Source organism: Diaphorina citri, unplaced genomic scaffold, assembly GCF_000475195.1.
Source record: "Diaphorina citri unplaced genomic scaffold, Diaci psyllid genome assembly version 1.1 scaffold7, whole genome shotgun sequence".
Lineage (NCBI taxonomy): Eukaryota > Metazoa > Arthropoda > Insecta > Hemiptera > Psyllidae > Diaphorina > Diaphorina citri.
This window is the reverse complement of record NW_007377446.1, coordinates 283,786-572,143: the sequence shown is the minus strand read 5'-3', so window position 1 is coordinate 572,143 and position 288,358 is coordinate 283,786. Positions and strand designations below refer to the sequence as shown.

The window sequence follows — 288,358 nt, the reverse complement described above, 5'->3', positions numbered from 1 at the left end:
TCTAGGTACCAGTCTTCGTTCTACCACCAAGCGACAGCTTTGATATTTCCATTGATCTGCCAGGTTCCAGTTTTACTCGGGGAAAACATAGCAAAGGTCTTAGAGCTTGTTAGAAACTTGTCGTCCTGACAAATCTTCGTGTGACAACATTCTCAGACATGTATTTTCTCTTAACATGTGTTTTAATTAAAACGCCGATTTATCAGGGCATCTCTTCAAACTCTGGGTAACCGGGTTCTAGGGTTTGTTCTCTAACCAGTCTAACCTAATTAATTCGTAACCAGAGACCAGTGGTGTGGGAATAAGTTTGAGGCGGAGAGACCGAATTCCGTCTTGAATCTTTTATAGTATACATGCCGGATTTCGTCCCGTACTAAACATATCACCAATAAAATCTAGATACTCGTATCTAGATACTCTGTCTATGTTTGAGCTCTGTTTGATTGCAATCAGGCTAAAGAGATAATTTGAGGCAATAAGGAAGTAAAATCTCTTGTTTGGTAGCAGAGCGTGCATTCACGGACCTCTGGGCCGAGTTTAGAGCACATCTTTTGAGGGCATTGCTCCAAGAGAATTGCAGAATTTTTGCAGATGACTCCCTGCTGCAGTCTTTACTGTCTATATCTGTAGCTTTGCAGATTAGGTGTTGGGGGTAGAAATCAACCAGCTAAAAAAAAATAATAAAAAAAAATGTAACTGAAAAATCTCTCCCCCTATCAGAATTTTGTCGCAATCAATTTAATGGTACAAAGTTCTCGTCTACCTCAGCAATTCTTCCGTGTCAATCTAGCGTATATCTCCAGGCAAACAGTCGCGGGATACGTCAATTTGTTCCTGGAACAGATCTACAGGGAGGTAAGATAAATCTAAACCAGTGTTTCCTGTCAAACGGAGGGAGGAAAAAAGTTCCCTGTGAAAGACACGTTGGGAAAATGTTCCCTGTCAAACGGGGGAAAATGTTGGAACATACGGAGGGAATTCCCTGTCAAAGATTCAGAGATGGGGGTGAAAAGTCAGCCCGTGATTTGTGACACATGTATCCCGTGTTTTCTGTGTATCCCTTGTAGTGATGTTTCAAAGTTTAAAACCTAGATTTACCCCCACTTTTTTTACCTGTCTTTTAGTGTTTTTCTCCTGATTTGGAATGCACCCCCTTCCTTCATATACGTACGGTTCCATTGAAAAACTTCGGTCCAACAGGAATGCAACCCGCTTTAGATCCTTGATGAGCAAACAAACACACAATCCAAACAAATCGCACAATACCAGTCAGCTTCAGACCAAAAAGACAGAAAAAGTGGCACAAAAGTTATGAGATCCTGACAGCATTTCGGGCTCAAATTTCACTCCGGCCCGTCACGTCATTCCAAAGTTGCACATTCCGCCTGTGTGTAATCACAATCCAGTAATCTTTGTGTGCAGTGATATTTTTTTGTTCTTTATTTTATCATTATTTATTTAGGTACCTACCTACTTTTCTTCTTTTTCTTCTTCTTCTTCTTCTTCTTCTCCTTCTTCTTCTTCTTTTAGTGGTCATATTTTACCGAGGACTCGAGGGGGACAGTATTGTAATCTGATGATGCCAAGTGTGGTTGCGTGCCATGTCAGAACAATGTCAAGACTGACCAACTCTTTGTCACCTGGACTGGGATTTTTTTTTAGGTAAGTTCGTAGGTTGTGGAATTCCTTTCTCTCTCTCTCTCTCTCTCTCTCTCCCCCCTTTCGTTCATGTTTACTTCTGAGATGACTATGGAAGAAGGAGCCAATGGCAACACTGGAACACTAGTCATGTGCTGGAGAACACTTGGCAAGAAAAAGAGGGAGAAAAAGAAGAAGAAGAAGAAGAAGAAGAAGAAAAAGAAGAAGACGAAGAAATCGAAGAAAGAAAGAAAGAAGAAAACAAAAACACTTTCATAGTTTTTCAAGTATTCCTCTCTCTCTCTCTCTCTCTCTCTCTCTCTCTCTCTCTCTCTCTCTCTCTCTCTCTCTATCTATCTATCTATTTTTTTGTATTATTTCACTTTTTCTTCTTTATTATTGTCTTTTTTCAGTTGGACTTTGCATAAACCCAGGTGAGTGGTTGGAATAATGGGTGTGATTCGAGAAGTCTATTCATTAGTATCTATGTACCTATATCAACAACTAGGGATATAGGTTGCAAGTACCTACATTGGAAAAATAAAGTCATACCTCTGTTTTCACAGATTTTTCTTCTTCTTCTTTTTTCACAGCTGATTCTTCTTCTTCTTCTTTTTCTTGTTTTTTAATTATCATTCCAGGGAGGTATAATAATTAATATTGTACAGATACGCCTATGTACTTTTCCCCTTGGAACAACAGTCATCCAAAATCCCGTCTTCAGTATCATGGAAGTCACCGTGTTGACCACTCCACCTCATCCCACGTCCACGGAACTGATCGTGTTAACTCGAAGGAGTTAATTAATTCCTGTAAAATGAGTACAAAGTTTTTCAGCAAAGTATCCACAGAGTCATAAACCCAGTTGAGTGCTTGGAATAATGGGTGTGATTCGAGAAGTCTATTCATTAGTATCTATATGTACCTATATCAACAACTAGGGATATAATTATGTTGCAAGAACCTACATTGGAAAAATAAAGTCATACCTCTGTTTTCACAGATTTTTCTTCTTCTTCTTCTTCTTCTTCTTCTTCTTCTTCTTCTTCTTCTTCTTCTTCTTCTTCTTCTTCTTCTTCTTTTCTTCCTTCTTCTTCTTTTCACAGCTGATTCTTCTTCTTCTTCTTTTTCTTGTTTTTTAATTATCATTCCAGGGAGGTATAATAATTAATATTGTTACAGATACCTACCTACCTACCTATTGTAAAACTTTTATAAGTCACTAGTGATGTGTAAAGTTCAATACGTTCACAATACCCACTCATCTCTACTCAGTACAGTACTCAATGAATGGGTAGAATTAACGAGCAACAATGCGAATTGTAACAATGAATGAAAAGTTATACAATACGTCTGTGGCTCTAGGGAGGAAGATAGGCAGACAGATACCTATACCTACCTACCTATTGTAAAACTTTTATAAGTCACTGGTGATGTGTAAAGTTCAATACGTTCACAATACCCACTCATCTCTACTTCTCTACTCAATGAATGGTAGAATTAACGAGCAACAATGCGAATTGTAACAATGAATGAAAAGTTATACAATACGTCTGTGGCTCTAGGGAGGAAGATAGGCAGCTATCTACTGACAGCACTACCGGACTGGTCACCCCTGTATGAAAATGATAAGCTCTCGAGCAAAGTTCAGAAACGAAAGCTCTGATTCATAAAAACTTTTGCTCGCAGCAAACTTTCTCGCATCATAATACTCGTAAAAAAAATGTGAGCTTTTAAAATATATTCAGTAGGGTGGCGTGAGCTTTTCCAAAAGGGAGAAGGTATAAACCCATTTACGTATACATCCGGGGAAAATTCCGTCTTAAATGGGATCCAAGGAGCACTCCTTGTTTACTGATTCCCCGAAACTCCCTAGTTTTTAAGGAATTCAGTAATTTTCCCAATAACTCAATGAAGTTCCTTAATACAAAGTATTGACATATAAAGCAGTTCTCTTGTAGTCTACAGAATCCTTAGAAATAACAACGCTATTTCAAGTAGAACACAAAGCATTTTCCTTGGTTTTCAAGGCGGACTTCTTCCAGTGCAGTATGCCGATCGCCAGCAGGGTCTAACAATTATGGTTGAGAAAAACCGTGAAGAAGAAGGGAAATGGTTCCCTATCTTTCATTGACGACACTGTACTGATAAAAATATAGGTAGGTATATAAAAAAATGTTGGAAAATACACGTAGCTTTCGCATTATTTTCTTTGGAAAAATCCTCTCCTCCCCGAACCCTTCCGCAGGTTTCGCTCGCAATTGAAAGTTGGAGCTTTTTTTTGACGTACAGCCGCTCAGCCGTTTTCTTGATTTTTCTCTTCTTTCTTTAACTTTTCTGGACGTTAATGTTTTTATTATTTTGGCATATTTCTTCCTCTTCCTTCTTCCTCGCCTTCTTCATCTTCTTCTTTAGCTCCTTCTTCTTTTTTATCTCCTTCGTCGTCTTCTTCTTCTTCTTCTTCTTCTTCTTCTTCTTCTTCTTCTTCTTCTTCTTCTTCTTCTTCTTCTCCTCCTCCTTCTTTGCCCCCTTCGTCTTCTTCTGCTTCTTCTTTGGAGCGAGAGGATAGTAGGGGATTCATTCGTGGAGTACACCCTAGCTGTATCAATCATCCATCGCGTAAAGCTACTCATTCTTCCCAAATTGGGGTTTTCATTGCTCGTCCATTCATGAAATCTCCAAAAGCAGTGTAGAAAATCGTAGAAAATCAACATTATATTGGATTTCTAAAGGTGTGTCTACACATGCTTAGTCGACCGGCCATCGAACGATATTGACTGAACCGTCCACACTGTCTCGATAACATAGATTTGGCTCGTCGATCGACGACGCGACGGCCGGTCGCCTATGTGTGGATACAGCTTAATATTTTCTATGCGTGCATTCTAAATAGGTACCTACCTATCTCTTCAAAAATCTGCATAATACGTAGTATCGCAGCAATATTGAAATATTGAGTGAACAGTGCATTTTTCAAAAAGTGCAAGCTCATCATTATGCAAAAATTTCTCGATATGGAACAACGCTCCGTGAGAAAAGCTTATTAGGAGTAAGCACGAGCCACGGAAAACTCAGAAATTTTGCTTTTTTTTACGGCATCTCAATATGTTCTACATCTAGGTAGGTACTAATCTACTGAAAAACATCGTAAATATTTTATTCTTATTACAAACCTACCTATTTTATTATTATTATTTTATTTTATTTTTTTTTTTATTGTTATAAATAGATCTAAAAAGGCATAAAACATAGGCGTAGTACAAGAATGCACCGAGTAAATTATGTTGTCTTGGACGGTAAATTTAATTTTGATGTGAGGATCTCGTGTATAAGGAGTTATTTCATGAACAATCCATACAAACCGATAAATATGGGCATTATAGCTAGAATAGTTATTATTAAATTTATATTGCTCGAAAAAGAGCAAAAAGAGCCCCTTTTCCTAGCGGTTGAACACTTAATACAAAGCCTACTATTGTGGTCAAATGCCCAAGCAATTTTGAGCCCTCGTGTTTGACAGGTGACCTCCGAAGGCCGCTCTAAAGGCCTCTGTTGGAAATACCTGGTCTATAGTGCAAGTAGGTAGGTATCTAATAATTACGAAAAATAATTATTATGAAAACCCTCATTTTCGTTCCAATGGACTCTTCGTTGCAGAATGAGATACTAAATTTCCCTCATTATTCAATTAGCGCTTAGCGTTATCATCAGGTAGGTATAGGTAGGGATAATATTTTCATAATAAACATGTGTTTTAATTAAAACGCCGATTTATCAGGGCTCAAACTCTGGGTAACTGGATTCTAGGTTTTGTTCTCTAACCTAATTAATTCGTAACCAGAGACCAGTGGTGTGGGAATAAGTTTGAGGCGGAGAGACCGAATTCCGTCCTGAATCTTTTATAGTACATGTCGGATTCCGTCCTGAATCTTTTATAGTACATGCCGGATTCCGTCCCGTACTAAACATATCACCAATAAAATCTAGATATCTGTCTATGTTTGAGCTCTGTTTGATTGCAATCAGGCTAAAGAGATAATTTGAGGCAATAAGGAAGTAAAATCTCTTGTTTGGTAGCAGAGGGTGAATTCACGGACCTCTGGGCCCAGTTTAGAGCACATCTTTTGAGGGCATTGCTCCAAGAAAGTTGCAGAATTTTTGCAGATGACTCCCTGTTGCAGTCTTTACTGTCTAATATATCTGTAACTTTGCAGATTAGGTGTTGGGGGTAGAAATCAACCAGCTAAAATAATAATAATAATAATAAAAATTGTAGGTAACTGAAAAATCTCTCCCCCTATCAGAATTTTGTCGCAATCAATTTAATGGTACAAAGTTCTCGTCTACCTCAGCAATTCTTCCGTGTCAATCTGGCGTATATCTCCAGGCAAACAGTCGCGGGATATGTCAATTTGTTCCTGGAACAGATCTACAGGGAGGTAAGATAAATCTAAACCAGTGTTTTCTGTCAAACGGAGGGAAAATTTCCCTGTGAAAGACAAGTTGGGAAATTGTTCCCTGTCAAACGGGGGAAAATGTTGGAACAGACGGAGGGAATTCCCTGTCAAAGATTCAGAGATGGGGGTGAAAAGTCAGCCCGTGATTTGTGACACATGTATCCCGTGTTTTCTGTATGGTGAATTCACGGACCTCTGGGCCCAGTTTAGAGCACATCTTTTGAGGGCATTGCTCCAAGAAAGTTGCAGAATTTTTGCAGATGACTCCCTGTTGCAGTCTTTACTGTCTAATATATCTGTAACTTTGCAGATTAGGTGTTGGGGGTAGAAATCAACCAGCTAAAATAATAATAATAATAATAAAAATTGTAGGTAACTGAAAAATCTCTCCCCCTATCAGAATTTTGTCGCAATCAATTTAATGGTACAAAGTTCTCGTCTACCTCAGCAATTCTTCCGTGTCAATCTGGCGTATATCTCCAGGCAAACAGTCGCGGGATATGTCAATTTGTTCCTGGAACAGATCTACAGGGAGGTAAGATAAATCTAAACCAGTGTTTTCTGTCAAACGGAGGGAAAATTTCCCTGTGAAAGACAAGTTGGGAAATTGTTCCCTGTCAAACGGGGGAAAATGTTGGAACAGACGGAGGGAATTCCCTGTCAAAGATTCAGAGATGGGGGTGAAAAGTCAGCCCGTGATTTGTGACACATGTATCCCGTGTTTTCTGTATATCCCGTGTAGTGATGTTTCAGAGTTTAAAAGCTAGATTTACCCTTTCCACCTATCTTTTCTTGTTTTTCTCCTGATTTGGAATGCACCCCCTTCCTTCATATAGGCACGGTTCTTGAAAAAGAACCATACCTATATCATTGAAAAACTTCGGTCCAACAGGAATGAACCCCGCTTTAGATCCTTGATGAGCAAGCAAACACACAATCCAAACAAATCGCACAATACAATACCAGTCAGCTTCAGACCAAAAAGACAGAAAAAATGGCACCACCTATCTTTTCTTGTTTTTCTCCTGATTTGGAATGCACCCCCTTCCTTCATATACGGTTCCATTGAAAAACTTCGGTCCAACAGGAATGAACCCCTTGATGAGCAAGCAAACACACAATCCAAACAAATCGCACAATACAATACCAGTCAGCTTCAGACCAAAAAGACAGAAAAAATGGCACAAAAGTTATGAGATCCTGACAGCATTTCGGGCTCAAATTTCACTCCGGCCCGTCACGTCATGCCAAAGTTGCACATTCCGACTGTGTGTAATCACAATCCAGTAATCTTTGTGTGCAGTGATATTTTTTTGTTCTTTATTTTATCATTATTTGTTTACCTACCTACTTTTCTTCTTCTTCTTCTTCTTCTTCTTCTTCTTCTTCTTCTTCTTCTTCTTCTCCTTCTTCTTCTTCTTCTTCTTCTCCTTCTCCTTTACGGCATCTCAATATGTTCTACATTTAGGTACTAATCTACTGAAAAACATCGTAAATATTTTATTCTTATTACAAACCTACTGATTCTCCTTCTTCTTTTTCTTGTTTTTTAATTATCATTCCAGGGAGGTATAATAATTAATATTGTTACAGATACCTACCTGCCTACCTACCTATTGTAAAACTTTTATAAGTCACTGGTGATGTGTAAAGTTCAATACATTCACAATACCCACTCATCTCTACTCAGTACAGTACTCAATGAATGGGTAGAATTAACGAGCAACAATGCGAATTCTAACAATGAATGAAAAGTTATACAATACGTCTGTGGCTCCAGGGAGGAAGATAGGCAGCTATCTACTGACAGCACTACCGGACTGGTCACCCCTGTATGAAAATGATAAGCTCTCGAGCAAAGTTCAGAAACGAAAGCTCTGATTCATAAAAACTTTTGCTCGCAGCAAACTTTCTCGCATCATAATACTCGTAAAAAAAATGTGAGCTTTTAAAATATATTCAGTAGGGTGGCGTGAGCTTTTCCAAAAGGGAGAAGGTATAAACCCATTTACGTATACATGGTGTGGAGTGAGCTTTTCCAAAAGGGAGAAGATATAAACCCATTTACGTATACATCCGGGGAAAATTCCGTCTTAAATGGGATCCAAGGAGCACGCCTTGTTTACTGCTTCCCCGAAACTCCTTAGTTTTTAAGGAATTCAGTAATTTCCCCAATAACTCAATGAAGTTCCTTAATACCAACATATAAAGCAGTTCTCTTGTAGTCTACAGAATCCTTAGAAATAACAACCGTCTTAAATGGGATCCAACACCTATGTTCATCGCTATTTCAAGTAGAATACAAAGCATTTTCCTTGGTTTTTAAGGCGGACATATAAAGCAGTTCTCTTGTAGTCTACAGAATCCTTAGAAATAACAACCATGCACCTATGTTCATCGCTATTTCAAGTAGAATACAAAGCATTTTCCTTGGTTTTTAAGGCGGACTTCTTCCAGTGCAGTATGCCGATCCCCAGCAGGGTCTAACAATTATGGTTGAGAAAAACCGTGAAGAAGAAGGGAAATGGTTCCCTATCTTTCATTGACGACACTGCACTGATTCTCGCATCATAATACTCGTAAAAAAAATGTGAGCTTTTAAAATATATTCAGTAGGGTGGCGTGAGCTTTTCCAAAAGGGAGAAGGTATAAACCCATTTACGTATACATCCGGGGAAAATTCCGTCTTAAATGGGATCCAAGGAGCACTCCTTGTTTACTGATTCCCCGAAACTCCCTAGTTTTTAAGGAATTCAGTAATTTTCCCAATAACTCAATGAAGTTCCTTAATACAAAGTATTGACATATAAAGCAGTTCTCTTGTAGTCTACAGAATCCTTAGAAATGGCAACCATGCACCTATGTTCATCGCTATTTCAATTAGAATACAAAGCATTTTCCTTGGTTTTTAAGGCGGACTTCTTCCAGTGCAGTATGCCGATCCCCAGCAGGGTCTAACAATTATGGTTCCTCGCATCATAATACTTGTAAAAAATTGTGAGCTTTTAAAATATATTCAGTAGGGTGGCGTGAGCTTCTCCAAAAGGGAGAAGGTATAAACCCATTTACATACACATCCGGGGAAAATTCCGTCTTAAATGGGATCCAAGGAGCACTCCTTGTTTACTGATTCCCCGAAACTCCTTAGTTTTTAAGGAATTCAGTAATTTCCCCAATAACTCAATGAAGTTCCTTAATACAACGTATTGACATATAAAGCAGTTCTCTTGTAGTCTACAGAATCCTTAGAAATAACAACGCTATTTCAAGTAGAACACAAAGCATTTTCCTTGGTTTTCAAGGCGGACTTCTTCCAGTGCAGTATGCCGATCGCCAGCAGGGTCTAACAATTATGGTTGAGAAAAACCGTGAAGAAGAAGGGAAATGGTTCCCTATCTTTCATTGACGACACTGTACTGATAAAAATATAGGTAGGTATATAAAAAAATGTTGGAAAATACACGTAGCTTTCGCATTATTTTCTTTGGAAAAATCCTCTCCTCCCCGAACCCTTCCGCAGGTTTCGCTCGCAATTGAAAGTTGGAGCTTTTTTTTGACGTACAGCCGCTCAGCCGTTTTCTTGATTTTTCTCTTCTTTCTTTAACTTTTCTGGACGTTAATGTTTTTATTATTTTGGCATATTTCTTCCTCTTCCTTCTTCCTCGCCATCTTCTTCTTCTTCTTCTTTCTTCTTCTTTTTCTTCTTCTTCTTTGGCTTCTTCTTCTTTTTTGTCTCCTTCGTCTTCTTCTTTTTCTCCTCCTCCTCCTCCTCCTTCTCCTCCTCCTCCTCCTTCTTCTTTGCCCCCTTCGTCTTCTTCTTCTTTGGAGCGAGAGAATAGTAGGGGATTCATTCGTGGAGTACACCCCAGCTGTATCCATCATCCATCGCGTAAAGCTACTCATTCTTCTCAAATTGGGGTTTTCATTGCTCGTCCATTCATGAAATCTCCAATCCGGAACCCTTTCAAAAGCAGTGTAGAAAATCAACATTATAGATTTCTAAAGGTGTGTCTACACATACTTAGTCGGCCGGCCATCGAACGATATTGACTGAACCGTCCACACTGCCTCGACAACATAGATTTGGCTCGTCGATCGACGACGCGACGGCCGGTCGACTATGTGTGGATACAGCTTAATATTTTCTATGCGTGCATTCTAAATAGGTACCTACCTATCTCTTCAAAAATCTGCATAATTCGTAGTTGCCCCCTTCGTCTTCTTCTGCTTCTTCTTTGGAGCGAGAGGATAGTAGGGGATTCATTCGTGGAGTACACCCTAGCTGTATCAATCATCCATCGCGTAAAGCTACTCATTCTTCCCAAATTGGGGTTTTCATTGCTCGTCCATTCATGAAATCTCCAAAAGCAGTGTAGAAAATCGTAGAAAATCAACATTATATTGGATTTCTAAAGGTGTGTCTACACATGCTTAGTCGACCGGCCATCGAACGATATTGACTGAACCGTCCACACTGTCTCGATAACATAGATTTGGCTCGTCGATCGACGACGCGACGGCCGGTCGCCTATGTGTGGATACAGCTTAATATTTTCTATGCGTGCATTCTAAATAGGTACCTACCTATCTCTTCAAAAATCTGCATAATACGTAGTATCGCAGCAATATTGAAATATTGAGTGAACAGTGCATTTTTCAAAAAGTGCAAGCTCATCATTATGCAAAAATTTCTCGATATGGAACAACGCTCCGTGAGAAAAGCTTATTAGGAGTAAGCACGAGCCACGGAAAACTCAGAAATTTTGCTTTTTTTTACGGCATCTCAATATGTTCTACATCTAGGTAGGTACTAATCTACTGAAAAACATCGTAAATATTTTATTCTTATTACAAACCTACCTATTTTATTATTATTATTTTATTTTATTTTTTTTTTTATTGTTATAAATAGATCTAAAAAGGCATAAAACATAGGCGTAGTACAAGAATGCACCGAGTAAATTATGTTGTCTTGGACGGTAAATTTAATTTTGATGTGAGGATCTCGTGTATAAGGAGTTATTTCATGAACAATCCATACAAACCGATAAATATGGGCATTATAGCTAGAATAGTTATTATTAAATTTATATTGCTCGAAAAAGAGCAAAAAGAGCCCCTTTTCCTAGCGGTTGAACACTTAATACAAAGCCTACTATTGTGGTCAAATGCCCAAGCAATTTTGAGCCCTCGTGTTTGACAGGTGACCTCCGAAGGCCGCTCTAAAGGCCTCTGTTGGAAATACCTGGTCATTATTATCCGATATCGGAAAAAGCTAGGAGCAATATAAATAATGGAATCCCGAGTACAGTAGCATTCGGCATCGGGATAATCCTATAAATCCCATTATCCTGCTCCATCGGATGATTGGAACGTACAGGGCTGTTCAACAGGGGGTTTGTCCGAGCCCATTAGCCCCGGGCCTGAAACATTTAGTATTAGTTCCCAAAAAATGAGACAAAAAGCCCACTCTGAGGCTTAGGTGTAAGGGCGTGTAGGGGCAAACAGCCCTAAAAGTCGGGTTAAGCTTATAGGTACGAATCTCCCAAAAAAGGAAAATAAAATACGATACGGAAAATGAGTGGTTGCGAGGGCTAAATTGTTGGAGTTGGGACCAGGGCCCGGTTAGCAGTATATACTTGGACTTTTTTCGGGGGGCTCAAACAAGGTTTCACCTGAGGGCCCCCTGGTTCAGTAGTTCCTTCTTCTTCTCCTCTTCTCCTTCTTCTTCTTTTAGTGGTCATATTTTACCGAGGACTCGAGGGGGACAGTATTGTAATCTGATGATGCCAAGTGTGGTTGCGTGCCATGTCAGAACAATGTCAAGACTGACCAACTCTTTGTCACCTGGACTGGGATTTTTTTTTTTTTTTTTTTTGGTAAGTCGTAGGTTGTTGAGACAAAAAGCCCACTCTGATGCTTAGGTGTAAGGGCGTGTAGGGGCAAACAGCCCTAAAGGTCGGGTTAAGCTTATAGGTACGAATCTCCCAAAAAAGGAAAATAAAATACGATACCGAAAATGAGTGTTTAGCCAACACCTGGGAGCAGCCTAAGACGCGTTTCGTTCTTATTTGAACTCATCAGTTAGACATAGCTGCATAGCTCTCAGGTGCTGGGCCAAGAATTTAGAAGTGTTATTTATACTTCAGAGATGGAAATTTTGGAGAAACGAGAATCTGGGTTTCTATGTAAGATTTTATTTTAGTGTTGAGTGTTGTTGTGAGGAGGGCTAAATTGTTGGAGTTGGAACCAGGGCCCGGTTAGCAGTATATACTTGGACTTTTTTCGGGAGGCTCAAACAAGGTTTCACCTGAGGGCCCCCTGGTTCAGTAGTTTAGAAGAGGAGGGGATGCTACAAATTTGACACAGGGCCCCTTAAATGTCCCTTGAAGCCCCTAATTGCCGAGGGCCTCCTCGCGTCACGGGGGCTGTGTGGCCTGGGATATACGCCAGCGCCAACTGGCCTATGTACGGCCCTGCTCCCTAAGCACTTGATATCAAAATGAATAAAATATCTCTATGATATATCCCAAGCACTGAGCGATTTAGCTGAGCTCGCTGGTTTGTTTATAATGATAATGACGATATAATAAATATTGTTTTATCTGACCCAAGCATTATAATTATAAATAATACGCTGTCCCATGATTTTCTAATGACATGGGGACCTTTCAGTGATTACGAGTCTAATAGATTTTATAATTGAGTCTAGAATTTCCTGTGATTAAGATCTCAGTTGACTCCTGGGGGAATGAACGGTCGCTCTTTGCTATCTTGGAATGGGTTTATAATGAGTGTATTTTGGGTTATTAACAAACATGATTTAAACACTGATGGTTGAGGGAAGAGAATTGGATCAGAACGGTAACAGGAAAAAAAATAAACACTTTCATCTGATCTTAGATAACGGCAGTGCGGTAGGCCAAGTTCCGGTAAGCAAAAATGGATACCTTTACATGATATAGGTACACGAAAGACGCCAGATGATAGAGTATAGGCCCCTTTCATGAACCTTTTGTGGTCTAAAACCATAGGTTATAAGATCTATCGAGTTGTGGCAAACTTGCTGACCATGGCTATCTTCGGGTCAACAGTGTCAACACCCTTAGTTTATAACAGAAGTTACAGTTGTTTATACGTTTATAGTATCTTTTAGTGGAATTACTATACTGTCCAGTCTCTATGAAAGGGTCAGTCATATCACCATCATCCATGTCACATACAACGTTCAACTTGAGCCACACAGCACTAATATAATTACCTAGCTATTGCTCTTAGTATGATTAAACAATAATAATATAAATAAAATAATTATTATCTTGTCAAAATGTTGAAATTCATAATTCTACATACTCAAGTGGACCTGACAGCAAATAGGTACGCCCACGTCTCAATGGTCCAACTCCAAATCGACATCTTTGGAGAGTAAAAGTTACTGGTGTTCTTCTTTTCAAGCTGAATCTTCACAAAGTCACGTCAGAATCAGTAAACATCTTTTTATAGGCTGCAAATCGACACATAATTCCTCGAAAATTTCCTTCAAATCTCAGAAATCCACATCCCTACACTCACACAAAGTAAACTACAATAGAAACCCCCCTCCCTTACCCTATTAACTTTCTAAGTTCATCCATAAAACTATAAAAAGATCAGACGCTTTCAGCACCTACAGCTCTTAGCATAATGTTATCCGCTTAAAGTTTTCAGCGCAAAACTTGAGCATACTTAACCCATATCATCAATATTTAAACGGGTGTTCTCACTTTTCAGGAACTTCAAGCTTTCCGAGCTTTCTCTTGCGTGTCTTTTTCCCTCACGTTCAACTAACACTACCTGTCTCGGTGGTGTAGTGCTGAAGGGTCGCCTGGTGTTCAGGAGGGTGTGGGTTCAATCTTATGCCGGCCACTCATGGTCAGACCGTATGAAAGACCCAGATAAGTCTATCAGGCAGTCGGAAAGTGTGTGGTGGAAAACACTTCAGCCCACGGTCTGACAGACCTAATTGTCAAGCTTTTTCCGCATTCCGACCCGGTCTGAGAGACGGTCTCAGTGCGAGTGGTCGGTATTAGTCGAGATTTTTTTACCCTAAACTGTTTTAGAATTTAACCTCCGTCATATTGGTGGGCGCCTAATAATCAAAACTTCTGGTCCACCCTGAACAGATTGAACTCTTCTCTAAAACTTTGAGCAAAAAGTTCAAAATAAAAAGCGTCTTCATGACAGCGAAAATAAATAAAGGACTCGCCAGAGATATTGTGTGAGTATGCTTTAGCGTAATTCAATATCAGGAGGTAGTATAAGTTTCACAACAAAATAGTTTTGCAAAGATTTCACCGTGGTCTTGAAACTCAACGAAGAGCGAAGTGATAAAATGCAATGCACTTTTGATAAAAATGCACCTCAGATAAAAAATGCACTCTTTTTCTCTTCGCAGAAAATTTATTGTCTTCTTTTCGCGCTGTCTGGAATGCAAAAATTCAAACAGAAGTGGAGGAGGTAATGAAGAGATGGAGGTGGCTTTCAGTAAATTAAGAACATCCACAGAATCACAGGATGAGTATTTTCTGATGCTCTCTACGTCGGGAATATTAGGACGTACAAGTAGCAATACAGGCAACTCGTTGCTAGTTGCAGCGAGCAGTAGGCATTCTCGAACTACCTCCAAAACTACTAGACAGGTAGGTATGCGGGCTATGGGATCTTCTTCTTCTTCTTCTTCTTCTTCTTTCCATGTCCATTTCATCAAAGGCACATTTTTCCACATAAAAATTTGATTTGATTGAAACGGTAGAAGAAGTTTTGGCCGATAAAATCGTTTCCAGGGACGCCCGACTGCATTTCACAATCTTCGTGTAGGCTACTTCTATGTCCCCGGCTATGGGATAAGATCACACATACGAGAAGAGCACCTTTCTTAGGGTACTATGGGACTAAGGAGTATGGGATAGGTACTCCCTGGAGTAAGGAGTATGGGATATAGCTCAAGATCAAATCTATGGGTACTGTCTCAAGTGTGTTCTGCCCTCGGGGTTGTGAGAAATCTTCGGACGCTCTTTTCCTAAACCCTCGGGTACTGCGGTATGGAGGGAACACACATTAAGCTTCCCAGAGTCTTAGTGGAGCGAAAACACAATAAAACACAGCGAAAAAACAACCAGAAAATGTGTCATGTCAGAACAAAAAACAAGGAAACTTTCCTGCTGCTGTTGTAGGTACAAAAGAAAAACATAAATTCTCAGTGACTACATAAGAGAGGAGGTCAGGGCCGAGATGCACGTGCTTTTTCCGGTGAATGATCAAATTGGTCGATTATGAGTATGACAGTTTTCTGGCTAATGGAGCTTTTCCGCTGGATGAACCAGTTATAATTTCGCCCAAAAGAAAAATCTGGAACTTTTTTAAGAGGTTTGACAGAGGGAACTGTAACTCCCAAGGTTTTATCGTCCCGAAAGTGAAGAGAGAAGAAAGACATGATGGGAGAGAAAGCCAGCCGGTTTGTGTTAGGATAAAGTCCACTCCGGGCGGGAATCGTATCCGCGACCTAACGCTTATAAGGCGAACTAGGCTGGGCTTTTCAAGAACTTTAAATCTGCGGTCTGATCCCAACTAGATGTTGATGTTAGTCGGTTTTTAGACATTCTTCATGCATCTGAGGAGTCTGAGGCCACACAGTGGCCACAGGCCACTTGTCGACAGTAGTCTATAGACCAGGGGTAAATGCCTCGGCCTCTATTATCAGACTTAGTCCTTGTTTCAAATTCTTCATTACTGCATACTCTGCATAGTATTTTGCAACTTTTCACTCTGCAGTTTTCAAATCCAGAGTATGATGGGGACCTAGGGTCCTGAATTGGGACCTGTTGATGAAGAAATAAATTCACTCGTGAAGAGTACAAATAGCAGAGATACTTTCAGGCAATCATTTTGCAGCTGCAGTGTGAGATAAAATGGTTGCCTCCATTCCGTGGTATAATACGTAGTATCGCAGCAATATTGAAATATTGAGTGAACAGTGCATTTTTCAAAAAGTGCAAGCTCATCATTATGCAAAAATTTCTCGATATGGAACAACGCTCCGTGAGAAAAGCTTATTAGGAGTAAGCACGAGCCACGGAAAACTCAGAAATTTTGCTTTTTTTTACGGCATCTCAATATGTTCTACATTTAGGTACTAATCTACTGAAAAACATCGTAAATATTTTATTCTTATTACAAACCTACCTATTTTATTATTATTATTTTATTGTTATAAAGAGATCTAAAAAGGCATAAAACATAGGCGTAGTACAAGAATGCACCGAGTAAATTATGTTGTCTTGGACGGTAAATTTAATTTTGATGTGAGGATCTCGTGTATTCTTATTTTTATTTCAACTCTTTTTTTTTATCCCTCCTATCTTACTTTCTTCCCTTTCTCCCTCGAGTTCTCTTTGGAGCATCTTATTTTCCCTTCTCCAACCTTGTTTCCCTCGTCCCTATTTTCTTTCCCTCTGAATCTTGCTCCCTCTTCGTGTGCCTCTATTTTGGTCTTCTTTTTGCTGTTTTTTGTCTCCCCTCTTGTTCCTTGTTCCTCTGAAGCAGAAATATCAGAGAGTGGAGAAAGAGAAATAATGAGGAGCTGGAGGAGAGAAAAAGGTGTCTTCTTTCCTCTTCTTCTCTCAATACTCATCCAACTTACGTTACATTATTATCTGAGATCTTTCTCTCTTCTTACTCTTTGGTTCCCTCCACTTCATTTCATCTCCAATTTTTTCCTTTTCTTGTCCCACAACCTTTGCTTGTAATCCCCCTTTCCCTAAAACATATACCTTGTTAATCCTCCTCCTCCTCCTCCTCCTCCTCCTCCTCTTTCTCCTCCTCCTCCACCTCCTCCTTTTCCTTCTCCTCCTCCTTCTCCGCCTAAAATTGCCTACCCAGGCCGTATATCATTGATGGCAATACATATATCACTTGGCAACGTTACTTTTCCCTGCACATCTTCAGCAGAATTCCGACTTCCCCAGCTGTTGACGATTTCGGGTATTTCAACCCAGATATTTCTGTACGTGTTCTATTGGAAATGTTTCCTTTTTTTGGGAGAAACAAAAACATATTGTTTCAATGTATAAATCATCTGTTTTTAATTGAACGTTGGAAACAGATTGTTGGTGGACAAATAATGGTGATCAGCGTTAAATGGTGATGGGTTTTTTCGGAACGATATCCCATGTCCCAAACTTAATGATGATGTGACACACTCGTATACGATAATATTTGATCCACTTTGCCCTAGATTGTAAAGCACTAACCATTACACTATTGAGGCTGTTTAATGGTTATGTTGCCTTTCTGCAAGTAAGCAAATGGAAAGCTAGTAGCAACCTATACTATCATTGCCACTGTTAATCAGAGAACTCGAAATATTAAAACCTATTCTTCTCTGCCATGGATCATCTACGTATTGGAGCAACGTTCGTGTTGTCAATAAATGAAGTCGATAAAAAAATCGTATTAGGTATTTACCTATTATCCAAATGGCTCAATTATCTATTGAGAATGGGACATTCGTTCGAATCCCAGTCTAGATCGGACAATTTGAGGTTTGACCACTAATAAGTCTAAAGGTTATCCTTGTCTGGAAATGGCAATAACCTAGCCCAGTATCCACTCGGTCATCTTCCAATAAAGAATCCTTTATTATCCAGAGACATCCACACTCCTAGATTTTATACAATTCATACAGACGACTGCCATGGATTTCAATTCTTGAGTTGTCATGGCATGAAATTTGTTTGCTCTGCTCTTTACTCTTTTTTTATTCCCATTCAAGTTTATGCTCCTCTCTATGACTTCTATTGTAATGTTTTGTGTGGGCAAGGAAGAATTAATAGTTCAAGATTTTAATCTCCATGTCGCAGCTCCGAGTTCACTGCTTTGGATTCGATATATGCATTTCCGTTATGGATATTGCATGCAGTTCTAATAGACTAGATGCAGAATTTGATAGAGTTTCTACTTTCTAACTGTTATCTCTGTGTCTAGAACTATTTCTGGTCCATATTGTGTACGAAATCCAGCCTTTTGGAGGACAAAGTTTCGACTTGAGCTTGAAACCTAAAAGTCTTGCTCAGCTTCTCTTCAGGACCAGGACGTACGAAAGTGAGTTTCGTATATCTCCTGGTAGGCTCAAGTGAATTCCCTAATGGGCGAAAATGATGATAACTCCTGGGACTAGAATTACCCAACAAACTGTGAGAGAATTGAAGGACTTCACAATCCCATGTTTTTGATACCGTCGAAACCTAGACGTTATTCAATTTCACATTCTCACCAAAAAGACCCAATTTTTGTATCAATGGGTTCAATTACCTGATGTGTTGCAATTAAATCCATTACCATGGGTTTTGTATGATTATATCGGTATTCTAATGACAATTCTACAAATTGAGTGTTCACGTAAACATTAGAATTTTCACATTATAAACTCACTATTTAGGTTCTCACGATAAATGACCAAAGGATATTGCTCCAACAGCGGTGCCTAACTTTGTTTCCCGCGCCCAATAATTCTATAACTGACCAGATTGCCTTTCAATGATCTACCACCCTATTTGTCCCAGTGTAAACTACAATTAGGCCCGTCGCTAATTGGTAGTCGTGCGTCGTCTGAAAAACCAAACCTATGAAGATGACAGAAACTCTCCAATGTCCGACGGGCCTTACGGACAAAGGTTTCCAAAAGGTACCTTCGTGAAGGCAGCTCTTCACAATAATGTGTAAAGTGAGACTCCTCCAGTCCTCCGAATTCACAACGCGTTGGAAACCACTTCTTCTTTTTCTTCGCCTTTTCCCGTGTACAGCCCAAACTAGAGTGATTGCTTTGGGTTGACATTTAGCTTTGGCTACAAATATTACGAGTGGATGCCCTTCGCACTCAACCTTTGCGATGAATCCTTAGCAAGTGAAATCCAGGCAGGAATACTCTCTGCTTAAAGTCCCTCAGAACAACTGAGCTCGTCTACTCCCTGTTTAACGTCCCCCAGCCAGACTAAGCTGGTCTACTCCCTCGTCCCTCAGCCAGACAGCGTTGGGAACCACTGTCTCATAATTACTCAAAGACAATAATTAACGCTGATGACAAGGTGTTTGTGTCATCTGATATGTCACTACTCATATGTTTACACTAGGAGACATAGTAAGCTAACCATTATAGTGACCTAGATATACACTAACTTGTAGATTCCCTTACAAAACCCTCATTACAGTAAATTGTTTCCATCGAATCTTGTATCCCACACATCTCAGTAGCAGACAATCTATGAATCCATGCTCAGGGACTGATTTAGGATTCTGCAGTCTAGTCGTAATTTCCCTTCGGAAACTGAGGCGATTCCCCCTCTTCTGAAGGACTGAAGGTCACTTCCCGTCTTTTAAAGGAAATTAAGGAATTAGTTCAACCACTAGGTGGGATGATAGCACCTGTAATGAACCATTGGAAATCTAAGGTGGCGCATTTCCAAACCATCGTTTCCAAAGGGAAAATTAAGGTGATTCACCTTCTCTTTGCTGAATTAGCTGATTTCTGCTCAGGGTCCAATTTCATATTCACTGAGCTATCTAGGTACTAATGGGTGATTGGATTTATCCATTGGATAGTTAATAATATCAAAAACCTTCTTTCTTCTTTGGTTCAGTTGTCTATGCAAATATTAACCATCTGACTGTGAAACGCGCCATCAAATTCGTCTGTTATAGCTTCCCGAACTTACCGTGATGGGACCTCTGGTGCTAAGCTGACAGGCTAAATAAAGCACTTATACCTACTAAATAAAAATAAATAAAGCACTTATACCTACTGAATAAAAATAAATAAAGCACTACTCAACTTATACTTACAGGATACGTACGTCTAACTTATTTTATGACCCTCTAACTTAGGCATCCTTATTTTCCTTATTGTATCCTCTTTCACCGCTACTTTGTTGATATCATTATAAAACAGACCCCATTCCTTCTTATCAATTTTAATTTATTTCAAAGAGTTTCTCATATCAGGAACAAGTTTAATAACAGGAGCATTAGCCGAGAACAAGAAGGGCATTCTTAAGCAAGGAAATGAAGTTTTCGCAAAAAAATTAAGTCTACAAGAGTTTTTAAGACAACTTTTTTACTTTTTTTCTTACCATTTCTTTTAAGATAGGGTTACTCCGACGTATGGTCGAGATATTGGTTTTTTTTATTAATATAATTATCCCGGATAAAAAAAAGTTAATTTCTAATTGATTTTCCATGTCTTTGGTGAAGTGTTTTACACATATATATGTGAGGTCTGATAATATGAGAACTAAGAGGCTTCCAACTCTTCAATCCTTGAGTAGGTAGTCCGTTAGTTTTGTCTTGTTTTCCGCCTTGTGGCTAGACCGATTGTGAAGTTTATGTTGAAGGTTTTGGTTCGAGGATGCCAAAGTTCATAAGCTCAGTGTATAACAAACTAGGCTTACATTCCGCAGGTCTCGGGTTCCATTCCTGGCAGAGTCAAAGTTCTTTTGGCCCCATGCTTTCCTATAGTATTTTCATCTGCCATTTACATCAGGTTTTCCGCTCCAAATTGTGCAGTCAATATTGACAAAACGCTTACGACATGACATATTTTCTGCATAAGGAGTGAAATGCAGGACTGCGAAGTTCTTTCAAGAACGGTTCGAATTTTCGTCTTGTGCATTCGGCCAAGTCCGCCTCCGCCTTTCCCTGGGACACGGAAAAGGTTAATGGACCATTGTAACCATCTAAGTGAGAAAAAAATCCGAATACCCCTTGTCCAAATACCTTCATTAGGTTAACCCCTCTTGTCCCTCTGTCACGGAAGAGGTTAATGAATCATTACCATCCGTGTCTCTCTTGTTTTGACTAGTTCTCCGGCCGGATTAATTTCAAACAATTAAGGACATGGCCATTAATACCGACGCGGTGATACTGATATGGAGTTGCCATTATTAATAAATTTCATGTAAAACCATCTTATCGGACAAGAACCGTTGTGTCCTTTCGTCTGAATGGACTTTTAAACATCAATAATTACCTACCTATTATAGGTAATTTAGGTGCACGCATCATTTATCTAGTATTTGTGGCCTGCGGTTTGTGATAGAAAATTAACTATCTATTCGTATTCGTATAACTATCTAAGTAATCTATCCGTCGCGTCGTGTCTATTTATTTAAGAAACTCATGCCAATGACGTCATAACAAGACGTCTTTACGAGTGGACATTGAAATGACCAGAGCAATACGTTATAAAGGTAGAAACACACTAATATCACGTCACGTTACGTCACGTGATAGTAGTGTAGCTCTTCTGAACAAAATTACCTACAATATTATGGGAAAACTTTGAACTACATCTTTCTGACTCCCCATGAGCTCACGTGACGTGATAGTAGTGAGTTTCTACCGTAAGTGCCCGTACTGCCCCGTCGTCGCGTCGTCAACATATGTCAGCCTTGGAGACACGTTACGCTGACCACGCTCAAGCGTGCTTAACGTCAGAGACCCGCCACATGTCTGCATGACTATAAGTCCCAACCATTTTATACCAACCAATTCCAAGAAATGTGTAAAACCTGACGGAGGGCGGAAGAGCAACAAGTAATTATACAAGAAATTAAAATTCTGCACTAATAACATGATTATTAGGTATTTGATTACAAAGAGGAGAAAAAATCTCAAACATCCAACCTCAGCAGAGTCCAATGGTGATGATGTCCAGCGAGACAGAAATCCACACGCTGACCACGCTCAAGCGTGCTTAACGTCAGAGACCCGCCACATGACTTCATGACTATAAGTCCCAACCATTTTATACCAATTCCAAGAAATGTGTAAAACCTGACGGAGGGCGGAAGAGCAACAAATAATTATACAAGAAATTAAAATTCTGCACTAATAACATGATTATTAAGTATTTGATTACAAAGAGGAGAAAAAAATCTCAAACATCCAACCTCAGCAGAGTCCAATGGTGATGATGTCCAGCGAGACAGAAATCCAAAGTGCCGCCATAAGCTGATAATTATTCCTGTTTTAATGTTTTAATATCATGTTTTCTGATTCAATCAATAGGCCCCCAGGTGGGGCATCACATATTTTATCCATGTGTGTGTCGGTGCCATGACTATGTTGTGGTTGTGTTTTAGGTAATACTAACTTAATACTTCTGAAAAGGAAAAAAAGTATACAGATTCTGTAGTTCATCTATCTACAAAGTTGATATTCCGCGGTGTTGGATATCTACCTTTTTTCTCAAGAGGTCTGGTAGAGGGAACTGTAACCTGTAACTTAGGGTCTTATCGTCCCGAAATCGAAGGGGGGGGAAGGAAGACAGGAGGAGGATAGGAGAAAGTCAGCCGTTCCGAGAACGAAACTTGGGTCTATGAAAAACATAGTAGAAGTCTGTAGAAGAGTACAACTATGGTCGGTACCGGAATAGAAGCTTTCGTTTCCAGTTGCTGAAATTGAAATTCTTTTACTCTGGTGGATGTGCCAAATTCACATTCCGCAAAGTTTTACCTATGTACCTACATATGTATATCGCGCTCTCTCGTCTTGAATGTCTATTAGTGGATGTGCTAAATTTACATGCAGGCAGCCTAGTTAGCTTGGTGGGTAGTGCGTCTGCCTTGTGAGCACTAGGTCGCGGGTGAGATTCTCGCTCGGTTTGGATGTTATCCTGAACAGATAATGTTCGTTCTCGGAACGGCTGGCTTTCTCCTTTCCTAAGTATACAGATTCTGTAGTTCATCTATCTACAAAGTTGATATTCCGCGGTGTTGGATACCTTTTTTCTCAAGAGGTCTGATAGAGGAAACTGTAACTAGGGTCTTATCGTCCCGAAATCGAAGAGGGAAGGAAGACAGGAGGAGGATAGAAGAAAGTCAGCCGTTCCGAGAACGAACCTTGGGTCTATGAAATACATAGTAGAAGTCTGAAGAAGAGTACAACTATGGTCGGTACCGGAATAGAGGCTTTCGTTTCCAGTTGCTGAAATTGAAATTCTTTTACTCTGGTGGATGTGCCAAATTCACATTCCGCAAAGTTTTACCTACATATGTCTATCGCGCTCTCTCGTCTTGAATGTCTATTAGTGGATGTGCCAAATTTACATGCAGGCAGCCTAGTTAGCTTGGTGGGTAGTGCGTCTGCCTTGTGAGCGCTAGGTCGCGGGTGAGATTCTCGCTCGGTTTGGATGTTATCCTGAACAGATAATGTTCGTTCTCGGAACGGCTGGCTTTCTCCTTTCCTGTCTTCCTTCCCTCTTCTCTTTCGGTACGATAAAGTCTTTCTTCCATTGGGTGTCATTTTCTCTATAGGTATCCAAGAGCTAGTCCTTTATAGCTTCTGAGATCATGTCATTCATGTCTCACATCTTAGCTGAGTGTCAACCAAGTACTCAGTAGTCCTCACGAGGCTAAGTGCCAATTTCAAATGACTGTACTGACCCTCCTCTCTCTATCTCTCTCTCTCTCTCTCTCTCTCTCTCTCTCTCTCTCTCTTTCGAATTGCCATATTACTTGTGATTGGGCCAAATTTCTAACGCCATAGACCCCTTGTTCTCTTTTCATGGTTGTCATTTTCTCTATAGGTATCCAAGAGGTAGTCCTTTAGATGCTGAGATCATGTCATTCATGTCTCGCATCTTAGCTGAGTGTCAACCAAGTACTCAGTAGTCCTCACGAGGCTAAGTGCCAATTTCAATTGACTGTACTGACCCTCCTCTCTCTATCTCTCTCTCTCTCTCTCTCTCTTTCGAATTGCCATATTACTTGTGATTGGGCCAAATTTCTAACGCCATAGACCCCTTGTTCTCTTTCTTTCATGGGTTCCACCTTTTCTCTATGGATGTAAGAGATCGCTACATGTCAGGCTTTTCAATTGACGACCTCACGAGGCTGAATGCCAATTTCAATTGACAGTATTGACCCCACCTCTCTCTCTCTCTCTCTCGCTTGCTCGCTCTCTCCCTCTTTCGGATTGTCACATTACTAGGGGATGGTCCAAATTTCTTACGCCATAGACCCCTTGTTTTCTTTCTTTCATGGGTGCCACGTTTGTATGTAAGAGATTGCTACTAAGATCATGTCAGGCTTTTCAAACATCTCCTTAATTGACCTCACGAGGCTGAATGCCAATTTCAATTGACAGTATTGACCCCACCTCTCTCTCTCACTCTTCCACCCACACCGTTCTCACATACCAACAGACACACGCACATGTCTCCCCCAATCACTTTCAGTCTCGTTTCTTGTGTCGTCTAATTCTGCATGTAAAGATGGTCAAGTCCAGATTGCGATGTAGGTTGCATGTTCCTCATTTGTACGAGAATAAATCAATAGGTACAAGTACATACAGGGTGCTCAGATACGTACCAATGTTGTACCCAATATTTATGAACAAAATAGTGCCTCTTCAATGTCACTGAAGGACCAATTCCAAACATCTGATTCGCTAATATTGATTCCAGTCTGATTTGAGAGCGAGTACATTGCTCATAAATATGGTAAGACTTCTACGAGTAGTGGTCTGCAAACGCTCTTGATTTCAGGGGCCGTGTAGGGCTCTCAGTTCCACCTGAAAAGGAATAACTCACCCCTAAAGGGAATTTAACTAAAAATGGAATAATGGTCATTGGTCAATATGTACACAAAACGCATCGAATTGATCGAATCGTTTATTGATATAGCCCCTGGTTCAATCCCAGCTGTGGCATGGATAGGTGATGTGCCCAGGTGGACTACCTTTTGAATCTTGATCAACATTTCACAAAAATCACAAAAAACGAAAACTCTTTCGCAAGCAATGTGTGAGCGCTCAAAAGTAAAATTAGACAGTATGAAATTGAGATAAATACACTTTTTGGCAAATAAAAAAGCAACTTGTTACCCGAAACACTAAACATGGAGCAACACAAAGATGCAGAGAATGAGAAAATAAGTGATAAATTAATAAGAAGAGTATTTGAATGTGATGGCCCATTTATTTTCAACGTAAATGGAATTGCATATATCTTGTTTGTACTCAAAATATGTTGGAAATACAAAATAGTATTGTATACAAAATGTTGTTCAATTGCGTCAAATTGTTTGCAAGATCGTCTTGAGAGCAAATTTAATTCGTCCGTTGACCCTGCATGACTCGATTGGAACAAATTACAGGGTGCTCAGATACGTACCAATGTTGTACCCAATATTTATGAACAAAATAGTGCCTCTTAAATGTCATTGAAGGACCAATTCCAAACATCTGATTCGCTAATATTGATTCCAGTCTGATTTGAGAGCGAGTACATTGCTCATAAATATGGTAAGACTTCTATGAGTAGTGGTCTGCAAACGCTCTTGATTTTAGGGGCCGTGGAGGGCTCTCAGTTCCACCTGAAAAGGAATAACTCACCCCTAAAGGGAATTTAACTAAAAATGGAATAATGGTCAATATATACACAAAACGCATCGAATTGATCGAATCGTTTATTGATAGTTGAACCTTTTCTGACTCTTCTTCATGGGCCTTTTTTGCGTTCTAAATATTAGCCAATAAATCACCTCAAATTCTCTATATTACATTAGTTTTGTTAGATCACCCTGTAGATTTTTTGTGAAGTAAAGTTTAAATATAAATCAATAGGTAGGATTTTTTTATGTAAATAAATCAATGGACAATCAATGATCAGGAATTGAAGAGCTCACGGAAAGAAGAATGGGATTCGGATTTGCCAATAAAATGCTGAGATGTAAAAAATTGGAATGGCCTCTTTTTGTACCTAGGTACTTACTACCTTATAGGTGTACTAAATAAATGACCTTTGGACAATAAATACAGGATCAGGAATTGAAGACCCCACGGTAAAAAGATGGAAGTTTGGTTCTTCAGTTCGTTTGGCAATCTAAAATTTTCCTCTGGGCGCTCATGCAATGGGGAATGCACATTCTTCCTCACTTCACACATGGTAACAAAATCTGGGTGGTTTCTAAGAAATTCTTGGTCTAAAAATCTATATATTGGTCTAGAAATTACATAGTTCAAATCTTTATACATAATAGTAGGTATCTATTACCATTATGTATAATAATAATTATGTAATGCGCACCTAATGTGTATCACGCAATCTTTCAGACGTGCGTGTAGATAGACCTCGATTTGGGTTTGCCAATAAATGCTGAAATGTAAAAATTGGAATGGCCTTTTTTGTACCTACCTAGGTATTTACTTACTACCTTATAGGTGTACTAAATAAATGACATTTGCACAATCAATATAGGATCAGGAATTGAAGACCCCACGGTAAAAAGATGCAAGTTTGGTTCTTCAGTTCGCTTGTCAATCTAAAATTTTCCTCTGGGCGCTCATGCATTGGGAAATGCACATTCTTCCTCACTTCACTCATGGTAACAAAATCTGGGTGGTTTCTAAGAAATTCTTGGTCTAAAAATCTATATACTGGTCTATAAATGTCTAGAAATTAGTTCAAATCTTTATACATAATAAAATCTATTACCATTATGTATAATAATAATTATGTAATGCGCACCTAATGTGTATCACGCAATCTTTCAGACGTGCGTGTAGATAGACCTTCCTATGTTTTGTTCCGAGATGAAGGTTAAGGATGAGAGAAGGTTGAAGATGAGTGAAGGTTGAAGGTCGATCAAAAAAACCTGAAATAGTTAATAGTTCTGGACCTGCCTCTTTGTGGTGATTTTGTTAACTTACAATACTTACATTTTATAGGATGGAACGTAGGTACATGAAGATGAGTGAAGGTTGAAGGTCGATCAAAAAAACTTGAAATAGTTAATAGTTCTGGACCTGCCTCTTTGTGGTGATTTTGTTAACTTACAATACTTACATTTTATAGGATGGAACGTAGGTACAGGATGGGAAAATTCAGCCAGGTGGGTGGATACTAGTGGCTGGATATTTCTCCAACCTTACTGGTGTAGGTAGTAGTTAAGGCAGTGGACTTTGGAATTTTGGACCCGGATCAGTTTAGTAATACGAGTGATATTTTTGCCAAAAGTATTAATTAGCTACACTTCCCAATTGTTGGTGGATGTGCCATAAATACATTATTGAGAAAAAAGGTAGGCTACACAACATTATTTGCTAATACATACATGAATTAACCACCAAAATATGGTTTACCAACACTATTTTTGACACCCTGCTGAGCAGTTAGGCTCCCTTGAGTAAATACCGCTACTTGTTATTCACTTGGACATAATTAGTAAAAACAACATACAAAAAATAAACAAATAAAAACCTAATGATATCACTTACTAAACACAAGAAGACATAAAACAGCGTTACTCCGTGCATATTTCATAATCTACTAATGTTTGTATTTATGCATATTTCATAAATTACCAACTAATGTTTGTATTTATGCATATTTCATAAAGCTAATATTTTGAGTACCTGATTTTAATCTCATGGTGAAATTAATTTGAAATTCCCCAAAATATTATGGCAAGTCTAATGTGCTTGAACCACTAGGATTCAGCGCTTGAAACCGGTGTGGTGCGCTTGGAATAATTTTCTGGTTTCGCCTTAATCTTGATCAAAATGTCCAAACAAATATTTCCCAACATAAATAATAACCGTGTTACTTTCAAACGTAAGTAATTTGTAATGAAGAAAAAAGTGCTTTTTTTACCTTCCAAAAATAGTTTTGGAACTCGTGTTTACATTTGGTGTTTATTTGAGTCGACTGGAAATGCACGGTTTAGTTATGTTAATAAATATTAACATGTTAAATCAATGTGAAGGATTGATCATACTATTATACCTATCATTTACATTTTATGTTGAATCTAGTAACTAAATAACTAAATACCCAATAATCAAAGAGGAAGATTGATGAGTAAGATTCAGCGGTCACATCCAGTCTAAAACGGTTGTAAAATGAATGACAAAATAAATGTGATCATCATAACCAGGACTTTATCCAGGATTTTGTCAAGGGGGGACCCGAGAGTCCAAACAGGGATGTACTGTGGGGCGCGGGGGAGGGGGGTATGGGTGCTCCAAATTTTCGGAGCCTGGCCTACATTAAAGGAGAAAGAAAGTAAAAATTGAGCTCGAGGGGGGTGTTTGAGCCAAATACGGCCCTGATATTGACATGCACCAACTTTTTGGCTACAACTCACATAGTAAAAAAAAACAGAGTTTTCCAGAGAGAACTTTGGAAAAGAGGGGGAAAAGGAAAAATGGAAGAGAAATGAGAAAAAAGGAAAGTCAAAATCTGTTCCGTTAGCTCTCTCACCACACCACTGTAATCTCTCTCTCTTTCTCTCTCTCTCCCTCTCTCTCTCTCTCTCTCTCTTTCTTTCTCAGCAACTTTGGATCCTGCCGATTTCAGATGATGTCTTACTTGTACAGTTGAATTTATACTCCGTTATCCAAATTCTAACGTCCCAAATCAACAACCTAAAGAAATAAATAATCCACGGACAACGCCAGGCAAATCTCGTGTGCTTTTGTTATGTTCCTCGCTTGTTAACACAGATATCTTGACACAAACTAACAGATATCTTGACACAAACTAATGAGCTTGGAAAACACAAAGTGTCCAACAGATTTGGCCAAAAAAAAAGAGAGCAATCTGTTTAACTTCTCGAAATTATGCTGTTTTTTTTGTCACTCACACAAAACATCAATTCTATTTTCGGACGGCAACTCTTCATAATTTTTTCTGATGTTATTTCACGGTGTTTTGGTAGAATAAAATGGAGGAGGATTGTGTTTGAACAATATTCAGGTGAATAATGAGCTCTCCCTGAGCACAGGGTGGTGCGAAAATTCTGGTGCATCTTGGAACAGAGAAAAACTGCAGTTGGTAAGAGAACCCACCTTCTGAAAAAAAAAAGGGCAAATGGGAACAAATTAACGGGACCCTTTTTAAAACCGTTTGAAATTGTTGATATCTGTACTCACTATTTTGTGGGCAAATCTTACTGTATAAAATTTAATGTCTTTTGAGCTTTAGGAAACATTTTACCATCCAAGTTGCCAGCCTTCTTTGCCAATGTTTTCCGCTGTCTTCAAATAAAGAACTTCTTATTCTTATGTCCATCACCAAATTCAAAGCAAAGTGTCTTCAGCAATTTTATGTTGTTTCGAAAGAAGGACTGATCTTTCGGAATCCGACTGTCCCCGACATTGAACGGAGCAACAAATGCAAACCATCTTAAGTGAGGTGAACCTCGTAATGTTAATTACATCCCAGCTCAAAGTACGAAAAAACGCGCGGGACCCATCGCTCATAACAAACTCTTGTTTACTCGAAAAATTAGAGGAACGATTTTTTAATGTATTTGGACAACATAAAATAATGATTTTTATGAGAGAACCCACCTTCTGAAAAAAAGGGCAAATGGGAACAAATTAACGAGACCCTTTTTAAAACCGTTTGAAATATTGTTGATAATGATATCTGTACTCTGAACGTATATTGTGGGCAGATCTCACTGTCTAAAATTGAATCTTTTTTGAGCTTTTTGTCCCATTTTACCAGCCAAGTTGCCAGCCTACATTGACCTTACCACTGTTTCCCGACCTTCAAATAAAGAACTACCTATGTCCATCACCAAATGCAAAGCTAATCCATGTACCTATAAGTGTCTGGGGCAAATTTTATATTTTTTGAAAAAGGGGGACTGATGTTTCGGAATCCGACTGTCCCCGACATTGAACGGAGCAACAAATGCATAACATCTGAAGTGAGGTGAACCTCGTAATGTTAATTACGCCCCAGCTCAAAGTACGAAAAAACGCGACCCATCGCTCATAACAAACTCTTGTTTACTCGAAAAATTAGAGGAACGATTTTTTAATGTAGGTATTTGGACAACATAAAATAATGATTTTTATGAGGTACGCGTTTAATTACCAACGTAAACAGACGCGTACGTGCAATGATGAATAACAATAGGGGTTTTACGAGAAGTTATTACAGGATCATTAACCACCCAATGTTGATGCGTTTTTGGTTTGATTCTGAGGATATACTCTTTCAGTAATCCTTCTTGTACTCTTTCAGTAGCCATACACACACCTGTCTCTTTGGTGAAGTGGTCAAGACACTTCCCTGGTTCAATCCCAGCTGTGGCAAGGATAGGTGATGTGCCCAGGTGGACTACCTTTTGAATCTTGATCAAAATTTCACAAAAATCACAAAAAACGAAAACTCTTTCGCAAGCAATGTGTGAGCGCTCAAAAGTAAAATAAGACGGTATGAAATTGAGATAAATACACTTTTTGGCAAATAAAAAAGCAACTTGTTACCCGAAACACTAAACATGGAGCAACACAAAGATGCAGAGAATGAGAAAATAAGTGATAAATTAATAAGAAGACTATTTGAATGTGATGGCCCATTTATTTTCAACGTAAATGGAATTGCATATATCTTGTTTGTATACAAAATAATAATTATGTTCAATTGCGTCAAATTGTTTGCAAGATCGTCTTGAGAGCAAATTTAATTCGTCCGTTGACCCTGCATGACTCGATTGGAACAAATTTTATGACATCGTTATAAATTAATTTACGAGATCAGAAAATCGTTCGACTCGGTATTTGTAGAAGACACTTTGGTTGGATCTTTAAATGACCAGGTGCAGTCGTAAAGTTGTTGTTCACAGTTTGGTCAGAAAGACCGTGATGAGAATTTTGGTTCACCACAACAACAGCACAAGGACTAGAAGGAGATTCTATTATGGGACTGGTTGCTCCTCTCCCGAGAGAGTATGCAATTAACACTGCGACCTCTGTAGTAGATCTATTGTGACCAGTATTGTTTCCCCTGCCCGAGCTGCTATTCCCCGGCCTTGATGGAACCTAGAAGTACCCTCACTGGTATAATTCAACCTCCCCAGTTTCTCTAAAATTCACCTGCAGCACCTCTAAAGAGTCCGCATACTCAGGTTTATTCTAGAGAAAAGCTGTGAGTCCATATACTAGAAGGAGATACTAGGTACCCAATTTCAGTACCTACTTATAGGTACGCATGTATATTTTAGAAAAGAAGAACACACGCTAGCTTAGTTATCTTGGAAGGTAGCGCGTCTGCCTTGCATGGGCTAGGTCGTGGATTCCCGCCCAGGGCGAATGCTATCCTAAGCAGATAAATATGGTTATTTATCTGTTCTGGGAACGGCTGGCTTCTTCCCATCCTGTCCTCCTACTTTCTTTCATTTTTAGAAAATAAGACATCCGTTGTTACAGTTCCCTCAATCAAGCATCTTTATTCTCCATATTTCAAAACTGCAGAGCCCAAAGCGGAGTGTTGCCCTCCAGAAAGAAGTGTTGCAGAGAGCAGAGCTAAGTGTTGCAGAGAGCTAAGAAAAGTGTTGCACAGTGCAGAGCAAAGTGTTGCAGAGAGCACAGAAAAGTGTTGCAGAGCGGATCGTTTCACGATGCACTTAGAAGCAGAGCCCCAGACATCACCATACTGTTTGCATTCGAGGCATTGTTTAATTGTTAACATTTCGAAAACATCATTAGGCGTATTATTATATTAGTTTCCATTATAAAGTGTATTATTGTTCAATCATTAAGAAACAATATAAATAGGAAGAATGTATGAAGAGGGAGAGAGAGAAGTGGTAAAAAGAAGGAGGTAATAGAAAAAGGAAGAGAGAAAGAGGAAGAAAAACGATAGTATGGATTAAGGGGAATTTTGCAGATCCACTGAAAAACAGAATAAGTTGGTTACTCTCGATATAATTAAGAAAAAGACCTAGGAACATACTGAAAAGAGTAATGTACAGCTTTTTTTACAATTTTTTCCTTTATTTTAGGCACACAAAAAAGGTCATAGCTTATACCTTATACAGAAACGACTGAGTGTCTCCAACTTAATTCAATTAGGAAGAAAAGACCAAATTAAGTTATCTCTCTCTTTCTCTCTCTCTCTCTCCCATAGAAGTCTCATTTCGACGCCTTTCTCGCTCTCGCTTTCTCTCTGTTTTTCAAGTTTTTAATGTGTTAATGGGATTTTTATATAATGCTGAATTTTTAGTCCGTCCTTCCTTTATTATTACTAATAATAAAAGGTATAGTGGACGGACTATTGTATTCGCTTCGGGGAAATGAATGATGGTCATCGAAGGCTAGACATTTTGGGTGACAAGCAAACAAGATTAGTTTACTTCACATTCTTCACAATTATTGACTAGACTAAACATCATCAAAAGTGGAGTCGATAAAGTTACCAATAAACCAAGCCCTAAATTTTCCATATAGGTGGAACTTCCCAAAGGCTCTGAGTCTTCGATACTGCTTTGGCACTGTCTTCAAAAAAAAGGACATTTCCCAACCATACCAACCAATGAATCATCAAATTTATTACCTTCGTATCAAAATATTATCACCGTCAGCAAATCAGCAAAATAAATAGAATACCATTACTGCAATCTCAGCCTTCTAGCCTGAACCGGATGTGCCTAGGATTAAATCGATATGGAATTTCTCTACATCATCGGAATTGATGAGATTATTGAAATTGAATTTGAATCAAGATGATTGAGAGAGAGAGAGAGAGAGAGAGAGAGAGAGAGAGAGAGGAGGGAGAGATAATTCAAAATTCGAAAATGGTGATTTTATCAGCAGTTTTGTGCGATGTCGATCTTCGTGCAATCGTAGTATTGAACGTGTTAACTCAACCACGCAATGTGAGTTACCAAATCTATCAATCGAGTCAAAGTTCCTCATATCTGGAACATAAACCATTTTAGTAACGTGTGTCTACAGAGTATAGACAAGATCTATTCTTTCACTTCAATCCATTTATTTAATAAATGGGTAACAGATATACTTACAAGGTGTTTTTGTCAATAAATACATATCTGCCTTCTAATTCAATAAATAAAATGACAGAAAAAAAAACTCCTTGAAGACCATACAAAAATTCAAATCAGAGAATTGAGCACATCCACCAAAAGTTCAATATGAAATCCAAATATCCCAAAATGTATGATAATATTCAGCGACAACACCACGTTGAATTTACCAATTCTCATTGGAAAGAAGAACACAATAGCTTTTACTCTTCACAGTTGGAGTAAAAGCTATTGTGTTCTTCTTTTCAAGATGAATCTTCACAAAGTTACGTCAGAATCTATCAATTCTCATTGGATCACTAAAGCAAAGATGAAAACTTGCTAACTTAGCCCAGGTACCCAGGAAAATCATTGGAAAACCCACACTATTTCGTACGCCGCCACTGGCTCGAGTACGGGTGTGAATATAATTATGAAATATTAATTGAACTGTGTAATATATTCCTTATGGTGAGACTGGTATGGATCCAGAGATGTTCGGGATCCACCTATATCCTCTCTGAGCGTGAAGTCAGGGGCAGAATTAGACAGTCTAGTCCCGGGGATAGGACTGGTTTCAATCCTTGTCGACGTCAAAATAATATGATGTGGTCCCGATAGAATGAAACTTTTTTTTTTAAGAGGTTTGACAGAAGGAACAGTAACTGCTATGGTCTCATCGTTCCGAAATCGAAGAGAGAAGGAAGACAGGATAGGAGAAAGCCAGCCGTTCCGAGAACGAACATTATCCCATCAGGATAAAATCGAACAATATGATGTGGTGCCGATAGAATGAAACTTTTTTTGAGGAGGTTTGACAGAAGGAACAGTAACTGCTATGGTCTTATCGTCCAGAAATCGAAGAGAAAAGGAAGACAGGATAGGAGAGGAGAAAGCCAGCCGTTCCGAGAACGAACATTATCCCATCAGGATAAAATCCACCCCGGGTGGGAATCGAACCCGCAGACGCACTACCAACTAAGCTAATTAGGCTGGCAGAATGAAACTTTTGTGTCCGAAACTCCGAAGCAGACAGTGGAGCTTTGGATTGCGAAAATTAGCACATCCACTAAAAATTCAAGCTGTTAAAAAGTGATGTTAAGTGAAGCTTTTAACTCGACGATTTTGCATACAGTAGGTATGTTTTTTTTTTTTTTTTTTTCGATAACTCCTGCACAGGGTTTCAGTAACAATGTTTGTGACTACATTGACTACAATCGTACCTACTTTCAAATAGTCCTCGACCAAATAAATTACTACAATGCAGAAGATAAGAAAAGTAGTAATTTTGACGTTGAGAGATGACTTGGACATTGCCTAACTCCAGTCCCTGATTACACAATACACACTCGGCTATTAATATAAACAGATATAAAACGATTTGAGATCCATATGATAATCGAAGTAATAATATTATCAATGAGTCAATGGACCTATGATCCTGAACCATCCGTTTACAGGGTGTCGAGAAAACGCCTGTTTCGTGTATCTGTAATATGGATGTGAATCTGACATACTGTGTATTGATTGTGAATTACAAAATGTGTGAATCACAAATACACAAATCAAACGTCTTGTCACTTCGCGTCGGTTATGTGGATGGCTGTGAAACAATACTATGTATGAATAGGCTCAAACCAAGTGAAAGCCTGTTGTTCCAATGGGCCTTTCGATTAAATTGTAGACAGTTTCTCCTATCCATTTGGTCGTTTTCAACTCTGATTTGAACCTACCGAAAGCCTAGTGAATGCAGTTTGCTGTTTTGACAGAAACTCTGCTTCTGCCCCATTGGAACAGAAATACCCGGAATCCCATGTGCAGAACATACTGAGCTCCACGAAGTTCCCGTTCAACACAGTTAAAGGCCGAGTACCCAAACGGCAGATATTCCACCACCACTTTTTGGGCATTCTACTCTTTGCGAACACAGGGAACTCTGTTGCAAGCAGATTCCTTGCGACATTATGGACAAAGGTAAAGTATGAGGGCCCAAAAAGGCCGGCATGCCACCACCACTTTTTGGGCACTCTTTCCCTCGACCTCAAGGATCCCTGCCGTCCACACCAGTTTCTCAAACACCCTATAGTTCAAAGAGTAAACAGGGTCGGAATCAGGGGTCCCTAAAGATCGGAATTAGAGGTTCCTGAAAACCGGAATTAGGGGTCCCTAAAGATCCCGGGTGGCCAGCTCCTGAGTGTCCTGAAAGGAAATGAATGATGGTCATCGAAGGCTAGACATTTTGGATGACAAGCAAACAAGTTTAGTTCACATTCTTCACAATTATTAACTAGACTGAACATCATCAAAAGTGGAGTCGATAAAGTTACCAATAGCCAGCCTAGTTAGCTTAGTTGGTAGTGCGTCTGCCTTGAAGGCGCTAGGCCGCAGGTTCGATTCCCGCCCGGGGCGGATTTTATCCTGATGGGATAATGTTCGTTCTCGGAACGGCTGGCTTTCTCCTATCCTGTCTTCCTTCTCTCTTCGATTTCGGGACGATAAGACCATAGCAGTTAAAGTTCCCTCTGTCAAACCCTTCTCTCTTCGATTTCGGGACGATAAGACCATAGCAGTTACAGTTCCCTCTATCAAACCTCTTTAAAAAAAATTACCATTAAACAAAGCCCTAAATTTTCCATATAGGTATGTATGGAACTTCCCAAAGGCTCTGAGTCTTCGATACTGCTTTGGCACTGTCTTAAAATAAAAAAGGACGTTCCCCAACCATACTAACCAATGAATCATCAAATTTATTACCTTCGTATCAAAATATTATCACCGTCAGCAAATCAGCAAAATAAATGGGACACCATTACTGCAATCTCAACCTTCTAGCCTGAACCGGATGTGCCTAGGATTAAATCGATATGGAATTTCTCTACATCATCGGAATTGATGAGATTATTGAAATTGAAAGTCTAATGTGCTTGAACCACTAGGATTCAGCGCTTGAAACCGGTGTGGTGCGCTTGGAATAATTTTCTGGTTTCGCCTTAATCTTGATCAAAATGTCCAAACAAATATTTCCCAACATAAATAATAACCGTGTTACTTTCAAACGTAAGTAATTTGTAATGAAGAAAAAAGTGCTTTTTTTACCTTCCAAAAATAGTTTTGGAACTCGTGTTTACATTTGGTGTTTATTTGAGTCGACTGGAAATGCACGGTTTAGTTATGTTAATAAATATTAACATGTTAAATCAATGTGAAGGATTGATCATACTATTATACCTATCATTTACATTTTATGTTGAATCTAGTAACTAAATAACTAAATACCCAATAATCAAAGAGGAAGATTGATGAGTAAGATTCAGCGGTCACATCCAGTCTAAAACGGTTGTAAAATGAATGACAAAATAAATGTGATCATCATAACCAGGACTTTATCCAGGATTTTGTCAAGGGGGGACCCGAGAGTCCAAACAGGGATGTACTGTGGGGCGCGGGGGAGGGGGGTATGGGTGCTCCAAATTTTCGTGATCTTATCAGCAGTTTTGTGCGATGTCAATCTTCGTGCAATCCTAGTATTTAACGATTTTAACGTATTAACTCAACCACGCAATGTGAGTTACCAAATCTATCAATTGAGTCAAAGTTCCTCATATCTGGAACATAAACCATTTTAGTAACGTGTGTCTACAGAGTATAGACAAGATCTAATCTTTCACTTCAATCCATTTATTTAATAAATGGGTAACAGATATAGATGTTTTTCAAAGTCAATAAATACATATCTGCCTTCTAATTCAATAAATAAAATGACAAAAAAAAAAACTCCTTGAAGACCATACAAAAATTCAAATCAGAGAACTGAGCACATCCACCAAAAGTTCATTATGAAACCCAAATATCCCAAAATGTATGATATTCAGGAACAACACCACGTTGAATGTATCAATTCTCATTGGATCACTAAAGCAAAGATGAAAACTTGCTAGCTTAGCCCAGGTACCCAGAAAAATCATTGGAAAACCATTTCATGTTCGGGCTGCACGCCTTTGGAACTCAATACCCATTGAAATCAGAAATGCCTTGAGTGCCACAAGCTTCAAAGTTCTTGTCACGGAACACCTCTATCCTGAAGCTTGATAATCTATTCCATTATTATTATTCCTTCGTCTTCTCTTTTCCCCTCTCTTCTTTCCCCTATTTTTCTATCCCGCCGACAGGTTTATCCTGTTTAGGTACATAAGTACTGATTTTCTCTAATCACTACGGGCTAAAAAATTCCCGGAGGGACGGACCTTGCTTGTTTTAAAGGCATCAGCTCCCTCTGCTCCCTTCTCTTTCTCTCTCTCTCTCTCTCTCTCTCTCTTTCTCTCTCTCTCTCTCTCTCTGTTTCTCTCTCTCTCTCTTACTCAGTATATCACAGACACTATTTCTTCTCCGCTCTCTCTCTGTCTTTCCGCGTTTTTCTCTCGTTAATAACATCTTCCTCGTCTTTTTTTATATTATCTTTCTCTCTTCTACCTACTTGTTAGATCCTCAAATGTACCTATGTCTCTCTCTTCTGTATTTATACATAGGTATGTATTGTATTCTCTCTCTCTCTCTCTCTCTCTACCTGTTTCTTTTGCACTATCTTTATCTCCATTACTCCATTATCTCTAATTTATTGTTCCAATTCTTTCTATCCTCTCCTAACTTCTTCAATGCTTTCACTCCTTCTTTTCCTTCAACTTCTCCTTCTTCTTCATCTTCATCTTCTCCTCCTTATTATTCTTCTTCTTCTTCTTCTTCTCTTCCTTCTCCTTCTCTTCCTTCTTCTCCTACTCCTCCTCCTCCTCCTCCTCCTCCTCCCTAAATATTCTTCCTTTCTTCAAACTCTTCTACAATATTATTAATTTTGATACCTGCCCGTCCTACCTCTTTTCCTTTCAACTCCTCGTCAACCTCACATCCTGCCCCATCGCCCCATACTGTGCCGCTCTGCCGCTAATAGATAAAACGAGAAACCCCTAAATACTGAACCTTTGTTTTAATTGAAACAAAAGACCCCGAAAAAAAAATAATAAAAATAAAAGACCCCGAAAAAAAACATTTGGCAATATCCATTTAGGTCATTGTTTCAAGACCTATCCGACCTTGAACGGAGAGGGAAAGGGGCAACAACCCTCAATCCTTTTGCGGCATCGACCTTACCCTTAAGGGCTCCGGGCCTATCTAATGGGTTAATACCCATTGTTTTGAGTTTTTACTTTCAATTAGTTTTACAATTTGAGTTAAACCATAGTTGACCTTTTTTACATGAACCCAAGCAAATGACGCACTACCAACTTAGCTAATTAGGCTGGCAGAATGAAACTTTTGTGTCCGAAACTCCGAAGCAGACCGTGGAGCTTTGGATTGAGAAAATTAGCACATCCACTAAAAATTCAAGCTGTTAAAAAGTGATGTTAAGTGAAGCTTTTTTTAACTCGACGATTTTGCACTCAGTAAAAATGTTTCTTTTTTTTTGCGATAACTCCTGCACAGGATTGCAGTAACAATGTTTGTGAATACATTGACTACAATCGTACCTACTTTCAAATAGTCCTCGACCAAATAAATTACTACAATGGAGAAGATAAGAAAAGCAGTAATTTTGACTTTGAGAGATGACTTGGACATTGCCTAACTCCAGTCCCTGATTACACAATACACACTCGGCTATTAATATAAACAGATATAAAACGATTCGAGATCCATATGATAATCGAAGTAATAATATTATCAATGAATCAATGGACCTATGATCCTGAACCATCCGTTTACAGGGTGTCGAGAAAACGCCTGTTACGTGTATCTGTAATATGGATGTGAATCTGACATACTGTGTATTGATTGTGAATCACAAAATGTGTGAATCACAAATACACAAATCAAACGTCTCGTCACTTCGCGTCGGTTATGTGGATGGCTGTGAAATAATACTATGTATGAATAGGCTCAAACCAAGTGAAAACCTGTTGTTCCAATGGACCTTTCGATTAAATTGTAGACAGTTTCTCCTGTCCATTTGGTCGTTTTCAACTCTGATTTGAACCTACCAAAAGCCTAGTGAATGCAGTTTGCTGTTTTGACAGAAACTCTGCTTCTGCCCAATTGGAAGAGAAATACCCGGAATCCGATGTGCAGAACATACTGAGCTTCACGAAGTTCCCGTTCAACACAGGTAAAGGCCGAGTATCCAAATGGCAGATATTCCACCACCACTTTTTGGGCATTCTACTCTTTGCGAACACAGGGAACTCTGTTCCAAGCAGATTCCTTGCGACATAATGGACATGGGTAAAGTATGAGGGCCCAAAAGGCCGGCATTCCACCACCACTTTTTGGGCACTCTTTCCCTGGACCTCAAGGATCCCTGCCGTCCACACCAGTTTCTCAAACACCCTATAGTTCAAAGATAAATCGATATCTGTACATCTTGTATCACGATTTGGTTATTTCGATTCCAATCGGACGCTAGCATTGGCAATGTATATTGAGATCTCAGCCATTGTGACATGCCTTACACAACTGATGCAAATCCAGAACAAATCTGTGAGAATAATAGACGTGTGAGAAGAGGCTCATTATTCTAATGTGGGCCTTGTTGACACTGTTGTTGATGTTATTGTTGGTGTTGTCGATACAGCGGAATTGATGTGTGAGAAGAGGCTCATTATTCTAATGTGGGCCTTGTTGACACTGTTGTTGATGTTATTGTTGGTGTTGTCGATACAGCGGAATTGAGCACAAATCTGTGAGAATAATATACGTGTGAGAAGAGGCTCATTATTCTAATGTGGACCTTGTTGACACTGTTGTTGATGTTATTGTTGGTGTTGTCGATACAGCGGAATTGAAGGTGACAGGAGATCAAAATCGCCGATAAGCGCAAGTGTGAGATGAAGGTGTTTTTTTGAATTGATAGTGTTTATGTTGAAGATAAGCACAGGTGATGTTTCTATATGTTCTCTTTCTTTTATTTCTAACTTTCTTTTTAGGTATATATTTAGTCGTCACACCATCAGCTATGAGGATTTTTAGGGTCACTTGTGGAGATATGTATGTCCTGAAATTCCTGCGAGAAAAGTCCTGAAATCTACATACATATGTCGATCCAGGAATTGTCCAGACTCCATTGAAAGTTCCTGACGACCCGAAGATACAACTTGGAACTTTCAGGAAGACATCGTATTGTATTAGGTTTATATTATACTCGTATTGTCTGTCCTTTGCCGATCGGCCTATTCAGATCTGCCTTTAATAAACCATTGAAAACGAACCTTAAGATAATCCTAAAGGAGTCTTTTGCTACTGTTTCTTTTAATCTGTATTCTGTATAAAACTAATCTTTTTAGTTCTTTTTTTTACTGAAACCAGGAACCGCGAGTAGCGAAAGGTCTTCAATCATATTCTTTTCACATTATGTTTATTATCTTTGTCTAATTTTATATTTTGTTTGGGTTTCCATAGATAGAACTCTCTGATAAGATGAGAGAGGAGACGGGCCTCATTTATTATTTACGATCACTTGTCTCGATGTGTTGTAGGAGTTAAAGGGCGGGGTTCGAACCCCACGGTTTGGTATATATGAAGGAGAAATTTGCACATGCACTAAAAAATAAAAGAGGAAAAGAGAAGTAAAGGTTTAGTTGAAATAGAAAGAGAGAGAGAAAATGAAAGAAAGAGAACTGGCGTAGAGAAGGAGATAAAGGAGGGAGGAAGAGAGAAAGAAGAAATCTTTGGTGTGGACAGGAATGAAGGAGAAATTTGCACATCCGCTAAAAAATAAAAAAGAATATTGAAGGGGAAGTCAAAGTGGATTTGAAATATAAATAGGAAGAATGTATGAAGAGGGAGAGAGAGAAGTGGTAAAAAGAAGGAGGTAATAGAAAAAGGAAGAGAGAAAGAGGAAGAAAAACGATAGTATGGATTAAGGGGAATTTTGCAGATCCACTGAAAAACAGAATAAGTTGGTTACTCTCGATATAATTAAGAAAAAGACCTAGGAACATACTGAAAAGAGTAATGTACAGCTTTTTTTACAATTTTTTCCTTTATTTTAGGCACACAAAAAAGGTCATAGCTTATACCTTATACAGAAACGACTGAGTGTCTCCAACTTAATTCAATTAGGAAGAAAAGACCAAATTAAGTTATCTCTCTCTTTCTCTCTCTCTCTCTCCCATAGAAGTCTCATTTCGACGCCTTTCTCGCTCTCGCTTTCTCTCTGTTTTTCAAGTTTTTAATGTGTTAATGGGATTTTTATATAATGCTGAATTTTTAGTCCGTCCTTCCTTTATTATTACTAATAATAAAAGGTATAGTGGACGGACTATTGTATTCGCTTCGGTGTCTGTCTGTCTGTCTGTCAGTCTGTCTGTCCCCATAGAAGGACTTATCCAAACCTGGTCGACCTATATATCAAATTAAAGGTCTTTTTACCAGGAACACGAAAATGGTGGTGCAAATTTTGTCCAGAAAACCATAAAGCCAAAAAACAAAAAAAAAAAAACTGTTTTTTGGGGGATTTTTTCTCACATTTTCTCACACAAATGAAGCTCGATCTCACGAATTTTGTCGCTGACGACCTATGAACATCAAAGCGAGAAAGTTTTAGATAACACTTCAGTTGATCATTTAAGACGTTTTTAGCGTCACCTATGTTATGAGCTAACGCCGAGCAAGGCCAATAAAATGGATGGGTTGACTTGACTTGAACATTATATTGGCAATAAAGGGAGAAACGGGCTCTAGTTTTGATTTTAAATCATTACTGAAGTAAAATCAAAAAATCAAATCAAGAATAATAATAAACTGAATAATAACAAATTATGTAGGTACATAAGTACTGATTTTCTCAATCACTACGGGGCAAAAAATTCCCCGGAGGGACGGACCTTGCCCTTGTTTTAAAGGCATCAGCTTCCTCTGCTCCCTTACTCTTTCCCCCCCCCCCCTCTCTCTCTCTCTCTCTCTCTCTCTCTCTCTCTCTCTCTCTCTCTCTCTCTTACTCAGTATATCACAGATACTATTTCTTCTCCGCTCTTTCTCTGTCTTTCCGCGTTTTTCTCTCGTTAATTACATCTTCCTCGTCTTTTTTTATATTATCTTTCTCTCTTCTACCTACTTGTTAGATCCTCAAATGTACCTATGTCTCTCTCTTCTGTATTTATACATAGGTCTGTTAGGTATTGTATTCTCTCTCTCACTACCTGTTTCTTTTGCACTAACTTTATCTCCATTACTCATTATCTCTAATTTATTGTTCCACTTGTTTCTATACTTTTCTAACTTCTCTCAATGCTTTCACCTCCTTCTTTTCCTCCAACTTCTTGTTCATCTTCTCCTCCTTATTCTTCTTCTTCTTCTTCTTCTTCTTCTTCTTCTTCTTCTTCTTCTTCTTCTTCTTCTCCTTCTCCTCCTTCTCCTTCTCCTCCTTCTCCTCCTCCTCCTTCTCCTCCTCCTTCCTAAATATTCTTCCTTTCTTCAAACTCTTCTACAATATTATTAATTTTGATACCTGCGCGTCCTACCTCTTTTCCTTTCAACTCCTCGTCAACCTCACATCCTGCCCCATTGCCCCATACTGTGCCGCACCGCCGCTAATAGATAAAACGAGAAACCCCTAAATACTGAACCTTTGTTTTAATTGAAACAAAAGACCCCGAAAAAAATAATAATAAAAATAAAAGACCCCGAAAAAAAAAAAAAAAAAAAAAAAAAACATTTGGCAACGGAATTGTAAAAGCAAGCAGTGCCATCAAAATTGGGGTCGTTGGAACCCAATAAAGGGCTATTTATTGCGTTTGAAAATTGGCCGTGGGACATAACACATACGTATGTAGGTAGGTATACCTAATGGTTTAGGGTTTAGAGAGGTACTTTAGGATTTAGGTAGGTATATCTGGATATGTAGCTATTTACAATGGAATTGTAAAAGCAAGCAGTGCCATCGAAATTGGGGTCGTTGGAACCCAATAAAGGGCTATTTATTGCGTTTGAAAATTGGCCGTGGGACATAACACATACATATGTAGGTAGGTATACCTAATGGTTTAGGGTTTAGAGAGGTACTTTAGGATTTAGGTAGGTATATCTGGATATGTAGCTATTTACAATTTTTTACAACTATTAAATACATATGTCCATAGGTACCAAGAGCTATGTCCACACATGGTCGACGCCGTCAATTGATGTGAAGAGGTGCATCTATCCAGTCAAGGCAGTGTACGGTTTCAGCGATGTCGATCAATGACGTCGGCTATGTGTGGACACAGCTCGAGATTACAAAAAATTCGGCCTGTAGAAAGATATATACAGATATCTATCTAGGTACCTAATATGCTTATATCTACCTGTTTTCGTACACCAGATAATAAAGCTCAGATAACACCAAGGCTATATACAGATATCTATCTAGGTACCTAATATGCTTATATCTACCTGTTTTCGTACACCAGATAATAAAGCTCAGATAACACCAAGGCTTATTAGGAGTATTTGTCATGAATCAGGCCTGAAGATCTACTTCATTTGGCAAGTTTTTTCCTTAAATTTCAAGCCATATTTATCTAGGTGCTACGTGCTTGAAATTAATTGGAGTTCAAAAAAATATGATAATATCTAGCTAGAGTATTTAGGTATACGTAGGCTTGCCAAATATCCAAAATGTCGATTCGGGACGCGAATCCGCGAACATAATTGCCAAATCCGCGAACATAATCGCAAAGACGTACCAAAAAATGTGTGCATAGATACCTAATATGTATATATCTAAGTACTTACGGAGATATTTATCTTATTTATTTATCAAGACACTGTGAGATAGCATAGAAATTCAAGATTATAGCTGACTTCAGCGAATATGTTGTTCACCGAAATTCTGAAGGACCACGAACCCGGGCTAACAGAATATTTCTGAATTATAACACTTCACTCTCAAGATAACGAGCCACATTGTTTGGAATATTAATTATTTATTTACCTTGCATTCTAGTTTTTTCTTCTTTTTTATTATTATTGTTTATGTTTTCGGATAATCTTCATCTCGAAATCTCCTTCTCACATTCTCGATTCTCCATCTGTTGTTACTTATGTTATTGTTCGCAGAGTGTATGATTGGCCTGGGTATATTTCTAGTTTATTTCTAGTTGGATTATAATATTGGCTCTGATCTGGTTCGGAATATTAATGCATTATGAACCTCTCTCTCCGTGTCCAGTGGAGGATGGTGGTCAGATGAAAGGGTAGGGAAAAGGATGTGCCAGGCCAGCCACTCACTATCAGGTAGACCTGACAGGGAAAACAGATCAGGTCCGCCTGTCAGGTTTACCTGATGAGCACATACTAACAGGTGGACCTGACAGGCGGTCTACCTAATAGTGGCTGCCTTTAAGCATGAATATCTGGGACAAATGCCGTTCCACAATTTATTATTAGACCTTGCTAAATTCGACTGGACTTGATAGACTTGATTTGGACTGGAAACCTCAATCTCCACCTCTGGAGACCACCGATCTACCTTCTACGCCACTGAGAAAATAATAATTATTATGGGGGTTTATTCCAGGACAGGGTATGATTATGAACACGTAGAATACTCGTACCGAAATAAAGTTACTACCTATATTCAATTTATAGAACCTCCTGTCCATCAACATAATTATGTACATTTTTCCGATATCTGCACATGCGCCAACATCTGCAAAATAGCCAACATGAACCGTACATAACATTGGGTTGTAGACTTGAGATTAGGTAAATAATCATTTAAAACAATATTTATTATGTATATTTTATACTGAAACTCTCCTGTACATTTTTCCGATATCTGCACATGCGCCAACATCTGCAAAATAGCCAACATGAACTGTACATAACATTGGGTTGTAGACTTGAGATTAGGTAAATAATCATTTAAAACAATATTTATTATGTATATTTTATACTGAAACCCTCCTCGATCCCAGAATCCCCCAGGGGCATGCAGTATGCAGTGAGGGTCTCATTTTGAAAGCCAGACCCAGCTTATGGTACTGTTTGTGATAATGATGGGATTTTAATGGCCCCTTAAAAGGGGGATTCTGGACAGAAAAAGATTAAACAGGTCATACTTTTAAAAGAGTAACAACTACTAACTCTGAGTGAAGAAGAAAGTTGAAAAATGCGCCACCATAAAAACTGAACATGTGTCAACTAAACTCTCGGTCTGGGAAATACATTGTAAAAAAAAAAGTAAAAAACGGGTAGGCAGACCTAGAATGGCCCCATTGACCTTCCTTGGAGAACAAAAATATATTCGGTGTGAATAATTTTATTTATTATTCCACTCAAGGCGTAAACTTTTTTCAAGTCTTTCTTTTTTTTTTCCAAATCCTTAAATGAAATTTGATATAGGGGGACAGGATTGTTCGTTTTGGACTTTAAGGGCCTGTCCTGTGTTGCATGCATCTGACACATCTCTACAAACCGACATTGTTGTCAGAGTTTATGTCGGTGCTATAAATTTAACCGAATAAGTCCGAAATTATAATTCCAGAGTAACCTCTAGTCACATGGAGGCGGGTTTTTTTTGTTGACGGTTCTCTGGTCAGGTGCCCACGAGATGAGAGTCGTAAATAATGGTTTAGACTTGAAGTTTAGCCTAATGTTTGATTTAAGAGAAACGCGGTTGATTTAGCGATTTTTTTTTTTTTGGGGGGTGGGGCTACTAAGGTTTTAGGTTTTTTGTGTATTGTAAGACTGTGCTATCGCAGACTACTTATCATTAACATTCCACAGGATAGGCCCTTAAAGTCCAAAACGAACAATCCTGCCATAAAGCCTCTTCGAGTAGGTGTCTCCTTGTCCGGTGCCACGAACATAAATCCTCTACCGTGAAACCTCCACTAGCGAAGCCTCTGCATTGTATATGAATTTGTGTATAAATTTAGAGCCATATTAAAAACTCATTCCTCTATTGTTTGATATGAATTATAAGATAAGGAACTTTTATTATATTACGACCGATGTGTGTATAGACTGTACAGATATACTCGACACCCACTATGAAATCATATTAACATGAGCGTTCAGGGTGGAGATGGAGACGGATCTCGGATCGATCTGACAACTGCTGATTTTTTAGCTTTTTTTTTTTCAAATAATTGTGCAAACCATCAGTTTGCTTAGGAGCATTTTTACTAATCTTAGGGAAACTTCCTTTCATACATGTTATGTGAAGCTTGGATTCGAAACGTATTGGTACAAAGACAAACTAGTCCCCATGGTTAACGAAGTCTATGTCTTGCGTCCACTTTCTTAACTACTGATCATCAACTGATGGGTAAATAATAGTTACTGTCAATTATAACTTTGTATTTATCTCTGCTTGTTTCATCTGGTTAACCTAAGCATTGGGAATATTGGGATGGTTGTGGCCAGGACTTGCTACTAATGTTTGTATTTATGCGTATTTCATAAAGCTAATATTTTGAGTACCTGATTTTAATCTCATGGTGAAATTAATTTGAAATTCCCCAAAATATTATGGCAGGTCTAATGTGCTTGAACCACTGGGATTCAGCACTTGAAACCGGTGTGGTGCGCTTGGAATAATTTTCTGGTTTCGCCTTAATCTTGATCAAAATGTCCAAACAACTATTTCCCAACATAAATAATAACCGTGTTACTTTCAAACGTAAGTAATTTGTAATGAAGAAAAAAGTGCTTTTTTTACCTTCCAAAAATAGTTTTGGAACTCGTGTTTACATTTGGTGTTTATTTTAGTCGACTGGAAATGCACGGTTTAGTTATGTTGATAAATATATTAACATGTTAAATCAATGTGAAGGATTGATCATACTGTTATACCTATCATTTACATTGTATGTTGAATCTAGTAACTAAATACCCAATAATCAAAGAGGAAGATTGATGAGTAAGATCCAGCGGTCACATCCAGTCTAAAACGGTTGTAAAATGAATGACAAAATAAATGTGATCATCATGACCAGGACCGTTTCAGGATTTTGTCAAGGGGGGACCCGAGAGTCCAAACAGGGATGTACTGTGGGGCGCGGGGGAGGGGGGTATGGGTGCTCCAAATTTTCGGAGCCTGGCCTACATTAAAGGAGAAAGAAAGTAAAAATTGAGCTCGAGGGGGTGTTTGAGCTAAATACGGCCCTGATATTGACATGCACCAACTTTTTGGCTACAACTCACATAGTAAAAAAAAACAGAGTTTTCCAGAGAGAACTTTGGAAAAGAGGGGGAAAAGGAAAAATGGAAGAGAAATGAGAAAAAAGGAAAGTCAAAATCTGTTCCGTTAGCTCTCTCACCACACCACTGTAATCTCTCTCTCTTTCTCTCTCTCTCCCTCTCTCTCTCTCTCTCTCTCTTTCTTTCTCAGCAACTTTGGATCCTGCCGATTTCAGATGATGTCTTACTTGTACAGTTGAATTTATACTCCGTTATCCAAATTCTAACGTCCCAAATCAACAACCTAAAGAAATAAATAATCCACGGACAACGCCAGGCAAATCTCGTGTGCTTTTGTTATGTTCCTCGCTTGTTAACACAGATATCTTGACACAAACTAACAGATATCTTGACACAAACTAATGAGCTTGGAAAACACAAAGTGTCCAACAGATTTGGCCAAAAAAGAGAGCAATCTGTTTAACTTCTCGAAATTATGCTGTTTTTTTTGTCACTCACACAAAACATCAATTCTATTTTCGGACGGCAACTCTTCATAATTTTTTCTGATGTTATTTCACGGTGTTTTGGTAGAATAAAATGGAGGAGGATTGTGTTTGAACAATATTCAGGTGAATAATGAGCTCTCCCTGAGCACAGGGTGGTGCGAAAATTCTGGTGCATCTTGGAACAGAGAAAAACTGCAGTTGGTAAGAGAACCCACCTTCTGAAAAAAAAAAGGGCAAATGGGAACAAATTAACGGGACCCTTTTTAAAACCGTTTGAAATTGTTGATATCTGTACTCACTATTTTGTGGGCAAATCTTACTGTATAAAATTTAATGTCTTTTGAGCTTTAGGAAACATTTTACCATCCAAGTTGCCAGCCTTCTTTGCCAATGTTTTCCGCTGTCTTCAAATAAAGAACTTCTTATTCTTATGTCCATCACCAAATTCAAAGCAAAGTGTCTTCAGCAATTTTATGTTGTTTCGAAAGAAGGACTGATCTTTCGGAATCCGACTGTCCCCGACATTGAACGGAGCAACAAATGCAAACCATCTTAAGTGAGGTGAACCTCGTAATGTTAATTACATCCCAGCTCAAAGTACGAAAAAACGCGCGGGACCCATCGCTCATAACAAACTCTTGTTTACTCGAAAAATTAGAGGAACGATTTTTTAATGTATTTGGACAACATAAAATAATGATTTTTATGAGGTACGCGTTTAATTACCAACGTAAAACAGACGCGTACGTGCAATGATGAATAACAATAGGGGTTTTACGAGAAGTTATTACAGGATCATTAACCACCCAATGTTGATGCGTTTTTGGTTTGATTCTGAGGATATACTCTTTCAGTAATCCTTCTTGTACTCTTTCAGTAGCCATACACACACCTGTCTCTTTGGTGAAGTGGTCAAGACACTCCCCTGGTTCAATCCCAGCTGTGGCATGGATAGGTGATGTGCCCAGGTGGACTACCTTTTGAATCTTGATCAACATTTCACAAAAATCACAAAAAACGAAAACTCTTTCGCAAGCAATGTGTGAGCGCTCAAAAGTAAAATTAGACAGTATGAAATTGAGATAAATACACTTTTTGGCAAATAAAAAAGCAACTTGTTACCCGAAACACTAAACATGGAGCAACACAAAGATGCAGAGAATGAGAAAATAAGTGATAAATTAATAAGAAGAGTATTTGAATGTGATGGCCCATTTATTTTCAACGTAAATGGAATTGCATATATCTTGTTTGTATACAAAATAATAATTATGTTCAATTGCGTCAAATTGTTTGCAAGATCGTCTTGAGAGCAAATTTAATTCGTCCGTTGACCCTGCATGACTCGATTGGAACAAATTTTATGACATCGTTATAAATTAATTTACGAGATCAGAACATCGTTCGACTCGGTATTTGTAGAAGACACTTTGGTTGGATCTTTAAATGACCAGGTGCAGTCGTAAAGTTGTTGGTCACAGTTTGGTCAGAAAGACCGTGATGAGAATTTTGGTTCACCACAACAACGACACAAAGACTAGAAGGAGATACTAGGTACCCAAGTTCAGTATAGGTACCTACTTATAGGTACGCATGCCTTGTATTCGCTAGGTCGTGGATTCCCGCCCAGGGCGAATGTTATCCTAAGCAGATAAATATGGTTATTTATCTGTTCTCGGAACGGCTGGCTTCTTCCCATCCTTTCCTCCTACTTTCTTTCATTTTGAGAAAATAAGGCCTCCGTTGTTACAGTTCCGTCAATCAAGCATCTTTTTTCTCCATATTTCAAAACTGCAGAGCCCAAAGTGGAGTGTTGCCCTACAGAAAGAAGTGTTTCAGAGAGCAGAGCAAAGTGTTGCAGAGAGCTGAGAAAAGTGTTGCAGAGTGCAGAGCAAAGTGTTGCAGAGAGCACAGAAAAGTGTTGCAGAGTGGATCGTTTCACGATGCACGTAGAAGCAGAGCCCCAGACATCACCATACTGTTTGCATTCGAGGCATTGTTATTGTTTAATTGTTAACATTTCGAAAACATCATTAGGCGTATTATTATATTAGTTTTCATTATAAGGTGTATTATTGTTCAATCATTAAGAAACATGTTCTCCTCACGCAGAGAGTGTGAGAGAGAGAGAAAGAGCTCAGAGAGAGAGAAAGAGAGAGAGAGAGAGAGAGAGAGAGAGAGAGAGAGAGAGGAGCTTCATAGCAATTAAAATGTTAATTATAGGTAGGAATTGTACTTTTCCTGAATTGATAGTGTCTATGTTGGAGATAATCACAGGTGATGTTTTTCTGTATGTTCTTTCTTATATTTCTAACTTTCTTTTTACCTATTTATGAGCTATCTAGTGACTATGTAAGACCACTTAGCCTTATGTTTTTGGAGAAAACACTTGAAATATCCGCAAAAAATTGAAATCCATGTCGATCCAGAAGTTGTCTCCATATTCCAGTGAAAAATTTTCCACTGATAAGACTTTGCCGATTCTCTTATGACGCCTACTTACAGCGGGTTTTCGCCAAGCCAGAGAAATTTTCAAAGGAGTCAAGTGGCTCTTCTTCTTCTTCTCCATAGAGGGGAACTTATTTGGCATCAGCACTCCTTCAATTTCACCAAAACCAGGAACCGCGAGGAGCGAAAGGTGTTCAATCATATTCTTTTCACATTATGTTTATTATCTTTGTCTAATTTTATATTTTGTTTGGGTTTCCATAGATAGAACTCTCTGATAAGATGAGAGAGGAGACGGGCCTCATTTATTATTTACGATCACTTGTCTCGATGTGTTGTAGGAGTTAAAGGGCGGGGTTCGAACCCCACGGTGCCCCGGGCGAGAACCTGGTCCCGACCAGAGAGAATTGGAGAGAGAGAGAAAGAGAGTGAGAGAGAAAGAGAGAGAAGTGGTGTAGAGAAGGAGATAATGGAGGGAGGAAGAGAGAAAGAGGAAGAGGGCGAGAACCTGGTCCCGACCGAAGAGAATTGGAGAGAGAGAGAGAGTGAGAGAAAGGGAAAAGGGAAGTGATGTAGAGAAGGGGAGAATAGAGAGGAAGAAGAAATCTTTGGTATATATGAAGGAAAAATTTGCACATCCACTAAAAAATAAAAGAGGAAAAGAGAAGTAAAGGTTTAGGTAGTTGAAATAGAAAGAATAGAGAGAGAAAATGAAAGAAAGAGAACTGGCGTAGAGAAGGAGATAATGGAGGGAGGAAGAGAGAAAGAAGAAATCTTTGGTATGGACAGGAATGAAGGAGAAATTTGCACATCCGCTAAAAAAATGAAAAAAAATATTGAAAGAGAAGTCAAAGTGGATTTGAAATATAAATAGGAAGAATGTAAGAAGAGGGAGAGAGAGAGAGAAGTGGTAAAAAGAAGGAGGTAATAGAAAAGAGAAAGAGGAAGAAAAACGATAGTATGAATTAAGGGGAATTTTGCAGATCCACTAAAAAACAGAATAAGTTGGTTACTCTCGATATAATTAAGAAAAAGACCTAGGAACATACTGAAAAGAGTAATGTACCTAGGTACAGCTTTTTTTTACAATTTTTCCTTTATTTTAGGCACACAAAAAAGGTCATAGCTTATACAGAAACGACTGAGTGTCTCCAACTTAATTCAATTAGGAAGAAAAGACCAAATTAAGTTATCTCTCTCTTTCTGGGATGGTTATGGCCAGGACTTGCACATAAATTCTAGAGAGGTTATAACTATAACCGTCATACCATTTTTCATGACAAACCTCTACCGGGACACCCGGTATAGTTATCCTACCCAACATCATATACATTAGAATATTCATTATACATAGGTAATAAAATATTCATTCTCCTCGATCCCAGAATTCCCTAGGGGTATGCTGTGAGGGTCTCATTTTGAAAGCCAGACCCAGCTTATGGTACTGTTTGTGATAATGATGGGATTTTAATGGCCCCTTAAAAGGGGGATTTTATGGGCATGTAATTACTCCATTACTCATTAGGCTCGAGTAATGGGACTTCTGTATTTCATTGAAATAGACTCATGGGTATTTTGTATAATTATGTCTGGGCAGACATAAATCTTCTATAGTTCCAATTATTTTACTTGCATTTTTCTAAGCCATTCATGCGAGGGTTGGGGAAAGTCAAATGTTGAAGTTTCTTTTTAGTATCAAAAACTTCTTGAATTCTAAAGGTATGATTTTCTTACATACGATTAAAAGCGAACGAACGCTACAACATGAACAATTTGATTGTTTTGTTTTGTCAACCAAATTTTGTTCCAAATAAAACACTCCTTTAACCAAATGCAAATTGAAACCAGACTTGTCCAAATCTCGAGGGCCACTCAGGACACATTTCACAATTTTTTCACACAAGATCTTTGGACCGCGCCTAAATGGTATCGCGCATTTGATTGGGATCACCAACTCACCAAGCCTATGGGATCATCTCTTCTAAATTATCCCAGAGGCTTTGGTCTGTCTCAGTGCCCCACCAAGCCTATGGGATCATCTCTTCTAAATTAACCCAGAGGCTGTGGTCTGTCTCAGTGCCCCACCAAGCCTATGGGATCATCTCTTCTAAATTATCCCAGAGGCTTTGGTCTATCTCCTTGGTACTCCACCAAGCCTATGGGATCATCTCTTCTAAATTATCCCACAGGCTTTGGTCTGTCTCAATGTCCCACCAAGCCTATAGGATCATCTCTTGTAAATTATCCCAGAGGCTTTGGTCTCTCTCAGTGCCCCCACCAAGCCTTGGGAGGCTTTGGTCTGTCCCCTCGGTATTCCACCAAGCCTATAGGATCATGTCTTCTTATATACCAGAGGCTCTGTCTCCTCACAAGGCTCTCGGTCATAAAGCCTCTTCGAGTAGGTGTCTCCTTGTCCGGTGCCACGAACATAAATCCTCTACCGTGAAACCTCCACTAGCGAAGCCTCTGCATTGTATATGAATTTGTGTATAAATTTAGAGCCATATTAAAAACTCATTCCTCTATTGTTTGATATGAATTATAAGATAAGGAACTTTTATTATATTACGACCGATGTGTGTATAGACTGTACAGATATACTCGACACCCACTATGAAATCATATTAACATGAACGTTCAGGGTGGAGATGGAGACGGATCTCGGATCGATCTGACAATTGCTGATTTTTAGCTTTTTTTTTTCAAATAATTATTGTGCAACCATCAGTTTGCTTAGCAGCATTTTTACTAATCTTAGGGAAACTTCCTTTCATACATGTTATGTGTAGCTTGGATTCAAAACGTATTGGTACAAAGACAAACTAGTCCCCATGGTTAACGAAGCCCATGTCTTGCGTCCACTTTCTTAACTACTGATCAACTGATCATCAACTGATGGGTAAATAATAGTTACGATCAATTATAACTTTGTATTTATCTCTGCTTGTTTCATCTGGTTAACCTAAGCATTGGGAATATTGGGATGGTTGTGGCCAGGACTTGCACAGGAATTCTAGAGAGGTTATAACTATAACCGTCATACCATTTTTCATGTGACCAACCTCTACCGGGACACCCGGTATAGTTATCCTACCCAACATCATATACATTAGAATATTCATTATACATAGGTAATAAAATATTCATATGAGCTGAGTTAACTGGGGTTTCTTTCAAAGTCAAGATTCATACTCGGTTATTCGCTGAACTTAGATCGCGGTACCAAAATAACTACGACGAGTACATTCCTATAGCAGAATCTAACTTTAACATGATTAGTTCTTACCGTACTCTTAATAGTATGGCAAATACCGGGGCACGTTTAGGCCGGCCGCTGGAGCTCGGACTGTCAGAGAAAACAGACTTGGGTCGAACAGAACGACAGTCTTAGTCGGAGTCGGCCGGCCTTATATTGGGTAGTTTCAAAGTGCAGGAATTGGCCGTAAGGCCGGCCACTCACGCTCCGACCGTATGGCAAATACCGGGGCACGTTTAGGCTGGCCACTGGAGCTCGGACTGTCAGAGAAAACAGGCTTAGGTCGAACAGAACAACAGTCTTAGTCGGAGTCGGCCGGCCTTATATTGGGTAGTTTCAAAGTGCAGGAATTGGCCGTAAGGCCGGCCACTCACGCTCCGACCGGTCCGAAAACTGGTACCTGTACAAAACATAGGCACTTGAAGTGCCTACGAACATGCACTTGGCAGTAGATAAGACATAAATATCTGGATATGAACTTATCAACAAAAGGGATCCGCCCATCCCTGAATCCCTGATAGGGAAGGTGTTGCAGTCACTTTAAAAGCCAAAATGTGTCGAAAAAATCCGTTATTTTTTTGGCCGAAGTTGGGCACTCCTGGTCCAAAAACATTGTAAGAAAAAAGTAAAAAACGGGTAGGCAGACCGAGAATGGCCCCATTGACCTTCCTTGGAGAACAAAAATATATTCGGTGTGAATAATTTTATTTATTATTCCACTCAAGGCGTAAACTTTTTTCAAGTCTTTCTTTTTTTTCCAAATCCTTAAATGAAATTTGATATAGGGGGACAGGATTGTTCGTTTTGGACTTTAAGGGCCTGTCCCGTGTTGCATGCATCTGACACATCTCTACAAACCGACATTGTTGTCAGAGTTTATGTCGGTGCTATAAATTTAACCGAATAAGTCCGAATTCCAAATCCTTAAATGAAATTTGATATAGGGGGACAGGATTGTTCGTTTTGGACTTTAAGGGCCTGTCCTGTGTTGCATGCATCTGACACATCTCTACAAACCGACATTGTTGTCAGAGTTTATGTCGGTGCTATAAATTTAACCGAATAAGTCCGAAATTATAATTCCAGAGTAACCTCTAGTCACATGGAGGCGGGTTTTTTTTGTTGACGGTTCTCTGGTCAGGTGCCCACGAGATGAGAGTCGTAAATAATGGTTTAGACTTGAAGTTTAGCCTAATGTTTGATTTAAGAGAAACGCGGTTGATTTAGCGATTTTTTTTGGGGGGGGGCTACTGGCTACTGAGGCTTTAGGTTTTTTTTGTGTACCTATTGTAAGACTATGCTGTCGCAGGCTACTTATCTTTAACATTCCACAGGATAGGCCCTTAAAGTCCAAAACGAACAATCCTGCCCCCCTATTCCTCCCCAACCGTACATGTTGTACCGTACATCTAGACCTTATTGGTGGATGTGCCATATTTACCTACTTTGTTCCCAGAATCTTCTATTTAATCCACTATCATTTTCTCCCAATATCTCTCGTTCTATTCACTGCTATCCAAGTATGTTCTTAAATGCATCTTCTTCAGGGTCGATCGCAGGGGGGTTCATCTGGTTCGAATGGCCCCGGGCTCCTCCCCCCTGGCCCCAACGGGTCTCTAAACCAGCATCTTAATTTGGCCATTAGGTACTAGTAGTTACCTGGTTCATACATATTAAAGTTATGTCAATTAAAAATGTTGTAAGGAGGGGCTCATTGATGGAATTCTCTCCCTTTGAGGAGCTTTAGCACTACGGACAGTAGGTCGTTTGCGCCGAATTTTGGAATCAGCCCCGGGGTTAGGTTATGCTGTGATCAGGCCTGTTCTTCATACATGTGCATTCAAAGTAAGGAAAGCAAAAATGAGTATAAAATGAAAAATAAACATGAAAAATCGTTTGAACGTCTCACGTCTCTCAGGTATTATCTTGAAGTTTTGAAAAATAAATTGTGTTATCTTGAAGTTTTGAAAAATTAATTGTTCGGTCATGTTTTGAATTTCAAATGAGTCGAAGGAAGGAATCCTAAAGGCAAAAAAAGGTATAGGTACCCACCTACCTTTGTGTGATTAGCTTTAGTTAAGTGCCTCTAATTTAAGATTAAATTATAATAAGAATGAAGCGTTTATGTAGTATGGAGGTAGAAAGCGTTTGTGGAGATTTTAAAATTTAAGAGATAAAGAAACCAAAGAAAAGTTTAGATTCAAATGCTTGAATTTTTTTTTTCAGCAAAAATATCTTTTGCAGACCACCTAGAAAACACCGGTCCACTTTTAAGTAAAACTCCAAAAGTCCCTTGCCCACCATTTTGGTCAGTCCTGACTTGACTTGAGTGACACTACATAATATAAACATAATAATATAATATTTCGACGTATTAAAGTTATTTATTAAAAAAAAAGTCTAAACCGAATTTTATGATAAGAAGGGATTAGAAGATTTGAGAAGAGGTCTGCTCTCAAAGTTGATGTTTTACAAAAAATCTGCTCAAATAATCATAAATTTGGGTATTAGATGCCTAATATCTGCATAACTTTCATACCTACGGGCGTAAATTAACTCCTTTTTGGATTGAATATTCGTCAAATTTTGAATCCTTCGACGGATATATCGCGGGGTATCATTGGAAATTTTAATAGACTGAAGGTTGAATGAAGGCATTAATAACGGGTATTCAGCAATAAATGAAGCCGGCTGGTGGTGCATAAATTCGGCGTAAGCTCCAGGCTGTGAGTTCGATCCCCAGGTGTTATTATTTATAATGTAATACTTATTATTAACTATCAACTTATTATTAAAATAAAAGTACCTGTGTTGTAGTTGATTATTTGACGGTAATATCTATCAATTTGCAAGGTTAATGGCTGAGCCATTTCCTCATGCCTATTTGTATTCGACTTTATACTCTCTGAGGGGTTTGTAGGTCGGAAACTCTTTCGCATTACGTCAACCCACATTCTTTTAAGGAAAGAAAAGAAGAAGGAAAAAACGAAAGGATATCTAAGAAGGAGAGATGAATGAAGAAGTCAGTGAACAAGAAGGAATAGAAGGAGGGACAAACAAAGAGAAGGAAAGAAACGAAATGCATAATCTAATAGAAAATGTACTCATAAAGAAAAATGGTGGAATAAATTGAATCACGGAAGAAAAAATAAGAACGAGAGAAAAGAGGAGACAAAAACCTCTCTCAGAGGAAAATTGAGGACGGACAAGGTAGAAAGAGATATTTTGATGTTCACAAGGAGAACGATAATTTGATTGACTCTGGTTACCTTTGAGAGCGTACATCTGCTTCCATGTAAAATGGATCGAAGTCACTTCAGATAAGAACACAACTTACACATCTAAAATCAGCTCTATCTAATTTGGAAGACTGCTCTCGGAGCTACAGCGGACAGAGACAGAACTTGTCCTGAGAAAAGAAAGGAGCAGTAACATCACCGATGTTTACCAAAAATTTGAGGACAACTGACGAGAGACCCTGAAAACTTCAAGACCTAGCAGACACAAGAGAAGAAAGGAAGAAAAATAAACACAAGAAAACTGTCACCAAAAAAGTGCCCTTCAAAAAACACTCACAAAAAAACATGTTCCAAAAAATAAAATGCCTATACAAAACTCCAAAACAACTCAGATGTGCTAATTTTTCCTCGTGCCTAGTCGAGCGTTTTCCATGTAAAATGGATCGAAGTCACTTCAGATAAGAACACAACTTACATAATATCTAAAAACAGCTCTATCTAATTAGAAAGACTGCTCTCGAAGCAACAGCGGACAGAAACAGAACTTGTCCTGAGAAAAGAAAGGTGCAGTAACATCACCGATATTTACCGAAAATTTGAGGACAACTGACGAGAGACCCTGAAAACTTTAAGACCTAGCAGACATAATCGAAGAAAGGAAGAAAAATAAACACAAGAAAACTGTCACCAACAAAAAGTGCCCTTCAAAAAACACTCACAAAAAAACATGTTCCAAAAAATAAAATGCCTATACAAAACTCCAAAACAACTCAGATGTGCTAATTTTTCCTCGTGCCTAGTCGAGCGTCACAAAACGAATCACACAAACTCCAACAAACTTGTCCCAACTGATGTGTTGGACAACACATGAAACATTGTCGATGCCAAAGTAGGAAGTTTGCTTGGACAAAAAAAGTGCCGGAGTGTTTGTTAAAATGAATCTGCTGGTTTGATAGCAATGTCGGGATGGAAAGCTGTCCATTGTCCCCTCATATGAGCTGCCAAATTATACAGGGTCATGTTGGAGCCTTGTAGAACACAATATCTGTCGTCGTGAGGCCATTAAAAAACGTATACAGGATATTGAAAAAAGGACGTGTTTTATATAGGGTGTTGAAAATGAGGAACATGAGATGTTACAAAAAGGACATGGGATGGTAAAAATAAGGAAAAAAACACGAAAGATTGAATGACATACATATATTTCAAAGTGATTCAGAAGCCAGCCTAGTTAGCTTGGAAGGTACCACCTGCCTTGTAGGCGCTAGGTCGCGGGTTTGATTCCCGCCCCAGGCGAATTTTTCCTAAACAAATAAGGTTCTTTCTCTAAACAGCTGGCTTTCTCCTATCCTGTCATTTGCTCTTCTATTTCAGGACAGGACGATCATTGAAAAGAGAAAAAAAATCCAGGAAAATATCTTGGAGGGCTTCATCATCATTAGGCTTTCAGCAATCCAGGAAAACCCCCATGTCACCAACAGGAATGGAACCTAGAACCTTCGATGCTAGAGTCTAATTTCCCTTGACCATGTCACCCTGAATATCTTTCATCTCTGCACAAAAACTTCTCTCTTATCTCACCGAAATAAATCTGGGTAAATGATAAAAGTGGACCTGGAACCCGAAACATGATGATCAAAGAGTTCCTAATTGAGATAATCAGTACGGAGATAGGTAGATACAGGTTGTAAAACACAGCCCCAAAGCTATGGAGATGATTCCACATACTAATTTGCCGAAATTAATTTTATTGATGAAAAATTAAGAAGAAAAGAAAAAATGTGGGGGAAAAAAATCAAATAACAATTTTATTAATTTTTTACCCCGCAGTCTCATCTCATCTAATCAATTCTGTTTTGGGACCATCTTCGTTTAATGTTTCTCCTAAAGATACCTAATCTTCTAAAGATCTCACTGATTTTTGCTGCTTTTTCAGCAATTTTAAGATTACTAGGTAGACAGGCCACCAGAAGGCCTCTGAGTAAAAAAAGTTCGAAAATTCCGTAAATCAAATCTGTAAAAAGTAAAATTCAGAAAGTAAGAACAAATGGAGTAATTTTCATAATACTATCTGAAAAATTAAGAAGAAAAAAATGTGGGGGGGAAAAATCAAATAACAATTTTATTAATTTTTTACCCCGCAGTCTCATCTCATTTAATTAATTCTGTTTTTGGACCATCTTCGTTTAATGTTTCTCCTAAAGATAATCTTCTAAAGATCTCACTGATTTTTGTTGCCTTTTCAGCATTTTTTAGATTACTAGGTAGACAGGCCGCGAGAAGGGCTCTGAGTAAAAAAAAAAGTTCGAAAATTCCGTAAATCAAATCTGTAAAAAGTAAAATTCAGAAAGTAAGAACAAATGGAGTAATTTTCATAATACTATTTGTAATAAGGCTTTTTAACTTTTTTATTTCTGTGATGTGATTTTCATTGATGTTCTAGATATATCTATGGGTATAGCAGTATATTTTTTATAGTAGTAAACTGTATTAAATGACTTCAGGAAACTCACATTTTATCAGTTGAAAGAAGAAGTAATACATAGTACATACTGGTAATGCTAATAGTTCTGTTACGGAAGCCGGTAGCAAAAAGTACCGTAATACAGCAGTAAATACTTCTTCAGAGTTTTTTTTGATTTTCATTGATGTTCTAGACATATCTATGGGTATAGCAGTATAATTTTTATAGTAGTAAATTGTATTAAATGACTTCAGGAAACTCACATTTCATCAGGTGGAAGAAGAAGTAATACATACTGGTAATGCTAATACACTTGTATAGTTCTGTTACGGAAGCTGGTAGCAAAAAGTACCGTAATACAGCAGTAAATACTTCTTTAGAGTTTTCATTTAACGATATATTCAAAATGTTTTCAAATAATTGTAAAAACTAGACGTTAACTACTGTGACATTATCTTCAACATGAAGAACACGAAAATGACAATATGTAAATGAACTGATGTTTAGAGTTTCCTTGAAGTTACACTCTATCGAAAAGAACCACATTATTACAAATTGAATTTAAAAAATAAGTCCTACATCATTTATTTACAAAACTATTTTACAAAGTACCTATATTAATATTTTATATATTCTAGGTTCGTATATTATAATTTTATAAAATATAGAATTATTTTACAATAGTACAAATATCACAATTAACATGACTAGGCTAACACAAAGGCTTATAAAATACGAAGAAAGAGCACTCTCGCAAGTTGTCAAAGGAAAATGATGAAATGTTGCCAGTTTATTTTTGTATTTGAACAGCTGATAACACAAACAAAAAATTTGGCAACGGTGTACAGTCTCAAAATATTATATTTTCCTTGGAAAAAAAGAGAAAGTGCTTGACTTTTTAAAGTTAACAACTTTTTCAAAACAAAGTAAAAAAGACTGGAAATTAAGAATAAAAAGTGTGTTAACACCATCAACATAAACTTTTCGACTACAACAGTAAAGTTAATAATTTCAGCTCAATGCGGACTTACTTATAAATAAAGACTTGAGTATTTTATCAATAAAAATATAAAGTTACTCTCAAAAAATTGAATTATCATTTGCTCTCAAAAAGTTTCTTCAAAACAATTTTTTTGCTGTGGAAATTACAGAAAATTTCAATGTTTTTTCCGTCGAAAATACTTTGCAAAAAACTTAATTGTTTGGTCGAGTAATTTCAAGATACGTCCTTGTGTTGGAACTTGGAAAACATCAAACAGGAAATTTTAGCTTATTTATACCTACACATTAAACCTAAAGCTATGAAGAAATGAACTGGAGGGGAAAAGTACCAATAGATAACGAGAGTGAGGAAATCATAGGGACAACAAGAAAAGGAACAAAATATCACAACTATACATTTGATAATCATGAAACTGTCTATTTCATAAAGTTAGAAAAATCCTTTCAAACACAAGTTCCTGCAGTACATACAGCTTATGTGTATATAGTAAGTACAGCAAAGAAAAATTCTCAAAGTAATTAACTTGGTACCAGTCCTTGGAAATTTAACTATTGCATTCTTTAAACCCCATTCCAGCATGGGTCACTTGGAATTTTTATCATGAAATCAAAAAATCTGGGGCCAAATACTCGTACGTCCAGAGTCACCTATCTAATCAAACTTCAAATCTAAGTTTTTACAACTTTGAAAAATTTGCTCGACAGATTTTTGACGATAGACAAGCCAAATCTATTCTCATGTTAATTTTGAACTTAATACCTATAGCCTATAGTCAGATAGTCCATTTATAAGTAGGTACCTGTTTCTGTTGCTTTTAACTTTTTTCCAGGCAACCCCTAAGCCCTAAACCATCCACCAAGTCTATTACAGCCCCAACCAGGTCATTATCTTGCTAATAGCGTACTTCATTTATGAAGGAAACTTTTCCGTCCCTAGAGCAAGCCCAGGCAGGAGACGACGGGAAAAGTTGGCAAGACAAAAAGTTAGAAAAAAGAAAGTTTCAAGAAACTTGAAGAAAAATGTACTTTTCCTAAAGTTTAAATGAAGGCAGTCCGCATTCCAGAGGTTCCGTGCGAGGGCAGTGGAACAGTAGAAATTAAAAACTCATCTTCCTTCCTAGAAATTATTTGCTGAGATACAAAAGTTGACCTAAAAAAAAGTTTGAGCCTTAGAGATACAGATATAACTGCTGAGCTCTTATCGTCCCGAAAGCGAAGAGAGAAGGAAGACAGGATAGGAGAAGGAGGGAAGGGATTTTCCCCGTCTCCTCTTTCTCCCTTTTTCCTCTCTCCTTTCTCATTCTCCCTCCCTTTCTTCTCTTTTCCTCTCATACCCTTTACTTCTCTTTCTCGTTCTCAGTCTCTTCTCTTTCTCTCTCTCTCTCTCTCTCTCTCTCTCTCTCTCTCTCTTTTCATATACTCTCTTTCTTGCTTGTTTCCTATTTTCTCTCTATTCCTTTTCATTCTCTAACTCTCTCGTCCTCTTTCCTTTTTCCTCCTATTTCTCTCTCTCTCTCTTTCTGTCTGTCTGTCTCTCTCTCTCTCCCTCTCTCTCTGTCTTACATTCTTTTTTTCACCTCTCTCCTACATCGTTTTCGCAATAGCCTCTCTCTCATACACGTTCCTATACACGTCATTTCATTTCCCTGTGCTCCTTTCAAAATATCAATTTTATGTTTCGCAGGTAGCTACATACGTTACGTGTAAAATCACAGCAACGTGACGTATGTAAATTTAGATAACCATGGAAAATAATAGTAGGTACACCGTTCAACACAAGCCAAAATAATAGTACCCCGTTCAACACAAGCCATTTTGCAGTGCAATAGTCCTAAACTGAAATGGACGCGCCACATAAGGGATCAGGAAGAGACCGCCTTGACATAATGAACACAAGCCAAACTTCAAGGGAAAAACACTCCTTCATCTCCGAAAACCAAGTTTGTAGGTAAGTTATAGGCTAAAGGCCGGTAAGCACAACTTAACATGATTAAAAAAGTCAACTTACTACCCCCAAAAAATCCCCTAAAATCCCGAAATATCTACACGAATCAAATATTTAAGTTAATATAACTTCATAAACAAAATTCTCTCATACCAAAGAAAGAAGGGGGACCCCTATCCCAATTCAATTTTTCCAATTTCGATGGCAACATTTTGACCTCCGCGGTGGCGGTCCCCATTGTCAAACATGATTTCATCCAAAGAGAAATAAAATTGAAAACGAATAGAGGCCTCATGGAATATGATTTATTTGTTTAATATTGTAAATTAAGTTATATGGGTCCATTTTTTTTACAAAACCCTTTTTTCATCCCCCTCCACTTCCTTTTCCTCCTCCTCCTCCTCCTCCTCCTCTTCTTCTTCTTCCTCCTCCTCCTCTCTCTCTCTCTCTCTCTCTCTCTCTCTCTCTCTCTCTCTTGTACTTCCCGAGAAGGCTTATAAAATACGAAGAAAGAGCACTATCGCAAGTTGTCAAAGGAAAATGATGAAATGTTGCCAGTTTATTTTTGTGTTTGAACAGCTGATAGCTGATAATACAAACGAAAAATTTGGCAACGGTGTACAGTCTCAAAATATTATATTTTCCTTGGAAAAAAGAGAAAGTGCTTGACTTTTCAAAGTTAACAACTTTTTCAAAACAAAGTAAAAAAGACTGGAAATTAAGAATAAAAAGTGTGTTAACACTATCAACATAAACTTTTCGACTACAACAGTAAAGTTAATAATTTCAGCTCAATGCGGACTTACTTATAAATAAAGACTTGAGTATTTTATCAATAAAAATATAAAGTTATTCTCAAAAAATTGAATTATCATTTGCTCTCAAAAAGTTTCTTCAAAACAATTTTTTGCTGTGGAAATTACAGAAAATTTCAATGTTTTTTCCGTCGAAAATACTTTGTAAAAACTTAATTGTTTGGTCGAGTAATTTCAAGATACGTCCTTGTGTTGGAACTGGAACATCAAACTGGAAATTAAAGCTTATCCATACACATTAAACCTAAAGCTATGAAGAAATGAACTGGAGAGGAAAAGTACCAATAGATAACGAGAGTGAGGAAATCATAGGGACAGCAAGAAAAGGAACAAAATATCACAACTATACATTTGATAATCATGAAACTGTCTATTTCATAAAGTTGGAAAATTCCTTTCAAACACAAGTTCCTGCAGTACATACAGAGAATGTACAAGTACAGCAAAGAAAAATCCTCAAAGCAATTAACTTGGTACCAGTCCTTGGAAATTTAACTATTGCATTCTTTAAACCCCATTCCAGCATGGGTCACTTGGAATATTTTATCAGAAAATGAAATCAAAAAATCTGGGGCCAAATACTCGTACGTCCAGCAGTCACCTATCTAATCAAACTTCAAATCTAAGTTTTTACAACTTTGAAAAATTTGCTCGACAGATTTTTGACGATAGACAAGCCAAATTTGTGATCGTAAAAAGCGATATAAAACAAACTCATTTGGAATCATTAGAATGAGAAAAAAGTTCAGGTTTTTTGGATATTATACAAACAAATAGTTTCGGAAATAATTTTTATGTCATGCATTTAAAAAGACATTTTAATACGTTTTTATTTCGTACTGTTTTAACATTGTCGTTAACTCCTCCAAAATATTTAAATTATTCAAAATTGTTGATTTTTTTCTTTCTTTTAGTAGTAGTTTATTTTTATTTACGAGGTAGTGAAATAAAATTTGTCTTCCTTCACCTACACAACCGAATTCACGTCGTGGTTCAATTTAGTTGTTCGCCATTCCAGATGGCATCTTAGATCTTCTGAGTTGGAATCGTGTAATGTGATTTTGTAGGTGTACCAGAGAAAGCAGAAAATAAACATCTCTTTTGAATTAGTGAAATTTATGACATGAATTATTACAACATTGTCAAATTGCCGCAAATATTATTCCCTCCAATGAATTGCTCAATACAAATTTTGTTATTTTAAAAAATCAAGTAGATATAGAAGACCAACGAGAATAAAATGAAAACCCAACATAACGTGGCATAGCTGCTATCAGTTTGAATAAATCACATACTTTGGAAACGGTATCTACACAAAATATGTACGGCAGTTATGCATGGAATTTCGAGTATGGCCCATCATTTGAAAATATTTTTTGATGCAACGTAGGTTGTTATTTTTTTCCCTCCATACACCAAAATATGAAAAATGTGCTGATGCTTTTATACGTATATCAGGTAGGTAGGTAGGCACATGCACGTTTGAAAAAATAATACCTACAAAGTAACAGGATTAGTCCAAAGTTCAGTGAATACCTACCCGAAAAATTATGACACTAACATCTCTTTCCAAACTTTCAATAATTACATTAATTATCTTTTTTCCTTTAATTTTTGAACCTGTCAGAATATGATTTAGTATAGAGGTACCAAGTATTAAGCACTAATAAGTTGAATAATACGCTTCACCTACGTGTAAATAAATTAAAGGACTCAAATTGATATACATACTAATCCAACTACCTGGGTGTCCAGTAGGTAGTACTTACCTACCTACCTGTATATTATGTATCTGTTACATACATAGGTACCTACATAGATTTCATGAACTTGTTCAACTTTTAGTTGAAAGGTCCCATGGATTTGAATAATTTCCTTCACTGTTAAAGGTAGATTGCTATTTTTCATTTCCCACTCCATTTACATAACTTTTGGTACATCCTTTAGTTTGTTTGTCACAAATTTTCGACATAATAGAATTATCAACATTTTTTTGCTGCGGCTTTTATTTTAAACTTTAACATCATTGTTTTTTTTTTAAAAATATCATACCTGCATGTTATATTTATTTTGATCTGCTAATATTAAACGTGAGTTGAAAAAGTACGCTGGGGTGTGGGGTGAGGTGGGGATTCCACTAAAAATCCTACGTAAAAAGTTGACATATTAAAAGTTGCTAAATTCTGCTTACGGTATTGTTAAAATTATTTAAAAACATTAAACAAATGACACTGGGGGGCAGGATGACGGGATTTTAAAAATAGGGCGCTTATAGGGCTTATCCTAGTATTCTAGGGACTAAGAAATGACTGAAGTGGATGGCACTCACATGACCTTGACTTGAAGGTCAAAAAAACATCAAACAAATGACACTGGGGGGCAGGATGACGGGATTTTTAGGGCGCTTATAGGGCTTATCCTAGTATTCTAGGGACTAAGAAATGACTGAAGTGGATGGCACTCACATGACCTTGACTTGAAGGTCATCTTGGTGACGTCACAGATAGCAGGAGGAGCTGTCGACTAATGAGCGTTCCAGAAGTAAGTACCTGGAAAAGAGAAGAAAACATTGACAAGTTAGACGAGAAGAATATAATTATGTACACATATACATATTATGATTATTATGTTACTCCATTTTCACAAGGATGTACAAAATAATGTCAGAGTACCTACTTATAAGAGAAAATATTGAAGCTCACAGAACACATCTACTGAAAGGTCTTTTCTTCATTAATGTTCGAAAAAAAATTAGTAATTTAGACACATCCACTACAAAAAAGAGCCTCTAATTAAATTCATAGGTACCTGTAGCAAGTTCCTACCTGTAGTCCGGTCCCAAGTTCAAGAATAATTGGTCCCAAGTCGCTTTTCATGCATAGTGTCCCAGAAAAAAAGAAAAAAAAAAACTATTTCATTATAAATTCTCGCTTAGAAACAAGAGCATTGACACAGTTTTGCCATAAACACAGACAAGATTGAGCTCTTCCATTTATCTCATAACCTACATGAGACTACACCCCTGGAATAAACATGAGCTTATCAAAATAAGTGACTTAGCTTTCCTTCTTCAGGGTCGATCGCAGGGGGGGGTTCATCTGGTTCGAATGGCCCCGGGCTCCTCCCCCCTGGCCCCAAGGGGTCTCTAAACCAGCATTTCTTACTTTAGCCATTAGGTACTAGCAGTTACCTGGTTCATACATATTAAAATTATGTCAATTAAAAATGTTGTAACGAGGGGCTCATTGATGGAATTCTCTCCCTTTGAGGAGCTTTAGCACTACGGACAGTAGGTCGTTCGCGCCGAATTTTGGGAATTAGCCCCGGGGTTAGGTTATGCTGTGAACAGGCCTGTTCTTCATACGTGTGCATTCAAAATAAGGAAAGCAAAAATGAGTATAAAATGAAAAATAAACATAAAAAATCGTTTGAACGCCTCACGTCTCTCACGTGTTATCTTGAAGTTTTGAAAAATTAATTGTTCGGTCATGTTTTGAATTTCAAATGAGTCAAAGGAAGGAATCCTAAAGGCAAAAAAAAGGTATAGGTACCCACCTACCTTTGTGTGATTAGCTTTAATTAAGTGCCTTTAATTTAAGATTAAATTATAATAAGAATGAAGCGTTTATGTAATACGTAGAAAGCGTTTCTGAAGATTTTAAAATTTAAGAGATAAAGAAAAGTTTAGTCTCAAATGCTTGAATATTTTTTTTTTTTTTTTCAGCAAAAATATCTTTAGCAGACCACCTAGAAAACACCGCTCCACTTTTAAGTAAAACTCCAAAAGTCCCTCGCCCACCATTTTGGTCAGCCCTGACTTGAGTGACACTACATAATATAAACATAATAATATAATATTTCGACGTATTAAAGTTATTTATTAAAAAAAAAGTCTAAACCGAATTTTATGATAAGAAGGGATTAGAAGATTTGAGAAGAGGTCTGCTCTCAAAGTTGATGTTTTACAAAAAATCTGCTCAAATAATCATAAATTTGGGTATTAGATGCCTAATATCTGCATAACTTTCATACCTACGGGCGTAAATTAACTCCTTTTTGGATTGAATATTCGTCAAATTTTGAATCCTTCGACGGATATATCGCGGGGTATCATTGGAAATTTTAATAGACTGAAGGTTGAATGAAGGCATTAATAACGGGTATTCAGCAATAAATGAAGCCGGCTGGTGGTGCATAAATTCGGCGTAAAAACCTTGTTTAAATATTAAAAAAAAAGAAAAAAAAAATACAAAAATATGTGATAAAGTATTAGGATTAGGATATGTATTTTATCTTGATTAGAAAGCTTTCCTTATCTTAATACCGCTTAATAGTGTTAGGTGGTATACTAGACATTGCATCCCGTTTTCAAAGTGTATTCTCATGTTAATTTTGAACTTAATACCTATAGCCTATAGTCCATTTAGTCCATTCATAAGTACCTGTTTCTGTTGCTTTTAACTTTCTTCCAGGCAACCCCTAAGCCCTAAACCATCCACCAAGTCTATTACAGCCCCAACCAGGTCATTATCTTGCTAATAGCGTACTTCATTTGAGCGTATATTCCTCAACAATTCCGTGCTATTACGTACCTATGCTATTAAGGAGTTGGAAAACACATGTAATATGTATGTAAGTACACAGAACGATACCCGCATGTTCAAGGTACGTATCCTCGCAACATGCAATAATAGCAAGTATAACAATAATGATAATGATAATCACACATAAGAGACCAACAGACAGTGGCGAAGATGTGGAGCAGAGATGAACGTCTAGTTTCCAACAGAAGTCTGCTGGAGAACTCTAAACAGTCTAAAACTCAAAAACAACTCTAGAGACATTGTCAGCCATATTACCCGTTGAAATATTCAACGAGTTACTTTCTGGTGTTCTCGTGTTGACCCAGCACCTAAATGGGAAGTATTGTCTCTTCTCTCCCATCTGATGAGAGGCATACTACGGGATGGATATGCTACGACACAGAACACACGAGTCTAATGTAGCAGTTGTTTCCTGCTTATTTACGAATATTCATCGTTGCTACCGAGAGATCCAGCACTGCCATCCAGAGCTTCATGTAGACAGAAAATAAAGCAGTTAAAGTGGAAGAAGAAACAGGAAAAAAGTACGTAGGTATATGAATGAGAGGGAGCAGTCAGTAGGAAAGTAGGAATAATATGGTTTTCCTGTTCTTGGCAAAGCAGAAAATTACAACGAAATCAGAACTCCACCATTAATAACCTCGGCGAAAGGGTAAGAGCTCGTTCTTTGAACTTGAGTTATGCAAATGACACGGAGAAGTTTCTGATAAGCCAGCATTAGGACTAAAAGCATTTTGAGTCCCCGGTATCTCGGATTTTTTTATCTGTCGTCGTGAGGCCATTAAAAAACGTATACAGGATATTGAAAAAAGGACATGTTTTATATAGGGTGTTGAAAATAAGGAACATGAGATGTTACAAAAAGGACATGGGATAATAAAAATAAGGAAAAAACACGAAAGATCAAATGACATACATAGATTTCAAAGTGATTCAGAAGCCAGCTCAGTTAGCTTGGAAGGTAACACCTGCCTTGCAGGCGCTAGGTCGCGGGTTCGATTCCCGCCCCAGGCGAATTTTTCCTAAACAAATAAGGTTCGTTCTCTAAACAGCTGGCTTTCTCCTATCCTGTCATTTGCTCTTCTATTTCAGGACAGGACGATCGTTGAAAAGAGAAAAAAAATCCAGGAAAATATCATGGAGGGTTTCATCATCAATAGGCTTTCAGCAATCCAGGAAAACCCCCATGTCACCAACAGGAATGGAACCTAGAACCTTCGATGCTAGAGTCTAGTTTCCCTTGACCATGTCACCCTGAATATCTTTCATCTCTGCACAAAAACTTCTCTCTTATCTCACCGAAATAAATCTGAGTAAATGATAAAAGTGGACCTCGAACCCGAAACATGATGATCAAAGAGTTCCTAATTGAGATAATCAGTACGGAGATAGGTAGATACAGGTTGTAAAACACAGCCCCAAACTGTAGTAGAGAAAAGTATAGTTTTTGGTCCGAAATGTTCGAATTGTGTGACACAGACACACCCTGTTCGTGTTTTAGGTAATACTCAAACTTTTCAATTTCCTCTTGTATTGTGTTGTATTTCCACTGAAATTTTCATTTACCTGCCGACTAATGAGCGTTCCAGAAGTAAGTACCTGAAACAGAGAAGAGAACATTGACATGTTAGACGAGAAGAATATACACATATACATATTATGATTATTATGTTACTCCATTTTCACAAGGATGTACAAAATAATGTCAGAGTACCTACTTATAAGAGAAAAATATATCTTCAGAATTTATTCTTTTATTTATTTATTCCATCTGAAGTTTCAATTTATTTTCGAATACTTTTCAATTTTCATACATCAGTTTCCTGTTCCACTACTGTATGAAATAGTTAAAATCACAAGTATGGAGGTAAAGAAACGTACCCTAACCTAGCTCAACTTATTATTTTTTACCTACAATGGTGTACAGGATTATTTATTTATTCCATCTGAAGTTTCAATTTATTTTCGAATACTTTTCAATTTTCATACATCAGTTTTCTGTTCCACTACTGTACGAAATAGTTAAAATCACAAGTATGGAGGTAAAGAAACGTACCCTAACCTAGCTCAACTTATTATTTTTTACCTACAATGGTGTACAGGGCACGGTTCTTGCGTAGAAGCATAAAGTACCTTTCAACATGAGAAGGTAAACCCGCGGGGCACCAGAATGTCCTATTTATCTCTGATCGTAACCTACGGCTATAGAACTAGAGCAAGCCCAGGAGACGACGGGAAAAGTTGGCAAGACAAAGAGTTAGAGAAAAAAAAGTTTCAAGAAACTTGAAGAAAAATGTACTTTTTCTAAAGTTTAAATGAAGGCATTCCGCATTCCAGAGGTTCCGTGCGAGGGCAGTGGAACAGTAGAAATTAAAAACTCAACTTCCTTCCTAGAAATTATTTGCTGAGATACAAAAGTTGACCTATAAAAAGTTTGAGCCTTAGAGATACAGATATAACTGCTGAGCTCTTATCGTCCCGAAAGCGAAGAGAGAAGGAAGACAGGATAGGAGGAAGCCAACAGTTTCGAGAAGGAGAAAACCCTCATCACTAAAAACCTTAGCAGTACATACTCGTATTTCGTGCAAGGTAGTAATGATGTACCAAGGAAGAAAGAAGAGTTCGTAAACCTCAAAATCATCCAGTTATCAAAATTCATAAAATCATCTCAGAACTAATCAGAAGTTAATTTGGATTAATTTGCGAATTTGCATGATATAGGTATGGTCGTATGGTACATGGTACAAACAAACATTTTCTTCTAATTTCGCCCCCTCGGGAATGGTGCTCAGCACGCTTACACTGTTTCCTTTTCCTCTTTGAATCGCCAAAGATATAAAAGTTAAATCCGAATGAAGTGGATAGTAGAGAAGAGGAGAGTAAAATTGGAATGAAGGACATACAGGAAATGGCAAGAATGATTTCCAAGCTTGACCAGATGACCAGGCTAAGGACGAAATGGTTCATAAGAAAGCTGACCAAGAAGAGTGAAGGAGTATAATTTAATTTTATTATCCACACACATACAGTATACGTACGGATAAAAATGATTATTATAATTATAGCCCGCTGGATTAATCCACTAAGCCCCCAAACGTGGAACCATATAGACTTGAACTGGCTCGTAATGAACGATAATGTTTATGTACACCGTCTAATGGAGTGGACAGGGTGGATCAGAAGTATCCAAATGGGAATTGGGAATACTGACCCAAATCCGACGTACCTATGTAGGTACGTACAAACCAAATGAGAAACTAGCCTCATTTGACGAAAACAAATGGGAACTTCTGTCATCCCGACAAAATCAATCCAGTAACCACATAAGAAAGCTGACCACATTTGACGTAACAAAATGGAGAGACTGAACCTATCTGACGTAACCAAATAAAAACACTAACGTCAATGAACTCCACAATACTCGGTATGGGAGAATACGAAAAAGAGATTATCAAATACTTAAAGAAATAAATCAATAAACGGTAACCAAAAATTTGTTTCAGCGCAGAGTACCCCAACACATATTTCAGTTGAATGAACCAAATTTTCTTGATACACCCTGTCTATTCAAATTTTATATTGCGGATGATAATTCTCTGATACTATAAACTAAAAAAAAATTCCAAAATATTTCACATCCATTAAAATGTACAGTTAAACAGTTTTATTATTTTCTTTCAACTTCTTCTGTATAATTTTTGTTTTTGGCATGAAAAAAAACGAATCGTCTTTCCACGGAGAGCGATCTTTTGAAAATTACAAGTTCCAAATGAATTGGGTGTAATATGTGCAGTGTATGTAATACATAGATGCGTACAGATTTATCCATGGAAGGTTTAGGAAGATGATTATCGCAAAAATAAATTTTATTCCGTCAGCCCCGGTGGTCTCAGTGACCAGAGCTTTTTCACCTTCTATGTAGGTAGATCAGCTACCTGCATTGGACTACAAACACCGACAGGAAGGGTTAAAGTGACCTTGTCCTTTCGCCACAAAGTCAGCCATCAGGCGGATGATAATTCTCTGATACCTACTATAAACTAAAAAAAATTCCAAATTATTTCACATCCATTAAAATGTACAGTTAAACAATTTTATTATTTTCTTTCAACTTCTTCTGTATAATTTCTGTTTTTGGCATGAAAAAAACGAATCGTCTTTCCACGGAGAGCGATCTTTTGAAAATTACCTGTTCCAAAGGAATTGGGTGTAATATGTGCAGTGTATGTAATACATAGATGCGTACAAATTCATTCATGGAAGGTTTAGGAAGATGATTATCGCAAAAATAAATTTTATTCTGTCAGCCCCGGTGGTCTTACTGACCAGAGCTTTTTCATCTTCTATGTATAGGTAGATCAGCTACCTGCATTGGACTACAAACACCGACAGGAAGGGTTAAAGTGACCTTGTCCTTTCGCCACAAAGTCAGCCATCACCTTTCGATCCAAAGTTCAGAGCTTGCAGTCTACATAATGTTTATATTCTACAATCTGTGTAAAATACTATTTTCAAGGTAAGAAAGTCCCATCTGAATAAACTTGCCTACGAAATATCATATAACTGCTTAATTGCCTACGGAATAGAATATACCTTGTTTATCCTGCCAGAATGAGACTGAAAAGTCCCTTTACTCCCGCAGTCGAAACAAGGTCTTAGATATTTCATAGGTATAGTTTAAACATATGTAAATAAAAAAACCTTGTTTAAATATTAAAAAATAAACTGTACTGATCTACTGTTACATTCTAATTTTATTGCTAAAAAATGTCACTGAGGTGTTTTCTTCAGAGCCTTTGAGTATAAGTCCACTGGTGAGTAAAGAATCATATTCAACGAAAATATTGAGAAAAAGAAGAAAACAATAAACATTCCTCTCAACATTGCTCTAATTTGTGCCTTGATCAGTCTTGGGAAACAGATGCACTAAACTTGGGTGGTAGTTCTGGCAGATCCACCAAAACCTTATTCCTCGAACACACACACTCTGTTGAAACTTCTTTTCCAAGTTCCTGTCTAAAAACTTGTTCTCCTGTCAAAAGTGGGTTAAGATGAAAGCTATCCTATGGTGTCTGAAGGACTGTAATTAGCCGTATCCTGGCATAATTTTCAACTGATGGAGATCAAAAACCTACACGAGGTAAGAAATAAAAGTGTTACAATGTTCTTACTTGAGATGATTGAAGATGATATGGCACGTCAGATTCACACAATATTTACAACTCTCATAATATCATCGTATATTTTACAACACTAATAGCAACGTGTGTATATCTACTGCATCATAGGAAGATATCACCTCATTACTCTTAAGCTTCTAAATAGCTGTAAGAGAAGAGCAGAACTTTCATATACTCGTAAAATGCTACAGCTGAGTTGGAAACCTACGATGGGTTATCTTCAGCAAGAGATATTTTTTTATTGCCGGATTTATTTGGAATTTTATTGCTAAAAACTAAAAGTAGAAGACCTTATCTTCCACTCAAAACTGTGCTATGAAATTCGGACAAGTTTTCTGCTAATAAAACAAAAATCTGGATTAAGTGCATTCAATACACTTCAAAAGAAAACTTACATTACGCAGAGACTAAACAGGTTTTGTTTTACCAGAAGGCTCCCTTCCATCCTATTGGATACCGTCAAGAGAGCGTTTAACAAAAATTACAACAATTTAAAAGAAATAAACGAGACCGGAAACATCTCAGTAATCACACATAAGAGACCAACAGCCAGTGGCGAAGATGTGAGTAGCTTTAGCTTGTACAATATAATTTCTAACAGAAGTCTGCTGGAGAACTCTTTTAAATAGTCTGAACCACTCTAGAGACATTGTCAGCCATGTCTAGTCAAAAACACGTAACAAATACAAAAAAAAACCCTATATGAAACTACTGATCTTGGAGTGAGCATGTTTTTTTGAACTTCATAAAAAAAGACTGCAATTTCTGAATGAGAAAAGGTCTAATAAGCTTTTACAAATCTCTACTTTAGAAACTCTTGCTTTAAATAGGAGTAACTATACCGGCTTACAAAGATACAAAATAGGTGCGCACTCTACGCACTATCTAATAATGGGGGTAAAGCTCCGGAATCCTGATGTTTAGAGTTGCCTGCGTTGCTACTGAGAAATCCAGCACTGCCATCCAGAGCTTCATGTAGACAGAAAATAAAGCAGTTAAAGTGGAAGAAGAAACAGGAAAAAAGTACGTAGGTATATGAATGAGAGGGAGCAGTCAGTAGGAAAGTAGGAGGAAGGCAATAATATGGTTTTCCTGTTCTTGGCAAAGCAGAAAATTACAACGAAATCACTGGTAGGATCCAGAGCGAAAAGAAAGCTGTACGTACTTGTAGGTAGAGGTCTGAGTAAGTACCTTCCTACTTTGTTGTAGGTAGTGTTCTGAGTAAGTACCTTCCTACTTTGTTGTAGGTAATGTTCTGGTAACAGTAAGCACTTTGTTGTAGGATGTTGTACTTGGTTGTAGGTCCTGTTTTGTTAGAAATAAATATGTAAGTACTTTGTTGTATACCTATTAGTTCCGGGGTATTTTCAGCTCTCTTTTTCCCTCTGCCAGTTTTCTTCAAATTTTAGGAAATAGTTGGGTAGAGTAGAGAATTTAATAGAATTGACAATAATAGCAGGTGAACTGATGATGTTAATAACCCTGTAAGAGGCCTCGACTGAAGCATGTAACTCAGAGAAGAAAAAAAAAACTGAAATACCAGACTCACACACAAGTCTGACAAATTACCAAAACCCTATACTTTGTGCTCTCATGCGTTGGAAACCCAACAACCAGCAGCAAGTGGTATAGTTTTGGTAGGAAGTTGTCAAGTAGATGACAAGCCTGAAGGACATTGAGCGTATAAAAACGGATTGCACCAGGACTCGGGAATTGAATGCGTATCATTTCATTTCAAGAAACGTTCGTGTTTCCCTCTGAATGTATTAACGCGTTATGTTCTACACTTTCGCAGACTTTTTTCTAGGCCTTTCTACTTCAGCTCAATCCTTTACTTTGCCTTCAGACATTTTTGTCCAGAATCTATTAAGAGACATGGAAATACCGTGAGTCCTGACGCAATCAATGCTCTATTTTGACTACAGCCGGTATTAGACGATTTCAAGAGCTTTTATTTATAGGACTTCGTTATAACTTGAACGTCTATTAACTGAAAGCAATCGAACATTAGAATTACGAAATACAATGACGATATGAATAAGACCACAAGATTCAACATCTCAAGAATCAAAGTAATCACACGAGAAACCCAGAGATTACCTTCGGAGCCTGTTTTTAGCCAAACATGACGTGAACTGAATTCGTCCTGTGCTCTCTCTCCACTAATCTACCTACACATGTTGCAAAGCTTCCTCCAAGTCCAAGTCCTAATAGCCCTGACACCTGACATGATCTAGAGTACACATTTCGGGGGAGTTTACTATTTGAGACTCAGGTAGTCGATTTCATTTTCGGGGGAATTTACATCCGGAAATGAGGACCCTTGAAAAATTCGGGGGAATTTACATACAGCCATTAACGCGTTATGTTCTACACTTTCGCAGACTTTTTTCTAGGCCTTTCTACTTCAGCTCAATCCTTTACTTTGCCTGCAGACATTTTTGTCCAGAATCTATTAAGAGACCTCGAAATACCGTGAGTCCTGACGCAATCAATGCTCTATTTTGACTACAGCCGGTATTAGACGATTTCAAGTGCTTTTATTTATAGGACTTCGTTATAACTTGAACGTCTATTAACTGAAAGCAATCGAACATTAGAATTACGAAATACAATGACGATATGAATAAGACCACAAGATTCAACATCTCAAGAACCAAAGTAATCACACGAGAAACCCAGAGATTATCTTCGGAGCCTGTTTTTAGCCAAACATGACGTGAACTGAATTCGTCCCGTGCTCTCTCTCCACTAATCTACCTACACATGTTGCAAAGCTTCCTCCAAGTCCAAGTCCTAATAGCCCTGACACCTGACATGATCTAGATAATCACACATAAGAGACCAACAGACAGTGGCGAAGATGTGGAGCAGAGATGAACGTCTAGTTTCCAACAGAAGTCTGCTGGAGAACTCTAAACAGTCTAAAACTCAAAAACAACTCTAGAGACATTGTCAGCCATATTACCCGTTGAAATATTCAACGAGTTACTTTCTGGTGTTCTCGTGTTGACCCAGCACCTAAATGGGAAGTATTGTCTCTTCTCTCCCATCTGATGAGAGGCATACTACGGGATGGATATGCTACGACACAGAACACACGAGTCTAATGTAGCAGTTGTTTCCTGCTTATTTACGAATATTCATCGTTGCTACCGAGAGATCCAGCACTGCCATCCAGAGCTTCATGTAGACAGAAAATAAAGCAGTTAAAGTGGAAGAAGAAACAGGAAAAAAGTACGTAGGTATATATGAATGAGAGGGAGCAGTCAGTAGGAAAGTAGGAATAATATGGTTTTCCTGTTCTTGGCAAAGCAGAAAATTACAACGAAATCACTGGTAGGATCCAGAGAGAAAAGAAAGCTGTACGTACTTGTAGGTAGTGTTCTGAGTAAGTACCTTCCTACTTTGTTGTAGGTAATGTTCTGGTAACAGTAAGCACTTTTTTGTAGGATGTTGTTCTTGGTTGTAGGTCCTGTTTTGTTAGAAATAAATATGTAAGTACTTTGTTGTATACCTATTAGTTCCGGGTTCCGGGGTATTTTCAGCTCTCTTTTTCCCTCTGCCAGTTTTCTTCAAATTTTAGGAAATAGTTGGGTAGAGTAGAGAATTTAATAGAATTGACAATAATAGCAGGTGAACTGATGATGAATAACTCTGTAAGAGGCCTCGACTGAAGCATGTAACTCGGAAAAAAAAAAAACCTGAAATACCAGACTCACACACAAGTCTAACAAATTACCCAAAACCCTATACTTTGTGCTCTCATGCGTTGGAAACCCAACAACCAGCACCAAGTGGTATAGTTTTGGTAGGAAGTTGTCAAGTAGATGACAAGCCTGAAGGACATTGAGCGTATAAAAACGGATTGCACCAGGACTCGGGAATTGAATGCGTATCATTAATTTTCATTTCAAGAAACGTTCGTGTTTCCCTCTGAATGTATTAACGCGGGCGAATGTAAATTCCCCCGATTTCATGTAAATTCCCCCGATTTCAAAATTAGTTCCTGTAGGGTCATATGTAAATTCCCCCGATTACGAAAAAAAAAGGTATATGTAAACTCCCCCGATGGTAGAACCTACAGAAAAATATTAAAAACACTTCAATTTCTTACTTTTAGTATAAAATTTATTAATTGAAAATAAAATACATACACATTTCATCATTAAAGAAAGCCAAACTAGGATACATGCTTCATTATGAAATAAAATAGAAAGACAAATTAGAATACATATGTACCTACCTACCTCATGTCTTCTGTTTTCTGAAGTAATAAGATACACTCTCTAAGAACTCAGCTTTAATACACTCTCTAAGAACTCACTAATAGTTGACATGATGATGTCCAAAACCAAACTAATAGGTAATTAAACATGAAATGTCCAAATCATTGTTTATCACACATTTTCCTCTTTCTATCTTCAAGTATCGGGGGAATTTACATAGTACACATTTCGGGGGAGTTTACCATTTGAGACTCAGGTAGTCGATTTCATTTTCGGGGGAATTTACATCCGGAAATGAGGACCCTTGAAAAACGATTTCAAGAGCTTTTATTTATAGGACTTCGTTATAACTTGAACGTCTATTAACTGAAAGCAATCGAACATTAGAATTACGAAATACAATGACGATATGAATAAGACCACAAGATTCAACATCTCAAGAACCAAAGTAATCACACGAGAAACCCAGAGATTATCTTCGGAGCCTGTTTTTAGCCAAACATGACGTGAACTGAATTCGTCCCGTGCTCTCTCTCCACTAATCTACCTACACATGTTGCAAAGCTTCCTCCAAGTCCAAGTCCTAATAGCCCTGACACCTGACATGATCTAATACAACCACCGAATCTCCAAACCGTACAACATTCTCTGACCTATCCACACGGATACCGCCCGGAGCGTCTGCTTACTTTCAACTTCAGAACAGAACACGTTTTATCAATATAGAAATGTTCTTCTAATGTTTTCTGTGCTGATAGCATATTTTTTTCCTCTCTCAAATGTGTCAAATACAAATGGACTTGCATCATAGTTTCTATGAGACGCACTTTTGATTTGTGTCTTGGTCGGAGCGACCACCTAGGATGAAATTAATCTCAGAAGCCCTCGGCTTGAGTGACTTGAGTGCAAAACTTGCAAAGTTTTGATGGAAAGTCAGGTGGAGTATATTTTTAGTATCTCTGAGTATTTCTGTTGGTGGAGTGTCGACTTGTGTAGTTTCATTGAGTACAGGTGCATGTGTATTGAGTGGTAAAATCAAAGACAACTAAGTGAATTGAGTGTCTATGCCTACTAATATAAGGTCTAAATACGTACCTAGTTCATAGAAATATTTAGGTTTAAGTACTTGAAATGTTGAAGCATTTCAAATGAATATTGGAAGTAATAGGTAATAGCCCTTTGAAAAGCTTGAACAACAGCGTCAGTACGTATTCAGATTCACTACTAGTCATCTCTCTCATTCTGAACAATTTGTTAAAACCCCTTGTTGAACGCTAGTTGAATACAAGGTAGACATTAAAAAGAAACCCATGGGACCCCTTCATTGCTTCATTCGTTTAACTGGCTTAATAAAAATTAATTCCGTACATGATCTTTTTTTAATGAATTTATTGGCCAAAAACCACTCCAACGAACTCAATTGATGGAAGAATAAGAAGAGTGAGCGTTGTTTAATTTACCAAACGATGAGATTTTGAAGAAACAGTGAAGGAAGTTGAATTTCCTTCTAATAGAAGATGATGATCATGATAATGTTGATGATGACAAAATAACAGTCAAGATGTGTCTTTGAAAAACCTTAAAACACAAGAAGAATCACTCACAAGAAAAATAAAAAACTCCAAAAATTGTTCAAATCCGGTGGAGCATTAAATGTTCTTTTTGAACAAGAAAAAATAACGTCACTTGAAATAAAAATAAACTCCAAAAATTGTTCAAATCCGGTGGAGCATTAAATGTTCTTTTTGAACAAGAAAAAATAACGTCACTTGAAATAAAAATAAAGTTTTAAATATGCTGATGTCAAGAGCTTGCCTCTGAGCTGAGATTCAATTCGTAAGTTTTATCTTTTTTTATGTCTGAAATTTTTCGAGGTAGGTAATTTGGATACAACAGAATTTGAATGTTTCTGGCAGTAAAAACACTCGGATTTATTTTATTGTATTTTGATGGATTCTTATCGTTCCAATCACGAAAGATTTATAGGCGAGTACGGCAGATAAGCTATTGGTGTTGCTTAACGTCAGATCTTAGCAAATCACGAAGATATTGTTTATGAGGCGCTTGTTCCATATCGATATTAAAGACAGGATTCAAGTTGATCTTAACTTTAGAGTACTCACAGTTATTGGGCGGTACAATCTTGAAATGTTTCGCCAAAATGGCAAATGGTAGGCGGGCTACCGGAACCCTTGTGCTTTCGAAACAAGAAAAAAAATAAAAGAAATGTGCCTCGAAACAAGAAAAAAATAAGGAAAAAAGAAAAAGACAAGCAGCAAAACAACTTCCTTAACAAATTCTGAACTATTGCTAGAGATCGGAAAGGTATTTTGTACGTTACACAATAGGAACAACAAGCTGTACTTCAGGTCCCGGGTATTGTTCTTTGAATCTTGATAACAGTAACAAGAAAGAAATGTGCCTCGAAACAAGAAAAGAAAAATGAGGAAAAAAGAAAAAGACAAGCAGCAAAACAACTTCCTTAACAAATTCTGAACTATTGCTAGAGATAGGAAAGGTATTTTGTACGTTACACAATAGGAACAACAAGCTGTACTTCAGGTCCCGGGTATTGTTCTTTGAATCTTGATAACAGTAACAATACCGGCATACCCTGTGCTTTTGTGCAGCAATAAATAGTCATTATGCATACAATATTATTAGTGAACCCCGTAATTTATTTGTTTCTTTGGGTACGAAATAATAGCATTATAGTATTTCCAAAGCTTACTTTCATTTCCTTTATTGTAATTTTGAATTAGAATATAATTTTTTAACACTTCTCTTGCTTTTGTCTATGGGTGTTGAAAACTGGTTCAGGAAATCATATTTAAATTTTTGTATTTCTCGCGGAGAGGTGTCAAATATCTTCACGGAGAGATGTATCTTTCACACATGAACCTTGTCGGGGAACTAATTTATTATGCAAGGAAAGAGAGTTACAAGATGGGCTAATATAGGAAATACGTGGTACCTTGTCAGAAAGCAGGGAGCGGGTAATTTGAAGTACAAGTTTTAACCCTTGCATTACATAAACTGTATTGATCTATTGTTACATTCTAATTTTATTGCTAAAAAATGTCACTGAGGTGTTTTCTTCAGAGCCTTTGAGTATAGGTCCACTGGTGAGTAAAGAATCATATTCAACGAAAATAGTGAGAAGGGTGAGAAAGAGAAGAAAACATTTTTTTTTTTTTTTTTTTTTTTTTTTTTTTTATATATATAGAAACCCTTTAGATTCCTCTCATCATTAGATAATTGCTTTAATGTGTGCCTTGATCAGTCTTGGGATTCTTGGGAAACACATGTACAAAACTTAGGTGGTAGTTCTGGCCTTATTCCTCGAACACACACACTTGAGTATAAGTCCACTGGTGAGTAAAGAATCATATTCAACGAAAATATTGAGAAAAAGAAGAAAACAATAAACATTCCTCTCAACATTGCTCTAATTTGTGCCTTGATCAGTCTTGGGAAACAGATGCACTAAACTTGGGTGGTAGTTCTGGCAGATCCACCAAAACCTTATTCCTCGAACACACACACTCTGTTGAAACTTCTTTTCCAAGTTCCTGTCTAAAAACTTGTTCTCCTGTCAAAAGTGGGTTAAGATGAAAGCTATCCTATGGTGTCTGAAGGACTGTAATTAGCCGTATCCTGGCATAATTTTCAACTGATGGAGATCAAAAACCTACACGAGGTAAGAAATAAAAGTGTTACAATGTTCTTACTTGAGATGATTGAAGATGATATGGCACGTCAGATTCACACAATATTTACAACTCTCATAATATCATCGTATATTTTACAACACTAATAGCAACGTGTGTATATCTACTGCATCATAGGAAGATATCACCTCATTACTCTTAAGCTTCTAAATAGCTGTAAGAGAAGAGCAGAACTTTCATATACTCGTAAAATGCTACAGCTGAGTTGGAAACCTACGATGGGTTATCTTCAGCAAGAGATATTTTTTTATTGCCGGATTTATTTGGAATTTTATTGCTAAAAACTAAAAGTAGAAGACCTTATCTTCCACTCAAAACTGTGCTATGAAATTCGGACAAGTTTTCTGCTAATAAAACAAAAATCTGGATTAAGTGCATTCAATACACTTCAAAAGAAAACTTACACTACGCAGAGACTAAACAGGTTTTGTTTTACCAGAAGGGTCCCTCCCATCCTATTGGATACCGTCAAGAGAGCGTTTAACAAAAATTACAACAATTTAAAAGAAATAAACGAGACCGGAAACATCTCAGTAATGTAATGAAATTTATTGCTGTATAAAATAAAAATACCTAGACTTTAAGTATTTTTTATGAGGAAGACATAGATCTATTCAAAAAACATAGCATGAGGGTACATTAGAGCGGCGCGAGCGGTTAAATGAATTTCAAAGAAAAATGTGACCCAATAAATGTAGGTAATATCAATGAATAAAATCTAAACCCGATTCTGTTGATGAGCAGTTCGGATCGGAAGGAGAAAAAAGAAGAACCCTGAATTGAATTGGAATAAATAATGTGAAACCAATATCAATAAAAACTACATTCAAACTTCTTCTCAAAGAGAACATTTCAATTTGGTGTGAGGAGGCTGTGGAGACACCAACCAATACCTAAAACCAATAGTCTACCTATAAAGATTCCAGATAAGAATAAAGGAAAATGTTGAGATAGAAAAAAATCAGGAATGTGATTCAAACACTGGAGGTGACGTCACTTTGATTAAAGTGGTCTAGGATCTTGGTCTCAGATCTGGGGCGAGTCAATACCTAAAACCAATAGTCTACCTATAAAGATTCCAGATAAGAATAAAGGAAAATGTTGAGATAGAAAAAAAAATCAGGAATGTGATTCAAACACTGGAGGTGACGTCACTTTGATTAAAGTGGTCTAGGATCTTGGTCTCAGATCTGGGGCGAGATATTGAAACTATTTTACGAGTTTCCGGCCAAACAATACACTAAACAGAGATCATGTGAATGCAAATTTCGTTCGTATGTGGAATAGGAGCACCCAATACGAGCCAATTAATGAGAACAGAGGGGTCCATGATCCTCAATAAGCTTCGGAGCAGCTTCAGTTAATTAAAACACTATTGACGTTAAAGTAGCAGGGAACCATTTGGTGAACATGGCAAGAATTCGAGCTGAATAAGGATACTTACCACTCTTACCAGTCATATACAAGTTTAGATACCACAGGTACCATTTCGCACACTCAAAGCTACTTCAAGTTAGAAGAATTTACGAACTTTAATTTGTTTCTTGAATTCTTGATGTTTCTTGAACCTAATTCATTTATTATGGGTAATAAAGAAGACAATTAAGATGCTATAGTAGATTGACCACAAGACGTAAGGTAGTCCTCTGGCAAAGTTCGAATACCTTCAAGATCAAGACCATTGTCTCTCTCTACTACAGGTTGATTGACTTCAATGACATTGTCGATGGGGTTTGTTCTCATCTCATCTTTATCAATGAACTGGAATTTGGGAATGTGGTTTTTTTATCTCTCCAAAGTACCTGACGAACCGAAACAATAATGAATGATGTTCCTCACATTGAGAGTTTGAATTGTCACAGACATTCGGATCAAGTCCCAGGATAGGAGACGACTCAGCTATTAAAGAACCTTGACGAGGTCTCCAAACAGATTAGTGACAGTGTTAACACGGTATTTCCTAGTCAAAAGTAGACCAACCTCCCAGAACGAAATAGTTCTGTCTCTGAGAAAACAAACTTGTGTGAGTGTGTGTGGATATTTTGTAGGAGACGACTCAGCTATTAAAGATCCTTGACGAGGTCTCCAAACAGATTAGTGACAGTGTTAACACGGTGTTTCCTAGTCAAAAGTAGACCAACCTCCCAGAACGAAATAGTTCTGTCTCTGAGAAAACAAACTTGTGTGAGTGTGTGTGGATATTTTAGAATTTGGAAATAATATTCTACATTTTAATACGGGATTTATCCACTGAACAAGGGGATTATCTTCAAAACCAGCAGCTAGTAGTCATAATATCCGCCTCACAATGCTCAAACCTTTAACTACTTGTGTCACTTTTTTCAGTCAGTCGGAATTTGACTTACTACTATGAAACTCATGTGTGCGAGGATTAAAGAACGGAATCTGAGCTTTGCAGACAAGCTGACATGTAATTTGAGAATCTTTCTGGCACATAATTTTGTTCCCAGGATATGCAGGTTTGACCGGTATGCAAGTATTGCTCTCAGACTGGTGGAATATGGTATTGGTTGAACTTGAAGGTGAAGTGAGACCGAAACCTTTGGTGAATTATTGGACTTGGGTCACTTCGATGTAGGTAGATTTTAATTAGAAATCTTTCAAATCAGGCACAATGTTGAACTTTTTGCTATCTACAATTCTACATGGACATGAATGTTTGTGCATTATTTCATGGTTGTTTTGAAGATGTTCCCCAACGATTTTCTGGGTCTACTACTAGATTTCATCAAAGTGATTAATCCAAGGAAATCCATAATCCGATCAGGTAAGGAGCAAAAGTGTTCCTGTATTTAAAACCCTATATTCCCTACATGAAGTAGCTAGCCGCACAAGGCGGGGACTCCTAAATCCCCTTAATACCAGCAACATTTTATTCGAAAGAAGCAAACATGGTTTCTTCTTTCAGTTCAAACAATTCAGCCAGTCGGAAGTTGACTTACTACTATGAAACTCATGTGTGCGAGGATTAAAAAACGGAATCTAAGCTTTGCAGACAAGCTGACATGTAATTTGAGAATCTTTCTGGCACATAATTTTGTTCCCAGGATATATGCAGGTTTGACCGGTATGCAAGTATTGCTCTCAGACTGGTGGAATATGGTATTGGTTGAACTTGAAGGTGAAGTGAGACCGAAACCTTTGGTGAATTATTGGACTTGGGTCACTTCGATGTAGGTAGATTTTAATTAGAAATCTTTCAAATCAGGCACAATGTTGAACTTTTTGCTATCTACAATTCCACATGGACATGAATGTTTATGCATTATTTCATGGTTGTTTTGTAGATGTTCTCCAACGATTTTCTGGATCTACTACTAGATTTCATCAAAGTGATTAATCCAAGGCAGTCCATTATCCGATCAGGTAAGGAGCAAAAGTGTTCCTGTATTTAAAACCCTATATTCCCTACATGAAGTAGCTAGCTGCACAAGGCGGGGACTCCTAAATCCCCTTAATACCAGCAACATTTTATTCGAAAGAAGCAAACATGGTTTCTTCTTTCAGTTCAAACATAGAGACATAATTTATATAAAATAAATAAAGAAAAATATGAAGCAGGGATAAAAAATGACGTGGAAATGAAAGAATCATGTAAAACAAAGAATTAAAAGAATTTGAACATGATTTGAACATTAAAAGTAAAAAATTTAGGGGAGAAATTTGTGTTTTTGAAATTCCATTTATTACTTTATTTATGAGTGCCCGACGATAATTTATTGATGCACTTGAGATAAGTAAAGTGAGCGGATATGGTGATGGTTCTAACAGAAGTCTTTCTAATCAAGAGACTGGTGGATGAATAACGAAAGGATTTCATAGAAAATTCGGTGTTTCAAAGGGAAGTTGGATTTACATTTGGACAGCAGGAGAAAAGAACCACCCATAAGCGGAACCGCCATGTGGATGGTTTTTTTCTGCTTAATGTTGTCCATTTGTAAAAGAGTAATCCAACTGTGTGTAAAATACTGAAACCACATATTATGAACATATTTGGGTTGATTCCATTTATTACTTTATTTATGAGTGCCCGACGATAATTTATTGATGCACTTGAGATAAGTAAAATGAGCGGATATGGCGATGGTTCTAACAGAAGTCTTTCTAATCAAGAGACTGGTGGATGAATAACGAAAGGATTTCATGGAAAATTCGGTGTTTCAAAGGGAAGTTGGATTTAAATATGGACAGCAATAAGCAGGAAAGAACCATCCACAAGGGGAGTCACCTTGTAGATGGTTCTTTTCTGCTTAATGTTGTCCATTTGTAAAAGAGTAATCCAACTGTGTGTAAAATACTGAAACCACATATTATGAACATATTTGGGTTGGTATGAGTGGAAACCCCTCTCGCACAAATAACACAGAACACACCATTCAAAAATAGATCGAACAAATAGAACAGATTACATTCAAGTTGTACAATGGGCTCGAAAAAGTTCTTGTCCATATAAAGTTATTAATAATAGAGGAGCTAAATACTTCCATTTATCAGGCTATTATGGGTCATTTATCATGAGTATGCTACAGATACACCAATATTCCAGTATTCACATTCTATGCCTATTGAAACTCTTACAGGGTGGACTTATTGCAAGAAAATTTTATGCAAGGAAAGTTTATTTGGCAGTAATCTTTGGTTCCAAAAGCCTTATGGCATTTAGTTTTCTCTTCGGCCTAGCCACCTTTCCTATGTGTTTATCATCCTCAGCCAGGAATCTCTAACTTCGATGAGTGTAGGGTCCTCATGCTAGTCGGACTTTTTGGCGAATGTGACTAGGTTGCACATTATTCAATAAAACCATGTAAAAAGGGAGTTCTCAGGAAACTCCGGACAACTATAAAAGAGCTCACAGACCTTCACGCCAGTTGGAAATCCTTGTCTAAGATAATGTATTACGAATAAGGGATGAATCTGATGAAATAATGGAAGAAAAAAAATAGTAAAGCTCTCCTGAGTAAAGGGTCAAAAGTCGAATGGCATTGAGGGTTGTCTCAGGACAGTCTAGTCTAGCTAGCTTTCTCGTCGATGATTAATTCGTCACTAATGCAGGTTCAGCAATTAGACAAGGGACATTAACAAAGAATACATCTGTATGGATTACAACGCGGTTGATATACAAACTCCAGAGACATACGAAGACCCATCACAAACATATTTTATTTCACGAGATAAAAAAACGTATAATAAAAATTACATTTTTCTATACATTAACAATCTCACAGAGGGTTCTTTATGATTTTTTTCTAAATATAAAAGAACAACAATAAACCGGTTTTTTTCATTTTTTAATTTTAAGCACTTTGGGGTTTTATAGTTGATATTAATTCTCGTTTTTTATGTGCTATGTGTATCGAATTTTAATGGCTTTATACACATTTACGTATACTTTTTGATATTCGTCTGCAAAGTCATGCGTAGGTACTTTGCCAAGCTGCAGTTTAAATACTAATCATCTCAAGTTCAAATTTCAACGAAGGGTTAAGGTGAAATGGTTGTGGCCAAAGAATCTCTCCGTTTTGGCAAGGCAACGTTAATGGGCATCACATATTAGTTGAGCAATTACTGTCGGAATATCAGATAGGCAGATATTAAAGAGAAATGAGATAAACATCTAAAAAACATTCCAACCCATCAGGAGACCACTGCACAATTTAAGGTTGACGTGGAAAATTTTGGCGTTTGAAGTCTTCAATCCTAGTGCTTGTACTTCAGGAGTAAAAAGTTAGTTACAAGATTTGACCCAAACATTAATGACGTCAAGTTAGGTAAAACCATGTAAAACTGTCAACCATTCTGGAAAGCAGAGTCGAGGAGATAATGTACATTGTACACATGTAGGTATTTGTCCGAAATGTCAAAATGTCTAACGGCATGCCAACAGTTGCATGCCAGTCAGCATGTTCTTACTGCTGTCAGCATCCACCGCTGGCCTACAAAAAACAAGCCGACAACAAAAATCTAAAATCCTTTTTCAGTTGGTTTCTTAGCAGTCGAGTTTGTCAACTTAAAATATGACTGAAAGGTAGTCCTTTGAAAGCAAGGATAACACAGGAAAGGAAAGCCATTCAAAATAATATAGTGTACAACTTGTATAGCTATTTAGCTACTTCCTTCAGAACCTGTGGGATAGTTTCCTTGAGTCACAGAACATTTATTTCAGTCAAGTGATGACAACTGCTATAACATTAGGGTTATGGTCCTGTCGTACTCTTGCTGCTTTTAAATTGAAACACAGCCCATTAATTCTAAAAGCTACTAGTAAAGGGTATACTTTACTTTGAAAATCCGTATTTACAAAGGTACCTACTTTCAGGGTTTTTGATGGTTCTCTTGAAAATGTGCGCAACCTTTTTGAAAGGAAGCTCATGAAAATTGATCTTTGATCTTTACATTGCTTGTCAGCAAACCCAGACCTCGAACATCCTGAATTAAGTACAGTTCTGAAATTCTTACACGCAGTCCTGACCTGCAAAGCTCTACACAAAGAGGAACGAAAGAGTAGATTCAAGAATTTGAAGTCTTCAATCCTAGTGCTTGTACTTCAGGAGTAAAAAGTTAGTTACAAGATTTGACCCAAACATTAATGACGTCAAGTTAGGTAAAACCATGTAAAACTGTCAACCATTCTGGAAAGCAGAGTCGAGGAGATATGTACATTGTACACATGTAGGTATTTGTCCGAAGTGTCAAAATGTCTAACGGCATGCCAACAGTTGCATGCCAGTCAGCATGTTCTTACTGCTGTCAGCATCCACCGCTGGCGGAGGTACATAATACCCACAGCACTCGGGAAAAAGTAGGAACTCTTTTGCAATACTTGGTATCGACTTTCATTTAAATATGGGTACCTACCTATCATCTGCCGAGTTCAAAGTTGAGTACATATACGTAGGCCGAGGCCTCTGAAATCCATTTTCAAACATGTGCCATAAAATAATACTCAATATTATGTACGTTCCTAGTTCCCACATGTGGATAAAAATTAATTAATAAATTTAATGAAAGGATTTCAAAAAACAATGCCCCAAATTTCAGCTGAATTTCCCCCGAAACGTTCGGGGTATTGTGTGCTCAAAAATGCATGTTCGCTAATAATATCCGATAAATAAATTTATCGCCGAATTCTGGACTCGGTCCTGAATAAATTTCGAGGGAAAACGAATTTGTGAAAATTTTGATTGAAAATTCATTTCGGCAACATTTCCAGACGAGGTTCTTTGTTAGATTTCCAGGGAAATTGTGTACAGACTTTGGCATTTTCACGGATGACATTGATTGGCAGGCCAAGAACTCTTTCACTATTGCTGGTATAACTGATACGAGTGATACGTGCATAAGCCATTTGAGCGGAAAATTGCAAAGATTTTGAAATTTTCCTTCCAATCTTTTCATGTAGTGACATGTGACCTATTCCACGAGCAACTCTGCACTCTTCACCACTCACCACTTTTCACTCCACGTGCCGAACACCGTACCCTACTTCACTGTTTTCTACGGCAGAAGTGAAAATGGAGGGTTGGGAGTGGTTCTTGGAACAGGCCCCCGGTTCCAACTTGAATTACAAGCTCCGCCACTGGTACGTGTATTGGAAAACAACACAATGGATAATGGAAATGGCGAGTTTGGACAAGGGGGGGGGATTGGAGGGAGGGGGAGGAGTGGTAGATAGTTTTCCAAATTGTTGTTCCTGTTTTTCGCTCGAATAACACAAAGCTTCAATGGAAAAGTTAATTATAATCCTCCTCCTCCTCCTCTCCCTCTTATTCTCCCTCCCCCCTCCCTTCGTCTCCCTTCCCCTCCCTTTTGTCATATTGGGGATGAATACAGTTTTTGTGATCTTGTTGATATGCTTTGGTAGTTTAGTACTGATCAAATTCACATTGTTCCATTTTTTGTTAGGAATGGGAACTCCTCTGTATACGAAAAGCTGTGCCAAAAAAGTTGAGCTTTTTTTGCAAAATACAATATACAACTCTTGTAGGGATTACAAAATTCCATGCTTTGGAATGCCAGTGAAATTTCGTTGCCTTTGCCTTGGAATGACACTCAAATAGCACTCCTTGGAATATCATCAGCGAAAGCTATGTAAATTTATGCATTGGAATGGCAGTGAAACTTCCATGCCTTGAGATGGCAATGGAAATTCTATACCTTCGAATAACAGTATAAGCTGTGCCAAAAAAGTTGAGCTTTTTTTGCAAAATACAATATACAACTCTTGTAGGGATTACAAAATTCCATGCTTTGGAATGCCAATGAAATTTCGTTGCCTTTGCCTTGGAATGACACTCAAATAGCACTCCTTGGAATATCATCGGCGAAAGCTATGTAAATTTATGCATTGGAATGGCAGTAAAACTTCCATGCCTTGGGATGGCAATGGAAATTCTATACCTTCGAATAACGGTATTAAAAAAATTTGGAATGGCAGATGACATTTAACGCCTTGGAATAACAGTGAAAATTCCATGCCTTGGAATGGGAGGTTAATGTCTTGACCTCTCCACCAAAAAAGGAACAATTCCTACCTTAATCAATCTACCCAGAGCTTTCCTCCCAGAATGCCTATAGCCTGTAGGTATAAGTCTCTGTCTCTGCCTCCCATATTTAAATTCCGGGATGTTTTCTATCCGGGATTATTGTTTTCCTTCCATCATTATTATTCAATGTTGCATGCTTGTTATGGTGTATCGTGCCTCGTGTAAAGGATTCTGTTGGGATTTGGCAATGTTTTTATAGTAGGTATTCAATTTATTTATTCAGATGACATTTAACGCCTTGGAATAACAGTGAAAATTCCATGCCTTGGAATGGGAGGTTAATGTCTTGACCTCTCCACCAAAAAAGGTAGGAACAATTCCTACCTTAATCAATCTACCGAGAGCTTTCCTCCCAGAATGCCTATAGCCTGTAGGTATAAGTCTCTGTCTCTGCCTCCCATATTTAAATTCCGGGATGTTTTCTATCCGGGATTATTGTTTTCCTTCCATCATTATTATTCAATGTTGCATGCTTGTTATGGTGTATCGTGCCTCGTGTAAAGGATTCTGTTGGGATTTGGCAATGTTTTTATAGTAGGTATTCAATTTATTTATTTTTTTTCCTTTTCGCATTTTTTCCAACATTGCCTTTTCTATTTTTAGTCCGTCCTTCCTTTATTTTTACGATAGTAATAAAAAAAGGTACCTATGGTGGACGGGCTATTTTATTCGCTTCGGTGTCCTCTGTCTGTCCCCATAGAAGGACTTATCCAAACCGGGTCGACCTATATATCAAATTAAAGGTCTTTTTACCAGTAACACGAAAATGGTGGTGCAAATTTTGTCCAGAGAACTTTAAAGCAAAAAAAAAACTGGTTTTTGGTGGATTTTTTTCACATTTTCTCACACAAATGAGCCCTGATCTTGAAATTTGTCGCAACAACCTATGAACTCAAAGCGAGAAAGTTTTAGATAACACTTCAGTCGTTATATTAAGACCGGTTTGAGCGTCACCTATGTTAAGCTACGCCGAGCAAGGCCAATAAATGGATGGGTGACTTAAACCTTATATTGGGAAGAAAGGGAGAACGGGCTCTAGTCTTGATTTTAAATCATGACATTTATACACATTTACGTATACTTTTTGATATTCGTCTGCAAAGTCATGCGTAGGTACTTTGCCAAGCTGCAGTTTAAATACTAATCATCTCAAGTTCAAATTTCAACGAAGGGTTAAGGTGAAATGGTTGTGGCCAAAGAATCTCTCCGTTTTGGCAAGGCAACGTTAATGGGCATCACATATTAGTTGAGCAATTACTGTCGGAATATCAGATAGGCAGATATTAAAGAGAAATGAGATAAACATCTAAAAAACATTCCAACCCATCAGGAGACCACTGCACAATTTAAGGTTGACGTGGAAAATTTTGGCGCTTGAAGTCTTCAATCCTAGTGCTTGTTTTTTTAGAAGTAAAAATTAGTTATTAGAAAATTTCACCCGAACAACAGAGATCTCAAGTTAAGTAAAACTATGTAAAACTGTCAACCATTCTGGAAAGCAGAGTCGAGGAGATAATGTACATTGTACACATGTAGGTATTTGTCCGAAATGTCAAAATGTCTAACGGCATGCCAACAGTTGCATGCCAGTCAGCATGTTCTTACTGCTGTCAGCATCCACCGCTGGCCTACAAAAAACAAGCCGACAACAAAAATCTAAAATCCTTTTTCAGTTGGTTTCTTAGCAGTCGAGTTTGTCAACTTAAAATATGACTGAAAGGTAGTCCTTTGAAAGCAAGGATAACACAGGAAAGGAAAGCCATTCAAAATAATATAGTGTACAACTTGTATAGCTATTTAGCTACTTCCTTCAGAACCTGTGGGATAGTTTCCTTGAGTCACAGAACAAGAATAATAATAAACTGAATATTAAACAAATTAGGTAGGTACATAGGTACTGATTTTCTATAATGACGATCGAATAAACTACGGGCTAAAAAATTCCCGGAGGGACGGGCCCAGCTTGTTTTCTGTAAATATGTACGAGTAGGTACCTATGTATTGTGTGTGCTTTCCTCTCTATTCATATTCACAGTATTATTTCCCCAAGAAACAAACATGTATCGGGGAGAAAAGTTTCCGTGTTTTTTCCATGTTGACTTGGAAACTATTCACACGTACAGGTTTAGTGTTATCCTACAAGAAGTCGGGATAAAATGCAGCAAAGTTCTCAACTAAACGATCAAAGTGTTCGATGAAAGTATTGAAAGTTGCATAAGCCAAAACACAACACAAGTATTAAGGGAAAAACACGTGCAAGTAGATACAGAAAGAATTGTACAATTTGAGGAAAAAATTCGTTCGAATTGAAAGACATTCAAGTCAAACACTCAAGAACAATAAAAAATATATTGGATAGTTAATGTAATATTAGACGATCCCAAGGATTGGAGTATCAAACAAGATGAAAAAAGATGACAGACATACTCATGCAGGATTGTATAAGACATCAGAGATAGAAGAGGAAACTATGTATAAACAAATCACCAAAACTTGTCAATGAGACTCGGACTTTCTGTCCGAGACTCGGACAGAAAGGAATAATCTTAATGAGAGTTGTGTAGAAACAATTCTAAAGTAATTCAATGAATGAAAGCCGGCAAAAAAAAGCATAAAAACGGGCAAAATAATAAATCCGAAAGCTTACATCCACGCTCTGTCACAAAGGCTGACCCAAGGGTTAAAAGAAGATCTCCGATATCAAAAGGAAGAGAAAAACATACCGTAGAGACGGTACGCAATATTTACAAAATGGTTACACCAACCAGCAGCCTTAGCAATGCTTCTGAGTACGTGTTCAGTGTTATCAATTTCATATGGCAAGAGATATCTTTTTCAAATATGTTTTCGGTGTATGTGATGGAAAGAAAAAACAAGAAGGGAGGTAGAGGCGCAGAATGGGAGATAAAATGAGTGAAAAAGGGAAGGAGTGAGATAAAGGAGAGCCAAGGGGGCGAAAGGGGGTATAAAGAAGTGTCAAGGGGAAGGTAAAGGAGAGGTTTGCTGGTGAATCTACTTTTACGCTTTCCTCAACACAAATACAAGCTTTTACGTGTTCTTTTCTTTTTTCACTCAGTCATAGAGATGTAGAGACGTGGGAAGAGGAATCGAAACGAAAGATAACCAAACAATAGCTTGTTCTTTGAATGAAAGAGAGAAAAAAAAAAACTTTGGAAATATGGAAATGACCCCAACATCAAATCGAACAAGTTTAAGGCTGAGTCGGGTTTTGGATATGGGAGTTAGAGATGTAGAGACGTGGGAAGAGGAATCGAAACGAAAGATAACCAAACAATAGCTTGTTCTTTGAATGAAAGAGAGAAAAAAAAAACTTTGGAAATATGGAAATGACCCCAACATCATATCGAACAAGTTTAAGGCTGAGTCGGGTTTTGGATATGGGAGGGAAGCTCTTGTAACGAGAGCAGGAGATGGAACCGTTCCAACATTGCAGACATTTGAAGTCATGAGGGTTTCGAGGGAGCTAAGCTCTCGAAATCCTTTCATGAGATCCAGAAAAGGATGGGACCTACTTATCACGATGAACTTGTCATTCCGGATAAGGTTTATTTAAGAGCCAGGACTCCTCATGTTGCCTTTATTGGTCCATTTTTTAGACATTTTTCATATACCTAGATTGTGCAGAAACAAGCCTAAATTTCTTTTCAATCATTATAAGGTTTAGTTTGTCAACGAATCGACTTGGGGACTAACTAAGTAGGGAGATTCAACCATAGCAGGAAAAAATGAACTTTTAAAACTGACCACCAACAGCGAAGGAAAAATGTATCAGCGAGAGAATATACTGCTGATAATGCTAAAGACCCTGTATTGGGAATAAATTTGAATTTATTAAAATTGAAGAATTTCTTCATACAAGAAAAAAATTGCCTACCCAGCACTACCTACTCCGGTGGATTAAAATATTACACGCTTTAGTTAGATCTAGGCAGTCTACATTATGCTAATACCATATTTACCCATTAACTCATTTACTTAATTTATGTTTCGTTAATACCTACATTAAAATTATCGTGGAGAAATATAATACTTTTCCATATCAGATGGTCAGAAATTCGGAGATAAGAAACGTCTTATCAAGAAGGAAGTCCCGCCTACCATATTTAATAGTTGTTCCAGCTAACACGTATTAAAAGTATTTTGAAATTTCATGCTATCATGGACACGCCGAATGCTCACTCCATTTTGAATTTTTTAAGCACGAGCAGAAAAAAAAACGATTTAATGTAAATTTTTGGACTGGTTTAGACAAACAATTGAATTAGGGGACTGTCAACTTTAATGGTCTAAGAGAGTTATTGTCAAAGGGTATTGAACTTGAAACGCTAATAAAAGAACCTGATGGCAAATTAGTTCAAATCGTATTTCAACGCATATGACCTGATGGTAATCCATATGTATTTAGGAATACTTTGGCAATATTTTCTTTTCTACTACGAAGGACATCGTCAGTACTGCCTACCATTAGTGTCAATGTCTCCTAATATACTATTCAGAGTATTCAGTGGAGATCCACTTTGGTCAGGGTCAAAGTTACACCCTATATTTATAACTAGCTGACTAGCAACATCCTGTATATTTCTCGTAAAAACCAAAGGCATATTTTTCGATAAAGTTTGAAAGTTTTGATAAGAACTATTTGATGATTGAGAAATACCATAATAATTTCCTGTATGCAAGCTGCAAGCTCGCTTATCGGCATCTTATCACTGGAACTCGACAGACTGTTGGTAAACATTTCTTTATCAAAGTTGTCTTCACATTTCATATTTATATCCAGGTTGGCTTATCGGACTTCCATACGAGAATCGGATATGTTTATTAACTTGTGGACTATTTTTTAATACTGTTGGGCTATTAAATATGGTACATCAAGTAGTAGGAACTTGTAGGAAGCTATTTTCTCCATTATCTGGAACTTTTTGGTGAAGTGAGCCAGATTGGAAGCGCTATGTGCTATGTTGTTGTTTACCTAGTTTAGATTTGCCTTGTTCTGTTTCATATTCCTTATCTTGATATTGTTTATATTTCTCTTAATGGTCTCCCCTTCTTCATCACTATATCCCCTTTTCCTTTCATCCTGTTTTGCTACAAACCGTCAAACCCAAAGCTATTTGAAAAATTGGTAGATACTTCATTTGGCACGTCCAATAAGCAGTAAATGAACTGCTTTCTATTGAAGTTGAACATTTAAGTCGAAGGCTTTTTAAGCAACAACTTACTGGTACTCTTAATGTAAGGCACATTGGTCCATTTCATGGAAGACACTGTCTGATACATACCTGAAACAAAAGAAAAAAAAGCAAACATAAGTTTTATGTAACTTTACTTTTATTTATTTTATGTATTTCTTTATTTTTCTCAGGAAAAAATCTAAATCTGAAGTCTACAGCTCTTTCTCCTGATCAGATATCCAATCCATTAGTTCGTGTTTTCAGTTTTAAAAAAGAAAACATAACTTTATTTTCCAATGGAGGTACACACCTCAGAAGTTCTCTCCTTCAATGGTACTTCAGAATACACAACTTTTCAACATGATGCTTTGGGCGCATGGAGGTACATAATACCCACAGCAAGCAGGAAAAAGTAGGAACTCTTTTGCAATACTTGGTATCATCTTTCATTTAAATATGGGTACCTACCTATCATCTGCCGAGTTCAAAGTTGAGTACATATACGTAGGCAAGAAGTTCTCTCCTTCAATGGTACTTCAGAATACACAACTTTTCAACATGATGCTTTGGGCGCATGGAGGTACATAATACCCACAGCACTCGGGAAAAAGTAGGAACTCTTTTGCAATACTTGGTATCGACTTTCATTTAAATATGGGTACCTACCTATCATCTGCCGAGTTCAAAGTTGAGTACATATACGTAGGCCGAGGCCTCTGAAATCCATTTTCAAACATGTGCCATAAAATAATACTCAATATTATGTACGTTCCTAGTTCCCACATGTGGATAAAAATTAATTAATAAATTTAATGAAAGGATTTCAAAAAACAATGCCCCAAAATTCTGCTGAATTTCCCCCGAAACGTTCCGGGTATTGTGTGCTCAAAAATGCATGTTCGCTAATAATATCCGATAAATAAATTTATCGTCGAATTTCGGACTCGGTCCTGAATAAATTTCGAGGGAGAACGAATTTGTGAAAATTTTGATTGAAAATTCATTTCGGCAACATTTCCAGACGAGGTTCTTTGTTAAATTTCCAGGGAAATTGTGTACAGACTTTGGCATTTTCACGGATGACATTGATTGGCAGGCCAAGAACTCTTTCACTACTGCTGGTATAGCTGATACGAGTGATAAGTGCATAAGCCATTTGAGCGGAAAATTGCAAAGATTTTGAAATTTTCCTTCCAATCTTTTCAAGTAGTGACATGTGAGCATGTGACCTATTCCACGAGCAACTCTGCACTCTTCACCACTCCCCACTTTTCACTCCAACGCCGAACGCCGTACCCTACTTCACTGTTTTCTACGGCAGAAGTGAAAATGGAGGGTTGGGAGTGGTTCTTGGAACAGGCCCCCGGTTCCAACTTGAATTACAAGCTCCGCCACTGGTACGTGTATTGGAAAACAACACAATGGATAATGGAAATGGCGAGTTTGGACAAGGGGGGGGGATTGGAGGGAGGGGGAGGAGTGGTAGATAGTTTTCCAAATTGTTGTTCCTGTTTTTCGCTCGAATAACACAAAGCTTCAATGGAAAAGTTAATTATAATCCTCCTCCTCTCCCTCTTATTCTCCCTCCCCCTCCATTGTTATCTCTCCTGCCTCCCCCCTCCCTTCGTCTCCCTTCCCCTCCCTTTTGTCATATTAGGGATGAATACTGGTTGGTATGAGTGGAAACCCCTCTCGCACAAATAACACAGAACACACCATTCAAAAATAGATCGAACAAATAGAACAGATTACATTCGAGTTGTACAATGGGCTCGAAAAAGTTCTTGCCCATATAAAGTTATTAATAATAGAGGAGCTAAATACTTCCATTTATCAGGCTATTATGGGTCATTTATCATGAGTGTGCTACAGATACACCAATATTCCAGCATTCACATTCTATGCCTATTGAAACTCTTACGGGGTGGACTTACTGCAAGAAAATTTTATACAAGGAAAGTTTATTTGGCAGTGATCTTTGGTTCCAAAAGCCTTGTGGCATTTAGTTTTGTCTTCGGCCAAGCCGCCTTTCCTATGTGTTTATCATTCTAAGCCAGGAATCTCTAACTTGGATGAGTGTAGGGTCCTCATGCTAGTCGGACTTTGTGGCGAATGTGACTAGGTTGCACATTATTCAATAAAACCATGTAAAAAGGGAGTTCTCAGGAAACTCCGGACAACTATAAAAGAGCTCACAGACCTTCACGCCAGTTGGAAATCCTTGTCCAAGATAATGTATTACGAATAAGGGGTGAATCTGATGAAATAATGGAAGAAAAAAAAATAGTAAAGCTCTCCTAAGTAAAGGGTCGAAAGTCGAAGGGTTAAAACCATGTAAAAAGGGAGTTCTCAGGAAACTCCGGACAACTATAAAAGAGCTCACAGACCTTCACGCCAGTTGGAAATCCTTGTCTAAGATAATGTATTACGAATAAGGGATGAATCTGATGAAATAATGGAAGAAAAAAAATAGTAAAGCTCTCCTGAGTAAAGGGTCAAAAGTCGAATGGCATTGAGGGTTGTCTCAGGACAGTCTAGTCTAGCTAGCTTTCTCGTCGATGATTAATTCGTCACTAATGCAGGTTCAGCAATTAGACAAGGGACATTAACAAAGAATACATCTGTATGGATTACAACGCGGTTGATATACAAACTCCAGAGACATACGAAGACCCATCACAAACATATTTTATTTCACGAGATAAAAAAACGTATAATAAAAATTACATTTTTCTATACATTAACAATCTCACAGAGGGTTCTTTATGATTTTTTTCTAAATATAAAAGAACAACAATAAACCGGTTTTTTTCATTTTTTAATTTTAAGCACTTTGGGGTTTTATAGTTGATATTAATTCTCGTTTTTTATGTGCTATGTGTATCGAATTTTAATGGCTTTATACACATTTACGTATACTTTTTGATATTCGTCTGCAAAGTCATGCGTAGGTACTTTGCCAAGCTGCAGTTTAAATACTAATCATTTCAAGTTCAAATTTCAACGAAGGGTTAAGGTGAAATGGTTGTTGCCGAAGAATCTCTCCATTTTGGCAAGGCAACGTTAATGGGCACCACATATTAGTTGAGCGAACACTTCAGTCGTTAATTTAAGACCGGTTTTAGCGTTACCTATGTTAAGCTACGCCGAGGAAGGCCAATAAATGGATGGGTGACTTATTATATTGGGAAGAAAGGGAGAACGGGCTCTAGTCTTGATTTTAAATCATGACATGAAAGTAAAATCAAAAAATCAAATCAAGAATAATAATAATGAACTGAATATTAAACAAATTAGGTAGGTACAGTACATAGGTACTGATTTTCTATAATGACGATCGAATAAAGTACGGGCTAAAAAATTTCCGGAGTGACGGGCCCAGCGTATTTTCTGTAAATATGTACGAGTATTGTGTGTGCTTTCCTCTCTATTCATATTCACAGTATTATTTCCCCAAGAAACAAACATGTATCGGGGAGAAAAGTTTCCGTGTTTTTTCCATGTTGACTTGGAAACTATTCACACGTACAAGTTTAGTGTTATCCTACAAGAAGTCGGGGAAAAAACAAGCCGACAACAAAAATCTAAAATCCTTTTTCAGTTGGTTTCTTAGCAGTCGAGTTTGTCAACTTAAAATATGACTGAAAGGTAGTCCTTTGAAAGCAAGGATAACACAGGAAAGGAAAGCCATTCAAAATAATATAGTGTACAACTTGTATAGCTATTTAGCTACTTCCTTCAGAACCTGTGGGATAGTTTCCTTGAGTCACAGAACATTTATTTCAGTCAAGTGATGACAACTGCTATAACATTAGGGTTATGGTCCTGTCGTACTCTTGCTGCTTTTAAATTGAAACACAGCCCATTAATTCTAAAAGCTACTAGTAAAGGGTATACTTTACTTTGAAAATCCGTATTTACAAAGGTACTTTCAGGGTTTTTGATGGTTCTCTTGAAAATGTGCGCAACCTTTTTGAAAGGAAGCTCATGAAAATTGATCTTTGATCTTTACATCACAGAACATTTATTTCAGTCAAGTGATGACAACTGCTATAACATTAGGGTTATGGTCCTGTCGTACTCTTGCTGCTTTTAAATTGACACACAGCCCATTAATTCTAAAAGCTACTAGTAAAAGGTATACTTTACTTTGAAAATCCGTATTTACAAAGGTACCTACTTTCAGGGTTTTTGATGGTTCTCTTGAAAATGTGCGCAACCTTTTTGAAAGGAAGCTCATGAAAATTGATCTTTACGTTGCTTGTCAGCAAACCCAGACCTCGAACATCCTGAATTAAGTACAGTTCTGAAATTCTTACACGCAGTCCTGACCTGCAAAGCTCTACACAAAGAGGAACGAAAGAGTAGATTCAAGAATTTTTATTTTTGAAATATGAGATGATGGGAAGTGATAAGGTCCAGATTATTACCAAGATGGGAGGACCAGCATACGATACCTATACCAACTCGATCTCAGTATATCCAGTATATCTCTCTGAGTCTGAAGACTTCTACCAAGTTGGTATTCAAATATGATGGGCCGGAGAAGAAAGAACACTATGATATTTGGAAATCATAACTCACAGGTCAAGACCAAAGCCCTGACAGGAATTTTGAGTTAATTCCTTTTCGCAGCTTTATCTCAAGATCGGAGTGGTTCATGCCAAGTTGTCTCTAGAGAATCTGTTAAGTGTGCTCAAAACGACCAAAACCAGGCGAGAACTCGTTACAACGCATAGGTCATCAACGTCATTAAAACCTAGCTCTTCGCAGATTCAAAATGGCGTGGAATGTAAGTATGTCTAATTTTCATAAAAATACAATTATGAAAATACTTTGTAAGAGCTATCCGACAGTTTTGTTTGAATTACTGTCGACAATTTTGGCAAGATCTCGGGTTTCAATGGTCAAAGAGAGATTATCTTTTGTCCCAACTTGCTTTAAACGATAGCAAAGTAGACACTGCTGTTCTTGACTTCAAACTAAGATCCTGGGCCATGACTGTTCCCTCTCTAAAACCCTATAGCATTCACTGAATCAATTTTGGCAAGATCTCGGGTTTCAATGGTCAAAGAGAGATTATCTTTTGTCCCAACTTGCTTTAAACGATAGCAAAGTAGACACTGATGTTCTTGACTTCAAACTAAGATCCTGGGCCATGACTGTTCCCTCTCTAAAACCCTATAGCATTCACTGAACAGAAACATGCGAGTACATCTCAAGGAAAAGTTTAAACTAAATCATCAAGTTTAAACTTTCAAGATGCTAGAAGCTTGTCACAGTTAAAAGTTAGACTCTCTTCTTGTTCTCTTCTCCTGATTACTTATTCGTTTTCAATCTTCATGTTTTCCTTCTTTTCTTTCGGTCGAAGCATGCAAATTTCTTCCCATTCATCGCAACATCGCAACTTTTCTGCAGCGTTTTTCCTGATGTGGAAAAAGAAATTTTTCAAATTACTTTTGAGTTTGAGGCATCACTGATCAGGAGTGTTTTCAAGTGGAAACCAACAAACTGGTAAAAGCCTTTTAAGGCAAGGATCTTGGATCTTTTAGAGCCAGAACTAATATTTACAGAAAAGCTGTAAGACTTTGTTCAGGATTCTTCAATGTCTACGATCTGATTGAGATTCTGCTTTTTAACGCTTTCATGGTTGATATTAGAAAAATATGTGTCAATCTTCTTATGTAAATATACAGCATTGATTTAGCCTGTGAAGGTAACCCTCTTTTGGCCTATGAAGCCAGCTCCTAATTAGTGTCCTCAAGAATCTGATCACAACTCGGAATCGCCAGTAGCATTGGTCCAAACCCAGCTGGTCACAAATTCTTAAAACAAAACCTGGATCCTTCCTAACCTAGGGACCTGACTTGAGTGCAAGTTGAAACTTGAAATATTATTCATTTTCCTCTCATTCTTTCTTGAGTTTACTCTCATTTTATTATCCTTTCTTTCTAAACTACGTACTATTCTTTCTTTTCTTTGTTTGTCTTGTGTTTTCAGTTTTTTAAAAAAGAAAACATAACTTTATTTTCCAATGGAGGTACACACCTCAGAAGTTCTCTCCTTCAATGGTACTTCAGAATACACAACTTTTCAACATGATGCTTTGGGCGCATGGAGGTACATAATACCCACAGCACTCGGGAAAAAGTAGGAACTCTTTTGCAATACTTGGTATCGACTTTCATTTAAATATGGGTACCTACCTATCATCTGCCGAGTTCAAAGTTGAGTACATATACGTAGGCCGAGGCCTCTGAAATCCATTTTCAAACATGTGCCATAAAATAATACTCAATATTATGTACGTTCCTAGTTCCCACATGTGGATAAAAATTAATTAATAAATTTAATGAAAGGATTTCAAAAAACAATGCCCCAAAATTCTGCTGAATTTCCCCCGAAACGTTCCGGGTATTGTGTGCTCAAAAATGCATGTTCGCTAATAATATCCGATAAATAAATTTATCGTCGAATTTCGGACTCGGTCCTGAATAAATTTCGAGGGAGAACGAATTTGTGAAAATTTTGATTGAAAATTCATTTCGGCAACATTTCCAGACGAGGTTCTTTGTTAAATTTCCAGGGAAATTGTGTACAGACTTTGGCATTTTCACGGATGACATTGATTGGCAGGCCAAGAACTCTTTCACTACTGCTGGTATAGCTGATACGAGTGATAAGTGCATAAGCCATTTGAGCGGAAAATTGCAAAGATTTTGAAATTTTCCTTCCAATCTTTTCAAGTAGTGACATGTGAGCATGTGACCTATTCCACGAGCAACTCTGCACTCTTCACCACTCCCCACTTTTCACTCCAACGCCGAACGCCGTACCCTACTTCACTGTTTTCTACGGCAGAAGTGAAAATGGAGGGTTGGGAGTGGTTCTTGGAACAGGCCCCCGGTTCCAACTTGAATTACAAGCTCCGCCACTGGTACGTGTATTGGAAAACAACACAATGGATAATGGAAATGGCGAGTTTGGACAAGGGGGGGGGATTGGAGGGAGGGGGAGGAGTGGTAGATAGTTTTCCAAATTGTTGTTCCTGTTTTTCGCTCGAATAACACAAAGCTTCAATGGAAAAGTTAATTATAATCCTCCTCCTCCTCCTCTCCCTCTTATTCTCCCTCCCCCCTCCCTTCGTCTCCCTTCCCCTCCCTTTTGTCATATTGGGGATGAATACAGTTTTTGTGATCTTGTTGATATGCTTTGGTAGTTTAGTACTGATCAAATTCACATTGTTCCATTTTTTGTTAGGAATGGGAACTCCTCTGTATACGAAAAGCTGTGCCAAAAAAGTTGAGCTTTTTTTGCAAAATACAATATACAACTCTTGTAGGGATTACAAAATTCCATGCTTTGGAATGCCAATGAAATTTCGTTGCCGTGCTGCCTTGAAATGACAGTGATGATAGCACTACGAAACATGCTAGGTATATGCCTTGGAATGGCAGTGAAATTTCCATCCAGTGTCTTGGGATGGCAGTGGAAATCGTATGCCTTGATAGACAGTGCGAGTAAACAAATTACATGTTCTTGGGAAATGGCAGGATAAAATTTAATACCTTGGAATGATAGGAAAATTCCCATGCCTTGGAATGGCAGGTTAATGTCTTGACCTCTCCACCAAAAAAAGAACCAATTCCTACCTTAATCAATCTATCCCAGAGCTTTCCTCCCAGAATGCCTATAGCCTGTAGGTATAAGTCTCTGTCTCTGCCTCCCATATTTAAATTCCGGGATGTTTTCTATCCGGGATTATTGTTTTCCTTCCATCATTATTATTCAATGTTGCATGCTTGTTATGGTGTATCGTGCCTCGTGTAAAGGATTCTGTTGGGATTTGGCAATGTTTTTATAGTAGGTATTCAATTTATTTATTTTTTTTCCTTTTCGCATTTTTTCCAACATTGCCTTTTCTATTTTTAGTCCGTCCTTCCTTTATTTTTACGATAGTAATGAAAAAAGGTACCTATGGTGGATGGGCTATTTTATTCGCTTCGGTGCCGTCTGTCTGTCACTCTGTCTGTCCCCATAGAAGGACTTATCCAAACCGGGTCGACCTATATATATCAAATTAAAGGTCTTTTTTTACCAGGAACACGAAAATGGTGGTGCAAATTTTGTCCAGAGAACCCTAAAGCAAAAAAAAAACTGGTTTATGGTGGATTTTTTTCACATTTTCTCACACAAATGAGCCCTGATCTTGAAATTTGTCGCAACAGCATAACAATACCGTGATTTTATCGACATCAAATTTAGAAGAGAGCTGATTCATGAGATTGCATCACTGTTTGAGGTTACCTGCTTGGTTTTGATCCATTTGTTAGAGCTGATAGCTTAAGGATCTTTGATGATACTTTCAGCTGCAAGAGACTCACAAAGTCTAGTCCTAACGGGCGCTAACGGGATTTTTATGCTTTCCTTGATCACAACCAGAAAACTAGATGTTTAGAGAGTCTTGAAAACTTTCTAATGAATCTCTGAATGGAATGCATACAAGGAATCAAGGTTTCAAGGTCTAATTTTATTTATAGATAAGACATACGTTCTTACTTAAAAGTAGGTAATTCGATCAAATTTTTAATAGGATTATTTATTTAGAAAGAAAAAATGAACAATACCTAAATAAAGCTAAAACTGTCGCAGTGGACCTCGAAAACTCCGTTAATTTAGAATTAACTCATCCAAGTACAAAGCGACATTCAATATCATACAGGATCAAGTCAGGTACCGTTAAATTTTAAATCGGTTTAAATACTTCATCCTGAAATCTGGAACAACAATCAAAATTGTTCCTCAACAACGGATATCATTTGATATGCATGCAGTGATGAGAGAAGGGAGAACCTTCCAAAATATTTCGATCAAACTAAATTAATAGCCCTCTAAAGTTCTTTAGACATAAGTGAGTGTAGACGATTCGTGTTTTTGATTACGGGACAGCTCCCTCGGGGCTTTTCAAAACACCTCACAGTCTCTTGTGAGAGATTTATCAACGTACCCTGACTGCATGTAGATTGTAGACCGTCCTAATATTTAAAACCAGAGCCCAGGGTTGGCAAGAGACTAAAAAATGGTGTGTATTTTAATATTTTTAGACATTTACAGTCCATATTACAGGCAGGTGTCTGTAAACTTACTTGGGCATTTTAGGCATCCACACCAATAACACTATCTACCAAGAATCTTCCGACTAGTTTACTGCTGATTGTCTCTACCAGATAGCCTAAGCCAAGGAGAGCTGAAAGTAAGAAAGAAACTAGCCAAGAACAATTTTATTTGTACTTTTTTTTCCAAATGTGTAGAGTAACGTTTCAACGCTTGTAGCGAGATGCACTTGTGATACTTGACCTGGTTGCCATTGGATTGGGAATATGGCACTGGCAAATAGGATAAATACAGGGTGTTGTAGTATCTTTCGCAGATGCTACAAGAATTAATAAGGAAACTTGAGAAACTTTGGGCCATATTTAATGAGCAAATACTGTCTCAAGTTGCACAGAACCATGAATTCCCAACACTTGATAGTCTGAAGTCGTTTCACTCTGACTTGAGAACAAGACTTTTTGTGTCAGAAGACGAGATGTTTGACTTTTGTAGCCCCAAAAGATGGGTCCAGCTTATACGAATCTATGTACCTTCGACAAAAAACTAAGTTCAACAATGAGATTGACACCAAGAAGAACTATGCTGACTGATCCTTTAACTTCTAAAGCTGATATAACTGTAGAACTAGTTTAAAATTAAAGTTAATCAGTTTTCCCAACCTTTCTAATATTGTCTAGCAAGAAATACAATTTTCCATTATTGAAAATAAAAACTGCCAAACTTTCACGAGACCATCTTCTATTTACATTTCCCTTTTACTTAATGTTAACAAACGACTCGTCCGTATATTCAGGCATTCCATCTCTAATACTGTTAGCGACGAGTCCCCTGTAATCTGTATCAATAACAATAAAAGAGGATAAAGTTGTATCCAGAGGTGTCTCGGAATGTAACATCATCATAGGTATTGGGATTAAAAAACCTCAGGACAAAATCCCGGGGATAAAAACTTGGAGAACTTGAACTACTGGAATGTGGAAGAGAAGGGAGTAATAGAAAACAGGATTACCAAGTAATCTGACGAAACAATTAAACTAAATAACCAACCAAAGAAAGAAGATCGTGAGAGAACTACAAGATTGATATCCAAGTGCTCAGTGGACAAACAAAGCCAAACAACCCATTATATCTGAAATGATTAAAATTATAATTTTCATTATGTCGTTAGAGCCTTCAGATATGAAATCTAAAACGGTGACATGCTAATAAGAAAGGAATGTCCCAAACATGCTCAATTGCTCATACATTCCAAGCCATTACAATCAACAGCCTAAACATAATCTAGAGAACAAGCAGCCCAAGCACACCTTTTGGTATTGAAAACCAGTCTAAACACAAAGTATGACACCTCAGCCTGAGCTCAATTGCTCATACATTCCAAGCCATTACAATCAACAGCCTAAACATAATCTAGAGAACAAGCAGCCCAAGCACACCTTTTGGTATCGAAAACCAGTCTAAACACAAAGTATGACACCTCAGCCTGAGCATTAGATAGCCACATTATTACATGCTCATAGCAGCCTAAACATTCGCAGCAAATAGTTATACGCGATAGGCGAGCGGCGAATCTCTTTGAAACTCTTCCTCCAAGTCCTCACGAATGTCGGAAATTGATTGCATAGCGCCATTCAGCTTATACACCCTGTACGCACTAAAGTTGAACTGTACAAACTTGCGGTCAAAGTAAAAATAATTCAACCTCTTCCGTGACGTTGGCCTTTACCTGATTTGCGAGAAATTAAGCGTCGGGACCTTTTACTTGTACATAATTATTTTGTGAGAACTTTGAGGTCTTTCTGGATAAAGCTCATGTACAGTATGACCCCGGAACGGTTTTATCAGAGCTTATATTCCAATATTTTTCCAATCCAAACTTATCAGCAGAAGAAAGTTACAGGGTGACCGAGAAAAGGGTGGATGGATTTCACAACTCTCAACGAGATGTGGAGTTCTATCTCCATTTGCGATAGGGGTTGAAAATGACCGCGATCTTGAAAATAGCCACAATACCTTAGAAGGGATTAGAATGTCAAAAACTTGCCATAATGTCACAAATCCGCAGCTAATACAACAAAACGTCCACCTTTCTTTTTGGTAACGAGCTAAGATCATTTTTGTTCAGAAAGGAGAAAGGTCACTGTAAAATGGCCTCCCTGTAGAAAGGTTAGAAGGTAGAAAACCCTGCCAATAATGGTAATAATAAAATAGTCTTTCAAATTGCATTGGCGAGAAACTTAATATAATATTGCTTTTTTTCTTCCGTCTCTCCATTTCCATCATAAAGGGGTTTGTGTTTTCGATGGATGTTTCGCAATAATGTTATGAAATCATGAAAGCTTTTTCCTGTTTTCCGATATAAATTGACCATATAGAAAAATATGAGCCTGCTGGATTCTCTCCTATAAGCGTCATGGATATTGTACCTATCAAGCATATTGAATACATATTTAATATAACATTTAAAGAGAACCGCAGAGTTTAGAAGGCATTAGTATGCCTCACTAAATTGTTTTTTGCTTTTGCCAAACCGTCTTTATTCCGCTTTGGGAATGATTTGTTAACTATCTTGAAGACTCGTCTCCTGTTTGGACCAAAGCTAATTCATTCTATCCAGTTGTGAATACATAATACCTACAACCAACGTCTACATACATATTATATCTACCTAGTTCATGATTATTGCCCCCCAAAAATAGTAAAAATTAGTGAAAAGATAACAAGAAAGCCTTGACAAAACAATTACTGAAAAACTTCACAATCACCGCAACTGCAATAATACCCAGACCTTGAGACAAAATCCTCAGAGAACTCAGTCAAATTCACATTAAAACGCGAAGTCTATCCAACAGAAGTCGAAAGTTGAACATATTATTCCCGTTCAAACTTTTGAAAAACGTTTTGCCTAAAATAACATCTCTCCTTGTACACACGATAAAAAAACACTCCGAGCATCAGCAAAAGGAAAATTAAAACTTTCGTGAACAAAAAAATAAGAAAGTCTGCCAACTATGGATGTAAAATAAACTTTTGCAAAGACATTCTGAAAGTTCTTTTCCATTCGCAACCGAGATGGAAAAAAAAAATCAAATCAGAGCCGGCAATATATTAGTGTGGAGGCGCGAAGAAAATTTGTACTAACAGAGGCAATTTTAACTTTATTTGAATGTGTTTGGTAGAAGAACTTTCTTTTTTGCCTTTCTCTCTGGGACTTTTTTTTACTTTCTATTTTTTCTCTCCTTCGTATTAATATTTTATTATTAATGTAGCATGTCGAGAAAATCGCTTTTCCCAGCGTACCTTATACAGGGAAGCTCTTGTAACGAGAGCAGGAGATGGAACCGTTCCAACATTGCAGACATTTGAAGTCATGAGGGTTTCGAGGGAGCTAAGCTCTCCAAATCCTTTCACGAGATCCAGAAAAGTATGGGACCTACTTATCGCGATGAACTTGTTCTTTCGGATAAGGATTAAGGGTCAGACCTCATGTTGGTCTATTTTGAGGCATTTTCCCCCAGTTTCCCATCTTGTATCCCACCTTGAGCAGAAGCCAAGTTGACTTTTTAATAAAAGACTTTGTCAATGAATACACTTGAGGACTAACTTGTCCACGGGGACTGACACTATAAACACCCTGTATTGGGAATAAATTTGAATTTATTAAAATTGAAGAATTTCTTCATACAAGAAAAAAATTGCCTACCCAGCACTACCTACTCGGGTGGATTAAAATATTACACGCTTTAGTTAGATCTAGGCAGTCTAAATTATGCTAATACCATATTTACCCATTAACTCATTTACTTAATTTATGTTTCGTTAATACCTACATTAAAATTATCGTGGAGAAATATAATACTTTTCCATATCAGATGGTCAGAAATTCGGAGATAAGAAACGTCTTATCAAGAAGGAAGTCCCGCCTACCATATCTAATAGTTGTTCAAGCTAACACGTATTAGAAGTATTTTGAAATTTCATGCTACCATGGACACGCCGAATGCTTACTCCATTTTGAATTTTTTAAGCACGAGCAGAAGAAAAAAAAAAAAAAAACGATTAATGTAAATTTTTGGACTGGTTTAGATGAACTGTACAAACTTGCGGTCAAAGTAAAAATAATTCAACCTCTTCCGTGACGTTGGCCTTTACCTGATTTGCGAGAAATTAAGCGTCAGGACCTTTTACTTGTACATAATTATTTTGTGAGAACTTTGAGGTCTTTCTGGATAAAGCTCATGTATACAGTATGACCCAATACCATGTCCATCTAGACATCTCGATATGAAAGACTCTTCCACTTGTACTGCACTAAGAGCTGTGCTCATGGCTTCCTTGAGGGATCTAATTTGCTGCTGGAGTAAGATGAAATTACGGAAATATGTCAAAAGAGGAATAAGTAACGAAGAAGTTGTACTGCAAGGAAAATTGATATTTAATACTACTTGGGGAAAAGGGATGGGGGAATTCTACCTTCAGATAGTTTGCCGGAAAAAAGGGAGACAAAAATGGGTTCAGGCCATTCAGGGGTTCGGACAGCTACTAAGTAATTGAGCACAAGACACATCTTCAAAGAACCTGCATAAAATCAGGTTTTCAGCTTCATCCCTGGCTAGAAACCATACAACCATCGAAAAATCAAATTTTCAACTATTCAGTCCACCACTCCAAGTATCATTTTGGATCATAGGTTCATAGGGCTTGAATAGCTGGTGGCCCTACTTTTACCAATACCAATCATTCTGAATGAGGATGTGCTTACCTGGAATAGTCATGGAATCTTTTTGACAATTTAATTTGTAATTTTGTACCAATGAGAATCTAAGTTCTAGTAGCATTTTTTCTTGCTCTATCGTCAATCAGACAATCAAATAAGCTGTCAAGTTCAGGCGTACCTACATGAAAATTTATTACAAGATTAAACTCAGATTTATCTCGGTCAATGATATCCATACCAATACTCATACGAGATCGAAAACACAAAGCACCGAAGAGCGCGAGAAAAACCTGTTTGAAATTTCATGTCTATGAGGCATAATGGTATCTCTTCTGGGTTCAGAATGTATGTTTATGAACATACTTGGAACAGGTTGCATACAAAACATGGAACTTTGATGTAATGTAACACATTGTATTCACATGTTCCCCGTAATAAACATTAAACATGAATAAATATGTTGGGTCTAGGCGCTCTTAACTGGCCGTAATGACTTTTGATACAGGTTTTTGCTAAATAGAGGTCTTCTTCTTCGGGGACTATGTGTGTCATCTGGTTTGGAAGATCTACTCACTATACACTATAGGCTATATAGATACTGCTTCCTACTTAATAGGCATGTCGGAAGATTCAATCTGGAATGAAGGAATGGGAAACATTTACAAGAAGACCATCCATTACAAATCATAATTTCTTATCAACTTTGCAATATCTTGTCAACTTGTGCTCTACAACTTATCAATTACCTGTATCAACTGACTCACAGTTTGTATAAAAAAAGAGCAAGAGACCGATAGAATACTTGAAATAGGTTAGTATTTCTTTCAGTAATATTTTTCAGAGTCTCAATCATTTGGATAATAAAATCAATTTGTGTTGTTGCCATTGCGTAGCTACGTTTTGCTTTGAAACTCTTCAAATTACGGATACAAAAATCACTAGAAGTATACAAAACTGACGGAAAATTAGATTTCCAAGTTACGTAAGCCTCCAAATTTTCAGCACATGCTGTAGGAAATAAAGAACCAAATGGAATAGAATAGGAAAAAGAAGTTCTCAGTTCTTTATAATTCAGTTTCGTTATTCTTCTTGCTCTTGTATAAATCGTAATGAAGTCCATAGAATAAAATTGAGTCAGAGATACAATATGCAATCTCTCGTGTTATGCTTGCCAAGCAGTGGTGCGGTTTGGATGAATTTGTCCCGAACAGAATAGGGTCTTGATTGCAGCCAGATTTCAAATTGGTCACAGAGGGTCATTAGGATAAAACGAATAGGTGGGTTTGGAGAACTGACATCAGCGAAAGAGGAGTATAACTAAAACTGAAAGAACCTCCAAAGGATCTAATTGTTTGGATGGTCCTCCGAACAATCATGATCTACGATAACAAACAAACCAAACATATCTCTAGACAACACTAAATTATTCACTTGACAAAACGACCAAAGTATGGACGATAGCAAACCTACTCCAGAACAGGAAAATGACTTGTACCACGGATATGTCCAAACTTCGGTCTCGCCCAATATGAATAGCTATTAGCTAATGGTAGAGGTAACATCTTTGTTCCTGTTATCCGAACGGAACCAGCTCCCGTACCACCCAGTAAGTATCAAGTTTGAAGAAATAGAAGTAGACGAAGAACGCGAACATGAAGAAGAAGTAGGGAAAGAAAAAGAAGAAGAGGAGGAAGAAGGAGACGAAGAAGAAGAAGAAGTAGGCAAAAAAGAAGAAGAATAAGAAGAAGTAAGCAAAGAAGAAGAGGAGGACGAAGAAGAGGAAGAAAAAGAAGAAGAGGGTAAAGAAGAAGAGGGTAAAAAAGCAGAAGAAGAAGAAGAAAAAAGGTGTAGAAGAGGGCAAAAAAGAAAACGAAGAGGAAGGTAAAGAAGAGGAAGAAGAACAACAAAACAAAGAAGAAACAGAAGAAATGGAATTATACGACCAAGAAGTAGGGGAGGGTCAAGAAAGCAGGCAAACTTGACTGACTACTATAGACATGCAGCATCGAGGTGGATGACTAACTTCTGAATGCACAGATGAACAGATACGTCCGGGGTAAAAGGTGTAGAAGAGGGCAAAAAAGAAAACGAAGAGGAAGGTAAAGAAGAGGAAGAAGAACAACAAAACAAAGAAGAAACAGAAGAAGTGGAATCATACGACCAAGAAGTAGGGGAGGGTCAAGAAAGCAGGCAAAACTTGACTGACTACTATAGACGAGCAGCATCAAGGTGAATGACTAACTTCTGAATGCACAGATGAACAGATACTACGTCCGGGGCAGCACTTGCACTACTAGTTTACTGCTGATTGTCTCTACCAGATAGCCTAAGCCAAGGAGAGCTGAAAGTAAGAAAGAAACTAGCCAAGAACAATTTTATTCGTACTATTTTTTTCCAAATGTACCTACCTATAGAGTAACGTTTCAACGCTTGTAGCGAGATGCACTTGTGATACTTGACCTGGTTGCCATTGGATTGGGGATATGGCACTGGCAAATAGGATAAATACAGGGTGTTGTAGTATCTTTCGCAGATGCTACAAGAATAAATAAGGAAACTTGAGAAACTTTGGGCCATATTTAATGACCAAATACTGTCTCAAGTTTCACAGAACCATGAATTCCAAACACTTGATAGTCTGGAGTCGTTTCACTCTGACTTGAGAACAAGATTTTTGTGTCAGAAGACGAGATGTTTGACTTTTGTTGATAAATCAATGAATCCATTTGTTCTTGATTAGCAGTGATTATAATTCTTCTGAAAATATGCTGAACTACGCCACATCAGAGTTCCTTGAGATAGTTCCTCGTGTAGAGCCTATCAGAACGATTTGTTATCGTTAAAGTTGAGTGGAAGTTAGAAATAATGTACCTCCGTCTGATACATTTTAAAGTATCGCCCATTAAGCACACTAATTGGTTGTACTGATAGAGTGTCTACAGGTCTACTAGTGTTACAACTAGATAACGTAGGTAATCGCCTCCACATTATGAAGCCTCTTTGGCTCGTCTGAAATTAGCTTCTGGTCTGAGGTATGCCCTAATGAAATCTTTGGTATTTCCCTCATGGCATAGTTCCCATGAGATCCCCAGAACCCCGAGGTACGTGTACCCATAGGAAAGCTTCATCCCGAAAACCACAGAACCTATTCATATTTGAGTTGGAAACCGCAGAATGAAAGATATCGTAATTTGAATTGAATTCAGTGGTCACCACAACATTAATATGTTTTCATTCAACACGTTTCATGCCAGAGTTTAAGAAAAATGAAATGTTAAAGCAGTTGAAGGAGGTAGCATAGAAATAAATTGAAGTTTTGCCTTAAAAACTGAAATGAGAAAGAAATCGAGCAGAATGAAAGATATCGTAATTTGAATTGAATTCAGTGGTCACCACAACATTAATATGTTTTCATTCAACACGTTTCATGCCAGAGTCGAAGAAGATTGAAATGTTAAAGCAGTTGAAGGAGGTAGCATAGAAATAAATTGAAGTTTTGCCTAAAGAAAAACTGAAATGAGAAACACAGTTGGACGCTTCAAAGGGTGTTTGGAAACATACAGTTTAGGAACAAAACCAGCTGAAAACTACAAAGATATTGGGTGATCGGAAGGGACAAAGGAAATCGGTGGAAGCCACTGTGTTGAAGATAAGCTAAATCACAAAGCACAATACCTATCTGGGATTATGTCAGAATCTAATTTTATATCTTTGAACCTTAGACTACTCTAACGCTTAGATATAACTATTTTTATATCTCGAATAAAATTTTAATATCGTTGCTGACTAGTGTCTAGAATTTATTTGTGGGTGCAACCATTCCAATGAACTAAAGAACTATGAGAAAATGTTTCACGATGAATGAAAATACTAGGAAACATTGTTGCTGAGGAAATAAAAATTAATGGTGATGTAATAAAAACTGAAAACCAAGGACGCATTTCTACTGTTTCTAATAGTCATTGTAGTCGTGACTGATGACTAGCAATAGAGTAATGAAAGTTCATAAGAAGTTGATAGATTTCTAGCCTAGATAATCTCCTAGTAGCAATTCGTCATTTCAATAACCATTAAGGCTCATACTGACTTAAACACATGGCATTTCCACCCAACTGTCCTCCTGGACTGAACCCTGATTCAATCAGAACCTAGCCACCTAGTATAGGTATGACGGTTCCAGATGATAATTCATACAGATACACATAACTTTCAACATCACTTGACTTCCGTGTTTTATTATCCTATAGTGTATCAGACAATACATGGCCGCTGGCTCTTCCAACTCTAGAGGACGTTGAACGCACTACCAGCGAATCTATGCCCTACAGAATGATTCTGTGTACTACATAGTTGTCAATACCATGAAAAATAAAACATCTGACATCACTGTAGTCGTTCTAGTTATTGTCTTCAACAACAATACCATCCAGCCCATATATTTCACACGCATCGTTATCAAGAGATATGACAACATGGCCAGTCTCTCTACTATGACACTTGACCTCAGTGACTCAATCAGCAAAACGTCTATTATGTAGCTATTATAACCACTTAGGCTACCTCTATCATAATTTATGTTATCTGCTCGTATGAGCATATGAATTATTGTTATAGACTGATGGAGTGATAAATAACTGATGGCATAACAATACCGTGATTTTATCGACATCAAATTTAGAAGAGAGCTGATTCATGAGATTGCATCACTGTTTGAGGTTACCTGCTTGGATTTGATCCATTTGATGGAGCTGATAGCTTAAGGATCTTTGACGATACTTTCAGCTGCAAGAGACTCACAAAGTCTAGTCCTAGTCCTTTGGCGCTAACGGGATTTTTATGCTTTCCTTGGTCACAACCAGAAAACTAAATGTCTAGAGAGTCTTGAAAACTTTCTAATGAATCTCTGAATGGAATGCATACAAGGAATCAAGGTTTCAAGGTCTAATTTTATTTATAGATATTAGATACTTACTTAACTATAGGTTCTTACTTAAAAGTAGGTAATTCGATCAAATTTTTAATAGGATTATTTATTTAGAAAGAAAAATTGAACAATACCTAAATAAAGCTAAAACTGTCGCAGTGGACCTCAAAAGCTCCGTTAATTTAGAATTAACTCATCCAAGTACAAAGCGACATTCAATATCATACAGGATCAAAATATCATACAAGATCAAATCAGGTACCGTTAATTATTAAATCGGTTTATACTTCATCCTGAAATCTGGAACAACAATCAAAATTGTTCCTCAACAACGGATATCATTTGATATGCATGCAGTGATGAGAGAAGGGAGAGCCTTCCAAAATATTTCGATCAAACTAAATTAATAGCCCTCTAAAGTTCTTTAGACATAAGTGAGTGTAGATGATTCGTGTTTTTGATTACGGGACAGCTCCCTCGGGGCTTTTCAAAACACCTCACAGTCTCTTGTGAGAGATTTATCAACGTACCCTGACTGCATGTAGATTGTAGACCGTCCTAATATTTAAAACCAGAGCCCAGGGTTGGCAAGAGACTAAAAAATGGTATGTATTTTAATATTTTCAGATATTTACAGTCCATATTACAGGCAGGTGTCTGTAAACTTACTTGGGCATTTTAGACGTCCTCACCAATAACACTATCTACCAAGAATCTTCCATAAAGATTCAAGCAAATTACTATCCAAATTGTTCAAACTTGAAGACAATCATCTAGTAAAGGATAATTGACAACTCGAACGGTTTTTCTATCAAAGTTTGTGTCCAGACCTGGTGATGTATCAAAATATTTAAATCAATTATAGTGTTCTCTATTCCCTTCAAAACAGCGGACGTGTAATTTAAACCAAACTCATCTGGTGTTCTCCATCAAGCGCCATTGTGCTCCAAGTATTGTTGTCTCTCCAAATATTTAGATTTTGTTGAAACCCACTGGGAAACTCATGGAAAGGAATGGGATATCAAATCTAGCATACTACAAGGTTGTAATGCTTGTCATTGTCAGTGCATATTATGATTATGACATTTATGAGGAACATTACAATGTTGACTTTATTACAGGACAACTTCCTCAGAACGTCTACCAGCTAGATGGACAACTCCTTGAATTCACCCTGGATGTAAGGAAATTCTCTAATATTTTAGGAGTGTTTTGGATGTTTCAGCTTTCTTTTTATAGGATCTTTCTCCTTCCTTTATTTCAAGAACATAAATAATTAAAATTGCTTTCTCGCAGATTGTTTCACTTAAAAAAAATCCGCGAGCTTGCGTCTGCATTATTAAAACATTTTTAATAGCAGACTTGTGTTTTTTCGAAGAAAAGAAAGGAGATGTTTTCCGAAATCCCTTTTGGACCAGTGGATTTGGATATCACATTGATGATATCCAAGCATGTCATGTTTCAGCTTTCTTTTTATAGGATCTTTCTCCTTCCTTTATTTCAAGAACATAAATAATTAAAATTGCTTTCTCGCAGATTGTTTCGCTTAAAAAAAAATCCGCGAGCTTGCGTCTGCATTATTAAAACATTTTTAATAGCAGACTTGTGTTTTTTCGAAGAAAAGAAAGGAGATGTTTTCCGAAATCCCTTTTGGACCAGTGGATTTGGATATCACATTGATGATATCCAAGCATGTCCAGTACTATTGCTACAAAAATGCTGCAGATACCCATTTTCAGAATTCCAAATCGCTGATTTACGATTAGCTTTCCTGGACTATTTTGACAGCATAAAATAAGTACAGATAATAGATATCTTCCTCTGTTGCAAGCATGTCCAGTACTATTGCTACAAAAATGCTGCAGATACCCATTTTCAGAATTCCAAATCGCTGATTTACGATTAGCTTTCCTGGTCTATTTTGACAGCATAAAATAAGTGCAGATAATAGATATCTTCCTCTGTTCCTATTGTTTCGATGTTCAATAGAACTTATTCTATCCGTGTCCTTATCTCATGTGGCAGATCTTGTGTACCTAATATAGTTGACTTGGCCATTTCTATTCTTGCGTATATCTCTCTCTTCGTTATCTTTAAAATTATGTCAACTGGGTCTGAAAGGCATAAAGAAAAGAGAGTAGTAGAAAAGTGAAATAAGATAGCTGCGAGATTAGGAGGAAGATATGAGACTGGATAAACACGAGAAGGAATGCTAGAATGAAAAAAAAAAATAATAAAACCGAGAATAAAAGAAGATACTTCAAGTGAATTGTGCTCTTGTATATGAACCCGATTTCCTTAGACTGAAAGTTCTGACCCTAATAATGGTAATCGAATATTCACTGGAAAAATTCCCAAGAAGAAAAGTCGGTATAAAAGCTACATACGAGTAGTAATCAGTAAGTTAATATCCTGGAGCTATTATAAGTAACCCTTGAAGTACTAGGTAACATTAAGGTCATACTACCAGAGGCAGAGGTCAAACAACAAGTTTTCTGCCTCAGGTGGGCACGAACTAACGACCCTTAGATTTCTGAAGAATGGCCTCAACGTTATTGACCACCGGGGCAGACTTTGACAAATTATAATCGAAAAAACCAAAACAGGTGAATCAGATCAATACTGGGATGTTTTCATTCATGGTTCATTTTGTATGAGATTATTAGAGAGATGATTTTTGTCAACATAAGGAAAGGATTTAACTAAATTTTGGCAACAAATTAGGATTACCAGTTTTCTTCTTTTTTTCATGGCCGGTTTTAAAGTCTGATAGTTCAACTAATCGGAGGAACAGAGGAACTTCCAGACAGCAAACTGAAATAAAGGGCTAATAAAGGGTTTGTGATATTTACTCATCTGCTAAGCTTTGATATCCAATATTTAAGTGACTGAGAAACCGGGTATAAGAAAACTTTCAAAACAAGTTTATCCGTTAAGAGTGTTACTTTCCACATCTTCAACACCAACTTCGACTGAACCATATCCCCAGGCCGTCACTGGTAGAGCACATACAGGCAGGATTCTAAATGTAAAGATACATGTGCTTCTTATTCTTAATATCTAGAGTAATTAATTAGAAAGAAAAGCACACAGGCTTGTAATTATTTCATTATAAAAAGAATAATAATGGTAAATAATTAATGCAGCATCATTAATCATACAGACACGTTCAATGCTGCTATATGGAGCAGTCTAGTGGTGCAAGAGTGGCACTCTACCAGAGACCAGTGTCAGCTGGTTACTGTTCATGCTCTAGATTGGTAACTATTCTGATAGGTCAGAAAAGTAATTAATAATTCATAAAACAATAATGACAGTTGAACGATATGAAGCAACGTTGATGAAATACGAGTTGAAACTTTGTGAAAGAAAGTCCATGTCAGACAACGGACAACTTTTGGCGAAAATTATGGGGTACCTATGGGTGTTAACTGTACCAACTTAATATGTAAATGTCTGCTCTACATATGTAAGTATTTCTATTTGTCTACTCTACATCATCTCTACGTCTACGTCTACATACACTACGTCAGACAACGGACAACTTTTGGCGAAAATTATGGGGTACCTATGGGTGTTAACTGTACCAACTTAATATGTAAATGTCTGCTCTACACTCTACATATGTGAATATTTCTATTTGTCTACTCTACATCATCTCTACGTCTACGTCTACATACACTACGTCAGCTCAAAAGCGATCACCTTAGGGCTGATTGAGACGTCAGCCCAAAAGCGATCACCTTAGGGCTGATTGAGGGCTGACGAAAAACGCCGACCCCGTCTGTACACGGGAAAAGGCGAAGAAGAGTTTACTCTACATCATATGTAACTTACATCGTACTAAAGAAGGCACTGTCTAGAAAGTTTCTGAACTTACGTGAAACAGTGAAGGACTACCATCTTGGAAAAGTGTACATACCTGTAACAATAAGAAATAGAGAACATTAATTAGATGGTTACAGGAAATTGACAGGTAGATTTTTCTGAAAAGAAGATAACTTACAAACGTACATGAAACAATAGATGATGAATGCACTGACGGTAGGAAAAGGATAGGAATCGTAAGATTAGAGCTAATTCAAGTCCAAACTGAGGTACAAAGTTGAATCAGAACTCCTATGAATAATAAAAAAGACAGGAAGCCTAGTACAAAGAAAGGCACAGAAGTAATCAAAGATGGAAACTCTGAACATGGGAAAAGGTTCACTGATAGGAGAAGACGCAACCACGGTTCAACAAACCAACCTAATTATTATGATCCTCTCTCGATGTTGGTTCCGATAACAATATAGAATTAACTATTTTTCCTTCTGTAGAAGAAAGAAGAAACATTCATCTACTTCTCTTATTGTTTTTAATATACCGACAAATTATAATCGAAAAAACCAAAACAGGTGAATCAGATCAATACTGGGATGTTTTCATTCATGGTTCATTTTGTATGAGATTATTGGAGAAACTACAAAACGGTTACTGATGGTCTTCAGCTGGGTATTTTAATTCGAGTAGATACATTAGGATTTAATAAGTATACCTTACCATCCGTATAATAATCCAGTCAAATGAGAGACTACAGACCCTGCCCTTGCCTTGGCTGAAGTATAATTTATTTCTCTCGTCAAGCATAATTTTATACTTTATGATTCCGAAGCAGCCTCTGTAGGCCGGGAGTACACTGGCCTAGAATTCAGGGAGCTTGGCTTCAAACAGAAGAAGGGTATGAATATCAATCATGGGATTCGAATGATCAGGATATCAGGCCTTCATCTTATCTCTCTAAGTCTCTACACTCGGATAAGGTGCACCCATTTTGCTAAGGATAAAGGGTATGGGAACTATCTTATTTAATTATTTATGTGCCTTTTGGTTTCGAATATTGGCGACCGTCCTTATTCCGATGACTTTATTGACGGCTGCTTCGAACAGTTCAGTGGTAGTTATGGAAATGCTATGTCTTCAGGTTCTTCAGCCATGATATCCTTCTTCTTTCAGGACCTCTATTAACATACACTTTCCCTTTAAGAAGCTTATAGTTTGTATTGTTTCAAATATGTGACTTTGATCCTGTGATTCTTATTTCACTGTGATTTTCTTCGGACTCCAAAGTTTGGAGACAGTGGAATCTGTTGGGAAATCAGCAAATTCTTTCTGATAGAGAAAAGGATTCTGAAAAACGCCAGACTTAGAGCTGAGTTCTAAGCTGACAGTCTAAATAAAGCACTACTTATTACTTATAATGATCCTGTGATTCTTATTTCACTGTGATTTTCTTCGGACTCCAAAGTTTGGAGACAGTGGACTCTGTTGGGAAATCAGCAATTTCTTTCCAATACAGAAAAGTATTCTGAAAAACACCAGACTTAGAGCTGAGTTCTAAGCTGACAGTCTAAATAAAGCACTACCTATAGGTAAGTACTTATTCTTATAGAGCAGCAAATTCCGCTGGAGTCTTCCTCTCTTCAGTGGAAGCAGGATGCTTGAGGAATGCTCAAGTAGAATCTCATGGTTAATATTCGTTACAAAGTTAGGTTACCCATCAGGTATAACTTGCAAGGTCAAATCTTTGTAATCCGCGTTCATCATATCCCAAGTCAAGTGCTTTCAAAATACAGGGTAGAGCTATCCTCAGCTAACACGAAATACAATAGGGACATTGGTATAAATAGAGCCATCGACAAAGTTAGGTTACCCATCAGGTATAACTTGCAAGGTCAAATCTTTGTAATCCGCGTTCATCATATCCCAAGTCAAGTGCTTTCAAATACAGGGTAGAGCTATCCTCAGCTAACACGAGATACAATAGGGATATTGGTATTGGTAAATTGGTATAAATAGAGCCATCAGCTTTAAACGCCCTTGGTCACTGCGACCTGGTTAGATCTTTTGTGACAGCTATCTTCGCCTAATACAAGATACAATAGGGACTTGGTTTTGAGTCCTACATGTCGTTTTACATATCTTTCCAAGGTTTGTACGAGTACACCTTACATCTAGAAATAACCCGGGGTTTCCGTATCTCAAGTAAGCATTTTTTAAGAGACCATTGATGTGGTGGAGGAAATTGCTTTAAACAAATTAAAAGTCTATGAATTGTTGGGTTCCAGTTTTATATTGAGACAAAGAACTTAATGATCTTGATCCAAAATTTTCTATCTAAAGAAAATGATTAAACAAATTAAAAGTCTATGAATTGTTGGGTTCCAGTTTTATATTGAGACAAAGAACTTAATGATCTTGATCCAAAATTTTCTATCCAAAGAAAATGAACAAATGGCTTCAACAAGCAACAAATTTCCAGATTTTTTCCACAAATGGTTTTAGTCAACAGTAGATTCGGCGAAACCCAGTACGTTATCAAGAACCACTACACATTATGAGCTTCAGATGGGCAAAGTGCTATGCCAGAGTGATTGCAATTATAGATAGATATACAGCCATGAGCTATGCATTATTATATAAAATATATGGGGAATAAAAAATAATAATATATAATATTGATTAAGCTATGCCACGACTATCATACAGTGCATGTTGAGATTTGATAACTGTGCTTTGGTAGGAGAAAACTTGTAAGATGGGAAAGATTTCGTACATGGCGTGAATGTACCAGAAATCAGCTGAACAGCATGCAGGATCGAAAGAATCGATAATCATTTTACCATTAACCTTGTACCTCTTTCAGCGGTTCGTACCCATAGGAAATCCGTGACAAATGACCAGAGAAAAACGGTAAAAGTTAAAGCTCACTTCAATTTGTCATCTTCGCTTCAAACTTTAAAGTTCAGGGAGCTTGGCTTCAAACAGAAGAAGGGTATGAATATCAATCATGGGATTCGAATGATCAGGATATCAGGCCTTCATCTTATCTATCTACACTCGGATAAGGTGCACCCATTTTGCTAAGGATAGGGAGTATGGGAACTATCTTATTTAATTATTTATGGAAATCCTATGTCTTCAGGTTTATACTAGGAAACATTGTTGCTGAGGAAATAAAAATTAATGGTGATGTAATAAAAACTGAAAACCAAGGACGCATTTCTACTGTTTCTAGTCATTGTAGTCGTGACTGATGACTAGCAATAGAGCAATGAAAGTTCATAAGAAGTTGATAGATTTCTAGCCTAGATAATCCTCTAGTAGCAATTCGTCATTTCAATAACCATTAAGGCTCATACTGACTTGAACACATGATGGCATTTCCACCCAACTGTCCTCCTGGACTGAATATACCCTGATTCAGTAGCTCTCTCAGTTTCATAGAGTCAGGAGTAAGTTCAGTGGAAGTGAAGTTGTAGTTTCAATGCAAGAGGGCGTCCCTAAAATTTACCCCTAAATTCGTGGAGCAGTGCTACCTAAAGCAATATCAATTTAAGATAACCTCCCTAAAATACCTATATCCTAATGGCTGAAACAGTGTACCGATACGGACCTAATGTTCTATGTAGTTTCGATGTAAGTTATGTCGAAAATACTTTATGATTTCGTTGGATATGACTGACCTTACAAAGGAACTAAAAGAAAGGAACTTGAATCTGAGGCCACATTATTTTTTCCAAAGGTCAAATACCTATATCCTAATGGCTGAAACAGTGTACCGATACGGACCTAATGTTCTATGTAGTTTCGATGTAAGTTATGTCGAAAATACTTATGATTTCGTTGGATATGACTTATATGACTGACCTTACAAAGGAACTTGAATCTGAGGCCACATTATTTTTTTCCAAAGGTCAAAAAATTAATCCAGTAGCAGCCTACGCCACTGTGTCCGCCACGAAGAATCTTCTAATAATAGGAAAGAAATACAACTAAAATACTAGGAAACATTGTTGCTGAGGAAATAAAAATTAATGGTGATGTAATAAAAACTGAAAACCAAGGACGCATTTCTACTGTTTCTAATAGTCATTGTAGTCGTGACTGATGACTAGCAATAGAGTAATGAAAGTTCATAAGAAGTTGATAGATTTCTAGCCTAGATAATCTCCTAGTAGCAATTCGTCATTTCAATAACCATTAAGGCTCATACTGACTTAAACACATGGCATTTCCACCCAACTGTCCTCCTGGACTGAACCCTGATTCAATCAGAACCTAGCCACCTAGTATAGGTATGACGGTTCCAGATGATAATTCATACAGATACACATAACTTTCAACATCACTTGACTTCCGTGTTTTATTATCCTATAGTGTATCAGACAATACATGGCCGCTGGCTCTTCCAACTCTAGAGGACGTTGAACGCACTACCAGCGAATCTATGCCCTACAGAATGATTCTGTATCCTACATAGTTGTCAATACCATAAAAAATAAAACATCTGACATCACTGCAGTCGTTCCAGTTATTGTTTTCAACAACAAATCAGACAATACATGGCCGCTGGCTCTTCCAACTCTAGAGGACGTTGAACGCACTACCAGCGAATCTATGCCCTACAGAATGATTCTGTGTACTACATAGTTGTCAATACCATGAAAAATAAAACATCTGACATCACTGTAGTCGTTCTAGTTATTGTCTTCAACAACAATTTCGTACCCATAGGAAATCCGTGACAAATGACCAGAGATAAACGGTAAAAGTTAAAGCTCACTTCAATTTGTCATCTTCGCTTCAAACTTCAAATGCATCCAAAATGGGTTTTAGATGCCAAATTGAAAACGGGAAAATATTGGACAAAAGACCCTTCTACGTAGCTCCCAGTGCCAAATGCCTCCTGTTTGACCAAGTGTACCATATTTTTCAGTCAGATACTCAATTCGAAAGAACTTGACAAGCTAATATAAAATCACCTTTTACAAACGAACTTCACAACCATTCCATTTTCAAAGTTACTAGAGCATGGAAAGAAAAGTGACGGACATACGTACGGACTTTCAGTAGTTAACGACTTCGTAAAATGAAACGTTTGAGCAGCGAACTCTTTCGATGGTACACCTACTTTGAAAGTACTTTCTGAAGGTAGTAAACATTTTGAATTACACTGTTAATTTACTTTCCTTACGAAGTCCCTCCATGCCAATACTATCCCGTAGAGTTCATGATATGATTAGGTGCCCTCCTATAGATTATTATAATATAAAACACGTATATCAAACTAGAGATGTATTGTGTATGTGAAATATCTTCAGTGTTAAGATACGAGTACATAGAAGATATATGAAGCACATAGTTCGATATGTATTGCAATATAGATATAGTTTATCCTGAGGTCTTCGAAACATACTGCACCCATTTCATCTAATATCTTTACCATGTGACTTCGATCAGTGCCATAGGGAAGTGGCGCCTGCCCTTCATTTTTACATAACATGAGATGAAATTATGTATTTTGAAGATAAGAGTAACATTGATACTTCTATAGATTTTGACAGCTGCTAAAAGTGTTTCAACTTCCAATACTCCTACGTATAGCAAGTGTTGCGCATTTGAGACCGTAGCGCGTCACAAATAAGACTGGCGATAAAAGACTATTCAAGAAACATAATCCTCTTTGCAAACATTGAAAAGGTCACAACGGATTTTTGTCAACATAAGGAAAGGATTTAACTAAATTTTGGCAACAAATTAGGATTACCAGTTTTCTTCTTTTTTTCATGGCCGGTTTTTCATGGCCGGTTAGTCAACTAATCGGAGGAACAGAGGAACTTCCAGACAGCAAACTGAAATAAAGGGCTAATAAAGGGTTTATGATATTTACTCAGGCAATGGGGCACACACAAGTCTAATTTCAAGAGCTGTAGGGAGCCAAGTTTCTCGAAACATGCCATAATCATTCATCTCCAAGAAGTAGGTACCTAAATATTTTTCTGGTTGATTTAAACTTTCCAAATATCAAAAAGAAAATTCAATCAGTACCTAATGATCATATTTAATCAAAGTTGCTCATTCTTCAAGAGCTGTAGGGAGCCAAGTTTCTCGAAACATGCCATAATCATTCATCTCCAAGAAGTAAATATTTTTCTGGTTGATTTGAACTTTCCAAATATCAAAAAGAAAATTCAATCAGTACCTAATGATCATATTTAATCAAAGTTGCTCATTCGAATGCACCTTTAATTCTGTCACCTTGTTTTGTACTATGATTCTTGGGATTTGGCAAAGTAGGAGATTTCGCTCCAGCAAGAACTGATGTCTAACATGCAATATAGTACTAATGTTGTGGTTATAATATTATAAAAGTTATTAAGCCCATACTAAAGTAAATAACGAAACATTTAAGTAAAACCAGTTCTAAAAAGGAGTAAACAATGTACAAGAACATCACCATTATAGTCATCATAACCAATAACATCAGTATTATCATCAACATCATCATGATCGGTTACACAATAGAAAGATTGGCATGACAAGCAGCGGTTGTACTTCTAGAGAGACACAACAAACGTGCCTCCATTATAAATATGCATAAAAATAATAAGAAGAGATTCACATAGTGGTAATACATAAACATTTTCACAGAATGGTTAAACACATGTTGGCAGTCCACTTGATTATTTTGGTATTTTGGCAATATCCACAGTTTATGTGCATTCATTATGATATTATGGAGTGGCATTGGGAATACATGAATATCACTTGATTATTTTGGTATTTTGGCAATATCCACAGTTTATGTGCATTCATTATGATATTATGGAGTGGCATTGGGAATACATGAATATGTGAATGGGCTGACTTGTTGACATTCTGAAAACTGAGACAAGAAACATGCTCGTGTTTTTCGAGACTTCTGACCAGATCGAATACCTGAGAGATCCAACAAAACCAAGAACTCTCTTTCAGCACGCGGATGAACCAAGAAACCAAACTCATTTGCAAACAACCTTGAACCGTTAGTTTATTAGCCATGCCAAAACTCGCCAAATTGATTACAACTCGGATCTTTCTTTATATTTATTGTTCTTATTTTATTTTTTTCGTATTCCTACATATTATTATTTATTCGGTCGTCTATCGTCTCTCTCTCCCTCTCATTCGCACGGATTTTCCTTTGTTAACTTGTTGCTTCGTTTGAAACATGTCGTATCTAGACAATGTCGATGCCAAAGAATTTAGAACGATCTTTTGCTGTATCCTGTGATTCCAGACAGACTATTCCAATCTCGAGATTTTAATTTTCATCCGTCCAAAAGAGCCACCGAAGATTAGTTTCGAAGACAAAAACGACACCAACTGTTACTGCCTTTTAAATAGACTTTCCATGGAGTGAAATTGTATATTACTGTGGAGGGGTATCTAGAGAAGTTAATACGTAGGCAACCACTGAGCATGCTTAACAAACACTAACATGAAAGTGTAGACCGTGGATTCCTGGAATCATTGTCCCTGGATGGAAGCCTTACCCGGTAAAGTCTGGATGCGTTCAACTCTCTACAGAAGTGAGTATCGATTTCGTCAGGGTTTAGTTACCGCCGGCGTCGGTCAAGATGATGTTCTACATACCAAAACTAAAACCGAACAAGGACCACTGGGTACAGAGTCCAAGTTTACAACCGAATAAATTATTTCTCGGTACATACAAGCATGTTTTGCTGATGGCAAGATTTCAAAACTTTGGCCCTCTCTGTTTCTTTTCCTTTTATTTTTTTTTGAAAACAATAATTATAATTTTGTAACTCTTTTTTAATTGAAATCTTGTTCGAAAAATATTTATGTTTGTTCTCGCCAAATTGATTACAACTCGGATCTTTCTTTATATTTATTGTTCTTATTTTATTTTTTTCGTATTCCTACATATTATTATTTATTTGGTCGTCTCTCTTCTCTCTCCCTCTCATTCGCTCGGATTTTCCTTTGTTAACTTGTTGCTTCGTTTGAAACATTTCGTATCTAGACAATGTCGATGCCAAAGAAGTTAGAACGATCTTTTGCTGTATCCTGTGATTCCAGACAGACTATTCCAATCTCGAGATTTTAATTTTCATCCGTCCAAAAGAGCCACCGAAGATTGGTTTCGAAGACAAAAACGACACCAACTGTTACTGCCTTTTGAAATAGACTTTCCATGGAGTGACATTGCATATTACTGTGGAGGGGTATCTAGAGAAGTTAATACGTAGGCAACCACTGGATCTTTTGCTGTATCCTGTGATTCCAGACAGACTATTCCAATCTCGAGATTTTAATTTTCATCCGTCCAAAAGAGCCACCGAAGATTAGTTTCGAAGACAAAAACGACACCAACTGTTACTGCCTTTTAAATAGACTTTCCATGGAGTGAAATTGTATATTACTGTGGAGGGGTATCTAGAGAAGTTAATACGTAGGCAACCACTGAGCATGCTTAACAAACACTAACATGAAAGTGTAGACCGTGGATTCCTGGAATCATTGTCCCTGGATGGAAGCCTTACCCGGTAAAGTCTGGATGCGTTCAACTCTCTACAGAAGTGAGTATCGATTTCGTCAGGGTTTAGTTACCGCCGGCGTCGGTCAAGATGATGTTCTACATACCAAAACTAAAACCGAACAAGGACCACTGGGTACAGAGTCCAAGTTTACAACCGAATAAATTATTTCTCGGTACATACAAGCATGTTTTGCTGATGGCAAGATTTCAAAACTTTGGCCCTCTCTGTTTCTTTTCCTTTTATTTTTTTTTGAAAACAATAATTATAATTTTGTAACTCTTTTTTAATTGAAATCTTGTTCGAAAAATATTTATGTTTGTTTTGTTTTTTTAGTTCGATTTGTGTACCTGTGTTTGGTTTTATGTTAATTTGCAGCCATGCATTGGGGCTTTTTTTTTTATTGCATGCGTGTATTGGAAGTGGGCGAGGAGGACATGATTTGTTTCTTCTTTTTGGTTAATTAATAGGAAACTAATTAAATATGGTAAACAGTTTCCTCAATGAGATCGATTGGGAAAAAAAGACAACCGTTATGTGCAGACACTTGATCCTCTGAAAATTTGTAAACCAATTTCCAAGTCAGAACACTTTCGTACTCTTTAAAAGGTATTTCTCTTCTGTGACTGTAAAAACTAGATTATTTTGAATTCGTTTCGTACTGAAATTTTGTTTTTAAGATGGGACATTTCTTCACTGGAATAAGTTATCCTTAACTATGCAATTTATCCCGAATATTTCCGCAAATATCTTTCACCATTCATAAAGCCTAAAACGATCGCACATCACCGTTGGATCTGTAGTTCTGTACTTAGACAAGTCTTCCCTTTTTTACTCAGCTGCTAAGCTTTGATATCCAATATTTAAGTGACTGAGAAACCGGGTATAAGAAAACTTTCAAAACAAGTTTATCCGTTAAGAGTGTTACTTTCCACATCTTCAACACCAACTTCGACTGAACCATATCCCCAGGCCGTCACTGGTAGAGCACATACAGGCAGGATTCTAAATGTAAAGATACATGTGCTTCTTATTCTTAATATCTAGAGTAATTAATTAGAAAGAAAAGCACACAGGCTTGTAATTATTTCATTATAAAAAGAATAATAATGGTAAATAATTAATGCAGCATCATTAATCATACAGACACGTTCAATGCTGCTATATGGAGCAGTCTAGTGGTGCAAGAGTGGCACTCTACCAGAGACCAGTGTCAGCTGGTTACTGTTCATGCTCTAGATTGGTAACTATTCTGATAGGTCAGAAAAGTAATTAATAATTCATAAAACAATAATGACAGTTGAACGATATGAAGCAACGTTGATGAAATACGAGTTGAAACTTTGTGAAAGAAAGTCCATGTCAGACAACGGACAACTTTTGGCGAAAATTATGGGGTACCTATGGGTGTTAACTGTACCAACTTAATATGTAAATGTCTGCTCTACATATGTAAGTATTTCTATTTGTCTACTCTACATCATCTCTACGTCTACGTCTACATACACTACGTCAGCCCAAAAGCGATCACCTTAGGGCTGATTGAGGGCTGACGAAAAACGCCGACCCCGTCTGTACACGGGAAAAGGCGAAGAAGAGTTTACTCTACATCATATGTAACTTACATCGTACTAAAGAAGGCACTGTCTAGAAAGTTTCTGAACTTACGTGAAACAGTGAAGGACTACCATCTTGGAAAAGTGTACATACCTGTAACAATAAGAAATAGAGAACATTAATTAGATGGTTACAGGAAATTGACAGGTAGATTTTTCTGAAAAGAAGATAACTTACAAACGTACATGAAACAATAGATGATGAATGCACTGACGGTAGGAAAAGGATAGGAATCGTAAGATTAGAGCTAATTCAAGTCCAAACTGAGGTACAAAGTTGAATCAGAACTCCTATGAATAATAAAAAAGACAGGAAGCCTAGTACAAAGAAAGGCACAGAAGTAATCAAAGATGGAAACTCTGAACATGGGAAAAGGTTCACTGATAGGAGAAGACGCAACCACGGTTCAACAAACCAACCTAATTATTATGATCCTCTCTCGATGTTGGTTCCGATAACAATATAGAATTAACTATTTTTCCTTCTGTAGAAGAAAGAAGAAACATTCATCTATTTCTCTTATTGTTTTTAATATACGAAAGAATAGATATCCATTGTAAGGAATATTTAGAAACGATAGTAATAGTAATAACAAAAACAAAAAGAGTGTTCAATCCATTCCGATCATAAATCAAGATATTATGACGGTACAGAAGTTTACAGCAAGGCAGCTAACCCATCTTCTGGATATATTAGACATTGTAAATAAACTAACTGAACCAAATGGATATCAGGCAATGGATGACACCTTTCAGTCCTGACTGCAATTCATTATCGGGAACAATCTTGAAACTTTGTACAATAAAATTACAAGTTAAGAAATGGTGTAAAGGAAGGAAGTTAAAAAAATCCAATTGACGAAATACACTTTTAATATCGAGAGTGAATATTTCCACGATTTGTTTGGTTGAATATCATGGTTCACATGAATCACCATAGCCTATAGCCCGCAATCTAATAGGGACGAAATACACTTTTAATATCGAGAGTGAATATTTCCACGATTTGTTTGGTTGAATATCATGGTTCACATGAATCACCATAGCCTATGGCCCGCAATCTAATAATACCTAGATCTCTTTGTCCTAACAGAGGTCAAAAAACTGATTAGCTAAACAATAGTCTTGGCAATTAACTACGTTCTTGTCTGTTTTGGCCAAATTTATAATCGTATTCAAAATGGTGAAAACAAAGCCACAGTTGCCTAAAATCTGGCTACCACTTGGTTAGGAAATATTTGTGACTATAGATTATACGGTGACAAGGAAGGCTATGTTGGTAGATATAATACGCGACAAAGAAAAGCAATAATTGAATCTTTCGTTCTGAAATGAAAGACAAACATGACCACAAAGATTCGAAAGGATAACAAAGAAAACGCCAGATAATATACAGAAGAATTTAAAGAAAAAATTGAAATATCACAAGATATTATTGTTATGTTATTTCAACCAGCAACGAGCACAAAACAATTCGTGGACCACCCACGGCCAGATCTCACATGTGATCTATTCGCAGCATAAATACTATTGCTTGCTTCAGTAAAAAACTAAGTTGCAGGACGTCTTATCGCCGCCAAGTGCTAACTTTGAAACATTGCAATGGGGCACACACAAGTCTAATTTCAAGAGCTGTAGGGAGCCAAGTTTCTCGAAACATGCCATAATCATTCATCTCCAAGAAGTAAATATTTTTCTGGTTGATTTGAACTTTCCAAATATCAAAAAGAAAATTCAATCAGTACCTAATGATCATATTTAATCAAAGTTGCTCATTCGAATGCACCTTTAATTCTGTCACCTTGTTTTGTACTATGATTCTTGGGATTTGGCAAAGTAGGAGATTTCGCTCCAGCAAGAACTGATGTCTAACATGCAATATAGTACTAATGTTGTGGTTATAATATTATAAAAGTTATTAAGCCCATACTAAAGTAAATAACGAAACATTTAAGTAAAACCAGTTCTAAAAAGGAGTAAACAATGTACAAGAACATCACCATTATAGTCATCATAACCAATAACATCAGTATTATCATCAACATCATCATGATCGGTTACACAATAGAAAGATTGGCATGACAAGCAGCGGTTGTACTTCTAGAGAGACACAACAAACGTGCCTCCATTATAAATATGCATAAAAATAATAAGAAGAGATTCACATAGTGGTAATACATAAACATTTTCACAGAATGGTTAAACACATGTTGGCAGTCCACTTGATTATTTTGGTATTTTGGCAATATCCACAGTTTATGTGCATTCATTATGATATTATGGAGTGGCATTGGGAATACATGAATATCTGAATGGGCTGACTTGTTGACATTCTGAAAACTGAGACAAGGAACATGCTCGTGTTTTTCGAGACTTCTGACCAGATCGAATACCTGAGAGATCCAACAAAACCAAGAACTCTCTTTCAGCACGCGGATGAACCAAGAAACCAAACTCATTTGCAAACAACCTTGAACCGTTAGTTTATTAGCCATGCCAAAACTCGCCAAATTGATTACAACTCGGATCTTTCTTTATATTTATTGTTCTTATTTTATTTTTTTCGTATTCCTACATATTATTATTTATTCGGTCGTCTATCGTCTCTCTCTCCCTCTCATTCGCACGGATTTTCCTTTGTTAACTTGTTGCTTCGTTTGAAACATGTCGTATCTAGACAATGTCGATGCCAAAGAATTTAGAACGATCTTTTGCTGTATCCTGTGATTCCAGACAGACTATTCCAATCTCGAGATTTTAATTTTCATCCGTCCAAAAGAGCCACCGAAGATTAGTTTCGAAGACAAAAACGACACCAACTGTTACTGCCTTTTAAATAGACTTTCCATGGAGTGAAATTGTATATTACTGTGGAGGGGTATCTAGAGAAGTTAATACGTAGGCAACCACTGAGCATGCTTAACAAACACTAACATGAAAGTGTAGACCGTGGATTCCTGGAATCATTGTCCCTGGATGGAAGCCTTACCCGGTAAAGTCTGGATGCGTTCAACTCTCTACAGAAGTGAGTATCGATTTCGTCAGGGTTTAGTTACCGCCGGCGTCGGTCAAGATGATGTTCTACAAACCAAAACTAAAACCGAACAAGGACCACTGGGTACAGAGTCCAAGTTTACAACCGAATAAATTATTTCTCGGTACGTACAAGCATGTTTTGCTGATGGCAAGATTTCAAAACTTTGGCCCTCTCTGTTTCTTTTCCTTTTATTTTTTTCGCAAACATGTGTATGCTGCATGTAGTAATTGTAGTGTTTTCGACATTGAATGGAAACATTATGATAGACGAAAAGTTTCATTGTTACAGACAATAAGACACTAAATCAACTTTTACTACTTTTAGAGGAAACTATCTGTTACAAAAAGTCAAAAAAGCGATGTCTCCGAGAATCTTCAGTAAAAACTGATCAGTCAGTCGATGTGAGGACACTGTAAGCGTGTAAGAAGGAACTGTTGAGAAGGAATTTGAGAGAAATGTTCGCGAAATACCTCAATGTGACTGCCGTAACTTGTACCTTATTGTATTGTTATCCATGTCCTTCAGCCAAAGCCAAGATTTTTCTATACCTGTTTTCTTCTTATTTATTTGTACATGGATGGACACTTTTATTACAATACCTGTGTTAACCTCGTTGATTTAGGTAGGCAGTTGAGAGTTTGCAAATTACGTACGTCCATTTACAGCCCATATATCTTTTCCCGAAAGCGTCACGGCCACAATCCTGTATAGAAACTCCGCTACACAACAACAGAGTATTAGTTATATTCTTTATACCGAAAGCGTCACGGCCACAATCCTGTATAGAAACTCCGCTACACAACAACAGAGTATTAGTTATATTCTTTATAAAAAAGCTCTCCGAAAGCGTCACGGCCACAATCCTGTATAGAAACTCCGCTACACAACAACAGAGTATTAGTTATATTCTTTATAAAAAAGCTCTTTTCCCCCTCAATACTTGGGCTCTAAGTGAGATAATAACAGATCTACAACACATCATGTAGGTTTGCTCTATCGTACCTATAATTAGGGCCCGTAGCAGTCATGACTCAAGTTCTTGCAACTTCTTTAAGTTCTTTTTTTCCACTCTGTCAAAATCGAATGAGAAATTACAAAACTTGTCTCGCGTTTGAACTGGCTATCGATTCACAATAGGTTAACACCAAGTGTTGGGGTAAAAGCACATGTGATATATGCATCAGCAACATGTTTCTCGCGTTTGAACTGGCTATCGATTCACAATAGGTTAACACCAAGTGTTGGGGTAAAAGCACATGTGATATATGCATCAGCAACATGTCTTCTAATCTTCTGCCTTCGGGGCCGAGTTGTGGCACATTGATAGGTGTATTGTTGAAACTGTCCATTTTGTGCTACTTAGATAGCTCGTCTTATGTGAGATATTCCACATCGACTGTAAAGTTCAACAGAACAGGTGCTTTTTTATTCGAACTTTAAGGAATGGTACCTACGACTATTTTTTCTACTTTCTCTAAAACCTTTCTTCCTTTTGACTCGAAAAGATCAAAGTTCCGAAAGTCCTCATCAGACTGTCGCTATCAGATTAAGTTCAAAATGATTGCGTCTCTCAAAAAGAAGTGATTCAAGTAACCGTTAGGGGATCATGTGAAACTGATAGGCCACAAACTGCCCTAGAAATTCCAGATGATTGTGGTTTGATACCCTAGCGTGCAACGGACCCACGTACCTTCGTTCACATGATAAACCACATTTAACTTTAATAGCGATCCACCATTTCATTAAAGGATTATAGGAACCCAAGGTGAAGAGATTGGTAAAGAAATCAAGAAAAAGAAGAGAGAAAAAATCTTCCTAAACATTTCCAAGTCCAAAGTACAAGAGTAAGGTCTACGTTAAGGTATTCTCCTCTAATAATTTCTTTCTGGTATTCTCATGCCAAGGTCAACGCCAATAGAATTAAAAGCACATAAAATATTTTTTAGGATAATACGCGAAAGAATAGAGAAACTAAAAGAAGAATTAGCCAAGGAAAAAAAATAATAGAATTAAAAGCACATAAAATATTTTTTAGGATAATACGCGAAAGAATAGAGAAACTAAAAGAAGAATTAGCCAAGGAAAAAAAAAAAAATGTTGAGAAAAAATTCTGAGAAAATAAAATAATTGTACGGAGAAAAATGCTAAGAGAATATTTATAATTGTTGCTAATTTTAAGGTCTTGTGTAGCCAAATCAGTGGTGCGGTTCGAAATCAGTTTTTTTTTCTGTGCTCATCATCCTAATTATACGGGTCTGAAAATTCATGGGTTCCAATCTTTGTATGGATCTCTTGTCTACTTTTTGTCGACATTTTAGGTTTTCAACTCAGTTCTCGACACAGGAGATTATGTGGTCTGTAGAGTACAGCAGAGATATAGCAGAAGAATACAACATACTCGTACACACAATATGTGTAGCATTTGTATTAAAACCCCGTTCAAAAAATCCCCTCCTTCACTTTTCCATTATATTTTCCGAATAAACTTGTCGCATGAAGAAGAGATTACCGCCACAAAGCGGGTTAAGTTGTGGTTCTTCCCCTTCCTCGATTTTTTTTTTTTTTTTTTTTTTTTTTTTTTTTTTTTTTTTTTTTTTTTTTTTTTGAGGTTTCCCGCTCCAAATTTCTTTGTCCGACATTTCTGTGCTCATCATCCTGTCTTTTCTACGTGAGAGAGTTCCCCTCGAAATTTCCATCTTTTCTGTTCCTGACTGACACATTGCTGACGCGGCTGCATGTCAGCTCACCAGAGATAAAGGTTCATTTTAATTTTCCAAGAAAAGCAAATACGATGTGAAAAAAAAAAGTGGGGGAAATACATTTTCCTTACACATCTTTTGCTGGGTGTTATCAAGATTATTGCAGACACCCCCCAGTCTCCAGCCACTCACTTGATTATTTTCGCCATCCGAATGTGTTCTTTTGATGTCAAGCTTATCAAGTAAAACCAAAAATTATCGATATTAAATGTAAAAAATGAGGAAACTGCATTATTTCGCCCTCCCTATTCGAGTTTTCTTCATTTCATCCACGCTACGTCGCTTCGGTTGTTGATCCAAAGGCCCTAGGGACGTATAGATATCAGATTTTGATTTCGAAAATAATAATGAGATTCTATTGTGCGTGTCGAAAATAATAAAATTGTTTTATCCCCCCATCCTCTTTTTATCTATGTCACCCTCCCTCCTGTTTCTGTCAGGATTGGAATAATAATTATTGAGATGTCCAGCGATTGAATATTGACAAAATTGCGTTTTCCATTTAACAAAATTGAAAGTAATAAGCATCTGTGGTAACTACTTAGTAAGTGACTAAATGTTTGTCAATTGTGATTTGACTTTCAACTTCCAACCTTTTTGTTAAACAACACATCAAGTTTGCACTTCACATGAATGGGCAATCCGGCATTGAACTAAATGACTGAATCTCAAAATTAATTCTGAGCGATTGAATATTGACAAAATTGCGTTTTCCATTTAACAAAATTGAAAGTAATAAGCATCTGTGGTAACTACTTAGTAAGTGACTAAGTGTTTGTCAATTTTGATTTGACTTTCAACTTCCAACCTTCTTGTCAAGCAACACTTCAAGTTTGCACTTCATATGAAGGGGCAATCCGGCATTGAACTAAATGACTGAATCTCAAATTTAATTCTGAAAAAAATGGCTTCTGAACTACATATTCATATGTGCACCTTAAAATGAACCTCAAAATTATTATGAAAAATGTAAAATGGGCCGTGAACTAGATAATATTATATGCACCTCAAAATGGATCTCTACAGGAAGAGAGTGCACCTTTATCCGTCCAACTGAGGACTGACTTAATCCAAGATCACAAGAGAGTAATCAAGATCTAAAATCAGACCAGATCTCAAGATTGAAGACTGATGACTAACCGTTAGTCAATGTCCATCGTGACCAGCGTGGCTTTTATTCTCCGCTGATATTCATATCCATGTTATGAGAAGGTTTCAAATGTTAAATGTCAATGTAGGCAGCCCGGTTGTCATAGTAACGAGAATGTTGATTGTTTGGCTCTGGTCTAGATCACAGAGATAGTTTCATTTGGTTCAGTGGATCGGGTACGGTTGGTCTTGACGTGGCTAGGTCATACGCATTGGAATCGGTACTGGTTAGTAGTTCATGGATTGGTATTGTCTAATTGTCTATTGAGCAGTCAGGCAGTGTTTATTGTAAAAGTTAGAGTAAAAGAACACTCAAATAAGCATCGTTCAATAGGATAAGGAAAGTCGTGTGATGTTCACACCAGATTTTTTAGTTCGATTTGTGTACCTGTGTTTGGTTTTATGTTAATTTGCAGCCATGCATTGGGGCTTTTTTTTATTGCATGCGTGTATTGGAAGTGGGCGAGGAGGACATGATTTGTTTCTTTCTTTTTGGTTAATTAATAGGAAACTAATTAAATATGGTAAACAGTTTCCTCAATGAGATCGATTGGGGAAAAAAGGCAACCGTTATGTGCAGACACTTGATCCTCTGAAAATTTGTAAACCAATTTCCAAGTCAGAACACTTTCGTACTCTTTAAAAGGTTCAAATTCTATTCTGTGACTGTTAAAACTAGATTATTTTGAATTCGTTTCGTACTGAAATTTTGTTTTTAAGATGGGACATTTCTTCATTGGAATAAGTTATTCTTAACTATGCAATTTATCCCGAATATTTCCGCAAATATCTTTCACCATTCACAAAGCCTAAAACGATCGCACATCACCGTTGGATCTGTAGTTCTGTACTTAGACAAGTCTTCCCTTCAGAATATCGTCCCCAGAACACACTCAACTCTACAAGTGTTGTTCACACTTGATGGCGCCTAGCACAACGACTGGTAAGGTTAGGCATTCATCTACACGCCAAGATTTCACCTCGATCCACTGACCCCTGGATTAGGCGACCACAAGCCTGTCAGAATATCGTCCCCAGAACACACTCAACTCTACAAGTGTTGTTCACACTTGATGGCGCCTAGCACAACGACTGGTAAGGTTAGGCACTCATCTACACGCCAAGATTTCACCTCGATCCACTGACCCCTGGATTGGGCGACCACAAGCCTAACCGGTGGCCATTGACTTCAAGATGATCAGACCAAATCTCATTATTTCCACGCAATATGGCTATGTGAAATCAGTTTCTTCCACAGAAATCATATACTACTTCTAAATATCTGATTCTCCAGTGAACACAAGGTGAATTAAAATCGTGACTCGACCCAAACTTGAAATCTTGGGATCACCAGAGTCCCAGACATCATTTGGTAATCAGAAAAACCAGTCTCTCTCTCTCTCTCTCTCTCTCTCCATGATCATAGAAATTGATAAAAGACAAATTTGGCCACTGAATTAAGTATTTACATTCGCAGAATCTCCGGAATCGAAAACCACAGAAGGATATTTCGGGGAAATACCTACTTATCATGCAGAAGAAGGCAGAAAGTCAAGATAAAAAGAGGAGGGAGAGAAATGAGAACATTTTGTTTGTTCTTTTCTCATTTATAGGTACAGTCAAATTTTATGGCCAATCAGTTGAATTTTGTGTAATCAGTTTTTTAGGTACCTATACCCAACCTGGGTAAATGAGAACATTTTGTTTGTTCTTTTCTCATTTATAGGTACAGTCAAACCTCAATTAACGGACACCTTTTTGGAGAACGTTGCCATAGATTTATTAGATTAGATTTATTTTATTTTTATTGTACATAAATACACAGAATAGGTACATGGTACAAAGTCAGTTACAAAAATAATAACAATAATAAAGTAATAAAAATATTTATCAGTTTCTTATGGGAAGACCTCCGAAGAACGGACGCCTCCAAATAGTGGACAAATCCTCTGGGACCGAGAGTGCCCACTGTTTCGAAGTTTCACTATACATAGGTTAGCGCTGTAATTAGATTAGCAGTATACCAATATCAATAGCAATATGAAGCCAACAACGAAAAACGCCGACCCCGTCTGTACACGGGAAAAGGCGAAGAAGAAGAAGAAGAAGAAGAAGAAGAAGAAGAAGAAGAAGAAGAAGAGATTACTCTACATCATATGTAACTTACATCGTACTAAAGAAGGCACTGTCTAGGAAGTTTTTGAACTTACGTGAAACAGTGAAGGACTACCATCTTGGAAAAGTGTACATACCTGTAACAATAAGAAACAGAGAACATTAATTAGATGGTTACAGGAAATTGACAGGTAGATTTTTCTGAAAAGAAGATAACTTACAAATGCCCACTGTTTCGAAGTTTCACTATACATAGGTTAGCGCTGTACTTAGATTAGCAGTATACCAATATCAATAGCAATATGAAGCCAACTTTCAGATATTGTTCAGTTATGTATCATTTCATCGCAAAGAGGTTATTCTCTTATAAGGAAATGTTTGTTTTTGCCAGCTTTGTTTTGTAATGTGTTACGAGTTCTGCCCACTCTAGCACTTAGATTACTTAGAACCTAGTTATAGATCTCGTACTTAATACCTAGTTAATCTAAAGTGCCCAGTAATCCAAAGCAGATCCATAATTCCATAAGTAGCTGAGAGTAATTTCTTATTGCTCGTTTTTATGCCTACCATTGCTCTGTAAATGTTTTTAGATATTGTTTACGTATACATATTACTAGTTATTATTACCTTTTTTATTTGTTTCTCATTTAATATTATAGTTTTAATGAGTTTCGCTCATCAGAAACAGCGAACAGTTCTTTTTATCTTCTTCTCCTCCTCCATCTCCTTGTTCGTCTTCTTTTGCTTTTTCTGATTTTCCTTCTGCTCCTCCTTCTCTTGTTCCTTCTTCTACTTCTTTCTCTTCTTGTTCTTCTTCTCCTTTACCGTCTTATTCTTCTTCTTTTTTGTTTTCGTCTTCATCTTCAGTTTTTAGATATTGTTTACGTATACATATTGCTAGTTATTATTACCTTTTTTATTTGTTTCTCATTTAATATTATTACTGTTATAGTTTTAATGAGTTTCGCTCATCAGAAGCAGCGAACAGTTCTTTTTATCGTCTTCTCCTCCTCCATCTCCTTGTTCGTCTTTTTCTTCTGCCTTTTCTGATTTTCCTTCTGCTCCTCCTTCTCTTGTTCCTTCTTCTACTTCTTTCTCTTCTCCTTTACCGTCTTATTCTTCTTCTTTTTTGTTTTCGTCTTCATCTTCAGAACAAGAAGAAGTTCATCTGTTTCTTCGTCTTCTTGTACCTTTTCTCATCTACAAATGGAAGTGGTCGGGTTTTTTCTCTACTTTTTTTATCATCATATTCATTAACTCCGAATGTGACTTGTAGGTATACTTCACTCATTTGTCCATCTCGATGTTACCAAGTTAATGGCTTGTGATGATATTTCTTTCGCTTACTCACTGTAACTCGAACTCTTTTACTGAATATGATTTGATGCGTGTATGTTGCGAGCCAAGAGCGGAAATGGATTCCTCGAGAACATGAGAAGAGTATTAAAGTAAAATGGTAAACCTTGTCGCAGTGGATTTAGTGCTACCTCCTCCACATATACGAGTTGGTCTGATTTCTTTCAAGAAAGATACTACAGCTATTGTAAGTATCTTTTAAGAGTAAAGAGAAAACCGAGATACCTGGGTAAAGACACCTTCGAGTTTTTTTCTGGATGACAATGCCTCTTTTATAGACTAATCAATAGTTAGTTAGTTTTAATATTATTGAAATTTGGAAGCCTGGCTTCTCTGTGTAATTTGTTAAGAAGAAGGCAGAGAACAATGGGTAGATATATTCTGATGATATTTTACGACAGCGTTTATGGATCCCATAGACGAGAAGTAGCTGAGGACTACCCATGAGCTTCCGTATGTCTAGATGTAGTGCAGAAGAGAAAATGAAGAATTTATTTTGCTCTTCAAATATAAACATAACTGGAGTTTTATTTCTGAAAAGATTTTTTTGCACAAAATCTTCGAGCAAATGGAAAAACATAATCTGGAAATGAATCTTCACAACGGAAAGTATGAGAGAACCAATAAAAAAATGTAAACAAGTTGAAGATGCTCACTGATGATGATGAAAAAACTGAGCAAGTCAAACGGTACATTAACGACAAGATCGGAAATGGATTGAAATGGACATTAAGAATTGTGGTTCATTGAACTGTAGAAAGGGTCCCCTTGAGCCCTTTTTCCCCAAAGGTTCTATCCGGCTCGAAGTAGTGAGTCGTGAGAGAATTTCCTTCATGTGTTGATTGTGTTGAACATATTTTTCAAATTTCATCAAAATCGCACTACCTAACTGTTCGAGAGTTATCATAGAAGAAAGAAGCAAAAAAGAAAAAACAATCCAAAATAGTTGAGTTAAGTAGGTAGGTATTAACTTTTTCTAATCAAAGTTGGGAATAAGATAGTCAATTTGGCAAAGATCTGGGGTAATCTCAGAGTATATCGAGTTGAAGTTCTGACTTAGGATAGGAGTCAAAAATCTTTCTAGCACTAAAAAAAAAAAAAAAAAAAAAAAAAAAAAAAAAAAAAAAAAAAAAAAAAACAATCCAAAATAGTTGAGTTAAGTAGGTAGGTATTAACTTTTTCTAATCAAAATTGAGAATGAGATTGTCAATTTGGCAAAGATCTGGGGTAATCTCAGAGTATATCGAGTTGAAGTTCTGACTTAGGATAGGAGAGTCAAGAAAAATCTTTTCTAGCACCTTACGGTCTACTTTGAGATTAAAGATCAGAGATTGAAGTAAACAGAGGTGTGGTAATGATCTTATTACAGGACATCTGAAGTCCTTACAGCGTCCTGGCTGCAACCAGCCGCAGTAATGAGGCGATCCGGTTACAATTACAGCAAGAACAGGATTCTTCTCTACAAAATATTATGCGAGTCTACCTCCATACAGAGGAACATTAGAAAACTTTGAAGAAGTTTTAAAAAATGTAAATAAATGATTATAATAGAGATAGCCCAGCCGCAGTAATGAGGCGATCCGGTTACAATTACAGCAAGAACAGGATTCTTCTCTACAAAATATTATGCGAGTCTACCTCCATACATAGGAACATTACAAAACTTTGAAGAAGTTTAAAAAAAAAAAAATGTAAATAAATGATTATTATAGAGATAGCATATGTTCATAAGAATTATAATTATAAAGTGCTGCAAGGGGTTTTACAGAAAATTAAAATTATCAAATTAATAACAGAGGTAGGAAATGTCGTTTAAAATTCGCCTTGTTCGCTAAATATCTACTGATCCGTCTGCTAGATTAGGACTAGAATTTCTCAGAAGGAAAAAATTAAAAACTCAAGAGAAGAACGCATTGTGGTTTACAATGATTAAATTGAATTACTTCGTCTTTCCTACCAGATGAACATGGAAACGAACAAAATAATGAATTTCTGTGTACAGGTTCTGTTGCAAGCATTAACAACATGCAATAAAACAAAATGATGATGATTCTAATTTGAGCGGGTTCATTCGAAATACATTAGGCCTCAGACTCTCATGTGGATACATTTGACATGAGATAATATTCTTGACGAATAAGTGCCAGAGTTAAGAATGAGGCCAACGAGAGAACATATTGTACGGACCAGATATTCGTGAAATAAAAAAACAAAGTGCCAAAGATTCCAAAGTATTAGGCGCCTACTCAAAGAAATACAGCCGTGAAAGGAAAAATACAAAATCTCTGAGGGAAGCAAAGCAACTTGAACCTCAAAAGAGTTAAGAATGAGGCCAACGAGAGAACATATTGTACGGACCAGATATTCGTGAAATAAAAAAACAAAGTGCCAAAGATTCCAAAGTTTTAGGCGCCTACTCGAAGAAATACAGCCGTGAAAGGAAAAATACAAAATTTCTGAGGGAAGCAAAGCAACTTGAACCTCAAACAATGCCTTTCAGCCTACAACATACCCGAGCAAGATTACTAAGTATGGTCAGACGATTCCTTCAATGTACAGGTTTGAAAGATTTCTGCCATGGTTACTAAAGAAAATGTATCAAAAGAAACAAAACAAAGTGGACTTGAAAGAATGCCATTAGTGATCCGAAGAAAAAACGGTTCGCATGATTCTGTGCTTATGAAATAATTTGATGATTCAATTAATGATCTTGGTTCAAAATAACAAGAACAAAAAAATGCTGACGCGAAATTTCTCGAGTTAACAAATTGCAATCAAAAGAAACAAAACAAAGTGGACTTGAAAGAATGCCATTAGTGATCCGAAGAAAAAACGGTTCGCATGATTCTGTGCTTATGAAAACAATTTTGATGATTCAATTAATGATCTTGGCTCAAAATAACAAGAACAAAAAAATGCTGACGCGAAATTTCTCGAGTTAACAAATTGCTCGTCTACAACGAGCTCTTTCATTGACCTCTGTTCCTGTTATTCCCGTTTCATACCAAGATGAAGGAAAGGAAATGAAGAAGACAAAGAGGAAGAAGAAGGAATACAAAGAGAAAATGGTCAACAAATACACAACAGCATTCTTCAGCACGTATGAATTTTTATATTGTATGTTTTGCTTGTATGTACCAGTGCTACGTGGTTTGTATGTTTTATCATGGGAGTGTCTGACTCTTCCTCACTGTGCATTTCATTATGGGTTCAATAGGACGGAATTTCGGTACCGTCAAGTTTTGCCAGGATCACTAATATTTGAAACAATAAAAACAAATAAATAACACAAGAAAACAGCAGGATAAACGAAGAAGTGAGAAGTTTTATGTTTGTTTTCAATTCGAAGTAAACTCTCAACTTTGAAAATACTTTGGGAAAAACAATTCCCACTCTACTCGACGATTTGTTTCCTAATGGGGAGGGTTTTATGTTTTTAAAAAACAATGTGCTTCCTAATGATGATGAGAATTTGGAAAGGGATTTGGGAATGAGAATAGGGATGAAAAGATGGAGGAAGAAGAGGAAACACTTAAAACACGCCTTAACGGTTTACTAATGCACCGTAAAGGCAGCATGAACACTACCCCAAGACTACGTACATTGATGCTTAGGTGAATGTCTTTCATAACCATCACCTATACCAAATTATCCCATATTGTATAACAGTGCCAGTGGTCAAATTAAAACAAGAGATGTCTCATTATAGTTGCATCATTTACCTTCCTTCTTCCTTACATTATTAAGATCCCGACTACAGTCTGGAGTCAGGAGTAGGTACCTCTACTTTTAATTGCTTGCGTTTTGGAAAGAAATTTAACGACAATGTACAGTACAGATCATTATGGGGATTAAGGTCTGTGGCTTCAACTGTGTTCACTGCTTTTGCAATTTGTGATAATGTCGCAATAGATATCACAAAGATCATCATCACACAGGATATTACATGGAATTGCAATAATCGCGTTACGTCAGGAGCATTACATAAATCTCTTTGCAGATTTTTGGCAGCATCTCCGTTCGGAAAATCGTGTTTTGCCCCCAGACACATAAACTTCTCCCGTATTGGGGATACGGGAGATAGATTTTCCGGCTATCTGCACGCGAGCAAAGATTAATAAATTAATTTCCCCGGAAAACATCGTCGCAGCATTCCTCGGAAAATAGCTGAGGATGTAATGACGTTGCAGGGAAGTTGACCTATTTGTAGAAACAGTTTTTGGCATTTTTTCCGGCTATCTGCACGCGAGCAAAGATTAATAAATTAATTTCCCCGGAAAACATCGTCGCAGCATTCCTCGGAAAATAGCTGAGGAATCTGAGGATGTAATGACGTTGCAGGGAAGTTGACCTATTTATAGAAACAGTTTTTGGCATTCCTGTGACGGGAGTAGGGTCGGTACAGTTTCGAAACAAATGATTCGACAGCGGAAAATTTTGCAAATTTTACACATTGTTTTATATTTTGCAGCATTGTTTTTTTGAAATGATAGGATCATGGCACAAATGCGGGTTCGGCTTGTGACATCTCTCTCTCTCTCTCTCTCTCTCTCTCTCTCTCTCTCTCTCTCTCTCTCTCTCTCTCTCTCTCTCTCTCTTTCGCTTACTCACTGTAACTCGAACTCTTTTACTGAATATGATTTGATGCGTGTATGTTGCGAGCCAAGAGCGGAAATGGATTCCTCGAGAACATGAGAAGAGTATTAGAGTAAAATGGTAAACCTTGTCGCAGTGGATTTAGTGCTACCTCCTCCACATATATGAGTTGGTCTGATTTCTTTCAAGAAAGATACTACAGCTATTGTAAGTATGTTTCAAGAGTAAAGAGAAAACCGAGATACCTGGGTAAAGACACTTTCGAGTTTTTTTTTCTGGATGACAATGCCTCTTTTACAGACTAATCACTAGTTAGGTAGTTAGTTTTAATATTATTGAAATTTGGAAGCCTGACTTCTCTGTGTAATTTGTTAAGAAGAAGTCACTTAATTTAGGTAGAAAACAATGGGTATGGGTATATTGGGTATTCCAAACGTATGGGCCAAACTGTAACCAATCTTTCTTCTCAAATCATTCCTTCGTCTTCTGCCTGTAACCTATTGGACCAATAAATTCATAATAGTTGTTACCGTTCCGACCACATACATACGTCTACAGTCCCATATCTGGTTTAAACCATGTTCCTGCACAGATAACTCATAGATACCGCCGAACGCATTGTGGTTTACAATGATTAAATTGAATTACTTCGTCTTTCCTACCAGATGAACATGGAAACGAACAAAATAATGAATTTCTGTGTACAGGTTCTGTTGCAAGCATTAACAACATGCAATAAAACAAAATGATGATGATTCTAATTTGAGCGGGTTCATTCGAAATACATTAGGCCTCAGACTCTCATGTGGATACATTTGACATGAGATAATATTCTTGACGAATAAGTGCCAGAGTTAAGAATGAGGCCAACGAGAGAACATATTGTACGGACCAGATATTCGTGAAATAAAAAAACAAAGTGCCAAAGATTCCAAAGTATTAGGCGCCTACTCAAAGAAATACAGCCGTGAAAGGAAAAATACAAAATCTCTGAGGGAAGCAAAGCAACTTGAACCTCAAACAAACAATGCCTTTCAGCCTACAACATACCCGAGCAAGATTACTAAGTATGGTCAGACGATTCCTTCAATGTACAGGTTTGAAAGATTTCTGCCATGGTTACTAAAGAAAATGTATCAAAAGAAACAAAACAAAGTGGACTTGAAAGAATGCCATTAGTGATCCGAAGAAAAAACGGTTCGCATGATTCTGTGCTTATGAAAACAATTTTGATGATTCAATTAATGATCTTGGCTCAAAATAACAAGAACAAAAAAATGCTGACGCGAAATTTCTCGAGTTAACAAATTGCACGAATATTTCAACCACGAGAGTTGAAGAGGACATTAGCAAGGTCCTGCTGAACAATGGCGGTACAAAATGAGCTATATGTAGAACTTCGGAATCTGTACTGTCTATGAACTGAAAGAAAAATGAAGTCTTGAGCAAGACTCAAGAATTCCTGGTACAAGTTGGTTGAAGTCTTTAACCTAATCCTAACCAGACATGCATTACTAATGTTATTATTATGAACTACTTCTAGTACTCGGTATAGTCTTCATTATTCCATTGGTCTCACTGATTGTCCATCTGTCCTTGTGGTATATTTATTATTCATCTAGTGACCGTAGTCCGTAGTCACTCTCCTCAAATATTACCACATGCTCTGTTAGTTCAATCCAATTACAACCAACTCGATCAATACCTACATCCAAATTTGCCATTTCAGCTTCAAACATGAAAGTCACTTGTGACAAGCGAATTCAATTTTGCTGTCTTGAGTTTTGTTCACTCTATGCAACTCACTGGAACCTGGATTAAATTTAATGTGGTCCGCAATAATAATGTTGGGTCCATACCTATTGATGAAAGTCACTTGTGACAAGCGAATTCAATTTTGCTGTCTTGAGTTTTGTTCACTCTATGCAACTCACTGGAACCTGGATTAAATTTTATGTGGTCCGCAATAATAATGTTGGGTCCATACCTATTTCTATATGGAAGATAGTAACGTGACAGTGAAATCAGTGAACATAAGGAAAAACATAGGTAAGTATTGGAAATTGTAACAAATTAAAGTTTTTATACAATCCATAATTAATTGGACTTGATATTTCTTTTACTAAGTAGAATAATCATCAGGATTTCTGATTATTTCGTCTACAACGAGCTCTTTCATTGACCTCTGTTCCTGTTATTCCCGTTTCATACCAAGATGAAGGAAAGGAAATGAAGAAGACAAAGAGGAAGAAGAAGGAAAGTTTTTATACAATCTATAATTAATTGTACTTGATATTTCTTTTACTAAGTAGAATAATCATCAGCATTTCTGATTATTTCGTCTGCAACGAGCTCTTTCATTGACCTCTGTTCCTGCTATTCCCGTTTCATACCAAGATGAAGGAAACGAAGAAGACAAAGAGGAAGAAGAAGGTATACAAAGAGAAAATGGTCAACAAATACACAACAGCATTCTTCAGCACGTATGAATTTTTATATTGTATGTTTTGCTTGTTTGGCTTGTATGTACCAGTGCTACGTGGTTTGTATGTTTTATCATGGGAGTGTCTGACTCTTCCTCACTGTGCATTTCATTATGGGTTCAATAGGACGGAATTTCGGTACCGTCAAGTTTTACCAGGATCACTAATATTTGAAACAATAAAAACAAATAAATAACACAAGAAAACAGATGTTTTATCATGGGAGTGTCTGACTCTTCCTCACTGTGCATTTCATTATGGGTTCAATAGGACGGAATTTCGGTACCGTCAAGTTTTGCCAGGATCACTAATATTTGAAACAATAAAAACAAATAAATAACACAAGAAAACACCAGGATAAACGAAGAAGTGAGAAGTTTTATGTTTGTTTTCAATTCGAAGTAAACTCTCAACTTTGAAAATACTTTGGGAAAAACAATTCCCACTCTACTCGACGATTTGTTTCCTAATGGGGAGGGTTTTATGTTTTTAAAAAACAATGTGCTTCCTAATGATGATGAGAATTTGGAAAGGGATTTGGGAATGAGAATAGGGATGAAAAGATGGAGGAAGAAGAGGAAACACTTAAAACACGCCTTAACGGTTTACTAATGCACCGTAAAGGCAGCATGAACACTACCCCAAGACTACGTACATTGATGCTTAGGTGAATGTCTTTCACAACCATCACCTATACCAAATTATCCCATATTGTATAACAGTGCCAGTGGTCAAATGAAAACAAGAGATGTCTCATTAGTTGCATCATTTACCTTCCTTCTTCCTTACATTATTAAGATCCCGACTACATGCAACATTGCTGACGCGGCTGCATGTCAGCTCACCAGAGATAAAGGTTCATTTTAATTTTCCAAGAAAAGCAAATACGATGTGAAAAAAAAAAGTGGGGGAAATACATTTTCCTTACACATCTTTTGCTGGGTGTTATCAAGATTATTGCAGACACCCCCCAGTCTCCAGCCACTCACTTGATTATTTTCGCCATCCGAATGTGTTCTTTTGATGTCAAGCTTATCAAGTAAAACCAAAAATTATCGATATTAAATGTAAAAAATGAGGAAACTGCATTATTTCGCCCTCCCTATTCGAGTTTTCTTCATTTCATCCACGCTACGTCGCGTCGGTTGTTGATCCAAAGGCCCTAGGGACGTATAGATATCAGATTTTGATTTGGAAAATAATGAGATTCTATTGTGCGTGTCGAAAATAATAAAATTGTTTTATCCCCCCATCCTCTTTTTTTACACATTTGTTTTATATTTTGCAGCATTGTTTTTTGAAATGATAGGATCATGGCACAAATGCGGGTTCATTTTACACATTTGTTTTATATTTTGCAGCATTGTTTTTTGAAATGATAGGATCATGGCACAAATGCGGGTTCAGCTTGTGACATCTACCTACTACATAGCTTAGAGCCTCTATCTTTTGACCTTTCATACCTTCCACTACAATGAGAGAAACAATGCGACTTTGATTAGATTCATTCGTGTGAAACTCAATTTGACAATACTTTCACCAATAATAACCAAATTAATCAACGTTGAAGAGAACTAGAAAAGGTTTTAAAGCCAGCGGGTTTACGACGCAAAGGGCACTGAAGCTAAGCAACGAAGAGCGTGATGTACATACAACTGGATACGTGATCCAAGACCCACCAAGCCATGATGTACTCAGGGATAGATCGGTATTCACGTTCACGCATTCCACTTAAAGAATATGATAAAGGTTTTAAAGCCAGCGGGTTTACGACGCAAAGGGCACTGAAGCTAAGCAACGAAGAGCATGATGTACATACAACTGGATACGTGACCCAAGACCCACCAAGCCATGTACTCAGGGATAGATCGGTATTCACGTTCACGCATTCTACTTAAAGAATATGAGTCTGGATTTGGTCTGAATTCCAGCGAAAACGTAAAGACATAATGGGTATTGAAGCAAAAGGATTTTGAAAATATTCCTTACACATACGTAGTTACAAAACTCAAGATAATTCTGAAAAAGGTAAATTTAGTTGATTTGACTTACGTTACGATGTACAAGACGAGCATTGCTGACGCGGCTGCATGTCAGCTCACCAGAGATAAAGGTTCATTTTAATTTTCCAAGAAAAGCAAATACGATGTGAAAAAAAAAGTGAGGGAAATACATCTTCCTCGCACATCTTTTGCTGGTGTTATCAAGATTATTGCAGACACCCCCCAGTCGCCAGCGACTCACTTGATTATTTTCGCCATCCAGGATTTGGTCTGAATTCCAGCGAAAACGTAAAGACATAATGGGTATTGAAGCAAAAGGATTTTGAAAATATTCCTTACACATACGTAGCTACAAAACTCAAGATAATTCTCAAAAAGGTAAATTTAGTTGATTTGACTTACGTTACGATGTACAAGACGAAACATTCCGAACACCATAATGAGCTAGAATCAATACGTACCTGTAACAAAAACAAAATTAAAATTAACATCATTGAAGTGGAGAGCAGTCTATACTTCAAACTCTTCTGGGTTCAAGCCAAGTAAGAATGTTATTATTATGAACTACTTCTAGTACTCGGTATAGTCTTCATTATTCCATTGGTCTCACTGATTGTCCATCTGTCCTTGTGGTACATTCATCTAGTGACCGTAGTCACTCTCCTCAAATATTACCGCATGCTCTATTAGTTTAATCCAATCACAACCAACTCGGTCAATACCTACATCTGCCAAGTAAGAAGACCACTTGGCCATGGTGACTATTTTATTAATTTAGTCAAGAAATCACTTAATTTATTCGTCGTCTCTTTCTTTTTCTTAATTTAAATTAACAATAAATTCAAGTTCCAACTTTCTAAACCATTTCGTAGTGTTAATGCTGTCTTATCAGAGGAAAGAAGAAATCAAATGGATATATATGTATATGCACAATTGCACAGTGGCTGACTGGTTGTTAACATAGTTAGAGATAATCGTACAGACACATATGAGTTACAGGGTGTTCTAGATTATATGAACCCCTCGTGAAACCCTCAGTGGTATCAGCTCATACCTTGCTCGGAAAGGTGGATGACTAAACAAGACATCCAAACAATCAATACGGGGTGTTTACAGATTTACTGAGTTTCCATTGAAGAAATTACAGTGCAAGTTGCAGTAGCAAATTCGATTGCAACCACAATTTCTACATAAAACCTTAATCTATGCCAAATCAATAAGGAAAAAATCAAGGAATGGTATATTGATTTTGTTCTATGCTTAGTTGGAAAAAAGGACAAAAAAGGCCTATTTCTTTTTAAACCTAAAAGGTCTTCTCCAAATTTGCCCAGAACACGGAAAATAACGCAAATTTGAACTTTACCTCGGTTTGGACCACCCTGTATACATCTTTCTCAGTCTATTAGAAAAACAGATAGCTAACGAGTATCATGTTATTGTCTAAATTGTTTCCGAGTACAAGTTACAAGTTCGTAGCATCCAACATAGTTAGCACTTGTATTCTGTCCATAGACAAGTCGAACAATAATGGTACGTACCACTTGAAACTTGCTTGAACCGTGTTTCCCTATTTTTTTCTATGAATAGATGCAATTAGAGTTCCATAAATAATATTGAAACTGATGATAAAATATACGTATAAGTTTGAACGCTCCCTCGTTTTTTGCCATTAAATTGTTGTGCTCCAGTGAATAATATGGATGATTGATTGTTTCGTATTATCCAGTGCTTTGGAATTGTATTTCCGAGTGGGAAATGATGGAATGCGAAATGGTGAGCAAACAAATGTGTTGGTTCAGCACTCCAATACCGTCTAGTACTTGAAACAATATAGGTTAGTTGGAATTCCACTAGCTCCAAATATTGATATTGAGATACCTTTTGCTCCTGCTCCTGCAGTAGTAGGTACTTGAAATTCTAAACAGTAGACAGGTAGAGTTCAATGGGCAGAATAGATGATATTGTTATGAAAGTGACCTTGAGCATATGCTACGAATAGATATTATGATTATTATTTGTCCATTCGATAGAATGTATTTTTCAACATTGTCAAGATATCATAGAACTCATAAAAGCTATCAGAAACAATATTTACCCTAGTTTTATTCTAACCTTTTTGCCCCCAACCCTCAACAGGAAAAATCTTGAGATAATCTAATTCAAGTTTCTAAAATAGGTAAGGAAATTCTGCACCAAAGTTGACTAAATTATTATTTAATTCAGTAATGTGTATTTTCAAAGGACACAAAACACGGACGAAGATTGACTTTAGATAATCCCCATGCAGTACCATCTTTTCCTTGACAAAATATTTCTCAATTTACATCATAGAACTCATAAAAGCTATCAGAAACAATATTTACCCTAGTTTTATTCTAACCTTTTTGCCCCCAACCCTCAACAGGAAAAATCATGAGATAATCTAATTCAAGTTTCTAAAATAGGTAAGGAAATTCTGCACCAAAGTTGACTGAATTATTATTTAATTCAGTAATGTGTATTTTCAAAGGACACAAAACACAGGCGAAGATTGACTTTAGATAATCCCCAGTACCATCTTTTCCTTGACAAAATATTTCTCAATTTATTCTGGGAGGGGGATTTCGGTTATCTTTCTGAGAAAGATGGTTTCATTTGTACATTTTAATTTGATTTTCATCTCCTCCCTTTGACTTTCCATTCCCTATCTCCTATTCTTTTTAAATTAAATTTATCTCAATCATTTATTTTTTCAGAAATGGAAATTTTTCTAAAACATGTTCTCAATTTTCCGAGCGTTTTATTTTCAACTCCCTTTGACTTTCCATTCCCTATCTCCTATTCTTTTTAAATTAAATTTATCTCAATCATTTATTTTTTCAGAAATGGAAATTTTTCCAAAACATGTTCTCAATTTTCCGAGCGTTTTATTTTCCAAATGAAAGTTGTTTATTTATTTTTTACTTTCTCTTTTATTTATTTGTCATTTTACTGTCTCTCTTTCTCAACGTTTTCTTGTATGTGTGTTTGTGAAAGTCAGTTAATTTGTCAAATGTTTTCCATTTATTTGTATTTGGAAAAAAGAGAGACAAGATAATGGCAAACAAAAGGGCCTCATATTGTTTTGTCTGTGGGTGACAATGCCTTTATTTTGAATCTCGTCAAAGAGATCCGAGAACGCAAAGGCAGATCGTTTTTCAAAAAGTCAAAAGAAAAATCTGTCTCTCGCTGGGAAAAAGTAAAACCTGACGGGACTTTTGAATTTGCAATTCCCTTTGATAAAGTGAGACTTCCATTAAATATTTATGTTATTCAAAACATTAAATCTGTATGAAAGACCACACATTTTGTGAATTGATCACTGTGAAAATTCATTCAAAGAAAGATTGGAAAAATCTACTACCAAACCATCAGTTGTGCAGAGGTTTGTAGAAAATCCATTGTAGCACATACGCGGACCAGATAAATCCCCGTGGCATGATTTCTAGTTTCTAGTCAAAAATGTCATTTCTATGGAACTTCATAACCTTTATTATTCAATATCCAGTAACCAGTGAAACCGCCGAATTGAATGGCAAACAAAAGGGCCTCATATTGTTTTGTCTGTGGGTGACAATGCCTTTATTTTGAATCTCGTCAAAGAGATCCGAGAACGCAAGGGCAGATCGTTTTTCAAAAAGTCAAAAGAAAAATCTGTCTCTTGCTGGAAAAAAGTAAAACCTGACGGTACTTTTGAATTTGCAATTCCCTTTGATAAAGTGAGACTTCCATTAAATATTTATGTTATTCAAAACATTAAATCTGTTTAAAAGACCACACGTTTTGTGAATTGATCACTGTGAAAATTCATTCAAAGAAAGATAGGAAAAATCTACTACCAAACCATCAGCTGTGCAGAGGTTTGTAGAAAATCCATTGTAGCACATACGCAAACCAGATAAATCCCCGTGGCATGATTTCTAGTTTCTAGTCAAAAATGTCATTTCTATGGAACTTCATAAGCTTTATTATTCAATATCCAGTAACCAGTGAAACCGCCGAATTAAAACTCACCAACTGCTCCAGCCAGTGATGGCGCTTATTGACATATCCAAGTCATTCCGTCATTGACGCAAGTCTTTGAAAAGTCGGGCAGACTCTCACCTATATGACGGCATCATTAGGGCATGTGTGAAGTTTCTCCAATCAATTTAAAGTACAACCATTGGCTGTCATATCCATTTGAACATCAAACTGTGACGAGTGAAAGGCCGTCGGTATTGGTACATAGAAGTCTGCAGCTCTGAAGCTATCTCTGATTTGTGGTAACTTGAGTAGCTTCGCCTTAACGGTTTACTAATGCACCGTAAAGGCAGCATGAACACTACCCCAAGACTACGTACATTGATGCTTAGGTGAATGTCTTTCATAACCATCACCTATACCAAATTATCCCATATTGTATAACAGTGCCAGTGGTCAAATTAAAACAAGAGATGTCTCATTATAGTTGCATCATTTATGAGTAGCTTTATCAGGCGAGAATTCAGGTGAAGTCCCGAAGCACTTTGCACTCCGAACTTCAAACTTCTTCAGACTCTACAATCCATCAGCAACTATAAACGGTCAAACTTTCTTGACTTGGCGGGGCGGAGGGCTACCGCGCTCCTTAATACAAATCTACTAGACCATTTCTGGTGAAACTGGAGGGCCTCTTCCATAACTTTTGTGGGTATCACGTGCCTCCTTTGCAATTCTCTTTCCAATCATTCTAATCGTTTTACACTGGTAATGCCACCATCGGTCGCTACTCATTCAAAGCATCTCAATTGTCCTTGGTTGCACCCAAATTCCAAGCTCAGAGGCGTTTTCAACTCTGCCGGAAGAGAAAGAAGATAAAGAAAGCTCCGTCAGGAACTTTGTAGCTGACGAAAACTGTCTGAGGTAGGAAGGCAGACTTGCTTCCCTATAACCAAGGGTTGTAAAAACTTCACCACATGCCACTGGGGATTCCTAAAGGTCGAAGGTGTTGTACAAGATAGTGCGGTTTTGTAGGATTTTGCTACTCACGATAATTCATTTGTTTGTAAAAGTACAACACCAGTCCATTGCTGAAGAAAATGGTGTTTTATTTTGCAAAGTGGAACGAAATTGACAAAACCTGTATAGCCGGAAGAGCTCAACAAGTGGGAATCCTGCCATTGAAGCCTTGAAATAAATAAACCTTTTACAGTACTTTAGTACACTTTTCCCTTTGGTTATCTCATTAGTAGCTTATAAACACTAGAATCAATTTCAGGAATGAGCCTACAGTTGCCCGAGCCCTACTACGGCTCATTTCACACTCAGCGGATTTTTACCGCCTGCAAAATCCGCGATTTCTTTCACACACAGCGGTTTACATTTACGTAGGTAACACTTCAAGAACTTGAAAATTATTATCAATATTCCTTACATCACAACAATTCTAATATGACTACTACTGCAGCGGGGAAAAAACCGCGATCGCGGGTCTAAATTTCTGCGGACTTCCAACGGATCCGCGGGGAAAACGCGCGGATTTCACTAGAATACCGCTGTGTGTGAAAGGACTCATTAAACACTCATTGACTAGGCGGAAAAAAACCGCGAGAACGGAATCCGCGCGGTAAAAATCCGCTCAATGTGAAATGGCTCTACAGTTGCCACCAGATAAATCCGCTCCTACGTTTCAGATTTGTGGTAACCCGAGTGCCTTCTATCTCAGATACTTCTCTCTTTCAGATTGTTACTCGACTTCGAACAAATTGAATATATCTAACTTACATTTACGTAGGTAACACTTCAAGAAATTAAAAATTATTATCAATATTCCTTACATCACAACAATTCTAATATGACTACTACTGCAGCGGAGAAAAAAACCGCGATCGCGGATCTAAATTTCTGCGGACGTCCAGCGGATCCGCGGGGAAAACGCGCGGATTTCACTAGAATACCGCTGTGTGTGAAAGGACTCATTAAACACTCATTGACTAGGCGGAAAAAAACCGCGAGAACGGAATCCGCGCGGTACAAATCCGCTCAGTGTGAAATGGCTCTACAGTTGCCACCAGATAAATCCGCTCCTGCGTTTCAGATTTGTGGTAACCTGAGTGCCTCCTATCTCAGATACTTCTCTCTTTCAGATTGTTACTCGACTTCGAACAAATTGAATATCTAACTTCTGATTCTCGGAGCGAGGACGGTTTCTAAGACTTCTCTCTCTCGAGAGAGAGAGAGAGATATCTGTCCGAGTCAAAAAATCTCGGAAGAGAAAGGATAGATCGCTTGGCCAGGTAAGTCTGGATTGACTAACTTTTGTGGGTATCACGTGCCTCCTTTGCAATTCTCTTTCCAATCATTCTAATCGTTTTACACTGGTAATGCCACCATCGGTCGCTGATGCTCATTCAAAGCATCTCAATTGTCCTCAAGAGACTTGGTTGCACCCAAATTCCAAGCTCAGAGGCGTTTTCTACCGGAAGAGAAAAAAGGTATAGAAAGCTCCGTCAGGATCTTTGTAGCTGACGAAAACTGTCTGAGGTAGAGAGGAAGGCAGACTTGCTTCCCTATAACCAAGGGTTGTAAAAACTTCCCCACATGCCACTAGGGATTCCTAAAGGTCAACGGTGTTGTACAAGATAGTGCGGTTTTGTAAGATTTTGCTACTCACGATAGTTCATTTGTGGGTTGTAAAAGTACAACACCAGTCCATTGCTGAAGGAAATGGGGTTTTATTTTGCAAAGTGGAACGAAGTTGACAAAACCTGGATAGCCGGAAGAGCTCAACAAGTGGGAATCCTGCCATTGAAGCCTTGAAATAAATAAACCTTTTACAGTACTTTAGTACACTTTTCCCTTTGGTTATCTCATTAGTAGCTTATAAACACTAGAATCAATTTCAGGAATGAGCCTACAGTTGCCCGAGCCCTACTACGGCTCATTTCACACTCAGCGGATTTTTACCGCCTGCAAAATCCGCGATTTCTTTCACACACAGCGGTTTACATTTACGTAGGTAACACTTCAAGAAATTAAAAATTATTATCAATATTCCTTACATCACAACACTTCTAATATGACTACTACTGCAGCGGGAAAAAAACCGCGATCGCGGGTCTAAATTTCTGCGGACTTCCAACGGATCCGCAGGGAAAACGCGCGGATTTCACTAGAATACCGCTGTGTGTGAAAGGACTCATTAAACACTCATTGACTAGGCGGAAAAAAACCGCGAGAACGGAATCCGCGCGGTACAAATCCGCTCAGTGTGAAATGGCTCTACAGTTGCCACCAGATAAATCCGCTCCTGCGTTTCAGATTTGTGGTAACCTGAGTGCCTCCTATCTCAGATACTTCTCTCTTTCAGATTGTTACTCGACTTCGAACAAATTGAATATCTAACTTCTGATTCTCGGAGCGAGGACGGTTTCTAAGACTTCTCTCTCTCGAGAGAGAGAGAGAGATATCTGTCCGAGTCAAAAAATCTCGGAAGAGAAAGGATAGATCGCTTGGCCAGGTAAGTCTGGATTGACTACAATACTGCCCTCCTTAATGAAAAGGCAGTATATCCAAATTCCTAACTTTTCAGGAAACGTCATTGAAGTTTTTGGCAGTCATTTCTGAGACCTGTGAATCAGAAAAGACGGGGGGTGGAGGAAGTGGGGGTTATGTCGAGAAAAAAGCCGATTGAAAAAGCAGGAAAGGGGACGAAGGGTTAACACGTTGACTGCCCACCCTATATTTGCTTTGGAGGGCAAAATTTTAACCCTCTGATCTAGCCTAAACAATATCACGACAGGAACCTAACTTCTTTCTTCAATTTTCCGACAAACAAGAAGTTCTAGTCATAGATAGACGATACAGTACTTTAAGTGGACTTGGTTAAGTCGGTTTCAAGAAGTTGGCGAAATTTCCCTGAAATAATCCAAGCCGACGGGAGTTGGAGTGTTGACAAAAATTAATAGATTTTTCATTTAATTTCGAGGGGTTAAAATAACAAAGGGGTTGCGAAATTTCCCTGAAATAATCCAAGCCGACGGGAGTTGGAGTGTTGACAAAAATTAATAGATTTTTCATTTAATTTCGAGGGGTTAAGATAACAAAAGGGTTTTTTATATCCGAGAAGAATAAGAATGCTTTATGTAAGTGAGGACGTATTAATGACTTTGAAAAAATCAGCGCAATTGAAATTGGATTATTTGTATAAGCTGGGGGTGTCCGCCCTCTTCTAACGAACGTTGGAGTCTTGGATGAAAGCTCGTGTGCTCGGAAGTTCTAACAGGGATTATAAATCCAGGACTACATCTCAGATATCATCTTATTTAAACTTGCATTTTTGTTTCTGTTCAACCATTACTGTACAAAATAGTAGTTGGCGAAATTAAAGAAGTTATTATGTCAGACCGAGCAACCAGCAAGGTCCGGAAACCCATACTGATCGCCAAAATCTGGAATGCTAAGGACAGTCCTCAATAACCCTGGTGGTAGCTCTGGCAGCCTAATGAAATTTGAGTAGGTTAGGTACCGGTACCTAATAACCTGATTGAACATAGAAAGAGTCCTGGAATCATCAAGTAGCCTAACCTTTTTCTCAGACAGAATACTGTCCTTCACATGTGGAGAAACTTTGAACTTTTATCTCGCCCTGTACATGTTTATTTTGAAGCGCTATACTTTTTTTTTATTTCGTTAAATCTCAAAGGGGACATAAGTTTGAATTTTCTTATCGCACACCAGCGGATTTCACAGAGGAAAGACGTTTTTCCAATTTATTATTATTGAAATCTTGCATCACCCCCGCCCTTTCTCATTCAGTCATGAGCTAGTAAAATTTATACTTATATACAGTTAGATGGTAGTTGCATAGTTAACTCATGTGTACAGGGTGTAACAGATCTGTTTAATAACGGTATAGAATAGAATATACCTTGTCTATCCTGCCAGAATGAGACTGAAAAGTCCCTTTACTCCCGCAGTCTAAACAAGGTCTTATTTATAACAACTGTATTTGTAACAACTGTAACTAAACAAGTATAATGGCAATTTCGAGGATAATTATGTCGAATATTGGCCTGGTAAGCGAGAGACCCCAGCTTCAATCCCAGCTGAGGTATAGAGCTGTTTTATTATTACTCTCATGAGTTATTTGGGAACCTGATCTCTCAACAATAAAGCTCCAAGTCAAATCGCCTAGTGATTACTTCTCACGGAAGAAAGAAAATACATTTATAGTATAGCACAGCACAGCTTGTTTTCCTTTTCTTTCATCTAAATTGAATTTTGCTTTGATCGAATTTTTCAATACTTCTACATAGTTATATCGTATGCTTGTATGTTCAGACGATTTAATACGAGAATAAAAACTTTCGTATTAGTGCAAGGCTGAGAAGCTGTTAAAAGCGGAAATGGGTACCCTTTTCGTGCCTAGTTGCCGGCACGTCATACCCATTGAAAATAGGTAAATATTGCTTTCAGATGTAGGTTACCTACTACTGTAATACCTTAGGCCTTAGGGTGCAGACATGTCCCATGTCCTGCCATTGGATACTAGGGTGCAAATCAAGAAAACCAGAAGTACGAGATACAACCTTCTTGAGACTCTTTTCTGCTTTATATATGACCACTGTATTCTTGCTTTTAGAGTTAACAACAAGTAATGAACCCCTGTAAGCTTTGGGGATGATGCATTTGATACAACCATGATTTTAAAGTATAAAGTTCTTTCAATTCAATTCTTCCTTAGACCTTTTCAATTAACTATTCATACCTACTCATAAGTTCCCGTTTCTTTCGTACCTCAGAGCTGAGAACTGTTAGGAGGCGTTGAAATTGAAAGGCTGTCCCCGGACTGTGATGAAAACATAGGTGTTTTTTATTTCCTTCTGGAATCTGGATGAATTATTTATCACCTTTTCCACCGCTTCCTTGTTTACGTTTTTAAGAGCTCTGGATAGAGAAATAGAGAGACTTTTTTTATGTCGGCTTCTAGTCTCCTAGTACCGTTTTCCAAAGAAATGCACTTGGGAAGAATATTTAAACCGTTTTTCCAATTTATTATTATTGAAATCTTGCATCACCCCCGCCCTTTCTCATTCAGTCATGAGCTAGTAAAATTTATACTTATATAGAGTTAGATGGTAGTTTTAAGCATAGTTTTATCGTATGCTTGTATGTTCAGACGATTTAATACGAGAATAAAAACTTTCGTATTAGTGCAAGGCTGAGAAGCTGTTAAAAACGGAAATGGGTACCCTTTTCGTGCCTAGTTGCCGGCACGTCATACCCATTGAAGATGGGTAAATATTGCTTTCAGATGTGTGTTACCTACTACTGTAATACCTTAGGCCTTAGGGTGCAGACATGTCCCATGTCCTGCCATTGGGTACTAGGGTGCAAACCAAGAAAACCAGAAGTACGAGATATAGGCACAACCTTCTTGAGACTCTTTTCTGCTTTATATATGACCACTGTATTCTTGCTTTTAGAGTTAACAGCAAGTAATGAACCCCTGTAAGCTTTGGGGATGATACATTTGATACAACCATGATTTTAAAGTATAAAGTTCTATTCATATTAACTATTCATACCTACTCATAAGTCATAAGTTCCCGTTTCTTTCGTACCTCAGAGCTGAGAACTGTTAGGAGGCGTTGAAATTGAAAGGCTGTCCCCAGACTGTGATGAAAACATAGGTGTTTTTTATTTCCTTCTGGAATCTGGATGAATTATTTATCACCTTTTCCACCGCTTCCTTGTTTACGTTCTTAAGAGCTCTGGATAGAAAAATAGAGAGACTTTTTTTATGTCTGCTTCTAGTCTCCTAGTACCTTTTTCCAACGAAAAGCACTTGGGAAGAATATTTAATCGATAAATACTAGGTAGTCCCAGCATTTCAGCAAAACCAAATCTATCTCGTGGCAGTCATCAACCATCAATAACAGTTAAACGGTACCTACTTATAAGTACAACACGAGTGATTAATGCCTTTGCGAGTAGAGATATCGAACGAGGACAAGCAAAATGACTAAGTACTGTTACTTTGTACTGATTTCTTGGAAATTTTCATACCTAACTGTGGTATCTAGCTATCTAGCTCAAAAAATGTAGCTCGTCTATATATATGTACAAAAAATGTACATATAGATGATAATATCAATGGAAATCTTGTACAAAACAACATAATATCAAGTTTATGCATCTTCAAAGCTTTCGAAAACGTCTCATGTCTCTGGAGAGGAAAAATAAGGTCATGGTTTAGATTTGGAGACGCTTTTGCGATAAATTTTTACAGTGCATTTTCAATCCGATGAGATTTCACCGGAGAGGAAGAAAAGAGAGAAAATCTCAAAAAGATAACATTCTACCGTGCTGGATGAGATACACTAAAATACGTTGAAGTAAAAGAATACCTAACGCAAAGTATCGCTATGGGAAGGAAAAAGACGTAAGTATAAATCTCAATAAAATATTTTACCAGATATTATGGAACTGGCAATAAATTACGAAAGGAAGAAGAAAAAAATCTGTCAGAAAATTATACGATATAAAAAATGGTATTGTTCAAAATATTTCGAAGATAGACCCTATTGTTTTGTGGCTTGGAGCTCCGATGAGGAGGAAGGGAGGTTGAATGGAAGAGAACGCTGACGGAAGCAGGAACTGGAGGGGGTCAGACAAACAATATCGATAGAAAAAAAATGTATGCCCCGTTTATCATTTTCGAGAGAATGAAATATGATAGGTAGGGCACAAGATTATCTTCCTAATCAGACTTCAGTTTCCAGAATATAAATTCGGGTCGGATTTTTATGGTCTTGAAACCTCTTGAAGATCAAGCAACTCACAAGAAGAATAGAGGAAGAGATTGGAAAAAAGAAGAAAAAAATCATGAAGAAGACAAAGAAGAAGGTGAAGTAGTAGAAGGAAACAGAGAGCAACATTTAGAATTAGAATTAAAAGTAGTTTAGAGAAGCTCTCTTGCTGAAGTTAGTTGCTCACTGTGGCCTCAAGACAGGCATGGTATCGGGTATTCGAACCAATACTACTCCTACACCTTGTTTAAACTGCCGACATGGGGCTGAAAAGTGCCTTCGATAGAATCGATAACTCGAGAGAATATATTGGGAAACAGGACTTCACGAATTGGGGAAGTCATTCAAGAAAAAATCTTAAAAAGATCGGTGAAACATTTTCAGGGTGTGAAAGAATTTCCCCAATATAGGTACGAGGCAAGGAAAAAGACGTAAGTATAAATCTCAATAAAATATTTTACCAGATATTATGGAACTGGCAATAAATTACGAAAGGAAGAAGATTTCTTCTTTTCAATTTTGTTGCCTCTTTCTTTTTTCACGAGAAATTATGAAAGTGGAAAATTATGACATTTTTTAGCTTCTTTCTTCTTTTCAATTTTGTTGCCTCTTTCTTTTTTCACGAGAAATTATGAAAGTGGAAAATTATGACATTTTTTAGCTTCTTTTTTTTCTTTACAAAATTTATTATTATTGGAGAAAGAGAGCCGATCCTTTCAAATATTATAGGCTATGGGGTATTCTTTGCGTCTTTTCAGGTTATAACGTTGTGTTCTCTCCACAAAGACGGCTTCTACGAGTAGGTATATTTTAATTTATTTTTCACAATGCTCTCATTTCGATCCTTTCAAATATTATAGGCTATGGGGTATTCTTTGCGTCTTTTCAGGTTATAACGTTGTGTTCTCTCCACAAAGACGGCTTCTAGGTATATTTTAATTTATTTTTCACAATGCTCTCATTCCCTACATTTTCCATTGCTTCATTCAAATTTCGTCAATATTCCTTCCTCTTTGTTGATTCTATTTTTTCCTTTCGGTAAGGTCTGAATTAGGTTTGATAAGACCTGGTTTCAAAAAATTGAGACTTCATAGACGTTTTGACACTTTGGAAATGACATATGACGTTGTTTGCGCTGAGAATAAAATTGGATGTAGCTTATTTTTTAATACTTTTTAAAAAATACTCAGGCCTCAGCTGTTTTTCAAGAAATCTTGCTGACAGATTTGGATGGATGACTAGTGCTCCATCAAAAATTTTCGTGTTAAAATACTGCCAAACCTGACGTCATGTATACCTACAATAGAACCTTCATGATTTCAAAAGATTGTGTTTTACTAGGCAAATTTGTGTAAGTAGTACTTTACAAGGATTGTTAGCTTGGGACCAGAAGCCCCATTATGCTAACAGTAAGATTATCAGCAACTAGGTATCTTGGAAGAAAATAAAAAAGGTGTATCTAACGTTGTTTAGTAGATGTCCTGTGACTGCGAGAGCTTTTAAGACCAGACCTCCTAGCAAATGATGGCCTTGGAACTTGATTTGATAGCTATCCCACAAAAATTATCAGGTCACTCAATACCCTAACCAAGGTCACCTGTGGATGGATATCTACGCGTTATAATCCTGGATAAACCTTGATCATAATGGCCATTAAATTTAATGTCTAACCTTTTTGGCTCCTTTGAACATCGCCCATAAAGAGAACAAAAACCGAAAAATTGATGGTATTTTACAGGTGCAGTCACCTGTGAGCTCTATGAGTAATAATGCACTTTTGACAGGTTCTTTTACAATCAGATTCTTTTTCGTTTCTTTTTTTTCTCCTCTTCTTTTTGTTCCATATTTTGCGGACGAAGACCTTTTGGCTTTGAAAATGAAAAATAAATCTCTAAGTCAATTTAGATTCAAATTAAACGATAAATTAAGGAGCGCGGTAGCGCTCCGCCCCGCCAAGTCAAGAAAGTTTGACCGCGCTACTAGAGATATTATACGCGATAGTAGGTAGTCCCAGCATTTCAGCAAAACCAAATCTATCTCGTGGCAGTCATCAACCAGTAACAGTTGAACGGTACCTATACAACACAAGTGATTTGATTAATAATGCCTTTGCGAGTAGAGATATCGAAGGAGGACAAGTAAAACGACTACTCCTACTTTGTACTGATTTCTTGGAAATTTTCATACCTAACTGTCGTATCTAGCTCAAAAAATATAGCTCATCTATACACATGTACAAAAAATGTACATATAGATGATAATATCAATGGAAATCTTGCACAAAACAACATAATATCAAGTTTATGCATCTTCAAAGCTTTCGAAAACGTCTCATGTCTCTGGAGAGGAAAATAAGGTCATGGTTTAGATTTGGAGACGCTTTTGCGATAAATTTTTACAGTGCATTTTCAATCCGAAAGATTCAAATTTATGTACGTTTTTCAAGCTATTGTGTTGAGATTTATCTCTGCACTTTTCTTTCGAACTATGAGTTGGCAGATCTATTTTTTCCTTTCGGTAAGGTCTGAATTAGGTTTGATAAGACCTGGTTTCAAAAAATTGAGACTTCATAGACGTTTTGACACTTTCAAAATGACATATGATGTTGTTTGCGCTGAGAATAAAATTGGATGTAGCTTATTTTTTAATACTTTTTAAAAATATACTCAGGCCTCAGCTGTTTTTCAAGAAATCTTGCTGACAGATTTGGATGGATGACTAGTGCTCCATCAAAAATTTTCATGTTAAAATACTGCCAAACCTGACGTCATGTGCACCTACAATAGAACCTTCTTGATTTCAAAAAATTGTGTTTTACTAGGCAAATTTGTGTAAGTAGTACTTTACAAGGATTGTCAGCTTGGGACCAGAAGCCCCATTATGCTAACAGTAAGATTATCAGCAACTAGGTATCTTGGAAGAAAGTAAAAAAGGTGTATCTAACGTTGTTTAGTAGATGTCCTGTGACTGCGAGAGCTTTTAGGACCAGACCTCCTAGCAAATGATGGCCTTGGAACTTGATTTGATAGCTATCCCACAAAAATTATCAGGTCACTCAATACCCTAACCAAGGTCACCTGTGGATGGATATCTACGCGTTATAATCCTGGATAAACCTTGATCATAATGGCCATTAAATTTAATGTCTAACCTTTTTTGGCTCCTTTGAACATCGCCCATAAAGAGAACAAAAACCGAAAAATTGATGGTATTTTACAGGTGCAGTCACCTGTGAGCTGCTCTATGAGTAATAATGCACTTTTGACAGGTTCTTTTACAATCAGATTCTTTTTCATTTCTTTTTTCTCCACTTCTTTTTGTTCGATATTCTGCGGACGAAGACCTTTTGGCTTTGAAAATGAAAAATAAATCTCTAAGTCAATTTAGATTCAAATTTATGTACGTTTTTCAAGCTATTGTGTTGAGATTTATCTCTGCACTTTTCTTTCGAACTATGAGTTGGCAGAAAAAAAGATAATGAACCATCACTCGGTCATAGCAGGGGCTGCTATAACTTCTATTTTGAAAGATGAAACAATCGGTTCAAGGGCCAAGAGCGCCAAGGATCAATTTAACCAGAATATCCAAATGTAAGTCATAAGCTCATGGTATCTAATATGTACCATGGTTAGTAGGTCTTTTTCCAGTCTGCTCCCCAGTCAGAGTTTTCCGGCACTGACGTAGCTTTCCAGTGTCTTCCCTAAAAATCCCTCGTAGAGGCAATAGAAAGAGGGGGTTTAAATATTTTCCAACCTCTGGAATAACAACAGCGATAAAAAAAAGAAAAAAAAAATAATATTACCCTCTATGAAAATTAGTTTGTTACCTTGCTGTTGGGAACTCTTCCCTAAAAATCCCTCGTAGAGGCAATAGAAAGAGGGGGTTTAAATATTTTCCAACCTCTGGAATAACAACAGCGATAAAAAAAAAGGAAAAAAAAATAATATTACCCTCTATGAAAATTAGTTTGTTACCTTGCTGTTGGGAACAAAAAAAAATTCAAATGTAAACATTACCCTATTGTTGTTGCGTATTTATCGTTGTTGAAAACGTTGTTCAAAGAGACACAGGAAAAAAATGGTTCTGAATTCTCTCACACAATTACCCACAATGACATTGTAGAAAATGATTTTTTCATCATATTAGTAGACATGATGAGCAAGATATTAGAAGTTATGATTAGGGTTGTGACTTTGACTGGAGATGATTTGTAACTTTTACAACAAAACCTTTCCAAACCTTTTCTTTTCTTGTACATAATGTGAAGATAAATATCACCAATATTATGAGAGACAGCAGTTAAAAATTCCTGATATTTAAATGCATAGTTGTTGCTTTTAATAAGGTGACCGTATGCAAGAATGTTTGATGGGATGTCACGCTTTTTAATGGCCACTTTCAACACCCTTTTCAACCGTTTCATAAATAATGCACAAAAATAATAGAGTTCCCATCAAGTACAAGAACGAATGGACCAATTTCATGAAATCCTGAGGCTGATACTATCAAAGTAGAAACTGAGTATCAAAACACTAATATTGATTGTTTTAGTTATGGTTTGATAGAGTACTAGTTAAGTTGAATTAATCTAGAAAATGAAGTTCAAATGTTCTGAGGAGGTTCGTCAAATTAGAAGGTTTCAAAATAAAACACATTTTCTTCAATAGCGAATTGAAAATAATTGAAATACTGATTCATCCCAAATTAACTCGAAGTCCCACGCCACTGCCTAATGACGGTACAAAAAAACAGAGCGTAATTTTCATTAAAATCTTACGGAAAGGATACAAGGAGGGATGGGGAGGCTAATTTAGATTCGCACCTTCATAAATCTTGTCAAATTCTTGTGGTGGTTAGAAAAATCCCTTCCCATCACCTCTCCCCGAAAATCTTCCCTAACCGAAGAATGAAAAGATCATATGAAGCGAAAAGACAAGTAGGTTGGTAATAAAATAGAGTAAGTTATTGGCACAAGATCAGCAGTTGAGCGTTTTGACAATAGTGCGAGCATTGTCAAATTCGTAAATATTTATGTTAATTCATATCATATTATTATACAGCATGTTTTGTGAGACAAAAATGATTGGAAATTCTTCTTGAAATTCACGGAAAGGATTGGAAGATTCGATCGGAATTCGAAGAAAAACAATCCAATGTCAGAACAGATCAGATCTGATTGCTCATATTCTAATTGGATTGGTACAGGTTCTCTGTTTCTAGCCAAGTAAGAAGACCACTTGGCCATGGTGACTATTTTATTAATTTAGTCAAGAAATCACTTAATTTATTCGTCGTCTCTTTCTTTTTTCTTAATTTAAATTAACAATAAATTCAAGTTCCAACTTTCTAAACCATTTCGTAGTGTTAATGCTGTCTTATCAGAGGAGAGAAGAAATCAAATGGATATATATGCACAGTGGCTGACTGGCTGTTAACATAGTTAGAGATAATCGTACAGACACATATGAGTTACAGGGTGTTCTAGATCTAGATTATATGAACCCCTCGTGAAACCCTCAGTGGTATCAGTTCATACCTTGCTGGGATAGGTGGATGACTAAACAAGACATCCAAACAATCAATACGGGGTGTTTACAGATTTACTGAGTTCCCATTGAAGAAATTACAGGTGCGAGTTGCAGTAGCAAATTCGATTGCAACCACAATTTCTACTTAAATCCTTAATCTATGCCAAATCAATAAGGAAAAAATCAAGGAATGGTATATTGATTTTGTTCGATACCTAGTAGAAAAGAAAAGACTGAATTGGTCTATTCCTATCTGAAACACCCTGTTGAGTCGCGGAACTCGATAACATTTGGCATTTGAACGCAAATGAGATGCATTGACACCAATTTGAGTGTCGAGTACCTATGTAACTCCTAATAGAATTCATAGCCAGAGAGCTCATATTTGCATGAACTTTGGTATCGACGTGTTGTTGAACATGTTGTTGGTGTCATTCACAATAGCGCGGAACTCGATAACATTTGGCATTTGAACGCAAATGAGATGCATTGACACCAATTTGAGTGTCGAGTACCTATGTAACTCCTAATAAAATTCATAGTCAGAGAGCTCATATTTGCATGAACTTTGTTATCGGCGTGTTGTTGAACATGTTGTTGGTGTCATTCACAATGAGTTCAATGGCAACAATGACATGTTTGACATTATTTACGAGAATGTCATTTTATTGCTTAATTTGGAATGGTAAATAGATTCAGACATCTCAAGTGTGTTTGGCGGGCATTTTCTTGTACAGGGACGTTGTTCAGGGAACGAGCGTTGTGTAGAATTGTAGATGGAAGAAAAAAAAAGGGAATAAACACCAGAGTACAGATTACACAATAGATATAGGATATAGGAAGATATTTCGAAAAACATAAAAGGAGAAAATTTATTGACATAAGTGATCTCATATTTTTTAAAATAGGCATCTCAAAAAAGAAGTAGACTTCAATGATTCTGTAGAATTCCGAGCCTAGTCAGTTTATCAAATAGAAGAACTAAGGAACACCAACACAATCAAATGCAAAAACGCAAAACATCAACTAAAAGAAACAAGAAATAAAACATCAACTGCATCAACTAAAACAAAACATCTGCAACAACAACAACAACAACTAAAAGAGCAACAACAGCAAACAGACTAATACGAAATCAATTCTGACGCTTGCCAAATGATTCGTCCTACATCCCAATGCACTCGACACAATTTTCACTTTTTCTATCAACTCTTGCATACGTGTAGCTATGTTGGTGTTGATCATTTCAAAGTTTTATTTAAATCTAAAATTGAAATTGAATTTCATTGAACGCTCAAATGCAAAAACGCAAAACATCAACTAAAAGAAACAAGAAATAAAACATCAACTGCATCAACTAAAACAAAACATCTGTATAAGTTATCATTCACCCATACAGTTCGTATACGCAACAATTACCTTATGGATTCAGAATTTCAGAGGTATGTAACAATGAAATTACCTTATGTATGCATTCAAAGACATGGAAATATCCAACAACGTATGTACAAATCCTAACGATTCTGGCATCACAATTTTTTACAACTTTCAACTTGATTTCTCTTTAATCGTAAGATTCGTACATAGTGTACCTATCTGATGGTTCCATTAGGTATTTTTATTTCAGTAATATTACTTAGTAATAGTAAGAATTATTCTGGTACCAAGTACGAATTAAACTTTCTTCATTTAATTGTTACACGGAGGATCAAGACTCTTGCATACGTGTAGCTATGTTGGTGTTGATCATTTCAAAGTTTTATTTAAATCTAAAATTGAAATTGAATTTCATTGAACGCTGAACAATCACGCTATCATCTAAGCAAAGTACTACTCGTTCTGTTAGATGGAACAATTAACGAAGAAAGTGTAATGGAACAAATGGAAATACCAAAACGGCATGATCACTATTTTCTTAGATTCTTGATATTTTACTATTAGGAATCCTGTAAAACGGTAAGACCAAACGTATCCGGCGATTGACCCGGAAAGTGGTCTAAAGAGATATGCAAGGAAACTACCAGTCGACAAACCATTTTTAGAAGAGAACACAGCATATTCTGAAGACATTGAGAATATAAACCTGTATTCGAAAGGGTGCCTGCAGAAGATGAATAAAGAGAAAAATTGAAAAATAATAAAGGCAGGAAAATTTAAAGAAAAGAGAGAGGGATTAGAATGTTTCCATCTCTCAGCAGACCGAATCATTCGCATTTTGACAGCAATGAGACAGAAAAAGAAAGGAGAGAGAGAGAGAGAGAGAGAGAGAGAGAAGTAAGGAAAGGATAAGGAGGAAAAGAGAGAGAAAAAGAGGATTCATTGAAATGTAAAGTGACGTTTTTACGTAGTCTGTCACTTTTTTGCTTCGGACATTTTTTTTTTCCACCAGAGAATAGAACTTGTCTTCCGTATGTCTGTATTTATGAAACAATGTTCTCTTCATATGTATATGACTGCTATACATGTTGTATTATTATCTATTTTCTTCTTTTTCACGAGGAGAAAACAAATCAGTTTCCTTTTCCTTTTTCTAAATCCCTCTCTTGCCTTTCCATGTTCCTTCTGAATACCCCATGCACGCCATTTTATACTCGAGTTATCACAATTTCCACTGGAGTTTTCAAAGTATCTATTGAAATAGAATATTTACCTTCGCTCGAAATTTGAAACAGAGAAAAGAGAGAACCGGGCTAAGGAGAGTAAATAAAACGGAGAAGGAAGGCGAGGAAAGTGCGAAGGAACAGATGGAAGCAGGATTGAGAAGAGAAGAGGAAACCTCAAATATTTGATATCCATGAGGATGGGTTGTTGAAAACGAAAGAGATATAATCCGAAAGAAAAATAGGTACTCAGAAAGGGATATAATATCGGGAAAATGGACAGAGAAGAAGGGAAAGGGAGAGCTAAGAGAGCTTTAATTATTGTAATGAGAACCCGTTCGAAAAATAAGAGAAGATTATAACAGAAGAAAGAAAAGAGTATGAAAACAGACATAAAGAGCAAAGACGAGGGTAGAAGAGATCGAAAAGGAGAAGACACGAAAGGTATTCATGCGCAGATTTTTCGGGTATAAAGGAAAAGAATAGATCAAAAAGAAGAAGGGAAAAGAGTCCATGAGACATATTATCATGAAAGAGGATTACGTAAATTTCAACCTCATTCCCTCACCGCTCGCGCTCATTGAAAAATCCCCCAACAAGAGAGAAAAACTCAACAAAGGAAATTCGGAAAAAGAAGAAGGGAAAAGAGTCCATGAGACATATTATCATGAAAGAGGATTACGTAAATTTCAACCTCATTCCCTCACCGCTCGCACTCATTGAAAAATCCCCCAACAAGAGAGAAAAACTCAACAAAGGAAATTCGGGGGACCTTTGTTCTCCTTTTTCGACAAGACAAACAACAATGATGATGATAAAAACAAACTTGCCTATCTAATAAAGGGTATAATGAAAACAACTATACCATACAATGGCAAACAAAAGTAATAATGACAACAACAGCAACTACAAACATACTTGGGTATGAAAGATCTACGTAAATAATGAGAGAGAACTCCCAACAGTCCCAACACAGCAACTACAAACATACTTGGGTATGAAAGATCTACGTAAATAATGAGAGAGAACTCCCAACAGTCCCAACACAACAATCCCAGTTTATAATGCTGTCTTTTATTTCTCTTTGTCTTTAAGATCTCCCCTAACAATATCGATGATTGGATCGTTGTTGGACTTACGATACCTATATCGTAAGTCCAACAATTAAGCAACCAAAAATGTTGTTCTGGACCATAACTTATGGTCATTCTTCTCTTGGTTCGTCGAATCCATGCCCGCGCAGAATTTATAAACCTCAGAGTCAGAGCAAGTCAGAATAGAATAAGAGAATACCTTGATCTTGATATCCCAGTTTATAATGCTGTCTTTTATTTCTCTTTGTCTTTAAGATCTCCCCTAACAATATCGATGATTGGATCGTTGTTGGACTTACAATACCCATATCGTAAGTCCAACAATTAAGCAACCGAAAATGTTTTTCTGGACCATAACTTATGGTCATTCTTCTCTTGGTTCGTCGAATCCATGCCTGCGCAGAATTTATAAACCACAGAGTCAGAGCAAGTCAGAATAGAATAAGAGAATACCTTGATCTTGATTCAAAAGAGAGAGAGAGAGAAAGAAAGAAAGAGAGAGAGAGAGATAGAGCAATGGACTGACTCCAAGCTTTGAGGTTCTAGATTTGGAGGTCATTTAGGTTACTGGTAGAGTGCCCGTATGGTGTAATACTTCTGCTGAAGTATTAATGTTGAAACGCAGTATTGACTGTGGAACAATGGAACAAAGCACGTCTCAAGAGTTAGCAGAGGTTTACTAAAAACAACAAAACGACAAACTTCAGCAAAAAAATCATAGAAAGTAAAAAAAAAAGGTACAAAACGAGAAGGACTTGGAGATTTTTTTTTATTTTTTGCTTGTCATTCTCATTTGTTAGAAGAGGCTCTTCTATTTCTTTTTCTTCTCCTCTATTTTGCTTCTGCTTTCTTTCTTCAGAGGTATTTACTAATCTACTATCTACACTTTCTTCAGTTCCTTCAGTTAAAGCAAGACACTTCCCTCATGAAATTCATGAAGGATTTGCAAGAAAGAATGGAAGTTTTTTCATGGTCTCAGTCCCAACACAACAACAACAACATCAAAAACTACCAACAACAACATGAAAGTTTAATTGGAAAAAGAAGGGTTGCCAATGTCAGTTTGGAAGATACTAATCGAAATGGAGCACAATGAAGATTCATTAGTCCAAACTTTCTCTACGGATCTCGCACTGGGGAGTCTTTCTGGTTCCTTTTGCTGATATCAGTAGTTTGTCAAAGAATGATAATAATAAATTTCGAGATAAAAATATAATAATAATTGAGATAGCAAAAAACTAATCAGAAAAGACAGGGGATGGGGGGTGAGGGGGTTGTGTCGAGAAAAAAGCCGATTGAAAAAGCAGGAAAGGGGACGAAGGGTTAACACGTTGAATGCGCACCCTTTACCAGTTTTTGGCAAAAAAAAAAGCCTTGCCCTTCATATATCCTTTCCGATTTTCAACAAAAAAGGAGTTCTATTGATTGGTAATGTACAATACCTACTATAAGTTGAGATGGATAAGTCGATTTTTGAAGAAGTTGGCGAAATTCCCCTGAAATAATCCAAGCCCAAGGGAGTTGGAGTGTTGAAAAAAATTAATAGATTTTTCATTTAGTTTCGAGGGGTTAAGATAACAAAGGGGTTTTTTATATCCGAGAAGAATAAGAATGCTTTATGTAAGTGAGGACGTATTAATGACTTTGAAAAAATCAGCGCAATTGAAATTGGATTATTTGTATAAGCTGGGGTGTCCGCCCTCTTCTAACGAACGTTGGAGTCTTGGATGAAAGCTCGTGTGTTCGGAAGTTCTAACAGGGATTATAAATCCAGGACTACATCTCAGATATTTATCAACTAGGCAATTTAAAAATTCGGGCATTTCTGTTTCTCTTGAATCATTTCTGTGCAAAATGGAAGTTGGCGAAATTAAAGAAGTTATTATGTCTGACCGAGCAACCAGCAAGGTCCGGAAACCCATACTGATCGAAGCAAGATATTAGAAGTTATGATTAGGGTTGTGACTTTGACTGGAGATGATTTGTAACTTTTACAACAAAACCTTTCCAAACCTTTTCCTTTCTCGTACATAATGTGAAGATAAATATCACCAATATTATGAGAGACAGGAGTTGAAAATTCCTGATATTTAAATGCATTGTTGTTGCTTTTAATAAGGTGACCGTATGCAAGAATGTTTGATGGGATGTCACGCTTTTTAATGGCCACTTTCAACATCCTTTTCAACCGTTTCATAAATAATGCACAAAAATAATGGAGTTCCCATCAAGTACAAGAACGAATGGACCAATTTCATGAAATCCTGAGGCTGATTCTATCAAAGTACAAATTGAGTCTCAAAACACTAATATTGAAAATATTATAAATCGGAAGAATGCACATGAATATATTACTTTCGTTAAGACTCCAACTCAAACTCACGACCTTTCTAACGGGGTAAAAAAATCACTTTTAATTTCACACCAAATTTGTTTGGAATATCTTGATCACATTTAATACCCATTACCTACTGAACCTAGTTCATATGTTAGTAAATTTATACCAAATAAAATTTATCTAATTTGCTAATGAACCATAAAAAAACATCTCAGACCAACTTTCTTTTTCTTTATGATACCTGATGTGTGTGGTATTTTATATTTCTCAATTTTATTTGACTCGAAAAGAGTGGTACCTCTTACATTTGAAATTTCTTGAATAATAAAGAGTTGCTCTGGGCTTCGGATGTCATTATTAAAATACTTATCACCAACACATTAAATTAGCTCCTAATAATTTGTCATAAAAAAAGAAGAGTCCCAAATGGATAGGTACCTACCTAATTATTTATTGCTAATTTAGAAACGTTTATTTTTTTTACTACTTTAACCTAAATTTTATTGTAAGCATCTCGTTTTATATTTTCTTGGATGCCAATAATACCTAGATATCTTCCCAGATCAATTACAGAGATCCCAACCTCGGGTATTTTAGCAAATAAAAGAAGTTCCCGATGACACTTTAACGTCTTTTAAGATCATTACGATGGTAAGTAAATCTCATTAATTGCTCATTCGATTTCGCTATTTAAATAAACCAAATTTTTCAAATTGGTCGGTACACTGTTTTGGACCGGGCAACACCTTTCATCTTCACATGGTTTTGCCGGGGCTCATTTCCTGGTCGGATTCTAATTACCATGAGAACCAAATTGATTGATAGCTTCGAGAGAGCTTTGCCTCAGGCATCTATTAGGCCTCTGAGCTGTGAGGTCAGTTCTCCGATTACTCTGACGTGTGTGTTGATTCTACTAATATCTATCTTGAATATTATTTTCTATATCTATAGCGTTGAGGTCCGTCCCAAGATCTTGAAACAGTTCATTGCCACAAGTTGCCTTGGGTGATCTGTGAGCTCGTACCTACTCTTTCTTTTCTAATCTGTCACTCTCCATTCTTTTCTTGGGAGTATGTAGGTTTATCAGAGGCTCTATTTTTTCCATTTTAATTATTTCTCTTCTTACAGCCCTTTCCTTTTTGTACGCACTATTAACTTTGGCTTTAAAAGCCTCAATGTTCTTCATGATGGGGTGTTTTCTCGCCTAGCTATTCAGATTTTTTTCGTTACTCTGTAACTATTATGGCTCTATGAGTAATAATGCACTTTTGACAGGTTCTTTTACAATCAGATTCTTTTTCGTTTCTTTTTTTTCTCCTCTTCTTTTTGTTCCATATTTTGCGGACGAAGACCTTTTGGCTTTGAAAATGAAAAATAAATCTCCAAGTCAATTTAGATTCAAATTTATGTACGTTTTTCAAGCTATTGTGTTGAGATTTATCTCTGCACTTTTCTTTCGAACTATGAGTTGGCAGAAAAAAAAGATAATGAACCATCACTCGGTCATAGCAGGGGCTGCTATAACTTCTATTTTGAAAGATGAAACAATCGGTTCAAGGGCCAAGAGCGCCAAGGATCAATTTAACCAGAATATCCAAATGTAAGTCATAAGCTCAAGGTATCTAATGTGTACCATGGTTAGTAGGTCTTTTTCCAGCCTGCTTCCCAGTCAGAGTTTTCCAGCACTGACGTAACTTTCCAGTATCCTGGGCCTTGTTGGACGTTCACTATCGCCTCAAGGAGCTATCTTTGTGCGCTGAATCGGTCAAAGTTCATTCGAAGGATAGAACAGAAGTAGTTAATTTTTTCTATTCTCTGTCTGTTTTCTCAAGAAATTTTAATTTCGGAAAAAAAGAGAAAAAAACGAATCGTATTAGAAAACCGAGACATTAAAAATTCACCACAGAGTACAAACCTCTAGGCCCGAAGAATAACAAAGTCGGATTTTTATGGTCTTGAAACCTCTTGAAGATCAAGCAACTCACAAGAAGAATAGAGGAAGAGATTGGAAAAAAGAAGAAAAAAAAAATTCAAATGTAAACATTACCCTATTGTTGTTGCGTATTTATCGTTGTTGAAAACGTTGTTCAAAGAGACATAGGAAAAAAATGGTTCTGAATTCTCTCACACAATTACCCACAATGACAGCTGGGCCTTGTTGGACGTTCACTATCGCCTCAAGGAGCTATCTTTGTGCGCTGAATCGGTCAAAGTTCATTCGAAGGATAGAACAGAAATAGTTAATTTCTTCTATTCTCTGTCTGTTTTCTCAAGAAATTTTAATTTCGGAAAAAAGAGAAAAAAACGAATCGTATTAGAAAACCGAGACATTAAAAATTCACCACAGAGTACAAACCTCTAGGCCCGAAGAATAACAAAGTCGGATTTTTATGGTCTTGAAACCTCTTGAAGATCAAGCAACTCACAAGAAGAATAGAGGAAGAGATTGGAAAAAAGAAGAAAAAAATCATGAAGAAGACAAAGAAGAAGGTGAAGTAGTAGAAGAAAACAGAGAGCAACATTTAGAATTAGAATTAAAAGTAGTTTAGAGAAGCTCTCTTGCTGAAGTTAGTTGCTCACTGTGGCCTCAAGACAGGCATGGTATCGGGTATTCGAACCAATACTACTCCTACACCTTGTTTAAACTGCCGACATGGGGCTGGAAGGTGCCTTCGATAGAATCGATAACTTGAGAGAGTATATTGGGAAACAGGACTTCACGTATTGGGGAAGTCATTCAAGAAAAAATCTTTAAAAGATTTCCCCAATATACGAGGCAGTAGGTAGGTATATGTATTGTACATCAATCTTCATCAGAAATCTTCCTGAATACTTTTCCCAAGTTGTTAACAGTCGAGTTTCCTAACAAACCCATTAGAACCTCAAATTGTTGTACATCAATCTTCATCAGAAATCTTCCTGAATACTTTTCCCAAGTTGTTAACAGTCGAGTTTCCTAACAAACCCATTAGAACCTCGAATTTACCCCAAACATCTTTCGCCCACACCTAACTGAGATACATATCATTACGGTCCCACAAAAGTGGTAAAAGTAAAGCAACTCGGTTTTATTTTAACCACTTTTATGAGGGCATAATAAAAGCACGAAATTTCTGTTATTCAGAAGTTATCTTTTTTTATGGTACTGCTGGAAACCCTTAGAAATTCTAATAAATCCCCCGTTTTTGTCATATACCGCCTAAGGTAGGTTTTCTATGGCTTACCCCTTAATACCTGAGGTATCTCCTATTTGCCAGTCCCGAAGTTTCAGCATACTAGTTTTCCTGGAAACCTTGGACTATTTTTGCCACTTGGTCAGAAATTATAAAAAGAAATTTCCTTGAAATTCAGCCATCCTATTTGAAAACAAGAAAATTCGTATAGGAAACTTCGCTTGGTTTCAAGGTTTCCTGGCTGAACTTCAGCGAAATCCCAGTTTATAATGCTGTCTTTTATTTCTCTTTGTCTTTAAGATCTCCCCTAACAATATCGATGATTGGATCGTTGTTGGACTTACGATACCTATATCGTAAGTCCAACAATTAAGCAACCAAAAATGTTGTTCTGGACCATAACTTATGGTCATTCTTCTCTTGGTTCGTCGAATCCATGCCCGCGCAGAATTTATAAACCTCAGAGCAAGTCAGAATGGAATAAGAGAATACCTTGATCTTGATTCAAAAGAGAGAGAGAGAGAGAGATAGAGCAATGGACTGACTCCAAGCTTTGAGGTTCTAGATTTGGAGGTCATTTAGGTTACTGGTAGAGTGCCCGTATGGTGTAATACTTCTGCTGAAGTATTAATGTTGAAACGCAGTAAGAGAGAGAGAGAGAGAGAGAGAGAGAGAGAGAGAGAGAGTAAACGAATGAGGGAGAGAGATTAGGTCGGTGAGGGAAGAAATGGTCATCAACTGAGGATGTTAGGACTGTTAGGAAGCGAATCTGGTAGCTCACAGTTCTGCACTAATTTGTTATAATGAAGCGGTGAGTTTCCTCACGGGAGTCTTTGCCTGTGATGAAATCGGCAGTTCAGCGCAAATGGGAAGCAGCTTTCAAGGAAAAATAAAGCCCTCTATCCTAAGCCAAATGACAACAGAAAGCTGAACACACTCCTAAGAAGTTTGTTAATCGCTGGGGAGATGTGCTGGCAAATGGGGAGACTCGTATAAATAAAATTAAAAATACATCTGAAAAGTTTTGGGAGCAACGAGCTTGAATTAAGTCTTAGAATTATTGAAGCAATCAAAGAGACTAGATTGAAAGTTTATGGTACATCCACAAGTCAAGGACCTACACGAATGTTATCAAGAGGGATTTTCTGAAATTCTATTTATTCAGCAAACAAAAGTTTTATCTCCCTTAAGTCCCAATCTAGATGAGTACGAGCTCTAGATAGATATCCATCTATGTAGTAATACCTACGTATGAAGCACAAGAAGTAGGTATTCTCCAAGGAAGTAAACCTTGTCCTATTTCCTTATTTCTTCTGATGTTCCTTCTTTTTCCTTTTCCTTAATATCACTTCTCTTCTTTATCCGCCATATTTCTTAAATCATCTTCTTTTTGAATATGTTAGTTATAGTTACCTATATTCACAATTTCTTTCCTTATTACTCTCTATCTGTCTCTTTTTCATTCCTATTCAAATTTATCTTGTTTTCTTCAATCATCACCTATTCTTCTTGTTAATCTTTCATTGCTTTACCTATCTTCTTTGCTTCCTTCCTTTATTCATTTTCCTTTCTCTCTGCCCCTCTCTTTAATCCATCTTCTTTCCTTCTTTTATTCAACTGTCCAACGAAGAAGCTGCAAAATAAAATTCTACGTACCCTACTTTATTATTTATTGCTGCTAAGTTTTTTTTACGAGTCAACATAACTTTTTCGCTCAGTTTAAAATAAAATTCTACGTACCCTACTTTATTATTTATTGCTGCTAAGTTTTTTTTATGAGTCAACATAACTTTTTCGCTCAGTTTTTTTATAGGTGGAGATCATATTTATTTCTCTTTATGTGTCTGTCATCTAATACTAATGATAGCACTTCTTCTATTGTTCCGGGTCAATGGGTTAACAAATGGGTGAGAAAGAAGCCCTTTTTTCGAGATGTTTTCAGAAGGCTCGTAGGAAGATTTTATATTCAGGATAGACTATGCGCACAAAAACATGAAAAACTGTTTAGGAGTCCTCCTAAAAATTTCAAGGATCGTTTATGCATTCCAGCCTGAATCTTCATTTTACGAAAATCATTTCATTTTGCCATTAAATGAATCCAATAAAGATTTAGTGTAAGCTTCACTAAAAGGTAATCAGATCTAGGTAACAGTAACACGTAAAAAGCTTTGTAGGCAGTCTATTTCAAAAGTGACTGTGAAATACTGTGGAAGATTTTATATTCAGGATAGACTATGCGCACAAAAACATGAAAAACTGTTTAGGAGTCCTCCTAAAAATTTCAAGGATCGTTTATGTATTCCAGCCTAAATCTTCATTTTACGAAATTCATTTCATTTTGCCATTAAATGAATCCAATAAAGATTTAGTGTAAGCTTCAATAGAAGGTAATCAGATCTAGGTAACAGTAACACGTAAAAAGCTTTGTAGGCAGTCTATTTCAAAAGTGACTGTAAATCAGTTTCCTGAGGGAAAAAGGCAAGAAACATAAAATAGGAACAAAGTAACAAACGAAAAATGACAACCTCTTTACCATGGTCGTCATTAACGAAAGACTGTTGATACTTGTAGCATCTAAAAGCACTTGACTGTGGAGGTCGGTGAGGGAAGAAATGGTCATCAACTGAGGATGTTAGGACTGTTAGGAAGCGAATCTGGTAGCTCACAGTTCTGCACTAATTTATTTTAATGAAGCGGTGAGTTTCCTCACGGGAGTAACGGGGCTGAGTAAGTTAAGAGTATTGTACAGTATTTTACAAAGACCTTTTCGTTATCCCACCAAAGCCCACAATGTCACGTATTCCCCAATTTAAACAATATTAATAATTGTAAATCATGTGGAAAAATTAAATTGGATTAATTCGCTTAATTGGACCAAACACCAAACGTGGTGTCGGTGGTGTGGCCTGGCCTAATTAGTTCGACATTATGAAGCCCATGTCGACTGGGAATTAGAAATTAATAAATTATCATTAAAAATTCAAAACAACACCGTGTCTGTCAAGAATTTTGATCGTCCCATTAAGAATTATAAAAATTGAAATTCTAGAGAATGCTCCAAATTTAAACAATATTAATAATTGTAAATCATGTGGAAAAATTAAATTGGATTAATTCGCTTAATTGGACCAAACACCAAACGTGGTGTGGCCCGGCCTAATTAGTTCGACATTATGAAGCCCATGTCGACTGGGAATTAGAAATTAATAAATTATCATTAAAAATTCAAAACAACACCGTGTCTGTCAAGAATTTTGATCGTCCCATTAAGAATTGTAAAAATTGAAATTCTAGAGAATGCTCCAAAAAAACTCCTACGATAACGAAAAGACCAAGTTAGCCCGTGCGCACATCGGACTGAAGCGACTTGAACGCTTGAAGTCAAGTACTTATTAGGAGAGAGAGAGAGAGAGTTAGTGAAATAGAAAGTAAAAGTCTAATACTATTCCAAGAATTTGACTGTGGAACAATGGAACAAAGCACGTCTCAAGAGTTAGCAGAGGTTTACTAAAAACAACAAAACGACAAACTTCAGCAAAAAAAATCATAGAAAGTAAAAAAAGGTACAAAACGAGAAGGACTTGGAGATTTTTTATATTTTTTGCTAGTCATTCTCATTTGTTAGAAGAGGCTCTTTTATTTCTTTTTCTTCTCCTCTATTTTGCTTCTGCTTTCTTTCTTCAGAGGTATTTGCTAATCTACACTTTCTTCAGTTCCTTCAGTTAAAGCAAGACACTTCCCTCATGAAATTCATGAAGGATCTGCAAGAAAGAATGGAAGTTTTTTCATGGTCGGTAATATCACAACCATCTACAATAAAAGACCAAATAAGAATTCTCAATAGGTAATAACGTCATGTTATCAGTTCCTAGATCTATCCACAGTCTCAAAAAAATACAAATATTGTTGCTAAATCTGGAAATGTGAAAAGAACACCGTTTGGACATGTACGTGAAAAAGCATTTAAGTAGGTATAGGAACCATTAATTTTGATAAATATTTATTATATTCAAAAACATCATACCATTAAACAATCCCATTGTTCCAAATTCCCTGAAAACTCAAACAGAAACCTGTGCGGCGCGTCTAATTTGAAGAATTCAACATCATCAAATCTGTTGTCATAATTTCATTCGAACTCATTCTCATTGTACTGTTGAATAGAGGTTTAGCAAAACTTGACAAAAAACAAGTAGCCATTCTATTGACCTAACGGTTCCACAATTAATAATCTTTTGTTCCTGCATTGTTTTCAAATTACTATGGGGCCTTTCACACTTGACTGCTCCTTGTATGACATGTCCCTGCAAAGGCTCCAAATCATCTTTCTTCTTTAAAAGACCAAGTTAGCCCGTGCGCACATCGGACTGAAGCGACTTGAACGCTTGAAGTCAAGTACTTATTAGGAGAGAGAGAGAGAGAGAGAGAGAGTTAGTGAAATAGAAAGTAAAAGTCTAATACTATTCCAAGAAAAACGTAAGGAAATTGAGAAGAACATTATTTAATTTTTCGAATTATTTTGCGTGTTCAGAAGAACCACGTTGATCTTATATTTACACTTCTGTACATTACAATTTCAATTATTATAAACGTATTTACAATAAAATATGGTAAATCAATAAAACAAGTAAACAAAACAAAATCAAATCACGTAAATAAAAATAAAATGACTAAATTCTCAGTCTTGAAATGAGAAGGAACAACAACAATAATAACTAATTAAATTATGACTTTAGTCACCTGGAGTTCTAATACTAAATACTACACCTATGTACTGATACTAACGACAAAACTCGTTCAAAACTAAAGACAATTGAAAATAATAAAACTGATTCTCAAGATTTTAAAATAAAATTAAAAAGTAAAAGAAGGCGAACAGAATTAATTCAATTAACTTATAAGTGCCCGGTTTAACAGTCGCTACGAGGTGTTAAGCATAGTTTAATGGATTTATGAAAAACCCCTTTGCTAAATCTTTGTTTCAGTTTGTTATCCCTAAGGTTCATCCTCTATTTTTTCCATTTTAATTATTTCTCTTCTTACAGCTCTTTCCTTTTTGTACACACTATTAACTTTGACTTTAAAAGCCTCAATGTTATTCATAATGGGGTGTTTTCTCGCCTAGCTATTCAGATTTTTTTTCGTTACTCTGTAACTACATATTATGTAATCCTTTTCATAAATGCTAGTTTTTCTTATTCTAAAAGATATCTCTTTTGTAGACCTTCACACCATTGTTCAATGTTGTATACTAGTTAGTATACAGCTAGCTATCTTTATATTTATTTTTTATTGTTGCCTACTATTACTTACTTCATGTTTATGAATAGACGCCTGATATGTGTTGAATGTTGTAACACGTTTCTCTCTATAATTATTATTAGTTCTTCAGGTATGTTTTCCTCATCACCTTCTCTAGCAAGGTTAAGGTCAAGTTCTATCCAGGCAATATCATCATCTTGTGTCTTGACTATTGCTATTGATAGATACCTGGTTAATGATAATTATTATACATAGTTGGAAATTATTCATATTTTCTACTTGACCTATTATTCAAATTGTGATCATGCGTTGTGACTAGTCAAGTGTGAAACATCCAGTAGAAAACAGTCAAGTGTTGGTTATTTACTATGATAATATAAACACCAATAAATTATTCTGTGAAAATGTTGCTTTTTCATGCGGTTATGTGGATCTCACCAAATTTACTGATGGTGCTACAGATGTACTAGGTACATGGTGCTAGGAACAAGCCTAGATATCATGTGACAAAAACCATAAGGAAGTTTTTAAATGAAATAGGTACATTGAAATGATCCCATTATTTTCGGAATTTTAAAAAGATACCCAATACAATACACATTATCTTGTGTTTCAAATCTTAAAATGACTATTAGATAATCTCAGTCTTGAAATGAGAAGGAACAACAACAATAATAACTAATTAAATTATGACTTTAGTCACCTGGAGTTCTAATACTAAATACTACCTACGTACTGATACTAACGACAAAACTTGTTCAAAACTAAAGACAATTGAAAATAATAAAACTGATTCTCAAGATTTTAAAAGAAAATTAAAAAGTAAAAGAAGGCGAGCAGAATTAATTCAATTAACTTATAAATGCCCGGTTTAACAGTCGCTACGAGGTGTTAAGCATAGTTTAATGGATTTATGAAAAACCCCTTCGCTAAATCTTTGTTTCAGTTTGTTATCCCTAAGGTTCATCCACGGGTTAGCTTGAAAATTGGAATGTGAAACCGAGCATAAGAGTAATTAAAAACATAAAATCTAGAGTAGAAAAATAAATTGGTCGTATTATATGTCTCCACAGAAATTTTCACTGAGGAATGATTGCCAAGATCTAGTCCAAAAATTCCAGAATGTCAGAAGGTAAACGCATCTTTAGTCTTAATCTTAACTTTGAATATACTGGCAGGTAGCTACTTGATAATTGCCATTGACCATCTCAGATGACAGAAGAGGATGTAGAACTAACTATAGTATAGCTAAATTCCTATCAATCTACATAAATTGGAAAATTTATATAACATATCACAAAAAACACCAAACTTTCCCTTAAGGGGATGAATCCGCTATCGGGATTATTTGGTTACTAATTCAATTAGAGCCTATTTATATCAGATTAGATTTATTTTTCACAACAAAATTATTCGCAAAAAACTTTACACATTTGAAAAAGAACTAGACACCTAGCATAAGCTTATAAACAGAAAAGTTGACTTGGAACATAATAGACGCTTTTCGCTCGCGGACCAGTGTGCAGGCGGACTAATGCATATGTTATGTAAAAAATAAGGCAAATGTTAGGGTGTTATCTCCAAAACTTACGAATATAAGTCTTCCTTAGGAATCTACTTATACGTAAGTATTCACAAACACATTCCTTAATTATAATACATCTCTCCTGACGGATGATAGTGAAGACTGTGAATATGATGACTGTTGTGAAGATGGCTTTGATACATACCTGAAACAGAGATGATGTTCAAAATATGTTAGAAAATGAAACACAGAAGAATATAATTTTAGTAGACACCTAAACATAATTAAACCTAAACATGGTTAATTAATAACATAATATTTTTCCTGATTGAATAAAAAGAAAGACAAAGGAATGTACATTTGAATTACCACCATATTCACCCAATGGGATAAAACTTATTTAATCTGTTGGAAATGTAACAAGACATAATGAGAGAAAGAGAGAGAAAAAAACATTATTAGATGGTCGTTATTAAACAAACACTGTGATTGGAAAATAATATGTAAAACACAGATTTACAAATGCTGAAAATAAAATTAATAATAGATACATAAAACTTATTTAATCTGTTGGAAATGTAACAAGACATAATGAGAGAAAGAGAGAGAAAAAAAAAAAAACATTATTAGATGGTCGTTATTAAACAAACAAACACTGTGATTGGAAAATAATATGAAAACACAGATTTACAAATGCTGAAAATAAAATTAATAATAGATATTGTGCTTATAATTTCCCGTTTATTTCCATTAAATCCAGTACAAAATACAATCAATGGCTCTCTTAAATAGCAATAACGATTTAAAAACGAAAATTACCCTGTTGAAAAACCCTCTAAAACTCTACAAGGTGAAATTATAATGAATAAAGATAGCACCAGAGGTGTTGTATCCCTTTCAGAGGAATTAGCTGGAATTATCTCGGTTTTATTTTATCTGAATTTTAGAAATTTTACCTGGAACCATCTTTATATGTTTCTCTCATCCTCATCCCCCTTCCTAACCATTTCTGTTAGCTTTCAACGGTGAAGTCTCAGTGCTGGATGCACAAGGAGGGTTTAGGATAGTGAATTTTTGTTTTAGTTATGGTTTGATAGAGTACTAGTTAAGTTGAATTAATCTAGAAAATGAAGTTCAAATGTTCTGAGGAGGTTCGTCAAATCAGAAGGTTCCAAAATAAAACACATTTTCTTCAATATCAAATTGAAAATAATTGAAATACTGATACCAAACTCAAATTGTAAGTAGGTACCCTAAAGTGTATATAACATTATTATTCAATGTTGGCACACTCTAATAAATATAAATAAAAAAACAAGGAAATACTTGAACATTCTGTGAAGCTTAATAAAGCCGAAAATTGTGGATGGGAATTTTAGACAAAACTCTACAGAAGAAAAAGAATACCAAAGTTGAGTCATCCTCAAGATAAAGACTGGAATATGTAAAACATAATAGAGGAAAGGTTAGACATATTCTTGTACTCGCAGAGGTATCCAATGAGTTTGTAAAAAATACCAAGAAGTGTAATGTGATATTAAGTGGTCCTGAATCCTGATAGGGTTTTGAACATTAATTTGTATGATTATTTTATCATTTCTCAGAAATATTCCTCATACAGCACCGAAGAATGAAAAGATCATATGAAGCGAAAAGACAAGTAGGTTGGTAATAAAATAGAGTAAGTTATTGGCACAAGATCAGCAGTTGAACATTTTGACAATAGTGCGAGCATTGTCAAATTCGTAAATATTTATGTTAATTCATATCATATTATTATACAGCATGTTTTGTGAGACAAAAATGATTGGAAATTCTTCTTGAAATTCACGGAAAGGATTTGAAGATTCGATCGGAATTCGAAGAAAAACAATCCAATGTCAGAACAGATCTGATTGCTCATATTCTAATTGAATTGGTACAGGTTCTCTGTTTCTCCTCTTATTAATTAAGGAATTTTAAGTGTGCAGAGGTAAAAACAGATGGATATCTATGACTTGTTTATGGCTCGATTACAAATGCTGATGCTTTCAAGAACACCTATGAAGTAGCAGTTTAGATAATCTAATGAGTCACCTGTAGAAATTGAGATTTTAATAGATTTTAGAAGGAATGACTTGTTTATGGCTCGATTACAAATGCTGATGCTTTCAAGAACACCTATGAAGTAGCAGTTTAGATAATCTAATGAGTCACCTGTAAAAATTGAGATTTTAATGGATTTTAGAAGGAGAAAATCATCTTCCTTGTGGTGAGACTGGTGAGGCAGCAAGATTCACATTTTTCTTCGAATCTCCAAGTTGGACAATTTGCTGCGTGAGGTAACATTGCATGTTAATGGTAAGTATAAAATTCCAGGTAATGTAAGATGGTATTTTACTTAATTCCCAAATGCGAAGACATAACTCTCGCGAAGCGCTACAGTTTGAAAAAATAGACAAAGATCGAAAAAGTTGACATTTTCTCGTTTACAGAGGTTCGGAGATTCGAATTCTCGTTTATAGAGGTCCATTTTGCCTTGTTTATATGAGCGTGGGACTTAGCAAAAAAGGGGCCATTTTCTCGTTTATAGAGGTTTTATTTTCTAGTTAAACCAGGTTTTTGGCCCGAAAATGAAGGGGATTTGAAAATTTCTTGTTTATCCAGGTTTCTCGTTTATCCAGGTCTCGTTTATCCAGGTTCGACTGTATTATAAATTGGAGGAATGCACATGAATTTATTACTTTCGTTAAGACTCCAACTCAGACTCACGACCTTTCTAACGGGGTAAAAAAATCACTTTTAATTTCACACCAAATTTGTTTGAAATATCTTGATCGCATTTAATACCCATTACCTACTGAACCTAGTTCATATGTTAGTAAATTTATACCAAATAAAATTTATCTAATTTGCTAATGAACCATAAAAAAACATCTCAGACCAACTTTCTTTTTCTTTATGATACCTGATGTGTGTGGTATTTTATATTTCTCAATTTTATTTGACTCGAAAAGAGTGGTACCTCTTACATTTGAAATTTCTTGAATAATAAAGAGTTGCTCTGGGCTTCGGATGTCATTATTAAAATACTTATCACCAACACATTAAATTAACTCCTAATAATTTGTCATAAAAAAAGAAGAGTCCCAAATGGATAGGTACCTACCTAGTACCTAATTATTTATTGCTAATTTAGAAACGTTTATCTTACATTTGAAATTTCTTGAATAATAAAGAGTTGCTCTGGGCTTCGGATGTCATTATTAAAATACTTATCACCAACACATTAAATTAGCTCCTAATAATTTGTCATAAAAAAAGAAGAGTCCCAAATGGATAGGTACCTACCTAATTATTTATTGCTAATTTAGAAACGTTTATTTTTTTACTACTTTAACCTAAATTTTATTGTAAGCATCTCGTTTTATATTTTCTTGGATGCCAATAATACCTAGATATCTTCCCAGATCAATTACAGAGATCCTAATCTCGGATATTTTAGCAAATGAAAGAAGTTCCCGATGACACTTTAACGTCTTTTAAGATCATTACGATGGTAAGTAAATCTCATTAATTGCTCATTCGATTTCGCTATTTAAATAAACCAAATTTTTCAAATTGGTCGGTACACTGTTTTGGACCGGGCAACACCTTTCATCTTCACATGGTTTTGCCGGGGCTCATTTCCTGGTCGGATTCTAATTACCATGAGAACCAAATTGATTGATAGCTTCGAGAGAGCTTTGCCTCAGGCATCTATTAGGCCTCTGAGCTGTGAGGTCAGTTCTCCGATTACTCTGACGTGTGTGTTGATTCTACTAATATCTATCTTGAATATTATATTCTATAGTGTTGAGGTCCGTCCCAAGATCTTGAAACAGTTCATTGCCACAAGTTGCCTTGGGTGATCTGTGAGCTCGTACCCATCTATTAGGCCTCTGAGCTGTGAGGTCAGTTCTCCGATTACTCTGACGTGTGTGTTGATTCTACTAATATCTATCTTGAATATTATTTTCTATATCTATAGCGTTGAGGTCCGTCCCAAGATCTTGAAACAGTTCATTGCCACAAGTTGCCTTGGGTGATCTGTGAGCTCGTACTCTTTCTTTTCTAATCTGTCACTCTCCATTCTTTTCTTGGGAGTATGTAGGTTTATCAGAGGCTCTATTTTTTCCATTTTAATTATTTCTCTTCTTACAGCTCTTTCCTTTTTGTACACACTATTAACTTTGACTTTAAAAGCCTCAATGTTCTTCATGATGGGGTGTTTTCTCGCCTAGCTATTCAGATTTTTTTCGTTACTCTGTAACTATTATGTAATCCTTTTCATAAATTCTAATTCTTTTTATTCTAAAAGATATCTCTTTTCTAGACCTTCACACCATTGTTCAATGTTGTATACTAGTTAGTATACAGCTAGCTATGTTTATATTTATTTTTTATTGTTGCCTACTATTACATTGTATACTAGTTAGTATACAGCTAGCTATCTTTATATTTATTTTTTATTGTTGCCTACTATTACTTACTTCATGTTTATGAATAGACTCCTGATATGTGTTGAATGTTGTAACACGTTTCTCTCAATAATTATTAGTTCTTCAGGTATGTTTTCCTCACCACCTTCTCTGGCAAGGTTAAGGTCAAGTTCTATCCAGGCAATATCATCATCTTGTGTCTTGACTATTGCTATTGATGGATACCTGGTTAATGATAATTATTATACATAGTTGGAAATTATTCATATTTTCTACTTGACCTATTATTCAAATTGTGATCATGCGTTGTGACTAGTCAAGTGTGAAACATCCAGTAGAAAACAGTCAAGTGTTGGTTATTTACTATGATAATATAAACACCAATAAATTATTCTGTGAAAATGTTGCTTTTTCATGCGGTTATGTGGATCTCACCAAATTTACTGATGGTGCTACAGATGTACTAGGTACATGGTGCTAGGAACAAGCCTAGATATCATGTGACAAAAACCATAAGGAAGTTTTTAAATGAAATAGGTACATTGAAATGATCCCATTATTTTCGGAATTTTAAAAAGATACCAAATACAATACACATTATCTTGTGTTTCAAATCTTAAAATGACTATTAGATAACTTGTATTTTATCCTCAAATTTAAAATTTCACAAGTCTTGTTTTCACCTTGAGGGACAAATTCTATGTTGTTATTTAATTTATATTTATTTTAAATTTACATTCATACGAAGGTTTTAGGTTTTCACTTTTCATATATGAGTGTCATTCATATGTTCTGTATTCTGGTTTCTCGGATTAAGACTGGGGTGGTGACCATAGTAATAATTTATATCATTTTATTTGAACAGGATGCTATGAAGGTCCTCAAAAACATTCCGAGCCCATTGAATGACTCATTGAAAACTTTTATTTTATCGAGTGTTCTACTTTGGAACTGGTACAAAAATGATAGGGTTTGAAAACTTCAGGAGAGATGGGTTGGAGATAAAAACGAAAAAGTAAGTAGGTTCATTAATTTTTACTTTCTGTTGCATAGCTCGTCCCTTCTCATACTTTGTGAAGTCCATAGAGCGTTCAATAGCGTAAAATGTTGGACTCGACCATGGATACGAAAGTTTGGGTGAAAAAAAAAACTTTGAGGACCTTTTTGTTAAAAGCTTTTGAGGTTCTTCATGTATAGCCAAGTGGGGAACAAATAGATATACGTATTCCAAAGACCAATTTATCTTTAACAATAATTAAAACACATGACGTCACTAATCAGTAGTAATGAGGTAATATTCTATAGTATCACCTCAAAGCCACTGTCCACCTTGTAATGGAAAGTTTTTCCGAGCAAGCATCAGGCAACACGTAACCGGTGCTTACCCAAAGTTTTCTGTTTATCAGGTGACAACTTTCAAATTTTATGCTTTGTGTCTATTAAATTGAGACACAAGAAGGTCTCAGCGTCTCGCATAATATTCTCACTGAACACCCCATTCCAAGAACACCAGAGGTGACAAAACCTTGCCTGGATCGAATCACAAAGTTCATAAACATGTTGTAAACGATTTTGACAGAGACAAAATCAACCTCAACGCTATAGGTGGTCACAAAAATTCTCATGTTTGAAAAACTTTTAACTCCAAAGTTGTATTTCGAAAGAGCTCGACCATGTGACTCATTTGATGAATCAATAAGATGGTCAGACGCCATTGAAATGTCGCCTAGTTCCCAATAACAACGACCACGTCGTAAACATATCATTGAAATAGATTAACAAGGAAATACTTATACAGGGTGGTCTCTTGAAGAAACACGGACATCTTTTAGGGAGTTTTCAGTCCTATCTCAACAGGATAAACTACAAGGATAAAAAATAAGATGAACAAAACCATCATCTAGCTATGATAATTTGATGATAATATAAGTAATATTAAGTATTAGGTATTCATTTAAAGGCATGTTCGTAATGTGGATAATACAAAGTTCGATGTCACTGGAAGAATACAGGTCAAATGACAGTGTCCGAAACAATAGAATGAATTCAATTTGGTGGATGTGTAACTTTTACCTTTCATGAGTTCAATGTTAATAGTACAGGATTACATGGTGGATGTGCCTCTTTCACTTTTCAATTTGTGGATGTTCAACATTCAGTTTTAAAATGTTTTACAGATTTTATTCGGAACACAACCTATTGCTTTTCTCTCTACCTAAATATGTGTGTAATTGTTTTCTATTATAAACACACAGTACCGAATATGATCAACCAGGATACCCTGTAAGCTGCAAGATAATCTTCCTAATGACCTACCCTGTAAGATAAAACCCAATGAGAAACGAGAAGCAGGGACAAGATATCAAATTAAATAATGATGCTCGTCATGATATTAATAATCCTTTTGTAATCATAGTGCTATACTATGTTTGTTCAAAGATTTCTAACTGTCACTCTATCCGAGGATTTATTTTCTGATTATGTAGGAGGGAATACAAAGTACTGGGATGTCTGGAACTTGGACTGTATTGAGAACTACTTGTTTAGGTTTTCTGAAGCTTTCAACTATAGAAAGTTTATCTCTTTCTTGGGCCATATCCCCTGTCTGAGTAAGGTTGAATGAGCCTGAAGAGATTGAGATTGGGCCAAAATTATGCAGGTAAGTTGGTCAGAAGTGTAGGAACCTATTGGAAACCTTCGAAGAACCAAGAAGGCTATTAGAAACGAACCCTGAGTTATTTTCCTCTGGGTAGGGACTTCCACTTAAAAGGTCTAGGGATGATAAGAGTAAAAGGGCCTAAGATAACGAGCATATTCCTGTCGATTGAAAAAAATCAGCAAAAATATGATAATCATGTGACAAAAACCATAAGGAAGTTTTTAAATGAAATAGGTACATTGAAATGATCCCATTATTTTCGGAATTTTAAAAAGATACCAAATACAATACACATTATCTTGTGTTTCAAATCTTAAAATGACTATTAGATAACTTGTATTTTATCCTCAAATTTAAAATTTCACAAGTCTTGTTTTCACCTTGAGGGACAAATTCTATGTTGTTATTTAATTTATATTTATTTTAAATTTACATTCATACGAAGGTTTTAGGTTTTCACTTTTCATATATGAGTGTCATTCATATGTTCTGTATTCTGGTTTCTCGGATTAAGACTGGGGTGGTGACCATAGTAATAATTTATATCATTTTATTTGAACAGGATGCTATGAAGGTCCTCAAAAACATTCCGAGCCCATTGAATGACTCATTGAAAACTTTTATTTTATCGAGTGTTCTACTTTGGAACTGGTACAAAAATGATAGGGTTTGAAAACTTCAGGAGAGATGGGTTGGAGATAAAAACGAAAAAGTAAGTAGGTTCATTAATTTTTACTTTCTGTTGCATAGCTCGTCCCTTCTCATACTTTGTGAAGTCCATAGAATGTTCAATAGCGTAAAATGTTGGACTCGACCATGGATACGAAAGTTTGGGTGAGATAAAAACGAAAAAGTAAGTAGGTTCATTAATTTTTACTTTCTGTTGCATAGCTCGTCCCTTCTCATACTTTGTGAAGTCCATAGAGCGTTCAATAGCGTAAAATGTTGGACTCGACCATGGATACGAAAGTTTGGGTGAAAAAAAAAACTTTGAGGACCTTTTTGTTAAAAGCTTTTGAGGTTCTTCATGTATAGCCAAGTGGGGAACAAATAGATATATTCCAAAGACCAATTTATCTCTAACAATAATTAAAACACATGACGTCACTAATGAGATAATATTCTATAGTATCACCTCAAAGCCACTGTCCAAGTTGTGATGGAAAGTTTTTCCGAGCAAGCATTAGGCAACACGTAACCGGTGCTTACCCAAAGTTTTCTGTTTATCAGGTGACTTGGGTGAAAAAAAAAACTTTGAGGACCTTTTTGTTAAAAGCTTTTGAGGTTCTTCATGTATAGCCAAGTGGGGAACAAATAGATATACGTATTCCAAAGACCAATTTATCTTTAACAATAATTAAAACACATGACGTCACTAATCAGTAGTAATGAGGTAATATTCTATAGTATCACCTCAAAGCCACTGTCCACCTTGTAATGGAAAGTTTTTCCGAGCAAGCATCAGGCAACACGTAACCGGTGCTTACCCAAAGTTTTCTGTTTATCAGGTGATAACTTTCAAATTTTATGCTTTGTGTCTATTAAATTGAGACACAAGAAGGTCTCAGCGTCTCGCATAATATTCTCACTGAACACCCCATTCCAAGAACACCAGAGGTGACAAAACCTTGCCTGGATCGAATCACAAAGTTCATAAACATGTTGTAAACGATTTTGACAGAGACAAAATCAACCTCAACGCTATAGGTGGTCACAAAAATTCTCATGTTTGAAAAACTTTTAACTCCAAAGTTGTATTTCGAAAGAGCTCGACCATGTGACTCATTTGATGAATCAATAAGATGGTCAGACGCCATTGAAATGTCGCCTAGTTCCCAATAACGACCACGTCGTAAACATATCATTGAAATAGATTAACATTCTAGCAAGGAAATACTTGAACATTCTGTGAAGCTTGATAAAGCCGAAAATTGTGGATGGGAATTTTAGTCAAAACTCTATAGAAGAAAAAGAATACCAAAGTTGAGTCATCCTCAAGATAAAGACTGGAATATGTAAAACATAATAGAGGAAAGGTTAGACATATTCTTGTACTCGCAGAGTTATCCAATGAGTTTGTAAAAAATACCAAGAAGTGTAATGTGATATTAAGTGGTCCTGAATCCTGATGGGGTTTTGAACATTAATTTGTATGATTATTTTATCATTTCTCAGAAATATTCCTCATACAGCACCGAAGAATGGGTTGATTTTATTTTTTTAATTAAATTTTCGTGTTTTTTGTCTAGCGATATATTATGAATAATTTAATAAACATAAATTTGCTCTTTCCAAAAAATATATACAAAAAAAATTAAATATACTGTTAGTTCTCATAAATGCATTGAATGTGGGTACTTGTAGTAAGCATAGGGCTGCATAAATTAAACAAAGCTTTGTTTCAGGGTCTTGAAATACCGTCAGCCTCAGGGACCAGTCGGTAATCATCATTCAGAATCTTAGCAGATTCCAAAATTTAACCCCAAAACAAGAACCTTTATTTTTTGTCCTATAGGTAATTGGAAACTCTGTTGAAATAAATTGTACAAGTGCATATTGTATCAAGTAGTAGGTAGATAAAGGGAACAGGGAACTTCGGATGAAAACAGTATTTCAAATACATTGTATACGTATTTTTAGAAGGAGAAAATCATCTTCCTTGTGGTGAGACTGGTGAGGCAGCAAGATTCACATTTTTCTTCGAATCTCCAAGTTGGACAATTTGCTGCGTGAGGTAACATTGCATGTTAATGGTAAGTATAAAATTCCAGGTAATGTAAGATGGTATTTTACTTAATTCCCAAATGCGAAATACATTAAGCAGAATAAAATTGTTTCTGAAGTACCCAGGTAGTTAGATTACGGGAAGAGATGTAATAAAATAAAGAATAACTTGGTAAAACAGTTAGCTTGATTGTTTGAATCAAGTAATGCCTTCAAAGAGAAGTTATGAAGAATTTCGTGGATCTAACGAAATCAGATAACGCAAGTAATCATTGAAGTTTAATTGAAATTCGGTGCCTTCATGAAAACAACAGACAAGCATTAAGAGTAGGTACATTAAGCACATACCCAGGCCTTAATAGCTAATCCAAGCATTATTAGGCCATCATTGAGTATACCTAGTAATTATATTTGAATTTTGAGGCATACCAAACCACATAGGTCGTAGGTTTTTAAATTGAATTTAAATGTAATAGGTACATAGCCACGTCTAGCTATTAGCTCTTGTATGTTATGAAACAGTAGAAAATTAAACAATATTTATGTTTTGAAATTTTGATTTGGGTTGATTTTATTTTTTTAATTAAATTTTCGTGTTTTTTGTCTAGCGATATATTATGAATAATTTAATAAACATAAATTTGCTCTTTCAAAAAATATATACAAAAAAATTTAAATATACTGTTAGTTCTCATAAATGCATTGAATGTGGGTACTTGTAGTGAGCATAGGGCTGCATAAATTAAACAAAGCTTTGTTTCAGGGTCTTGAAATACCGTCAGCCTCAGGGACCAGTCGGTAATCATCGTCAGAATCTTGGCAAATTCCAAAATTTAACCCCAAAACAAGAACCTTCATTTTTTGTCCTATAGGTAATTGGAAACTCTGTTCAAATACATTGTACAAGTGCATATTGTATCAGGTAGTAGGTAGGGAACAGGGAACTCCGGATGAAAACAGTATTTCAAATACATTGTATACGTATTACAGGTGATCAAAGTTCGAAAGAGATAAAGTAATTTGAAGAATTTTCGAAAGAGAAATAATTATATCAAAATAAGAGAGACATCAAAAGGACGAGAGAGAAAGAGATACAGAGAGACAGGTTTTCTCTGTTTATATTTATAATTCAAAAACCATGTTAAAGGGTAGTCGAACTGCCTAATGCTTTGGTAATCCCGCGCCTATTGACAAAAAGAATTAGCCGGATTACGAGAAACATGAGACAACACAGAAGGCCTCATGCTTTGGTAATCCCGCGCCTATTGACAAAAAGAATTAGCCGGATTACGAGAAACATGAGACAACACAGAAGGTAGAGACAGGTGCAACAGATATACAGGGTGGTCTCTTGAAGAAACACGGACATCTTTTAGGGAGTTTTCAGTCCTATCTCAACAGGATAAACTACAAGGATAAAAAAATAAGATGAACAAAACCATCATCTAGCTATGATAATTTGATGATAATACAAGTAATATTAAGTATTATTCATTTAAAGGCATGTTCGTAATGTGGATAATACAAAGTTCGGTGTCACTAGAAGAATACAGGTCAAATGACAATGTCCGAAACAATGGAATGAATTCAATTTGGTGGATGTGTAACTTTTATCTCTCAAGATATTAGTACAAGATTACATGGTGGATGTGCATCTTTCACATTTCAAATTGGTGGATGTGACTATTTCACTTTTCAAGTTAACGGGTGTGAGTCATTGATTTGTCAAATTGGTGGATGTGTCTCTTTTACTTTTCAGTTAGTGGGCGTTCCACATTTACTTTTAAAATGTTTAACAGATTTTATTCGGAATACCTGCAGCCTATTGCTTTTCTCTCTACCTAAATATGTAATTGTTTCCTGTTAACACCGGGTACAGATTGTGATCAACCAGGATACTCTGTAAGCTGTGAGATAATCTTCCTTGCCTAATGACCTACCCTGTAAGATAAAACCCAATGAGAAACGAGAAGCAGGGACAAGATATCAAATTAAATAATGATGCTCGTCATGATATTAATAATCCTTTTGTAATCATAGTGCTATACTATGTTTGTTCAAAGATTTCTAACTGTCACTCTATCCGAGGATTTATTTTCTGATTATGTAGGAGGGAATACAAAGTACTGGTATGTCTGGAACTTGGACTGTATTGAGAACTACTTGTTTAGGTTTTCTGAAGCTTTCAACTATAGAAAGTTTATCTCTTTCTTGGGCCATATCCCCTCTCTGAGTATTCTGAGTAAGGTCAAATGAGCCTGAAGAGATTGAGATTGGGCCAAAATTATGCAGGTAAGTTGGTCAGAAGTGTAGGAACCTATTGGAAGCCTTCGAAGAACCAAGAAGGCTATTAGAAACGAACCCTTAGTTATCTTCCTCTGGCTAGGGACTTCCACTTAAAAGGTCTAGGGATGTAGGGATGATAAGAGTAAAAGGGTCTATGATAACGAGCATATTCCTGTCGATTGAAAAAAAAATCAGCAAAAATATGATAAAAAAAGGAAAGGCACACCTTCAGTTAAAATCAACAACATTAAAGGGGATTACAGTTTACATGGGTGTTTATAGGGCGAAAAACTTTCTATTGGATTTGTGAAGTTAATCTAAAAAAAAGTATAAAATAACAATGAAAAATAATATCAAAGCAAATCGGGGAGCTAAAAAATAATAACTTGGACTTTGTCTAGGGAAGGGGGAGCTAGTAAAAATTGAAAACTTTTTTTTATTATTATGGGATCTAAAGCACAAAGGTTGTTGTTTTGTAAGCATAGAATGTTTTTAATATCAAAACGTTTTTTCCCTTTTAGTAAAAAAAAAAAAAAAATGTTTTTGGCTCAAAACATCAGAGGGTTTTTGCCAAAATTTCAATTTTTTTATGCTTCAAGTTTATACAAGTTCATCGATATCTATTTTACTTTTTATTATCCCCTCAAATCACTAACATGATGAAGTTTTTTCATCAGGCATTCAAATATCAAATGCATAGATTTAGAAATTAGCTATCATTCTATTTTGACTCTCACATAGATGAGGATATTGTAAAAAGAAATAATTTTATCACGAAGATTTTTCTCTCTCTTTCTTTCAATTTAATTTATTTTTAATTGTTGAACTTTTAAAAGTAGGTGTAAGTCTCATTATTCATACAAGAAACCAAAGCTCCTACGTATTTTGAATAATAAAATAATTTATTCTTTTTTTCCCTGAATAAATAAAAATCGCAAAAAAGTTTGAAAATGTCAACGTATCCCGTTTTTTTTTTTTTTTTTTTTTTTTTTTTTTTTTTTTTTTTTTTTTTTTTTTTTTTTGCAATTAAAAAACCAATGTGGTGTTTATCATACTTTGTTCTGCGGAGACTGCAGATTACGTGTATATTTCATTTGCGGCGAAATAAATTTTATTTATTACTTTCCAAGAGAAGAATACCAAATTAAAATGTGGACTTACCATAATCGTCTCTTGGTTGAAGGAGATTATTTTGACTTGGAGGAGGCTGCATAGGATCAGCATATTCCTGAGAATCAGTCTCTCTTTGTCCAGCTGCAAACTGGGGATTTGATTGCACTAACGCTTGATGATGTTGTTCTGCATCCGCTAGGGAACGGAATCGAACGAAACCGTTTTCCGCGACTAGCATGGAGGGCGAAGATTGAAGTCTTCGATTTATTTCGTTATTATTAGGGAACGGAATCGAACGAAACCGTTTTCCGCGACTAGCATGGAGGGCGAAGATTGAAGTCTTCGATTTATTTCGTTATTATTATTGTTGTTATTATTATAAGGAACTGCACCATTCACTAGGGGGTTTGGATGATGGAGTGGCGGATTCAAAGGATGCACAAGATGCTTGAGGTCATGACAATGTGCTTTCTTATCCATGGTTAAACGTCCCAAGGCGTACGTGTCCTCATAAATGTGCTTATTAGATCTCAGGGTGTTATAGGTGTGTACAGCTTGATTTGTGCTGCAGATTGTGGGGTAGAAATCATCCCCTGGTCCACCCTCACTACTGCGTGGAGTATTTGTGCCTGCACATGCAAACAATGCAAATCCAGAGGCAGAATTGTGACTCTGAGTCTCCTTCTCATCTTCACATCGCAGAGGTCGCACACCCGCCCAGCACAGCAGGAAACATATGGACACTTCTATGACACGGACAGAAAACTGAAAACCCCACCATAGCCAGGGATGTGGTTGATCCTTGGACAGCAACTCATATACACCAAACATTCCATAGAGTTGCAGAACTGCCATGAGTAAACTCAGCATGGCCACAGCCAGTGCTACTCTCACTGCATGATACAGAGAGGAGCGGTGAGGATCAGTGAAAGACGTGCCGAACATAGTGGCTTGCTTCCTGAGAGAAGCATGAGAAAGCGTTTTATACAAGTAGATGTATGTGACACCTAACACAACACACAGCAACACGAATAAACATTGACTAATTAAAGGCAGGAGTGAAGAATATGAAGTAAAACTAGATGATGTGACAGTGGACACTGAAGAAATATTTACAGGGGCTGGATCACTAGGTGTACACAAATCTACAGACACCACAAACACGACGTGTGCTATCACTAAAATCAGAAGTAAAACGGCACTCTGAAGCCGATAGAATTTGGTACGGACATCTGTGATCTTGAGGAGGTACAAGAACAGCAGAGAAAAGCTGGCAGTGAGCAGAGGGAACACTATGTTCAGAGCAAGCTTGGAAACACTCTCTGGTAACGAGTTGTTGATGTTGTAAGCGTCGTAAAAGAGATAGGCGCTGCGAATACCTCCGATGACTAGCAACAAAGAGTGAAGAGTAAGGAAATACCCAAAGTTGACCAGACGTTTGTAAGATGTGATCCTGACAATGTTGAACACAGAGACCACAGCCAGGATGGCAAATAAAGTAGCAATTATGTACACATGAATATCCCAGGCAATGCCCAGAACATATCTTGCTCTAGGTTGGGGTGATATTTCCAAATGGTTGTCAGAAATAATCTCCTTTTCCTTGACACTGGGTTGACTTTCAGAGTGTTGGTTCTGTAAGTCATCTTCTTCACTACTGTCTCTATCATCTTTGGACAAATTGTCTTCTACTGATTCCTTGAATGGTATGAATGGAATCTCAGTTGCTGGTTGTTCAGTGGTTGTAGTTGTGGTGGTTGTCGAAGTAATGGTTGTCAACACAGCTGTAGTGGAAGAAGAAGCTAGATCTTTGATAAGCTGGATGCGTTGTTCATGATCCTTTGCTACGTTAGGAGGCAACAAATTTTTCAAATTATCCAATTTGCTGTGACGTGCAGCATTGTCTTGCTTCAATTTATTTTCTAAGAATTCCTGCAGAGGGTCATGACGGCGACCACCACCTCCAGACAGAATTCTAGACACACTAGGATATGGTAAAAAGTTGGATCCGATCGGCACAAAGTCAAATGTTTCGTTACTTCGAGTGGGTGTGGTGGTACTTGATGTAGCAGTGTATTCGAGCTCTGGCAACTTCTTTGAACTTGGAGTGTTCAAAGTTTTCCTTCTCGTGTCTGGGAGAGCCAAGTCTGGTGGTTTGATAGGAATCAGTTCCTTCTCTGGAAGTTTCAACATGGGTGGGATGGGTTTCCTCATAGGAATATTGTTGCTGTCTGAATGACTCCCCCGCAGAGATGGTTTATCCGCGAAGGGATTAAGGAATTCTGGCGGAAGTGGCGGTGTGATAGAAGATCTACTGGGTGGAGGAAAGGGCTGCTGATTGTTTGGTCCATTTACAGGCGGTCCGAAATTTGTAGCTGATGTTGGTTTGAATTTTTTGTCCAAAATATAGTTGGGTTTTGGAAGAGTTTTTGCATTTCTCACGATCCTTCTAGATTTGAAATTGGAAAAAGAGGAACTAGATTCTTCAACACTATCGTACATTGATGTAGTACTAATACTACGTTTTGATTTATCACTGAATTTTGATTCATTGTTGTTGAAATTATTTATTGAACTCAAGGAATTGGTAAATGTGATTAACCAAATCAGCATGAAATAATAAGTTAGGATATTCCACATGTTTTAGCTCTTCTCCACATTCATTTGATAAAATGTAAAATTATTAAATCGTTTTTACAATCCTTTGTATGATTGTCATTATTTCCATAGTTATCCGTCATGAAATTCACAAAAATGTTGATAATATAATTTCCATGAAAATATATTTCACATTTAAAAAAATAATAGGCACATCGGTACCTTTATAAATTATGTATTTATTTATTTATTTATTTATTAATTCACAAACTTATAATCCTCATGAAAGATCTAACGTGGGTATCCAAATAATCCAAAAACAGCAAACGGTTGATCCAAATAAAAAATGCACACAAAATTGATTTTTTATTACAAACTAAAAATTATTTTCTACATTTAATATTGAACATTTATTATAAAGAAAATTATTTTAATGATAATATTTTGAAACATAAAATTATGTTGAATTATTTTACATATTTTTTTTTATCCAAAATATCTAACAAAAATTGAATATTATTTAAATAGAAAAGAGAATTTCAATTTTTCATTAGTAAAATATAAAGAATTTTATCTTGGAAATTTAACAGTATACTGTGTACATATATGTGTAACCTACATATTCGGTAGCTTTAAATATGTATAGGTAGGTAAATTCTTGTAAAAATTCTGTTTTAAAATAAGCAAATAATGTTGAAAGTTTCTAATTCTAAGCAAACTTGAAATAATCTGTGATTTTTTTAGTACATAGGTACTCGAAATAAATTGAGGCTTGATCTGGAAGAAGGGCATAACTGCAAAAACATAGGTTCGAGATAATCGCGTTTAAAGTTTTCATTTTCAAATGAACACAATGTTACAGGGTTCACAAAATCGGGCAAAACTTGTCGTAGAAAAGAGATAGGAAGATGATTATTTCACAGTCTTGTTCAGATCAAAGTTAGCTATCAAAAAATGCAGACTCCCTGAAAAGGGCGTAAATGATGTTACTCCCTTTTTCCAGATCACGACTCATCATTTTACTACATAGGTAGGTACGTCACGTATGCGAAAAGTTTGATAAAACATAACTATTTTGCAAGTTCGGAAGCATTTATTAAGTAAGAAAACATGGGAAAAAGTTTTGAATCTATCAATCGGTTCAAATTGACAGTATTTTACAAGAAAAGTGTAAACAATTAAATTAAATTTTATTTTATAAAAATTAAAATATGATCAAACACGTAAATCGACGTAAATGAAAAAAATCTCTGGAACGGTTAGAAAGAATATGTACGTCCTTACTCCGGCACAACCAAAACAGAACTGAAGAAATAAAATGTTTTTCAAACAAGAATGGATGAGGGTCTGAAGAATTGAAAAACTTGAAGGAAGAAGTACAGACTTGTTTTTTTGTTTGAATAGTTATTGTTTGCGCATTATAAATTCCATCTTGCATTGCAATGCACTATTGTTATGTAGGTATGCTGTATTTCTTGTATTTTTGCAGCTCTTTTTGTTGATTAAAACAGAGCTTCAGAACTTAAATTTTGAGATTTGCAACCAATCCTAAACTCCGAAAAACACCTCTTTATTTAGACTGTTGGACAGAATAAGGGTTCACAAATAAGGTCAAAATGAACTTGAAATCTCTTACTATTTGCCAAAGTTTATAAAGGTAGGTACCTACTTATCTAAAAACAATTAATGAAGTAAAATAAAGCCACTAAGTAGGTAAATACATTTAAAAGAGGAATCAGACACATCCACTAATGAAGAAGTGAATGAGGCACATCCACTAAGAAAATTGTTTAATTTGTTAATGCTAAAAGGGTAATTTTCAAGTTAGAGACTGATGTTTCATTATTTACGCAGGTTTTTTCTCTTGCTTTCTGGAACAATTCTGATTTCTTTCTACAAACGTGAAATTATTTGATTACTCGTTTAGTTTTTTAGTCCTCTCATTTGGAAGTGCAAGAGAATCTAATGTCTCCTCACATGCAGTTAGTATGAAATTTTCACAGTAACTATGTGTAAGTTGGTGGTATGGTGGTTCATGGAAGTCTATATTTTAAACGAATCATAATTTATGTGTTATATTAATTTATTAATCCAATGTCTCACAATAAATACCTATTATGTAACTATACTCGCACCGGTTAGGCATTTTAGAACAGAAGTTTTCCGAAATTTTGTGGATCACCTTAGGTCTACCTCTCACATGCCAAAAAGTTTACTTTCCTAAAATCTGAGTTCCTTTTATCGCCTTTGGATAGACATATAGGGAGCCACATCTACTTCAGACTCTATGTCTCCCGTTTTTTATTTGTCAAATTTTGTAGTTCTTTGGTATGAGGCAGACCAAGTGCCAAAGTCATATACCTAAGTATATTACAGGATAGGCTATAATTTGGTTGAGATGATACCAGGTTGTCAATTGTCCTCAAGAGGCACACCAAAAAACCAATATCATGTCATGCTCGTCCTGTAGGTCACTCACTCATCCAGCACAAACGCCACAAACCACTCTCAACTCTCAACAGTGCTTAAACATTACTAACATTAGTATTTCTTTGGGGAATACCTACCTTTTTTTTTCCTTTTTTTTTTCGGGGGTTTTTTTTTTTTTTTTTTTTTTTTTTTTTTTTTTTTTTTGACAAACTCTTGCTTTTTGGAACAATTCTGATTTCTTTCTACAAACGTGAAATTATTTGATTACCTACGTTTAGTTTTTTAGTCCTCTCATTTGGAAGTGCAAGAGAATCTGATGTCTCCTCACATGCAGTTACATAGTATGAAATTTTCACAGTGACTATGTGTAAGTTGGTGGTACAAGTCTATATTTTAAACGAATCATAATTTATGTGGTACCTATATTAATTTATTAATCCAATCTCTCACAATAAATACCTATTATGTAACTATACTCGCACCAGTTAGGCATTTTAGAACAGAAGTTTTCCGAAATTTTGTGGATCACCTTAGGTCTACCTCTCACATGCCAAAAAGTTTACTTTTCTTAAATCTGAGTTCCTTTTATCGCCTTTGGATAGACATATAGCCACATCTACTTCAGACTCTATGTCTCCTGTTTTTTATTTGTCAAATTTTGTAGTTCTTCGGTATGAGGCAGACAAGTGCCAAAGTCATATGCCTAAGTATATTATAGGATAGGCTATAATTTGGTTGAGATGATACCAGGTTGTCAATTGTCCTCAAGAGGCACACCAAAAAACCAGTATCATGTCATGCTCGTCCTGTCGGTCACTCATCCAACACAAACCACTCTCAACAGTGCTTAGCATTATAGCATTACTAACATTAGTATTTCTTTGGGGAATACCTACCTCCTGATACTCCTTCACTCATCGAAAAGAAATATACACGTAACGCCATCTATTGGACAAAAAGAAGAAACGTTTGGAATGTTGAGATGTAGAGAATAAATTTATAGTTGAATACAGAGTGTATCTAAAAGTTAGTTAGTTCTATTTCCATCACCTTTCCATTGACTATAATCAAACGAAGTGAGATCCATGTTTTAACTCGACAAATTTTGAAATTGGGTAGATTGTCTCTTCCTTAAAATCAGGAATATAGCGAGACTATATTAATTTTTTAACTTTTTTTGTGTCATTAGAAATATTTTAATCATAAAAAAACTTCTTTTCCTATTACTGGGTTAAAGACGTTTTCTAAGAACGACTCCGCATTCCTCACTTTTTACTCCATGAGCAAAAAAATACCCGCGTGGGAGCCAGCGTAGTTAACTTCGAGGGTAGCGCGGACTAGCGCGTCTGTCTTGTAAGCCTACTGTTACTCCTATTAGTTTTTTTTTTTTTTTTAGCTTTTATTCGAAGGATTCTCACACTGTGAGCTCTTCCACCCAACCAATAGTTTTAGTAATAGTGCTATCATTAGTGCTTGCGGTATTTCTAATTTGAATGTTAAGTAGTGTAAAAGTAATCTAGTAGCGCGGTCAAACTTTCTTGACTTTGCGGGGCGGAGCGCTACCGCGCTCCTTAATACCGGACCTCCATTATTACTCGTTCTTTGAGACAGGTATCTACCGTTAACATTTCAGGTGGGCTACATCTTCAGTGTTCTCTGTTCTGTGTTGATTCTGAATGTAGTTCTATGGTTGCTCGTTCATAGCAGCACTGATCAGGAGTCATTCAGGAGCAGGTTGAGATAGAATCGGTTTTTCTGTCTCAAAGAACGAGTAATAATGGAGGTCCGGTATTAAGGAGCGCGGTAGCGCTCCGCCCCGCAAAGTCAAGAAAGTTTGACCGCGCTACTAGATTACTTTTACACTACTTAACATTCAAATTAGAAATACCGCAAGCACTAATGATAGCACTATTACTAAAACTATTGGTTGGGTGGAAGAGCTCACAGTGTGAGAATCCTTCGAATAAAAGCTAAAAAAAAAAAAAAAACTAATAGGAGTAACAGTAGGGAGTACCTATTAGTTGGTTCATCGGCTTGTAGAAGGTGTCGGGTTCGACTCCCAACTTTCAACGAAAACTTGGTAATCTTTGTTGCTATCTATTGTTTTGACTCCAGCAAACTGTTCTCGCAAAGCTGTAATACAAAGCCGTCCATAAAAGGAGCCAGTAGCAAAGATTCAGTGGGATGCAAACCCAAGACGATCTCTTTACCAGGCAAGGTCTTAATGACTTCACAACCGAGGCAGGTCATATGCTAGTGGTGCTTAGAATCATGATTATAATAAAAAGTAGGTGTATCTACATACGAGTACCATGGGCTCCTAAGTGACCTTAATAAATACCTTCCGATAAGCACAAGGTCTTTAAATAGATACCCATATTAACATATACATAATTATATACATTTATGTAGGTATAGGATAACATTATAAGGTCTTGATTTTTATGACGGTATGCTAGTGGTGCTTAGAATCATGATTATAATAAAAAGTAGGTGTATCTACATACGAGTACCATGGGCTCCTAAGTGACCTTAATAAGTACCTTCCGATAAGCACAAGGTCTTTAAATAGATACCCATATTAACATATACATAATTATATACATTTATGTAGATATAGAATATAGGATAACATTATAAGGTCTTGATTTTTATGACGATATAACGGTCTATCTCTCATTTTGAGCAGCAGTTGTATTGACCCACTTCTGGAACCAGAAGTAATGCCAGAGATGTGTCTCATGTACAGGTTCTTGGCCAGAGGAAGTGCTGGTGGTTGAGGAGGCCATTGGAAAGAGATTAGGTATTTGCGAAAAGTTCAAAGAACTAAGTATAAGTTTACCCACCTCGATATAATATATCTCGTTTAAAAGCCAACTTTAGTAGAATTTCCGGATTTTTTTCTTTCTTTTAGGTCTCTCTCTCTCTCTCTCAAAAATAAAATTCTGATGATGGAAATTAATTTAATCGTACACAATAGATGCATTATATTTTTTCAATAAATATTATACAACTTTTTTTAACATAAAAAAACGTCCTTTGCAAAATGGACTTTAATAAAAATTAATTTACAAGAATTAATTGGTGCCCGGTTTCATTGGCCGATGTTTAACTGGTTAAGCTAAACAGAAGATTTAACTTTCAAATGACATACTGAATCAAAGAGCTGACAAAGGTTTTTGGTATTTACCCATCAGCTTAAGATTCAGGAGTTAAGGGACTGTGAAACCGAGCATAGGCAATAAATACACTCCTTCAGTAAACAGGGGGGTATGCAAAGACAAATTTGAGGGTATAACAAACAATTATTTTGGTATATTTCGACCAAATATCGCCAAAGAAACTTTAGCTCAAATCTAAACATACGCCATCCCTGATTCAATACAAACAACTTGCAAATATTGCATACCTATATCTAGAACATAGATACAGAAATAAAAAATACAACAACAAAGAAAAGAAAAGGTTTTGGTTTAGGTCTACGAAACATAGAAACATAAAATGAGCTATTATTTAAAATTAAATAGTAGATTAAAAAAAAAAAAATACTTACGGATACCACCCACAAGAAAAGATTCACTATGACATTCTTTCCTATACATTCTTTTTACGATCTCTCTCTCTCTCTCTCTCTCTCTCTCTCTCTCTCTCTCTCACTGAAGGGCGTATATCCCACCCCCGCAACCCCCTAGGCGCAGTGGCCGCGGGCATCTAGGGGCCCCAGAAGGACAGTTAGGGGATTTTAAATGTAGTAAATCTAGCAGCACTGCAGTGTGCCAGGCTAAGTTCCGGCTTCAGCACGGGTTTACTAAAAATATTTGCCGACAATTTGAAGCAAAACATCACCAAGTCAGAAGAGTTATTTCAATTCACCAATACTGGCACCTTTACGTGCATTATTCTATTGCTAGACTTGCTATCATTACAAGTAGGTATCATAGATATTGTCAATCTCAGGACAATAGGAGAATGACACCTATCTTCCATTTGGTCCAAGTACAGTATCTGCTGTTATAGGCACAGGTATTTGATGGTGTTATTACAGGTACCAGAGGTACATATATGCTGATGATGGACTGAATGAACTGGTCCTCTGTTGGCATACCAGAAGGCAGGGCTGTATCTAGAATTTTGTCGAGGGGGTGATGAGGGTCCCAACACTGATGTATCGGGGGGCATGCTCCAAGTTTGCGAAGTCTGGCCTAGAGTAAAGGAGAAAAATGAAGCTCGAGGGGAGGCCCTGGCCTCCTTTCCCCCTTCCCCTCCTAAACAAGGCCCTGCTAGAAGGAATACCAAAGCAACGGTTAGGACTAGACCAGGCCCGATAGGAAGTAAAAACCGTAGGTGGTTTTGACTTGAACCCTACCTTTCAAGGGACACAGGCCTTTCTTATGCCATGGAACCAAGAGGGAGGATTTTCTTGGCTCATTTTAAATAGCAGGGTGTGAAACTAACACCCATATTTATGAACAAAATGCTGGCTCTTGAGTTCGTGCTAAGCATAGTCTCAAGGTATTTGATTGGTCAATTTTGACTTGAGACTGATCTAAGAACGATCATTCTTGTTCATAAATACGAGTGTAAGAAAAGGGATTTGTATTAGCAGGGTTCCATAACGTCACTGTATAACTGCAAAGGTCTTGAGTGACTGGAACATTGTCTTCCCATTCGGCGACAAAAAGAGGCCGGGAAAACCAGCACGCGATTATCCAGATGGTCACCCCTCCGCATACAAACCACGCGCTACGTTTCTTAACTTCAGTGAGTCATCGGAAACTGTTCCATTCAACGTACTTTCATCGCCCTGTGCCGCGCTATTGGCTTACATGGGCACTAACTATTAACTAGTTGCTACTTACTTACACTACTCACAAGTACCTGTGTCCCCATAAGATTCTCTTCCCTCGAGCCTGACCTAGGCTATTGGCCGTTCTAGGCAGCCTAGTGCCTAATGCTGATACTACTAGGCATCTCTAGATCCTGTTTGAATGTAACGGTCAGATCTTGATGAGAAACTACATCCTATTTACCTATGACTAAAAAAAAAAAAAAAAAAAAAAAAAAAAAAAATTTTTTTTTAAAAAAAACTCATTTACAATAAAAAAAAAAAAAAAAAAAAAAAAAACATGTTATTTATAAAAAAAATATAAAAATACATCATATTTAGAACTGAAATAAAAAACATGTTTGATTACTAACAGAAATGAAATATGTTCGCATACTTTGTCGACATGCAAGATAGCCTGCACAAAGGGGCAATGAGCTAGGAGTTCATTTTTAGCTCTGCAGAATCCAGAATGCATAGATCTTGGGATAAGTACATACTTCGGTCAAATTCGATTCAACACCTGTTTCTAAAACGCTAAAAGGAGATAATAACTATTACCAGTCTATGTACAAGAGACAAATACATAAAGAACCTATACTGTATGCATACCTAGGTATAGGTAGTCATTAGAAAATCCTCAAAATGGTACAACCGCATGTAAAGCTGTAATTTTCGCTACAATGTCCACCTAAAATCAAATTTTCAAGGGAGAATTTTTTTTTTACTAAAACCTAGGCCGCGTTTTTTAAAGCAAATTCGGTCTTCACGTTTTGAAATATTACGACGTCACACCAACGATCCATTCTGCGACGTTTTCCATCAAGATTTCCTTCAATATTACAGTTCAAAGAGTGAAGTTATAGTAACGTGAACCCTTATCCTGACTTTTTGACCCAAAGGATCCGCGGCGTATAGCCCATATCTAAATCGCATACATCATCGCTTCCGGGCACGAAATACGAGGTGAAACTCTGACCTGGGATTTGAACCGAGGACCTTTCAGCTGTCGAGATCACGGTCTGGGAGCATAATCCCCAGTATGTGTAGAAGGTACTTCACCAAAGTGTAGTTTATTGGCCATGCAGTCTTTAACTCAATATGAATTACTTGAAGTTTACTGGACTTGAAATAAACAAACGGGTCGTGCTGTTAACACCAAGAGATAGAATAATATGTGCTAACCTGCTAACATATTGATTCGGGACGATAAGACCATAGCAGTTACAGTTCCCTCTGTCAAACCTCTTTTAAAAAAAATGAACCCCAACCTTCTTATTAATTTTAATTGTAGGTACCTACCTTGATGTGTATCTAGTCTCTTCGTTATCCAAACAGACATAATTATTTTATTCATCATCGTCTCCTCGTTCTTGGTCTTAATTCCAGTAAGTCGTAGAGAAGATCTGGGGTTCGAGTTCCTGTATCGAGATTAAAATTTAGTACATAGCTTGATTCCCAAGCAAAAAAAGCTTGATAGAGGGAACTGTAACTCTTAAGGCGTTCCGAAATCGAAGAGAAAAGACAGGATGGGAGAAAGCCAGCCGTTCCGAGAACGAACCTTATCTCTTCAGGGAAAAGTCCACCCCGGCGAATTGAATCAGCAACCAAGCTAACTTGGCTGTTTTTCAGTTTTTCATCTTTTTTTATTTTTTTATTATTATTATCTGGTGAGTCTACACAAAATAAATTCGTTCCAATGTTCTATTTTCAAAGTGATCTTTTCTTACTACATTAGAACTCCAACTTAACACGTTCGCGGGGACAATTTGTGCCCGGGTCGGATTTTATCCTAAATACATAACTTTCACTATCGCAAAGGCTAGCTTTCTCCTATCCTGTCTTCCTTCTCTCTTCGCTTTTAACTGCGAAGGTCTTTGATGAAGTATTTTACCCTGAATTCTGCTTCAAGCTACTCGCCTACTTACTACTTACTCATTAACAATCACCTAGCCTGAGTGGGGCCGAGAAAATCCAGCCCAGATAGTCATCCCGATACTGACCACGCTCAAAGTTACTTAACTTCAGTAATCCATTGGAAACTGAAACTGTGCAATGTGCATGCAACATGCTTTCCCGCGGACCCGCGGTGCGCTGGCTTCCGAAATGTTCTGTTCATTCGATTCATTGGGATGTAATTTTGTATGAACGCCTGAAAACTATTTTGAGTATGCAATATGCCACATACAAAAGATTGGTGGAGACGCCTACTCACTACTTCACTCCTGCCGATGCGATGGCGAAGTGAAGTATTCTATACCTTTCTGAAATCTATTACCTACATAATTTTAGTCTGTGTACATATAATGTGTAACCTACATATTCGGTAGCTTAAATATGTATAGGTAGGTAAATTCTTATAAAAATTCTGTTTTAAAATAAGCTAATAATGTTGAAAGTTTCTAATTCTAAGCAAACTTGAAATAATCTGTGATTTTTTTAGTACATAGGTACTCGAAATAAATTGAGGCTTGATCTGGAAGAAGGACATAACTGCAAAAACATAGTTTCGAGATAATCGCGTTTAAATTTTTCATTTTCAAATGAACACAATGTTACAGGGTTCACAAAATCGGGCAAAACTTGTCGTAGAAAAGAGATAGGAAGATGAATCTTTCACAGTCGTGATCAGATCGAAGTTTGCTATCAAAAAATGCAGACTCCCTGAAAAGGGCGTAAATGACGTTACTCCCTTTTTCCAGATCACGACTCAATTATTTTACTACATAGGTAGGTACCTACGTCACGTATGAGAAAAGTTTGATAAAACATAACTATTTTGCAAGTTCGGAAGGCATTTACTAAGGTTGAAAACATGGGAAAAAGTTTTGAATCTATCAATCGGTTCAAATTGGGGATATCTAAATTTCGAAAGTGACGTTGATCCATACTTATTTACTTATTGGATGTTTACTTACAATACCTAGGTGTTTTTACTCTTCCAATGATGTGCTGATGTGTCATGATTGTTTCTCATCTTGAGAATTTTTAACCAAGTATCTGCACGATATATTATCACCTCAGTAAATCTTGGGTAAAAGAGAAGAAAAAAAAATCAACATGTTTTCAAATTGGCTAAGAGTAAGTACCCATTACGAGATTCATCTCCATTAACAATAAACAGAAATCTCAAATCAACCTCAGTGGTGCAGTGGTTAGCACGTTGGACATTGAATCTGGAGGTTGGTGATTCGAGTTCAAGTCAAGTCATAAAATTTAGCGTAGTATATTTAGCGGGGAACGACATTTGCGACAAGCATTTACGAGTATGCTTAACACAATTTAAATTCCTTCCCAAACAGAAATCTCAAGTAACAATAAATAAAGTTAAGTAAAACCACTTTAATTTAAACATTTACCTTTAAGTACTTATCATATAGGTATTATAGGTCTTCATCATAAAATCAAACCACAAGCATTTACGAGTATGCTTAACACAATTTAAATTCCTTCCCAAACAGAAATCTCAAGTAACAATAAATAAAGTTAAGTAAAACCACATTAATTTAAACATTTACCTTTAGGTACTTATCATAAAGGTCTACATCATAAAATCAAACCGATTCTAGCCAGCCTAGTTGGCTTAGTTGGTAGTGCGTCTGCCTTGTAAGCGCTAGGCCACGGGTTCGATTCCCGCCCGGGGCGGATTTTATCCTGATGGGATAATGTTCGTTCTGAACCTGCTCCTGAATGACTCCTGATCAGTGCTGCTATGAACGAGCAACCATAGAACTACATTCAGAATCAACACAGAACAGAGAACACAGAAGATGTAGCCCACCTGAAATGCTAACGGTAGATACCTGTCTCAAAGAACGAGTAATAATGGAGGTCCGGTATTAAGGAGCGCGGTAGCGCTCCGCCCCGCCAAGTCAAGAAAGTTTGACCGCGCTACTAGATTACTATTACACTACTTAACATTCAAATTAGAAATACCGCAAGCACTAATGATAGCATTATTACTAAAACTATTGGTTACAGGGAAGAGCTCACAGAGTGAAAATCCTTCGAATAAAAGATAAATAAAACTAATAGGAGTAAGAGTAGGGAGTACCTATTAGTTGGTTCATCGGCTTGTGGAAGGTGTCGGGTTCGACTCCCAACTTTCAACGAAAACATGGTAGGTAATAAAATTTCAAAATTTAAAAAAAATGGTTTAATTTTCTTCTTCTTATGCAATAAGTTCTGCCGAATTTTCCTTGTGAAAGTTTTATTGGTAAACTAAACATGGTTATACTATGAAATTTCCACAAGGAAAATGTGACTTTTTTCTCAGTGATTCTTGTGAGGCTTGTCTGTCTCGCATTGGAATCAATATTCAATTCCGGTGTTGAATTTATCTAGCTTCTAGAATATTTTGTAGATTCTTTTTGTTTCCCAGACATAATTCGATCCATATTTTGATTCATATTAGCTACTATAATAGACATGCTGTGCTTGTCTGTTGTCTCGGATTGAGAGAGAATCTGTCTATTTTGCCCTTATCCGGTCGCCATAATTTCCAAGACCTGATTCACGCAAAAACCGGATGACTTGCCAATCAAATTGAGTTTGGCACTTCCCTAGTATACCTAGCTACCGAAGTGATAGTTATTATAGTACCTTAGCTAGCGAAGTGATAGTAATAGCTGATATCAGTGGAGTAGACCTGATATAAGACCTGCTGTACGAGTATTTGACAAGAATTCCCCTGGAACAACTACAAGTGATCGAACATGGATTTCCTAAAGGTGTGTCCACACATAGTCGACCGGCCATCGATCCATGTCGACTGAACCGTCCACACTGCCTTGATAATATAATCTTGATCGACGGCCAGTCGACTATGTTAGTACAAACCTAAGATGTGAGGAAAAAGGTCTTCCAAATTTCACCACATAAACATAAGAGGAAATGAGAACTCTTTTTTAAACACTGATGATGCCCGAAAGGGTGAAACTAGTCTGTAAGTTAAGTCATGTTACAATAAAATAAACCTATCAACCAAAATCAGTGAAGAGTAAAGTTATTTTCATATTTAGATATGGTAATCTTTGTGCTATCTATTGTATTGACTCCAGCAAACTGTTCTCGCAAAGCTGTAATACAAAGCCGTCCATAGAAGGAGCCAGTAGGAAAGATTCAGTGGGATGCAAACCCAAGATCTCGTCCTTTGCAAAATGGACTTTAATAAAAATTAATTTACAAGAATTAATTGGTGCCCGGTTTCATTGGCCGATGTTTAACTGGTTAAGTTAAACAGAAGATTTAACTTTCATATAACATACTGAATCAAAGAGCTGACAAAGGTTTTTGGTATTTACCCATCAGCTTAAGATTCAGGAGTTGAGGGACTGTGAAACCGAGCATAGGCAATAAATACACTCCTTCAGTAAACAGGGGCGTATGTGAAGACAAATTTGAGGGTATAACAAACAATTATTTTGGTATATTTCGACCAAATATCGCCAAAGCAAACGTTAGCTCAAATCTAAACATACGCCACCCCTGATTCAATACAAACAACTTGCAAATATTGCATACCTATATCTAGAACATAGACACAGAAATAAAAAATACAACAACAAAGAAAAGAAAAGGTTTTGGTTTAGGTCTACGAAACATAGAAACATAAAATGAGCTATAATTTAAAATTAAATAGTAGATTTAAAAAAAAAAAAAATCTACTTACGGATACCACCCACAAGAAAAGATTCACTATGACATTCTTTCCTATACATTCATCCCACCCCCGCAACCCCCTAGGCGCAGTGGCCGCGGGCATCTAGGGGCCCCAGAAGGACAGTTAGGGGATTTTAAATGTAGTAAATCTAGCAGCACTGCAGTGTGCCAGGCTAAGTTCCGGCTTCAGCACGGGTTTACTAAAAATATTTGCCGACAATTTGAAGCAAAACATCACCAAGTCAGAAGAGTTATTTCAATTCACCAATACTGGCACCTTTACGTGCATTATTCTATTGCTAGACTTGCTATCATTACCAGTAGGTATCATAGATATTGTCAATCTCAGGATGCGAGGACAATAGGAGAATGACACCTATCTTCCATTTAGTCCAAGTACAGTATCTGCTGTTATAGGCACAGGTATTTGATGGTGTTATTACAGGTACCAGAGGTACCTACCTATATGCTGATGATGGACTGAATGAACTGGTCCTCTGTTGGCATACCAGAAGGCAGGGCTGTATCTAGAATTTTGTCGAGGGGGTGATAAGGGTCCCAACACTGATGTATCGGGGGGCATGCTCCAAATTTGCGAAGTCTGACCTATAGTAAAGGAGAAAAATGAAGTTCGAGGGGAGCCCGCCCCCTCCCCTAAATACGACCCCAAAAGTTTCTAAACTTCAGTGATACATCGCAAACTGTTGCATTCAACGTGCTATCCGCGCCGCTGGTTTACATATTTATTTAATATACCTTATTTGTACTGTCGACTAAGACTAAAAAGTCCCATTATGCCAACAGTTTAAACAGGCCTCATTTATTTACATCAGACATGAGTACATACATACATAGGTTTAACATTGAAAAGGATGGAGAAAATTATAAATAAAATAAAAAAGATATTAGTGGTAATAGCCACCAAAGAGGTTGCCACTAAAGATTAGGCACTAATTACTAACTAGGTAACTAGTCGCTACTCGCAAGTACCTGTTCAATTGTCCCCAAGTCCCCATAAGATTCTCTCCCCTCGAGCCTGACCTAGGCTATTGGTAGTTCTAGGCAGCCTAGTGCCTAATGCTGATACTAGGCATCTCTAGTATAAAATGAATTTTAAAAATTGCCGCCGGGACAGCTATCTCACGTCGTCCGAGCTCATCTCAGCCCTGTTCATAACCACGGCCTGATACTCCTTCACTCAACGAAAAGAAATATACCACTAACGCCATCTATTGGATATAGAGAAGAAACGTTTGGAATATTGAGATGTAGAGAATAAATTGTAGTTCCATACAGAGTGTATCTAGAAGTTAGTTCTATTTCCATCACCTTTCCATTGACTATTGATCAAACGAAGTGAGATCCATGTTTTAACTCGACAAATTTTGAAGTTGGGTAGTTCGCCTCTTCCTTAAGATCAGGAATATCGCGAGACTATATTAATTTTTTAACTTTTTTTATGTCATTAAAAATATTTTAATCATAAAAAAACTTCTTATCCTATTACTGGGTTAAAGACGTGTTCTAAGAACGACTCCGCATTTAATCACTTTTTTACTGAACGCTCGAAAAAATGCCAGCGTGGGAGCCAGCGTAGTTAACTTGGAGGGTAGCGCGTCTGTCTTGTAAGGGTTCACGGTTCAATTCGTGCCCGGGTCGGATTTTATCCTAAATACATAACTTTCACTATCGCAAAGGCTAGCTTTCTCCTATCCTGTCTTCCTTCTCTCTTCGCTTTTAACTGCGAAGGTCTTTGATGAAGTGTTTCACCCTGAATTCTGCTTTAAGCTACTCGCCTACTTACTACTTACTCACTAACAATCACCTAGCCTGAGTGGGGCCGAGAAAAATTCAGCAGCACATGATTGAACAGATAGTCATTCATCCGGACACTGATCACGCTCAACGTTACTTAACTTCAGTGACCCATTGGGAACTCACGGAAGTCCTACATTAAAGTTGCTTTTACCGCCCCGCTGCACCAGCTTCCGTCTCTCTTCGCTTTTAACTGCGAAGGTCTTTGATGAAGTGTTTCACCCTGAATTCTGCTTCAAGCTACTCGCCTACTTACACATTAACATTACCTAGCCTGAGTGGGCCCGAAAAATTCAGCAGCACATGATTGAACAGATAGTCATTCATCCGGACACTGATCACGATCAACGTTACTTAACTTCAGTGACCCATTGGGAACTCACGGAAGTCCTACATTAAAGTTGCTTTTACCGCCTCGCTGCACTAGCTCCCGAAATGTTCTGTTCATTCGATTCATTGGGATGTAATTTTGTATGAACGCCTGAAAACTATTTTGAGTATGCAATATGCCACATACAAAAGATTGGTGGAGACGCCTACTCACTACTTCACTCTTACCGATGCGATGGCGAAGTGAAGTATTCTGTACCTTTCTGAAATCTATTACCTACATATATTTTAGTCTGTGTACATACCTACTGTGTACATTTAGAACTGAAATAAAAAACATGTTTGATTACTAACAGAAATGAAATATGTTCGCATACTTTGTCGACATGCAAGATAGCCTGCACATAGGGGCAATGAGCTAGGAGTTCATTTTTAGCTCTGCAGAATCCAGAATGCATAGATATCTTGGGATAAGTACATACTTCGGTCAAATTCAATTCAACACCTGTGTTCTAAAACGGTTAAAAGGAGATAATAACTATTACCAGTCTATGTACAAGGTACAAATACATAAAGAACCTATACTGTATGCATACCTAGTTACCTAGGTATAGTCATTACAAAATCCTCAAAATGCTACAACCGCTTGTAAAGCTGTAATTTTCGCTACAATGTCCACCTAAAATCAAATTTTCAAGGGAGAAAAAAAAATGTTACTAAAACCTAGGTCGCGTTTTTTAAAGCAAATTCGGTCTTCACGTTTTGAAATATTGTGACGTCACACCAACGATCCATTCTGCGACGTTTTCCAAGATTTCCTTCAATATTACAGTTCAAAGAGTGAAGTCATAGTAACGTGAACCCTTATCCTGACTTTTTGACCCAAAGGATCCGCGGCATATAGCCGATATCTAAATCGCATACATCATCACTTCCGGGCACGAAATACGAGGTGAAACTCTGACCTGGGATTTGAACCCAGGACCTTTCAGCTGTCGAGATCACGGTCTGGGAGCATAATCCCCAGTATGTGTAGAAGGTACTACTTCACCAAAGTGTAGTTTATTGGCCATGCAGTCTTTAACTCAATATGAATTACTTGAAGTTTACTGGACTTGAAATAAACAAACGGGCGTGCTGTTAACACCAAGAGATAGAATAATATGTGCTAACCTGCTAACAAATTGATTCGGGACGATAAGACCATAGCAGTTACAGTTCCCTCTGTCAAAACTCTTTAAAAAAAAACTGAACCCCAACCTTTTTATTAATTTTAATTGTAGGTACCTACCTTGATGTGTACCTAGTCACTTCGTTATCCAAACAGACATAATTATTTTATTCATCATCGTCTCCTCGTTCTTGGTCTTAATCCCAGTAATTCGTAGAGAAGATCTGGGGTTCGAGTTCCTGTATCGAGATTAAAATTTAGTACATAGCTTGATTCCCAAGCAAAAAAAAAAGCTTGATAGAGGGAACTGTAACTCTTAAGGTCTTATCGTTCCGAAATCGAAGAGAGACATCAGGATAGAAGAAAGCCAGCCGTTCCGAAAACGAACCTTATCTCTTTAGGAAAAAGTCCGCCCCGGCGAATTGAATCAGCAACCAAGCTAACTTGGCTGTTTTTCATCTTTTTTTTATCCGATCTTTCGGTTGCTTTGGTATCTGAATAGACTTCATTTTTCACTTTTTCTCTTGGCATTACTCATTCGCACATCTAAAGTGTTTCGAGTCCCATACTCTCTCACAACACGTTCTCTCCGCGCTAGGTGAAAGCTTTCTCCGAGTGTAAATATTCCGATCATACCGGGGGGACTCAACATACGAGTCAACTGAGTCACTTGCAATAGAGCCAACTTAGAGTCACAATGACTCATAGTCGTAGTAAACAGCCCGTTGAATCTTTCCCGTACCACAGCCTCAATTTAGCCGAATTTTCTCTGGATAGATAGTTCGTAACAGAGATAGGTAGGTAACCTGTACTGATGGAGCATCCATCGTTAACGGTTACTAATACAGTACCTATAGAACCCAAAGAAGATATTTAGTTGTTTTACGCAAGTATTTTTTATTTTTTTTTTTTTTTTTACTCATAATTTCTTATCGCTCCCAGTTGCATGAATGAAAGCTATCTCAACTCGAGATTAAGCAACTTTTAGCAAAGCCGAAGTGGCTACGAACTTCGAGGTAATGTTATGACAGTCTGTCTTCCGGTATGAAAGTTAAAGATGCCGTCACAAACCGGCATACAGATCCGTACAAGGAGAACCAATCGCGGTTATTAACCTTCGAGTTTTTTTTCTCTTCGAGAACTGTTTATTGGTTTAAAAGTTGACTTCCCGAAAAAGGACTCGGAAGTCCTTTCCACCGGTCGACAAGATTTTTTAGGTTTAAGTTGTTCCTAAGAAGATGAACTGTAAACATTTGAAGGTAGAGCTTTATTAGAGGACAAAATTATTCCAATTAATTCAAAATCCATACGAAATTTCCCCATAATCCCCAGTATGTGTAGAAGGTACTACTTCACCAAAGTGTAGTTTATTGGCCATGCAGTCTTTAACTCAATATGAATTACTTGAAGTTTACTGGACTTGAAATAAACAAACGGGCGTGCTGTTAACACCAAGAGATAGAATAATATGTGCTAACCTGCTAACAAATTGATTCGGGACGATAAGACCATAGCAGTTACAGTTCCCTCTGTCAAAACTCTTTAAAAAAAAACTGAACCCCAACCTTTTTATTAATTTTAATTGTAGGTACCTACCTTGATGTGTACCTAGTCACTTCGTTATCCAAACAGACATAATTATTTTATTCATCATCGTCTCCTCGTTCTTGGTCTTAATCCCAGTAATTCGTAGAGAAGATCTGGGGTTCGAGTTCCTGTATCGAGATTAAAATTTAGTACATAGCTTGATTCCCAAGCAAAAAAAAAAGCTTGATAGAGGGAACTGTAACTCTTAAGGTCTTATCGTTCCGAAATCGAAGAGAGACATCAGGATAGAAGAAAGCCAGTCGTTCCGAGAACGAACCTTATCTCTTTAGGGAAAAGTCCGCCCCGGCGAATTGAACCAGCAACCAAGCTAACTTGGCTGTTTTTCATCTTTTTTTTTTATCCGATCTTTCGGTTGCTTTGGTATCTGAATAGACTTCATTTTTCACTTTTTCTCTTGGCATTACTCATTCGCACATCTAAAGTGTTTCGAGTCCCATACTCTCTCACAACACGTTTCTCCGCGCTAGGTGAAAGCTTTCTCCGAGTGTAAATATTCCGATCATACCGGGGGGACTCAACATACAAGTCAACTGAGTCTCTTGCAATAGAGTCAACTTAGAGTCACAATGACTCATAGTCGTAGTAAACAGCCCGTTGAATCTTTCCCGTACCACAGCCTCAATTTAGCCGAATTTTCCTTCCTTGTGAAAGTTTTATTGGTAAACTAAACATGGTTATACTATGAAATTTCCACAAGGAAAATGTGACTTTTTTCTCAACTTCTATGTACGTCTTATATACTTACCTACTGCTTCTATGTACAGTAGAACCTCGATTATTTCAACCTCCATTATTTCAACTCTCTATTATTTCAACCCCAAAATCAGCATTATTTTCTAGCCTTCAAAGGATTCGATAGGGTATTTATTCCCTATTTTGTGCTTTTGTACCCAAATTTTGCCCTTTTTCTATTGTTTTATACGGAACTTCGATTATTTCAACCACCCTCGGTCCCAATTGGTTGAAATAATCGAGGTTCTACTGTACGTCTTAAAAGTTCACGATTTACCGGTATTTTTTTAAATCGATTTATCTCGGGATCTAGAAGTCGTATTTGTCCTTATCCGGTCGCCATAATTTCCAAGACCTGATTCACGCAAAAACCGGATGACTTGCCAATCAAATTGAGTTTGGCACTTCCCCTAGTATACCTAGCTACCGAAGTGATAGTTATTATAGTACCTTAGCTAGCGAAGTGATATTTATAGCTAATATCAGTGGAGTAGACCTGATATAAGACCTGCTGTACGAGTATTTGACAAGAATTCCCCTGGAACAACTACAAGTGATCGAACATGGATTTCCTAAAGGTGTGTCCACACATAGTCGACCGGCCATCGATCCATGTCGACTGAACCGATCGACGGCCGGTCGACTATGTTAGTACAAACCAAAGATGTAAGGAAAAAGGTCTTCCAAATTTCACCACATAAACATAAGAGGAAATGAGAAATAACAAAAATAAAATTCTGATGATGGAAATTAATTTAATCGTACACAATAGATGCATTATATTTTTTCAATAAATATTATACAACTTTTTTTTAACATAAAAGAACCCATAAAAATCTAAAGAGTATGATGGTTAGACATGCTTGGGACGGTCTTTTAATTGATTTTTATGGAGATTTTCTCTTTCGAGTTCACGTAAACTGATGGCTCAGAATCTCCTGGCTAGCACCGCTATTCATAAAGATCGTGCCAGCTCTCAACAAAAGAGTACCGATAGGTTTTGATCCGAGGAAATTGCAATGGCTAGTTGAACGGTAAAATTGTCGCCTGTCAGGCGTAAATTCTGCTCATCGATACCCAATAATGATCCAATTGACGAAGACCTTTCTTCAGTTTCCTTCCGTTCGCAATTTACGAAAGAGGAACTGAATTACAGGTACCTACCTAATTTTTACTTTATCAACGAGATAAGTAGATTAAGAATTAGTTGAGCAAGGTAGTTTATTTTACAGTCACGGATGGCACGATCTAGAGAGCCGGCAAGGAGATTCTGAGATCAAACTTCTCTCATGATTATCATGCACTCTTCTTTTAATATAAAAGTAGAAAACAATTGCATTCACACATTTCGACGTTTCCTATTCCTATCGCCGGACCAGCAGGTCATCACACAAGGGTCAGTTCAGTTCTGAAGTGAAATACTTCTGTCACATTGTGACGTCATCAGAGTACACACAACTTTCTCAAACTTCATTACACGCCAGATAAATTTCTTTACAATTCTCCTGACTTCTTCCTCGTCTTCCGGATTCGCTGAATTGGCTCAAGCTCAGTTTGTTCCTCAGTAAGTAACTTGACAAGTAGTTACCGAGCTGACAGTAGATGTTGTGCTTGTTTGAGGTGGTATTGCTCAGGGCGTTCACACATTCTTGATTAGCTTCGCACACGTATCTTTGTAAGCAAATGTCATCGTCTGTATTCAAGGATTTGACTAAAGTTTTGGACAGGATGGATCCGGTCATACCTATTTCAGAGACAGTATCCTTGCTACCCAGAGATCTGGCGCGCATGGAGCGGTGGCTGAAGGAAGTTTTCAATGCGTCGAGCAGGTTGACTAGGATGTTGATGATCTGTGGCACTGGGGAGGGGTTGTCAACCTTGTCAATACCGTCACCGATGGGAGAACCTCCAGACAGAATGGCGGTTAAGATCTTGAGTCCTACACTGAGGAGGTTAGCCCAGGGGGAGGCGGGTTGCTCAGTGTCGATAACGTCAGACTTGCTAGGTCCTACTTGAGTGGTGGCAGTAGGGTTGAAGATAAGTTGCATCAACATGGTCAGGATGTTACTCCAGGAGAAACCACCAGCGGGGGTAACGCTGTCAGAAATCTGGTTTGTACTCACATCGTCCAAATCATTACGATCTTCCAGAACCACTTTCTTGACGTTATTTGGTTTTTCGGCAAACTTTCGACTGTTACTAAGACTGGAGGGGGTGACATAGGATACTCTGTCGTGTACCATAGCCTGGTGTTGCTGTGGGTAGCACAGGGTCTCCAAAATTATACTAGAACTCAGGAAAGTTAAAAATATGGTACCAACTATTTGTTTCTGCATTTTGAAAAAATATTAGTGTTTTTATTTTTCCACCGAAAAATTATAAATAAAAATCACAATATTTAAATAAATAATAAAATAAATAAAAACTTTTTTCACTTACGAAACCACTTTCTTCACGACGTTATACTTCCTGCGTGTTGATTCCACAAAGTTACTGATCAAACTAAATTCTTCCGCTGCCTCTTTCTCCTGAAGAGGTCAAAGAAAGTAAACCTCCTAGCTGTTCACCTGCTATCTCTTTCTATCTTCGTACCAATCTTCCATACGTCTCTCTCTCTATCATTCTTTCTTTTCTCTTTCATATAACGAACGATATAAGAACGAAATCTACGTGTTTTTATTTCTTGCTCACTTAACATTTTGAGAGCGTTGTTTTGGACTTGAACTTTCAGGATGGAATAGGAATTGGAGACGGTAAAGGTCCCAAGACCCTGACTAAAAACTAAAGCAAACGGTAGTAAGAATCAAAAGGAATCCTTGTAAAAGCATGATTTGAAGCAGGTTCTTTGAATTTTGAAGACGGATGGATGTCCGACACCATCAATTAGCCGTCGCGTTGCTTCGTCAGGTTGCAGTTTGCCACTGGTCACTGTTGATTCTTTAGAGCAGGGGGCTTTTCCAAGAACGTACCGTTTGTCATGGTGTTCAACCTTTGAATCCTTCGATATAAGAGAAAATCTCAGAAGAAACGTTTTTCGACAATGTCTGTACATGGCATCGGTTGCGGACTACGGCGCGGCGCGAGGAGTCCGCTTTGCTTCAAGGAACTGCCCTCAGTTCTTGCTGAAGCGTTGTGAAACCCTAGCGAGATACTCATCTAATATTCTGTTCAACCTATCTCTACCTCTCTACATATCGTTACCACTAGAAGCTAGCTAACAGCATACTTGATTTGACTCGGGAACATGTTGCTCGGTTTGGTCAAATCTACACAGCTCACCAGTTCCAGCAAACCGAACCATTAACCGTGCTCAGTCAAGAGCAGCATACTTGATTTGACTCGGGAACATGTTGCTCGGTTTGGTCAAATCTACACAGCTCACCAGTTCCAGCAAACCGAACCATTAACCGCGCTCAGTTTGATTTGACTCGGGAACATGTTGCTCGGTTTGGTCAAATCTACACAGCTCACCAGTTCCAGCAAACCGAACCATTAACCGTGCTCAGGCAAGAGCTGGGTTGGTCCTTCCTTGCGGAATCTTTGAACTTCCTGTTATAAACGAGGGTTGAAAAGGCAGTTTTCTTCAGAAGTACAATAATATTAAATACAATGCTTCGAAATCGAAACATCTTCCATACGTCTCTCTCTCTATCATTCTTTCTTTTCTCTTTCATATAACGAACGATATAAGAACGAAATCTACGTGTTTTTATTTTTTGCTCACTCAACATTTTGAGAGCGTTGTTTTGGACTTGAACTTTCAGGATGGAATAGGAATTTGAGACGGTAAAGGTCCCAAGACCCTGACTAAAAACTAAAACAAACGGTAGTAAAAATCAAAAGGAATCCTTGTAAAAGCATGATTTGAAGCAGCTTCTTTGAATTTTGAAGACGGATGGATGTCCGACATACAAATAATAATAATCCATGCCTCAGCTGGAATCGAACCTAAGTCCTTTTGTTTCCCAGCCAAGAATCTGACCACTACGCCACCGAGGAACGGTACCTCAGTGAACCATAGTATCTCACTATTTAAACAGTTTGGTCACTATCTGAAGACAGTCATGCTCATGACTAGGATCTGTCATGAAGTCACAATCACAATGACACATCTCTTTAATCATAATAATGCACCTACTCGGTGTCCGACATCATCAATTAGCCGTCGCGTTGCTTCGTCAGGTTGCAGTTTGCCACTGGTCACTGTTGATTCTTTAGAGCAGGGGGCTTTTCCAAGAACGTACCGTTTGTCATGGTGTTCAACCTTTGAATCCTTCGATATAGAAGAAAATCTCAGAAGAAACGTTTTTCGACAATGTCTGTACATGGCATCGGTTGCGGACTATCACAGCACCATTACGACAAAAAGAGGTCTTTGACTAGAAAATAGAAAGTGGCTTCATTTTATCCCTAGCTAAACAATGGAACTTACTCCAAATACTCGGAACAAAGTATGGTACCACATTAGTGATTATTGAAGTACCTACGGTAGCGGAGTACAGACCATATAGGTACGATTCTAAATTACTTTCAGACCAGGAGCGAAGGCATTCGTAGTAGCCCAACCCATCCTTTAGGGCTGTTTGCCCCTACACCTAATCCTCGGAGTGGGCTTTTTGTGTATAGAGTTGAGCCCTTTGAGGAGCGAGGAGAACTATCGACCGTCGAGGAATAGTTGGCTAGCTAACAGCATACTTGATTTGACTCGGGAACATGTTGCTCGGTTTGGTCAAATCTACACAGCTCACCAGTTCCAGCAAACCGAACCATTAACCGCGCTCAGTCAAGAGCTGGGTTGGTCCTGCCTTGCGGAATCTTTACACTTCCTGTTATAAACGAGGGGTTTTGATCTTCCCGAGAAGGAATGCCTAAAGTAACGAAGGAATGCCGAAATCGAAACTGTACGAGTATGTGGGACATTCTAGCCTCCCGAAAACGTAGCACAAATGTCGTTCCTTTATCAAAAAATCTCTATCTTCCGAGAGACTTTTTTTACCTGACTTGACCAGAATTCGAGCCACCATTCTCCAAATTAGCCAGTCCAGAAGCAATCACCGTATGGCTGATTGAGAGGCTGAAGAAAAACGCCGACCCCGTCTGAACGCGGGAAAAGGCGAAGAAGAGTTTAAACCAAGAGCCTCATCTCATCTAAGACATCCTGTAATCACCGCGTACGTAGGTACCTATGTGTGGTAATGTGGCTTGGTCTATTAATTTATTTTCGACTGGTCATGGTCTAGCGACAACTCCACTCACACTGAAATCACGATGCGTGAGTTATAAAGAAAACTTGATGGCTTAATAGAAAGTCGATCGGCAGAAGAAAGTGAGAACTTGAACTATCGATGAAAACAATTGTCTTGGTTTAAGAAGTTTAGAACTAGCAATAAACCTGAATAGGGAGATATTTGAAAATCACTGATTTATGATTATGATAGATTGCTATTCCATACCTCGGCTGGGATTGAACCCACGCCCTCCTGTTTACCAGGCGAGCGCCTTGACCACTACACCACCGAGGTAGGTGTAATAGAGAATAAGTAAAAAGGAGAAGTTCGATATAGGTACTATATAACTATACAAATCAAACCCGTAAATTATGTAAAGTGAATGAGGCACATCCACCAATTTGAAAAGTGAATTTGACACATCCACCAATAGCTCAGAAAGGGTATGTCCGATTTTGCTGAAATTTGGAGAAAACAAAAAGGTTCAACACTTAAAGTAAATTTTCTCAATAGCTTTTGGAACCAAATGGGCCTTTAATTTTGGCCCCGAAATGGCCAATTGATCGACTAGATTTTTCAACAGCAAATATTGAACAGTTGATACTTTGGTTGGGATTTGAGCTTTGAGCCAATAGCAACTTATTTCTGACAGTTGGCTTAACCAAACTTCCAGATACAGGACCTCTTGTTTATCCTGCAGGATTTGTATGGCTGTACACTGGATTCTATCACCTTACAGATAGTGGAACTAATGTGAGGCTAGCTCAATATATTTACATTGGTCTTTACATTGCCATGTTATCACTAGTGTTAAATGTCTACGTTAGAACAAAGAAAGTTCCACCCTGGGCGGGAGAACTCACCTTCAATCAAATGGTTGATATCCAAATCTCCCATGGTACACTTGCTCTCCCTCACTGTATCCTTGATCATTTCTCCCAGCATGGTAGCTTTGATACTCAACAGGGACCAGTCTTCATGTAGGTCTCTCAGCACATGGCTTACTTCTATTTCATCGTAGTGCCAAGTTAGATTGTCGAATTCCGTGTGATACAAATTGAGCGGTTCCCCTCATAAGTATCTTCACATCGTACAGAATTCATTCAATATTTGTCCTGCGTCTGTTCAATGATCCACTCGCAGTGTTGTTTTTCTACATTGCCCTCAACTTGTTTCTGAGTAATCAGTGGAGCTTGGGAAGTGCATTCTACAGTCTGGCTGTGTCTATTAAAATGAACATTCTCCTCTACGCACCTGCACTCTTGTTTGCTTACATCATATGTCTCGGCTATCTTGGAACACTGAAACAGTTGTTCATCTGTGCATTTCTACAATTGTTCTTTGCATTACCATTTCTCATTGAGAATCCAGTAGCATATCTCAAAGGATCTTTTGACTTGGGCCGTGTGTTTCTTCACAAGTGGACTGTGAACTACCGATTCTTACCAGAGTATATCTTCACCAACTCCTACTTCCACATAGGTCTCCTTGTTGTACACATCTTATTACTTGCTGTATTTTACAAGTCGTGGTTAAGATATCTGAACAGCTACAATAATTACAAAAGTCTTGAGAAAAATATCAAGAAACAAGTTAAAGAAAACAAAGCTAGTCTAGACATGAGTATTGCTTCAAATTTACTTGTCATGCCATTATTTGTATCAAACTTTATTGGTATTGTATGTGCCAGATCACTGCACTATCAGTTCTATGTATGGTACTATCACTCTTTACCATATCTGTTGTGGTCTACCAGTTACTCTAACACTGTCCGTTATCTTATATTGGGGGTGATTGAGCTGTGTTGGAACACATATCCGTCCACTATTTATAGTAGTGCTGCATTACACCTTTGTCATTTAGTTGTTTTGTTTGACTTGTACCGGAACACATGTGCCAAGAAAAAAAGTAAATAAGAATGCCTGAGTTCCTTCTGAAATCATTCAGAATTCATACAATATTGTGTAAATATTTTTCACCTTTGTGCACAAACCAAGTTGGGTGGGTGCTTCATGCCTAAGAAACTACATATTCCATAGAACCTGAAATTTTCTCTACACCTAATTGCCTTCTATGTACTATGGGTTTCAAGGAACTTTTATCAGACACAACATAAACAGAATGTACCTTTTTCACTGGTTTTTCACTTTTTTAGTATTTGTTTGTACTAGGTATGACTGATAGGGTAGTTTTTTATTTATTAAAGCAAGTTTCACTTTTTTGTACATATTTTTCTCATTTTTTGTTTACTAAAATTAGATTTTTAAATTAGTATTTTGTAAGTTTCAAAAAATGTATTTATTTTTCTGTCAATAATGTTTAAAATATTCCTTTTCTATCACTAATGTTTAGTATTTTTATGCAGTGGTAACTTAAAAACAAGGCAAGCTTACCAACCTTGCCTATCTCAACCCGGTAGGTACATAACCACGACCTCAAGGTGCAATCGCCGATGGTTTTGAAAAAAAAAAAGTGTGAAGGCAACTATAGAGCTTTCACTAAATTTTAAGCAGTGCATATTGCATACGCGACTAATTTGAAGGGGCAAATTGTGGGTTTTAAAAAACTATAGAGCTTTCACTAAATTTTAAGCAGTGCATATTGCATACGCGACTAATTTGAAGGGGCAAGCATGGTAGGTAAACATTGGATTTTAGGATTATTGAGATATTGGGAAAATCCTACAATGCTACAGTGAGCACCAAAGTTGTGACATAGGTTGGGAAGAAGTTGGAATAACTGCATAACACAAAGAAACTGCATTTACATGTTTCTATTAGAAAAAGAAAAAGAAGAAAGGTACCCTCCCTATTGTTTTCTGGACTTTGTTTACAGAACAGTTTCAGCTTTAAGAGCAATTTTGCAATGAAATTACATTTCTTTCAAAAATCACTAGATTTCGACCTCAAATCACTAAATCACTAGATTTGTCAACAATTCACTAAATTTAGTGAAAAATCACTTGTCAGTACATTTTGGCTCTAGTTTTCTCAGTGGCAGAACAGTTCACAGGACTCTACCAGCCTAATGAACTTGGGGTGTAGCACATCTGCCTTCACTAGGTTATATCCCACCCCACAGGGGAGGGGGCCCTGAACACTTAGGAACACTGCAAAGACACATTCAGTGGCCCCAAATCATCTATTTTCAAGGGGCCCCCCCTGTAAAGTCTGGCTGCCTTGATAGCACTAGGTTGCAGGTTTGATTCCCATCCAAAGTAATCTTTATCCCCAACAGAGAAGGATAGTTCTTGGAACAGCAGGCTCTCTCCTATCTTATTCTCCCTTTTATTTGGTTTTGGGATGATGAGACCTCTGTGTTTGAGTTCCCTCTATCCAGGCCTCAGGTCCATTCTTACAGTCCCATTTTGATAGCACTAGGTTGCAGGTTTGATTCCCATCCAAAGTAATCTTTATCCCCAACAGAGAAGGATAGTTCTTGGAACAGCAGGCTCTTTCCTATCATATTCTCCCTTTTATTTGGTTTTGGGATGATGAGACCTCTGTGTTTGAGTTCCCTCTATCAAAGCCTCATATCCATTCTTACAGTCCTATTTGTAACTTTATTACTATAGAAACCAAGTAGCTACATTCTTTTTTTTTTTAAGAGGTTTGACAGAGGGAACTGTAACTGCTATGGTCTTATCATCCCGAAATCAAAGAGAGAAGGAAGACAGGATAGGAGAAAGCCAGCTGTTCCGAGAACGAACATTATCCCACCAGTATAAAATCTGCCCCAGGTGGGAATTGAACCCGCGGCCCAGCACTTACAAGGCAGACACACTACCAACCAAGCTAACTAGGCTGGCAGAGATAGTTTTACACTATGCTTAGAACAATAAAAAAATAATATAACTTACCTCCTTTGATAGATCCATGAGATAACTTTCATCTAGCTTGGTACTTGGGTCCAGTTTTCTTTTTTTGAACCGAACAGTGGAGGAAGGGGAGGCACTTTCCATTTCAATGGGCGATAGAAGAACGATAGATAATGTCAAAAAACACCTTGGTTCGATAAAAGAAAAGATCATTTGATAAAGAAACACAAAAAATTAACCACTTTGGCCGTTTGCGTTTGGTCTTTTATCAGAAATGATATACTTGAATTTTTCGCGCTACATTTATTGTTGTGATCCGAGCTATGCTTTATGACTTTCTCAAAATAAAGGGGGGACTCCATTTTGGGAACCACTGAAAACTTGATAATGAAGAGGGGAATGTAAATCAAGCATGTGCTAGGTTCTCATCCGTCTAAAGTGTAAACAAAAATTTTAAAGGAAAAAAGAAAAAGTTATTTGAATTTGAAATAAATATTAATTAATTAAATTAAATAAATTATTAATTAATTAATAGAATAATTAATTTTTAATGAGAGTGACTAGAGATGGTTGAACATTAACAGACGCCGCATTCACTACAACCAACTCAGAATGGCCACATCAAAGGACACCAATAGGTCGTTGCTGAAATCCTCGGTGGTAGCTCTTCTCGCTGAAGTAGGATTTGATGCTGCTGATAATGCTGCACTTGAAACACTAGTAGAAATATGTCAAGCATGTAAGTATACCTGTTTAACTGTAACTGCTAAAGTCTTATCATCCCATAAGGAAAGAGAAAAGGAAGACAGGATAGGAGAAAGTGAGGGTACTTGTGCAGAAGTCACGTCAGTGGAAGATTGCTACCAAAGGAACTGGTACAAACGAGCAGTGACCAGTGTTATAGGGTTAGGTTAAATACAAAAAGCATCTTTCTTTACCACTGTCATGGCTTCTGCATAATTATCCAAGGCAGATGTGTTACCTATAACTTAACTAGGCTGGTGTTTAAGAGTTTTGATAGAGAAAAATTAGAGAGAGAAGGAAGGACAGGATAAGAGAAACTTCTGAGAACAAACCTTATCTGATTACGATAAAGTTCACCCAAGGTGGGAATCAATCGACATTAGAGGAATGTGTTCATTTTTATTAATCCCTGAAACATGAAAATTGTAGTTGTAATTATTACAATGTAATCTATTTAGGTAGGTATATTATTTTACCCCGTTTGGTTTTTTTATACAGATAAAATTTCGTACTGAAAAGTTTTTTTGGTGCATTCCTGGCGTTTTGTCCACAATTTGTTCATGGCCATTTTTGGTACATAGTAAAAATGACTAAAAAATTTTATGGTTTGATTGATGGAACTGTAACTGCTAAGCTCATAGTGTCCCGAAAGCGAAGAGAGAAGGAAAACAGGATAGGAGAAAGAGTCAGTCGTTCCGAGAACGAACCTCGCCAGTTTCGGATAAAATCCGCCCTGGGCGGGATGGGAATCAAACCCATAACCTAGAACTTACAAGGTAGGTGCACTACCATCCAAGCTAACTAGGCTGGCTTATTTCAACTTCACTGAGCAATGATTTGAGTATTTCTGTGTTTCAGTGATCAAAGAAGTTGGAGGACTGTCTCATGATTTTTGTGAGCTTGCCAATAGACAGCAACCAATGCTAGCAGATGTACTACTTGCTCTAATTGAACTTGGCATTCCTATTCACGGTTTGGACACATACGCTAAGAGACCAATGAGAACTGTGTTTCCCCCGGTGGCACCATCAACACAACCCAAACCATTGAGCATCCTACAAGCTGGTGTCAAACAGCCCCATCCTCCTCACATACCACCATATCTGCCACTTTTCCCGGATCCTCATGCCTACATTAGAACCCCTGTAAGTTTATTGATGAATAAGTATAAGTAGTGCTTTATTTAGACTGTCAGCTTATAACAAGTTGTTCCATTATTCCAACAGTTTAATAGAGCACTTCTTTATTGATAAAATTTTGTGTATAATTTATGGCTCCTCACATACCACCATATCTGCCACTTTTCCCAGATCCTCATGCCTACATTAGAACCCCTGTAAGTTTATTGATGAATAAGTATAAGAAGTGCTTTATTTAGACTGTCAGCTCAGAACAAGGTGTTCCATTATTCCAACAGTTTAATAGAGCACTTCTTTATGGATATAATTTTGTGTATAATTTATGGCTGGGCTTGGAAAAAAAAAGTTAATTACTTAGTAATAACAATAGACTCTTGAGTGGAAGGCAACCACTAGGCAAGGTTAACACCTTAGGTGTTACCGAGGCAAGGTCTGTATATAATGTATAATAGGGGAAAGGAAAGGTCTAAGCTTATAGGATATAGGGCTATCATAGATTCCCAATAACTTTATCTTTTTGTGTTTCACAGACCCATAAACAACCAGTCACAGAGTATGAAGCTATTCGAAAAATCCGCCCCGGGCGGGAATCAAACCCGCGGCCTAGCGCTTACAAGGCAGACGCACTACCAACTAAGCTAACTAGGCTGGCTAGGGTAAAGGTTTGATAAGAATACTAACAAATAAAAAAGATTCACAAAAAATAGGTAAGTACCTAATTATTTTTCCATAAAATGTAATGTAAAGGGACTTTTCAGTCCTATGTTGGTAGTATAAACTAGGTAGGTATATTTTATTCTATTCTGTTGCTTCTTAAAAAAAAAAAACACACACACACATAGGTACCATTATTACATTAAGTGGTTATGCGAAAGAGCTCCTGCCTCTAATAATAGACAAGCCTTTGAAAAGTATTGTTTCTTTCTCCAAAACAGGTGGTCACATTGAAAATTCGTAGCAAGCTCACCTCACCAGGGGAGGAAAGTGATGACAATGAACTTCCGTATCTCAAAATGCTCAACAACAATCTACCCAGGGACATCAAAGTTGTAGCATGGTCGCCCGTGCCTGAGAAATATTCAGCCCGGTTCGATTGCTTGTTTAGGAACTACAAGTATTGGTTTCCACAGGCAGGCTTGGATATTGATGTAAGTGTTTTAGGATAAGTGTTTGAAGTAGGTATCTTTTCATTATTTTGTCTTTGTTGTTACCTATTTTTCTGTAGATAATTACCGATTTTTTCTTTGCTTCTCTCCCATCCTATCTCCCAGAATATCAAGCATATTAGAAAGCTCACAAATTTTCAGATCAAGCCAGCCTAATTAGATTGGTGTCTACCTTGTAAGCGCTGGTCGCGGGTTCGATTCATGTCCAGGGCGAACTTTATCTTTAACAGCCAAGGACGCTAAGGTTACCTTTAGAAAAAAATCACAACAGCCCATTCAGGAAAAATTTGTGCAGTGTGAACGGGCTATAACGCCCCTTTTTTCTCTCAGGCAATGCACAAGGCAGCCCAATACCTGGTGGGTACACATGACTTCAGGAATCTATGCAAAATGAACGTAGGTAATGGAGTGGTCAATTTCAAGCGACTAGTTACTCATGCTGGTGTCACCTCAGCCTGGCAGAATGTTCAGTTCAATGATAGTAAGTATTTTATTAATTTTATTGTTTGTAGTTTTGTTTTGTCTTTTTTTTTTTACCTCGAGTTTTTTGATAAACTGTTGAGAAAAAAAAAAGCAAAAAACAACGCTTTCCAAGTTTCCACTTACAACCTTTGCGGAATTCGAACACTAAAGAACCAGTGGTGTATCCCATTTAAATTTTAAAGTTTTTTTTTAAAGTCCAAAATAGGACGTGTTTAATTTTTATGTATTATAAATAAAAAAGGATCGTCTGAAATATCTACTATTAAGATATCAGGGAACTTCTGACTTCTGCACCATCCTATTTTTATTCTCTTTTAAAGGTCCCATTTTCCTTTTCAGGTCACCACAACATTTGTGAGTTCAACATTCGAAGTCAAGGGTTCTTATGGCATCAGATCCGGTGTATAATGAGTGTCTCGATTAATAATCGATTAATCGATTATTTTTTATAATCGATTATTGATAATCGATTATGTGAAATAATCGATTATTCCCAACACTAGGCAAAATCCAGAACCGGCCATTCGTGTTTTGTTTACTTTTCCAAAAACGATTAATCGATTTTCGTTATCAGTCAAGGAGGTTGTTGATAGTGAACCCTCATTTAAAAAAGGTCAGGGAAACGAGAAGCCGGAGATAATACAGCAGTTAGTTGACATTGAAAAGTATCCCAGGTAATATTTTATTATTGTTATTATTATTTTAAAGAGGTTTGATAGAGGGAACTGTAACTGCTAAGGTCTTATCGTCCCGAAATCGAAAAGAGAAGGAAGACAGGATAGGAGAAAGCCAGCCGTTCCGAGAACGAACATTATCCGTTCAGGATAAAATCCGCCCAATTCCCATGGTCTAGTACAGGCGCTACCACACCAAACGAGGTAATATGAGCTTTAAAAAAGGGGAAATCATTTCAGTTTTTCCTATTTATTTACCTACCGTACATTATTTTTGGTAATTTATGTATTTCGTAATGTAGTATGTTAATACGTTTTTTGTAGCTATTCCGCAGAGTTTTTTTATTATCGTTTTTAGCATGGGTAGGTAGATAATTCTAGTCTAGTCTAGTCTAGTCTAGTCCATTGTAGATTCATATGAATATTATATAGATCAAAAGTATCCTTGGGTCCTGTTTCCAGAAGGTACGGTTCGGCCGTTGTTTCGGACCAATGTTCCGCTATTTAGGGTTATAGGGGGAAAAAGCTCAAAAGGAACTAGCGCTTCTCACGTCTTTACCTTTCGCCACAGGTCGCTCAAATTTTGCAGACAGCTAACATAATTAATGCTCATCAAAAGTGTCCGCAGGCCGGACGCCGAGAAATATACGGTCCGGCCGCTATTTAACGCCAAATCTTTGAAAAAAGCTCAAAAAGAGTTCGCAATGCTCCGGCCTTTAGATTTCAGCCAAAGTCGCCCGAACTTGGCACAGATTTTCGATAAATTATGTACCTATATGACTATGACGTACCTTTCTAACCAAAATAGATTATAAATATAGCAAAATGAGTACCTAGGTACCTACTCAGAGTAAAAATTTATCTATACTAGACAGATCAATACAGGATACGACAGACAGCCCATTGTAATATTTTCACTAATCTATGTACGTTTTATGTGCCTACCTACCTGCCGTCGCTGGGAGAAATGATCAAGGATACAGTGAGGGAGAGCAAGTGTACCATGGGAGATTTGGATATCAACCATTTGATTGAAGGTGAGTTCGATTCCCGCCCAGGGCGGATTTTATCCGAAACTGGTAAGGTTCGTTCTCGGAACGACTGACTCTTTCTCCTATCCTGTTTTCCTTCTCTCTTCGCTTTCGGGACACTAAGAGCTTAGCAGTTACAGTTCCATCAATCAAACCATAAAATTTTTTAGTCATTTTTACTATCGAAAATGGCCATGAACAAATTGTGGACAAAACGCCAGGAATGCACCAAAAAAACTTTTCAGTACGAAATATTATATGTATAAAAAACCAAACGAGGTAAAATAATATACCTAAATAGATTACATTGTAATAATTACAACTACAATTTTCATGTTTCAGGGATTAATAAAAATGAACACATTCCTCTAATGTCGAGACCAACGTGTGAGAGTTTAGAGAATCGAATCGAGCATTATGTGAAGAAAAAAAGAATTGAGATAATTCCAGGTAAATCTTAGCGAGAGAGATAGATCTTCTTTTAGCTTTTATACATACGAGTGATGAGTTTATCCTATAAGTGGCGTAGTGGTCAGATTCTTGGCTGGGAAACAAAAGGACTTAGGTTCGATTCCAGCTGAGGCATGGATTATTATTATTTGTGGCTTCAAGTTGCAGGGAGCTAAGGCAAGGATTTTTTTGTGGCTTTCTTTTAAGTTGTAGTGTTCTTCTGGAGGAGCTCTTCCACCTAACCACTGATTTTTTCTTTCACGGTGAGCCTTTGATAAAGTCACAAAAGATCTAATTAGGTCGCAGTGTCTTCACCAAGATATTTTCGTGTTTTGTAATGTCTCAGGCATTAGTCGTCCCTCGGGAGCTGTGCCTATAATCTCATCTTAAAATGTTTGTGCTCTCAGCTTGCTCCAAGAGTGTTCCAGCATTTCTCGGAGCATTCTCTGAGACTGTCCTCTGATACTATGACCGAACAGTGTCCGAGAGTCCGAGTACCTATGGTCACAGAGGTTAATAAACACTTGAACATGAGCTTTTAAACCCGGCTGCCAATGTATTAATGAATCTTTCAAGTTAAGAAGCTAAAGACGTAACAAGTGAAATAAAACATGTAAAATATACAACAACAATTTATTAAACTCTTTGTTTTGATCAAACAAAAGTAACACAAAACATAGTACATTATATTTCTCAGATAACACACGTACCTGTGTGTTACATAAAATGAAAGTTATGCCTCTTTTTTTATTTTGTTGTTGTTGTTTTACTTTTTTTCTAATCTGTTTGATACAAAAATGAGTCAAACAAGGTTTTCAAGTTAAAATATTTTCGTTCTTCCACTTCTTTGTTATCTTCTGTTTGGGTTCTCGTTCTGGAATTCCAAAAATCCCTTTCTACTTTTACTACTTTGACGTAATGGAAAAAAATTTTATATGCTGCGGGTGTGGTTGTGGTGCCTTCTTCCTATCGACATTAGGTAGATTTGCTGACAACTTTGATTTCTTTTCCGGTATTCCCAAGATTATTCATAGTTTCAAGTTTCTCGTGGTTTCATTCTGGTAATCCCATAAAATTGTTTCAGTTGTGTAAGGGTTTCTGAGATGACGTTGTTACTGGTTATTTTACATCTGTTATTATTGGTATTAGTAGGGCCAGCGGCCATTCAAGCTCTATGTCACTGCGACCTAATTAGATCTTTTGTGACTTTATTTTGCTGATAAGTTGGATTTCTCTTCTGGTAATCCCAAGAAACTCCGTAGGAGCAGGAGATGGGTTAGTTTAGGGACTTTAGGGCTATAAGTTTATACTGGGGTTTTGTTAAAATACGCCGACTAAAGCCTGTAGAAAGTAGACAGTATTCAGCAGAAAGGAACCATCCGTAAGAGGCCTTGCCTTGTGGATGGTTCTTTTCTGCTTAATCCTGTCCAATTAGTTAAAACATATTATAGGTATAGGACATGACCATATTTAAAAACCAAAATACCCATATACCTAAAAGTATATGAACTATTAAGTAGGTGTCTAGCTATTAACGATTATGAGACAGTAGTAGAGCTCAATCAAATAAACACACAATCAAACAAAGAGAAACAAAAAAAAGCGATTATCTGATAACGACCTCTTAAGAGGAATATGTAGATTGGTGGAATCCTGAAGATAATCATGGAGACCCAGTGACCCAAACTCTAATAAGGTCCTAAGTGGCGCCCCAGAACTCAACAACTATGCTTAATCCTGTTATCTTGAACCAGTGCTGGACGGTAAAGTCATTTAACTCTCAGATACCTACCTGAGTTAATTCGGAGTTTGTAATCAAATCAAAGGCATTATTTGCTAATGAAGAAGTTGAAGGAGTTTGATACTGCCCTTTGTACCTGTCTGGCAATTGTTGCAGTCAAGGAAGAGAGGAGGAGTGGAAGGAGTAAGAGGAGAAGGAGATAATGCTGATGATTAAGAGGAGGAAGGAAAAGAGGAAGATTAGGGGGAGGGGAAGGAGAGGAGGAGGAATTAATTATCAAGTTTTTCCCCTATTAGACCTAATTTTTGGGGCCGATAATTTTATTCTGTGAGGAACTGAGGACTTATTACCCTAGTAGGAGTGACTGTCTAGGCACATGAATTGGTATTTCGGAGTGCACTGACCTACGTAAAAATTTAAGCACTGGAAGTTAAAATCCCATTGAAAAAGGCGCTAAAAGAGCTTTTTCGATCCCCATGTCCAATAATTTTCATGATAAGACTGTGATCTATGAAATCATGTGTAATGTAAATGTGTAACTCTTAACTCTTCATACTCTTCAATCACTTCAATTACCTTTTGCTATTATAATTATGTATAATGTTACGGTAGGTTCTACACTTCTGAATTCTGATGACTACCTAATTGCAGCTGAAGTGTTTATATAGTGTAGCCGCCTGAACAAATGATAGTACAATCAAATAAACTATCCCATTAATCATGTCTTCTTGTTTAATTGTTGAACCCATTAGACTCATTAGAGTCCCGACAGAATGATTGTTGTAAATTCTTTCCCGAGAAAGGTGATTGAGCGATGTTGGAGCTTAGATTTTGTTTAAAATAAGCAATACATAAGGTACCATCTTCGGATTCTGTGGATCCAAACATGTATCTAAAATGTTTAAGGCACCTCATGTCCTTGTTACGTGAACTCGAAAGAGAAAATCTCCATAAAAATCAATTAAAAGACCGTCCCAAGCATGTCTAACCATCATACTCTTTAGATTTTTATGGGTTCTTTAAATAGGTACTGTATTAGTAACCGTTAACGATGGATGCTCCATCAGTACAGGTTACCTACCTACCTACCTCTGTTACGAACTATCCAGAGGGTCATTATCTCAATACATACATACATCTCTTCTATTGGGCACTAGGGCAGTAAGATTTTTTATTGACATAAAAACCCGTTTCTGACTTTCTAATTTCTTATAAATCGGGAGCACAAAAATAGTCTATCTTCCCTTCAGACGAAGCATTGATGTCTTCAGGTGACAGGTAACTCATTTGGGTTCTATAGGTACTGTATTAGTAACCGTTAACGATGGATGCTCCATCAGTACAGGTTACCTACCTATCTCTGTTACGAACTATCCAGAGGGTCATTATCTTAATACATACATACATCTCTTCCATTGGGCACTAGGGCAGTAAGATTTTTTATTGACATAAAAAACCAGAAGTGGTTTCTAATTTCTTTTAAATTGAGAGCACAAAAATAGTCTCTTTTCCCTTCAGACTTAAGCATTGATGTCTTCAGGTGACAGGTAACCCGATCGGACGTTCTGCAATCCCACGGACATGCGATCCAAATTTTCAGGAATATTATTCTATGGAGAATTTTTCTTTCGAGTTTAGTTGTCTAGGTTGAAAAGATGGACTTTTTTCCACAAGGCTTTTTTTTACATTATTTAATTCTTACCATTTACCAAGTATTTTCTGTTTGAAAAATCACTTTGAAAATGTTCTTCTTATAAAAAACCAAAACCGTTTAATATTCTATCTGAATAATTGTAAACAGTTCTAATTCGACCATCACGAAACCAGCTGATATGGCCTACAAAAATTTCTATTTCAGCAGGCAGCGGTACGGACCAGATATCAAGGTCACGTGACACGATATATGACTCCCATGCACAAAAGTGGCTTGGAATGCCGGGCACGGACTGACCGCAAGGAATATCTGGGTCACGCCACATGTGGCAACACGGAGCCGAAGTTCAAGGCTGCCAACGATACCCGTCAAGGTAGGAGATGAGGAAGAAGAAGAAGGAGGAGGAAGAGGAGAAGAAGAAAAAGAAGGAAGAGAAGAAAAAAGTAGTAGAAGAAGACGAAGAAAATGGAGGAGAAATTGAAGAAGAAGAAGAAGAAGGAGGATGAGAAGAAGAGAAAGAGGAAGAACAAGAAAACTAAGAAGAAGAAGAAGAAGAAGAAGAAGAAGACATACAAAAAAAACATGTAAAAAGGAACCTGTTTGGAAAAGGATTGGGTTTCAATGTTTTCATTTTGCGGAATGCGGATTAGAATGTGCATCTGGGAAGTGCTGTGGGGGACAGAATGCACTGGAGATTTGACCGACACCATCATCCCACTTTGTAGCAAATACGCTTAGACTTAACTTTTTGTTGATGGCATACTTGATAACATAACTCAAATACACACACCTAATTATGTACATAAGTAGGTAGAAAAAATGCACTTTAGTTCAATATGCACATTTAACGGTTTGCCTAGGTCGTTTGCCAGTTTTCTCAACGGTTGCCATGCTTTGTCACACCTCATTTTTTTTTAATAAGTTATTTGGGTTTTTATTCAGCTTTTGAGATAATTTTTGGTGTGTTTTGCTCCCACCCCTCGTTGTACAGCTCCCAAATTTCAATGTATACCTTCTAATTTGGAGGATGGTGGCTCGAATTCTGGTCAAGTCAGGTAAAAAAAGTCTCTCGGAAGATAGAGAGCTTTTGATAAAGGAACGACATTATTTGTGCTACGTTTTCGGGAGGCTAGAATGTCCCACATACTCGTACAGTTTCGATTTCGAAGTATTGTATTTAATATTATTGTACTTCTGAAGAAAACTGCCTTCTCATTTCCCTCTGCCCAACCCCTGAATCCTCAGTGATATCTTTGTAGCTACACTTCTCAGCAAAATTGAATTAGAAGATCAGAATTTGCCTTGTCTATTGGTGCCGTTCGTTGTATGTCACTGAAACTTACGCTTATTCTAGCCATCCCAAAAAATTCTCATGTCTACGGTTAATCAAATCTTTTGATTACCTATTCAACCCCGTGAATCCTCAGTGATATCTTTGTAGCTACACTTCTCAGCAAAATTGAATTAGAAGATCAGAATTTGCCTTGTCTATTGGTACCGTTCGTTGTATGTCACGGAAACTTACGCTTATTCTAGCAATCCCAACAAATTCTCATGTCTACGGTTAATCAAATCTTTTGATTACCTATCTGCATACCACATCACAGATTACTATTCCCAGCACTCATATCCTGTTATAAAATTGTATATTATTTAACCATCATAACATCGGTATTATGCACTTTCATTTTGGAAAGCTGTGAGTATACCTATCGGAGTAGGCATGGTAGACTTGAACATACCTATCAGAGTAGGTAGCGGTAGCATTAGGATTATCTGACAATTATTATTAATGTACTTATACATTGGTACGTAATTATGCCTCATATGTGTGCTCGTAAATTGTGGTATTTCAAAGTCTAGTCCAATACTGGAATTCTATTTATTCATAAGAATTCTGTCTTCTAGGATGTTATTAGAGGATATGAACGTCTCTTATGATATAATATTGATGGAGAAAGATCCGATCCCATAAAATTGTATATTATTTAACCATCATAACATCGGTATTATGCACTTTCATTTTGGAAAGCTGTGAGTATACCTATCGGAGTAGGCAGGGTAGACTTGAACATACCTATCAGAGTAGGTAGCGGTAGCATTAGGATTATCTGACAATTATTATTAATGTACTTAGACATTGGTACGTAATTATGCCTCATATGTGTGCTCGTAAATTGTGGTATTTCAAAGTCTAGTCCAATGCCGGAATTCTATTTATTCATAAGAATTCTGTCTTCTAGGATGTTATTAGAGGATATGAACGTCTCCTATGATATAATATTGATGGAGAAAGATCCGATCCGATAGAAAGTAGAAAAGATTACGAGGTGAGAGTTACGGAATCACTTTGAAAGTTTTGCGGTTATTCCGTGGAAGATAAGAATCTCCTTTGGAGATGATTTGTCAAGCTCGTTTAGAATCTCATCTAAAAGGCGATCATCTCTGAGTGAGGTTGTCTGTCATATTCTTCACTTTATTCTATTGTTTGTGATTCATTTGTGTGGAGAATTTCATCTCGTTTTAAATCACCTGCAATAGGTGCAATACCTTCAATAGATCATCTCTGAGTGAGGTTGTCTGTCATATTCTTCACTTTATTCTATTGTTTGTGATTCATTTGTGTGGAGAATTTCATCTCGTTTTACATCACCTGCAATTGGTGCAATAGCGTCAATAAAATCTCCTTTGGAGATGATTTGTCAAGCTCGTTTAGAATCTCATCTAAAAGGCGATCATCTCTGAGTGAGGTTGTCTGTCATATTCTTGACTTTATTCTATTGTTTGTTTGTGATTCATTTGTGTGGAGAATTTCATCTCGTTTTACATCACCTGCAATAGGTGCAATAGCTGCATATACCAGATTAAAATTGGATTCAAATAATACCCACAACTTGTTCAATTTCATTTGTTCATGGTAGAATTCCTTCAATAGCTGCATATGCCAGATTAAAATTGGATTCAAATAATACCTATAACTTGTTCAATTTCATTTGTTCATGGTAGAATGTGGATTGTTACACCTAATTGGTGTTCGCTGTCACTTTATGATTGAATTGAATGATTTCTATGATTGAATTGAATTGGTTCTAGTTCTTCATATGAATTTCTTTAGCTTTCTAACATAACTTTGATGTTAATATTTCGCTTCAACAATCTATCATAATCATAAATCAGTGATTTTCAAATATCTCCCTATTCAGGATTTATTGCTAGTTCTAAACTTTTTAAACCAAGACAATTGTTTTCATCGATAGTTCAAGTTCTCACTTTCTTCTGCCGATCGACTTTCTATTTAGCCATCAAGTTTTCTTTAAAACTCACGCATCGTGATTTCAGTGTGAGTGGAGTTGTCGCTAGACCATGACCAGTCGAAAATAAATTAATAGACCAAGCCACATTACCACACATAGGTACCTACGTACGCCGTGATTACAGGTTGTCTAAGACGAGATGAGGCTCTTCTTCGCCTTTTCCCGCGTTCAGACGGGGTCGGCGTTTTTCTTCAGCCTCTCAATCAGCCATACGGTGATTGCTTCTGGACTGGGCTGACATTTGGTTTTGACTGCAAGAGTTTATGTCATTTGAACCTTCGCTATAATTTTAGCAAGGGAAATTTCGTATGGATTTTGAATTAATTGAAATAATTTTGTCCTCTAATAAAGCTCTACCTTCAAATGTTTACAGTTCATCTTCTTAGGAACAACTTAAACCTAAAACAAAATCTTGTCGACCGGTGGAAAGGACTTCCGAGTCCTTTTTCGGGAAGTCAACTTTTAAACCAATAAAAAGTTCTCGAAGAGAAAAAAAACTCGAAGGTTAATAACCGCGATTGGTTCTCCGTATACGGATCTGTATGCCGGTTTGTGTCGGCATCTTTAACTTTCATACCGGAAGACAGAGGCTTCTGTCATAACACTACCTCGAAGTTCATAGCCACTTCGGCTTTGCTAAAAGTTTATCTTCAATGAGGCAGGTTTTCTGTAGAGCTTTGAGAAGATGATGTGCTATTGTGTTATCACTGCTAGTTTGAATTTGAAACCCATGATAGTTGAAACCTTGGTATAGGATTTTCAATGCTATTGGTCGCATTTGAACTCTGAAAAATAATAATGATAATAAAATAAAATACTAATAATAATAAACTTAGTTTGAGACTGATTAGATTAAACAATTTGATTTGGGGTGCTTTTTTTTCCTTTTTCTTTACAAGTATAAGTAAGTGCTAAGGTCTTTAGTAATGGAGGCTTTACCCATGCCTAAGTATAGGCAGGTAACTTGACCTCACACAGTCTGAGTGGGGCAGGGAAAAGCCAGCAAAAAGTAATTGCCCAGATGGTAACCGATTTTTATTTTTTACACACACAACATTATACACTTACTTTGTGAAATCAAATTTCTTCTTTGTTGATATTGATTCTGTCACACATTTGTCAGCTTTGGTAGTACCTCTGGCTAATTCTTTCTTTAGATTCAAAATTTTCTGGATGAGTTCCTAAAATAATAATAAATAAAGGGTAATTTCATTCTTTTTTTTAGATTTTTATGTTTCTATTAGAAAGTGAGTCAGCTCCCATGGCATAGTGGTCACTGCACTTGCCTTGTACGTGGGAGACCTGGGTTCAATTCCCGGCAGGGTCAAGAAATTTGTATCATGCAAATGATTGATTCCATGACTGGCTGTTGCAGGGCCCACTCAGCCTTGTGAGGAAAATGAGTAGCTATGTCATATAAATGCACATAGCAACCGGTGCCAGCATGGTAGGTAAACATTGGATTTTAGGATTATTGAGATATTGGGAAAATCCTACAATGCTACAGTGAGCACCAAAGTTGTGACATAGGTTGGGAAGAAGTTGGAATAACTGCATAACACAAAGAAACTGCATTTACATGTTTCTATTAGAAAAAGAAAAAGAAGAAAGGTACCCTCCCTATTGTTTTCTGGACTTTGTTTACAGAACAGTTCACAGGACTCTACCAGCCTAATGAACTTGGGGTGTAGCACATCTGCCTTCACTAGGTTATATCCCACCCCACAGGGGAGGGGGCCCTGAACACTTAGGAGCACTGCAAAGACACATTCAGTGGCCCCAAATCATCTATTTTCAAGGGGCCCCCCCTGTAAAGTCTGGCTGCCTTGATAGCACTAGGTTGCAGGTTTGATTCCCATCCAAAGTAATCTTTATCCCCAACAGAGAAGGATAGTTCTTGGAACAGCAGGCTCTTTCCTATCATATTCTCCCTTTTATTTGGTTTTGGGATGATGAGACCTCTGTGTTTGAGTTCCCTCTATCAAAGCCTCATATCCATTCTTACAGTCCTATTTGTAACTTTATTACTATAGAAACCAAGTAGCTACATTCTTTTTTTTTTTAAGAGGTTTGACAGAGGGAACTGTAACTGCTATGGTCTTATCATCCCGAAATCAAAGAGAGAAGGAAGACAGGATAGGAGAAAGCCAGCTGTTCCGAGAACGAACATTATCCCACCAGTATAAAATCTGCCCCAGGTGGGAATTGAACCCGCGGCCCAGCACTTACAAGGCAGACACACTACCAACCAAGCTAACTAGGCTGGCAGAGATAGTTTTACACTATGCTTAGAACAATAAAAAAATAATATAACTTACCTCCTTTGATAGATCCATGAGATAACTTTCATCTAGCTTGGTACTTGGGTCCAGTTTTCTTTTTTTGAACCGAACAGTGGAGGAAGGGGAGGCACTTTCCATTTCAATGGGCGATAGAAAAACGATAGATAATGTCAAAAAACACCTTGGTTCGATAAAAGAGAAGATCATTTGATAAGGAAACACAAAAATTTAACCACTTTGGCCGTTTGCGTTTGCTCTTTTATCAGAAATCAGAAATGAAAATGAAATATTTGAATTTTTCGCGCCATATTTATTGTTGTGATCCGAGCTATGCTTTATGACTTTCTCAAATAAAGGGGGGGACTCCATTTTGGGAACCACTGAAAACTAATGAAGAGGGGAATGTAAATTAAGCATGTGCTAGGTTCTCATCCGTCTAAATTGTAAACAAAAATTTCAAAGTTATAAATATAAATTAATTAAATTAAATAAATTATTAATTAATTAATAGAATAATTAATTTTTAATGAGAGTGACTAGAGATGGTTGAACATTAACAGACGCCGCATTCACTACAACCTACAACCAACTCAGAATGGCCACATCAAAGGACACCAATAGGTCTTTGCTGAAATCCTCGGTGGTAGCTCTTCTGGCTGAAGTAGGATTTGATGCTGCTGATAATGCTGCTCTTGAAACACTAGTAGAAATATGTCAAGCATGTAAGTATACCTGTTTAACTGTAACTGCTAAAGTCTCATCATCCCAAAAGGGAAGAGAAAAGGAAGACAGGATCGGAGAAAGTGAGCTGTTAAGAGAACAGACCTCATCTATTTAGGGTAAAAATTGAACCTGCAACCTAGTGCTTACCAGGCAAGGTACTTGTGCACAAGTCATGTCAGTGGAAGATTGCTACCAAAGGAACTGGTACAAACGAGCAGTGACCAGTGTTATTATAGGGTTAGGTTAAACACGAAAAGGAGTTTTCACAATTAGAGCAGTGATTAGTGTTATTATAGGTTTAGGTCAAATACAAAAAGGAGCTTTCTCTAACCTAACTAGGCTGGTATCTAAGAGTTTTGATAGAGAAAAATCAGAGAGAAAAGGGAGGACAGGATAAGAGAAACTGTTCTGAGAACAAACCTTATCTGATTAGGATGAAGTTCAGCCAAGGTCGGAATCAAACCCATAACCTCAAGTGAAAGTCAATTTTGGTGGAGTCTAGGCTCCTACAAGTTGAAGACAATGCTTCCCATGCTGGAATTTGTTCTAAGCAATCGGACAATCGGATTAGTGCAGAAATTATGTGGTCAAATTCTCAAATAAATGAGGATAAAATTCCATACCTTGGCTGGGATCGAACCCACGCCCTCCTGATTACCAGGCGAGTGTCTTGACCACTATGCCACCGAGGCAAGGTCTGTGTATAATGTATAATAGGGGAAAGGAAAGGTCTAAGCTTATAGGGCTATCATAGATTCCTGATATTGTGTTTTACAGACCCATAAACAACCAGTCACAGAGTATGAAGCTATTCGTGGGCTATCATAACTTTATCTTTTTGTGTTTCACAGACCCATAAACAACCAGTCACAGAGTATGAAGCTATTCGAGAAAAAGCAGCCACGCAGAAAAGAGATCTTGCAAGAGCTCTCAACAAATTCATTATCAAGACTGAACCCATAGAGCACATCTTCGATGAAGCAGATGACAGGTTTACTCTCATTGTTCCCAAACCAGAAATGCTCCCCTACCTCTGTCTCATTCCCAAGGATCAAGTGTTCGAAGAAGACGAGGATAACATCCAGGCTAGTCCACAGAAGAAAAAGAAACCAACCCCTGTGAAGAAGAAATCAAAGAAGAAGAAAGTGGAGGAAGATGAAGAGGATGGAGAGGAGGACGAAGCAGAAGAAGAGGAAGGAGAAGGGAATGAGGAACCAGAAGATACGAGTAACATGGTGCCTGATAGTGAAGCTATTGATAATCCCTACCTGAGACCTGTCAAGTATCCTCAGAGGATAAAATCTGTCAAGTGAAAGTCAATTTTGGTGGAGTCTAGGCTCCTACAAGTTGAAGACAATGCTTCCCATGCTGGAATTTGTTCTAAGCTATCGGACCAGTGCAGAACTAGTGCTAACCTCACTTTAAGATGAGAGTGGGAGCAACCTCCAGTAATGGAATCAAGTGAAAGTCAATTTTGGTGGAGTCTAGGCTCCTACAAGTTGAAGACAATGCTTCCCATGCTGGAATTTGTTCTAAGCAATCGGATTAGTGCAGACCTAGTGCTAACCTCACTTTAAGATGAGAGTGGGAGCAACCTCCAGTAATGGAGAGGCACTTTTTAGGTTTTTGAAAGCCAAAGATTGTAAAGATTTTGACCAAACGGATTTGAATCTGTTGACTTCATGGGGGCAGTTTATCTGACAGGTTCAGACTCTCCAGAAGTACGAAATTAATCCCCGAGTCCTTTGTGGAACAAACCTCGGGTTATAAAACTTCATGAGAAGTTTATTTATAGGTACATTTGAACCTTTTAACCTACAGATTTAGATAAATATACAAAATAACTTGATCCTGACTATTGTTTGAGAACATAAAATTCCAAAGGAAAAAAAAAAAACAAAGCCTTTTAAATTGCAATAATATCTGTAGTTTATTTTTAATATAATGTTTATGATTCTTCATCATCACCTCACGTCCTCTCATTATTTGTAATTAAATAAATATTGATATAGTCTATAATTCAATAAAAGAGATTTATCATCAATTTGTTTATTACTATTGTGAAGACAGACGCTCCTGGAGAGTTCATCAACAAAATACTCACCTTGTGAACAAAACTATAAGTGTTTATTGTTATCATCAGCTTAGTATACAATTTTAAACTTTGGTTATTCAGTATTCATCAGGCAACACAAGACTAGTCCAAAAAACCGCTCCCAAAAGAAACTTAATTCAGCAATTTTAGACAAAATATAGACCCACGCAAAATTATCCGAAGTTATCGTAATCAACTTTTCATTATATTCTAGAGAGAAAAAAGGAAATTATTTCTTTAAAGCATCTGGGAAACCTTTAAAAGAACAGAAAACTTAAAGTTCAATAATACCATTTATCATCGATTTGTTTATTACTATTGTGAAGACAGACGCTCCTGGAGAGTTCATCAACAAAATACTCACCTTGTGAACAAAACTACAAGTGTTTATTGTTATCATCAGCTTAGTAATCTTGGTATACAATTTTAAACTTTGGTTATTCAGTATTCATCAGGCAACACAAGACTTGTCCAAAAAACCGCTCCCAAAAGAAACTTAATTCAGCAATTTTAGACAAAATATAGACCCATGCAAAATTATCCGAAATTTTGACCAAACGGATTTGAATCTGTTGACTTCATGGGGGCAGTTTATCTGACAGGTTCAGACTCTCCAGAAGTACGAAATTAATCCCAGAGTCCTTTGTGGAACAAACCTTGGGTTATAAAAAAAAAAAAATTCAAAAAAAATTTAAAAAAAAAAAACAAAAAATAAAAAAAAAAAAAAAAAAAAAACTGCTGATCAACTTCCAAGAGCATCTTATCGCGACAAAAATTACACAAGTCAGCACTGCCAGTCTCCACCAGCACAGGGATAATCTCGTTTCAAAAGTCAGCATTGATTAATTAAATTAAAAAAAGAAAAAAAAAGTAAAATAAATGACGAAAAAAATAATAAGGGTATATAATAAATTCTTTATCGTTTGAATCCATTGTGATGGGTTTTGACTTGGTTAATTTTTGTTATGTGTGAATCAGGGGGGGTAATTATGGGGGGGCCTAGAAGTTATCAAGGGTCTGTCGCATGGGAAAGCCGGGGGGTGGTGGAGTACTGAAAACATCACAGTGTTGGCCCGCGCTCATGATGGCAGGGTCCAAGGCGGTCCAGTCCCAAGCTGTGAACACACGGAATAGACAAATGTTAAGCACAGTCTAGGTCACGTTTAGTTCTGATATGAACTCATTAGCTTGACAAAGTTCTGTTGTGTTGAATGTTTAAGCAAGATTCATCAAAATTATACTGAAAGTTTCATAACTAGATATCCCAGAACAAACGGGATAGTTATTAAACGAACCAAGTGCGAGATACTAGAGTTGAAACTTTAAACTCAGCTCCGTTCATTGAGGGGGGGACGTGTTTTAGGTAGTAATACACACGAGACGAGAAGAAGAACTAAAAATTGTCTTCTCGCCGTGCATCATTGGTTTTAGCACTCAAATATGACCTTCAAAAATTTCAGCCGATTGCATTACTTTCTTTCTACAGGATAAGCAAAGAAAAAAAGGCGTGAACAACTTATTCCAGAGTTAAAGCGCCTCAGAGAAAAAAAGAAAAGATTAAAAAAAAAAAAAAAATGAGGTTTTCTACAGAGGGAACTGTAACTGCTAAGGTCTTATCCTACCGAAATTGAAGAGAGAAGAAGGACAGGTTAGTAGAAAGCCAGCCGTTCCGTCTTTAACTCACATTTATGTTTGTCAACAAGTTACTGAACTTACCTATTGTTACTAGAAGTATTATTATTGGTAATGTTATTGTTGTTGTTATTTGAGGAATCCTTGAGCAACTGTTCATGCGAATATCTACACCTCTGCTGCTAGCTAGAAGGCTGCTGATAAGGTCAAGGTAAGAAGATCATTCAAACCAAACTCACCTATTACTATCAAGTTTACTATGAAGTTTCTTGTCATTACTGATGCTAGTTTCACTAGATACACTACTTGGTGTGGGACTCGTGCCTGTGCTCTCGGCAAGCATTTCCTGTGACAGAGACGGCCATGCTTCTTTGTTGACTGAATTGGTGTCTTCCGATGAAGATTCACTGAGTTTCGTTTGATCTGTGCTATCCTGGGCTTCACTGTCCTGTGACGGGTCATCTTGCTCAAGTGTCGGAGTTATAATGATTGTACCGTTCAGGATAAGATCCGCCCCGGGTGGGACTCGAACCCGCGGCCTAGCGTTTATAAGGCAGACGCGCTACCATCCAAGCTAACTAGACTGTCTACTAAGAAGAAGAAGAAGAAGAAGAAGAAGAAGAAGAAGAAGAAAAAAAAAAGATTATAATCTCACCTGGAGCAGGGGCGGCCTGTGTGCTGAGAGAATGCTGAAAGTTGACTGACGAGGACTGGTTGGCCGCCTGGTGCACGAACGGTAACAGTTTGCTGCCCGACACCATCAGGTCCACGCTGTCCAGTAGCTTCGGGCTGAACGCTGAGCCGCCAACGCCGTTCCCATTGAGAAGGCTAGTAGCGGGAGATTGACTAAAGCCCGGGGGTGGATAGCGGGATAGTGATAGAACGCTGAGCCGCCAACGCCGTTCCCATTGAGAAGGCTAGTAGCGGGGGATTGACTAAAGCCCGGGGGTGGATAGCGGGATAGTGATAGGGGATTGGATGAGGAGGAACCCCCGGCTGAGCTGCCGACGCCGTTGCTCAGACAGAAGTTGTCGAGCAGCTTGGTGCAGTTGGACAGGGCGTTGGTGTACAGGTCCGCGGGACTGCTGGCACCTGGGCACGAGAATAAAGGGGGAAGTCAGTAAGAAAATTGAGTAAAAACAAAAAACAAGCGTCGCGCCGTCGCGTCGTGTTGTAAGTACATCGGTGGTGCGTGGTACGCACTGTGAACCAAATTGAACTTCAATGTCAATTCAATAAAGGCATTAGTAACATTCTCCATTTTTTTTTATTTTTTTTTTGTAATAAAAGTCATTTGAATGATGAAAATGGAGCATTTTAGTAGGAAACGATTTTTTTTTTCCATTGCTTTTAGAAAAACCTGGCACACTTACCTTTATGATAGAGGCTAGAATTGCTAGGGAGGTTGGGGGCGGGGCCTCGTGGATCAAACATGGCTGCCACCTGGTGATGCAGTCGCTCCCTCTCTCTCTGTTGTTGTTGCTCTCTCGCTTGCGCCTGGAGCAGGTTTTGTTGCGCCTCCCTCGCCTGTTGCTGGAGCAGGTTCTGTTGTTGCTGTTCGCGCAGAAGGTTCTGTTGCTGTTGGAGAAGGTTTTGCTGTTCTCTGTGTTGTTGTAGAAGGCTTTGCTGTAGTTGCTGTTCTCTGTGTTGCTGTTGAAGGAGGTTCTGTTGCAGGAGGTTCTGAACCTGTGGACAGAGAAACGACTTTGGGCTCTAACAAATCGGTGATGGCAAAAAAGAAAACAAATCGGTGATGGCAATTAAGAATAGAATATGCCTTACTTGGAATCCTAGGATGAGACTGAAAAGTCCTTTTACCCCAACAGTCTAAATGAAGTCTTAAGTATTTTGAATAAATTTGTATGAGAGAAATGCCATGGACCTGAGCTGTTTCCTCCTTAACTGATACAAATTTTGGCTATTTCCCTCAAATTATATTAAAAATAAAACTGTATTGTTTAAAAGGCTGTAGTTGCTGTTCTCTGTGTTGCTGTTGAAGGAGGTTCTGTTGCAGGAGGTTCTGAACCTGTGGACAGAGAAACGACTTTGGGCTATAACAAATCGGTGATGGCAAAAAAGAATACAAATCGGTGATGGAAAAAAGAATAGAATATGCCTCACTTGGAATCCTAGGATGAGACTGAAAAGTCCTTTTACCCCAACAGTCTAAATAAAGTCTTAAGTATTTTGAATAAATTTGTATGAGAGAAATGCCATGGACCTGAGCTGTTTCCTCCTTAACTGACACAAATTTTGGCTATTTCCCTCAAATTGTATTAAAAATAAAACTGTATTGTTTAAAAATAAAAATATTATCAGTCCAATAATCCTAAACTACAATGGATCAGGAAGAGACCGCATTAACTTAGTACTGAAATGTAGAGATCACAAAAATATGAAATGTGGTGGGTACCAAGGAAACTTCCACACTTACCTGTTGCTGTTGATGGTAGTGGTTTAAACGTGTGCGCTGTTCCTCTTTCTCTATCATCTCGGCCAGGGCTTTCTGTGTTTCGTGGAAGGGATCGAACCCGAGGTCGTCGTCGTGTCGGGACATCTGAAAAACCGCCGCGAGCACAAATTAAAATAAATAAAAAAAAGAAGGCTCCGTGCCCGAGTGGGTGTCACACTAGGCTTTTACTCGTTCGATGGAGGTCCCGGGTTCGATTCCCGGCGGGGTCTTATGTAAAGGATTTTTTTTTCTTTTTTTTTTTTGAGGTTTGATAGAAATAGAGAGGGAACTATAATTACTTACTAAGGTCTTATCGTCCCGAAATCAAAGAGAAAGACAGGATAGGAAAAGCCACCTGTTCCTTGGCCGAACCTATATCTGTTTAGAATAAGGTTCAATCTGGGCGGGAATGCTTATAAGACTTAACGCTTATGAGGCAGACGTTACTTTCCAAACTATTATTTTTGTGTCTGAATGCTCCTCTCTTGTCGTCGTGTCGGGACATCTGAAAAACCGCCGCGAGCAAAAATTAAAATAAATAAATAATAAAAAAAAAATAGCCTCCTCCTATATCTGTTTAGAATAAGGTTCAATCTGGGCGGGAATGCTTATAAGACTTAACGCTTATAAGGCAGACGTTACTTTCCAAACTATTATTTTTGTGTCTGAATGCTCCTCTCTTCAGAGACCCTATGCAAATATCACTAAGACCTTTGTATATCTACCGATTCTATCGGGACCAGAAAATCCAAGCAAACTTAGAGACTTGAAACCACCATAGTTTACTTACGTGATTTGACATCTGTTGCTGTTGTTGTTGGTGATGATGGTGTGTGGGCTGTTGTTGTTGTTGCTGTATGCTGGGGTGTGTTTGGTGTGAGTTGAGATGATGGGAGAGCATCTGTGGTGTGTTGTTCAGGTGGTTGGCCAATAGAAGCGAGCTGTCAATTTGTTGCTGTTGTTGTTGTTCTATCGGGACCAGAAAATCCAAGCAAACTTAGAGACTTGAAACCACCATAGTTTACTTACGTGATTTGACATCTGTTGCTGTTGTTGCTGCTGTTGTTGTTGGTGATGATGGTGTGTGGGCTGTTGTTGCTGTTGCTGTATGCTGGGGTGTGTTTGGTGTGTGTTGAGATGATGGGAGAGCATCTGTGGTGTGTTGTTCAGGTGGTTGGCCAATAGAAGCGAGCTGTCAATTTGTTGCTGCTGTTGTTGTTGTTGGTGTTGCTGCTGTTGTTGTTGGGCCAAGTGAGAGTGAGCATTGAGTTGTGCCTGTTGAAGCTGAAAGAAGTAATGAGTAAGTAAAGGTATGTGAAAGGTTTTGTACAAGATATGATAATAGGTGGTACTGCTTTTCTTTTTATTTCCTTAAAAACAGCCCCAAGTGAGCTAAGAAAGGGGCAATCTAGTTGGAAAATTTCCTTTAGGTACCTGTTGAAGATTTTTATCAATATTAGAAAAGCTGTTTGAGAATTTTGGTGAAACAAACAGGAAAACTAAAGGAAACTTCATCAAGTTGACATTAAGAAACTCTCTTCCTCTGGTAAAATATTATCAGCCAGCCTAGTTGGCTTAGTGGATAGTGTATTTGCCTCGTAAGCGCTAGGCCGCGGGTTCGATTCCCGCCCGAGGCGGATTTTATCCTGAACGGGTAATGTTCGTTCTCGAAAAGGCTGACTTTTTCCTATCCTTTCCTCCATCTATCTTCACTTTCGGGACAATAAGACCTCAGCAGTCACAGTTCCTATCTTGTTGGTGTTGCTGCTGTTGTTGTTGGGCCAAGTGAGAGTGAGCATTGAGTTGTGCCTGTTGAAGCTGAAAGAAGTAATGAGTAAGTGAAGGTATGTGAAAGGTTTTGTGCAAGGTATGATTATAGGTGGTACTGCTTTTATTTCCTTAAAAACAGCCCCAAGTGAGCTAAGAAAGGGGCAATCTAGTGAGCTAGGAAAGAAAATTTCCTTTGGGTACCTGTTGAAGATTTTTATCAAATTTTATCAATATTAGAAAAGCTGTTTGAGAGTTGTGATGAAACAAACAGGCAAACTAAAGGAAACTTCATCAAGTTGACATTAAGAAACTCTCTTCCTCTGATAAAATATTCTTTATCAGCCAGCCTAGTTGGCTTAGTGGATAGTGTATTTGCCTTGTAAGCGCTAGGCCGCGGGTTCGATTCCCGCCCGAGGCGGATTTTATCCTGAATGGATAATGTTCGTTCTCGAAAAGGCCGACTTTTTCCTATCCTTTCCTCCATCTCTCTTCACTTTTGGGACGATAAGACCTCAGCAGTCACAGTTCCTATGAAACCTTTTCTAAGAAATATCCTCAATCTTACCTGTTGGTGTAAAGAGCTCCCAGTGCTGGCATTGTTGTTTCTAAATCCAAACGCTGCTTCCCAGTCTTCCGAAGAGTGCACCGGAGGCAGAACATCGGGGAGATGTGTCAGCCCGTTGCCAAGACCTCCGTTGAGTGACCATTCACTTGGTATTGAGTTGCTGATTAAATCAACTGAGGAAAAAAAAAATGGTACAAAATTGAATGGTTACTTTTTATGGCATTGTTGTTTCTAAATCCAAACGCTGCTTCCCAGTCTTCCGAAGAGTGCACCGGAGGCAGAACATCGGGGAGATGTGTCAGCCCATTGCCAAGACCTCCGTTGAGTGACCATTCACTTGGTATTGAGTTGCTGATTAAATCAACTGAGGAACGAAAAAAATGGTACAAAATTGATTGGTTACTTTTTCTTTCTCTTCTCAGGTAGCAGGTAGACCTGACAGGTGGACCTTTTCAGCCGTACCTGTCAAGTCTACCTGATAGTGAGTAGGCCTTAACCATACTCAAGAATATTGTATATTAGCAGTGTGGGTATGGCAAGCGGGTCTCTTCTCAGGTAGCAGGTAGACCTGACAGGTGGACCTTTTCAGCCGTACCTGTCAAGTCTACCTGATAGTGAGTAGGCCTTAACCAAACTCAAGAATATTGTATATTAGCAGTGTGGGTATGGCAAGCAGAGAGAAGAAAATTAAATCCCACAGATCAATTTGTGACCTTGGTATCTAGGGGTTGGTGGTTCATGTCAAGAAAGCCATGATTGTTAACAACCCAAGAAATAAAATTGATACCTAACAACTATTTTTTAACGAGAAAGAAATAGACTACCTACTGAATGATTAACAAAGCATTAGACTTTTTGTGAAGGATGAGGCAATAAAGAGATGTAAATTTTATTCTTAACCACATTACTGTTCTCACATCTGCTTTGTTCTATCCATCACCAATTCAAAACTTGAGATAAGAAATCTGATGCTGCATAACAGCACAAGGAAAATTAACAAAGAAGAAGAGATATGAAATCATAGAAATAATAATAAAAAAACTCACCATTATGTGTAGGGGGAGGGGGAAGTTTTGTGTTGGTATTGGCTCCTCCATTCATTCAAGAAATAAAATTGATACCTAACAACTATTTTTTAACGAGAAAGAAATAGACTACCTACTGAATGATTAACAAAGCATTAGACTTTTGTGAAGGATGAGGCAATAAAGAGATGTAAATTTATTCTTAACCACATTACTGTTCTCACATCTGCTTTGTTCTATCCACCACCAATTCAAAACTTGAGATAAGAAATCTGATCCTACATAACAGCACAAGGAAAATTAACAAAGAAGAAGAGATATGAAATCATAGAAATAATAATCAAAAAACTCACCATTATGTGTAGGGGGAGGGGGAAGTTTTGTGTTGGTATTGGCTCCTCCATTCATCGACAGTGAAGAAGAAAAGAACGAGGCATTCTCATTTGAGAACAGCGGTGGCTGTGAGCTTGACCCCAGACTTGTGGCAATGTTCACATTCTGGTTCATTAGAAGTGGGTGCACCATGGACGTCGAAGTCGATGAGCTTTGATTTTGATTTGGGTGGTTGACGGGATGATGGGTGCCATCCTGTGAATCATCATCGTCTTCTAACAGCTGGGCTGTCATACTAATGATGTTGATGTCATCGCTAGACGTGCTTGTACTGTTACTATGTGATGACATGGCTCTGTGTGGGAGAAAAGACAAATACAATAGAGTAAATAACATATCTATACCAGAAGTTAAAGCTTAAGAGAAGTGTAAATAAGTTGAAGCTGTATTTTGCACTTTTCAAATCTTTCAATACAATTAATAGCAAACTACACTCCATCATACAGGTACCTAGTAATTAGTATAATGGAATAGAATATCTACACCTCTGCTGCTAGCTAGAAGGCTGCTGATAAGGTCAAGGTAAGAAGATCATTCAAACCAAACTCACCTATTACTATCTAGTTTAGTATGAAGTTTCTTGTCATTACTGATGCTAGTTTCACTAGATACACTACTCGGTGTGGGACTCGTGCCTGTGCTCTCGGCAAGCATTTCCTGTGACAGAGATGGCCATGCTTCTTTGTTGACTGAATTGGTGTCTTCTGATGAAGATTCACTGAGTTTTGTTTGATCTGTGCTATCCTGGGCTTCACTGTCCTGTGACGGGTCATCTTGCTCAAGTGTCGGAGTTATGATGATTGTTCCCACCGGAGGTGATGGGGACGAGGTATTGATTTTTCTGAGGAAAGAGAAATATGAAAAGATTATAAATGTTTGGCAATGGCAATTCAATGGCATTCAAACAAAACCTTCAACTTCATACAAAAAAAGCTGTCTGATTTTTTTTTTTTTTTTTCAATAAAATAGAGAAATCTCCTAGCTGTAGAGTGGGAACTTTCATTTATACCACTTGGAAGAAGTTATTGTTGGTAATGAAGCTTCTTTATCTCTTTAACTCACATTTATGTTTGTCAACAAGTTACTGAACTTACCTATTGTTACTAGAAGTATTATTATTGGTAATGTTATTGTTGTTATTATTAGAGGAATCCTTGAGCAACTGTTCATGAAGTTTCTTTTCAAACTCTTGGTGTTTCCCCTGCTGCATTGCTTCCTTAGTAAATGAAGCCTCAGGATCCCCCAGGTCATGTAGGTACATACAGTCTTGCTTTGGACATGCCTGATTCTTCATAAAGTGTGAACAGTACTTTGTTGTCCCAAGAGACGTTTTGATGACACGACTATCCACAACAATATTGTTGATGGACTGAATGGCACGCAAGGCATCTTCTGCACGCTGATACGTAACATAGGCACTTGCACTTGGCCCCTGTGACCCCGCATATGTTGTACTTTGGTTGATGACCACTTTGTGGATTTTTCCATACTTCCCAAAATATTCATGCTTTTTCAGGATTTCTGCGTCTGCTAATCGCATAGGCAGACCCACCACAAACACCAAATTACGTTGCACAACCCGGACATTGGCTAGATGCTTCCTATACTTTGGTTGATGACCACTTTGTGGATTTTTCCATACTTCCCAAAATATTCATGCTTTTTCAGGATTTCTGCGTCTGCTAATCGCATTGGCAGACCCACCACAAACACCAAATTACGTTGCACAACCCGGACATTGGCTAGATGCTTCCTGTTTTCTGTAATTTTTTGTTTACGCTGCTGATCTTTTTGCCGTTTCTCAGCTTTCATCCTTGCTACCTCTTCCTGAGAAAGAGGTTTGAAGTCAGCTGGATCTTCAGGGTATGCTTTTCTACAGGCAGGACATAGTCCATTCTCATCGGTACGGATCCGATGCCAACAGAATCTACAGATCTGAAACAAAACATTACATTTCAATTAGTATGTTATACAACATATTTACACAGTGGTTTATATAAAATTCATGTATTTGGTGGGATTTTTAATATTTAGCTAACAGTATAAATAATGTTTAAGAGTCAGCTGGATCTTCAGGGTATGCTTTTCTACAGGCAGGACATAGTCCATTCTCATCGGTACGGATCCGATGCCAACAGAATCTACAAATCTGAAACAAAACATTACATTTCAATTAGTATGCTATATGACATATTTACACAGTGGTTTATGTAAAATTCATGTATTTGGTGGGATTTTTAATATTTAGCTAACAGTATTAATAATGTTTAATAAATAATTGAGTTTTTTATATCCATATTTTATATTTACAGGTCATAACTCTCAACAAACATTAAATTTACATTGTCAAGTGGTTTCTATTAGAAACTGATGCTTACCTGGTACAAACAAGTGCAGGGATAGAAATTTAAATCATCCACTTCCAGTGGTTCCATACACAATGGACATTCCACTTGTTCCTCCCCACTTTGATTTAACACAGACATTTTCCTGCAAGGACAAAGAAAAACATATTTATTAGTAGGTACAAAAATAAAAATAAATGAATCACTTATTGAGAGAAATGTACCTTGCCACCTTCCTGCCCACCAGCAAGTTTGCAAAATTGCAAAAATGAATCTTTCACGTTTACCAAAAATCAAAATACTCTGGGTCCAACTGACTTTGAATTGTATTCCAAATTGGAAGGAGTAGAAGATGATCCAAACCAATACTAATGTCAGTAATTTCTCAGATAATGAACAAGTTTACAAGAAAAACAATACAACAAAATTGTTATTTAATATTTTCTAGAGATTATTTTGTTAAAGCATACAGACAGACTCCTTGAATAGCCTTGGTCTGATAATGTCTGCATTACAAGCAACCTACAAGGTCACTGGAATACCACACACAAGAGTAAGGAGATACCAACTGTGATGCTAATAATTAACAGGAATTTAGTGGTATCAACTAAATCTAATCTAAAGAAATAACTTGGTATGTTTTTTCTAATTTCCAAACTTGAAGGGCCCTATGGGCAGAAGATTGACAGACACACTTTAAGGCTATTTTTTGATCAAATTAAATAAAAAATTACTCTTTCTTATTACTCAATTATATAAGAAATGTAGTAAACAATGTAAATGATTACCACTTCCTGAAATATCTGACCATGTTTCATGTCATTTAGGGCTTGATAACATTTTGATGTAATGTGTAAATTGATTAAATTAGATTAGGTAAGTTTAGATGTTTATCAAAATATTATACTCAGAATCAAATATGGTCCCAGTAAATCGACTAGCCAAAATTGAATACAATCTAGAAAAGCAAATTGTATCTATGTTTGGAAGTTCATCCAACAGAAATGTACTTAGATCTTCAATTTCAAAGGTAACTAACTTTCCCAAACTTTGAACTTGCCAAATATGATCATGGAGTTATCCAAGGTGAGATGGTAGAAAGAAAATCCAAAAGAGCCTCCAAGGTAGAAAATTTGTTAAGAAATCAGCCACATAAATTAGAGAAATTGAGTTCCTAGGAATCCTATGCAATGATGATTTAATTGGTCAAAGTGAAAGGCATTCCTACATAACTGTTTATCGAAGACAAGAAAATCTAAAATTTTAACAGATAAAAACATATGCTTACTTCCTGACAGAAACTTTTCATTCATTCATTGGAAAAGTGAATGATTATTTGTTTAAAGTAATCGAATCTAGAAGTGTTGTTACGTATTATTATTAATAAAATATTAGGCTAAATTATCTCTGCTCCTAGGCTGTGTTCCACATAATGGAAAATTTTGCTCTTTGTTTTATGTCTATTTTAGTTCCTCTCATACTTACGTCGAAAGAACTCTGTTCAATGACAAATAGATAGAAATATAATTAACTTATACTTCTTCTGGTTTACGATACACAAAATTAAAGAATATTTAAATGCTTCGGAATTCGAAAAGAGAAGAGAAAAATTGATTTTTTAAAACACTTTCTGCAAAAAACCAACAAGAATTTTTTTTACTGCCAATGACAAATTTGAGCACACTGCGCAAATGTATGCGCAATGGGCTTGGAGAGAATGATGTGTTACCCACTTGTACTTCAATTCAGTTGCCATTAGTCTTCAATCAGAAGGGCCAGATTAATGCATCGTTTGTGATATTCATTGCCTCAGAAGCAGAAGAAGGTAAACAAACGCTTTTTTTATGTTATTTAATTAAATCCGCAGTAGACTATGTATTGCCCAAAATTCTAAGCACAGGGACCAACCCCAGTGGTGCAGTTGTTAATGTATTGGATTTTGGTGGTTCGAGTCAAAGTCAAGTCATAAAATTTATCTAGGTGTAATAATCGGGGCACAATATTTGTGACAAGCATTTAAATATGCTTAACACACTTAAAAATTCCTTCTAAGCACAGGACCAAAACGGATATAAAGAGGCTGAGGGCAGCTTGAACTCCAAGTACAGAGCCGAAAAAACTTTGACTTCACTGGGAATCGAACCCAGGACCTCTGGCATGGATGTCTAGTGTGATACACACTTGGCCACAGAGAACACAAAAAATTATCTTCATTTAATCAAATATTTCTGTTCCTCTCTCTGTGGCTCCTGTTTTCCCCTCACTAAGCTGACAGTCTAAATGAAACACTGACTACTTTTACTTGTAATTTTTCACTCAGGTCTGTACAACTTGTACCTGCACAACTGTCAGAACTATCATCAACCGTACGGTAGCGAGGGAGTGCGAGTCAACTTTACCATTCATATTGAAGAGAGGAACGTGGAGAATTTCCTGTCAGCGGGTGAAATGCCTCTGCCAGCTTTGTACTTAACCTTGAGTCTCCTCTTCTGTCTGTCTGGATCCTTTTGGTTTATGATCCTGCAGAAATCTAGGTAAGTGGCAAGAGCCCGACTTTGGCAAAAGTCCTTTTGTGGCCTTTTCCCTTAAGAAGGGTCCTATTCACCAGACTTCTATGTAGAATCTAGTGTGAATTTCTCTTTTAATTCCTCCTGACCTACCTTAGCGGTATAGTGGCTAGCACGTTGGACTTTGGATCTTAAGATCAATCGTTGCAGAAATAAACAAGGTTTACTTGAGTATACAATTTCGTGTGGCTGGTTTTTTCCAGCCCACTCTGGCTGGGTGATGTTAATGTGAGGAAGGTAGCTCGTCGCTGATTGAAGGGTAAAAATGTAAAATCCTCGTCACTAAAAATCTTGGTTATACAGTAATTTCACACCATTATTGATCTTTTTTGCTTCCTCTCCATCCTTCAGTCATCCCGTGTACAAGATCCACTACCTGATGGCCGTGCTGGTGTACATCAAATCGCTCGCTCTCCTTTTCCACTCGATCAACTTCCACTTCCTGCAGACCAAGGGGGAGCATGTGGCGGCCTGGGCTATTCTCTACTACATTACACATGTGTTGCGAGGCTCGGTGCTGTTCATTACGATGGCTCTGATTGGAACCGGATGGACGTTTATCAAACACATTCTGTCCAGCCGAGAGAAGAAGGTGTTCATGATTGTGATCCCCTTGCAGGTGAGATAAACAGATAAAGACATAATTATTGTGTTCTTTTTTACTTTCTATTACTACAGTATAGCGGAGCTATACTAGTAATGAAAGTATTGCAATCGGTCCAAATTTTATTCCAAGTTCCCTAGTTCATCACCTACAACGTCCAACGCAGAATCCTCGCAAAATGTCTCTTGTCATTTCTCCACAGGTGACAATTTCAAACATACCTCCGTATTATTAGGTACCGCCAAGGCTTCTATCTTGGACAGTTTTGGTAACCCGCACCCTATTCGGTTGGTAGTTGATCCTGGCTCACAGATTTCCTGCATTACTGAGGCATGTGTACAACGGATTGGTCTGCGCCAAATTCCAACGTATGAACAGCTTATGACTTATGTTAATAAACTTTGTCATGACAATGACATGATCAATTTTTCTTCTTGTCCGTCTACTTCTAGATCGACCAATTCTACCGCCCCTACTAGTAATGACCGCTCCGCTAATAATAATTCCTATAAAAAGAATAATACCTTCCAACGACGAACTCGTGTAATCCCGCCCAATAATCCATACCTATCCATTCTCTATGACTGACCACGGGGAATTCCCGCATCAACCTTACAATACAAACATCTAAACCGGACGCAACGTAAGTTAGGTACTAAGTACATACAGGGTGTTTAACATAGAAGTGCCCCATTGGAAATTAACCCATAAAATCAGTTTTTGACCCATAAAAATCTCCAATTCATTTTTCGAGTCCACTAAGCATTCTTCCTTACGAAACTTTTGACGAGGAATCGAGTGGTGCCACTTTCAATGCACGCACCCAATCTGCTCAGACCCTGAAGCTGACGGGCGTATCAGTTCTATTTGATAGGAGGGGTCTGGTCTGAGAATGCTTGAACACCGTCCGGGGCCTTGTCTCCGAGGATACTTAATCACGAAATTCTAGATTCCCGGGCTGTAACGAAGGCACAGTCGTGATTGATAAGAAAAGGGGTTTGATAGAGGGAACTGTAACTGCTACAAGGTCTGTCTTATCGTCCCGAAATCAAAGAAAGAAGGAAGACAGGATAGGAGAAAGCCAGCCGTTCCGAGAACGAGCATTATCCGTTTATGATAAAATGCGCCCCGGGCTGGCATCGAACCCGCGAATTTACAAGGCAGACGCGCTACCAACCAAGCTAACTAGTCTCTAGGCTGGCCAGTGGCCTTACTTATCAACTACCGAGAGTTCCGAGGGATTCTACCAACCTATTTAGATTCATAGTTTGATGATAAATGAACACTATTTATCTACCATCTTTTACCGAAATAACCACAGAAATCATAATGTCTCCACTAATTAAACATTGTAATCGTAATTATTATTCGTAAAGCACAAATTAGAGTATCTAGGTATGTATTAAAAAGAATGACGAGCTAAAATTTTACGAATAAATCACAATCTAGTTAATCTCTCAAAATTCATCAGAATTGGAAGAAGAAAAAATCTGGTGTGAACATCACACGACTTTCTATTACATTTGCGGAATACGTATTTGAAAAATAAAAAAGTAATAAAAAAATAAAAGGGAAATTTGTTGACACAGGAGAGTATCGAACCCGCAACTTCTCAACTGTAAGTCAGAGAGTGCTAAAAGTAGCACCATTCGATTTGGCGTGAAAAATCACATTGATTAGAATAATCACATCTGAATGACCAAATGTTTTCGATGTCTCTTAGCGTTTACGAAATAAGGGTTAAGCAACAATGACTTTGGTTAATATCAGGATGGGTGACTATCCGATTTTTACCAAATTGTTACAGTAGCGTCCTTGGAACACACCGGTATATCACACCAAATTTCATTGCTTTACGACAAACCGTTCTTGAGATATTTTGTATACAACCTTTTCCACGAAATGAGGGTGAAGTAACAATGGCTTTGGTTAATATCTGGATGGGTGATTATCCGATTTTTACCAAATTGTTACAGTCGCGTCCTTGGACCATACCGGGATAGCATACCAAATTGCTCTACGACAAATCGTTCTTGAGATATTTTGTTCACAACTTTCTACTTTTTCCCATTTAAACCTGTAGTACGTAATTACATAACGTAAAATAGGTACCTATTTATGTAGGTACCTTAAAAAAATAATATAATGTAAGTAGGTAAGTATAATCATCATCATCGTAAGTATAATAGGTGGTAGGTATTGGTATTATTCAATTCAGAACAACAACAAAACAAAAACAAAAAACTTCTTGATTATTTTGTTTACAAAATACAAAAAAAACACTTTGTTTACTCTATTAATTCAACACAATTCAACTGATTAAATAATTCAATAATTAATTAGTAATTAAATTCGGAAACGCAAAAAATAATCATCACACATTGTAACAATCGCGAGAAACACGCACGCTTCCATACGCTCACAATCACGATTACAGAAAAACTAAAATTAAAAAAATTGAAAAAGTTTTAAAAACGTAGGTAAACAGAAGAACAGAACTCAGAATGTGTTTTTCAATGTTACCAACTGCACCGTGTACAGGGTCCCTCATCCCTCATCCAACTTTCTTCTGCACTAAATCAGCACTGATATATTATCATTTCTGTGGTTCCGGTCCGGCCATAAAAAGAGAGAATTTGTGTCGTAATGAGTGCACTTTTTATGACCAGTTGACCAGGGCCTCAATAAGAGTTTGAACTCGGTATAAGTAATATAAGTTCAAAGTAAACTCTGCAAGTTTGTATTTAGAGGGGAATTTGCTCCTTTACAATGGGGCGGACTCGGAATACTTAACCAGTTGACCAGGGCCTCAATAAGAGTTTGAACTCGGTATAAGTAATATAAGTTCAAAGTAAACTCTGCAAGTTTGTATTTAGAGGGAAATTTGCTCCTTTACAATGGGACGGACTCGGAATACTTGTACTATTTTAAGATCGTACGCAACATACAGTAGGTATAGAAAAGAGAGAGAGAGAAGTAGGAGGGAAAGAAGAAAGATATAGGTAATAAAGGAGAGAGAAAAGGAAGAAAGAATGAGACAAAGGGAGAAGAAAGAGAGAAAGGAGGAGAGGAAGAGAGAGAGAGAAAGGAGGAGAGGAAGAGAGAGAGAGTAAAACGAGAGAGAGAGAGAGAAATACGGGGGAGGAGGAGGAAGGGGAGAGAGAGAGAGAGGAAAAAGAGGGGGGGAGGGAGAAGGAATACTTAAAGCATCCAGCCACCCTAAATCACTGTTTGGTTTGGATCGGATGTCGCTGGCTTTTCCAGGTCACACTCAGGCTGGGTGAGGTGTTAAGGCGTGTAGCCAAAAGCAGTAAAATTCCGGCCAAGAAAATAGTAATTTGTACAAACAAGCTGTATTTTCTTTTTGGAAACTCAAACGATTTTCCCTCTTCAAAATGGAACGCAATCTTGGATTTCCAACGGTTGTCGTGATTTTTTTTTTTTACTTTCTATTACCCTTATTCCGGCTAAGAAAATAGTAATTTGTACAAACAAGCTGTATTTTCTTTTTGGAAACTCAAACGATTTTCCCTCTTCAAAATGGAACGCCATCTTGGATTTCCAACGGTTTAATACAAGCAATACCATGCCACAAGAGGGGAAATGAGCTTCGGAAGAGGGGAGATCCGAAATCGTCTCAATAAGGAAAATACGTCTACAGTTCACCAAACTAAACTTCTCGAAGTACAAGGAGACTTACTGACGGACCCTGAACTTCAAAATGCTAGATAGACTTTATGTCTAGGTACTTGGTATACAGGGTCTACCGGTAGATTGTTTCCCTTCATTTTCCCGTGGGAAATAGAAAAAATCCCCGCTCCATTCACAAGTGAGTTGGGTTTTGAAAACTCGCGGGTGGGAGTCTACAAATTTTTAGCGGTAAATAAATCTCGAAACTCTTGGGTTTTAAAACTGCGCGGTTTAAAATGTGTCAGAAACACTTGGTCAACAAAACACTCGGTCAACTCCGGAGTTTGGGTGAACCATTGGTTTTCAAACTCGCGAGTCAACAGAGGATGTTAGAAACCGGCCCTTTATGTCTAGGTACTTGGTATACAGGGTCTAACGGTAGATTGCTACTAAAGATGACGTCATGAATTGGTATTGGTTAGGCAAGGTCAGGGTAACATTATTTTTATTCTCATATTCTGTAATCAAAGTGTAATTAAATTGTAAATTGCGTTATATGTACTGGGTTCGCTTGATAACTGGGAAGGGTTCGAGTCTCAACCAAGGCATAATAAAGTTGATCGAACGAAGTGGGGTTTGAAATTTCAACTTGACGATTCTGAAATTTAGTTTTTTGAAAGTGTCTGTTTGTTCGTTTTTCTGGTTGTCCGTTTGTTTGCTAGTTGCTACACCATAATTTTTGAACTGTTTGTTCTAGCCCCTGTACTAAACCATAGGAAATCGATTCCCGCCCGGGGGGGTGGATTTTATCCTAAAGAGCTAAGGTTCGTTCTCGGAACGACTGGCTTTCTCCTATTCTGTCTTCCTTCTCTCTTCGCTTTCGGAATGGTAAGACCTTAGCAGTACCTAACACTTAGAGAAATTTATTTCTTCTATCTGTCGCATCAGCAATTTAAATAGGAAACAGCGCTAGCTAATCGTCCATTTAATCCTCCTATCTGTTAACTGTTTCACTTCTTAAAAGTTTTAAATTTTTTTGAAGTGTGATTTGTGATGATAAAAAATACCTATTAGAAGTTATGCATCTGAAATGGAAACCTTCCCTTGATACAGCAGCCCAAATCTGGTTGTAAAAATAAAGTGTGTTTTGTGCCATCACTCCATGCCTATCAACCAAAGAACAGAAGGTCTTTCCAACACAGGGCCCATCACCGCTGAACTAATTTGACCGTTTTCAGTCACCAACTTTTGACAACTGTGCAATAATGTCACCAGTTTTCCTATCAGTGTTATTGGTGGCTCTCTTGTCCAGTTATACACAGGCCAGGATACACAAACTGACTATTAACGTAAGTTGTTTAATATTGTTTATCCATCTGGGTATTGTAGGGAAAACCTGGGGCTTGGAACACATCTTAACTTACCCATCAACCTCAGTGTTGTTAGCAGTTGGCATGGTGAACTGTTGGATATCAAAGTTGGGGGGTTTGAGTCCAATCAAGTTGTGAAATTTATAATTCATACTTACATTCCAATATTTTATATTCTTTTTCAGAATGATGACAGAAAATACATAGCCCTTAGTACGTTTGGATTCTACAAAGGAGGTATCCTGAACATCAATCTTATCAATTTTGAATCATTCCCGTCCGCTCAGGAGAATTATACAGTAAGTTCACATCGGTTGTATGGACAAGCTCCTTCAGGAGAACCTTGTCACGGTAAACAAGGCCTAAAAATAAACTGACAGAAAATACATAGCCCTTAGTACGTTTGGATTCTACAAAGGAGGTATCCTGAACATCAATCTTATCAATTTTGAATCATTCCCGTCCACTCAGGAGAATTATACAGTAAGTTCACTGCGGTTGTATGGACAAGCTCCTTCAGGAGAACCTTGTCACTGTAAACAAGGCCTAAAAATAAACTGAAAAAAAAAAACTTCTGAGGTGGCACATAAAATGTGAAGACTTGTATTTTACTTACCTACTACTTACCTACCTATCCATTTTCCTTTTCTTTTTCCAACTATGTGTAGGTAACCACATGATAAGTCCAAAGCATTTTTTTTTTTCTTACATTTAATGGAGGTACCTACATTTATGTTTGTAAATTCAAAGTTGTAAAATAATAGCCTGTGATGCTAAATAAAACAAGATGTTATCTTACTGAAATTAAAATGATTTGATTTTCAGTTTGGGTTCAGCCTGGACCGTACAATGAGTGATGCGATGAACCCATACCTAGACACTCACCAAGACCAGTGTCTCTTGGAAGAATCTTCACTCAAGAGCTCTCTAGTTTACTTCATTATGGACATCAAAAACAAAATGTAAGTTTAATCTTTAAGAACCACCAGACTGTGGTATGTCGGTATGTGGTAGTAGGATTGTTCGATTAACTATCTACTTGATTCTCCAGAACCATAATTATTATACCTACCTATGTATTGCTTAGTAGTAGTAACCACGTACATCACTCATTTATGTCAGCCACACACGTTCAGATCGTCTGATCAGAACATCTGACAATGGATCAAAAAAAATAGAAAGTAATTATCAAAAATATCACAATGACGTTTGATGAGCTAATGGAAAAATTTGATGTAATAGAAAATCTGATAGTGTCTGGTAAGTAATTTTGTCGAGGGGGGGGGGTGAGAGTCGAAACAGTGATATACCGAAGAGGTGGAGGGTGGATGCTCCAAATTTTGGAAATCTGGACAGTAAAGGAGGTCTTATCGTCCCGAAATCGAACAGAAGAACATATAAAAGAAAGCTAGCCTTTCCAAGAAGAAAATTTTTTGTGTAGCATGAAGTTCGTCTCGGGCGGGAATTGTACTCGCGACATAGCGTTTACCAAAGACCTTCCAAGCTAATTAGGCTGATGTTAATTGAATGGAATTTTAATGACATTATGTTAGATTGAGCATTGTCTACAGTTCAGCGGAGGACGTGTACTAATAATTAATTTGTAATTATATGTCCTTGCTTCCCTCAGGATCAGTGAATGTCCCATGACGGAAGGCATCAGCAAGCTGACCAGGATAAACCAGAAGGAGAGAGATGGAGAAGACGAAGATGACAGAGAAACGACCACTATGCTGCAGAAGAGAGAAAGTAGCCATGAGTATGACTAGAAACAGAGGGAGATGAAGAAATCAATAGAGTGAAAACTAAGTCAAAACTAAAATAGTGGGTTTTTTTAAAGTTTGATAGGGGGAACTGTAACTGCTAAGGTCTTATGGTCCCGAAAGCGAATAGAGAAGGAATGCCAGATGGAAAGCCATTGGAGGTTTTATCGTCTCGAAATCAACGAGAGAATGACAGGATAGGAGAAAGGAAGGCGTTCCGAGAACGAACCTTGTGTGTTTAGGATAAATTTCGCCACGGGCGAAAATCGAACCCGCGACCTAGCGCTTACAGGGCAGACGCGCTACCCTCCAAGCTAACTAGGCTGACTGCGTATTTTTCAGGCTCGGCTTTTCCAGTTGTTCCAAATACTCTTCGAAACTATCGGGAGGGGCCCCGCCCCCCGATCGATCACTGGCGCCTCCCTTGTTCTTTTTCGGTTTCCGACCTTGCTTCTTGTTTCGCATTTCGTTCTGGAAAACGAAAGTAAGATAAATCATTATTTTATTTATCTCTTTATTGTTTTTATTTCTACACTTGGCATCAGCCTCCATACACAAAATCCCAATCTGAGGCTTAGGTCTAGGGGCAAACAGCCCAAAAGGATGGGTTAAGCTTCTAAGAATCTAAGCTTGACAGGGCGGAGTGTTATAAAATCTACTTACCTTCCGTGTTGCATGAAATTGTGAGGTAAAAGGCTAGAATCAAGCTATACCTTATAAAGAACCCCCTTTCACATATATATATATATTTTATTTTTTTTTTTTACCAAGAAATGAAGAGCTTTAAGGCAGTCATCCCTTGTTCATACTAATCATGGAATCTCTTTCTTTCCTCCAGGTTGAAAGTAAAATGTGGCAGTGACATGTCCAACCTTCACATCTACCGAGACATGTCCAAGCTGCCTCCAGTGAGAACCAAACGTTCTTCAATCATGGGTGACCAAGCTCTATTTGCCAATCGACGAATACTGTTTGTTTCCAATGGTCCGAAAGAGGCAGGAGTCCCAGGAAGTGCTGTGGTAAATGGAGCAGGGAGTGAGGTACCATCGCATGTCCAAGCTGCCTCCAGTGAGAACCAAACGTTCTTCAATCATGGGTGACCAAGCTCTATTTGCCAATCGACGAATACTGTTTGTTCCCAATGGTCCCAAAGAGGCAGGAGTCCTAGGAAGTGCTGGGGTAAATGGAGCAGGGAGTGAGGTACCATCAGGAACTGGAGTGCTAGCAGGAGGAGTGAATGGGCTTGGAGAGAATGATGTGTTACCCACTTGTACTTCAATTCAGTTGCCATTAGTCTTCAATCAGAAGGGCCAGATTAATGCATCATTTGTGATATTCATTGCCTCAGAAGCAGAAGAAGGTAAACAAACGCTTTTTTTTATGTTATTCAATTAAATCCGCAGTAGACTATGTATTGCCCAAAATTCTAAGCACAGGGACCAACCCCAGTGGTGCAGTTGTTAACGCATTGGACTTTGGATCTGGAGGTTGGTGGTTTGAGTCCAAGTCAAGTCATAAAATTTATCTAGGTGTAATAATCGGGGCATGATATTTGTGACAAGCATTTAAATATGCTTAACACACTTGAATATTCCTTCTAAGCACAGGACCAAAACGGATATAAGGAGGCTGAGGGCAGCTTGAACTCCAAATACAGAGCTGAAAAAACTTTGACTTCACTGGGAATTGAACCCAGGACCTCTGGCATGGATGTCTAGTGTGATACACACTTGGCCACAGAGAACACAAAATTATCTTCATTTAATCAAATATTTCTGTTCCTTTCTCTGTGGCTCCTGTTTTCCCCTCACTAAGCTGACAGTCTAAATGAAACACTGACTACTTTTACTTGTAATTTTTCACTCAGGTCTGTACAACTTATACCTGCACAACTGTCAGAACTATCATCAACCGTACGGTAGCGAGGGAGTGCGAGTCAACTTCACCATTCATATTGAAGAGAGGAACGTGGAGAATTTCCTGTCAGCGGGTGAAATGCCTCTGCCAGCTTTGTATTTAACCTTGAGTCTCCTCTTCTGTCTGTCTGGATCCTTTTGGTTTATGATCCTGCAGAAATCTAGGTAAGTGGCAAGAGCCCGACTTTGGCAAAAGTCCTTTTGTGGCCTTTTCCCTTAAGAAGGGTCCTATTCACCAGACTTCTATGTAGAATCTAGTGTGAATTTCTCTTTTAATTCCTCCTGACCTACCTTAGCGGTATAGTGGCTAGCACGTTGGACTTTGGATCTTAAGATCAATCGTTGCAGAAATAAACAAGGTTTACTTGAGTATACAATTTCGTGTGGCTGGTTTTTTCCAGCCCACTCTGGCTGGGTGATGTTAATGTGAGGAAGGTAGCTCGTCGCTGATTGAAGGGTAAAAATGTAAAATCCTCGTCACTAAAAATCTTGGTTATACAGTAATTTCACACCATTATTGATCTTTTTTGCTTCCTCTCCATCCTTCAGTCATCCCGTGTACAAGATCCACTACCTGATGGCCGTGCTGGTGTACATCAAATCGCTCGCTCTCCTTTTTCACTCGATCAACTTCCACTTCCTGCAGACCAAGGGGGAGCATGTGGCGGCCTGGGCTATTCTCTACTACATTACGCATGTGTTGCGAGGCTCGGTGCTGTTCATTACGATGGCTCTGATTGGGACCGGATGGACGTTTATCAAACACATTCTGTCCAGCCGAGAGAAGAAGGTGTTCATGATTGTGATTCCCTTGCAGGTAAGAGAAACAGAAATACATTATTATGTTCTTTTTTTTTCTTTTAATATATAAAAGAAAACTTTATTTAGGTACCTATTTACATAATAAACAATGACCTAATAGTCAACTCCGAGCATTTGAAAACAACAACAACATTATAAACATGAAAAGTATAAAATTATACATCTTTGGCGTTATTAACCTATCCCAAGCCAGTCTAGTTAGCTCAGACTGCTTAGGTCTTAGAGGGTATCGCGTAGCGCGTCTGCCACCTTATCGCGGTCACGTTCAACTCCTAACATCTGCGGCTTCTAGCATGCTTGATCCTTTCCCCAATTAACCAGGCAAAATACAGGGTTAACAAAGATAAGGAGTTTAGCTGATGTCATGATTATAACTCGGTTTAGAAATACGATCCGCGAGTCTAGTTAGCTTGAAGAGCAGCGTTAGATCGTGGGTTTGGCGAAGATTATCCTAAGTTATAAACAGATAAGGTTCGTTCTCGGAACGGCTGGCCTTCTATTTTCCTGTCCTTCTTCTCTCTTCGATTTCGGTACTATAAAACCTCCATTGTTACAGTTCCCTCTAATAAACCTCTTCAAAAAATTAGACAATCAGACAATTGATTAGAATTAATATAAAATATATAAAATTAATGTTTTGTTTCAAAAATGTGTTGTTGTTTTTTCTAGGTCCTGTCCAATGTTGCTCAAATCATCATCGAGGAATCAGAAGAAGGGGATATAGAACATTTAACCTGGCTCAAAGTGTTTATGCTGGTAGATCTGTTGTGTTGTGGCCTCATTCTGTTCCCAGTAGTATGGTCCATACGGCATCTACAGGAAGCATCTCACACTGACGGTAAGTAGAGTTCATTAACTTGGTTATTGTCACAAAAAAAAGTTGAAGACCAGTCCTTTTCCTTTGAAGCATGATGCATGATAAACCTTTTGTAACCTCCCGCAAGCCAGGCTGGTTAGAGTTTGGCTGCTCTGATCCCTATTTATAGGCACACTGCAAGACACTGGTCTACTCCTTGTTTAGGGTCCCCCAACCAGATGGTTTACTGCGGTTCGGGACGAGCCAAGTAATCCTGGCCTTGGCTAGAGACCAACAACCGTCTCGGCGCAGCTACACCACTACACCAAATTAATTTGTTTCTTCTTCGATAAGTAGCCACAGTAACGGGCCTAACATGTAAGCAGCGTTGCCACGTTGAACTTCTATTACATATTTATATAATTTGTATTTTGAAAATTTTTAAACCAAATTAATTTGTTTCTTCTTCGATACTCAAGTAGCCACAGTAACGTGCCTAACATGTAAGCGGCGTTGCCACGTTGAACTTCTATTACATATTAATATAATTTGTATTTTTAAAAATTTGTCCCAAATAGACAAGACCTTGTTCCAGACTACCTTGGAACTTCAGTTTTGTCCTAAGAGTATAAATAAATACAATACTCTATTGACTCTATTCTCTTCTTTTCCTTCAGGCAAGGCCGCCATGAACCTGCGTAAGCTCAAGCTGTTTCGCCACTTCTACGTAATGATCGTGGTGTACATTTATTTCACCCGGATCATCGTCTATTTGATTCGGATGACCATTCCGTTCCAGTACGAGTGGCTGGACGAGATGTTCAAGGAAATGGCCACCTATGTGTTTTTCGTGTTGACCGCGTACAAGTTTCGCCCGACCTCGACCAATCCGTACTTCCAGCTGAATATGGCGGATATTGAGGATGATGAAGATGTCGATATTGTGTAAGTATAGACTATAGAGGGTCAGGCAGGGCCATATCCAGGATTTTGTCGAGGGGGGGGGATGTAAGAGTCGAAACAGTGATATACCGAAGGGGTGGAGGGTGGATGCTGCAAATTTTGAAGTCTGGACAGTAAAGGAGGTCTTATCGTCCCGAAATCGAGCAGAAGAACAGGATAGTAGAAAGCTAGCCTTTCCAAGAAGAAATTTTTTTGTGTAGCTTAAAGTTCGTCTTGGGCGGGAATCGTACCCGCGACATAGCGTTTACCAAAGACCTTCCAAGCTAACTAGGCTGATGGTAATTGAATGGAATTTTAATGACATTATGTTAGATTGAGCAATGTCTACAGTTCAGCGGAGGACGTGCACTAATAATTAATTTGTAATTTCTTGTCCTTGCTTCCCTCAGGATCAGTGAATGTCCTATGACGGAAGGTATCAGCAAGCTGACCAGGATAAACCAGAAGGAGAGAGATGGAGAAGACGAAGATGACAGAGAAACGACCACTATGCTGCAGAAGAGAGAAAGTAGCCACGAGTATGACTAGAAACAGAGGGAGATGAAGAAATCAATAGAGTGAAAACTAAGTCAAAACTAAAATAGTGGGGTTTTTTAAAGTTTGATAGGGGGAACTGTAATTGCTAAGGTCTTATGGTCCCGAAAGCGAATAGAGAAGGAATGCCAGATGGAAAGCCATTGGAGGTTTTCTCGTCTCGAAATCAACGAGAGAATGACAGGATAGGAGAAAGGCAGCCGTTCCGAGAACGAACCTTGTTTGTTAGGGATAAAATTCGCCACGGGCGGAAATCGAACCCGCGACCTAGCGCTTGCAGGGCAGACGCGCTACCCTCCAAGCTAACTAGGCTGGCTAGATTATTATTATTATTTTATTTTTTAAAATTTTAACACTCAATGCTTCTTTTGCTTACACACAAAATTCATTTTACCTTATTTTGAAAGAAGTAAGTAATTTCACGAAGACCCTTGAACTGTGAGAGTGTACGATTTTGTACCAATCGCAGTGCTGTCGTGGTTAAAGCGTTGGATTTCGGATCTGGAGGTTGGTGGTTCGAATCCAAGTAGTGCATATTGCAATGTTTTTTTATTATTATTATTTTTATTATTTACTAACCTACCTAGTTTGGCTGTATTAATTTTACACAAGGGGCTGTATATATTTTAGACTATTGGCTCATAAGAATTTATAACTTTATTATTTATTTTACCTTAATTCTTATTTGAATCATTGCAGCCCATGAGAATTGGGCTGTCAATGGTTCAATGTTAAATATTAGTTTTTCATTTGTTTCCTGTAAATATTTCCTAATTTATATTGTCTTGTATTTTGTTTCGTCACCTACAAAGGAACACATTTTATTACTTTGTTACTGCACATTAATTGGTACATACATGGTTAATTTTGATCATAATTTATAGTGCTTATGCTACTCGCATAGGACTAACGAGTCCGTTTATCCCAGCAGTAAGCTATTACTAGGTTGCTAGGTTCTAATCCCGGTCAGAGCGGAAATTTTTCAACTTCTACCTTCTTGAATAGGCATGGATGTAAAAGAAAGTGCCTTGAAATAAGGTAACTATTTTAGTGGTTAAATTCTCAAATCATATTGAGAACAAAATTCCATGTCTTGGCTGGGATTGAACCTGCGCCCTCCTGATTACCAGGCGGGCGCCACTACCATGCGTACCCTTCTGTCTCAATTTCTCATCAATTATTTTATTTTATACAAATTTGTGATTTAATTAAATTATAAGTATTTGGATAAAATTAAAATAAATTTATTCTGAACACGTCATTAGATATCTTTATCAATTTCTTTTCAGTCTAAAACATCAGCCTTCTTCTTCACCTTTTCTCGTGTTCAGACGGGGTCGGCGTTTTTCGTCAGCCTCCCAATCAGCCCTATTGCTCTTGGATTCCTAATTTATATTTTTTTTTTTTTTTTTATTTTGTTTCCCCACCTACAAAGGAACACATTTTATTACTTTGTTACTGCACATTAATCGGTACGTGCATGGTAAATTTTGATCATAATAGTGCTTATGCTACTCGCATAGGACTAACGAGTCCGTTTATCCCAGCAGTAAGCTATTACTAGGTTCTAATCCCGGCCAGAGCGGAAATTTTTCAACTTCTACCTTCTTGAATAGGCATGGATGTAAAAGAAAGTGCCTTGAAATAAGGCAACTATTTTAGTGGTCAAATTCTCAAATCATATTGAGAACAAAATTTCATGTCTTGGCTGGGATTGAACCCGCGCCCTCCTGATTACCAAGCGGGCACCACTACCATGGGCGTACCCTTCTATCTCAATTTCTCATCAATTATTTTATTTTATACAAATTTGTGATTTAATTAAATTATAAGTATTTGGATAAAATTAAAATAAATTTAATCTGAACACGTCATTAGATATCTTTATCAACTTCTTTTCAGTCTAAAACATCAGCCTTCTTCTTCACCTTTTCCCGTGTACAGACGGGGTCGGCGTTTTTCGTCAGCCTCCCAATCAGCTCTAACTAGGATGATTGCTCTTGGGCTGACATCTGGTTTTGGCTACAAAAATTTTACGAGTGGATGCCCTTCGCACTCAACCTTTGCTAATTCTTTAGCAAGGGAAATTTCAGGCTGGTATCTGGTATGCTCCCTGTTTAAGTCCCCCAGCTGGACTAAAGCGCAAAACATGAGTAACTAATGTTAATGATTGAAGAAAAAAAAGAGCAAAATTTCAACATAATAAATAAAGAAATGCAAGTTTTTATTTCGTAAATATTTTCGACCCCTTCGGTCGACAGAAAGTATACAGAAGTTTGAAGAAAAATTCGAGTTTCACTCAAACTAACAAGTGAAAAATTCGAGTTTCACTGAACTAACAAGTGAAAAATTCGAGTTTCACTCAAACTAACAAGTGAAAATTCCGAGGTTCACTCAAACTAACAAGTGAAAATTCCGAGGTTCACTTAAACTAACAAGTGAAAAATTCGAGTTTCACTCAAACTAACAACTGAAAAATTCGATTTTCACTCAAACTAACAAGTGAAAAATTCGAGTTTCACTCAAACTAACGAGTATTAACAGGACGTTAAATATTTTCTAAGCCAAGAAACAAGCGCTGTACATCGAACCCTAAACCACTGCATTGGAAGCCAAGAATAAATGATATTTGGAGTTCTCTTTAATGAAGAGACGAAAGAAAACAACAGAATCTCCTTTTCTCCTTGATTTATAATGGCCGGGCCACAATCTGTATTTTAACTTAGTTAAACCTTAACCTTTTGGATTAATCAATCTGAAATCGGTTTACCTTAACCAAGTTTATATTCAGATTGTGAGGACGGCCTTCTTTATCTCATTCCATTTTCTCTGTTTTTTCTATATAGATCGCTCTTTAAATGGGAAAAAGTAGAAAGTTGTGAACAAAATATCTCAAGAACGGTTTGTCGAGCGGTAAAATTCGAATTTGATTAAAATTTGACAGATGGGAGAGGTTGTTGGATTCATTGTACAGCAGAGAAATTTATTTCTTCTATCTGTCGCATCAGCAATTTAAATAGGAAACAGCGCTAGCTAATCGTCCATTTAATCCTCCTATCTGTTTCACTTCTTAAAAGTTTTAATTTTTTTTGAAGTGTGATTTGTGATGATAAAAATATTAGAAGTTATGCATATGCATCTGAAATGGAAACCTTCCCTTGATACTTGATACAGCAGCCCAAATCTGGTTGTAAACAGTAAAAATAAAGTGTGTTTTATGCCATCACTCCATGCCTATCAACCAAAGAACAGAAGGTCTTTCCAACACAGGGCCCATCACCGCTGAACTAATTTGACCGTTTTCAGTCACCAACTTTTGACAACTGTGCAATAATGTCACCAGTTTTCCTATCAGTGTTATTGGTGGCTCTCTTGTTCGGTTATACACAGGCCAGGATACACAAACTGACTATTAACGTAAGTTGTTTAATATTGTTTATCCATCTGAGTATTGTAGGGAAAACCTGGGGCTTGGAACACATCTTAACTTACCCATCAACCTCAGTGTTGTTAGCAGTCGGTATTGTGAACTGTTGGATATCAAAGTTGGAGTGTTTGAGTCCAAGTCAAGTTGTGAAATTTATAATTCACACTTAGCTAGGGCGCACATTGAGCTGCGTTACACAGTCAGGCAGCACAGCCGCGCAGTGCAGTTTAGGAAAATTGGAACTGTGTGACACAGTTTACAGCGCACATTGAAGAGCAGTCTCTCAGTACGAGGATAGCTTTCTAGGTGTTGGTACCTGTACCTACGTATTTTAAAAAAGCTTTTTTTGTGTTTAAAGATGGAAAATTCTTTTTTAAATATTATGTTGAGCTCTGAATCTGATTCAGATGACGAGTTTTTGTCCTTGTGTTCAAACATTGAACACAAGGACAAAAACACTGTTGCTTGTATCTAGTCTGTATCAGAGGTGTCGTACAGAACAGTTTTAACTTGCACTAATGCTATCAACTTCTCTTCAATGTTCTCCATTTTCAATTCACTCAAATAATAGGATTTTCAAGGGAAATGCAAAAAAATCAACTCACAAAACAAAGAAGATCAAAATAAACTGCGCGCCTAGAAAAAAACTGCACGCAGATTCTGTGTCGCTTCCACAAGTGAGGCAGGCGAGTGACACAGGCAAGTGGCACGTGCGAGTGCACTGCGTCGTAATGTGCGCGGTAGTATTGAATCCAATGGTTTACAAAAACTGCTTTGCTGTGCTGCGTGACTGTGCTGCGTAGCTGTGTCTCAATGTGCGCCGGGCCTAATTGTGGTCAAATTCTCAAATTATATGTGTCCAACGACATTGATGTTGGACATGTGGCCTGAAATCAACAAATCTTTCATTCACCATGTCTAGTAATGGGCGTATTTTGGCAAACCTATCATTCGGATCCAAGAGATCATTGTTACAAACATGAAGATTGGACATAAATTGAAATCTGTCTCTAGAAATAGCTCCAGAGATTAGGGGATTGTGGCTGTCTGGTTGCCGTGTTGACCTGGCTTATTCCCTTTTCAGCTACAACCTTTGGAGGCTTTTGAACAGTGGAAGTACAGGTTTCATCAAGGTTGTAGATTCGAGTACCATCTGCGAATTCTGGATATCTGGATAAAACATTCTTCAGGTTGACAAAGAACTGTTGGCATGTGTTTCGATTGAAGCTGGTAGCTCTGGAGAGTGAACAGCCTTCTGGAGTTCGCAATGAGAGGGTAGGGTGTCTTTGCATAAATCCGTAATACCAATCAATCCCAGCTCTTCCATTCTCATCCCAGCTCTTTGGGTACGTCAGATTGTTGCGTTGAGCCAATTCTTTGGCGAGCTTGCATATTTCTACTATGGGCAATCCGTAGAACATTTTGGAGCAAGTGATTACATAAGAAGCCAGTTCATCTTCTTGGGCATCACTGAACACTTTGTTTACTGCATAGTTGGGCTTCATCATGATCTTTTCATCTGGACCAGCTTTCTTTTGCTTTTGTACGTATCTTCCCAGAGTTTGAAACTTGAGGCCTTTCTCTTCAGCAACAGAACGGATGCTTCGACCATTCAGGACTAGATTCACAGCTTCCTGCATGGTTTCCTCAGAGAAGGAACCCATCTCCGCTTCACCACAAATAAATCACGATTTAGATTTTTATAGTTGAATCTTACCTATTTAGTCTTGGAGTAATATCCTCCTCTATCATCCCAACGGAATTCGAAAAGAGAAGAGAAAAATTGGTTTTTTAAAACCCTTTCCGCAAAAAACCCACAAAAAATTTTTTTTACTGCCAATGACAAATTTGAGCACACTGCGCAAATGTATGCGCATTGCAGGTGGAAAAAATAAAAGTCAAGAAAAGTCTAGAACTTCTTTTTTTCTCCCTCTAATTAAAATAAAATTATTTATTATAATATTTAAATTATCAAGTATTTAAATAATATATTTTATATCAGAGAGGTAGAAAAAACTTTTTAATTGTTCCAATATCAAAATTAATTTTCATTAGGACTTTACTTGACTTTTTGATATTTCTTTTGTTGTGAAAAGGAACGCAGGGGTGGGAGTCTACAAATTTTTAGCGGTAAAATTCGAATTTGGGGGAGTATTTTAAGATAGGAAATTTTCGACCGAAAATCGGCCGCCGTAGGCGGCTCAGGCTCGGGACTTAGAAAAATTTTCATTTTTTATTTCTTTTTTTTTTTTCAAATACGTATTCCGCAAATGTAATAGAAAGTCGTGTGATGTTCACACCAGATTTTTAATAATAATAATGAGAAGAAAAAAAAACTTATTCATTTACTTAATAAAAATTAAGAATGGAGATCTTTGGCGTTATTAACCATATCCCAAGCCAGCCTAGTTAGCTCAGACTGCTTAGGTCTTAGAGGGTAGCGCGCCTGCCGTCTTATCGCGGTCACTTTTAACGTTCGTGCCTTTTAGCATGCTTGATGCGTGATCCTTTCCCTAATAACCAGACAAGATACAGGATTAATAAAGATAAGGGGTTTAGCTGATGTCATGATAGTAACTCGGTTTAGAAATACGATCCGCGAGTCTAGTTAGCTTGAAGAGCAGCGTTAGATCGTTTGCGTCAGAAGCGTTAAATAGTGGGTTTGGCGAAGATTATCCGAAGTTATAAACAGATAAGGTTCGTTCTCGGAACGGCTGGCCTTCTATTTTCCTGTCCTCCTTCTCTCTTCGATTTCGGTACTATAAAACCTCCATTGTTTCAGTTCCCTCTAATAAACCTCTTCAAAAAATTAGACAATCAGACAATTGATTAGAATTAATATAAAATTAATGTTTTATATAAAATAAATTAATATAAAATATATAAAATTAATGTTTTGTTTCAAAAATGTGTTGTTTATTTTCCAGGTCCTGTCCAATGTTGCTCAAATCATCATCGAGGAATCGGAAGAAGGGGACATAGAACATTTAACCTGGCTCAAAGTGTTCATGCTGGTAGATCTGTTGTGTTGTGGTCTCATTCTGTTCCCAGTAGTATGGTCCATACGACATCTACAGGAAGCATCTCACACTGATGGTAAGTAGATATGAATTCATTAAGTAACTTATTTATAAAGTTGTTTCTTTTTCAATAATTACGGTACCGTACCTCATTAAGCAAGGTACCTACTCAATATGTAAGTAGTCTTTCCACTTTGGAGCGTCTTCACTTCAAGATAGAACTTGGCGTATTTACTACAAAACTGAAAAAAATTTGAATCTCTCTTAATGGTACCCCAGACATTTTGAGTTTAGTCTGGTGTGATGCCCACTGAACCCCAGACCTTCTGAGTTTTATCCTGTTGTGATGCCCACTCGTGAACGAAGGCTGTTTTTTCTATCATCTTCATTTACAACCTGTGTAAGCTCAAGCTGTTCCGCCACTTCTACGTAATGATCGTGGTGTACATTTATTTCACCCGGATCATCGTCTATTTGATTCGGATGACTATACATATGTAGTATATATTGACTCTGTTCCCTTCTTTCCCCTCAGGCAAGGCCGCCATGAACCTGCGTAAGCTCAAGCTGTTCCGCCACTTCTATGTGATGATCGTGGTGTACATCTACTTCACCCGGATCATCGTGTATTTGATTCGGATGACCATTCCGTTCCAGTACGAATGGCTGGACGAGATGTTCAAGGAAATGGCCACCTATGTGTTTTTCGTACGCCCTTCGCACTCAACCTTTGCTAATTCTTTAGCAAGGGAAATTTCAGGCTGGTATCTGGTATGCTCCCTGTTTAAGTCCCCCAGCTGTACTAAAGCGTAAAACATGAGTAACTAATGTTAATGATTGAAGAAAAAAAAAAGAGCAAAATTTCAACATAATAAATAAAGAAATGCAAGTTTTTATTTCGTAAATATTTTCGACCACTTCGGTCGACAGAAAGTATACAGAAGTTTGAAGAAAAATTCGAGTTTCACTCAAACTAACAAGTGAAAATTCCGAGGTTCACTTAACCTAACAAGTGAAAAATTCGAGTTTCACTCAAACTAACAAGTGAAAAATTCGAGTTTCACTCAAACTAACGAGTATTAACAGGACGTTAAATATTTTTCTAAGCAAGAAACAAGCACAAACTAACAAGTGAAAAATTCGAGTTTCACTCAAACTAACGAGTATTAACAGGACGTTAAATATTTTTCTAAGCAAGAAACAAGCACAGTACATCGAACCCTAAACCACTGCATTGGAAGCCAATAATAAATGATATTTGGAGTTCTCTTTAATGAAGAGACGAAAGAAAACAACAGAATCTCCTTTTCTCCTTGATTTATAATGGCCGGGCCACAATCTGTATTTTAACTTAGTTAAACCTTAACCTTTTGGATTAATCAATCTGAAATCGGTTTACCTTAACCAAGTTTATATTCAGATTGTGAGGCCGGCCTTCTTTATCTCATTCCATTTTCTCTGCCTTTTTTATATCGATCGCTCTTTTTTTTCTCTCTTCTCTCCCTCTCTATTTCTCCTCTCTCTCCTAATGTTATGACTCCGTCTGTTCTTCACACTTGGTGTTTTCTATCTCTTTCTTCTCCTCGTTCTCCTTCTTCTCTTTGAGCGCCTTGAATAGTTGTTTGTACCTTAGCACACACTCCTCCTGAAAACGAAAGATAAGTGAAATTAAATTAAAAAAAAAAATCAGACCGAAACAATACTTTTGTACCCCATTACCTAGAGTTGAAACACTCTCATTTAAATTACATTGCCTACAAGGTACAAGAACACTTTGTGTAGTTAAAAAAAAATCGTGTCGTGTGTAGTGGGATTTTGAAGATGTACCTACTGACCAAACGGTTAGAGATGTTCGATAGGAAAAGGAAAGTCGCGTGTTGTTCAAACTAGATATTTTTAAGAAAGGAACTGAGTTATTCAAAGTGAACCTGAAACGAATTTTTAATAGGGTCTAAAAAAAAAACATTTGCTACTTTAGGTGCTACTCGGCATAGCCGGAGAAACCAAAAGATACTTTACCTTGGAGCGGCCAGGAACACTGTTGGCTATCTTCTCCCACCTATCCCCCAGACAACCCTTGGGAAACTTCTTGAGAGCATTCTCCAGGGCCTTCTGCTCTGTAGATGTCCAAGCTTTCATTGTACTGGCCAGCTTGGCTTCTGAATCATCGTCTGCCCTTCTTTTCACCTGGAAAATAAAAAGTTCAGACTTAGAGAGAGAAACAATAATTTATTGATGAGCTGCCCAGTGTCTGGGTTGCCATATGACACAGCATACTACTCAAACAGACAAGGCACATTAAAATCAAATTGAAAAGATTAAAAATAATAATAATAATAAAAACATGGATAAATTGGTGTAGGTGGTTGAGATTGTATCATCATTGCGATGAGCTGTAGAGATGGCGATGGATAATAGCGAGCGTATCTTGAAAATCAAAATCTGGGCTAGTTAGCTTGGTTGGTAGCACTCATTTTTAGGACAAAAAAAAATCAGTTTTACCTTCTTGACATCATCTTCCAAGTTAACATCCGTCTTGTCTTCGTTCTGATTGGGAATCTTGTATCCGTCCTCCTTGATTTTATTCGCCATGAACGTAATCTCGCCTACACTCCGTCTCATTTGCTCCGCTATTCTCTCCCATCGATTTGGAGTTCCTGGCCAATGGAAAATAGGTATTTGAAAATTAAAGCCTCAAGTTGGAAGATCTTCTGAGTGGCTATCCCTTCCGAATGTTGGGGATCATCATGGCTACCTATTCTTATCTTGTTGGTGGCAATTCGAAAAATAAACTTTGAAAACGGGAAGTTCTGAAGATGATTTGTCGAACTAGAATGGGAATCAATCATTTGCATGATACAAACTTTTTGGCCACGCCATGAATCGGTCTCCTGCATGCAAGGCGAACGTAGTGACCACTATATCATGGGAGCTCAGTCAAAACAAAAGCCCATTATCCTCTTTAAATTTAAGAATGGAAGCACACTTCAGACTGCTTCAGAAGATACTAGTCAAGTGAAGACGTTGTTCTTTTACCTATACTAATATGTTGCTACTTAACAGATTGCCTCTCCTATAGAAGTATGCTTCAGAAGAGTTTAGATTTCACAAGAAAAATACGGGTTCACTTACCCTGAGGATATTTCTTCACGAGTCGTATCAGCTCAATCAGATCATCATCAGTCCATAGTCCCCCACTGAGGGGCACGGCGGGCGTCTCTACAGGAGAAGGTCGAGAGGGGCGCGCCGATTTCACCGGTGTTGTTTCGCCACTGCTCGACACTTCGGGGAGAACGAAGCCCTTCCCGCGGCGCTTGCGAGGACCCCGCGATAATTCCACCTCCTGCTCTGATTCTTCCGATCTGAAATTAAAAAAAGGCATTTTTTAATATGAAAAAAGAGGCTTTTTTTTAATGAATAACACCGAGCAGGAAAAAAAGTCTGTTCAGATAGCGAAATGACCGAAAAATCGGACGAAATAAAACGACAAATAGCCAAACTAGGTAGCTTGGAGGGTAACGCGCCTGCCCTGTAGCGCTAGGTCGCGGGTTCGATTCCTGCCCAGGCGAACTTTATCCGAAACAGATAAGGTTTGTTCTCGGACAGGCTGGATTTCTCCTATCCTGTCCTCCGCTCTCTTTGATTTTTTGAAACTTGCAAAAAAAAAGCAAACCTTCTATCTTGCCAAAAGAGACTATGAAACCGGTCCTCTAAGCATAGTTACACATTAGTTACTCACGATTGACTTTCAACAGTGCTCCTTTCTCGCCTCTGTTTCAAATACTCGCTAATACGTTCGTACGCCAGGGGCGGCAATTGAAACACAATGAACCAAATCAGGGTCGGAATCTGCACGGGGAGCGTATTTTTCAGGCTCGGCTTTTCCAGTTGTTCCAAATACTCTTCGAAACTATCGGGAGGGGCCCCGCCCCCCGATCGATCACTGGCACCGCCCTTGTTCTTTTTCGGTTTCCGACCCTGCTTCTTGTTTCGCATTTCGTTCTGGAAAACGAAAGTAAGATAAATCATTATTTTGTTCATCTATTTATTGTTTTTATTTCTACACTTGGCATCAGCCTCTATACACGAAATCCCAATCTGAGGCTTAGGTGTAGGGGCAACCAGCCCTAAAGGATGGGTTAAGCTTCTACGAATCTAAGATTGACAGGGCGGAGTGTTATAAAATCTACTTACCTTCCGTGTTGCATGAAATTATGAGGTGAGGTAAAGGGCTAGAATCAAGCTATACCTTATAAAGAAGCCCCTTTCACTTGCCAAAAGTGCCTATGAAATCCTCAAACCAAAAATTGTAATGATTGGCTCATATGCCAAAAAAATTCGTGGACATGAATCTCAATTCAACTCTTTTTTACATGGTTTTACTTAATTTCTTACCAAAGTAAATTGTTTCTCAGCATACGAAGCCCAGGCCACAAGGTATTGTCCGATACTGATAATCACAAACAGAATTATACACATTTCGGCCAGACCCATCTTCCTCACACGACGGAAGTAGTAGACGGCGGATCTCCAATCTGGAAGTCCGTGTTCGAGGACGTGATTGTAGTGCGCCCGCTTGTTCGCATCTCGCAGAATGTCGTACACAGACACCAACTGGAAAAAAAAGAGGTTTATAATACTTTAATAAATAATAAATCAATGATTATTTCAATGGCTAAGAGGCAGACGGGACCAAGTCAAAAAGACACGTTTTGAGATAAATGGAGTCAAAGTTTAGGACCAGTTAAAGTTTAAATAAAGATAGCCAATTGTTTTTACTCTCATTTCAATACAACACTAAAGAGAAGTTAGCAACCAATTAAAAAAAAAATAATAATATTATTATTTCCAACAATATACATCACTCAAAAGAGTTGGTTTTTGGACTTGGTCTGCTCTGCCTCTTGCCAATTTATTTCAGACTTGTGTTTCATTTCCCACCCAGAGTAGTGGACAATCAATGAGATCTCATCCATCAACAACAGTTTGAGTAACACCACCTACTTTATTGCCCAACCAACTCCCACACAATTCAACATCCTTGGAATATTGCACTCGAGTGTTGACTGGAAAGCTGGACCCTTGAAATGTCAGGATGAACTACCACCGATAACTTCCTGAAAGCCTTCTTGATTTTGGCAAGATCTGCATCCTGGAATAGAAAATGAAGAGTCAGAAAACTCAGTTGAATGGTATTGAGATTGCTTGATTAAAGATAATGATTTTATGGAGAAAATTTCCAGTGGCACTGTTTAGTTTAACTCATCAATCACCCTATCTCTCTCTCTCTCTCTCTCTCTCTCTCTCTCTCTCTCTCTCTCTCTCTCTCCCTCTCTCTCTCTCTCTCTCTCTTTCCTTCTTTTTTCTCTTTTCCAGTCTTCCCCCTTCTCTCTTTCCCTTTCCCTTATTCAACCTCACTATTGATACCTTTTGAGGTAGTCATCAGATGTACTCCCAATAGGTTAGAAATATGTATACTTACAACAGGAACATCAAGCAGCTCATAGAAGTTCTGCTTGATTTCTTCAACCACATCAAAAACTTGAAGCTGATCTGAGTCCCAGGCAGATACTTGGTATGACTGGCTTAGAAAAACCTAGAAAAAAAAGAAAGCAATGTCATTACAACAGGAACATCAAGCAGCTCATAGAAGTTCTGCTTGATTTCTTCAACCACATCAAAAACTTGAAGCTGATCTGAGTCCCAGGCGGATACTTGGTATGACTGGCTTAGAAAAACCTAGAAAAAAAGGAAGCAATGTTGAAAAAAGGTAAGTAAAGTAATACAACATGAGCCAGTATTAAAACTTCAGCTCCATGCTTTAAAGAATTCAGGGAGACAATGTATGGGTCTATAACTTGTACCTGGGTAGATGACCACCTGTGCCCTAAATCACCAAAGTATGGAAAAGTATTTACAATTCCATATTTTGACATGATTCGTCCAAATTCAAAATTCTGCTTTTCCATTGGCTATTACACTTGTAAGATACTTTTCCATACTTTGGTGATTTAGGGCACAGGGCTCAAATTATATGCTGCAGACTATCACCAGGCCCCACACAGTCTGGATGTGAGTACCTACCAGGGTTGTGATTGGATGGTAAAGCACCCCTTAACCTATAACCATTCACCTCAGAGCTACAATTTAAAGTGACATAAAACCCCAGTTTGGTGAATTCAAAAATAAAATATATAGCCTAGTTAGCTTAGTTGGTAGTGCGTCTGCCTTGTAGGCGCTAGGCCACAGGTTCGATTCCTGCCCGGGGCGGATTTTATCCTGATGGGATAATGTTTGTTCTCGGAACGGCTGGCTTTCCTCTATCCTGTCTTCCTTCTCTCTTTGATTTCGGGACAATAAGACCATAGAAGTTACAGTTCCCTCTGTCAAACCTCTTTTAAAAAATAATAATAATAAAAATAAAATATAGATAGGTACTTACAAAAATATCTGGAGAGCTTTGAGATGTGGGTGTGGAGAAGGCTGGAAGGAATCAAGTGGTCAGATAGAATCAGGAATGAAGAAGTGCTGAGAAGAGTTGAAGAGAAAAGAGAAATACTGAGAACCATATTGAACAGGAAAAGAAGTTGGCTGGGTCACATCCTGAGAAGAGATTGTCTGCAGAGAAGAATATAATGGAATATTTTTATATCGATCGCTCTTTTTTTTCTCTCTTCTCTCCCTCTCTATTTCTCCTCTCTCTCCTAATGTTATGACTCCGTCTGTTCTTCACACTTGGTGTTTTCTATCTCTTTCTTCTCCTCGTTCTCCTTCTTCTCTTTGAGCGCCTTGAATAGTTGTTTGTACCTTAGCACACACTCCTCCTGAAAACGAAAGATAAGTGAAATTAAATTAAAAAAAAAAATCAGACCGAAACAATACTTTTGTACCCCATTACCTAGAGTTGAAACACTCTCATTTAAATTACATTGCCTACAAGGTACAAGAACACTTTGTGTAGTTAAAAAAAAAATCGTGTCGTGTGTAGTGGGATTTTGAAGATGTACCTACTGACCAAACGGTTAGAGATGTTCGATAGGAAAAGGAAAGTCGCGTGTTGTTCAAACTAGATATTTTTAAGAAAGGAACTGAGTTATTCAAAGTGAACCTGAAACGAATTTTTAATAGGGTCTAAAAAAAAAACATTTGCTACTTTAGGTGCTACTCGGCATAGCCGGAGAAACCAAAAGATACTTTACCTTGGAGCGGCCAGGAACACTGTTGGCTATCTTCTCCCACCTATCCCCCAGACAACCCTTGGGAAACTTCTTGAGAGCATTCTCCAGGGCCTTCTGCTCTGTAGGAATGCTGAGAGAGGTGCTGAATGGAAGAACGTTTGAACAAATGAAGGAGGATGCCCAAGATCAAGAAAAGTGGAGAACGTTGTTTTGAAACCTGTCCTAGGACAGATCTACATCTATATAATTATATACTTACAAAAACCATGCATTGAAGAGAGAAAGTGATCCAATTCATTGTTCTTGAAGTATAATAATATTAAATAAATATTTGAATATCACAGGTGTTGCTGAGAACTTTCCACACAGATTGGAAAATGATCACAACCGAAACTATAGTTGCTCAATTATAAGGACATATTGATGCAATATTTCCAGATGGAGAAAACCAGGACCAAAACCTTTCCTTTGTCTTGAAGTATAATAATATTAAATAAATATTTGAATATCACAGGTGTTGCTGAGAACTTTCCACACAGATTGGAAAATGATCACAACCAAAACTAGTTGCCCAATTATAAGGACATATTGATGCAATATTTCCAGATGGAGAAAACCAGGACCAAAACCTTTCCTTTACTTGTGGGAAATCTGGGAAAACTTGGCATGCTTTCCAACATTTTACTGCCTTGAGAGAGAAGAGAAATGTTGGCACTCCATTCCTTCTAGCAGAACTTTCACCCAAAGTTTTTGCTCACTTTTGACACAAAATTACAAAAACCACAAAATGAACACTTATCAAATATTTGAAATTTCCCGGGGTTTGCACGTGTCAAGTGTATTTTAACTTAGTTAAACCTTAACCTTTTGGATTAATCAATCTGAAATCGGTTTACCTTAACCAAGTTTATATTCAGATTGTGAGGCCGGCCTTCTTTATCTCATTCCATTTTCTCTGCCTTTTTTATATCATTTCTTCAACCACATCAAAAACTTGAAGCTGATCTGAGTCCCAGGCAGATACTTGGTATGACTGGCTTAGAAAAACCTAGAAAAAAAGGAAGCAATGTTGAAAAAAGGTAGGTAAAGTAATACAACATGAGCCAGTATTAAAACTTCAGCTCCATGCTTTAAAGAATTCAGGGAGACAATGTATGGGTCTATAACTTGTACCTGGGTAGATGTAGATGATCATCAGGGCTCAAATTATATACTGCTGACCATCACCAGGCCCCACACAGTCTGGATGTGAGTACCTACCAGGGTGGTGAATGGATGGTAAAGCACCCCTCAACCTATAGGTAACCATTCACCTCAGAGCTACAATTTAAAGTGACATAAAACCCCAGTTTGGTGAATTCAAAAGTAAAATATAGATAGTTACTTACAAAAATATCTGGAGAGCTTCAAGATGTGGGTATGGAGAAAGGAATCAAGTGGTCAGATAGAATCAGGAATGAAGAAGTGCTGAGAAGAGTTGAAGAGAAATACTGAGAACCATATTGAACAGGAAAAGAAGTTGGCTGGGTCACATCCTGAGAAGAATCATGGAATGAGAGCTGAGAGGAAAGAGATCAATAGGAAGAAAGAGGTTTGGAATGCTGAGAGAGGTGCTGAATGGAAGAACGTTTGAACAAATGAAGGAGGATGCCCAAGATCAAGAAAAGTGGAGAACGTTGTTTTGGAACCTGTCCTAGGAGAGATCTACATCTATAAAACAACACTTTTGTTAGCGGATTTAAATAAACTTCAATAAAAATTACCATTTTTAGCCTTTTCGTAAGAAAAAATTAGAAAACTGAAACTTTTGAAATTAAAATCAGCACTTTCCACAAAAAATTTGCACATTTTAGGGTGTGTTTATGAACAGGGCTGAGATGAGCTCGGACGACGTGAGATAGCTGTCCCGGCGGCAATTTTTAAAATTCATTTTATATTTATTTTTGTTTGCTTTGTAATTTGCTTGTTTTTAATAGCTAATATAAATGAAAAGTATAATATAAACGTGCAAACTAAAGATAAAAAGTAAAAAATGAATTCAGATTGTACAAGTTGCGAAAAAAAAATCAAAAATTCGAATTTCCCGCCAACTTTACACGCAAAAAGTCCGACGATGTCCTACGATGGCCCTGTTCATAACCACGGCCCTCACTTTTGACACAAAATTACAAAAACCACAAAATGAACACTTATCAAATATTTGAAATTTCCCGGGGTTTGCACGTGTCAAGTTCACGGAGGTTGGGAGGAGTGGATAGTGGAATAACGGAGGTAGGGGAAAGCCTGTAAGCGTATGCCTACTTCACGCAAGTCAGTTTTTTAGAATCTTGCTATCTTCCCTAAAGTCACTTCAACAATCAACAAAAAGGATAAACAAAAAAATAAACCACAAGTGAAATTTTTCCACTTATCAGTTGAAATAATTTTATTTACCTATTTAATTAAATCAATTAATTATTAATAGATTTATTTAAGAAGATAGATAGACGTTGGAAAATCCCGTGCACTCATTGGAAAACCCGAATAAAACGTAAATAATTTGTAATCAACTTTTGTTCCACTGATTCATGAGTACACCATCTACATTAGAAGTTTGGTAAGATAAATCTTGACAAGCCCATCAATGTTATTTGCACTGGGAACCTACCATTGTTATGGACTGTTGCATTCACTTGATACCTTTAGGATCAAGTTGAGCATAGGCACAGTGAAAGGACACATTGGAGTGTAAAAGTTTTCTAACCTTTCAAGAGCCCATTTTAATTGTACCTTTGAAACAGGGTACAGAACACAAACAAAGTTGCCCCATCCTTCCACAGCCTCTCTAGCTGCTACTGAATTATCTAGAAAAAAGGGACTGCCTAGGGGTCCGGATTTTGTTTACATTTTCAAGCAACCTGATTGGTGCAGAGCTAGTTGTGTTTCCTAACCTTGCTGGATGCTCCAATCAGAATGGAGAAAAACGCCAGACACCTAAACAGTCCCTAGAAAATGAACCTTGGAAGATAGAGTGCCCCTCTGGCCATAATGAAATAATTTAGATAGGTACATACCTAAGTATAAACTAAAATCAAAATATTTCTCTAATTTCCAGGCAATGGATGTGTACATCAAAGACTTGCATGTTGGGATTAAGAATGTCAATGTCACATGCATTGTGTTGGACATAAGCCCTCGAGTCACATTGAAAGAAAACCGGGAAGTACGAACATTGAAAGTTGCTGATAGTACAGCATGCATAAATCTTTCCCTATGGGATGAACCTGGAGCTTTGCTACATCCAGGAGACATTGTACGATTGACCAAGTGTTACGCTCAAATATGGCGGAACTGCTTGACACTGTACAGTAGTAAAAGTGGTTTAATTGAAAAAATAGGTAAGCAGATTTTGTATTTATTTCATCCTAGATCTAAAGCTACATGAAGATAAACTAACCTTAGGTAGGTACTTTATTTTTAGGGTTGAACTGTGGGAGTAATGGGACTTTTCAGTCTCATTCTGGCATTATAAGCTGGATATATTTTATTCTACTTTTCTCTGCTCAATTTATACATGGCCCATTTCAATTCCAGGTGAATTCTGCATGGTATTCAATGAGAACCTTGACATGAGCATCCCCATCCCTAACCTGCCTGTAAATGCCCCACAGTCTGCCAATGGCAACTCAAATCCTGGCAACATGAACAATAGTGGCAACAATAAGGGTAACATGAGACCCAATCCGATAGATAGGGATGTTAACCGGTATTCCAATAATCCCGACAGTAAGAACAATACACGGAATACGAGGGTGAGGTAAAACCTGTGTCTGGTTGCACAAGCAACAATGATTTCCATGTGATGAACTACTGTGAGAAAAATCAGAGGGAAGTTCCAGTTCCACGCAGAACACTTGGGTGACTTGGGATCAACTTCTGCCTGTGAAATTTCAGTTCTTTAGTTCCAGTTCCAGAACACTCAAATTCAGCAACTTTGAGTGTGGTGTTTATCTGGATATGTGTCTGAGAAGGCGTACAAGTCACTCACATTGGTTTCGACTCACCGCTGAAAAGCACAGCGGGGAAATTCGGCCTGGAACCGTTCGATGTGATTGTTAAAATCAACGAATGTCGCGTACACAATGAAGTCACATTTCAGAAGTGTTTACGTCAGCTAAATTTCAGTTCTTTAGTTCCAGTTCCAGAACACTCAAATTCAGCAACTTTGAGTGTGGTGTTTATCTGGATATGTGTCTGAGACTTTCACTTTGTGTTTAATCCTTTGTGGTTGACAGTCAAAAATTTGAGGGGCAAGCAATGACAGTAAATAATCTGCATTTTGAGTGTTCATACTCTATTGTCATTTGATGGATGAAAAGAAAAAATGGCAACATATTTTATGGTAGGTACTCTAAAGAAATTAGAAGTTATTTTTGGGACTATGAATCCTAAGACAAGTGTAAAGCCAGGAATTAAGGATCAGGGGTTCTTATGTAGTGAGTACAGCTGAAAAGAGGAGTTACTAACTTGGCTTGGAGTCTATGTGTGATAAATACAACTTTGGAAATAAATAAATGAATTTCCTTTGGTTTTCTCCTGTCTTTATTATTTTTTTTTTTTTTTTTTTTTTGCAAACAACCTGCCTTGGTGATGTAGTGATCAAGACGCTCGCCTTGCAAACGGGAGAGCGTGGGTTCAATCTAAGCTTAGGTATGGAATTTCATCCTCAATATAATTTGATAATTTGACAACAATAATATTAGCAGGCTACTGCTGGAGTAAAGGAACTTTTCAATCCTATGCGAGAAGTATAAATAAGCACTTGGGTATTTCACTTATTCCTGCATTAGAATCGCCATCTTGTATTTACCTGTCCGCCATTTTCTTCGCCGCCATCTTGATTCGAATCTAGCGCGCTCTCTCGGAGATCCAGATTACCAAATTGAGGCAGTAGTGTGTCTACTACATCTTGATTCGCATCTAGCGCGCTCTCTCGAAGATCCAGATTACCAAAGTGAGGCAGTAGTGTGTCTACTAGGCATTGTATAACCAGGGCCATACAGCTCTGATCTGGTTTGGATTTGAGACTAATGGTGAGTAGCTTGGTCAGCGTGGAATGAGGGGATTGTAGAATGTGCTTCAGACTCAGGGAACATACCTGCCGGGGAAATGGTATTGGATGAGAGAAGTAAACCAAATAATCTTTTTCCTCGCCTTTTCCCGTGACGGGGTTGGAGCTTTTCGTCAGCCTCTCAATCAGTCCTAGCTGGGGTGATCGATTTAGGGCTGACATTTGGTTTTGGCTACAAAAATTTCAAGGATACCCTTCGCACTCAACCTTAGCTCTTTCTTTAGCAACGGAAATTTAGGCTGGTATCCCAAGCTGTGCAACCGCTGCCTACTGCTTCCTATGTATTCTTATGAAGTACTTTCCAAACCAAGCTGCCTGGTCGCATGACATGGCTGCTCTATTTGAGTTGCACTACCCAATCGCTCTGAGAGCAGTGTGGTCGCCTGGTCGTGAGGTTTTCATGTGATTTAAAATACTATTTTTGTAATAATTTGTTCAACTGGAAGTTTGTAATGGAAGTCGCGCGACCCGGCCGCTAGGATCAGAAGGCCACCTTTATGGCGCGACCAGGCAGCTTGGTTGCGTGACCCGGCAGCTAGGATTGAAACGCCACCTTTAGGTTAAATACAAGAAGGAGTTTTCACAATTTTTTTCTTTATCTTAAACCCCTTAAAAACCACTAAAATGTTTTGTCGTATGTCAAAAACGTATGTTTGCCATATAGATTGACATCTTTAAACTCAATTTCCCAAAAGTAGGGTTTTTTGACATACAGCATTTTTGCTTAGCATGGCAGTATAGCCCTGAATAGCAGATCTTTGTCCCTGAATAACAGCCGAACTGCAATGTCTGGAAACACAACCCTAGGGCACTTTTGATTTACAGAAATTATTGGATATCTGTGTTAAATTTGAGCACCTTTGGCCAAAAATTAAAGTCCTGAGAATTTCATACTTTTTTGAGCATTTTAAAAATTTTGCCCTCATATAGCTGCTACTGAACCATCTATTTCTTGACACCTGGCCCAGGGAAACTTTTGATCTGCATAAATTATCAAACCTTTCTGCAAAATACAAGTTGCCTGAGGCTAAAGGTAAAGTCACCACCAACTTCTTTTGAGCTTTTTCCCTGTATAGCTCTAAATAGCAGAACTTTGACCCTGAATAACAGCTGATCCATATCATGTGGAAACACAAGCAAGGGACATTTTTGATTAACATAAATAAAATTATTCATTGATCTTTTTTTGAACCACATAAAAATATATCAAAAATATGCAATATCAATAAAATACCTACACTTTTATTGTCTTTGTTTACTTACAGAGTATCCCAGATCGACACCAATGGCCGGAAGTGTTTGGCAGCAACAGGCGTTTGCGCTCGATGTTCGTCTTAACGCTCACCGCGTGGCCAAACACGCCAACCTGCGCACCCTGTATATCCGTCGGCGCAATCAACTCTTGCGCGAAAACTCTGCCACCACCAGCGACCAATTGCGCAACGACCAGCTGCGCAAAACGTACATCAAGATCCGTTCACACCTTTTGACGCAGCGATATAACGTGTCACTTGACACTATGTCAGTAAACAGTAAAAGGTAATTACCTAGTTACTTACTCTATGAACGCTTCTTGAAAAAAAAAAGAGGTTTGATAGAGGGAACTGCTAAGGTCTTATCGTCCCGAAAGCGAAGAGAGAAGGAAGACAGGATAGGAGAAAGGCAGCCGTTCCCAGAACGAACCTTACCTTTATATTATAAAATCCACTCTGGGCAGGAATCGAACCCGCGACCTAAGGCTTACAAGGTAGACGCGCTAACCTCCAAGCTTGAAAAAAAAACATATACTGATTTATCAAGGTGTACTGGCATTTGTGTCTAGCATTCCCCAGCCCAAACTGAAAAAAAAAAAAAAAAAAAATCTTTCACCCCTTACAAGATAGATACCACATAATACAAATACAAATTACTTATGCCTTCATTAGCCTAATTATCTTACCTGACTTCTGACAATCTCCAATAGTCAAACTCTCCATTTGATTACTCAAACCCTCTCTCTCATGATACTCAAGTTCCAAATATTTCAGCTTCAAATACAGCACCTTGATAATGTGCTCATAAAACTCCAGAGTTTCATCTAACTCGTAATATTTGACATTCTTGTTGATAACTTCCAGCACATGGAGTCCCCGTAGCAGTCTACAAACAGGTCACAGTTACCCTCAGGTTCTGTGTTACCCCACTCTGCGGTATAGTTGAACCCAGTATCCCCGCTGAATGGGCGGTAGAACTCGCCTAGCTGTGACGTCACACGAACACATGGCTTTGATCGAACCTTTAGAACAAAATTAAAATATTATTTAGTAGGTATCTTACGTATTCTTGAGAGTTCATTGCAACGGTCAATACATTAATTAGACTTACTTTATCATGGACACTCGTTGCTATCTTGAAAGCCCAGAAGTGTTCGATTTTTTAGGGTTTTTACGAGTTTTAGGGTTTTTTACGAGTAGGGACGAGTTAGGGATTTTTAATGTTTTAACGTTTTTGTGACAAATTCGGTATATATTTTTTATTTTATTGTAAGATCTGTGTAACGTTTCGTTTTCGTATCCTTCGGTCTTCGCGTGTTCTTCCGTCTTTTTCTGTGTACTATTACTGTCTACCGCGGCTGTTCTACTATACCTAACCTCTTCTGGGCTTTCAAGATAGCAACGAGTGTCCATGATAAAGTAAGTCTAATTTAGTAGGTAATTTACTTATTTGTTTAGTAAGTAAACTATCAAGCGTGCCGGGAGGCGCGCGAACGTCAAGAGTTCGAAAGAGAAATTACTACAAAAAGGAAGTGCATCTACGAAGTACCCAACTGATCCTAAAATATAAAGAGCATTTTTTTCTACTGAGAATTTGCTTTGGATTTTCTTCTTGCTACATAAGTCAGGTACCTACTCTTGACTAGAAGGTAACCACTAGGCGAGGTTAACGCCCACCGAGACGTTCTCTACCACCTAACCCTTTCCCATTTGTAGTCTTAGAACCCAGTTTGTAAAAATAAGAAAACAAACTGTCCAGTTAAAACCTAAAATTCACTTCTCTCGTTCACTCACCTCCTCATTGTGTCCATTATTGCCAAAACACTCTACATTGGTGACAAAGATCAGTATTCTCACATGACTCAGTAGCAGATAGCCTTCAAATACTGTTGATTCATTCTTGTCAAAACCCCGCAGCCGAGAACTGGATAGGAGATTGTTACAGAACTCAAACCCGAAAATTTTAAAATTCTGAATGAACTTGGAGTATTTGGCACGGATGATGGGCTGTCTGTCTGAATGCGACTGCTGAGAGTCTGAAAAAGAAGGCATTTCTATATTGATATTTGATACCTATTTTCAATTTCTAAGCCTCATTGAAGAGACTTATTCAAAATTTACAATGTTATGTTACGATTTTAGGTATCCAAAAATGGAAAGCAAGAGAATTGATTATGTACTTACTTATTTGGTGCAGGTATAATGTTGTTTTTTTGCCCTTTATTTGTTGACAAGCGCTACCTCATCGTGATCTGTGTAGTAGTTGGATGTTTCAAATTCTGGAGGTGGGAAAAAACACAGGTGATTATTTTAAGACTGTTTCTTTTGAGGATAGCCTTAATAGTTATAAGGACCCTTCTTACTGACAGGATAAATATTTTTTGTCATCATTATTATCTCATTCAAAACCTAATAAACTTTCTCCAGACTTGTTTCCTTCTTTCTTCT

The 288,358-nt window shown here is 37.4% G+C and overlaps 9 protein-coding genes and 4 long non-coding RNA genes across 21 annotated transcripts; 6 read left to right on the top strand and 7 right to left on the bottom strand.

Annotated features, from left to right (window-relative positions):
• Window positions 1-63,681: 63,681 nt before the first annotated feature.
• Window positions 63,682-196,083, bottom strand: LOC103524904. 6 transcript variants are annotated; one of them, XR_001809930.2, is made up of 4 exons: window positions 193,416-196,083; window positions 193,113-193,332; window positions 65,247-65,325; window positions 63,682-65,110 (listed from the first exon to the last, which is right to left on the bottom strand). XR_001809930.2 is itself a non-coding variant. In XM_026820264.1 (4 exons), the coding sequence occupies exons 1-3, from the start codon at window positions 195,702-195,704 to the stop codon at window positions 68,954-68,956; spliced, it is 2,535 nt and encodes an 844-aa protein (XP_026676065.1). In that variant the 5' UTR covers window positions 195,705-196,083; the 3' UTR covers window positions 65,137-65,289; window positions 68,947-68,953. The 6 variants fall into 6 exon arrangements, 5 of the variants coding, with proteins under 5 accessions (XP_026676065.1, XP_008488176.1, XP_026676054.1 ...); XM_026820264.1 differs by lacking the exon at window positions 63,682-65,110 and adding an exon at window positions 68,947-68,979 and having other exon boundaries at window positions 65,137-65,289; XM_008489954.3 differs by lacking the exon at window positions 63,682-65,110 and having other exon boundaries at window positions 65,207-65,325.
• LOC113465611 lies at window positions 177,520-179,412 on the top strand. Its single transcript, XR_003390266.1, has 2 exons — window positions 177,520-178,035; window positions 179,259-179,412. It is a non-coding gene; the product is annotated as an uncharacterized LOC113465611 (long non-coding RNA).
• Window positions 196,084-215,067: 18,984 nt separating the features above from the next.
• On the bottom strand, window positions 215,068-217,393 carry LOC103504839. Its single transcript, XM_008469142.3, has one exon. It carries the CDS (start codon window positions 216,568-216,570, stop codon window positions 215,698-215,700), a length of 873 nt encoding a protein of 290 aa, XP_008467364.1. The 5' UTR covers window positions 216,571-217,393; the 3' UTR covers window positions 215,068-215,697.
• Window positions 217,394-219,502: 2,109 nt separating this feature from the next.
• On the top strand, window positions 219,503-221,717 carry LOC103504828 (lethal(2)neighbour of tid protein 2). The gene is made up of 3 exons (XM_026820132.1): window positions 219,503-219,506; window positions 220,136-220,310; window positions 220,526-221,717. Exons 1-3 carry the CDS (start codon window positions 219,503-219,505, stop codon window positions 221,376-221,378), a joined length of 1,032 nt encoding a protein of 343 aa, XP_026675933.1. The 3' UTR covers window positions 221,379-221,717.
• Window positions 221,718-223,859: 2,142 nt separating this feature from the next.
• Window positions 223,860-240,559, top strand: LOC103524889 (transcription initiation factor TFIID subunit 8). Of its 2 annotated transcripts, XM_008489940.3 has the most exons (4): window positions 223,860-224,018; window positions 224,882-225,168; window positions 239,532-240,005; window positions 240,158-240,559. In XM_008489940.3, exons 1-3 carry the CDS (start codon window positions 223,892-223,894, stop codon window positions 239,991-239,993), a joined length of 876 nt encoding a protein of 291 aa, XP_008488162.1. In that variant the 5' UTR covers window positions 223,860-223,891; the 3' UTR covers window positions 239,994-240,005; window positions 240,158-240,559. The 2 variants fall into 2 exon arrangements, with proteins under 2 accessions (XP_008488162.1, XP_026676039.1); XM_026820238.1 differs by lacking the exon at window positions 240,158-240,559 and having other exon boundaries at window positions 239,532-240,074.
• Window positions 240,560-241,606: 1,047 nt separating this feature from the next.
• On the bottom strand, window positions 241,607-251,874 carry LOC103504820 (putative uncharacterized protein DDB_G0271606). The gene is made up of 15 exons (XM_026820235.1): window positions 251,746-251,874; window positions 250,991-251,102; window positions 250,224-250,547; window positions 249,707-250,071; window positions 249,163-249,453; window positions 248,573-248,907; window positions 247,488-247,558; window positions 247,195-247,296; window positions 245,908-246,143; window positions 245,650-245,824; window positions 244,842-244,964; window positions 243,781-244,093; window positions 243,379-243,499; window positions 243,063-243,289; window positions 241,607-241,890 (listed from the first exon to the last, which is right to left on the bottom strand). Exons 1-15 carry the CDS (start codon window positions 251,766-251,768, stop codon window positions 241,775-241,777), a joined length of 2,934 nt encoding a protein of 977 aa, XP_026676036.1. The 5' UTR covers window positions 251,769-251,874; the 3' UTR covers window positions 241,607-241,774.
• A 748-nt stretch (window positions 251,875-252,622) lies between these two features.
• On the top strand, window positions 252,623-273,504 carry LOC103525054 (protein GPR107-like). The gene is made up of 6 exons (XM_026820122.1): window positions 252,623-252,782; window positions 253,278-253,491; window positions 253,876-254,143; window positions 272,277-272,445; window positions 272,905-273,077; window positions 273,481-273,504. Exons 1-6 carry the CDS (start codon window positions 252,623-252,625, stop codon window positions 273,502-273,504), a joined length of 1,008 nt encoding a protein of 335 aa, XP_026675923.1.
• Window positions 258,777-267,183, top strand: LOC103524868 (protein GPR107). 2 transcript variants are annotated; one of them, XM_026820212.1, is made up of 10 exons: window positions 258,777-259,107; window positions 259,314-259,427; window positions 259,954-260,090; window positions 261,730-261,931; window positions 262,092-262,251; window positions 262,759-262,972; window positions 263,357-263,624; window positions 264,299-264,467; window positions 265,103-265,370; window positions 265,778-267,183. In XM_026820212.1, the coding sequence occupies exons 1-10, from the start codon at window positions 259,024-259,026 to the stop codon at window positions 265,914-265,916; spliced, it is 1,755 nt and encodes a 584-aa protein (XP_026676013.1). In that variant the 5' UTR covers window positions 258,777-259,023; the 3' UTR covers window positions 265,917-267,183. The 2 variants fall into 2 exon arrangements, with proteins under 2 accessions (XP_026676013.1, XP_017305349.2); XM_017449860.2 differs by lacking the exons at window positions 258,777-259,107; window positions 259,314-259,427 and adding an exon at window positions 259,491-259,611 and having other exon boundaries at window positions 265,778-265,916.
• Window positions 273,505-273,540: 36 nt separating the features above from the next.
• LOC113465584 lies at window positions 273,541-280,518 on the bottom strand. The gene is made up of 2 exons (XR_003390245.1): window positions 280,406-280,518; window positions 273,541-273,730 (listed from the first exon to the last, which is right to left on the bottom strand). It is a non-coding gene; the product is annotated as an uncharacterized LOC113465584 (long non-coding RNA).
• LOC103524879 (uncharacterized protein F54F2.9) lies at window positions 273,681-280,239 on the bottom strand. Its single transcript, XM_008489923.3, has 10 exons — window positions 280,188-280,239; window positions 279,807-280,019; window positions 277,995-278,108; window positions 277,445-277,521; window positions 276,765-277,008; window positions 276,109-276,371; window positions 275,502-275,731; window positions 274,872-275,026; window positions 274,389-274,556; window positions 273,681-274,014 (listed from the first exon to the last, which is right to left on the bottom strand). Exons 2-10 carry the CDS (start codon window positions 279,843-279,845, stop codon window positions 273,901-273,903), a joined length of 1,404 nt encoding a protein of 467 aa, XP_008488145.1. The 5' UTR covers window positions 279,846-280,019; window positions 280,188-280,239; the 3' UTR covers window positions 273,681-273,900.
• On the bottom strand, window positions 279,063-279,674 carry LOC113465583. Its single transcript, XR_003390244.1, has 2 exons — window positions 279,569-279,674; window positions 279,063-279,193 (listed from the first exon to the last, which is right to left on the bottom strand). It is a non-coding gene; the product is annotated as an uncharacterized LOC113465583 (long non-coding RNA).
• A 1,394-nt stretch (window positions 280,519-281,912) lies between the features above and the next one.
• Window positions 281,913-283,555, top strand: LOC103524850 (SOSS complex subunit B homolog). Of its 2 annotated transcripts, none has more exons than XM_008489893.3 (3): window positions 281,913-282,143; window positions 282,642-282,924; window positions 283,121-283,555. In XM_008489893.3, the coding sequence occupies exons 2-3, from the start codon at window positions 282,645-282,647 to the stop codon at window positions 283,345-283,347; spliced, it is 507 nt and encodes a 168-aa protein (XP_008488115.1). In that variant the 5' UTR covers window positions 281,913-282,143; window positions 282,642-282,644; the 3' UTR covers window positions 283,348-283,555. The 2 variants fall into 2 exon arrangements, with proteins under 2 accessions (XP_008488115.1, XP_008488123.1); XM_008489901.3 differs by having other exon boundaries at window positions 281,914-282,077.
• A 3,232-nt stretch (window positions 283,556-286,787) lies between these two features.
• Window positions 286,788-288,152, bottom strand: LOC113465576. Its single transcript, XR_003390242.1, has 3 exons — window positions 288,095-288,152; window positions 287,705-287,946; window positions 286,788-286,932 (listed from the first exon to the last, which is right to left on the bottom strand). It is a non-coding gene; the product is annotated as an uncharacterized LOC113465576 (long non-coding RNA).
• Window positions 288,153-288,358: the final 206 nt, after the last annotated feature.

Excerpts from the sequence above, each read along its gene's own strand:
- LOC103524904 (XM_026820253.1), bottom strand. The coding sequence starts at position 195,704 with ATGTGGAATATCCTAACTTATTATTTCATGCTGATTTGGTTAATCACA. Across the intron at positions 193,333-193,415 it reads ACAACAATAATAATAACGAA|ATAAATCGAAGACTTCAATC; the intron begins ATAAATCGAAGA and ends AATAATAACGAA. Across the intron at positions 94,388-193,112 it reads TCAACCAAGAGACGATTATG|GTATGTATCAGACAGTGTCT; the intron begins GTAAGTCCACAT and ends CTTTTGTTTCAG.
- LOC103504839 (XM_008469142.3), bottom strand. The coding sequence starts at position 216,570 with ATGCAGAAACAAATAGTTGGTACCATATTTTTAACTTTCCTGAGTTCT.
- LOC103504828 (XM_026820132.1), top strand. Across the intron at positions 220,311-220,525 it reads ACAAAGAAAGTTCCACCCTG|GGTTCCCCTCATAAGTATCT; the intron begins GGCGGGAGAACT and ends TACAAATTGAGC.
- LOC103524889 (XM_008489940.3), top strand. The coding sequence starts at position 223,892 with ATGGCCACATCAAAGGACACCAATAGGTCGTTGCTGAAATCCTCGGTG. Across the intron at positions 224,019-224,881 it reads AGTAGAAATATGTCAAGCAT|TGATCAAAGAAGTTGGAGGA; the intron begins GTAAGTATACCT and ends TCTGTGTTTCAG. Across the intron at positions 225,169-239,531 it reads ATGCCTACATTAGAACCCCT|ACCCATAAACAACCAGTCAC; the intron begins GTAAGTTTATTG and ends TGTGTTTCACAG.
- LOC103504820 (XM_026820235.1), bottom strand. The coding sequence starts at position 251,768 with ATGGTCAGATATTTCAGGAAGTG. Across the intron at positions 243,500-243,780 it reads TTCTAGCCTCTATCATAAAG|GTGCCAGCAGTCCCGCGGAC; the intron begins GTAAGTGTGCCA and ends TCTCGTGCCCAG. Across the intron at positions 241,891-243,062 it reads ACAGGCCGCCCCTGCTCCAG|CTTGGGACTGGACCGCCTTG; the intron begins GTGAGATTATAA and ends GTGTGTTCACAG.
- LOC103525054 (XM_026820122.1), top strand. The coding sequence starts at position 252,623 with ATGACAAATTTGAGCACACTGCGCAAATGTATGCGCAATGGGCTTGGA. Across the intron at positions 252,783-253,277 it reads TGCCTCAGAAGCAGAAGAAG|GTCTGTACAACTTGTACCTG; the intron begins GTAAACAAACGC and ends TTTTTCACTCAG. Across the intron at positions 254,144-272,276 it reads TGATTGTGATCCCCTTGCAG|GTCCTGTCCAATGTTGCTCA; the intron begins GTGAGATAAACA and ends TTTATTTTCCAG.
- LOC103524868 (XM_026820212.1), top strand. The coding sequence starts at position 259,024 with ATGTCACCAGTTTTCCTATCAGTGTTATTGGTGGCTCTCTTGTCCAGT. Across the intron at positions 259,428-259,953 it reads CCGCTCAGGAGAATTATACA|TTTGGGTTCAGCCTGGACCG; the intron begins GTAAGTTCACAT and ends TTTGATTTTCAG. Across the intron at positions 265,371-265,777 it reads GATGAAGATGTCGATATTGT|GATCAGTGAATGTCCTATGA; the intron begins GTAAGTATAGAC and ends TGCTTCCCTCAG.
- LOC103524879 (XM_008489923.3), bottom strand. The coding sequence starts at position 279,845 with ATGAATTGGATCACTTTCTCTCTTCAATGCATGGTTTTT. Across the intron at positions 277,009-277,444 it reads CCTGACATTTCAAGGGTCCA|TATTATAAACCTCTTTTTTT; the intron begins GCTTTCCAGTCA and ends TATTTATTAAAG. Across the intron at positions 274,015-274,388 it reads GTGTTCCTGGCCGCTCCAAG|GAGGAGTGTGTGCTAAGGTA; the intron begins GTAAAGTATCTT and ends TTTCGTTTTCAG.
- LOC103524850 (XM_008489893.3), top strand. The coding sequence starts at position 282,645 with ATGGATGTGTACATCAAAGACTTGCATGTTGGGATTAAGAATGTCAAT. Across the intron at positions 282,925-283,120 it reads TGGTTTAATTGAAAAAATAG|GTGAATTCTGCATGGTATTC; the intron begins GTAAGCAGATTT and ends TTTCAATTCCAG.